The sequence below is a fragment of the Erpetoichthys calabaricus genome, chromosome 15 (genome assembly GCF_900747795.2).
Source record: "Erpetoichthys calabaricus chromosome 15, fErpCal1.3, whole genome shotgun sequence".
Taxonomy (NCBI): domain Eukaryota; kingdom Metazoa; phylum Chordata; class Cladistia; order Polypteriformes; family Polypteridae; genus Erpetoichthys; species Erpetoichthys calabaricus.
Window position 1 is genome coordinate 34,712,783 of NC_041408.2, and position 288,358 is coordinate 35,001,140.

Genomic DNA, 288,358 nt, shown 5'->3' on the forward strand with positions numbered 1-288,358 from the left:
CTGCCTCATTTATGTAAATAGGAATTTTATGTACCTTTCTGTAAAAAGTTTATTTTAGTTAATAAAATAATTTTTATTTTGCTTTGTGTGAATTTTGACAGTATATCTGACTTAAATTAGGTAAAAAAAAAATATATATAAATTAAACTGCATATATTTGTGCCAGTTATCACCTGTGGTGAATCTGGAGAAATCTTGTGGCAAAGTCAATAATTCCATTTGAACATTTTTAAGAAAAAAAAATCAAATTACAGATGACATTTTTAAACTGTTGCTACAGCCAGAATAACTTGTTTTGTTTGTTCTTTGTGCTAATTAAAGTTTTAAGCCCATAACCTTCCAGTATATTGTAGCATCTTAGAATTAGTACCCCATTTTGTGCTGTAAGTTTATTTTTATCCACAAAGAATAATATAACTCTGTAGTGCTGGACAGTTTAATTTTTTCCACATGTGCAAGTGTTGTGATGCTGAAGCTGTCATATTTAAGAAAAATAGTGAAAATAACCTTAACAGTAACTGTAGGGTGTGATATTTAACTCGTAGAAAAAAAAGTAAACCAGCAATGGCAAATTTGAAGGAATTAAAGGAATATTCCAATAAGGACATAATCAGTTTCAGTTAATTGCTGCATTTAACTGAATTAATTTCACAGTAAGGTGCTATTTCCCAGTTTCTAAGTTTATGTTTATTCCAAATTTTCAGCAAACTGCCTATTGATTTTATATGAATTTTAAGATTATTTTCAAAATCATATGTTTTTATTATCTTATTTGTTTTAGTATGTCTGGAAATGTGAGTGATTCTTGTCATTAACATATTGTAGCAGTTACACCTGGTCTTGTTTTTGATACTTACATACCACTGTTAGGATGCAATGAAGTCCAGGGGTCCTTTATATTACAGAAGTGCATTTCTAACTGCAAAATGATGGGGGGGTCAAAGATTCATGCAAGTGTTGTCAAATTTATTGGCGAGGAAAAGAGAAAAGTGTACCCTTGACATACATGTTATGCTTTTAAAACAACAACTCTGGCCAATTTGGAATGGTTGCTCCTGTTTTAAACTGTGCTTATTTTTACACACCGTAGACTACCATGTAACCCTGTAGTTAGGTTATGGCGAGTTGGATAATGGATGGATGAATGGACTTTTAGATTATTTTATGAAAATTGCTTTCTGATTTCCTTATGAGTTATATTATTTATGACATGTTGGCCTGAGTTTCATATTTGAGACTTAGATTATAGGTGTATCAAGACAAGGCAAAACTAAAAACGTGACTCCTTTCTTTTTTATTCTCATATGGCTATTATGTCTATAGAACAGAACATTATATAAAATGTGTTGGCTACTTGTTCATATACAAGTAATAGTTTACAAAAGGTAACACAAAAATGAGCACTTTCAATTGAGTTTTTGTTTTCCTTTTAAGTAGTTTTAAGGCAATGAACATTACTCAGGGCATATTTTGTTAGATGTAACAGCACTGCCATTTGAGTAAAATCTTTCAGAACTCCCCATGCCTGCTAATGCCCAATTTATGGTTGGTGCCTTGCCACTCAATGTTGCCAGGATTGACTCCAGTTGCTCATTACAATAATCAGGGTTAGACAGGTTACAGAACAGGGTCAATTGAGTTTTGTCTTATTTTGTAATGGTTTATACTTTCAAAAGTGTGGAAACTTTTCCAGAAGTCAGCTTTGTAATGAGATTGAAAGTGAAGAAGCTTTTGTTTCAGCTTTAATAGTTACTAATAAGACACTAGTTTTTCTTTAAAATTTTGATTTATTTTTGAATGACAGTTTAAGTTCATGCCATTTCAGAGTGGATAACTACATCTTGAAATTAAGGCCACAATCCCACACTTCAAAAAAAAAAGAAAGAAAGAAAGAAATTTCCACATTAATACAGTAAGGCAAAAAGTGTTCTCTGTATGGCTGTTGCCATGCCTGATTTGCAAAAATCCATCAGAATTTCAAAATGTTATCAAGAAAAGCCTTGCATAAAAACAGTAATAAAGAAAATTGTATTTCAGAGTTTCCTGTATTTTAAAGACCAAGTCCACATTTTTTGTTGTAATTTCAGTGAGTTTGCAATGGTCCCAATACTGTAGTAAAAATTTAGGTTGGTATTGGTTGACACAGGTCCACACAATGCTGCTAAGTCTGAACTTGTGTATTTTGAAAGTCTTCACATTCTATATATACAAAGTAGTAAAACACAAATGTGTATTTGAGGTTTTTCTGTAATGTGGGGGCCAAGTCCTCATTTTCAGAGTATTCCTGAAATTAGACTAAAATTGTCCCCAGGATGTAGTAAAACGTCAGGGTGGAGACTGTCCTCGCAATATACATAAACATGAAATTGTCCTCACAATGTGGTGAAATGTCAGTGTGACACGGAAACATGTCCCCATCGCAACTTGCTGCTGACACTGGTACAACTTTGAGTGTCTAGCGGCACAAAACATAAAAAAGGTGGTTAAACATCATGGTGAAGGTAACAGGGAAAAAAAAAAACAGATCGAAGGATTTTAAATATGAGGACTAACCGTAATTCGCCCCGCGAAAGGTGAAAATCTGCAAAGTAAAAACCGATAAGACATTATGTAGTTCTATACACTTTTCTTATTCAAGATGTGTATGGACTTTGGAAAAAACTCCTCCTCAGTCTGTATGATGTAGACTTTAGTCATCAGCAAACTTGACAATGATGTTATGTGCATCTATGCAGTCATATTTGTAGAGAGAGTAGAGCAATGAGCCCAAATCACAGCCCTGTGGAGTGCCTGTGTTGAGAGTGAGGGATGGTATGGTGTGGCTTGTCAGCAAGTTAAATATCCAGCTGCCTGCTGCAGTGTTCAGACACCCATCCCTGATATTGGTAATGAGTTTAGTAGGGATTATTGTATTAACTGTGTAACAAAAAGTTCTATAAATGGCATTTGTATATAATTCGCTCTCTGTTCAGATGGGCCAGTATTTTCATCATCCTTTGTTATGGATGTGTTGGGTTTGGCTGGGCAGAGAATATGTGATTATTGACTTGCCTCTTGAAACATGTCATTGCTATAAGGGTCTGTGTGATGGGACAATAGTAATTAAGGCAGGTTGGGCTTACTTTTCTTAGACACAAGGACAATGGTGAATCTATTAAAGTGATAGCATGCTTTTTCTTCAGCAACTGGAATTTGACTAGTAGGATACTGGGGAGCAGTGGTCGGTGTGCTTGGGGCTTCAGCCTGTTGTGCATTGTAGTGTTTCCCACAGTGTTGCTTTCAGCTGTATCAGCTGTTGTCTATGTTTTTCTTAAGGATCTCACTTGACCAAACTGAGCCAGCAAATCTGGAGTCAGAAAACTGGCAAGTCACCCTCAATGCTATGTTTATGTGTGTCTGGAGATCATAACTCATGAAACTCCTTGAAGGGGAATAAAATAATACTTAACACAAAGTAAAAGCAAAGTCTGATTGGATACTCCGCAGCACCATCTTCACAAAAAACATATACAGTCCTGATCAAAAGTTTAAGACCACTTGAAAAATGGCAAAAAATCATATTTTGCATGGTTGGATCTTAACAAGGTTCCAAGTAGAGCTTCAACATGCAACAAGAAGAAATGGGAGTGAGACAAAACATTTGTTGGGCATGCAATTTAATGAAAACAACGATTAAACTGAAACAGGCTGTTTTACAGCTGATCAAAAGTATAGGACCACACCTCCAAAAAAACCCGTAAACCCCCCAAAACAGAAATCAAACTTCCAAACATGAACTCAGTACTGAGTAGCTCCACCGTTATTGTTGATCACTTCAAAAATTCGTTGCAGCATGCTTGATGCAAGCGTTTCCATGAGGTGAGTGGGAACATTTCTTCAAGTGGTAAGAACCACTCGCAGAAAGTTCAAAACGACACATTTCAGACCTAAGCATATGGGCATCATTTATACAGTCCTGATCAAAAGTTTAAGACCACTTGAAAAAGCAGAATGGGCCAAAAGAGTGATGTTATTCTCCTGGAAGAAGTCCCTTGTCCTGCGGGCATTGTGTACTGTAGCGTTGTCCTGTTGAAAAACCCAGTCATTACCACACAGACGAGGGCCCTCAGTCATGAGGAATGCTCTCTGCAACATCTGGACATAGCCAGTGGCTGTTTGACGGCCCTGCACTTCCTGAAGCTCCATTGTTCTACTGAAGGAAAAAGCACCCTAGACCATTATGGCGCCCCCTCCACTGTGGCGCGTAGAAAACATCTCAGGTGGGATCTGCTTGTCATGCCAGTAACGTTGGAAACCATCAGGACCATCAAGGTTACATTTTTTCTCATCAGAGAATAAAACTTTCTTCCACCTTTGAATGTCCCATGTTTGGTGCTCTCTTGCAAAGTCCAAACGAGCAGTTCTGTGGTGTTCAAGGAGACGAGGTCTTTGAAGACGTTTTTTGTTTTTGAAGCCCTTCAGTCTCAGATGCCATCTGATGGTTATGGGGCTGCAGTCAGCACCAGTAACGGCCTTAATTTGGGTCGAGGATCATCCAGTGTCTTGACGGACAGCCAATTGGATCCTCCGGCTCAGTGCTGGTGAAATTTTTTTGGGTCTTCCACTTGACTTTTTTGTTCCATGACCCTCAGGATCATTTAAGAAATTCCAAATGACTGTCTTACTGTCTTACTGCGTCCCACCTCAGCAGCGATGGCGCACTGTGAGAGACCCTGCTTATGCAGTTCAACAACCCGACCACATTCAAAAAGGGAGAGTTTTTTTTGCCTTTGCCATCAGAATGTGTGACTACCTGACAGAAAATGACAATGAATCCACATCTTTGCACAGATTTGGCCTTTTAAAGGCATGTGGTCCTAAAATTTTGATCAGCTGTAAAACAGCCTGTTTCAATTTAATCGTTATTTTCAATTAATTGAATGCTCAAAAACTGTTTTGTCTCACTCTCATTTCTTCTTGTTGCATGTTGAAGCTCTACTTGGAATCTTGTTAAGATCCAACCATGCAAAATATAATTTTTTGCCATTTTTCAAGTGGTCTTAAACTTTTGATCAGGACTGTATATATATATTTCATGGTGGTCACAGAGTTCCAGTCTTCAGGACATTGATTGGCCATGACACTAAGCAGTTAGTGCAAACAGATCTTTGGGTCAAAGCATCTAGAGCTGCAGCCCACTCATCAGGACCACATGAGGGAAGGGGGCGCAGGCCAGATGCATGTGCACTTAGACATGCAGAATGAGGCCAAACAAAAACAAACTCTAAAAGAGCCCCAAGCAAAAAGAAAACAAGTCCCAGTGAAAAAATAATAATAATAACAAAGGATGTATTACTATTCACAAGGTGTTTCTATCTTTTTGATGCAAGAAAAAAGTGCTAAACTTCTGCATAGATAGATCAGAAACAAAAGTGCAGATAATTCTTGCAGATACTTTTTGTGCATATGTGTGTGTGTGCATGCATGCTTTTAATTAGTACATTGTGAGGACACATGACTGGAACATAGTTTGTGGGGACACTACTTTTCTGAGTTCTGTGTTACAAAATAACTATAAAAATGAACTCTTTTCTACAGTGCTATCCCATCTATTCATACATATTAGGAAACCAAATAAAGGTCAAGTGAACAACAAAGACAAATATGTAATACACAAAATGTACTGAAAGATTTGTTAGAGATGACTAAGAAATTAGCAGATGTCCTGTAAAACAACCAGAATGGACAGTGTGGTAAAAATGTTACATCTTATTAAAGAAAGAAACATCCTCTAAGAGTAATCAGGCAGGAGAAAAGATGTTCATTGTAGGTTTTAATTATTCCTTGGCAAAATGCCTTAGAGGGAGCATTCTTCAAATACAGTCTATTACAGCATGGTAAGAATGATCAGAGAAACAAAGAATAGATTTTCATTTTTATAAACTATTGAATTTACATACAGTGTCATTCAATCAATACATAAACTCTGGTTGGTTCGTTGGTTTATACCCAAATGCCTTATCTATATATATAAAATCCTTATGTGTGTCCAGGTGTCCGTGTGTGGGTGTCTTCTGGTGAAGTGCGCATGCGCGGGGCATGGTGCTATGCGCGATATTACTGTCAGAGAAACTTAGAGGCGTTTTACAGAAATACAAACCAGTATTACTGCGAGAGGAAATTAAAGGTACACAATACAGTGACGCATATTACAGTCACATACAAGCCAGTATTACTGTCAGAGGAGATTAAAGGCATATTACCGCTGCACACGCCTGTATTACCGCCAGAGGAAATTAAAGGTATATTACGGAAGTACGGACGTATATTACGGACGTACAAGCCAGCGGACGTACAAGACGGTATCCTTCAATAAGGGCACGCACAAAAAGGCGAGCCTCAAAAGGACGACCTCAATTGGGCGCGGCGAATAAAGGGGCGCGTAAATAAAGATCTGCACCTGTTGCTCTTCACATATTCCAGAGCCATTTGAACTAAATTATCTACGTGCCCTTATTGAATAGAGCCGTACAAGACAGTATTACTGTCACAGAAAATTAAAGACACACAAGACACGGCGGCCGCCCAAGAAGAACGGTCAGCTCAGCAAGTAAACATCAACAAAAGAAAGGCTGAAAGAAAGAAAAATACGACCAAACAAAAGAATGAGGTCAAAGTCCCTTGCCATTTAATATAGACTGTTCCTACTAATGTTTATGCACTACTGTTCTAGCGCCCGTTATTGTAATGGGCTAAATGACTAGTATAAAATAAAAGTCTATCATATTATATTTTAGTTCTTCTTATACCTTTAAGTTGAGCCATCACCCTTGAAAGTTGTGTGCATATAACAACAGTCCATTCTGGGTGTTTTACAGGACATCTGATGATTTCTTAGACATCTTTCAGCACATTTGTTGTTCACTTGACCTTTATCTGGTTTCCTGATGTGTCTGTAAAGGTTTTTGACATTTATTAACCCTTTATGCTATTTCTTTAAGATGAAAGCTTTGTTACCCTAACATTATTCTTCCACAACAGTTGTTACATACACATCAATTTCAAAGGTGGTGGCTCAACCAAAACGGTGTAAGAAAAACCAGTTGTTGTGATGTGAGATTTTACATATAACTTGATAAATGTTTTGTATGTCTTTATTTCTAATTTGGGCAAAGCAATGAAATTTAGTGTTTACACCCCACTACCCCTACCTTAGGAATGGGTCTGTTTGAATTTTACGACAGGATTTGGGGGATGTGTGTTTTAAACCAGTCTGGCAAATGTTTCTTTGCTAAAGTCATTTCTACCCCCACAAATGGGCTAAGGTGTACTTTAACATATGGTTTGGGGGCAGGTGTTAAGATGTTCTATTTCTCCCACTGGTTTAAAGTATGGCTGTTTGGAATTGGCTTGGTTCAGAAGCCTTTAAGTACTATGACGCCCTATTGGCTGTAGGGGTTGGACAGAAAATCTATATATTTACTTGTTTAACCTCACACTATCTCTCTTACTAACCAACATCTGAAAGAAGCATCTCTCTTGCTATCCTGTGATGAAGACAACACAATGAACAGCACAGCACTGCAGCCATTTGGAACAGACATGTGGCTGAAAGCTGAGCACCAATGATGCCTTAACCAGAGACATTTAAGTAACTAGAAGACTGTGTGCCGCCTGAACTACATATCACCATTTAATCAGGTTGTATGGTTGCCAATATTCAAATATACTTTGCATTTTGTTATTATTTATGAATATTATCAATAATACATTATTTAAACTGTAACTTAACTTCTGCTTGTCTTTTTACTACATCTAATTGCCTGAGGTTATAGATATAGAAGGGAAGGTGGGGATAAGTTATATACAATAATACCTTATAAACAGTGGTAAGTCTGTGAGATTAGGCATTCTGACAAAGGCTACATGTTAATAATACAATAGGGGAAAGTAGAGCAATATATTACTCTACCAAGACAAAACACCAGTAAAATAGACTTTTATTATATATAAGTCATTTAGGTGTAAACCAACCAGAGTAAAATGCATGCATTGATTGACACTGTATGTAAATTCAATAGTTTGCAAAAGTAACCTCTATTCTTGTTTCACTGATCATTTTGACTACGTTGTAACAGACTACTGAGATGGATGCTCCCTCAAAGGCATTTGCTGAGGAGTAATAAGAGATGCAATGAACAGCCTTTCTCCTACTTGATTACTGACTCAAAAACGTTTACCAGACTTTTCCTAGTATAGGATAAGTTTCTTTCTTTAATTAATAAGTTTGATTTCCACTACAGGAAGCAGCATTTTGCTGTTATGCACCATAAAGCCGGAATACTGTACCAATAGAAATTTGCCAGGCTATAGAAAAATTTAAAAAAAGTGGAAAATTTAAAAAACTGCTAAAAACCCATTGTTTTAATTTGGCTTTTCTTTAGCTATATTTTAGTTGCACTCCTTATAAACTATATATGCATAGAATTATAATATTCTTCAGGGATTTGCAATCGTTACTAATCTCTACTTTTCTCTGCTGTCTTTTTCAGTTCTTCAGTGGCACCTGATCAAGGCACCATGCAGCCACCTGTGTTCCTGGAGTGAAGGCGGGTGCCCCAGCTGTCCATGAGACCAACAACATCGAATCCTCTCAGATGAAACCTGAAAACAAACAGGAATGACTTAAGAATGTTTATGTTAGGTAGAATGCCCAGTGGGGGCTGAGCAGTATTTTGGCCTGGGAACCTCTTGCAGATTTTATTTTTTTCTGATCTTATCACTGGATTCATCTTTAGAGACTTACACATGCTATTGTATTTAAGGACATTACTCTTGTACTGGTTATATACCTATTTTATATGATCGTATAGACTTTTTTCTTTGTTACTTATTTATTAATATTCTTGCCTACTCTTATTTGTTTTTCTTTTCTTGTATCTTTTTCTTTCACTTCTGCCACTTCATGCAGCTGCCATCCCAAGGCCTTTTTCCATATGGAGTAAACATTGATAATATAAATAATCAATTGTCTTGAAACCACTGTTATGTTTATATTTGCAAGATTCATTTTTTTTCCATGGTGATGCCTATGCTCAAGCTAAAAAAATAAGGGTGTTTTGGATATTTCAAAGAAATTAAGTAAAAGATAAAGATTAAGATCAATAAAAATGTATTACTATCAGTTAAAAATGCAAAGTATCAGATTAAGATTTCAACAGCTAAAATTACCAATTGTTTGAGGTTGAGCAAACAATCTTTAGTGTGACTTGTTTTAAAGACGTCAGAATAGCTTATCTTGATTGCAGTTAATTAATCATTTCACAGTTCAAATATGGCTTGTTTTGAACATTTGCAATCTTTGTAGAAGCTTCTTAATCAGCCCTTTTAACTTCGTTAAAATTCTTATTTATTTTTATTTTTACTCACCGTTTAGTATTATGAGTTTGAATATTTATTAAAATAATCTTCAGCATAGCTTATTTCCATCACCATATAGATACTGTATACATTAACATAAATACAGGTATATATGGAATATTGTAACAGTGTCATGTGTGTTTAGTGTCATTGTCTGGTTGTACATTTTCATCATTACTGTACAGACCAACTCTCACACTGAGTGAGCACCACTTAATGTAACACATGCTAAGAAACACCTTTAAAGACATAGGAGGAATTAAACTGACCTCATACAGTATATAACCTGCTATACATAAAATAATATCCCATGTCACAGAATATAAATGTCATCAACATAATGGTATAGAAGGAACAAATTATGATAACCCATTAATAAAGAAAGTATAAGTAAGTATGGGATACAGAAAATTAGAAAACCAACAAGCTCTTTTATATACCATCTTGTGCATGGTTCATCAAATAACCAATCCTAGTGTGTATTAGAGCCTTACAATTACATTAAACACATTCAACAAATCACTGCAAACAAATTGTACAATGCCACAGGATGAAATGTCCTGAGATGCCCATCACCACCCAAAAAGTCTGGAAAATGCCAAATTCTTCTGATAGACTTGGGGTAACTGTAACCCTTGTATATGGAGAGCAATCATAAATTAAAGCATTTCCACCTGAATATCAGAATCTCATATGGTCTACCGGGTGACATAAACTATTCCAATTACAGATTTAGGAGGCCAGGATACATATGTCAATTTCAATTTCAGAAAAGGGAATGGTTTAGAGTAGTTTTTCTCAAATCCAGTCCTGGGAGACCTTTGTGACTATGTGTTTTACTCCTACCAATTTTAAAATCAGTCCATCATTCTTACTTTAGGAGGAACTTTTGAGCCATAGTGGTACATGCTGGAGGAAACAATATTTGATACTGCTAATCTGAGGTGACAAATACGAACTTCTCATGGCTGATTCAGGCAAATAATAGACATGACTGTTATACTCCTGTAGCTGATCTTTCTAAATAAGTACATTATATCCCCCCATAATAATGATTGGTATAGGAAGGACGAAAACAAAGTGTTTTTTTTTAACTGTTTGAGAAAAATATAATAAAAAAAACACAACTTTAAAAATAAAAACAAATTAACAAACAATGAAGACTCACTGATGTGCTTGCCTTGTGGTCTTGTATGTATGTTATCATCCAGTTAATGCTCTGAACCGACCAACTCTATTTAATTTCAAAAGCAACAGGGGCGCGGTTGTGCTCAAACATAAAGAATGCTGGCAGTCACCTCCAGTTCGCCCTCTGGTGGTCGTTCCAAGTGTCAACTGGATGATAACATGAATACAAGACCACAAGATCACCCCCCACCCTACCCAGAAGGGGGTTGGATTAGGTCTGATTTCACCCTACAGTTTTTTTAGTCAACCAATGAGAAACATTTGCACCAAGTTTCATGAAATTCGCTCCAGCTGTTCGGAAGTGATGCCGGAACATACATACATTCATACACAAATTGACTTTTATATATATATACATAAAAAAATATATTTTGTTTAACTTTGTGTGAAACATGGTTCAGTAGCGACAATACTGCAGAATTAAACTACTGTAAACGTCTAACTACAACTTTATTCTATCAGTCCAAAAGGCCAAAAAAGGTGGGGCTTTTCAAATTACAAATTTTCAAATTACATATACTGTTAAAACACTTCCTTGGAGAATTTTGCATCCTTTGAATATTTTGCTATTATTACTCAAAAAGTACTTTTTCCTCTGTTACTTACTGTCTGCTATCCACCAAAAAATAATGCCTCATTTATTAAAGAATTTTCTGTCCTATTATTCTTAATTGTAATTAATTACAGTGCATCCGGAAAGTATTTACAGCGCATCACTTTTTCCACATTTTGTTATGTTACAGCCTTATTCCAAAATGGATTAAAATAATTTTTTTCCTCAGAATTCTACACACAACACCCCATAATGACAACATGAAAAAAGTTTACTTGAGGTTTTTGCAAATTTATTAAAAATAAAAAAAACTGAGAAATCACATGTACATACTGTAAGTATTCACAGCCTTTGCTCAATACTTTGTCGATGCACCATTGGCAGCAATTACAGCCTCAAGTCTTTTTGAATATGATGCCACAAGCTTGGCACACCTATCTTTGGCCAGATTCGCCCATTCCTCTTTGTAGCACCTCTCAAGCTTCATCAGGTTGGATGGGAACCATCGGTGCACAGCCATTTTAAGATCTCTCCAGAGATGTTCAATCGGATTCAAGTCTGAGCTCTGGCTGGGCCACTCAAGGACATTCACAGAGTTGTCCTGAAGCCACTCCTTTGATATCTTGGCTGTGTGCTTAGGGTCGTTGTCCTGCTGAAAGATGAACCGTCGCCCCAGTCTGAGGTCAAGAGCTCTCTGGAGCAGGTTTTCATCCAGGATGTCTCTGTACATTACTGCAGTCATCTTTCCCTTTATTCTGACTAGTCTCCCAGTCCCTGCCGCTGAAAAACATCCCCACAGCATGATGCTGCCACCACCATGCTTCACTGTAGGAATGGTATTGGCCTGGTGATGAGCGGTGCCTGGTTTCCTGTCAGAGGGGGACACTTTTACATTTTTTTGTGCACTGGGTGGTTCCATTAGGCACCCACTGTTGGGACTGGGGGGTGAGAAGTTAAAAGGCTATCTGTACTTATTAATGGTATTTGCTGTCCTGCAAGGGAATCACTGCTTTGAAGTTTGGCCTTAGAGAATGTCTGTATTTACCTGGCTTGGAAATATTGGTTTCTAATCAGCATATCTGTACTTATTAGTGATATTTGCTGTCCTGCAAGGGAGTCACTGCTTTGAAGTTTGGCCTTAGAAGAATGTCTGTATTTACCTGGCTTGGAAATATTGGTTTCTAATCAGCATGTCTGTACTTATTAATGTTTGGTAACCATACATTTTGTTAACTTGTGTTTTTATTAATTGTTAAACCCAGGCAATTTAGATGTGCCATTGATTAAACTGTTTGTCCAGGACTGACAATAGAGGGGTGAAGTAAATATAAACTGCTGGCCAGCAGAAGGCAAGGGAGGGAGAGTCCACAGGAAACGCTGCCAAGACACTCGGACAGGGCACAGGGGCTCACAGGCAGACAAGGGTACCTGGCTGGCACAACGTGAGGCACAAGGACGGGAACACTTCCAGGGAGGAAGAGACAGCTCCACAAAGAGACGCCGGATGTGGGTTCAGCGAGAGAGGGAATCTGCATGAAAGGACCCAGTAAAGCTGACAGACGAGAAATGAGGCGTGCCTAGGTCCCAGCAACACAAGGAGCCCAGAATAGAAGAAAAAGGAACAACGAAGAGACGCTGACAGGGAGTCAACAATTTGACACAACTTCTGCCGGGGAACAGAGTGCATCCATGAACAATTAAGTGTTGGGGTAACACAGTGCCCAAACTGGACTCTGCACCACTAAAGGTTGTATCCTCCAATTCTTGTTTTTACGGACTTTTAGAGTGTGGACTGTGTATTTTCCTTTTGAAAAAAGGAAATTAATTCCTGATCTGTTTAGGTTCTGTTATGTTCATTTATCTTTTTAATGTACCTTATATTGTCTTGTACAATAGAACTTACTGTTGCCTTTTTCTGAAATTACTGTTGTGTCTTTCATTGTGTGTTTACTCACCGCCCAATTTAAAGAAACCTGTGTGCTATTATTGGTAAATTTCAGGAGTTCCCAGTCTCTTAATAAAACTGGGTGGCGTAGTCGGATATTTTAATGGTGTCTAAGTTAGATTACCTATAAGTGTGACCAGACACCTGTGACATTCCTCCAAACGTGACGCCTGGCATTCACACCAAAGAGTTCAATCTTTGTCTCTTCAGACCATAGAATTTTCTTTCTCATGGTCTGAGAGTCCTTCAGGTGCCTTTTGGCAAACTCCTGGTGGGCTGCCATGTGCCTTTTACTAAGGAGTGGCTTTCGTCTGGCCACTCTGCCATACAGGCCTGATTGGTGGATTGCTGCAGAGATGGTTGTCCTTCTGGAAGGTTATCCTCTCTCCACAGAGGACCTCTGGAGCTCTGACAGAGTGACCATCGGTTTCTTGGTCACCTCCCTGACTAAGGCCCTTCTCCCCCGATCGCTCAGTTTAGATGGCCGGCCAGCTCTAGGAAGAGTCCTGGTGGTTTTGAACTTCTTCCATTTACGGATGATGAAGGCCACTGTGTTCATTGGGACCTTCAAAACAGCAGAAATTTTTCTGTAACCTTCCCCAGATTTGTGCCTCGAGACAATCCTGTCTCGGAGATCTACAGACAATTCCTTTGACTTCATGCTTGGTTTGTGCTCTGACATGAACTGTCAACGGTGGGACCTTATATAGACAGGTGTGTGCCTTTCCAAATCATGTCCAGTCAACTGAATTTACCACAGGTGGACTCCAATTAAGCTGCAGAAACATCTCGAGGATGATCAGGGGAAACAGGATGCACCTGAGCTCAATTTTGAGCTTCACGGCAAAGGCTGTGAATACGTATGTATATGTGCTTTCTAAATTTTTTTATTTTTAATAGATTTGCAAAAATCTCAAGTAAACTTTTTTCATGTTGTCATTATGGGGTGTTGTTTGTAGAATTCTGAGGAAAAAATGAATTTAATCCATTTTGGAATAAGGCTGTAACATAACAAAATGTGGAAAAAGTGATGCGCTGTGAATACTTTCCGGATGCACTGTATGATAGGCTTTTAATAGCAGGTGATTTCAACTTTCATTTAGATAATTAGCAAAACCTTAAAACAAGACAGTTTACGGATCTGTTGCATACTTTTAATCTTTGTCAGCAGGCCGTTCATACGTTATATTTGGTCTTTTCCAAAGGGTTTAATATTGAAGTGCCACAGATGTTAGATCTCAAAATATCAGATCACTTTTCATACATTTTAATATAACATTACCTGTGTCTAGAATTGAAAAAAAAACAATGTTTTGTTAAAATGATTTTTAATTCAATGGCTTTTAATGCTTCAATATCTTTAGCAATCACCCAGAGAGTAGTATCAATTCAGAAGCAGCCATTGATGTAAATATTGAGGTGGAAATTATAAATTGTAAACTGAGAGCAGCAGCTGACAAAGTATCTACAGAATAAAATGTTGTGAAATCATCCACTGCAATTTCACCCTGGAAAACAGGAATAGATTTCAAGCTTAACGTTTGAAATTAACCATACACTATGAAATTCTGAAGAATAATATCGATGCATACTTATACAGTATGTTTTTGAAGAAAAAATTAAAATAAAAGTAGTAATATAATGCAAATGACATAGATAAACCACATACTTTTTATTGCAATCAGTTAAACACATTTAATACATTCATCTGAATTGCAGAAAATTACTCATCTTAAGTTGTCCATCTGTGCGCAATATTCTTTAAACAATTCTCAGAAATATTAATTGGCAGTATACTAGAATTTGTTAACTGCTCCATAAATACTGTTATCTTTCCAACATCTTTAACACTAGAATCCTGAAGTCTATGAATAAACTCGTAATCCAGGACCACCTTAAATTCCTTCGCACCTCTCAATTAGCATCTTTTGTGTTGCAAAGGCATCAATCAGCACAAGCAGCCTGCTATTCCATCCCCTCACAGGCGCAGCTCAAGTCGCAAAGAAGATTCTCAGAGCCCAAGTGTGTTTACCTATTTGCAAGATTCCTGGAATTGTATAGGGTAAATAATATTTTGCCATTTGGAATACATACATTGCATGTGTGTTCTGTGTCTACAAAGACCTGTTTAAATGTGGGATGACAGGAAATGCGTTGCAGGAATTGTTGAACACAGCTAAAAGAGAAATGTTTTTCTTGTTTTAGTAATAATTGACAAAATGTAGACATGAAGTGTACAATGTGTGAATACGTAAGTCCAGATATCAAATAAACACTTTCACAAAAGGTACAGGTATAACAAAACAAGTGCACTTTTATTCAAGACCGCTTGGTTGGTGCAGCGGTAAGAACTGCTGACTCATAATCAAGAGGTTGCGGGTTTGTGACCTGCTACTTTTAATAATATTATATATTATTATATAATAAACACATACATTTGATTTTAATCTGTAACCGTAGGTTTAAATTTATGGTAAAAAGCTGTAAAAGTTAGCGGTTTTTTTTCTTCAGTTTTACTATCTCAGTCACGTTCAAAAACTGAATAACAGCTGCTTAATACTCAAAACGGTAAATCTAGGAAAGGCCCTGACTCAAACCCGCAACCTTTTCCTTATGAGTCAGCAGTTCTTACCACTGCAACACCCAATCGTATCAGCATTCTAACCTAACCTGATTTCTTTTTCTTCATTTATATTCTTAAATAAAAGCACACTTGTTTTGTTATACTTGTACTTTTTGTGAAAGTGTTTATTTGATATTTGGACTTCAGTCCTCACACATTATACATTTCATGTCAAAATGTTATCATTAGTACTATCACATGAAAAAACTTTTTGTTTTAGCTATGTGTTTCCTAACATTTCTAGCCTCGCAATTTCTGTCATCCTACATTTACCCAGATAGCTGTAGACACGAAACACACATGAAATGCATGTGTTCCAAGTAACAATATATTATTTACCCTAAACAACTCCAGGCACCTCACACCCACATAAACAGACTTGAGTTGGGAGAACATTTTGTCTGACTTGAGGTGTGGCGGTGGAAGGGATGGGATAGCAGACTGCTTGCTGCTTGTGCTGATCAACATATTTGCAAAACAAAAGACACTAATGGAGAGGTATGAAGGAATTTAAGGTGACTTTATTTGTAGGCTTCAGGGATTCTACTGTTAAACTGGCTTTTTCTTACACCAACAGGACACAGAATACATTACATTCATGATATTACAGCTCTATGAACAATTTAAATACTAAGATGTATACTTGATATAATTTTCATGATGAAATGTATTAAAGCATGTGTTAAACATAGGGGCATGGTGGTGCAGTGGTAGCAATGCAGCTGCCACCCCGTCCAGGGATTATTCCTGCAAGATTCTTGCTGAGACTTTCTCCACCCTCGATGAAATAATTTATTGCAGCAGTACTGTCTCTTTCAAATGTACCAACCTCCAATTCCTGTCCTTCCCTTTCTTTCTCCATGTAACCAATCACCACGCAATAAACTCTGTAATAAATGCCAAGCCATGTGTAAACTTAGAACACCAGTTCTTCAAAACTTTTAAGGAACATTGAAATATCTTCCTCTCCTTTAACCATCACCTTATCGTGGTAGAGGGGTTTGCGTGTCCCAATGATCCTAGGAGCTCTGTTGTCCGGGGCTTTATGCCCCTGGTAGGGCCACCCAAGGCAAACTGGTCCTAGGTGAGGGATGAGACAAAGAGCGGTTAAACAAACCTCCTATGAAGAAAAACAATTTTGGACGGCGTTTTCCCTTGCCCGGACGCGGGTCACCGGGGCCCCACTCTGGAGCCAGGCCTGGAGGTGGGGCTCGATGGCGAGTGCCTGGTGGCCGGGCCTGCACCCGTGGGGCTCGGCCGGGCACAGCCCGAAGAGGCAACGTGGGTCCCCCTTCCCATGGGCTCACCACCTATGGGAGGGGCTGAGGAGGTCGGGTGCAGTGTGAGTTGGGTGGTGGCCGAAGGCGGGGACCTTGGCAGTCCGATCCTCGGCTACAGAAACTGGCTCTTGGGACGTGGAATGTCACCTCTCTGAAGGGGAAGGAACCTGAGCTAGTGCGCGAAGTTGAGAGGTTCCGGCTAGATATAGTCGGACTCACCTTGACGCACAGCTTGGACTCTGGAACCAATCTCCTTGAGAGGGGCTGGACTCTGTACCACTCTGGAGTTGCCCCCGGTGAGAGGCGCCGAGCAGATGTGGGTATACTTATTGCCCCCCAACTTGGAGCCTGTACATTGGGGTTTACCCCGGTGGACGAGAGGGTAGCCTCCCTTCGCCTTCGGGTGGGGGGACGGGTCCTAACTGTTGTTTGTGCGTATGCACCGAACAGCAGTTCGGAGTACCCACCCTTTTTGGAGTCCCTGGAGGGGGTGCTAGAGGGCATACCTTCTGGGGACTCCCTCGTTCTGCTGGGAGACTTCAATGCTCACGTGGGCAATGACAGTGAGACCTGGAAGGGCGTGATTGGGAGGAATGGCCCCCCTGATCTGAACCCGAGCGGTGTTTTGTTATTGGACTTCTGTGCTCGTCACGGATTGTCCATAACGAACACCATGTTCAAGCATAGGGGTGTTCATATGTGCACTTGGCACCAGGACACCCTAGGCCTCAGTTCGATGATCGACTTTGTGGTCGTGTCGTCGGACTTGCGGCCACATGTCTTGGACGCTTGGGTGAAGAGAGGGGCGGAGCTGTCAACTGATCACCACCTGGTGGTGAGTTGGCTTCGATGGTGGGGGAGGATGCCGGTCAGGCGTGGTAGGCCCAAACGTGTTGTGAGGGTCTGCTGGGAACGTCTGGCAGAGCCCCCTGTCAGAAGTAGCTTCAACTCCCACCTCCGGCAGAACTTCGACCACATCCCGAGGGAGGTGGGGGACATTGAGTCCGAATGGGCCATGTTCCGTGCCTCTATTGTTGAGGCAGCTGACCAGAGCTGTGGCCGTAAGGTGGTCAGTGCCTGTCGTGGCGGCAATCCCCGAACCCGTTGGTGGACACCGGCAGTGAAGGATGCCGTCAAGCTGAAGAAGGAGTCCTACAGGACCCTTTTGTCCTGTGGGACCCCGGAGGCAGCTGATAGGTACCAGCAGGCCAAGCGGAATGCGGCTTTGGTGGTTGCTGAGGCAAAAACTCGGGCGTGGGAGGAGTTTGGGGAGGCCATGGAGAACGACTTTCGGACGGCTTCGAGGAGATTCTGGTCCACCATCCGGTGTCTCAGGAAGGGGAAGCAGTGCAGTGTCAACACTGTATACGGTGGGGATGGTGCGCTGCTGACCTCGACTCGGGACGTTGTGGGTCGGTGGGGGGAATACTTCGAAGACCTCCTCAATCCCATTAACATGCCTTCCAATGAGGAAGCAGAGCCTGGGGACTCAGGGGTGGGCTCCCCCATCTCTGGGACTGAGGTCACCGAGGTGGTCAAAAAACTCCTTGGTGGCAGGGCCCCAGGGGTGGATGAGATACGCCCGGAGTTCCTCAAGGCTCTGGATGTTGTAGGACTGTCTTGGCTGACATGCCTCTGCAACATCGCATGGACATCAGGGACAGTGCCTCTGGATTGGCAGACCGGGGTGGTGGTCCCCCTCTTTAAGAAGGGGGATCGGAGGGTGTGTTCCAACTACAGAGGGATCACACTCCTCAGCCTCCCTGGAAAAGTCTATTCAGGGGTCCTGGAGAGGAGGGTCTGTCGGATAGTCGAGCCTTGGATTCAGGAGGAACAGTGTGGTTTCCGTCCTGGTCGCGGAACAGTGGACCAGCTCTATACCCTTAGCAGAGTCCTGGAGGGTGCATGGGAGTTTGCCCAACCAGTCTACATGTGTTTTGTGGACTTGGAAAAGGCATTCAACCGTGTCCCTCGGGGAATCCTGTGGGGGGTACTCCGAGAGTATGGGGTACCGGCCCCCCTGATAAGGGCTGTTCAGTCCCTGTACGATCGGTGCCAGAGCTTGGTCCGCATTGCCGGCAGTAAGTCGAACCCGTTTCCAGTGAGAGTTGGACTGGGATGAGAATCAGCACCTCCAAATCCGAGACCATGGTCCTCAGCCGGAAAAGGGTGGAGTGCCCTCTCAGGGTTGGTAGCGAGATCCTGCCCCAAGTGGAGGAGTTCAAGTATCTCGGGGTCTTGTTCACGAGTGAGGGAAGAATGGAGCGTGAGATCGACAGGCGGATCGGTGCGGCATCCGCAGTAATGCGGGCGCTGCATCGGTCTGTCGTGGTGAAAAAGGAGCTGAGCCGCAAGGCGAAGCTCTCAATTTACCAGTCGATCTATGTTCCTACCCTCACCTATGGTCATGAGCTATGGGTAGTGACCGAAAGAACGAGATCGCGAATACAAGCGGCTGAAATGAGTTTCCTCCGCAGGGTGTCTGGGCTTTCTCTTAAAGATAGGGTGAAAAGCTCAGTCATCCGGGAGGGGCTCAGAGTAGAGCCGCTGCTCCTCCGCATCGAGAGGAGTCAGATGAGGTGGCTCGGGCATCTGATCAGGATGCCTCCCTGGTGAGGTGTTCCGGGCACGTCTAACCGGGAGGAGGCCCCGGGGAAGACCCAGGACACGCTGGAGGGACTATGTCTCTCGACTGGCCTGGGAACGCCTTGGGATTCTCCCGGAAGAGCTAGAAGATGTGGCCGGGAGAGGGAAGTCTGGGCATCTCTGCTCAAGCTGCTGCCCCCGCGACCCGACCTCGGATAAGCGGGAGACAATGGATGGATGGATGGATGAAATATCTTCATAGTAAATGTTACATTATTCCACCATCTATTCATCCAGGGTCACACCATTCCCAGCAAGCACACAATGCCAGGCAGGAACAATTCCTAGACAGATCCCAAGCTTATCATGACTGCTGTGCCACCGTGCCCCCACTTGTTTAATTATTAACAGTATACATTATTTAAACAAAATTTATCTCTATAATGTGATATCCATACTTTAATTAATTTCACCTTAAAAATTATATCAAGATCTCCAAGAAGATAGCTCTTAGAAATCTAAATCGACTTAGAATCCAGTCATCATCATCTGTAAATACATACTCTCTTCTACTGAATTGAATTTAATTCATTTACTGTTATTGTATGGTACAATGAGATTTAATTTGCAAATCCTCCATAAACTTATTTTCATATAAAATGTAAAATAACAATAATAGTAATAATACGGTAATGAAAATTATACAAAAAAATGTACAATATGAAAGCATAAGTACAATATACATGTACAAATATTGCAGACTGTACAAATGGTTCATAAAGTGTCTCAGGTTGTGCAGTATTACAACTCTAGTGCAAGTTTACAGTGAGGTAATTGAACGTATAAGTACAAACAGTTCTACCAGGAGCACTGGATTAAGTGCGTTTATAACTCTTGGGATGAAACAGTTTCTGAACTGTGAGGTCCCTACAGGAAAGGCTCTGAGGCATTTGCTGAATGGGCAAAATTCAAATAGACTGTGCACATGACTGAGGCAGCATGAGCTATAAATGTTCTCCAAAGATAGATGCTGTACCCTGATAATCCTCTGCGCTCTCAACACAATCCACTATAGACCTTTCTGATCAGCTGCCATACAGCTGTGATTCCAAACTCAGGTACAGTAGGTTAAAATACTGTCGAGTGGTGCACGTAGAGTAATAACACTAAAGTAGCTATGGTATTTGCAATAGTTTGACCATTCCTTTGACCATTATATTGTTACAGGTTGATTACAATCAGATGCCTTAAATTTATAAATGATATGCAGTTAACTTCAGTGTTTTTGATAAAGCTGTGTCAGGGATGTGAATCTAAAAAAGAAAGGGAAACCACACAGGAACAGTAATACTGCTTTGATGCTGGGTGCCGCCAGCTTTCAAAACCAAGCAGAAAACATGCATACACAACACATTGTGCTTCTGGGAGAACGTGCATGACTTTACAACAAGTTTAGTTTTTATACATTGCAATGTGAGCATGGAAATGAGCGTATGCAACATTTTTGTGTATATGCATCATTTATATATAAGGCCCCAGGACTTGCTAGAAACAACCACACATATAGGGAAACTTTTTTCTTCACAATAGGGAAAATACGGATTTTTTATGTTCACATAGAGAACCATATACATATAGAATAAATTACCAAATAGTGTGGTAGACAGTAGGACTTTGAGCACTTTCAAAACTAGAATTGATGTTATTTTGGAATAATTAAGTGGGTAGGACTGGTAAGCATTGTTGGGCTGAACAGTCTATTCTCATGTAGATTGTTCTAATGAAAAGAGTAAGACAAAATAAAGAATGGAAGTAGTTAAAGATCTAGAAAAATGTGAAAAGTACTTCAATAAAAAACTATATGCACACATTTAGGCGTAGTTAGTAAAAGCATTTGAGAAACAACAAGACAACAACCAAGGACCTGAAAATGTTTTTACCAGTCAATACAGGTGTTTAGCAAGGAATTACATTAATACATATTTTAAATTCTTGAGAAAAAAAAGGGGAAAATATTATAAAAAATGAGGCCATTGTAATGTTAGTCCTATTTGATTTTTGCATTCTCAGAAATTTGTTTTTTGGTAGCCTAAATCTACAAAACATGTCCTAGTCAGGGACCATGAGACAAAAACTTCACAAAATCAAAGAAATACAAATAGTCACAAATTTTGTTCTTTATTACTTTTGTAAGATTAACATTTTCATATCAAACAATTAGTCATACATAAATGACATGCATTTGGAGAGCTATGAAATTGTGTAACCTATATCTCATGGAGGAAAGTTATTTTGGACAAAAATTTAACTTTTCACTCATTTATTTATTTTAGAGACCTTACATGCAACATGAAATGTGCAGTTGAATAAAACCTTTCATTTTCACCCATCAAATCTGAGAGGATGGGCACTAGTTAGTACTGTTTTAATTGCAGAATCGCTAGTATTGTGGGTTAGGTTTAGGGTAGGGGATAGAAGCCATAAGGCCATACACTGGTACTCTGACCCCCTATTTAAAAATGTAAATGTAATTTGGTTAAAAAAATTATCTTGAATTATTTTTTCCCTTCCAATCTAAACATTAGATATCTATTAAAATTAAAAAGTAAACCATCACAAGAGGTAGTACTACACGTCCACAAATTGTTTTTCATTCAGTACTTTAGGAAAAAATTGTATCTAAAGTGTCTGTCCAAAATGTTTTCTTTCTCTGTGTCTTTGTCTATATCATTTCATGGTCCACTCCGAACATAATAGGATGACAATTGTTTTCTGAAAAATGTTTATACAAAATAGTTGATTTATTTTGATTTTGACAATCAGTTTAAGTTGTATATATATGGCTCTCAAGGAGTTTTTAGTTTTTCCACAGTCCACACACTGTATCCTCAAATTGCAACTGGTCATTTTTAATTGAAATTTGTGAAAGCTTTGAACTTCAAATGCTTTTTGTTTTTTTTCCAAGCATTTTACTGATTTTATTAAAATCAGATAATATTCCATACAAGCAAGTCAAGTTTAACAAAGCTAGGTTTGAAACAGATCAACCCCCACCCATGAAAGAGTAAGGCCCGCAGAGTAAAACTTTAAACTAGTAAAAATAAGTAATTTCATAATAAATTAATAAAAATAAATAGAATAAAAAAGAAGGGAGAGAATCAGCTTCCTCACTTTAAATGCTTATTCTATAATGCTATTGATTAAAGTTTTGCAGGTTGGATCTTGCGCTGGAAACATTTTGGACAATTTTAAACGAGACAGATGTGTGTGACAGATGTTGAGTGAGAGATCCTTTTCCCACTGTACTCTTGGGTCTTTGAAAGGGAGGGACGTTAAATTGGTTTTATATATTACGGAGGTGCTGTCTGAGTTCTCAAGGCTGATCAATATTTTTTCCAGAATAGAGGTAGGTGAGAATTGAGGAAAATTGGGCAGGTTTTGTTTAACAAAGTTCCTAATTTGAAGGTAGCGAAAGAAATGTGTTGCTGGAAAGTTAAATTTGGAGTGTAATTGTTCATAGGATGCAATGATGTTGTTTATGTATAGATCTCTAAGTGATTTAATCCCAAATGTTTTCCAGATGGGTGGCACGGTGGCGTAGTGGGTAGCGCTGCTGCCTCGCAGTTAGGAGACCCGGGTTCAATTCCCGGGTCATCCCAATGTGGAGTTTGCATGTTTTCCCCATGTCTGCGTGGGTTTCCTCCGGGTACTCCGGTTTCCTCCCACAGTCTAAAGACATGCAGGTTCGGTGCATTGGCGATCCTAAATTGTCCCTAGTGTGTGCTTGGTGTGTGTGTGTGTGTGCCCTGCGGTGGGCTGGCGCCCTGCCCGGGGTTTGTTTCCTGCCTTGCACCCTGTGTTGGCTGGGATTGGCTCCAGCAGACCCCCGTGACCCTATAGTTAGGATATAGCGGGTTGGATAATCGATGGATGGATGTTTTCCAGACATTAAAAACTGCATACGTTTGAAAGGGTGGAAAAAGGTGGTTCACGTGCAGAGGTGCCAGTGATAAAAGCTTTTCTATCTTAAAATACTACATTGGTTCCATATTCTGAATGAGTGAAGCACAATTGGGTTGTTAGTATATTGCAGATGACTTGCACTTATTGGGGTACAAAGGAAGAAATATAAAGAAGAACTGCAGGATTTTTATTTCTATTGTGGACCAAGCCTGGGTATATTCATCTATTTGTGTCAATACCCAGGTTTTTATAGCTTGTATATTTGCCGCCCTGTAATAAAACTGAAAGTTAGGTAGAGCCATGCCATCTTCTGCCTTAGGTCTTAGTAGGGTGACCTTTGGATACGTGGATGTTTTGAATTCCAAATAAATGAGGTTAGGGTTGAATCTGATTTCTTAAAAAATGATTTATTGATGTATATTGGAATGTTTTGAAATAGAAAAAGAAGCTTAGGAAGGATATTCATATTGACAATGTTAATTCTGCCAGCTAAAGTGAGATGAAGGTCTCATCTATGTAAGTCTTGCTTATTTTTTTCCATGCAGATGGCAAAATTTGTTGATAAAGAGCTTTATGTTTACTTGTGATGTTTACCCCTAGGTATTTAAACTGATCTGCGATGATAAAAGGGAAGATGTCCAATCTAATATTGTGTGCTTGAGAGTTCACAGAAAGAACACACTTTTATTCAAATTAATTCTGAGACCAGAAATCTTTTGAAATTCTGTTAGTGCTGTTAGGACTGCAGGCACAGTATTTTGTGGATCTGATATATACAGTCTGCGGTGGGTTGGCACCCTGCCCAGGATTGGTTCCCTGCCTTGTGCCCTGTGTTGGCTGGGATTGGCTCCAGCAGACCCCCGTGACCCTGTGTTCGGATTCAGCGGGTTAGAAAATGGATGGATGGATATATACAGTACCATATCGTCTGCATATAGAGAAATTTTCTGTTCAAGTCCTTCTCTGATAATCCCCTTTATCTCTTAAGCATTTCAACAATGAACTGCCAGTGGCTCAATGGCGATTGCAAAAAGCAGTGGTGACAAGGGCATCCTTGTCTAGTACCACTTTCTAGTTTGAAGTAGTCTGAATTAATGTTATTAATACAAATTGAAGCTTCTGTACTGGTATACAGTTGTTTGATCCATGGACAAATGTTTGGGCCAAACCCAAATTTCTCCAATATGGTGAAAAGGTGGCTCCATTTAACCATATCAAATGTTTTTTCTGCATTCAATGATAATAATATCGCTGGGATGTTAGATTTTGTGGGTGAATATATTAGATTAAAAAGGTGTTGAAAACTGGAAGCTAAGTGTCTGCCTTTAATAAATCCAGTTTGGTCTTGTGTTATTACCGAAGAAAGCACTTTATCAATCCTTCTAGCTAGGACTTTGGAGAGTATCTTAACATTGTTATTCAGAAATAAAATTGGTCTGTATTATGTACATTGTAATAAGTCTTTATTTCGCTTAGGAAATAGGGTAATTAATGCTTGGCGAATAGTTTGAGATAGAATTTTATTGTCTCTAGCTTCTGTAAATGTTGCTTATAAAAGGGGAGCCAGCTTGACTGAGAATTTTAGATAATTTATTATGAATTATTTTTTTTCAGACATGAATGGGATATTCCAGGCTTACTGATTTCTCTGTTTCACACTACATGAAGCATGGACTAAAAGATCTTTTAAATGTTTATTTTTTCAATATGCTGTAATTAATTTAATGGATTGTAAAGGTGGAAAGTTTTCTAGCGCTCCTTGAAAATGTGAATGTAAAATCCTGACCATTCATTGTGCCTGGGTCGAATACTTAAAAACAATAGGAAGTTTAATAGTATTATTTGATGAAATCCTTTGAATCAAGGACTGTGAGGCCACCATATCTGAGAAAAACAAATCCCCATTTTTTGTATTTGTCTTAAGGATGTAAATTTTAATTTCCATTCCACCAAAAGTAGGTATTTAGTAATTTAAATGAAGAGAAAACACAGACTTACGATTATCTAATTTTAAGTTTAGTAAAGAAATCAAATGAATTATGTTCTCCCCAGTAACTTTAAGATCAGAATTTGGTAGGGTGAGACCATAAATTAATCTGTTATACAAAGTCAGCGAAGAATGCATATCTTGTTCCTTAAATGGGAGTAGGCCCACATCCCAGAAAGGCAAAAGAGAAGTTTTGTACTTTATTAAAAAAACATTTAAACCAAGAAAAATAACCAGATGAAAGAACTCCTAATTTGAATGAATTTATATCAACCTTGTTTTCTAAATTATATCATAGATCAAAAATGGTTGGATCAGTAATTGAAATAGAGCCAGCAGAAGAGATAGAGTCATAAATAGAGAAGAAAGAGAGATCGAATAAGAGGGTGCAAACCTCTTCCCCATTGCTGTTCACTGGATCTGTAAAAATATTTTATCATCAAATTTGAAATAGTTTTATGTAAGACTTAAATACAACAGTTCCAAGAGTGATTGTGGCCTTTCTGGATCTGGAAATCTTCTAAAAAACTGCTAAAAGTACTTGTTTCAGATTGTGAACCAAATTGAGTGTCTATATTTGTATATAATGAATCTGCATCCAGAGTAAATATGAAGAAGAGTGCAGGAATTTGGTATTTCTTAATACCCTGTAAAAATGAAAAGTACTTGTAACATAACTATAATATAACTGTTAAAATGAGCGATATACTTTGATGTACAGTAAGACTCTGAGGAACAATCTGTTATGATTGGTCTATCCTACTCATGTGGAACTGTCCAAGATTGTAGTGGTTTATGCATCTTCGGAAATAAATAAAACTTTCTGATTAATTACAACTGCCTGTAAAATTTTAATAAAGGTTTTTTCCATAATGTAAAGGATTTTGAGCAGGTCTGTACGTTTGCCTCCAGAGCGCTGTATTAAGGGAGTCACAAAGGGGTTAAGTTGGCCTGCAGTCTCACCAATCAGAGGGGTTAGTTTGTGGCCAGGAAAAAGAGAGGGTAGCATTGGCAGATGGCAGGTTGGGCTGGTGGCAGATAAAAAAAAAAAGAGTAAGCATAGTGACAGGCGCCTTCTATTTTAAAGATCCTTATTTTTTAAAGAGATGTCTTATAAGCTTAAGAGTGAGTTTTGTGGATCATTTGCAGCTGAAAGTAAAGTCTGAATGGTAGAAACTAGCAAAAAAAATGGGGCATGTAAGAGTTTGCCAAAGGCCCAGAAACTTTTAGCCATCTCCAGCGCTATAATTTGGGTGTAAATACAATATGCAATACTCTCAGAGTGATCGGTGTTTGCCAACTGTTACCTGACATTTTCATTTCATGTGAAGGCTTATACCAACTGTATGTTTTAAGGAATAAAAACTGTGAAATTAAGAATTAGTGTTACCTTCGAAACTCATCACATTGTCTGTGTACTTGAACAAGGACATGTCAATGACAGAAAGTTTCTAGAATTAGAATTGATAAACATAACCTAAACGTTACCCCGTCAACCAGATGACATTGTTTCTATGATTCATTTTGTAAACCAAAGGAAGTACTAATATTTATTTACTTGCTCTTTAATTTTTAAGGTGGTTAAACTACCTGAAAGCTGTTAATAGAAAGTGATTTGTTTGGGGGATTCTGAGCAAAAAATGGATTTATTTATTTTTTGCTTCACTGTACTTTCAACAGGAAATGTGATTGTGATGTTTTTAGGGTGGGCTGGATTGCAGTCATAGGTATTGTAGAGGGAAGACAGCAATCAACTTTGCTAACTGCCTTGAGCGGAGCTGGTTAAGCAAGTTGAGGAAAAATGGGGCCAAGTTTCACTGTCTGAGGGTGATTAATGAGAAAGTCCTTTATCCAGGTAAAGAGGAGTAGGGAGAAGCCGAGGTTAGACAGTTGACTAACTAGAATATCTGGAATAACGGTATTAAACACTGAGCAATAATCAATAAAGAGTCTCCTCACATAGCTCCCCCGGTGTTCCTAGAAGCTCAGTACAGTGTAGAGAGTTATGGCTATGGCGACTTAAGTGGACTGGTTTGCTCTATATGCAAGCTGGTATGTATCAAAGTGGGAAAGAGACAGGCTTTGATGTAGTGTGGAACCATCGTCTCAAAGCACTTCATGGTAAGAGATGTAAGTGCTGTTGGGCGTTAGTCATTGAGATTGTCAGTGGCTGATTTCTTGGGAGCAGGAATAATGGTGGGTAACTTCAGACAGAGTTGGACAAAGGCTTGTCTCAGGGAGTGATTGAAGATGCTGGGTAAAACATGTGAGAGCTGGTCAGCACACTCTTTCACCACCTTCCCAGGTATCCCGTTGGAACCAGCAGCCTTTCTTGGTCTTACTGACTTGAGCATTCGTCTCACTTGATGCTCCTGTATAGTAAGGGTCTGGATGCTAGAGTGTAAGGGGCCCAGAGAGAATGAGACTGGATGTTAATGTTCTGTCCCAAAGTGCACAAAGAAGCAGTTCAGCTCCTCTGCTAGAGGGGCTCCCAGGGCTGCAGGTGTTGTAACACAGCTCCTGTAGTTGCTGCTGTCCTGTAATTCGCTGCCACACACACCAAGAGTCATTTCCTGAGAGTTTGGCTTCTATCCTACTTTTATAGATCACCTTAGCTTCTTTTATTTCACTCCTTAGCTCAGAGCACTGTCACCTGACCTGAAAGCTGAGTTGCAGCCTTTGAGGAGGGACCTGGCCTTGCTGGTCATCCAGGGTTTCTGGTTGGGAAGACATAAATACATTTGTCTACAGTACTTGATATAAGAACCAACTCTGTGTGTTCAGTTAAGTTCTGATGTTCAAATATGTCCCAATCAGTATTTGCAAAACAGTCCTGTAGTCGAGGGAGCACATCCTCAGGCTAGGTTTTAACAGAATTTATGAGTGGCTTTGTTTTTCTCCTAAGAGGTGTGTATGTGGAAATAAGGAACAGAGAGAGGTGGTGTAACTTTGCCTAAATGTGGGCTCTATATGCATATTTAATATTGGAATAGACTTGTTCAAGTGTATTTTGCCTCGTCGGACACTCCACATGTTGAAAGAATTTAGGAATTACCAACTTCAGGTTTGCCTAATTAAAATTTCCCACTATGACAAGCCATTGGGGTAAGCCTGCTGGTGTTTGTTTATAGCGTTTAGCAGAAGACTGAGAGTTATTCTAACTTTAGCATCGGGTGGTATATAAACGGCAATGATAATCGCTACTGCTTGCCCTCTTGGTAAAAAGAATGGTTGGTATTTAACTGAAATAAACTCTAGGTCAGGAGAACAATGGCCATCTATTATTATATCATTTTTGACCAGCCATTATGTATGTAGATGCAAAGACCTCCTCTTGGAGTCTTTGTTTCTATCCCTGCAGTGGATTGTGTGGCCAGCTAGTATCGGTAATCGTCAGGTGAAGCCAGGTTTCAGTTATTATTATTACACAGCAATCACGAACATAATGATTTCCAGCCATTAATATTTCCAGTTCATCCATTTTCTGAGTCATGGATCTTTCATAGGTGAGAAACATACTCAGTATAGGAGGCTTTTGCGGTTGCTACCTGAGCCTCTCAAATATGCCATCAGCGGAGATCACAATCTGTGGTGAGCTCAGTGTTCTTGCTAGGTCAGTGGGAATGTTGTGAGTGCGATGAAAATCTTCTGTAATGGGAAGTTTTAGCTAAAAACCAAGATCCAGTCAATCATGGCGGCTATAGCGTGATTTCCACAACTGTATGTAAACATACTAAAAGAACATACAGTGCAAAACAAAAAAAAGTGCAATCGAAAGAGATAGCTGTGAGCATCTGCGTCCATACGTGCTGCTGTGTGAAGGTTTAACACTAGAATTACCAGAGCCTACGAAAAAACTCGTAAATCCGTCCCACCTTAAATCGCGTCTTAAATCCGTTTGCACCTCTCCGCCAGAGTCCTTTGTCATCTAAATGTGCTGATAAACACAAGCTACTAGCAGCCAGCTATTCCATCCCCCCACCGACTTAGAATGAACTTCTCTCCTAGCTCAAGCCTTGCCTTGATTTGATTACCTGGGATTGAAGTGGAGTTTTACAGTGGAAATAATTCTAGCGTTATTTGGAATACACGCATTTCATGTGTGTTCCATTTCTATAGTAGGCTGTGCAAACACATTTTTAAAACAGAAACGTTTTTCATATTCTAATAGTAAATGACAAAATGTAGGCATAAACTATATAACGTATGAAGCCTGAAGTCCATATATCAAAGAAACACTTTCACAAAAGGTACAAATAAGAGAACACGTGCGCTTTCATTCAAAAAATGTAAAAAAAAAAAGCCGCGTTAGCATGCCACATTGACACACTTATTACAACCGCCGCGGTGGCGTAATGGTATCAGCTCCTGACTGGGGATCAGAGGGTGGTGAGTTCGATCCCGCACCACTCCACTTTGAGAAATGAACTGCATTTATTCTTACAATTTTAGAATAACAACATAAATTTGATTTCAGTCTGTAACAGCCGGTGTAACTTATGATACTGGTAAAGGTTAGCTTTTTTTTTTTTTTTTTTTAATTCACTTTTCATTCTCGCAGTCGCATTCAGAATCAATCCATACAACCCCATCTGACGGTTCTGCCTTTGTCCAGAAATGGCTCCATAAGCTTTATGACCACAGACTCGGAAAGTCTTTCTCCCGTGGGACGACTGGGATCTTTTCCTAAATAAGGAGTGGCATTGCACATGTACTTTGTCTCTAAATCTGCCGCAATCCAAAAAGGCAGAACCGTAACAACAGACAACTTCTTCACGTCACTTTCGCTGGCTAATAGACTGCTGCACCGCAATACAACTCTGCTTGGCACCATGAATAAAGTGCGCCGGGAACTTCCACCTGCAGCTAAAGTCAGTTCAGTACACGAACAATTCTCCACGCTGGTGTTTAGATCTCCCAGTGCCATGCTGACAGTGTATGTGCCCAAAAAGATGAAGTCTGTCTGCATTCTAAGCACAATGCACCATGATGTGGAGATTGGGCAAGATAAAAAAAAAAAAACCAAACACGGTCACAGACTACAACCACATGAAGGTATGCTAATGATAAACATATTAGTGTGACGGAGTATTCTGGTGCTATTCTGGTGATAAAATGATTTCTTCAAAATGTCACATATATTTGTCTTTCTTTTTTCCCCCAGCGTGGCGTTGACATCATGGACCAGAAGGCGCGTGCTTGTTCAGTGCGAACAGGAACACGCAGGTGGCCGGTTGCTGTGTTCTACAACATCCTTGACCTAGCAGTGATGAACGCACACGTACTGTATAAGGCATGCACGGGGTCCGCAGAGGAACTTCGTCGTCGCTTCTTACAGGAAAAGGCGATGGAAAAAGAAAAGACGATACAGCATCAACAAACTTCCGTTCTAAGACCTCAGCTTCCCCCAGGGAAGAAAGTACAGTGTCAGGTGCTCATTCGCTGTAATAGGAACCATAGCACAGAGAGGTGTGTACACTGCAACAAGTACACATGTCGTAAATGTAGGAATGGCGGACCTTGGGTGTGTGGGAACTGTTAATATTTGAATGTGATGATTTTATATAGCACGGATCGGAAATCAGCAGTTCTTAACATTGCACCACGCAAGCTGTCGTATCAACCACCAACTGTAACTTGCTTTCTTTATTCTTCGGTTAAAGTCTTGAATAAAAGTGCACTTTTATTTATGTGAAACCAGCTGTGTCAGATGGGGTTGTATGGATTGATTCTGAATGCGACTGCGAGAATGAAAAGTGAATTAAAAAAAAAAAAAAAAAAAAGCTAACCTTTACCAGTATCATAAGTTACACCGGCTGTTACAGACTGAAATCAAATTTATGTTGTTATTCTAAAATTGTAAGAATAAATGCAATTCATTTCTTGAAGTGGAGCGGTGCAGGATCGAACTCGCCACCCTCTGATCCCCAGTCAGGAGCTGATACCATTACACCACCGCGGCAGTTGTAATAAGTGTGTCAATGTGGCATGCTAACGCGGCTTTTTTTTTTTTAAATTTTTTGAATGAAAGCGCACGTGTTCTCTTATTTGTACCTTTTGTGAAAGTGTTTCTCTGATATATGGACTTCAGGCTTCATACGTTATATAGTGTATGCCTACATTTTGTCATTTACTATTAGAATATGAAAAACGTTTCTGTTTTAAAAATGTGTTTGCACAGCCTACTATAGAAATGGAACACACATGAAATGCGTGTATTCCAAATAACGCTAGAATTATTTCCACTGTAAAACTCCACTTCAATCCCAGGTAATCAAATCAAGGCAAGGCTTGAGCTAGGAGAGAAGTTCATTCTAAGTCGTTGGGGGGATGGAATAGCTGGCTGCTAGTAGCTTGTGTTTATCAGCACATTTAGATGACAAAGGACTCTGGCGGAGAGGTGCAAACGGATTTAAGACGCGATTTAAGGTGGGACGGATTTACGAGTTTTTTCGTAGGCTCTGGTAATTCTAGTGTTAAAGATTATACCCAAGTTTTGTTGAATGACTTACTACTCAGAAGTAGGTGTGCCTGACTTCCCCTGTTTGGCTTGGCTAAACAGGAAAGAAACTTGGTTCAAAGTAAACATCTGGTATGTGTTAATTTTCTTCTTGCCAACATGCTAGTGTGGTTGAAGCCCATATAGATATACTCGTGTAAAAACAGACTCAATTAGCCAGATAGGAAATGCTAATAAGGGTGCATTCCCCTACAAAGCTGGGGTTGTTTTCCCTGCCACATACATTTATAGGAACATTTTGCACACAGGCAGTGTGGTGTAGTGGTTAAGGCTTTGGACTCCAGACCCTGAGATTCTGTGTTCAAATTCTGCTACTGACCCTATGTGACCATGAGCAAGTCACTTGATCTGCCCATTTTTCAATTGGACAAACCAAAAAGAAATGCAAGCAGTTATGTTATAAGTGTTGTAACTTACCTTGGATAAAGGTGTTAAGTAAATGAAAAAGTTAAAGAACTATCTATGTAAATTTTGACATTATTAATTTTCCGAGAAATGTTTGTGCATTAACATTTAGCTTAAAAATGTCTGTGAGGTTGTAAAATTTATTTAGGTCTTTAATTTCTTTATCTAGTTTAGTTAGAAATGTGTGAGACAGTTACTGAAAACTGATAGTCAAAGTTGAGGTGCATGGGAATAATTTACTTTTGCTGAAGTGAATCTTAAAACTAGAAATTCTATGGAATCCCTCCAATATACAGTACAGTACAGATGCACTGATAGTGTTAAATAAGTATCGTTAATATAAAGTAACACGTTATTTACATAAACAGGTACTTTTTGTTCAAGTCAGATATCCACTTGTTTACAGGTATAAACAACAAACAGTTGAGTGAATGATTTAATTTTTTGTCAAATCTGAATGATCTTAATCTAAACACCATGTTAAGAGTGTCCTATTCAGTAAAATGAGACATTTATTTATATACTGTAGCACATTTTCATACAAATGATGTAGCTCAAATTGCTTTACAAGATGAAGAAAGAAATGTTTATTAAAAATGAAAATATAAAAATATAAATTTGATTAGGTGATACTAGATAACAAAGAATAAAGTAAGGTACAATGGTCGAGAGGACAGAAAATGACACAAAAAAAAACTCCAGAGGGCTGGAGAAAAAAAAAAAATCTGCAGCAGTTTCAAGGCCATGAGACCGCTCAGCCCCCATCACCCTGATCTAAGTCAGTCCTCATGGTTTTCAGCCATTATGTGAAAGAATTTGATGATGGTGGTCATGTGGCCATCTGGCCTGCAGTTCATCAATGTAGGGACTGCAGGGTGCCTTGACCGAGTGGTAGTGGTGCAGATTGCCACTTAAGAAGAAAACGGAAAAAGAACAGCAGAGAATGTAGGGATTACAGGTAGTACGGATTGTGGAGTCAAGATAAAAATGATAATTCAATGTATATACTGTATATCAGTGTTACAGTAAAATGTAGCTATGAGAAAACCATGTTAAATAATGGGTTTTTAGCAGTTTTTAAAGTACTATACTGTATTAGCCTGTCGAATTTCTATTAGTAAGCTATTCCATATTTTAGGTGCATAACAGCAGAAGGCCGCCTCGCCACTTCTTTTAAGTTTAGCTCTTGGAATTTTAAGTAGACACTCATTTGAAGATCTAACGTTATGATTTGGAATGTAAGGTGACAGACATTCCAAAATATAGGATGAAGCAAGATTATTTAAGGCTTTGAAAACCATTATTATTTTAAAGTCAATTCTAAATGGCATAGGTAACCCATGTAATGACATCAAAACTGGAGAGATATGCTCGGATTTTCTTTTCATAGTTAAGCTTCTGGCAGCTGCATTCTGCACTAGTTGCAACCGATTGATGTCTTTTTTGGGTTGCCTTGATAGGATTGCGTTATAGTAATCTAGTCGACTAAAAACAAAAGCATGAACTAATTTTTCAGCATCTTGTAAAGTAAGAAAGAATCCAACTTTTGCTATATTTCTTAAGTAAAAAAATGCTTACTTGGTAATTTAATTAATATGTGATTTAAAGAGTCAATAGCCCCTGGATTTTTTACCTCTGTCTTCACTTTTAAGCCTAATGGATCAAGTTTAATTCTAATAACCTCACTACACCAATTTTTGCCAATAACAAAGATATTTGTTTTTTTCTTATACAGTTTGAGAAAATTGCTACTCATCCACTCAGAAACACAAGTAAGACATTTGGTCAGTGAACCAAGAGAGCCGGGGTCATCAGGCACTATTGGTAAATACAGTTGTGTGTCATCAGCATAGCTGTAGTAGCTCATGTTGTGCCTTGAGATAATCTGACCTGATAATCTGATTTATAAGAATATTGCAATCAGTGATATCTAATGTAGTACTTAGATCTAAGAGGATGAGAACAGATAAACAGACTCTGCCTGCATTAACCCATAAGTCATTTACTACTTTAACCAGTATGGTTTCTTTACTGTGATTTGTTCTAAAACCTGACTAAAACTTTTCAAGAATAGCCTGTTTGTTCAAGTGATCATTTAGCTGCGTAATGACTGCCTTTTCTAGAATTTTACTTAAGAAAGGCAGGTTAGAAATAGGTCTAAAATTGTCAAAAACAGAGGAGTTGAGATTATTTTTCTTGAGCAGGGGTTTAAAAACAGCAGTCTTAAGACAGTCTGGGAAGACCCATGTAACTAACGATGAGTTTACTATGTCAAGCACACGATCAATTAGCACGTCAGATACTTCTTTGAAAAAGCTTGCAGGTATTGGGTCAAGGATGCAGGTGGATGGTTTCAGTTGAGAAATTGTTCTATATAGATTTGGTAAATCTATCCTTGTGAAAAAATTTAATTTGCTTAAAATTTAATACTGGGGTTTAATAGGATCAGTACTGGGGGGAATGTACTGTATTATTTCTATTAATTTTGTGACTAAAAAATATAGCAAAAGCCTCACAATAATCACTAGAAGTTTTTTTGGAGGAATTTCATTGAGTGACCTGGGTTTAGCAAATTATCAATAGTAGAGAATAAAACTATTGGATTACCAGCGTTATTATTTATAATTTTAGAGAAGTAGCACTGCCTCTCAAGATGCACTGTGTTATTGTATTCTGGTATTTTAGCCTTCAATATTTCATAGTGAACTATCAATTTAGTTTTTTTTTCCATTTACACTCAACTCTACAGAATCCATCCATCCATCCATCCATTATCCAATCCGCTGAATCCGAACATAGGGTCACGGTGGTCTGCTGGAGCCAATCCCAGCCAATACAGGGCACAAGGCAGGAACCAATCCCGGGCAGGGTGCCAACCCACTGCAGAACTCTACAGAATGTTTCCTTTAAATCAGACACTCTTTGGGTCTTCCATGGTATAACAGTGCTGGAGGATTTTTTAACTATTGACTATGTCAACAGCAGCTCTCATTTTAGCATTAAAATTTCCTGCCTTACTATTTACATTATTATCACTATTGTATGGATATGGATATGGAAATGGACTGGTTACTTCAAACTTTGAAGCTGCAGATTAATCAAAAAAGTGTTTTTTTAACAATATGCTTCTCATTAGTTGTAGATATCAGTATTTCTACATTAAATAGTAAGAGAAAATGGTCTGATAAACAGATATCCACGATTTACCTCACATCAACTTTTAATCTTTTAGTAATCACTAAATCCAATGTGTGACCCCTCATGTTTGTTGGGTGACTAGCATGCTGGATCAGCTCAAAAGAGTGCAGGAGGTTCAAGAATTCTTTTGCTTTCGTGTCACAGTAGTTATTGATATGAAAATTAAAGTCGCCAACAATTATGAACCTGTCATAGTTAGGTATTATAAATGACACTAAGTTTGAGTATTTCTCAAAGAAAGATGCATTATATTTAGGAGGTCTATACACAGACAATACTAGAGACTGAGAAAATGCTGATGTTGATGTCCAGGATCTACATACCAAAATCAAAACAATTGTTAAATGCAATGTAATTACAAGAAACAGACAGGGAATTAGCCCCCTTAGCATCATTAGTGTAACAGGAACATGTAATGTAAATACCACATCAGTAGGAAAGGTATGTCTAGTGTTCACTGTTGCAGTGATGCAAATTTAGTGCATATCCTCTGTGTGATATATTTTGAGACAGTCAACAACACAAAGCCTGATGTTGCAAATAGGACAGTAGAAGTGCATTTTATAGTGCATTTTTCCTATATTTTCCAATAATTGACACATGTATTGTGTTATTATAATCTACCACATCATAAGCACTTAGTAACTTCCACAATTAATAATATTAATAATAACTTCATTTATATAGCATCTTATCATACATGATGAACCCAGCCACAGGGGATGCACAAACCAGTGTGCTTCTCCGTGCCGGTCCAAAGCCTGGATAAATGGGGAGGGTTACGTCAGGAAGGGCATCCGGTGTAAAAGTTTGCCAAATCAATATGCGGACAACAATACAAATTTCCATACCGGATCAGTTGACCCCTGTGTTAACAACGACCGCCACCAGTACTGTTAGCCAACAGGGTGCTGGCGGAAATTGGGCTACTGTTGGCCGAAGAATGAGAAGAAGAGGGGGGAGATGTGTCCAGAGGCAGGAGGAGAGGAGGAAAGTAAAGAGAGTGGAACTGAGGGTAGGAACATTAAATGTTGGCAGTATGACTTGTAAGTGGAGAGAGTTAGTAGATATGATGGAGAGAAGGAAGGTTGATATATTGTGTGTGCAAGAGACTAAATGGAAGGGGAGTAAGGCCAGGTGGATTGGAGGTGGATTCAAATTGTTTTATCATGGTGTGGATGGGAGGAGAAATGGGGTAGGAGTTATTCTGAAGGAACAGTATGTCAAGAGTGTTTTGGAGGTGGAAAGAGTGTCAGGCAGAGTAATGATTATGAAGCTGGAAATTGGAGGTGTGATGATGAATGTTATTAGTGCATATGTCCCGCAAGTTGGGTGTGCAATGGGTGAGAAAGAAGATTTTTGGAGTGAGTTGGATGAAGAACAGTGTAGCCAAGGGACAGAAAGTGGTGATTGGAGCGGATTTCAATGGGCATGTTGGTGAAGGGAACAGTGGAAACGAGGAGGTGATGGGTAGTTATGGTGTCAAGGAGAGGAAGGTATGGTGTCAAGGAGAGGAATGAAGAAGGTCAGAGGATAGTGGATTTTGCCAAAAGGTTGGACATGGGAGGAACATAGAGTTACATACAAGAGTGGAGGAAGATGCACAGGATGGTAGATTACATCCTATGCAGAAGAGTTGATCTGAAGGAGATTGAAGACTGCAAAGTGGTGGGAGGGGAAAGTGTAGTTAAGCAGCATAGGATGGTGGTCTGTAGGATGACATTGAGGATCAAGAAGAGGAAGAGAGTGAGGGTAGAGCCAAGGATCAAATGGTGGAAGTTGAAAAAGGAAGACTGCAAGGTTGAGTTTAGGGAGGAGGTGAGACAGGCACTGGGTGGCAGTGAAGAGCTACCAGACAGCTGGGAAACTACAGCAGATGTAGTAAGGGTGACAGCAAGAAGGGTGCTTGGCGTGACATATGGAAAGAGGAAGGAGGAAAAGGAAACCTGGTGGTGGAATGAGGAAATACAGGAGAGTATACAGAGGAAGAAGATGGCAAAAAAGAAGTGGGATAGTCAGAGAGATGCAGAAAGTAGACAAGAGTACAAGGAGATAAGGCGCAAGGTGAAGAGAGAGGTGGCAAAGGCTAAAGAAAAGGCGCATGATGAGTTGTATGAGAGGTTGGACACTAAGGAAGGAGAAAAGGACCTGTACCGATTGGCTAGACAGAGGGACCTACCTGGGAAAGATGTGCAGCAGGTTAGGGTGATAAAGGATAAAGATGGAAACGTACTCACAAACGAGGAGAGTGTGTTGAGCAGATGGAAAGAGTACTTTGAGAGGCTAATGAATGAAGAGAACGAGAGAGAGAAGAGGCTGGATGATGTGGAGATAGTGATTCATGAAGTTCAACGGATTAGCAAGGAGGAAGTAAGGACAGCTATGAAGAGGATGAAAAATGGAAAGGACACTGGTCCAGATGACATGCCTATGGAAGCATGGAGGTGTTTAGGAGAGATGGCGGAGTTTTTAACCAGATTGTTTAATGGAATCTTGGAAAGTGAGAGGATGCCTGAGGAGTGGAGAAGAAGTGTACTGGTGCCGATATTTAAGAATAAAGGGAATGTGTTATGTGAAAGAGTAGTGGAAGCTAGGTTAAGAAGTGAGGTGATGATTAGTGAGCAGCAGTATGATTTCATGCCAAGAAAGAGCACCACGGATGCAATGTTTGCTCTGAGGATGTTGATGGAGAAGTTTAGAGAAAGCCAGAAGGAGTTGCGTTGTGTCTTTGTGGACCTGGAGAAAGCATATGACAGGGTGCCTCGAGAGGAGTTGTGGTATTGTATGAGGAAGTCGTGAATGGCAGAGAAGTATGTAAGAGTTGTACAGATTATGTACCAGGGAAGTGTGACAGTGGTGAGGTCTGAGGTAGGAGCGACGGATGCGTTCAATGTGGAGGTGGGATTACATCAGGGATCAGCTCTGAGCCCTTTCTTATCTACAATGGTGATAGACAGATTGACAGACGAGATTAGACAGGCGTCCCCGTGGACTATGATGTTTGCTGATGTCATTGTGATCTGTAGCAATAGTAAGGAGCAGGTTGAGGAGTCCCTGGAGAGGTGTGATATGCTTTAGAGAGGACACGAATGAAGGTCAGTAGGAACAAGACAGAATACATGTGTGTAAATGAGAGGGAGGTCAGTGGAATGGTGAGGATGCAGGGAGTAGAGTTGGCGACGGTGGATGAGTTTAAATACTTGGGATCAACAGTACAGAGTAATGGAGATTGTGGAAGAGAGGTGAAAAAGATAGTGCAGGCCGGGTGGAATGGGTGGAGAAGAGTGTCAAGAGTGGTTTGTGACATACAGGTGGGTAACAGCAAGAGTGAAAGGGAAGGTCTACAGGACGGTAATGAGACCAGCTATGTTTTATGGGTTGGAGACGGTGGCACTGACCAGAAAGCAGGAGACAGAGCTGGAGGTAGCAAAGTTAAAGATGCTAAGATTTGCACTGGGTGTGACGAGGATGGACATGATTAGATATGAGTACATTAGAGGCTCAGTTCAAATTGGACAGTTGGGAGACAAAGTCAGAGAGGCGAGATTGCGTTGGTTTGGACATGTGCAGAGGAGAGATGCTGGGTATATTGGGAGAAGGATGCTAAGGATAGAGCTGCCAGGGAAGAGAAAAAGAGGAAGGCCTAAGCGAAGGTTTATGAATGTGGTGAGAGAGGACGTGCTGGTGATGGGTGTAATAGAACAAGATGCAGAGGACAGAAAGATATGGAAGAAGATGATCAGCTGTGGCAACCCCTAACGGGAGCAGCCGAAAGAAGAAAAAGACTTGCAACTCAAGGTACTTTCCAAGAATTATTCAACAAAAACAAAGATGTACCACATTTACTTGGATTATTAGCAATTGTTAATACTATGTTAAATTTAAATAAATGTAAGTATACTAAATACAAAATCAACTAACTAGGTTGTTATAGTATTGTTAACACTAGAATCCCTGAAGCCTACGAAAATATTTGTAATGCCGGGCCACCTTAAATTCCCTCGCACATTTGTTTTACAAATGTGTCTTATCAGTGCAAGCAGCCTGCTGTTCCATCCCTCAACGAGGCAGCTGAAGTCAAGTCAAAGACAAAATTCTTAGAGCTGAAGTCTCATTATCTGGGATTGAGGTGTCTGGAATTGTGTAGGGTAAACAATATATCTTTATCTGTAATACTTACATTTCATGTGTGTCTACAACAATCTGTGTAAATGTAGGATGACAGAAAATGCAAGGCATGAAATGTTGAACACATACCAAAAACAGAAACTTTTTTCATATTATAGTAATAATGAGAAAATGCTGACGTGAAGTGTATAATGTGTGAACACTGAAGTCCAAATATCAAATAAACACTTTCACAAAAGGTATTACAAAGCAAGTGTATTTTTATTCAAGAATATAACCAAAGAAAAGGAAATTCTTCAATTTACATGTTGCTATCAATGTGCTGAGATGTAGGTAGGGGCAAAAGTGTTTAAAATACTGTATACAAGAAAAAATATTTTAAAAAGCAATTCTAAAGGACAATGGCAGCCAATGTAAGGATATTATTAGTATTGGGGATAAATGCAAATTTTTTCCTTTTGGAAAATTCTTGCTGCTGCATTCTGGACAAGCTGTAGCCGATTTATGGCCTTCATGAGTATTCCTGATAGGAGAGCATTGCAGTAATCTAGTCAGCTAAATACAAATGCATACTATATATTCATTTTATGCCATCTTTAAATGTTAGAAGAGATCGCACTCTTGCAATGTTCCTTAGATTGATAAAGCAGTCTTGGTAATATTATTAGCATGCAATTTGAAATTAAGGTCAGAGTCAATAATAACACCTAAATTCTTTACCTCTGGTTTGATTCGCAAGGCCAGATGATTAATTCTGTTTCTAAGATTCTCACTTTGTTTATTGCAGCCAATTTCTAACAATTCTGTTTTTTCCTTGTTTAGTTTAAGGAAATTCATACTCATCCATTCTGTTACACTAGTAAGTCAACGGATTAAAGGATTCATCAGAAAACAATGGATAAAACTGAAAAACTTCTTTTTCTAGAATTTTATCCAGAAAAGGCAAATTGGAGATTGGCCTATAATTGTCTAAGATAGAACAACCGAGGTTATTTTTCTTGAGCAGACGCTTAATTACAGCAGTTTTGAAAGAATCTGGGAAAATGTCAGAATCTAATGAACAATTTACCATTTCAAGAACGTTGTTGTTAAGTAGATCAGAAACCTCTTTAAAGAAGCTTGTAGGAATGGGGTCTAATACACAAGTGAACTGTTTTAACTGAGTAATTATTCTATGAAGTTCAGTAAAGTAAATTTAATGAAGCAGCTTAGTTCGCCATGCTGAGCTTGTTGAGGCTCAATAAAATTTTTATTTGAAGTCGGCTTTAAAGTAAGACTAATATACTTATCTTTTCTTCAAAATATACTGCAAAATCTTCACTTTTAGCCTCTGATGCTTTCAGTGATAATGGAGCTGGCTTTAAATAGCAATCAACAGTTGAAAATAAGACTTTTGGATTTCCTGAGCTGTTATTAATAATTTTAGAAATGTAAGACATTCTTACACAATATTAGATTGGACAACTTCCCTTTTATCATCGCAGATCAGTTTAAATACCGGGGGGTAAACATCACCAGTAAACATGACGCACTTTATCAACACTATTTTTGCTGTTTGCATGAAAACGTAAGCAAGACTGGCATGGATGGTCTACCATTCATCTCAGTTTAGCTGGAAGAATTAACACTGTCAAGATGAGTGTGCTTCCTAAGATTCTTTTTCTATTTCAAAGCATTCCAATATACATTAGTAAATATTTTTTAAGAAGTTAGATTCAACCATAACCTCATTTATTTGGAATTCAAAACATCCACGCATCCAAAGGGCAACCCTACAAAGGCCTAAGTCAGAAGTTGGCATGGCTATACCTAACTTTCAATTTTATTACTGGGTGGCAGGTATACAAGCTATAAAAACCTGGACATTGACACAAATAGATGAACACACACAGGCCATGGTCCGTAATAGGAATAAAATCCTGCAGTATTCCCCAACATTTCCCCGACAAGAACATTGACGATTGCTGCATTGTGAGCAGTGCTTAGGGGAAAACACATTTTCTTGTCCTTCCAGTTGATCACAATCATTTTGCCTTTTTTCCACACAACTACTTGAACCATGGTGAACCTTTAAGTGACCAGATTCACCAGGCATGTAATGATGGTTAGGTCATACAGTACCATATGCATCAATTTCACAATTTCTGTCAAAGTCTGATGACCAATTCACATTATCATCGCTATCGCTTGTTTCAAGTAATGGTTCAGATTCAGTTTGGGCTAAAACTGTTTTTACAGCTTATTGTTTACATGATATTGCATTTTTGTTGAAAGCTTCACCCCACTCATGAGTTACAATGGAGTGGCAAAAAATACAGAAATATTCATGATTTCTTTGCAGCCTATTGTTATTTATTTACCAGAAGAAAGCAGAATACTGTCCCAAGCATTGCTCAGGATTAACTTTTTACAATGGATCATAATAGCTAATCCCGAGAGACATTTGAGGTATACTGAATGTACATAGAATTCTGAGCCTCAGAAAGGCTTAGGGTTAACAGTAAGGATGTTAAGTTCAACTTGAAAGTCAATGAAGAATTATTAGCATAAACAACAGATCGATGTGGTGGGTTAAGTCTTTAGATATTTTTAGAAGATAAAATTATGAAATACTAGGAGGTTTACTCTCTTCGGAGTAGCAGCGAGCGGAAGCACAGAGCAGCAGCGTCTCCCACAGGCACGTAGCCCTTCGCAAACACCCAAGTAAGTTCAACTGAAGTAAAGCCGACAGCTGACCAGGAGAAATAACCACCAGTGAGAAATCAAAGTCGATCGCTAAGTGGGTGGTGGAAACTTAAAGCCGATTGTCTCTTAGTGATTCAGCTGAATGCGGAAAGTGCCTAAGCACCGAAGTTACTACAAAAACAAAGAAGATGATATCAGCACTAAACGTAATTTCTTTCTGCTCTCTGCCCGTCAAGGGCACATTTATATGTTATATGTCCTGCACCATGTACAGTTCAGGTTGTTCCGGCCAACAGTGTAGACAGCTTCACCTGCCAAAAGTGTTTAGTTAATTTAGAGTTGGTCGGGAAAATATGCGAACTGAAGGACCGCGTTAGGAACCTGACAGCAATTAGGCAAACCGATAATTGGATCGACTCGGTTTGTTTAGACAATTCGGCTACTTCTGATTCGGCTTCAGTCTCTCCAAGTCCCACTGTAGTCAGTGCGTGGCCAAAGTCAGCAACACCAATTCAGCCACAGGGCGAGTGGGTAACAGTAAGATGGGGGTCTACAAAGCCAAAATTTAGTCCTTTGGCACCCAGGTCACCAATTTGGACCCAGAACAGATTCTCAGCACTCCGCAGCTCGCCTGTGGAGACTGAGAATAAGAAAGTGCTCATAATTGGCGATTCCATAGTGTGGAATGTTAGAATTCCAAACTATGTTAAACCAACAGTTAATGTTAAATGCCTCCCAGGGGCCAAGATTTCTGACATAGTGGCCGCATTGGACCGTGTCGCAGACGATGAAGTATCTACCTTATTGCTGCATGTTGGCACTAATGATATTTATTTACATCAATCTGAGGTATTAAAGAGGAACTTCATCTCTCTATGCACCAAAGCTAAAACAAAATGTCGGAATTTAGTTGTATCTGGCCCCTTACCAAGATTATATAGAGGGGATGTGATTTATAGCAGATTGCATTTCCTTCACTGCTGGCTAGAAACCAGGGGGGTATTTTCCATACGTCGTTTAAGTCATCCGAGATCGGATGCCTGATCTCGGATGAGTTAATGCCGGTGAAAGTCGGTTTTTCAAACGCAGCCGTGTAGTAGATTAGTCTAGCTGGATCTAATCATCCGAGATGTTTGCGTGTGCCCGTGCTGAGTGAAAAGCCCATATATATTGAGTCTAGAAAACATGATTAGCAAGTCTTTGATAGGCTGCAACAAAATGATGAAAGAACGGGAGCATTTTTTTTCACACAAGCTGTGCGTGCGTGTTACTCGAAGGGTTTCAAGATTTAATATGCACAAGGGGTAACACTGCAAAAGCATCCCAAACCAGAAAAGACGGCTGGCAAAAAGTGGCTGACAAATTAAACGTGTGTGCATTGTACTTATTGAAAGCAGCGTTTCATTTCCTAGTGTCAGCACACCCAACCACTCGTCAGAGGCTGAAGCAGCCATCTGCAATATGAAGAATGGTAAAGTGGCTGTGATATGCAAACATTTGGAATATCTTTGGATATCCTATTGCCAAATTTCTTGTGCCAGTATTCAACAAGATCATTAAAGATTGCATCCCAAGCCTCATCAACTAGTATCACAGTACCAATCTGGAAGGTCAAGGGAGATGTCAACATATACACAAACCATTATCCCATCCATTTTCTGTGCCATGTAACAAAGACGCTTGAAGTCATCCTGGACAGCTGTCTTTGCAGTACTGTTAGCATTACCAGCAATCATTGATGCTTAATCCAGGAATGTGGAACAATAGATGCTATCCATGCTGATTGCCTACTCATGGAAAGGCACAGCAAGAAAAATAACCTCTACCCATAGAGTTCTTACATCTAGAGAAGGCATTTGACACAAGGTTATTTCTTATGGTGCTCAATCACACTGTGGCACCAAAGCCTACATAAGCCATACCTAACTCCTAAACAGCAAAGTCATAAACACTGTACAGTGCCCTACCCAAGTCCATTCACCATCTGAGTCAGCATCCACCAAAGATCAACTCACTTGCACTTACTATTCATCCTTTGCATAAATACAGCCATGGCAGATATTCAAACACTGCATCCATGGACACTGCTATACACTGATGAAGGAGACACACTATGATTTTCAGTGTCACACGCAGCAATGGAAGATGCAGTTGGAAGAAAACAGAACGCTACTCAACAACGAGTATGGTTTGTAGACAGATGGTACCATTCACATTAATGTACAAGGCCTTAACAAAGCCAACCCCCTCAAGTACCTTTGCCCTCTCTGACAGTAACACTATTCGCAATGTCTGGGCATGAGTCAACACCACGTGGCTTAAATAGCGCCAGGTCACTGAAGTCCTGTGTAACCCCAAGATGCTCATTTATCTCAAGATGAAAATATACAAGACTGCTGTTTGCCCAGTCTGCTGTATGCTAACCACTGACCATCAAACACAACACACTTCTTATTATGAAAATGCAAATGCTCCATTCGATGCTTGGCCTGATTTGACTTGATCACGTTAAGAATGAATATGTATGCAGGGGTCATGGACACTTCCAATGGTATGGCCACTTGATTCGCAGCAATGACGAAACATTTTTGAAAATGGCTTTGCATCTTAGCCCACAAGGAAGATAGCCATGAGTACAACCAAAGAAACACTGGCTCAATCGTCTGAAGTAGGATATGCAACAAGTCAGCTTCACCCCTGAAGACATCCTGGACCAGATGAAGCAGTGAGTGGCATGCAAGCAAGTGCACAAGGACAATTCTGTTTTGCCAAGATATTCCATAGGAGCAAATCTATCAAGGCAATTACCTTTACAATTTTCATCAGATCATCTATTCAAAATAATAGTTGAACTGCATGTATGAGCAACAGTTACACACCGCAATATCATAACTTAATTGGATTTTGCCATACTCATTGAGTTTTGCCTGTATTGTGGTGTATTGTTGGAGTGACCAGAGATAACAAGGATGTCATGATAACCAAGGGCAGACTCATTATGTACAACCCCCCGCGAACCTTCTTTGGGATTAAGGCAGAATGTAAGTGGAAAGAGGGGGATGGGTTGTGTGCACTTTCAAACTCTTTGTTAATGGCTCATATGGGAGAGGTCATAATCAACGGATTTAAAGTGATGTCATCAGGACCGGAATTGGAAGTGACGTGGTTGGCTGCCCCAGAGCCCGGCAGGATTTCCCTAGAATGGTCTGTAAGAGATCGAGAGGGAGAATTAGTGCACTTCGCCACCCCCTGGTCCGGCGTGGAATTACATGTATTCGAGCCCTTTAGTTGCCTCTTAAACACTCATGTGTGACAATGCATAGCAATATTATATGTGTGCATCTATTTAGTGCATCTATTTATATTTAAATAGATAGATACTGTAAATGTATATCTTTCCCCTCAGTGTTTTACAGATCTGATTTAACAATATTTTAAACTTTTTAAATATACAATGTAGTTTCTAAACTGAAAAAAATGAACTGATTTTGTATAAAATGTACTTGTTAAATGCAGTTTCACTTTTAAGGATAGTCTTTTTAGAAGTAGTCTAAGAAAATATTTTTCTTAATATTAATAGGACAAATTTTTGAAATGCATCCTAAAATTAAAAGTATAAGTGGTCATGTTGCAGACATTTCCTTCTGTTATATTAGCACCTTCCCAATTTGCTAGACAGTGAGTTAATTTTTTGTAAAAGTAGGCCTATTGCTTCCTTAAAGGGTGATAATTAAGTTCTGTCGGAGACAGAGTAGAACTGATAAAAACAAACCAAGAATCTGAACAAATTCACAAATAATACACACACCTATAAAAATGAATGAGTGAATGAAACAATTAACATCCTAAGTTTTCCATTCTTCTCTCTTGACTGCAAATGCATTCTGAGGCTCAAGCAGCTCGCTGTGTCAAATAGAAGGCTGTCTCGTTTTTGAATTTAATTTTGTTTGCTCTTTTCATTTAATCACATGCTTTTCACACATGTGGGCTATCTCAGACATTAAACAGTAAACTGTAGAGTTGAAGGCATGTGTGAATAAAGCCAAACTAAAGTGTACCAGTCATATTCTTGATCAAGACCCAGTATATCTGTTAGGTTAACCACACAAAATGTCACAAAATTTACACCTAAGAAGAGCTGATATTGACTGAAATCATAAGAATTCAGTCCATAATATCCATAAGCCTAAAACTGAATAATTTCATAGTAGTTTGCCTAATATGATTAGTGGTTGGATCAGATTGGACATTGGATCAGACAAGAAACAAGTGAGTCTTCAAATAAGCCAAGAAGAATGTGGTTGAGGCTACAAAATTCAAAAAGTCTATTTGTATTTGATATGTGATGCTGTGTGTTTTCTTTAATAATTACTTTCATTATATTTCCAGTGCTGCAGTTCGCAGGAGGTTCTGTTTACAGTAAAGGTAAGCAGATTATTCAGGCTGCATTGAAGCTGGAAGTTGGATAAATAGCTTTTTATAACTTTTAGGACCAGTAAAGAAAATCAATCACATATACCTTGATGTTTTTAGATCTTCCATTTTCTAGCTTCTCATCTATAGTATTGTTGATCTCTCAAAAGCATCTTTGTGATTCAATTACATTGAACTACACTAAAATTTAAAATAATATGAAAGCAACTCTGCAGTTGTATCTAACTATCTATATATTAATTTTCTAACTCATTTATACATTTTAGTGGTATAGCGGGTCTGTGGCTTAGAACAAGGTGGCCGATTTTAACTAAGTAACTAATTAAATTGGCTAGCTTGATCTCTGTGTGTGTGCAGGCTCAAGCATCTGTGGAATGATTTGGTGGAGAAATTGGGGTTAAATACACTTGAATGTGAGGGTGCGGTCTGTCTCAATTGCTTCATCTGATTCCTGCGGTGTGTACTAGAGCCATGCTGACAGTGTATGTGCCCAAAAAGAAGGAGCCTTTGATTTCAGCCTTTAACAGCTGGTGTAATGTTTGTCCGCATACACCATTAGCATGGTGCTGTCAGATCTAAACACTAGCGTGGCGAACTGCTCACGTACTGAAGTGACTTTAGCTGCAGGTGGAAGTCCCATTTTACTTATGGTGCCAAACAGAGTTGCATTGCATTGTAGCAGTCTATTAGCCGGCGAAAGAACTGTAAAGAAGCTGTCTGTTGTTACGGTCCTGCCTTTGTCTAGTCTGATATAGGTCAGAGGACATCATATCTTTGATTGCCGGTACAACAAATAGTTCTGAGCAGGCATCAGCCATAGTGCTGCTCTTGTGAAAAGAATGGGGATAAATGCCATCAACTCAGAGAGGAAGAAGCAAGTTCGTTGTTCGTCGTTAGTGAGGACATGTGGCTTCGCCTGGAAAATATTAGGGAAAGAGGTCTTATTTTAGGAGTGTGTTATAGACCACCCAATTTAGACAGTAATTTCAACACACGTCTTTTTAGTAATATCAAAAAGGCAAGTTTACAGGGAGATATTATAGTCATGGTGGACTTTAATTATCCAAATATTAACTGGGATAACCTTGCAGATGGCAAGAGCAGGAGTTTTTAGAAGTAATCAGTGACTGTTTTTTAACACAGCATGTTAAAGCACCAACAAGGGATGAAGCCTGTCAGGATTTAGTATTTTGTAATAATCAGAATAGAATTGAGGATATAGAGGTGATTGAACCACTAGGGTCAAGTGACCATAATGTAATACAATTCTCAGTATTTTGTAAGAGTACAAATGCAAAGACTAAAATTGTTAAGTTGAACTTTGGTAGAGCTAATTTTGAGCAGATGCAACAATGTCTAAGTAGGATACACTGGAAAAAGATTTTAAGTGTGGAGACAGTCGAGGAGCAGTGGAACAGGTTTAAAAATATTTTTCATGTAATGCAGGACAGATACATACCTAAATTTGGATTTAATAGGAAATTAAAAAAACTCTATGGTGGATTAATAAAGATTTAAAAAAGAAGTTTCAAAGGAAAAAACTGCTTTATAAGGCATATAAGACTAATGACTGCAAAGTGAATTGTAGAGCATATGAGAACATGAGGGCAACCATTAAGAAGGATATCAGGGAGGCTAAAAGACAGTTGGAGAGGAATATAGCAGATAAGGCAAAAGACAACCCTAAGAGATTCTTTCAGTATTTTAGTAGTAAAAGAACAGTCAAGGGGGAGGTCAAGATTACATCTGAGTTGCCTCGAAAGCTTGTATATTGAAATCTTTTTAGTTAGACAATAAAAGGTGTCATTTTGCTTGACATTTCACTACATAGGAAGTAAAAATGTTAGGTTTGAATTGTAGTGGAAATTGAACATATTATTAAAGAAAGAAACGTCCTCTAACAGGACAATTCAGTAATCAGGCAGGAGAAAAGCTTTTCATTCTATCTTTTAATGACTCCTCTGCAAAATGCCTTGGAGGGAGCATTCTTCAAAAGCAGTCCGTTACAGCATGGTCAGAATGATCAGAATGGTTCGAGAAACAAAGAATAGAGGTTCATTTTATAAACTGTTGAATTTACATACAGTGTCAATCAATGCATACATTTTACTTTGGTTGGTTCATTGGTTTACACCCAAATGATTTATATAAAATAAAAGTCTCTTATATTCTGGTTCTTCTTATACCATTTGAGATGAGCCACCACCCTTGAAATTTCTGTGCGTATAACGACTGTCCATTCTAGTTTATAGGACATCTGCTGATTTCTTAGTTATCTCTTAGTCATCTTTCAGTATATTTTGTATATTACATCAACCTTTTTTCTTGTACATTCTTCATTACTTGACCATTTCAGTATTTTTCGTAAACCAATTCTTATATTTCAGTGTACATTTTGTTGGTCACTTGACCTTTATTTGGTTTCCCACATTTATTAACCCTATATGCTATTCCATCCATCCATCATCTTCCGCTTAATCCGAGATCGGGTCGCAGGGGCAGCAGCTTGAGCAGAGATATCCAGACTTCACTATCCCTGGCCACTTTTTCTAGCTCTTCCAGGGGAATCCCGAGGCGTTCCCAGGCCAGCCGAGAGACATAGTCCCTCCAGCGTGTCCTGGGTCTTCCCTGGGGCCTCCTCCTGGTTAGACGTGCCTGGAACACCTCACCAGGGAGGCGTCCAGGAGGCGTCCTGATCAGATGCCCGAGCCACCTCATCTGACTCCTCTCGATGCGGAGGAGCAGCGGCTTTACTCTGAGCCCCTCCCGGATGACTGAGCTTCTCACCCTATCTTTAAGGGAAAGCCCAGACACCCTGTGGAGGAAACTCATTTCAGTCGCTTGTATTCGCGATCTCGTTCTTTCGGTCACTACCCATAGCTCATGACCATAGGTGAGGGTAGGAACACAGATCGACTGGTAAATTGAGAGCTTTGCCTTACGGCTCAGCTCCTTTTTCACCACGACAGACCGATGCCGCACCAATCCACCTGTCAATGTCACGCTCCATTCTTCCCTCACTCGTGAACAAGACCCCGAGATACTTGAACTCCTCCACTTGGGGTAGGATCTCGCTCCCAACCCTGAGAGGGCAATCCACCCTTTTGTGGCGGAGGACCATGGTCTCAGATTTGGAGGTGCTGATTCCCATCCCAGCCGCTTCACACTCAGCTGCGAACCGATCCAGAGAGAGCTGAAGATCACGGCCTGATGAAGCAAACAGGACAACATCATCTGCAAAAAGCAGTGACCCAATCCTGAGTCCACCAAGCCGGACCCCCTCAACGCCCTGGCTGTGCCTAGAAATTCTGTCCATAAAAGTTATAAATAGAATCGGTGACAAAGAGCAGCCCTGGCGGAGTCCAGCTTTCACTGGAAACAGGTTCAACTTACTGCCGGCAATGCAGAAAAAGCACTGACACCGGTTGTACAGGGACCGAACAGCCCTTATCAGAGGGTCCGGTATCCCATACTCTCGGAGTACCCCCCACAGGATTCCCCGAAGGACACGGTCAAACACCTTTTCCAAGTCCACAAAATTGTAGACTGGTTGGGCAAACTCCCATGCACCCTCCAGGACCCTGCTAAGGGTGTAGAGCTGGTCCACTGTTCCAAGACCAGGGCGAAAACCACACTGTTCCTCCTGAATCCGAGGTTCGATTATCTGATGGACCCTCCTCTCCAGGACCCCCGAATAGACTTTTCCAGGGAGGCTGAGGAGTGTGATCCCTCTGTAGTTGGAACACACCCTCCGGTCCTCCTTCTTAAAGAGGGGGACCACCACCCTGATCTGCCAATCCAGAGGCACTGGTCCTGATGTCCATGCGATGTTGCAGAGGCATGTCAACCAAGACAGTCCTACAACATTCAGAGCCTTGAGGAACTCCGGGCGTATCTCCTTGCCACCAAGGAGTTTTTGGACCACCTCGGTGACCTCAGTCCCAGAGATGGGGAAGCCCATCTCCAAGTCCCCAGGCTGTGCTTCCTCATTGGAATGCATGTTAGTGGGATTGAGGAGGTCTTTGAAGTACTCCCCCACCGACTCACAACGTCCCGAGTCAAGGTCAGCAGCACACCATCCCCACCATATACAGTGTTGACACTGCACTGCTTCCCCCTCCTGAGACGCCAGATGGTAGACCAGAATCTCCTCGAAGCCGTCCGAAAGTCGTTGTCCATGGCCTCCCCAAACTCCTCCCATGCCCAAGTTTTTGCCTCAGTAACCACCGAAGCCACATTCAGCTTGGCCTGCCGGTACCTATTATCTGTCTCCAGAGTTCCACAGGACCCAAGTGTCCAAGACATGTGGCCGCAAGTCCGACGACACGACCACAAAGTCGATCATCGAACTGAGGCCTAGGGTGTCCTGGTGCCAAGTGCACATATGAACACCCCTATGCTTGAACATGGTGTTTGTTATGGACAGTCCATGACAAGCACTGAAGTCCAATAACAAAACATCGCTCGGGTTCAGATCGGGGGGGCCATTCCTCCCAATCACGCCCTTCCAGGTCTCACTGTCATTGCCCACGTGAGCATTGAAGTCTCCCAGCAGAACGAGGGAGTCCCCAGAAGGTATGCCCTCTAGCACACCCTCCAGGGACTCCAAAAAGGGTGGGTACTCCAAACTGCTGTTCGGCGCATACGCACAAACAACAGTTAGGACCCGTCCCCCCACCTGAAGGTGAAGGGAGGCTACCCTTTCGTCCACCGGGGTAAACCCCAATGAACAGGCTCCAAGTCGGGAGGCAATAAGTATGCCCAAACCCGCTTGAGGCCTCTCACTGGGGGCAACTCCAGATTGGTAGAGAGTCCAGCCCCTCTCAAGGAGATTGGTTCCAGAGTCTAAGCTGTGCGTTGAGGTGAGCCTGACTATATCTAGCCGGAACTTCTCGATCTTGCACACTAGCTCTGGCTCCTTCCCCTTCAGAGAGGTGACATTCCACTTCCCAACAGCCAGTTTCTGTAGCTGAGGATCAGACCGCCAAGATTCCCGCCTTCGGCCACCACCCAACTCACACTGCACCTGACCTCCTTGGCCCCTCCCAATGGTGGTGAGCCCATGGGAAGAGGGACCCACGTTGCCTCTTCGGGCTGTGCCCGGCCGAGCCCCATAGGTGCAGGCCTGGCCACCAGGCACTCGCCATCGAGCCCCACCTCCAGGCCTGGCTCCAGAGGGGGGCCCGGTGACTTGTGTCCGGGCGAGGGAAAACGCTGTCCAGATTTTTTATTCTTCATAGGAGGTTTGCTGAACAGCTCTTTGTCTCATCCCTCACTTAGGATCAGTTTGCCTTGGGTGGCCCATCCAGGGGCATAAAGCCCCAGACAGCAGAGCTCCTAGGATCACTGGGACACGCAAACCCCTCCACCACGATAAGGTGGCGGTTCGAGGAGGGTATATGCTATTCCTTTAAGATGAATGCTATGTTACCCTAAAATTATTCTTCCACAGAATACACAATGGGCTGTTGGAAAATCGAGAGTACACCTTATGAGAAGGATTTAGGAGTCATAGTTGACTCTAAGCTATTGACTTCCCGGCAGTGCTCAGAAGCCATTAACACTAGAATTACCAAAGCCTACGAAAAAACTCTTAAATCCCGCCCACCTTAAATCCCTTCGCACTTCTCAGTCAGCGTCTTTTGTCTTGTAAATGTGCCAATCTAGATAAGCAGCCTACTATTCCATCCCCTCACCGCCGTAGAACAGCCACAAAGTTCTCCCTGTTCCAGCCTTTGTTAACTGGGCGCGAAGTGCTGGAGTTTTAGAATGGAAATAATAGATCATTATTTGGAACACATGCATTTCATGTGTGTTCCGTTTCTACAATTAACAGTGTAAACACACCGTTAAAACAGAAATGTTTTTCATATTTTAGTAATAAATGACAAAATGAAGACATAAACTATATAATGTGTAAAGCCTGAAGTGTCAAGATCAAATAAACACTTTCACAAAAGGTTCAAGGATGATACAACAGCTTCCGTAGCGCAGGAATTCTAGTATTAAACACATGCTGACACCCTTCTCTGTACATATTCCAATAGGACAGAAGTACATGTGTGCAGTATCTTCAAAAATATTTTGTGGCATTACAACTTTTTTCATAGGCTTCAGAGATTCTAGTGATAAGGCCCAATTGTAGTAATCTACTGCCTTTCACCCTCAGGGTTGCGCTGGAAAAGTACAGCCCCTATTCCTACGTCACTTATATCAGTGTCTAACAAAAACGGCTAATGGGTATCTGGGGGTACCAGTAAAGGTACAATGCAGAGGGCTCTTTTTAAATTAACAAAGGTTGCTTGTTGATCCACACCCCAATAAAAGACTTCATCCTATTGTAGTAAATGATGTAGAGGGACTGAATTTGTGGCAAAACCGGGGACAAAGCAGTGGTAATAAGATGCTAGGCCCAGGAATTCTCTGGGTGGAGTGGTGGCACTGAGGCTAAGGATCTGCCTCAAACTGCAAACACCAGAAGTGACTCTACTCTGTTGAGCCCTTGAGCAATGTTCTTAACCTGCAATTGCTTCATCCTGGGTATGACATTAACCTGCATCCAGCCCTGCTAGCAGGTCCTCATACTTGGTGGCAGGATTGGCATTCCAGCCACCTTAAAAAAGCTCACACTGTTCCATTCGAACTAGTATGGTGGTGAGGTGTCACCCATTGCACAGCTGCACTCGGGTCCCAATCTGGGATCCTGAGGTGGTTTGCCATGTGGGCGGTGCAGCGACAACACTGCATCAGGACATGCTCCCAACCTCTCTCTGCTGATTTCTCTGCTCAGGCCACCCCTGCACAGTTGCCACATTCTTCTCATCAATAGTGATTCACTGGTTACTTTCTAGATCTAGAACTGATACCTCCCCACCAGAGTGAAGCTTACAGTTTGCATACCACAGCTTATGCAGCACTTCCCTCAATGTCTGCAGTGCCACTGCAAAATTGCTTCCATTTACCTATCAGCCCCTTTTCTATAAGAGGCTCAAAAATGGCATGTGCAATGCACAGGTCAAAAAGCATGATTCTGAACTGCCACAGCCCCCTATCAATAGCGAATGCAGTCTTTGGCCAAACATCAGATGTCAGCTCTATCTACCAGTATCCAATCTTAGGTTCAGGGAAGAAAACCATGTTGACCCAGCAATAAGCTCTAATAACTCATCAATAAGTTGAAGAGGATATGAGTCCTTTGTAGTTATTGTATTAAGCTTTTGTTAACCTACACAGAAGCACCAGCCACAATTTATCTTTGGTACAAGGATAACTGGTGAAACCCAAGGAGACTCTAGTGGCTCAGTGATTCCTGCTTTCTATATTTCAAGTAGTACAGTATCTTGTTGGCTGCTTCCTGCCTAGCCAATGGGATGCAGCAGGGGTGCTGTTGTATAGGGCGTGTCCCTCCCATCTCAATAGGAATCTGAACCAGGTAGGTCTGGCCAACATCATCTGCAGAAGTGGAAAAGCAGTTTTGAAACTCCTGCAGCAGACCCCACAGCTGGTTTTTCTGTTCAGGTGTCAGCCCTGCTTTAGTGGCTTCAAAAATCTCATGAACAGTTTTCAAATCAGGAGACTCTGTCACACAGAGGTCTGGGTCAGTAGCTGGGGGTGGTTGTACGGCTCGATCAACAGAACCATCTTGGATAGTGTTATAGCCCAGCAAATGAAGGGTTGGTCCTTCCACAAAACTAAAAGTGTAAGAGTTAAATTTGAACCCTGCTCTATGTGTGCACCTGGCATGTGTCTGAGTCTCATATCCTTCTGAGCTTATGCTTAAAAGCTGACGCTGTTATTTTTATTCACTATGATAAAATGTGTTTCCTATTTTGAACCAAGCTGGATCATAATATATATAGGCCAGGGGGTGCCTGTCTGTATTCATAATTTTCTTCCACAAAAGTCCCCTTTAACAAGTCAAGGCAGGCACCCACTAGAAGAAGAAAGTCAAGACCCAAAATACATACATCCTTAATAGGAGCCACCCATGCATCCAAGGAATGTGTCTGCCCTGTGACACATACTGTATGTCTACTCAAGTCCTCCCCAACATGGGTGTTATTTCACCAATGGCTGTGGACAGCATCACACTGGTGGAGGTCCACTGCACCCCTCTCTCAGTACATCTGAACGAACTAAGGAGGCAGTAGCACCCGTGTCAACTAGGGCCTCACAGGTGAGTACAAAAACCCATGTGTGGATATGACAATTAATGCCTTCTCCCAACTGGCCAACAAGCACCTGGTCTGTTCCTCAGAATAACATACATGTTGGGCTGGTTGATGGACCAGTGCTGCCCCGCCTACACCTGCACTGGCTCGTTTCCCGGCACTGCCATACGCTCCCATTTCTTTCTTTCAGGGCAAGAGCACTGGATGCGGCCTTTATGATCACAGTGCCAGCAAGTGGGGGGTCTCATTGAGTGCTGGAATCTTCTGAGGTAATGATGCTACTCCAAGCACCTGGTTTGGCCCTGTCCCCAATGTTTAAGGTTTAAGGTTTCTTTATTTAGTCATGTTTACACAAGAAAACATGAAATTTGCCTTCTCAGTTGCATCTAATAACAGACAGAATGAAATAAAACAGACAAATAGAAACAAGAAAGGTTAAGGTAAGCCAGTTAGATAATACATATTTACACCAAAAAAAATGACAAAACTCATGTTTTTCCAATGACTCTACACAGTGTCAAAAAGGCATGAAGTGTAGCATAACAATTTCAACCTTGTCTAATGAAATTTAGGTTTGCAAGTGTATGGAACCTATTCCAACTGTGCATTTTGAAATTTTTAGCTAACTTATTTGGCCCATTTTGGAAACATGGAAGGAAAATCAGAGTACCTGGAAGTAAATCCATTCAGATTTAAGATGAATTTGTAAATTCCACACAAACAATGACCAGACACAAGCTTTGATCATAGGACAGTGGATTTGTGAAGTGTTAATATTTCCATCTGAACCACTGTGTCGGTTATGAATAGAACAACTTGTCCAAATTATTGCAAATGAAATTTTGCAGTGTACTATCAGTCCTATTGAAAAAATATAGCACAGTTTTAAAGTGGTGATCTTCAATCCATATCCTAAAGATCTAAATGTGCTGGAGCAAAGCTGCAAAGGAACCTGGGCAAGTATGCTGAGCAGGTGGACCCCTACCCCATATAACTGTTTTACAGAAAAATAATTGTCTCAGTAAACCGCAGTTTTGTAATGTCTGAATACCTATGCAAACCAGCATATTTCAACATATTTTTATCTTGTAAGATGCCTGCTGACAAATATTTGTGTTCCTTAATCATGTGAGTAAATAAAATACAAATGCATTAAAATATGCATTTGGATAAGATTTATACACATCCTTTGTAATCCAGCAATATTTGAAAACCTTTAAAAGCGTTTGAATTGTTTTGTAAAGGAGTATAATATTTAACAAACAAAAACTTTAGATAATCAAAAAAAGGTTTTGAAGTCAAACATATTGGATAATCTTTCTAATTATACATGTTTTGGAGAGTGGGGTTATTTACAATAATTTTGCAATAATCACATTTCAAGACGTTTAAGTTACTTCTGGACTATGTGAAGAGTTAATTTCTTAATAAAATAAAATTGACAAACTGTGATTTTGTCTACTGACCTTCTTTCATATTAATTCATGGTGTCTGTAATCAGAAAAGATGTTCTCTCACCTCTTCTGTGTTCTTCATTCATAAGACTGACTCGTTAGAACATCTAGGACCTCATTTATAACATTTCGTGCTGATTTCAATGTGAAAGTATGGGCACGCCAAAAAAACATGAAATTGTGAATGCCAAAAATAATCAGATTTATTAAATCTGGTATACATACATTTCTACACAATTTATCCTTTATAAATAACAATCACCTTGTAAATACAATACAATACAATACAGTTTATTTTTGTATAGCCCAAAATCACACAGGAAGTGCCGCAATGGGCTTTAACAGGCCCTGCCTCTTGACAGCCCCCCAGCCTTGACTCTCTAAGAAGACAAGGAAAAACTCCCAAAAAAACCTAGTAGGGAAAAATGGAAGAAACCTTGGGAAAGGCAGTTCAAAGAGAGACCCCTTTCCAGGTAGGTTGGGCGTGCAGTGGGTGTCAAAAGAAGGGGGTCAATACAATACAATACAATACAGTACAGTACACAGAACAATTTCTCAATATAGTAAGAAATAAAAAATATAAATTTTAGAAGTACAGAGCAGAATGTGACAGTAGATGATATATCCCATAATAAGATTTGGATTTGTATAGAGCCCTGGAGACCTCATCCTTCAAGCTGCCTCCCCCATTTGGCTATTCCACAGCTGAAACAGCGCTGGGCCAGCCAATCCGATGAAAGGACCCCTTTCTCCCACGATTCCTGCGATCCTCCATCTGGGATGACTTTTCCTTTGGCAGGCAAAACAACTTGGCAGGTGGACCATGGCACCAAGTGCCACATTTGAGTACCGAGAAGGAAAAACAGAATAAGTGAGGGTTAGTATACAATTATAACTGTCATGTTACTTATGTTTAAGTGCTAACGACTAACAACAGAGATGCAGTATGTACAGTTAATCAGCAGCTCTAGTCAGCATATGCTAAACTGAAGTAGTGAGTCTTCAGCCGGGATTTAAAAGCTGAGACCGAAGGAGCATCTCTTATAGTAGCAGGCAGACCATTCCACAGTTTAGGGGCCCTGTAACTAAACACTGTTATTTTATTAATCCTTGGAATCATAAGCAGACCGGCATCTTGAGATCTTAATGTGCGCTCTGGTTTGTAAGTCATGATAAGTTCAGACAAGACCTCGACCATTTAATGCTTTATATGTTAAAAGAAGGATTTTGAAATCTGCCCTAAACTTAACCGGGAGCCAGTGTAAGGATTTAAGAACTGGAGTTATGTGTTCGTATTTTCTTGTTCTTGTAATAATTCTCGCAGCCGCATTTTGGATTAACTGGAGGCTGTATAAAGAACAGTTTGAACATCCAGTGAACACCACATTGCAGTAGTCAATCCTACTAGAGATAAATGCATGAATTAGTTTCTCAGAATCCTGTTTATTTAAAAAGCGCCTTAATTTCCTAACATTTTTAAGATGGAAGAAACATGTTTTGGACAACTTTGTAATATGCGCTTTAAATGACATGCTAGAGTCAAAGATAACTCCTAGATTGCGGGCTGATTCAGTAAAATTAACTGGGATTCCCATTGAGTTAAATGATGACAAAATATTATTGTGATCAGCATCATTCCCTCCAACAATTAACATCTCTGTTTTATCTGTATTTAAAGACAAGTAGTTCTTATTCATCCACTCCTTTAATTCACTAACACAACTAATTAAAGACAACATTGGAGAAACTTCATTTGATTTAAATGAAAGGTATAACTGGGTGTCATCTGCATACGAGTGAAAATTAACATTATGTTTCCTAATGAGAGATCCCAGTGGAAGCATGTAAAGTGAAAACAGTAAAGGTCCCAGTACTGAGCCCTGCGGGACACCATATTGAACTTCTGTGTATAATGATGGAGTACTGTCAGCACATTTCTGTACATATTGGAATCGATTTGATAAGTAAGAACTAAACCAAGCGAGAACAGTGCCTGTAAGCCCAACATCATTTTCTAGCCTGTGCAGTAAAATAGAATGGTCGATGGTGTCAAATGCTGCACTTAAGTCCAACAACATAATTACACATAATGTGTGTATATGAATATGTTTCAAACACTGCTCTGAAACATCCAATATACTGAGCATGCTAATCAACCTTATATATACAGGTATGCAGTCATAATGCTGTAGAACTTTATTGGCTGGTACCTGCATTCAACAATATCTGTCTGCACTCTGTAACTGTTAGCGAAAGATCATGCATGGCATTTTAGTATCTGTCCTCTACGTTCTGGGAGTCAGGGAAAAGTGTAAGGCGCCAGCATCTGAGTGGGTAGCCACTATCACCTGGCAAATGTAATGACATGATTGCTGCTACAATGAAACATCATATGAAACACTGAAGGTTCGACAGTTTACCTTGCCATTAAGCCAGCCAAATGTACAGAACCATCATGTCTGCCAAAGCCACTTTACCTCAAAGGAAATGCATCATGAGCTGACCCAAGCCTTTACAGGGTCAGGGTTGACATTACAGATTACTTGTGCATTAATGGAATGTCACTGCTCAGAGTTAACAAAAGTAGCTTCATTCTCGCTACTAGGTGACAACTGGTAGCTGATATAAAATGATAAAAAAAACAAAAAAGTTCTTCAGGTCAAAAACACAGCATTGGCCCTCTTAAAATTGAACTAAAAAGTGGTCTGTATATCATAATCATCACTTTTTATGTGTAATATGTTTGTCAAATCACATTATAACAATGGTTTGGTAATATGAAGTATTAAACACTTAAATCGCCATTTGGCTGGTTTAGCTGCATTTCACTACTTGGAGCTGTTAATTCCCAGGTTCTCTGAGATGTTGCAGCATGTATCAGAGTTGCTATAAATATATGCATATACCCCCAGCAAGTTTTCTTTTAGAAGTACCGATGTTTGCATGGGAAGTTGTATATGCACATTTTGAACCTTTTTTATATGTATGCAATCATTATAGATGAAGCCCAGGTCTACCTTCTTAGGTGTGTCTTGCAAGCTGTGAAATTTTAAAGAAAAATACATATATACAGTATACTTCCAACATACTTATGTTTAATATTCCGAATTTTGCAGCATTCAAAATAATTAACACTATATTTACTTTATGGTTAGCAATGTTGTACAACTGCTGCGTTTTAGGTTTGTATCTTGACCTGAGCTGTGCCTGTGTGGATTTTGTATGTTTTCCTAGTGTATGCGTGAGGTTTTTTCTATAGTCATTTCAGGTTCCGTCCTGCATCCTATAAGCATGCTGTTTAGGCTAGCGTACAGTTCTTAACCTGGCAATGTATGAGTGAGTGTGGATACCTGTGTTCTATTATAGACTGGCACCCTCTTTGGAGCTGGTTCCCATCTTGTACACATGTGCTGCCAAAATAGGAACTGGCTTCACAAAACCATGAATTGCATAATCGAGTTAGAAAACTGATGGATGAATGAATGAATGTTTTCCAGGTTTCTGTGTCTTATTTTAATATACTGCTCCTGTAAACAAGTGAAAAATGTATTATTAAAGAAAAAAAAATAAACCCTTTGATAATAAACAGACTGCAGAAATCCCAAAGATATTTTAAAAAAATTTGATAATTTCTGGGTTAAACAGGTGGTGAAAGATGGAAAAAGGCAATATGGGAATTCAGTATACATGAAGATGAAAGCATTCAGCAGTTTCAGGCCTGCAGTTCTCAAGGCTATATATGCCAGCTGCTTTTTACAAAACTCAGAGAGCCTCATTCATGGTTGCCTTATGTTAGGAACACATTTCAAAATTCATCGACTTTATAGCCAGTCTATGTAGTTTAAGCCTTACACCTGTAGTCATCATGCAGTCTGAAAAGTTAATCATGTCATCTGTAAACTGATTAATGAAGTTCAGTTGTGTGTTGGTTGGGGGTGGAGTTGTGGCCAGGCAGTTTTATCCAAAATAAAACATCGTTTAAAAGAAATGAAAAATGCGTTTTAAATATTGTGTACATATGTATACTGTACAGCCCTGAATGTCTGTCCCTTTATTCTTTGAGTAACTCTCATCATAGGTATTTGTTTACTTTGAAATGTGAGTTACAGTTCTGTGAAGCCTTTACTAGCTATTAAGGCATAGCATTAAGGATAAAGGTAAAGCTTATCATTTCACCTGCAGTTTATTCCAGATTTGAACAGTGAGTTTATTACAGGGTAGCCCAATTCAGATAATAAGCAAATTCCGAATGTCTGTTTGCAGCTTTCTAAGAAAACAGTTTGGAAACTTTATTTTTGTATTGTATCTTTTTTAGTTTGTTAATTTTATTAACACTTATGAAATAAAAGACTGGTCTATAAATTGTTGTCTTGTTCAGTTTAGAGGTAGAAAATAATTTTGATTTTCTGTCCCATTTCTCCTTCATTAAAATTGAAGGACAAAAGATTTTTTTTCCTCTAAACTTTGGTTTAGCTTCTGCTCATACCCAAAGTTATTACAGAGAGAAACTGAAAATGATTTAATATTGATTTTAATTCCCTGCCTTTGTTTAAGCAAGAATACAAATGTAGTGACTTACCTAATTCCGTCTTAATTTCCTCATTCTGAGTGACTCTTTGCTGAGGTAACTGCAGTACCAGATCATATAACTGTCAGTCTACTTTTTATTACCCATTTAATTTTCATAATTAACAATCAGACCAGCCTGCTGACATGTGTCTACAAGCAGAGCTACAGTGGATGAATCTGCTGATTATAGTTACAGAAGCAAGTTATCACTGCCTGAGCTGCAATCAAAACATTTTTAGTTTGATTTGAAATCTTTTATATTCAGCTTCATAATGAGATCTCTTTTACAGCAGTCTTTTAACTTACATTTATCAGAAGATAGTCTGAATTAATGCCTTGTTGACAAACTTACTGTTTTTCTTTTCACTTTTAAATGATTTACCCCATGATATATGCAGCCTCACAATGGAGACATCTATTAGGCTAATAGAGGCGCACACCTTCTTGTTGCTTGTAAAACAACTGGGTTTGAGATTAGATTAGATTATAACATTTACTTGCCATTTGCGTACGTACATGTGTATTGAAACTCTTGTGCTGTTCTCTCCTTAAAAAAACTTAAACAGCAATAAACATAACAACACAACAAATAATAATAAATAACAATAAATCATCATACATATAAAAAGTAACCTATCTATGCTATCTCTGATTTCTGTTAAAAACTATAACCTGCACCAGGATTGATGGTATATTTGTAATGCATATATATACATAATTAGACATATATAAACAAAAGACCTGTGTATGTATGGAGGAGTCCGCTCTGGTCACACTCAACCACAGTCACTAGATGGCGCATATGCATGCACTTTTACATTTTTTCGGTGCTTGCATGCACATCGCTTCTCACTATGAAAGACCTGTGTGCAGCATACGCAGCCACACAACAACGACGTCTTGCTAATGACACAGATGAAGAGACACAACATCGAAATGAACAAACACTGAGGCTCAACAATGTGCAAGTGAATTCCCTCAGCAATGAAGGGCAAGGTTTGAAGTTTTCACTGAAAGCATTGTCTATCTGGACGTATTTTCTTGAGACAAAGATTAATAGGACTTATATGCCAGTGATACGGCTAAGATATGGTTATCGCCAGTGTCTTCTTACAAAAGCCAGTGGGGCAGCAAGCACAGGTGAGTCCACATCCTCTGCATTTTATAATTCTTAAGAGAATGCAGAGACCTCTCCAAGTTCATGAATATAGTAAAACCTCTAGGGATTCTTCAGGTTGTTTTTTGTCCCAAAAACCACACACAGCTAGTGTATAATAAGAGAGAAATGCATAATAAAAAAGGAAATATGACTTAGAACTTGAGCTTCCCAAAATCGAGCAGCTAATGAGTTGGCAAGGTGGGTTACAGCTTGAGTCAAAACTAATTTCTCAGTTCAGTAAAGTTTGTTTTAAAAGTTTGGTGAAAATTTGAAAAGGAACAAATCACTAAAGTTTGGAAAAAAGTTATTACACATGCAGAATAAAAGGCAAAAAGTGAAAAAGATTTCTTCTGCAATTGTCCTTTTTCTTGTTAAACTTCAGTTACTTTCAGTATTTAAAAGCTATGTTATTTCTTTATGGCAAACTTAAATAAGCTTCACTTAATACATTCAGTACATTCTGTAAGTACATACGATATAGTTTGAAACTGCTTTATCCTCCGTGCCTTACCAACTTCAAGGCAGATAGATAATTAACTGGGACTAATATTTAGTCAGAGGAACAAGAAATAATTAGATATTCCATTTATAATTTAGCTTGTGGGAGTTATAACAGAACCTCCCATTGTCTATGCTCTAATATATTTAGGCAAACATTTTAACACAACTAAGAAAATACTTATATCAATTTAACATAAACTTACTAACTAACAAATGGCTCCTATAGATACCTATCCCCACACTGAATGTCCTCAGCTTTTAATCTGGTAGCTACTGTAGAAAAGGTACTTAATTATATAAAATACTGTGTAAAATTAAAAATATATTATAGAATATATAATATAAAATAGTGCTTGCTGTGGGATTTGATGTTCTTTGATCTGCTGTGCCTGATGTGGTTAACTGAGATCCTCTACGTGAACAGAGAGTGACCTGGATGGTCTGGGTCTTTAAGGATGGGCTTAGCTTTATTCCGGCAACCATGGATGAATAAAGTATCTATAGAAGGTAAATGAGATCCGATTAGTCTCTCAGCAGTCCTACTAATCCTCTGTAGAGCCTTCCTCTCCTTCAGTGTGTTATTCACTACACTGTGATGCCTCTGGTGAGAACACTCTCCACTAATCTCCAGTAGGGCTGAATAAGAGGTTGTTGATTCAGGGCATCTTTTTTCAGCAGCCTAATAAAATAAAAACACTGCTGAGTTTTCTTGATGATAGCTGTAGTATTAATTGACCCAGTCAATTTTTTTAAATAGCCAGGCCAAAGAACTTAAAGCCATCTATTACCTTTGATAAACAGAGGCTGTGGAGGGGGGCACAACTTCATAGAGTACTGAATAAGCTCCTTAGTCTTGGCTCCATTTAGAACAAGGACATTCTCTTCTCTGTTGCTAATTGAATCGGCCACCAGAGGCAGCAGCCCTGAGGAGTTCTTGTACTTGTTATTAGTTCAGCTGAAACAGCACTGGCTGACCTCACCACCTCTGGTCATTCTATAAGAAAATCTAAAATCCAGTTACAAGTGGTTTTGGGCTGCCCAAGATCTTCCAGCTTTGAAATAAACTTATTAGGTCATCCAGTATTAAAGGCTACTGGGATTTCTTGATAATAGCTAAAGTATTAATTGACCAATTAATTGTAATCCATGAAAACAATGAACTTCAACACCAGTTTCTCCAGGCACCTCATGGTGACTGATGTGAGGGCCACTGGATGAAAATCATTCAGACAGGTCATTGGTACAATGACGAAATACTTAATTAAATGTGGAACAACAGCCTGGTCCAATGAGATGCTAAAAATATCTGTATATACACATGCCAACTGAGAAACACAGGGTTTCAATACTTTCAGTGACATTCCATTGGGTCCCACTGCCTTATTTGGATTAACCTTAAAACTTAAGAACCTGTGCATGCATCACCAGGTACCATCCAGGGTATCACATGGTGATCTGGGAGAAAATTTTATATTAAGGTCTTCAAAGTGACCATACAAAATATTAAATCTTCTTGGAAGAGTGTTATCCATATGTATATGCTGATATTTCTGTACCCCTTGAAATTTGTAATGCCCTGGATACCATGCCACATGTTCTGGGTATTATTACCAAAATAGCCATGTTCCAATTTTTGTGCGTACATCCTGTTGGCTGTTCTAATGTCCTTCACCAATGCATAGCAAGCCTGCTTGTACGGGAGGTGATTTCCAGCTCGAAAAGCAAGGTTACATTCCGTGATCCTGTGTCTAGCCTCTTAGTTTAAGCCAAGGCTTTTGACTCTGTAAAACTCAAATAGTCCTTAAAGGAACACATATGCAGGTACACAAATTAATATAGCAGCAAACAGTCTCTGTTTACTTATGGATATTGCACGTGGCTACCGTAAACAGATCAATATCATTGATTTCTAAACAGTACTGTAATTCAGCCAATGCTTGGTCTGACCATATCTACATAGTTTTCACAATAACTGGTTCTGCTTTAAGCTTCCTGATTATAAATGCTGCAGCAGGATGGCTATATGATTGGACTTGACAAAATGTGTCTTTGGTACTGCACCATATGCCTTTTTGACATAACTGTAATAATGTATTCTGATCCCTATTTGGAAAATAAATGTACTGCTCATATAAATGTTTTTTAAGATTACAATGATTAAAATCTCCCAAAATAATAAAAGTAGTATCAGAGTATGTGTTTTCATATTTACTAACTGTAAGAGACACATTCTTTAAGTTAATGTTAATGGTAAATTTACCTTGTTTTGCTTAGCTTGAATTTAAATGTAATTTAGCTTTAAAATAGGTAATGTAAGATTCTCATCCACCCCGTATTGGTTAAAATTAATGGAATGTTAATAATGTTAGATTTACATGACAACAGTATACTGTAGCTCTTGGATTGAAGTAAAACAGCTAGAAAGAAACATTACAATTAACAGCATATAGTCTTTTGAATGTTATGTACGTTATGTACGTATGTCCTAGTGTATGTGATAACAGCTAGAAACCTTGAATATAGAAATAAATACCATAAGCAAGAAGTTTTCCCCTTTTCCCTTTTTTACAGAAATTATCAACCTTTTTCCTTGTTTTTTGTGTGAATTGTTTGCTTTGATTCTCACTAAAATCTTTAAAACAAAGACTTTGAAGTTTTTTATACAAGTCATACTACTGCTGGAATACCTTTCTGGTAGCTGAATTTAAATTATTTATCATAAAATTCTTTCTGTGCTTCATCATCAGTAGCAGACAGGGGAATATAAACAATACTCAAAATAAAGCACCTCAGTTCTTTCAGTAAATAAAATGGTCTATATCTAATTATCAGATATTCCTCATAAACTGAAGAAAATTTTGATAATACGTTAATATCAGTACAGCAAGACAGTTTGACGAGGACTGCTATTCTTCCAATCTGAATTTTCGCTACATTCCTATAACCTGCCGGTGTAATGGCTTTGTCAGGAATCTTCTAGTTCAGCCAAGTTTTACAAAAACAAAAAACTGAGCAATTTCTAATATGCCACTGTGTTGTGATCTTACTGCAAAGATCTGAATGTTAGCAAGAAGAATATTCGGAAGGGTTAGCCTACCATGGCTGACTAAACACAAGCTTAAGGATAGCAGCAACTTTGACCAGGGCAGTAGTATTTTTATTTTATCAAGTCAATTCTCTTTTTAAATGATCATTTCATTGCATTCCAAAGTGTAAAGCACTGTATAGTATTTTTTAAATATTTTACTTATATCTTGTTATTCAGTGGTTTAAATTCTAACTGATTGATTTTTGTGATGCAGTTCTGATTTGGCTTAATTTTCTGGGCTAAGGCATTATTAGCTTTTCCATGTTCATAATAAAAAAATATGTGACTAATATGGTAGTTGTTCAGCTTCTTTTGTAATCAAAAGATTGAATTCTTATGACAAAATAAGTCATTGTTGTAGAGCTCAGCAGTGATTGATCTTAAATATTTTTATTGATTTTATAGATACCTATGAATTCTTCCTTTGCCCTTCTAGTTTGCAGCCAGTCAACCCTGATTCTTTTACCGTCCAGTTACAAGTTCCTCTGCTCTCTGTTCAGAAGGGCCTATTAAATCCCAGCCAATTAGCATTCAGAGTGTCTCTTCCAGTTCCCTCACAATTACTTCTAGGTCAGGTGCTAGTCCTCTTTTGCTCCAGGGACACCAGAATAGAGCTCCTCTTAGTGGCATCTGTTGTCTCTGTAACCCCATAAGGGTTTGTCCATAAAGTGCAGCAGAACTGCATGAATTCCTTAATGCCCCACATCTGGACTGAATCTCACAAAAGATTATGTATTGATGAGTTTTTCCATTATTATAATACAGGCCTCTACAAAATTTGTGTCAAGAACTCATTACTCATTAAAGTTTCATATTCAAGAGTATTTATAGCCAGCAAAGCAATATTTCTAAAGTTTATTCATATAATTATTTTTGTTTTGATTATGTCCTTTTGTTAGCATTTTGTGTGTTTTGTTCATGTTTACAACTGTGTGTTTTGTGCGTTTTAGAACTTTAGGTCATTCGAACAATGAACGTTGCTAGACATGATGTATATCCTGTGGGGTGTGAGGTGTCACAGTGATATAAAAGATAGTGTAGGACTGACTAGCATTATTAATCTTGTTACACCTGGAACAGAAGTAACTGGATTAACACTAGAATTACCAAAGCCTACGAAAAAATTCATAAATTTATTCCTATCGTAAATCCCTTCGCACCTCTCCATCAGCGTCTTTTGTCTTGTAAATATGTTAATAAGCAGCAAGCAGCCTGCTATCACAACTCCCCACCACTGCACAAAGTTCTCTCAGCTCAAGTCTGTTTACCTGCGTGTCAGGAAGTCCAAATATCAAATAAACACTTTTAGAAAAGGTACAAGTATAACAAAACAAGTAAGAGTATAACTGCAGAAAAAGAACACGTGATAGGGTGCGACATTGACACATCTTTAATATGACTGCTTTGGTGGTGCAACGGTAAGAACTGCTGACTGGTAATCAAAAGGTCACGAGTTCAACTCTGGATGACTTAGTTTTGACAAGTGAGCTGCTCTTATTCCTACTATTTTAGAATAAAAACATAAATCTGATTTGAGTATATAACAGCTGGTGTAAATTTATGGTACTCGTAAAGATTAGCTTTGTTTTTTGTTTTTTTATTCAGTTTTTATTCTCCCAGTCACGTTCACACTCCCCCATGTGACACTGCCCTTTACACAAAAAAACGCGCTATTACAGAGGTGAACTCAGATGATGATGAGGGTCCTACATCAGAGAAAAAATGCATGTCACACTTTTGCCGTCGCTGTACTTTGTATATGTGCACAGGAACTTCTGCAGTCTACTTATAACTTTACACTGAAGAAAGTAAGTAAATAAATTAGGGTAAATAGGTAAATAACATTAGATCTAGCTTTTATATACAAAGTACAGTGACAGCAGCTTCCACCTGCAGCTATAGACTCTTCAGTACGCAAGTGACTCTCCAACTAGTGTTTAGATCTGGATGGTGTATGTGCCCAAAAAAGAAGTTTGACTGCATTCTTGTGTCATTGCTTGCAAAATGAAGTGTCAGCATGCACTTTTCGTGACATTACACATATTTTTTGAACATGCCCGTGTCGATCAAACACAGGAAGCTCTACGGTCTACTTGTGACTTTACAATGTAGGAAGTAAGTAGATCAATCAGGGTAAATAGGTAAATAACATTCGATCTGGCTTTTATATACAAAGTACAGCGACTGCAGTTTCCACCCGCAGCTATAGACTCTTCAGTATGCGAACGACTCTCCATGCTAGTGTTTAGATCTGGATGGTGTATGTGCCCAAAAAAGAAGACTGACTACTTTCTTGTGCCATTGCTTGCGAAATGAAGTGTCAGCATGCACTTTTTGTGGCATTACACATATTTTTTGAACATGCCTGTGTCGATCAAATACAGGAAGCTCTGCAGTCTACTTGAGACTTTACACCGTAGGAAGTATGTAAATAAATCAGGGTACATAGGTAAATAACATTTGATCTGGCTTTTATATACAAAGTACAGCGATGGCAAAAGTGCAACGTGCATTCTTTCTCCGATGTAAAACCCTTGTCATCATCTGACTTCAACTCTGTTGCATCTCTCAACTCTCTCTATACCTATGTCTTTGTTTTTTGTAAGTGCAGCTTTGACATCATGGACCATAAGGTGCATACTAGTGGTAGTGCTGCTGCTTTGCAGTAAGGAGACTGTGGAAGATTGTGGGTTCGCTTCCCGGTTCCTCCCTGTGTGGATAGCGCTTTGAGTACTGAGAAAAGCGCTATATAAATGTAATGAATTATTATTATTAATTCAGCGTGAGCAGGAACACTTAATAAAACTGAATAAAAAAAATTCAAGTGACAATGAGATACCAAGAAGGCAGATTCACCAGCGTTTGTGTGTCAGCTTTTGTGTGCCGTCCAGATCAGAGAATTTCCAGTTCCATTGTCTCAAAACACCTCTCACATCTACAGTTCTTCCCAGTTTTGCATAAAAACTAACAGTGTCAGAATCCAGGTGGGGGTGGTAGTATGTATCGGGATCGTGACTGAGAGAATAAAAGTGACAAAAAAAACGCTAACTTTTACAAGTATTACAAATTTACACTGGCTGTTACAGACACAAATCAAATGTATGTCTTTATTGTATAATATTAACAATAAGACCAGCTCACTACTCAAAACGGCAAATATACAAGGCAGTTAGGATCGATCTGGGGGACTCTTGACTACAAGACAGCAGTTCTTACTGCTGTGCCACGGAAGCTGTTGTATCATCCTTGTACCTTTTGTGAAAGTGTTTATTTGATCTTTGGACTTCATGCTCCACACATTATACAGTTTATGTCTACATTTTGTCATTTATTACTGTAATACTAGCGTGTTGTACTGTGTTAGTCATTATGAATGTAGAGAAAAGCCAAGCAAAATGACACCTTTTATTGGCTAACTAAAAAAGATTACAATATGCAAGCTTTCGAGGCAACTCAGTCCCCTTCTTCAAGCAAGATGTAATCACTTGCCTGAAGAAGGGGCCTGAGTTGCCTGAAAAGCTTACACATTGTAATCTTTTTAGTTAGCCAATAAACAAGGTGTCATTTTGCTTTGCTTTTCTCTTCATGTATTACTAAAATATGAAAACGTTTCTGTTTTAACAATGTGTTTACATAGCTTGTTGTAGAAACGGAACACACATGAAATGCATGTGTTTCAAATAGCAATCTATTATTTCCCTCACTAGGTACCTGACTCCCAGATAATCAAAGCATGAGCTGGGAGAACTTTGTGCTCGTTCTGTGTTGGTGAGGGGATGGAATAGTTGGCTGCTTGCTGCTTGTCTTGATCGGCACATTTACAAGATAAAAGATTCTGATGGAGAGGTGCGAAGGGATTTAATGTGGGACTGATTTATGAGTTTTTTCGTAGGCTTTGGTAATTCTAGTGTTAAAAAGTTGGTAAAAGACACTCTTAATATCAACTTCATCGTGACTAGGCTTCTCTTTGGAATGCAGGCTTATCTGATAAAATGATCAATCACAAGCCAACTGAACAATTCACAAACCTTGATGGACAAAAGTATGCTATAATAGTCAGACAAAACAGATGAGTTTATGTGCACTGAAGAAACCAATGCCAAAATGCCTATTCCTTCCTTTCTGGGCTATTCCTATTAAGCTCACTGCTCAGGGTGACTGTAACTCTGCTCTGTGTAGCAGGACCTGTTGCCTATAGAGTGTGGCCACAATAAATAATGGAGCAATCTCTTTACTCCAAAGGGTAACTGTGTTCTGGACTTCAAGGGTGGAAAACTTGTCTGTATTGGAGTTGGACGAAAGTGACATTTGTCAAAACTTTGCAAAATAGCAAAAAATAGCAAATGCATCTCTTCCTATGATGGGAGCTGACAAACTCATCTTAAATCCATTTGGAATTTTCAGTGAGTCATCTAACACTCAGACACAGAAACTGTGTGTGTGTAGGGTAAGCCAGTGGAGACTAGTTGTTGAGCACCAAGTGCAAGGTGCAGGCATTAGGAATGTTATAACTAGCTAAAGAACCTATCCATTTTGACCACAGTAATCAAAAGATCTGAATTCATATGTTATGTGCTCTTTTCTATTAGAGAGGAAAAGTTCAACTAAGCTATTGTAATTTTATGTTTTGTGTTGTTTTTTTATAGATATTTACCTGCAGGTAAACACATGAATTTTTTCAAGACACCACACTACTGTGTTTTTTAAGTGTTGTGGTAATCAACACATATTTATCCATTTGTTTTTGTAACCTGCTTAGTGTCAACCCAAGATGGAACCTATTGCAGGGCTCACACATCCTCCGGTCCATACTCACTCCAGTTGTTGCAATACAGAGCTGCCTATAAATACAACCTGAAGCTCTTTAGTTCTTCAATGTGGGAGTAAACCAGAGTACCTGGAGTAAACCCATGTTGATATTGGAATAATGCAAAAGCTCCACTCAAACAGTGCAGGGTGAGAATCAACATAGGAGTTTTGAGCAGTGGGGCAGGAACAGAAACAATTTATGCTCATATCTGCCCTTTGACAATTTTAATTGAGTTTAACTGTCTTGGTTTCAGTTTTTTTTCTTATTTCTAGAATAGTGATGCTAATATTACAAAGAACATGTTATTTTTCAATAGCAAAATGACAAAGGCCAACTATTTCTTCAGTAAAATTGATCATTCAGAATATTTCAAGAGCCATGTTTTATTTTGAATTTCTAAGCTATAGGTTAGCTATTATCAAAGCATGCTGATAAAATTTAAAAGTGCAGTAAATATAGTAAATAAGACATTTAATTAGACTTTGTTTCTTAAATTATACATTAAAAAAAAGTTTTAGTCTGACTATAAACCTTTAAAACAACAGTTTCATCAACAAGTAAATATTATTTTTAAATGATTACAAGATAAGAAGGTGCAATTTACACAAAGATATTTACAAAAATTGTAAAAATGCTTTTGTTTTTAAACCTTGTCTAAAAGTGACTGGAAATCAATTATGGCTTCCTGATGGATAATTTCTCTCTTTACAGAATAATTGCATATTGAATTTTAACAGAAGATAGCATCAAATCTGCAAACAATGAGGGAGTAAAGTGATCTTAAAAAGATTAAAGGCATATCAAACAAGTGGACTTATCATATATCAATTAAAATTAATGGAACCAAGATGTGAGAAGTCATCATCTATATTTATTTGTGACAATTAGTAACAGTAAAATGTTAAACAGATGAATAAAATAAAAAGAGTTAAAATATCTAGTTTAAAAGATAAAATACCTTTTAAAATGTGATTTTTTTTTTAGTCTGTATTTAAATGCACTATGGAACAAATATTATTATATGCATTTTGACAAAATGAACAAACCATGTAATAATAATAAAAAGAAAATACAAATTGCAAATATTGTTTTCTTCTCTTTACTAAATAATTCTCTTTACACTTTTAATTCAATTCAGGATTATGGTGGAATTCTATCCTGACAGAACAGGCACAAGGTAAGAACTAACCCTGGAAAGGAAATCATAAGCCCCACTAATGCACACATTTATACTCATAGCCATGCAAAGCCAATTAACATGCATTTTTGGGATGTGTTTGGAAAAATACAGTACCCAAGTAAATCTCAAAGAAATGGGGAAAACTTGCAAGCTCCACAAAGAACATTCAAACACAAAGTTCTAATTGAGGACAATGGAACCATGCAGCAGCAATGTCAATAACCATGCAGCCTTTTACTAAAACATAAACATTGTAAACATATTTTAAACATATTCGTTTGAACTATTATTTATATGGTCTTGTTAAAAAGTACATTAGCTCTTCCCTATTAGCTTTCTTTTTGTTTACCGTTGTATAGTAATAAGTCTTGTGTACTTTTATAATTCTTAGAACTTTGTTTTTTGAACCATATGCTCCTAAAAGTTTATTTATATGAATGGACTAATGGGAAGAGCCAGACAAAGAATATTGTATAAAGGATATAGGAAATTTGGTGATTCTGAATTGGCCCTAGTGTGTGCTTGGTGTGTGGGTGTGTTTGTGTGTGTCCTGCGGTGGGTTGGCACCCTGCCCAGGATTGTTTCCTGCCTTGTGCCCTGTGTTGGCTGGGATTGGCTCCAGCAGACCCCCGTGACCCTGTGTTCAGATTCAGCGGGTTGGAAAATGGATGGTTGGATGGATGGATATAGGAAATATGGAGAAATCTGTACAATTTATGAACAAGGTTCTGCATTAACACTTTTACTTTCTCTGTTGTGGTTTGAAATGTGGCAAAGCCCAGATATGGTTGTTGAAAAAAACAAAATAATATAATTTATTTCTAACATAAGGATAACAGAAGAAGGATATATGCAAGTATACATGTATTGTGGTCGGGTATAGTAATGACAGACTCTATACAGGTGAATTTTTGGGACACCAGCCGGGTCGTCCCTTTTATTTGTCCGCAGATATCAGCAAAAGAAAAGAAAAAAGTTGAACGTAAATAACGCCTAATGGCGCTTCTCCCCAGTCCTGGTTAAAGTAGAAACAATAAGGATTTGGTTGTCTTGTAATCGAGGCTAGATGACCTCAGTGGGTAGTCTCCCGGTACTGCAGATGAAGTAAGAGAACACAAAATTAGTTGCAGTGCCCCCTCTTGTTCTGGCGGTGTACTACTTAATTCAACAGAGCCTTTGAGGAAGTTCTCCAATTCACATTCATGACAATATATACATATACATATATATATGCAGGGAAAAAAAAGTTTGGTTTGTAAATATGTAAATTAGTTGAGATATATATATCAATTCAGATACATTGGTTTGAATATATACATTGGTTTGGATACATCCATTCAGATATATACATTATTTCAGATAGAAAGATGGAGATATATATTCCTTGGTTTTTATAGGTCCTTTCTGATATATAAATATACATTGGTTAAGATATATAGATTGGTTGATATACATTGGGTTAGATATATATTGTCAGAACTTTGAACCCCTTTGAGACCCTCCCCAACTGTGCTGCATACCGAAACATGGTTGACACATCTGTTGAGGATTGCTAGTCCATTGCCAAGGTAACTACAGCTTTGCGGTGCCACCAAGGCAACTGCAAGTTCACAGCCTCACCGGTAGGGATGGGAATCGAAAACCGGTTCTTGTTGAGAACCGGTTCCCACTGTTTCCATTCCTTGGAATTGTTTGCCATTTTTGCAAACGATTCCCCTATCGATTCCAGTCGCCTCGAATGACGTCACCGCGTTGCGTAGCGTCATTTACCCAGCAGGAAACATGGCGCCTAAGCGGCACAAATGCTCAAAAGTTTGGTTATACTTTACGAGAAAGGATGACAACAGGGCAACTTGCAATACTTGCAAAGTAGATATTTCATCAAAGGGAGAAAACACTACGAATATGCAAAAGCAATTGCACACAAAACACGCGATAACCTTAAATGAATGTTGTGTTTTTGATCCGCTCCGGACTAGTGAATCTCAACCCAGCAGCAGCGGTAACGTTTGCAGGTCCTCTCCCGTTAATACGGCAGGTAACTAATCAACTAACATTGCATATTATGTTAGCGCGATTTGCCTTATTGCAAAACCTGCTATCACTGTGCATTGCATTCAGATGATCATGACGAGAGAGACAGACAGAGTCTGGCTGTCTCAGATGCTGGCAGTTCTCGCTGCAGTCTACCGGTAGCTTCTCCTTTCACAAAGGCGGGGAAAAGTAAAATGACACAGGCCAGGATAGACGAATGTCACCGAGCAGTGACTAAGTTTGTGGTAAAAGGCTTGCACCCATTTGCCACAGTAGATGCCCCCGATTTTCGGTAAGTGAATGTGTTTAATTGTAGGCTAAGTCAGGGAATGTCAAATTTGCGTGTTCTCCTCTTACCAGATGTTTCATCCGTTTCCATTTCTGAGCTGAAATGTGTTGAAGGCAGCCGTCACTGCAGATGGATGGGCAAGTTTTAGTCAAGATCATTACCTCACAGTAACGCTGCATTATGTCAGGAATGGCCAGGCTCAAGAAAAAGTCCTCAAAACCAAACCAGTGTAACAGGGACAGCTGTAGAAGAGGAGACTGATGAGATCTTGGAGGAGTATGGTATCAAAGACAAGGTTGTGGCAGCCACTGTTGATAATGCGGCCAACATGGATGCAGCTGTCAAAATAGTTCATGGTTGCAGAATTGCACTGTGCACAGTTCCATTGGACTTGAGTTGATTGTATTTGTTGCTGGCTGATGTAGTTTTATTTTTGAGTGCTCAGCTCATATATACTTTTAAAAAGGAGAGTGTAAATGTTACTGGACATTCTTGTGTAATTGCCACAGAATAATTTATGTTATACTTTGTTATTGCTACAGAAGAATATTTATTTTATTATTATTTTACATTTACACATTTTTTTCTGGGGACCCCGTGGCACCCCATCGAGGAGCCGTAGGCTGTGGATCTCTTAAGATCTCACTGTTGGGTTTGTAAGGTCATGCTACTCCTAAATTTCTATCTTGTTCAAAGATAAGATATAAAACAAAGTTCTAAACTAATCGACCTGTGTGTTCTCCTTTTCTAAAAATAAGAATCGATAGGAGAATCGATAAAGAATCGAATTGTTAAACAGAATCGAAAATGGAATCGGAATCGTGAAAATCTTATCAATTCCCTTCCCTACTCACCGGTAACATGTCTGTCGCCCAATGGTTGATGTAAAGAACATTCTAACCCAGCCACTGACCTGGCGGCATCACTGCTTGCTTGCTGTGTCTGTGTGTATTTATGTGGTAGCTCCCATTTGAATAAATAGCCTGACTGTTTCTGTTTTAATTGGAATAAAGTTGATTTTCTTAAAGCCTTTGAACTCAGGGTCTTTTCTCGGGTGTAAGACAGTGACTCACGTGTCACATGGTACCAGAAGTGGGATCTTGCAATGATGGATCCTCAGCAGGCACACAATTATCCACTCCCACTAGAGCTACACTTGCCCATCCCAAAGATTTGCTGGTGAAGATGACTCCCTCAGATGACCCACAGTGTTTTCTTTTCTGTTTTGAACACAGGAACACTGATGTGCTGGGATAATAGAGGCTGGGCAGCTGTTTTGGCCCCTTTTTGACTGGGGAGGGCCTATGGGTCATGCAAAAACTTAGTCCCAAAAGGCTTGATGATTATGACTTCCTGAAGCAAACAATGCTCCTTTGTATGGCTATGAGCCCCTTGTCCAAGAAAACAGGTCCGGGACTTAGCGGGCCTGATCCAAAGCTGGTTTTAGGGAGACACTTTGAGCACATTGTGGAAAAGCTCACTATTGACACAGTCTTGTCAGGGATGAATGAAGACCTTTGTGTTGAGATGCTCTGGAACAATGTCACTGCTAGACCTGACATGGAGGGCGCCCAAACCATTTGGAAACAGAGGGGCTATCCTAACTTGGCACTGACTTAGACCAGACCATTTTATCCCTAATCGCCGAAACTTTGGGTCGCAACCTCCACCTCCACCTCATCCTTGCCTTTCCTCAGAGCAATATCTTCTGCTACTCCCTTCCTCAGATCCTCCTGTTCAAGCCTGGGCTCCTAGAGTTGCTAACTCCATTGTTGGGGACACAAGAACCAGCACCAGAAGTAAAAGGCGCTATCATAGTAACTCCATAGCTCAGACAGAGTGCAGGTGCTTTCGCCATGACTAACTGGGGCATTGGGATTCAGTCTGGTCCAGGTATGCAGGTTGCAGGTTTCACCTGCAGTGTTGAAGAAAGACAATTTTAAGGTCTCTATAAAGTTGGCCGGATGTGAAATCTTGGCCCTGTTGGACTCTGGTAGTGACCTCTTCATCTCTTCATAATCTGTTGTGACTTGCTCCGGCCGATTCCTTACACAAAGATGGACATTTGTGAACATTCGCTGTGTTCAAGGAGATGTTAAAGAATAAGAGACTATCTTACTCCCTCTGAAATTTAAAGGGACAAACTTTAAAGTTTGTACTGTTGTATCAGATTCTTCACCATGGCCTCTTTTAATACGGAAGAGGAATGCCCTCTTCCTATGTGTGCTAGCCACCTGCAGAGCACCTCTTTCTGAAGTATAAAGGGAGAGGCTCACTGCTGACAAGGTCAGTCATGGAGCCAGCTTAGTGATTGAAACTGATTTGTCCAGCAAGGTAGGAGAAGAGCCATCACCTGAGGGTCCAGAACAATTGGAAGGCTCTTCAAATTAGGCACTCGCACCTTCAACCTCCACCTCAGGTGATTTCTGATTGCATAGGGGAAGGGCTGATTGAACAGTTGGTGGTCCCGAGTGGACATAGAGAGATGGTTATAAAAATTGCTCACACACATGTCTTGGGAGGCCATCTTGGCATGGAGAAGACAAGGTATCAAATTTTGAAACGTGATACTTATTTTGGAGTCCCATTTTTGGATGGCCCATTGTTGGCCCACTTTCAAGAGTAAGAATGGTTATTAGTATATGCTTGTGTTGGTTGATTATGAAACAAGATACCCTGAAGTGGCTGCTCTGCAGAGGTTCAACACTCAAGCTTTTGGTAAGGCTGTATTAGAAATATTCACACATACTGTACTGGCAGTCCTCACGAGATCTTAACTGACCAGGGTACGCCCTTCACTTCTCACATCATGAAGCAGCTCGGTGGTTCGCAATGCAACTCACATTATGAGATTTGTTGATCAGGTTGTTTTGCTCCAAGAACAGATTTCTAAATTGTCCTGTATCATGGTGGAGCATCAGCAGACAGGAACAGGAGGCGCAAAAAACATAATTAAGACAAGAAAAGAAAATTTCATCAATTCAAAAAGGGCAATTGGGTAATGGCTTTGGTCGGATCACATAAATTTCAGGTGAAGTTATGTGCTGGGCTGTGCACACTGAGGGTGAGCCATGGAAGCAGTCACATTGGTTCTACTGGTTTATCTGTAGTAAATGCAACCTCACTTCAAGTGGCACTTCAAATAAAGACATTTTGCCTTAACTGGTTCCAATAGACAACTGCTTTAGACATTTAGTTAGCTTCTACATTACCTGCAGAGATGGGACCTGAAGTAAAAAACCCTACACGTTCACCACAGCCATTGAAGATGGAAGTAACAGAGTAGTTAAACAATAAAAGAGCACAGTCAAGATACTGTGCTCTATGGATGTACAAGCAGATGTAAAAATCCACAGTTTTTCCAGAGCATGCCAAAATCATACACCACTCCAAATGCATATCTCGAGTCAGAATATATTTTGACTCATTTCTGCAAATGTGTTTGCTGATATGTGCAAATAATTCTATAGTTTAAGTTGCACGAGGCCAAGGTTAAGCAATGTATTCAACCAGTGAATTTGCATAATCTGACACTCAAGTACCTGAAAATAAGTGAAAAAAGATAAGGAATCCTCATACAAATTTATATCTGGATCTTGCAATACTGTTTAATATAAATCACTTCTGGGCAAAACATACTCTTCTTTCTTCTTCTGTAGAATGAAAGGTGGCTGGTGGAGCACATAGTGCTGAAATATAACAGAAAGATAAGACAATTTAGCAATTTCATATTTGCTAAGACTAGTGGACAAAACACGTTGTGTTTCTTTAGAGGGCAAAAGAACAGAAGGAGTATGGGGATCTAACATGTAACAGTTAAAAGACATTTTTGGTTTTGCCACTTTGAGTGTGTGATAGGCTGATGATAGTTACTGGGCAAAGACAAGGTGAAACCAGTAAAGTTACAGGGTCCAGCCACTTAGAAAAGTAAGCAACAGGCTAAAAACATTTTTCTGTGCCAGCACAGATAGAGAAGTTGTATAGGGTAAATAATACACTATATCGTTATTTGGAACACATGCATTTCATGTGTGTTCCGTGTCTACAAAGATCTGGGTAAGTGTGGGATGAAAGGAAATGTGAATCAAGAAATGCTGAACACATACCTAAAGCAGAAACATTTTCCATATTATACTAATAATGATGTGAAGTGTATAATGTGTGAAGACTTTAGCCCAAATATTAAATAAACACATGCACATTTATTCAAGAATATAACCAAAGTAAAAAAAAACATTCAATTTACATGTTACTGTCAATGAGTTACAAACCCAATCTCAAATGTCAATTGACAGAAAAATAATACGTGTTCCTGGATGGTGCAGTGGTATGAGCTGCTGCCTTATAACTGAAAGGTTGCTGGTTCGAGCCCCAGCACTTCTCGTTTTGAGTAGTAAGCTGCTATTATTGTTATTAGTATAATATAATAAAAACATACATTTGACTTGAGTCTGTAACTCCCAGTGTAACTTTCAGCTACTTGTAAAAGTTAACTCTTTTTTTTTTATTCAGTTTTATTCTCTCAGTGACGTTCACGTGGTGCTATGAACTTGCCTCTCCCTTTCTGAATTGATGCTGTTTATCTCCATTCTTTTCACAAGAGCAGTGATGACCACAGTCGGTACTGTGCTTGATACTTGCTCAGAATTATTTGTTGTACTGGCAATCAAAGATACGATGTTCCGTGTAGTTTAAAACTGATTAACATGAATTAACAGCAATATCTGTACATTAATAATTGTTGAGCTATGGCTAGTTGACAACAGAGGAGAGGAAAACAAAAACTCCAGTCAACAGCATCTTAGGAGAAAATAAACCTCTGGAGTTTCCATGGTCAGTTATAGCAGAGACAAAGTCAGACACAGTCACAGTCCTGGAGACCTTGGCCAACTCGTTTCCACCCAAACCTGGTCATTCTGTAGTAGAGTCTGTGCTGGGCCATCAAATCTTACGATTGAATCTTTACATCCATTGATTCCAAAGGTTTCATTTTCTCAGGCGTCTTTTCCAAGAGCAAGAAAACCGCTTGGCAGTGGACATTAAGTGTAAGAATAGATATGCTTTGTTATACTGCATTGTTTTTGTGTATGAATGTGTGTTATTAAATGATAAGCTTTCAAAATGGGTTGAAATCTTTCCCTTTCAGAAGGTGAAATTAGTGAGGTTAAAGGTTATTTCCACCTTGAAAAGGAAAAGACAGAGACACAATAGTCTGACAGCATACTCTTCATCAGTTGTGTAAGTGAAAAGAAACTATTCACTATATATTAGTTAACTTTAAAACTGTCTTTTACAAACCAACTGACTCACACAGTTACTTTCAATACAGCTTCTACTGTCTAAGCATAATAAGAACTCTCTGTTTGTTTTTCATAGTTTCTTAGACTTTACTGCCTGTGCACAGATGATGTTGACTTCTGTAATGAACTTTTCAGAATATGGAGTTTCTTCAACGATAGAGGAGTAGACTGAAAACATCCACTTTAAGAATACCCCCAATAATATAATGAAATTCACATCCAACTGGTCCCTCCCATTCCACCCTACCACTCTGTACCTTTCCCACAGGTCATTAAACAGAATTTCTTCATTTTGCAGACTGATCCTTCACAGGAGCCTTTGTTTCTAACCCTCCTTTGATTTCCTTCTATTGACGAAATTGCTTGTTCGCAGTTCACTTTACTTCCCCAACAGGCACTTTGAGTTAAAACAGCAGCCACTGTGTTACTTGCAAATACGTTACCAACAATGCCATTGTATCTAGTGCCACAGGTAAATTCAATATTATTATTATTATTTTTTAAATCCTTGATAAATTATTGAATTTATTAAAAATATATAGCATTCCATACAGTCAAGTCAAAACCTAACAAAACTAAATTCAAATCAGCTCCCACCCATGAAAAACAGAGAAAGGCCAACAGCCAGAGTAAAACAATTGAGAGTAGTAAAGAGAGAAAGGAGTCTTTTCTCCCAAAATACGTGCTTACTCTATAATATTATTGATTAGGTCCTACCAAGCCTTTTGCCAGCCCAAAAATCTTATTTCCTGCCTATGTTGTAGCAAGTGTACCATCTTCTGCAAAGGTTGCAACAGGACACAGCTAGCAGGCCTTTTCAGGAAGCATGTTTTAAAAGTTAAAATCAAGACCTTACAAAGCATATTGCAAAACAATTCAGATCCCTTATTTATAGCTCCACTGATTTCTCTGTTTATGTTCATTCACAGGGCCTCACATACACTTTTCAAAGAAACAGAACTAGGAGAAGCTGAGATCATTCCCAGCCTAATATCACATATTTCCCCAGGTTGGAATGGCCAACTGATGTTTAATTCTCTCTGTTTATCTTCGCTAATGGCACCTTTTTAAACTTAACTCATGTTTCACTCCTTTCATCTGACCTAGCTTTGTTCCATTATTCTCCTCCTGTATTTACCAAGGGTTCCAATTCTAGTGGAGGGCACTGTATTTAAGTGGGAAAATTATCTTTAGGATTAGGCTTTGTTTTTTTCCCCTCATGCTGAGAAGACAAGGCATCTGCTTCAGTGTTCTTATTTTACATCTTTTGCAACATAGCAAAGTCCAAAAAGCTAAACAAAATGCACATCCATCCTGTCTGCAATGCCGCATATTATTTGTAAATTACTAGGGGGCTACGCCCCCTTCACTTCACTCTCCAACTACGCGCCGTTGTGAAGAGTGGGGCTGAACGCACCCCAAGGAGACGCTCCTCTGAAGCCCCTTCTTAAACAGTGATACAATAGGAAACAAATAATTTTTTTTACCTCCTCTTTGCCCGATCAGCTGCTGGATTGATGCTGCTCCTGTGTGGTGTGATCTGCATTTTGTGTGGTGCTTAAAACATTTTAAAGTCACTGCCATGTCTCTCTTCTCCCCCAGACATACTCAAACACTATTCGATCTATTTTTGCTGTTCTGTTATTTCACTAAGTAATATTTTCAGTTTGTTTGCGCTAATGTGATCTTTACTCTACGGCTACGCACCGTTGTGAAGAGGGGGGCTGAACTTTTATTTAATAGACATTTTGCTTACAGATAGCTTTACTCTAAACAGAATAAATTGTTTGTGAAATGTACATATGTTGTCACAGATTGCTCTAGTGTCCCATGAGTCATAACCTTGGAGTTTGGTGCAAACAATATGAAGAACTTCTAGTGCCTCAGAGCATGATCTACCTAACTTTTCAAGAGAGGCCTGAAAACATCTAATGAACTACCGCAAAAACAATAAAGAATACACTTCAATGTTAAATAACAAAATGATAATGCCCAATATGGCGTTGCACTTATAAAAAAATAATATCAGAAACAGATTCCTTGAAGTAAAACACTCCAAAAAAGACTTTTTCCCACAGTAAGTGATGGTTTGGGGTGCCATGTCATCTGCTGGTGTTGGTCCATTGTGTTTTCTGAGGTCCAAGGTCAACGCAGCCGTCTACCAGGAAGTTTTAGAGCACTTCATGCTTCCTGCTGCTGACGAACTTTATGGATGTGCAGATTTCATTTTCCAACAGGACCTGGCACCTGCACACAGTGCCAAAGCTACCAGTACCTGGTTTAAGGACCATGGTATCCCTGTTCTTGATTGGCCAGCAAACTCGCCTGACCTTAACCCCATAGAAAATCTATGGGGTATTGTGAAGAGGAAGACGCAATACGCCAGACCCAACAATTCAGAAGAGCTGAAGGCCACTATCAGAGCAACATGGGCTCTCATAACACCTGAGCAGTGCCACAGACTGATCGACTCCATGCCACGCCGCATTGCTGCAGTAATCCAGGCCGAAGGAGCCCCAACTAAATATTGAGTGCTGTACATGCTCATACTTTTCATGTTCATACCTTTCAGTTGGCCAACATTTCTAAAAATCCTTTTTTTGCATTGGTCTTAATTGATATTCTAATTTTCCGAGATACTGAATTTGGGACTTTCATTAGTTGTCAGTTATAATCATCAACATTAAAAGAAATAAACATTTGAAATACATCAGTCTGTGTGTAATGAATGAATCTAATATACAAGTTTCACTTTTTGAATGGAATTACTGAAATAAATCAACTTTGTCATGATATTCTAATTTTATGACCAGCACCTGTATTGTAACAGATAGAGGCACTGTCGACCCCTTGAACCCTCAGATCAGACGTCAGACACCAGGTAAAAGTCCAATAGTTGCCTTTATTATTAATAAACTGTGCACAAAGCACCCTCCTCTCCACAATACTCATAAATAATAAACAAACCACTAATCAATAACACTCCACCACTCCCAGACACGTTGCCACCCTTCTACCCAGCTCAGCTCACTCGTCTGGGTTTCCCAGTCTTTTATAGTCCATGACCCGGAAGTGCTCCTGAACCCTTGTCCATGTGACTCGTTAGTACTTCCGGGTCGGATGAAAACTCTCCTTCTTCATCCCAGAAGTACGTCGTTTCCTCTGTCGCAGTAATTAAGATGCACTTCCGGGTTATAGGGCACATGTAAGTCCTTGAGCCTCCCTGCAGGGTGTCCAGCAGGGTCGGGAAGAAAAACTCCATTGTCCATGATTCCCTGCTGGTCTTTGGGGCACTTCCATGCTACAGGGAAGGCTCCATCTAGTGGCCTGGGGGTATTGGCTGGGATGAACGACCAGCCATCTCCCACAATATTCAATCTTGGCCATCAATTGTCTGAGTTGAAAGTACACACATATAATTGCCAAAGACAAATGATGATAGTTATGCCTAAGATAGCAATAATTGGATGACACATTTTATTAAGCCAATCTGTACATGTAGGTGACCAATTTCCAAAGAAGTTCTACCAGCTATGAACTTAATATGGATTTAATTTCCTCTACAATCAGTACCACCTTAGCATTGTCAGCTTTTAATTGTGTAATCATTTTTAATAGTAGCATTCTGTACATCACAGTGTTGATGTAAGCTTTTCTATACTGTAAGAGCCATTTTCCTAGTTATATAAGATTCATAAATATTTTACTAGATGGCAATATATAATCTATGGGAGGTTCCTATAACCCCCATAAGTAGAACTGAATTGGTATATTCTTGGCATTTCTAACAGCTTTGAGTAAACATATCATATTCTTCAGTTAGTGACACCCTTGCCATGTGTAAGGTGTAGAGGCATACGGTTTTAAACCATGACCGTGCCTGAGGGTCTACGGGCCTTTTGAGTGTGTGAAACAACTGTAAGAAAACAGTGCTTACTTAAGTACTGTACCATATGCTTAAGGTGTACAGAAGAAGAAATTAAGAACCTTTAAGTATAGAAGAAGAAGTAAAGAACGTTTAAGTACAGAAATAACTAAAGTTTCTCAAGAAAAGCTAAGTTTAGAGAAGATACATTTTTCCTTTTTTTTGTCTTTTATTCTATGTGTATAACTACGTTTCTCTTTATTCTTGTGTGGATTATTTGCTTTTAACTTTCACTAAATATTTTTAAAATGAACTTTTGGACTGAGAGATTTCTTTCGACACACGTTTTACCCGTGCTTGATCTCGCCTTATGCTTCGGCGGCTACACATACATTATGGGGTTCTAAATGTGGTTGTTGAACACTGTCAGTTCTGATGACCAATGCCACATATGTTCCTTAGTTAAAGTTACAGTTTGACTTTCTTCTACCCAATAGAGGCTAGTTATATTAGTCTTACAAAATCTACCTAGTTATTTATTTAATCTATAATTACACCATTCTATAATGCCTTTGGTGACATTTACTTGAAAAGTCACTTCTTTATGCTGAAAATGGCAAATTGTGTGCAAGAATGACCAGAAATTCTCATATAAACAAAACCATTCTCCCATTTATCACACATATCCATTTTCACAAGATTGCCCTTTTGTTTTATGCAGCAGTAGTCTATACTAGGTTTCCAACATGGGTTTCCACTAAAGATGGACAGTATCTGTTCTGTATAGTAGGTGTCAGTACTCCCTATGTAAAACATTATTACTACCGTCATTGATGCAAAATACAGGCACCCTTCAGGATCACATTTGAATTACAAGGGTCATACCCAAGCTTCTTTACTAATGTTAAAATTCTTCTACAGGCTGGGACCTTTGATTTGTATCTATGCTTTCCAATTCACATACTGCACACTAGCAGCCACTCACTCCATGAGGCACTTCATCTCTGTCATAGTATAATTACTACCTTTCTTTGTTGCTGTAAAAAGGTATTACGTTGCCATAGTATTTTCCATATTGGTTTGGAAGGTTTGTTGGAGGGTTACCTAATATTTGTTTTAGACATAATTTTAATCATCTGACCTGTATTCCATCCATCCATCCATTTTCCAACCCGCTGAATCCGAACACAGGGTCACGGGGGTCTGCTGGAGCCAATCCCAGCCAACACAGGGCACAAGGCAGGAACCAATCCTGGGCAGGGTGCCAACCCACCGCAGTGACCTGTATTGTCACCAACAATTGTTAATTTGTTTTATATTTGTTCTATGCTAATTGAGTTAGACAATTCAGTGCTAAGGGATCCTATTTTTTAAACACTATTAATACCTTTACATAAGCTTTGTTTAGTTTGTCACACATGTGCAACTGGGAAGCAGTCAATGGGCTTGACTAAGAGTGTGGTTACACTGGACCAGGGGTGTGCACTAATGCATCTTTTCCTTCCTCTGCTGATTCCCAGAAGGGAAATCCTCCTAAAACCACTTTCGGTCCCTCTACAGAAGTCGCTTCTGGTCCCACCTCCAGAGACATCCCAGCTACTCCCTGTCCTGACCTCTCTTCCAGTTTAAGCTCAGAAGACCCAACTCTTGCCACCTTTCTCTTGTTTAGTTAGTTGTGTTATGACTCAGTGGTTTGAGACTACTCGTTTGGTGTGTTTACCGTTACAAACTCCCACAAAAACTGAAGTATACAGGGTGGATCCCCAAACCTTCTTCCTGTATCTCTTGTGCTCTTTTACAACTTCTTTTAATTATTTTCAACAAATAATCTTGAATAGGTCATGATATGGTAGATCATTCACACTTAGTCCCATTAATGGTGAAACTTATACCAAAACATCTAATGTTAACATTAACTACCAATAATGCTTTATTTTTCTGACTCTGGTTGGTATACACAATTTGCTGAGAGTTAAAATGCTAGCATTGAATGGATGGGCAACTGGTGGCATACTCCATTTTAGATGTAACCCTTTGTCTCCAAAGGCAACTTTGTATTCTCCATTCACTCTTGTAGCTATCAAAATAGGGGAAATAGATTCAGACATATTTATCCATTTACATAAAGTGAGACTGACATCTATATTGTTAGGTGCTGTTGAGTCAGTTCCAGCTCATAGTGACCCTGAGTACAACAGATAGAAACATTGTCCAATCCTGAGCCATCCTTGCCATTCCTTCCATGTTTGAACCCATTGTTCCAGGCACTGTTTCGATCCACCTTGTGCAGGGCCCTCATCTCTTCTGTTTTCCTTCTATTTTACTGAACATGATGTCCTTTTCCAGAGATTCCTGTCTCCTGACAACGTGTCCAAACAATGTGAGCCATAGTTTCACCATCCTCACCTCAAACGAGTATTCTGGTAGAACTTCCTCCAACACAGATCTGTTCGTTCTTTTGCCAGTCCATGGTATGTTCAACATTCTTCACCAGCACCATAACTCAAAAGTCTCAATTCTTTGTAAATTTTCCTTATTCATCGTCCAGCTTTCGCACCCATACGAGGCGATTTAAAATACCATTGCTTAGATCAGATGCACTTTAGTCCTTAAAGACACATCTTTGCTTTTTAACACTTTGGGGAGGTCGGTCACAGCAGATTTTCCCAGTGCAATACCTCATATGATTTTTTTGTTTGCTGCTACCATGGACATTAATTTTCAGTGCAAGTATGCAGAATGAAATCATTCACAACTTTAATCTGTTCTCCATCTATCATGATGATGCATGCTGATCTAATTGTGAGGAATTTTGTCTTCTCTGTGTTCAGATGTAATACATATTGCAGACTGTGGTCTTCGATCTTCATCAGTAGATGCTTCAAATCCTCTTTGTTTTCAGCAAGCAAGGTCATATCATCTGCATATCTCACATTGTTAATCAGTCTTCTTCCAGTCCTGATGCGACTCTTTCCTTCGTTTAGACTGGCTTCTCGGATGATTTGCTCAACATACAAATTGAATAGGTATTGCGAAAGAATACAACCTTGACGCACACCCTTCCCAACTTTAAATCATTCAGTATTCCCTTGTTCTATCTGAACAACTCCCTCTTAGTTCACATATGGGTTCTGCATGAGGTTGATTAGTTGTTCTGGGATTCCAATTCTTTGCAAAGTTATCCATAATTTTATGTGATCAACACAGTCGAATGCCTTTGCATAGTCAACGGAGCACAGGTAGACGTCCTTCTGGTATTCTCTGCTTTCAGCCAAGATCCATCTCACGTCAGCAATGATATCTCTCGTTCCACGTCCTTTTCTGAATCCCGCTTGCACCTCTGGTAGGTCTTTGCCGATGTACTGCTCCAGCTGCCTTTGAATTATCTTCAGCAGGATTTTGCTTGCATGCGATATCAGTGATATTGTTCGGTAATTCCCACATTCTGTTGGATCACCTTTCCTTGGAATGGGCACAAATATTGATCTTTTCAGTCGGTGGGCTCTCTGTCCAGTGGTCAAGTCAGGTTAGAGAGCATGCACTGATACTGCGTGTTGCCGCAACTACCACACGACGAAACAGCTCAGTTTCCCGGTTGGCAATTCGCCAGGTCCACCAATCTGTCCAGTCCCACTCTCCTGAAATGATCATCTATCTGTCACAGCCAGGTTTTACGTGGGTGTCCCCTTGGTGTGGTCCAGCCACTCGGGTTCTCAACAATGAGGATCCTGTGAGCCGGATCACCCTCGGTGAATTGTGCAACATAACTTATTCCCATAACTGATGCTCTCTCACAGTGCAGGTAATGTGCCTCATTCTCGACTCCATGAGCATCTGCTCGTTCAACACAAGCTCAAACAAACGTTACCCAAGGATTCTCCGAAGAGACATAGTAGCAAAGGAGTCCGGTCTGTGTCACACAACCCTTTCCAAAGACCTCATTACCCTCCAAGGTCTCCCAATCCGTCTACTGACTTCAAAGGAAGAGTCACAAGACACATGAATGTTTCTGCCAAGGTAAATAAATCTCTTGATGAGGTCAACATCAGACAGACACACTGCTGATGGCTATCCCAAGAGGTCATTAAAGGCCTAGCTCTTTGTTTTTATCTAGGATACTCGCAAACCCAGACACTCAAATCCCTCACTAAGTCTCTCGAGAGCTCCAATCAGAGCCTCCATTGATATCATGAAGATAACAACATCATTGGCAAAGTCAAGATCAGTGAATCTTTCTTAACCAACAGATGCCCCACAGATGCTAGAACCCACAACCCTGCCCAACATCCAGTCCATGCAAGCATTGAACAGAGTAGGAGCAAGACGGACCCCAGAATCAACTGGGAAAAAAATGCAGAGGATCTGCCTCCACTTTGCACAGCACTCACAGCACCAGTGTACTTGCTGACCACAATATTCAGCAACTTCGGGGGGGATCCTGCGAAGACATCAGCTCATTGCTGGTGAACGCCAGCATACAGATATACTAGCGTAATTTTAGTGTCACAAATCCCCAAAACTTCATGTCTTTGGGAGGAAACCAGGGCACACTGTGGAAACTCACCAGGAAAACATGCAAACTTCAGGCAGGGGACACAAGGGATGCAACTCCCTGTGAGGCAGCAGTGCTATCGCTCTGCCACTGTGACACAACAACATGTATAATTATTATCAGTATTCATTATTTAAACAAAGTTAACGATTTATCTTTATAATGTAAAATACATAGTTTAATGCATTTCATCATGAAATAAGTAAATTTTTATGGATTCTAAATGTACAGAGAGCTGGAATATCATACATTTAATGTGTTCTGTGAGGCGATTGCTTCTGTCAGTTCAGGAGGAAGCCCCAGAAGTACATAGTGATCAACAATAGGGTTGGTTTTAAGATGACGTTTACGACGGTCTACTTTAATTATGAAGTAAACTACAAGGTTAAAGTGGACATTTTGAGATTAAAGCCGAAATTTCCACTTTAATCACAAAATGAACCTTTTAACCATGCCCTTAATTTTTTTCTCTATGGCTCAAATACACTGCCATACATTCTGATGATGTTGTGAGGGTACAAAAAAAAAAAGACGGCACAGAAGATGGTATGTGAGACTTTTAAAATGTATCGTGTCATTACATTGAATATAAAAGCACCACGAATGCACTTGTATAACGGCATTTTGCTTCACCACATCAAACCATTCATCAAACATCAAAGCACGCACATCGATCCTGGAAGATCTGCATAGCTGCTTTCTGTCACATGTAGATAGCAAACAGAGACTCTGACGTCACATTCCGAGTTTTATCACACTGTGCCCCCCCCCCCCCCCCCCAATTTTTTGGTTGTACTACAACTCGCGCACGCGTTGAATTAATTTCTGAGGACATACTCAGAGGGTGCGCCAAATAAACACTAGGAACATGTGGCAGCCATGATGCGTGCACGTACACGTTCTGAGAGTGAAATATAAATAAGCCCTTTGGCATAAAACCAGACCATTCTAGTCACTGGTAGGTGAATAATTGATCACGGATCTTATGGAGGATGACCCTAGGAAGGACCTTACCTGGCACCCAAAGTAGTGTTATACCCCCTTTGTTATCCCCCTTTCCAGGTAGGGACGACAAGTTCCATTTTCCAGTCATTTAGGATGACGCCTATCTCCCAAATGGAAGCAAAGATTGTTTGCAATGCATGGAGGACAACCTTACCAGCAGCCTGGAGAAGTTCACCCCAGATACCACAGATCCCGGAAGACCTTCCCTACCCTCAGCTGGTTCACCACCTGTGCAATCTCAGTGAGATTGCGTGGTTCAGAGCTAATTGAAGGATCAGCATCAAGAACCGTTGTCCCAGAGATGTCCAACATCCTAGCTGGAGGATCAGCTTTAAACAGCTGCTCAAAGTAGCCAGCCCAGCAGGTCACAATTGCAGTATCATCTGTAAGAACTGTTCCATCACCCACCCTGACCATTACTCTCCAAGGAACAGATTCAGATGTGCATAATGCTCTGATTCCTCTGTAAGTAGAACATGGGTTACTAGACCTCACAGTTGCCAGTTGCTAATTTATTTTATCATTCTCTTTGTTTTTATATCTTATTACTGTTGTTTAATTTCATTGTAAGGTTACCCTGAGTGTTAAGAATGGCACCTATTAAATAAAATGCATTATTATTATCATTATAACGGAAATGTAGAAACCGTTTTTCTAAGTGCCAAACAAGTACAGCATTTCAGTTTAATCTGGTAGACCTAAAGCAGGGCCTTGGGCCAATTGTTGTTTGATACAAGTGACCGACTGCTAGCCTTATCATTTCATTGTATATTTTTAGGGGCTGAAGGTCTGCAGAACTCATGCAGAAGTTGTGTGATGTTAGCATAGATTAAACTCCAGTGTCAGGAGTAATTACAAAGTCCCAGAAACTATTACATCTGTTGGTGTGTACTGGGTCTGGGAATGGCTAGAATGGTAGCTATCAGGGACAAAGTGTCATTGGTTTCCTTTGAATTGGATCACTAAATAGGTTATGTATTCTTGAAAAGAGGAAGCTTTGTGTCTTTTCTTAGCCAAATCTGTCAGGAGAATTATTGAACCTTTTATGTCTTATCTCAATTCTTGACTGAATGATGTGGGTGACCATGAGGCAATACTGTCCATGTATACTACTGTCCTACTGTACTGTTTATACCTATTAATAATAATAATAATAATAATAATAATTGTAAGAGCCAATCTTAGAAAGTTAATGCCTTAACTTAAACTCATATTAGTGCTTGCTCAATTTAAATAGAATTTAATTTTCTTTCATAGCTATAGATTATGGTATAGCCTTTACCCTCTGTGGTTAACATGAAATAGAACCTTCTTGGCTATATCTGTAATACAGTGTGTTAACTGAGTCAGTTTGAAATAGTCTCATTGATAGTATGGACTGATAGACCAATTTGCAGTTTGCAAATGGGTAGGCATACAGTTTTCTGACCGTGTAGAAATGGTTCAACTGTATGAGTAAACTTAAAAAATCAAACAAGACATAAGCTTTAAACAGAACTTTTCTTAAACAAGAACCTGTCTTTACATTGCAATACCAACTTTTTCTCTATTTTTGTGTCAACTGTTTTGCCTTGAATTTTTACTGAAGTTTTTAAAAAACGAAGATATTTGTCTGTGGAATCATTTCAATATGTCAAGCTATTGCCAGAATCCCATGATGCATACTAAAGCTGTAGAACTTTGATAATTTGGGTAAACACAGTTACAATAATAATAACTTTTTTATACAGCACCTTATCATACATTTACATGGAACTCAAGGTGCTTTCCACAGATTAATCAACAAAAGCAAAAAAAAAAAAAAAATCAGTGCTAGTGCTAGATATTTCAAATATTTTAAAATCATGTTTTTTTTTGTTATTTTTGCTTTTTTTGACAATCAGTTGTTTATTGAGAACCAAATACTTCTATATAGTTCTATATATCAAGTACCCTAATAAAACAATATTTATACAACTATGTTAAAAAATAAATAAAAAACAAATAAATAAAAATTGTCATAGAATAACAAGACTTACAGACTGAAAAAGAGTTGGGAAATTGCCCCGTATAATGTCCAAAGGACTTTTAAGAAATTTGCAGAGAATTCGATCAAAAATCAGAAACATTTGGCAAGACATAGCAGTAAGTTGGTGGTTTTTTTACACAAAAATGGCGACCGGAAAGAAGTATGAGTGGAAATGACGTCACAGCAGGAAAGGCGGATGTGACGTCATTAATCTGAGACCGGAAGTGATGTCATCATGCTAAGTCGGAAGTGGCATGATCATGTGGGGACTGGAAGTGACGTCATCAGAATGAGCCAGAAGAGTGACATCATCAAATCAGAGACCGGAAGTGATGTCATCATAATGAGCTGGAAAGAGGAAGTGATGTCCCTCATCATAGTCTATCAGGTTGTAAGCTTATTGTATGAAGGTTAAAATGTCTTATCCAACCAAGGACAAGAGAATAGACACCACCGGCCCAACTGACCCCAAGCCCCATGGATTCATCATTCTAGTATATATGCAAGGATAGTCAGTTATTTGTTTTTGTACCATAACTGTCACATAATGCGATTTGACAACTTTGCCCCCAGATGCCCCATTAATCCTTTAGTATCTGCTGACAGCATTAAGAATCTGTTCCGATTGAGAACACATGCCTTTGAAGTAATGAATCTGGTGATTTCCATCTGGAGATGAGAGCTGCTTTGACAGTGATTATCCCAAGGAAAATATTAGACCTGCATTCCCACAGCATATGAAGGATGGTTCCCAATGCCTTGAAAGCAGAAGGGATCAGACACCAGCCTTATAGCTAGAAGGGGATATGGACAAAGTAACACCTTAGACCAATTTTTAAATAGATTTTCACTCCCACTACCATGTTCTTCCAATGACCAGTCTTCCTATCCCTACTATATCAACAACTCCTACCATGTCAACTGGAATATCTAGTGACAAGTCCACCATTGACTATCAGCCTGGGATGTCCATAACTGAGGAATCTATACATAGGAAAAACTGTGGGGCCAGATGGAGTCAATCCTCAAATTTTTAAGGCCTGTGCTGACCAACTTTGCAGTATCCACTGTCACCTGTTCAATCTGTCCCTAAGGCTCCAGAAAGTGCTGCTGCTGTGGAGAACATTCTACATTGTTCCTGTTCCAAAGAAGACAGGTACCTCTTCACCTAATGACTACAGACCAATGGCACTTACGTGTTACACCCTTTGAGAGACTGGTCCTGAACTATATGAGTCCTCCTGTGGTAGATTACCTGGACCCACTTCAGTTTGCCTATCAGACAAAGAGTGGAGTGGAGAATGCAATTATTTATTTCTTATTTCCTATAAAGGAAAGGGCAGTGCAGGCACTTTTTCCTTAGGAGACTGTGTTCCTTTAATGTGGGAAGTGACATCCTTCACATCTTCTACAACTTTGTGATGGCCAGTGCAATCTTCTATGCTGTGGTGTGTTGAGATGGTAATTAGGGATGGGAAGGTCGATACCACAGTAATCGATACTTTGATACTCAAACTGTACTCATTTGGTATTGAATACCATTCAAAAATATCGATTACTACTTTTTTTCTTAATATACAGTAGAAAGGTTCATGCAACAGGCGTAGAATGTATTAACAGACTTTCCGCACTCTCGTACTGAAATGAGCATACGTGCTGTGATGCAACAGTGCCATAAACCAGTGCTGCTTGCACAAGCGCAGACTGGACACCAATGGCTGACCAAGAGGTTAGTTGTATGCTGCTACTTTTTATAGATGGAAAAGAATACAGCTGCCCAATGCAATATTTGTGAGAAGAATCAGCAGCATAGTGGCAAAACAATCAACCCATTTAAACAGTTAAACAGCACTGATCACAACTTATCAGGACCCTGGAGATTTCTAAAGCCAAACTCAAGAACATATTCCTTCTACTCACCAGTGCATCACTGCTACTCAATAATAGATTAGATTTTTTATAGATAATAATTTCATTCCTACAATTAAATCTTGTAATTACGATGCTATTGTTATGTCCGACCACGCCCCTTTTATCATGGAGCTAAAATCACTATGCCCCACATACTCATCTCACAGATGGCATCTTAACCCACTTTTATTAGCAGACAAGAACTGTACAGAATATATATTCTAGCAAATCAATATTTTTTTAGAGACAAATACATCCTCTGTGGTTTCTGAAGGAATAGTCTGGGAAACACTGAAGGCTTTCTTAAGAGGACAGTGTCACACATGTGCGAATAGGAGGCAGCTGAAGGGCTTAAAGAATAAGGGTGACGCATCTGCGGGATACACTAACTCTCTTTCTAAGTCCCCTGCAGACTTTCCCAGGAAATCCCACCAGGAACCACTGCCTCAACTCGGGACACATAACTGCCGGTCCTGACCCTGAGGACGAAATCACTTCCGATCCCAGTCTTGAGGACAACTTCACTTCCAGTCCTGGCCTTGAGGATGACATCACTTCCCCTAGACCTCCTATAAAGCCTGACTCCCTTCCTCTGGAATTCAGTTCTGTTTTGGACTAAGTCTTATAAACTACTCTGGTCTTACAATTCTTTACTTTTGCAGCCAGGAACATATTATACGGGTCGCTGCCCGAAACCTTTCCTATGTCTGAAGTCTCATCTTGTTACAATAGATTATCTCATATCTTACACACAAAATTAAACTGGAAACCAAGAAGGTATCAGAGCTAATCAGTGAAATTACCAGACTAGAACAAGATCATGCCAGGTGTCCACATGAAGCACCTCATAGGAAAAGAAAGGCTCTGCATTCAGAACGCAACCTCTTGACATCTAAATAAGCAGAACAACTCATTTTTAAATCAAGACATCATTGCTATGAACATGGAGAGACAGCTAATAAGATTTTAGCTCAACAAATCCACAAACGGGAAGTTCACAATGCAATCCCAGCAATTACCAACACAGATGGAGACAAAATCATTGACCATAAAAATATAATCTACACATTTAGAGACTACTATAAGTCCTTATATTATACTGAGTTTAAAGGAGAAATGACACAATCTCACCCATTTCTGGATGCATTACAGATACCACAACTCGATACTCCCAGTGCAGAGGAATTGGATAAACCTCTGGCACTATCAGAATTGCTAGATGCAATAAACTCACTTCACAGTGGGAAAGCAGCAGGCCCTGATGGCTATCCTGCCAAATTTTATAAAAAATTCTCAATTAAGCTAGATCCCCTTTTATTAGCAACATTTACAGCAGCTAGAGATGACAAAATTCTGCCTCAAATTTTTCATCAAGCCTTAATTACTGGCTTTCCTAAGCAAAATAAGTACTTATTACAATGTGTGTCATACAGACCAATCTCACTTTTGAATAATGATGTTAAGATACTCTCCAAAGTCCTATCTATAAGGATTGAGAAAGTGCTTCCTTTGGTAATATTACAAGACCAAACTGGATTTATTAAAGGTAGACAGTTAGCTTCCAATCTTCAACGCCTGTTTAATGTAATATCTAACAGTAAATAGTCTAACTCCCAAGAGAAATTATTATCATTGGATGCAGAAAAAGCATTTGATATGGTTGAATGGAGCTACCTTTTCACCATGTTATAGAAATTTGGGTTTGGCCCGAACATTTGTGCAAATATCAAACTACTATAAACCAGTCCAGAAGCTTCAATTTGTATTAATAACATTATTTCAGACTACTTCAAACTAGAACGTGGTACTAGACAAGTATGTCACTTGTCACCACTGCTTTTTGCACTCGCCCTTGAGCCACTGACAGCTTACTGTCAAAATGCTTATGAAATACAATACTATACAATACAGTTTATTTTTGTATAGCCCAAAATCACACAGGAAGTGCCGCAATGGGCTTTAACAGGCCCTGCCTCTTGACAGCCCCTCAGCCTTGACTCTCTAAGAAGACAAGGAAAAACTCCCAAAAAAACCTTGTAGGGAAAAAATGGAAGAAACCTTGGGAAAGGCAGTTCAAAGAGAGACCCTTTCCAGGTAGGCTGGGCGTGCAGTGGGTGTCAAAAGAAGGGGGTCAATACAATACAATGCAGTTCACAGAACAGAACAATTCCTCAATATAGTAAGAAATAAAAAATATAAATTTTAGAAGTACAGAGCAGAATTTAACAGTAGATGATATATCCCATGATAAGATTTGGATTTGTGTAGAGTCATGGAGACCTCATCCTTCAAGCTGCCTCCCCCATTTGGCCATTCCACGGCTGAAACAGTGCTGGGCCAGCCAATCCGATGAAAGGACCACTCTTTCCCACGATTCCTACGATCCTCCATCTGGGATGACTTTTCCTTAGGCAGGCAAAACAACTTGGCAGGTGGGCCATGGCACCAAGTGCCACATTTGAGTACCGATGCCACATTTGAGATAAAAGGGATTATCAGAGAAGGACTTCAACAGAAAATTTCTCTATATACAGATGATATGGTACTGTATATATCCGATCCACAAAATACTGTGCCTGTAGTCCTAACAGCACTACGAGAATTTCAAAAGATTTCTGGTCACAGAATTAATTTGAACAAAAGTGTGCTTTTTCTAGTGAATTGTCAAGCACACAATATTAGATAGGACAACCTTCCCTTTTATCATCGCAGATCAGTATAACTCTTTTAGGGCGGATGTTGACTTTTGTCGACAGGAGAGGTTGAGGGCACACGACATCCAGGGGTAAAGGGCGACAATCAGCTGTAAATGGCGACAAAATTCATGCTTACTTTAAATGCATTCCATCTTTGCTTGGAGGAATGTTAGAGTCATTGACTAGGCATCCAATCCCTGCGTGTATAATGTAAACAAAGGCAAGATGGCATTGACATCTTACGAGGGAGCGAAGTGAGTGCAGAAAACAAAATACTCAGCAGACGATGTTTTGTGCATTATCGTTGAGTAGGACTCTGATTTTTCAGAATCTGATTTTGTTGAGAGTGATCAAGAGATCGAGCAGGAGAGTGAGGAACTGGCATCAACTGATCGGGCACCAGTCGATGCTGGCCCAGCTGATCAGCTGCCAGCTGAGTGCATTTTGCTCAGCCGATGCACCTACAGCAAGGACCGCGTGGGAGGAATACCCAGACATTGATCCATTGGGAGCCAACCTGACTACCAGACTTCACAAGACAGCACGACTTGTTGTTGGACCAGCCGCTGGACTACTTCAGGCTGTTCTTTTCTGAGGCTGCCTTTCAGCTACTGTCAGACGAAACAAACAGGTATGCCAAGCAATTTTTTGAATAGCAGGCTGCATTTGCACCGCATTTTCCTTTTTTTCAAAGTGGAAACCCAAAACAAAAGATGAGATGGAGGGCTTTGTGGCATTACAAATAGAGATGGGACTGAACTGGTGATATAACTTCAGGGAGCATTGGTCCAAATGTGCTTTGTCCCCTGGTGGCTTTGGGCAGGTTATGCTGCGTGACTGGTACGTGCTCTTGCAAAGATTTAATCACTCCTGTGATAACCAGAAGCAAATCTCAAGGGATGAGCCAGGCTATAACCACATGTATAAAGTTCAGCCCCTGCTTGACATCGTGGAACCAACATATAAACAATTCTATCAGCCTGGCCGTGATTTGTCTCTGGATGAATCTATGATAAAATACAAGGGACGCCTTTTTTCTGCCAGTATATGCCAGACAAGCCCACAGAGTCTGGCATGAAGGATTTTGTGCTGGCAGAAGCAAACACTGGTTTCTGGCTGAAAGTAATCACATATACAGGAAAGTATTCCTTTCAAAGAGAGAACTGTTCCTTGACAAGTCAGGTTATGCTGGAGCTGCTTCAGGGCTATGAACATTTGGGTCATGTTGTGTACATGGACAATTTTTATACATCACCAGAATTGTTCATGGAGCTACAGAGCAGGGGAATTAGAGCTTATGGCCCAGTGAGGGTGAACAGGAGATACATGCCTTCACAGTTGAAGCCAAAGAGACTGAAAATGAAAAGAGGTGACAATCCTGTTTTCATGCGGGCAGAAAACTTGGTGACAGTGGCATGGCACGATGTCAAACGGGTGACTTGTCTCTCTACAGTATACACTAACAATACGTGTGAAAAAGTTAATCGTCAAAAGGGAAGCCCAGAAGGTAGTAAGCTGGACAAGCCAGTTGCACTTGAGGAGTATAACTGTAAAATGGCTGGAGTTGATCAACTGGATCAGATGCTGGGGTAATATGCTTACAGACATAAGTCCACCAAGTGATACCACACTGTGTACCATCGCATGCGTGAGATTGCACTTACAAATGGCTATATATTGTTCAAGCAGGCAAACAGTGACAGCACTATGACTGCAGCAGATTTCCACAAGAAGGTGGTTGACAGCTTGCTGGCAGAGTATGTTGCAGTGCCTTTGGCAAAACGAGGAAGGCCATCACAAAGAGCAGTGCCAGACAGGCTGACTGAGCGCCACTTTCCTGCAATATATGAGGATAAAAAATACAAACCTGACTGTGTTGTGTGCAGCAACAGACAATTGAAAAGGAGGCACCAGTGCAACACATATTGAGGCAATGCATGCAATTGGCTCCTTTTAGCGATATCATACTTTGCAGGACTTTGCTGTGTAACATGTACAGGATATGTATGTTAAATCATATGGTATGCAGGCTCATACAACATGCAAGACAGTAACATTTGTCAAAAAGAAATATTTTTTGTTGATTTGATGTGTTAAACCATTGCCTTATGTTCTTTTTTTTAAAAAAAGTTAGTTTTTGAAAAAATATTCAGCCCTGGGAGAAAAGAAACAAAAAAAAATTAGCCATAAAATAGTTAAATACTTAGTGGTAATCATCATAAATAAACATAAAGTTTTTTAGCAACAAAATTCTGTTGTCTGCATGGAAAAAATTAATCAAGACTTGTATAGATGGTTTACCCTCCATCAAACTTTAGCTGGATGAATTAGCATTGTCAAGATGAATATCCTTCCTAAGATTCTGTTTCTATTTTAAAACATCCAATATACTTAAATAAATATTTTTTTAAGAAATTAGATTCAATCATAACCTCATTTATTTGGGATTCAAAACATCCATGTATCCAAGGGGCAACCCAACAAAGACCTAAGGCAGAAGGTGGCATGTCTCTACCTAACTTTCAATTTTATTACTGGGCGGTGAATATACAAGCTATGGAAACTTGGACATTGACACAAATAGATAAACAGACATGGCTTGGTTCCCAATAGAAAAAAAAAATCCTGCAGTACTTCTTTATATTCCTTGCATTGTACCCCAATATGTAAAAGTCATTGCCAATATACTAATAACCCAATTGTGCTTCACTCGCTCAGAATATGGAACCAATGTAGGAAGTATTTTAAGATAAGAGAAGCTTTTGTCTGTGGCACCTCTGCGTGAGAACCACCTTTTTCCACCCTCTCAAACATACGCAGTTTTTAATGTCTGGAAAGCATTTGGGTTTAAATCACTTAGAGATCTGTACACAGACAACGTCTTGGCATCCTACAAAGAATTACACTCCAAATTTAACTTTCCAGCAACACGTTTCTTTCACTACCTTCAAATTAGAAACTTTGTTAAACAAAAACTGCCCAATTTCCCTCACCTCCCAACTACCTCTGTTCTGGATAAAATATTACTGTAAATCCTTCTATAAAAATGTATGTCTATGTAGTTTACTTCTGAAAAAATTGAATGAACACTGAATTTTCAGGATTCTTGACTCATATAAATATAATATGATTTTTATCTAAGTCATAAAAAACAGATCATGGTTAAAATAATGTAATTGAAGTTAAATTAAAAATGAAAGTAAACACAATTGCACATATGCAGACAAACATATACAAATACAGATATAGAAATATAAGGTGCATTGAATACATTACCAATTTAATGTGAAAATTCTGGTAACTTTAATACCTATACATTCTTGTTAATGTACATATTTTTACCTGAATGCATGTAACAATTGTGATAGAGATGGAAACATTACTTAACAATAAAAGTACAGAACTTTTTGGAAAACCACTGAAAAGAGTCTGTACTAAAGAATATTGTATGTCAAAAAGTGTACAAAACTTATGAGGTAGGAGCACATTCACATTATGAAATATAAATTAGTACTTGACAGACTCAATACAGGTGTTTTCATAAATAGTGTTATAAAAAGCTGAGCTGTATAAGAATAAGCACATTCAATCCGATCTTTTGAACATTCATAATATAAAGAAGTTCTGCACAGTTACTGACATGGGTTTTCATTTCAAGCTAGAATGATTAAAGTGCACATTGTTCATCAGATATTTAATTCATAAAACTTTCATTTAAAATTTTACACATTTTAGACAAAATGATTATCACAAGACTAAAACGAAGTTAGAACAGATGGATCAAGGCCTGGCTTTTTAAATTTAGGGATTGCTCTTTTGTGCTTGTGGGCATTAACAACCATGCCAGAATTAAGTGACAGATTGAAAGTATGTGTAATGAAAGAGGTGGGATGAACACAAGAAGAGTGGAGAGGAACCACAGAAAGAAGTGCAAGAGAGAAGAGAGACTTTATTCAAAATAAGAGATATTGATAGTGACATTAATTGAAACTACACAGAAGAAAACAGTAACTGAAGAAAGCAAAGTAAAGTAAAAATCTTGCTTGAAATAAAAATGAAAACGGTAGTTTACATGTTGTCCTATTTTTTCTGTTGAGTAAATTTTTAATACATAATCACAAGAGTGACAACAATTTATTTGCTTGTTGTAATGGCTTGGTTACTTGAAAGTCTGTGGGCTTTGGACTCCTCTTACTCTATATCATCTTAGTCTTAATAAATTGACATGTTTTTTTGTAAATACTTAAAAATAATGTAAATAAAATGTAAGCAAAAATGTATTATATATATATATGTATATGTAGTTGGAGATCCACAAAGGGAGAGAATGAATCATGTATCATAAAGTAGTTTTTATTCCTGAGCTTTCAGCTCCTGCCAGGAGCCGTCATCAGAGGATAATGATTAGACATACAAGAATCCAAGGCAATTCTCTCCCTTTGTGGATCTCCAACTACAAATATGCAAACCGTATCACAAACCTTTGCTTGCATATGTATACAGTATGTGCATACATTGTATGCACTGTATGCATTATATTCTTTAAACTGTTTTATATAGATAGTGAAGTTAATGTGGGTAGTAGTACCATTATTGACCATCAGAGGATGCTACACTCAGCATGAGGTCATTCAAGACCCTGTAGATGAAAATATCACCCCAATATGAGGTTTCCCAGAAGCTAGAGAGCAATGTGCTGTAGCTTCACAGACGCACACGGGAGGACAACTAATCTGGCCCTGTCCAGTACACCTCTGTTGTGAGACCAACATAAAAGCATCTCTCGAACCTCTAGGAGGAGTTCTACCCCTACAACACCACAGAATAATGGTGTAAGCCAGGAACATGGAAGTGCTTACAACAGAGTACAAAGAAGATGGTTGGGGCACTATAAAAAGAGCTTTGCCTACTTTGATCTGGGAATTTAGAGTTGTGAGGAAGCTGGCAACAAGAGCTCAGCTGATTAGAGGGAGGAAGGAGGGACAAAGTATTGAAAGGTAAGCAGGGGAAGCATGAGCAGAAGAAGAGAAAGACAAAGAGAAAGTGCTGTGTTTGTTGTGCTTTTGTGCTTGTGCTTTGTACTGTGCTGCTGTGGGGAGTGAGGGAGAAGTGCTTCCCCACTATAATAAATGTGTGTAGTGTGCAAAACCTGTGCCTGGTATCTGCTTGCGTTGGGTTTGTGCCCCTTGCAGGTCACTATATATTACTGTTTTCTTTAAACACTATACACAGTGAACTCATTTCAGCACATTTTATATTGAAACAGAAAATAAATTGTTCTCATTTAAAAAACAAAATTCACTTTCTCAGAGGTTTTAAACCAGTTGTTTTAATGTTAGACATATACAGTATAAACAATAAGTAATTTAGATGAGCAGAATGTATTTTCATTTTGCAAAAACCATAAGTAAAACAATCCAAATGCATATTTTTAACAATATTAAAACACCTACATAAATCACAGAAATATGCAGCCGTTAACATTAAAAGATCACAAATATAAACAAATCAATGAACAGCTGTAATTTACATCTCCTCATAAAGAAATAGTGTCTGTGGTCTAATCTCTATATGTATTCAGTTTCATTTATTGTAAATTTAAATATAAAATGTCAATATATTTACTTTATCTGTGTCCAGTCAGGGGATACAAGGTGCCCACTGACACTGAACAGTCTTTCCAATTGTACACTAACTACTGGAATGCATCATAAAATGTATTGATAAATCTTAAATGATTATTTAATACATTTGGGACAGCCTGAATAAACCGCTAATGTTAGACCATCTATGCTGTGTTTCATTTATTAGTGTCTTCAGCATTTATTTTTTTCAATCTTTTTCAATCTTTTTTCAGGAGGAACAGTGTGGTTTTCGTCCTGGTCGCGGAACAGTGGACCAGCTCTACACCCCTTAGCAGAGTCCTGGAGGGTGCATGGGAGTTCGCCCAACCAGTCTACATGTGTTTTGTGGACTTGGAAAAGGCATTCGACCGTGTCCCTTGGGGAATCCTGTGGGGGGTACTCTGAGAGTATGGGGTACTGGACCCCCTGATAAGGGCTGTTCGGTCCCTGTACGATCAGTGCCAGAGCTTGGTCCACATTGCCGGCAGTAGCTCGAAACTGTTTCCAGTTAGAGTTGGATTCCGCCAGGGCTGCCCTTTGTCATCAATTCTGTTCATAACAGCCAGGGCGTTGAGGGGGTCCGGTTATGTGAACTCAGGATTGGGTCACTGCTTTATGCAGATGATGTTGTCCTGTTTGCTTCATCAGGCCATGATCTTTAGCTCTCTCTGGATCGATTCGCAGTTGAGTGTGAAGCGGCTGGTATGGGAATCAGCACCTCCAAATCCGAGACCATGGTCCTCAGCCGGAAAAGGGTGGAGTGCCCTCTCAGAGTTGGGAGCGAGATCCTGCCCCAAGTGGAGGAGTTCAAGTATCTCGAGACCTTGTTCACGAGTGAGGGAAGAATGGAGCGTGAGATCAACAGGCAGATCGGTGCGGCATCCGCAGTAATGCGGGCTCTGCATCGGTCTGTCGTGGTGAAAAAGGAGCTGAGCCGCAAGGCGAAGCTCTCAATCTACCAGTCGATCTATGTTCCTACCCTCACCTATGGTCATGAGCAATGGGTAGTGACCGAAACAACGAGATCGCAAATACAAGCGGCTGAAATGAGTTTCCTCCGTAGGGTGTCTGGGCTTTCCCTTAAAGATAGGGTGAGAAGCTCAGTCATCCGGGAGAGGCTCAGAGTAGAGCCGCTGCTCCTCCGCATCGAAAGGAGTCAGATGAGGTGGCTCGGGCATCTGATCAGGATGCCTCCTGGACGCCTCCCTGGTGAGGTGTTCCGGGCATGTCTAACCGGGAGGAGGCCCAGGGGAAGACCCAGGACACGTTGGAGGGACTATTTCTCTCGGTTGGCCTGGGAACGCCTTGGGATTCCCCCAGAAGAGCTAGAAGAAGTGGCCGGGGAAAGGGAAGTCTGGGCATCACTGCTCACGCTGCTGCCCCCATGACCCGAACTCGGATAAGCGGAAGAGAATGGATGGATGGATCTTTTTTAGTCACTCGGCAGCTTGCATGCAGCAGACAAATACACACAGGTTTCATCTAATAAATATGGCTATGAACCACCAATATTCTACTATAAACTGAGTTTGAAATTATTTTTTGAAATTGGATGGATGGGGGGAGTTCCCCATAAAATGTAACACAAGAGGGGACTTCAGATTTTGTGGGGAAATGAAGGGGGCTTGTCAAAACCCACAGTTTAAAGTGAATATATTTGTTTTGAGATTACTATGAACTGTTGGCAAAACCAAAATTACATCTCTCTATTATAAAAAAAAAATCTTGGAAGGAGACAAGACGTGATTGTCTCAGAGACACTTTCACATCCCACGAGACGACAAGAGCTTATGCAAAGAGATTTAGAAAAGTCCCGCGTGGTTATGTTAGAGACATTTCTTGTAGAGAGAAAGGAATCAAATTCACTCAGTGGCAGTTATACGTTGCGTTGTCATTATGTAATTCCAAACACGGAATCAAAATTCAATGTGATATTGATGAAAAGGTAAAAGCAAAAAGAGATCGAATATATGGACATAGGTGATATGACAGAAGTGCAAAATGCAGATCACGCAGCACGGCAGAAGCAGCAAGCCAGCAGCTAATCAAGCAAAGAGTAGGTAAAAAAAAACTGTATGTGTTTCCCATTGTATCACCGTTAAGGGGGGTGTCGGTGTTGGAGGAGCAATCGCGTTTCTTTGGGGCCCGTTTAGCCCCCCTCTTCACAACGTGAGTGCCGGGGGAGGCTGGGGAGGGATAGGGTTGGGCAAATGAAGCGAGCGGGAGGCAAAGCCCCCCAGTTTCTAAAAAGCCATAAAATATAATAAAGATTAATTGTGATATCATAGGGAAAAGTATTGTACAAAATACTAATTTTTATTCTTAAATGTACTTATTTTTGGAGTTAGAGAGATGGCAACCTTAGCCAAGCTACAGCTGATTTTCTTGAAAGTTATCCTTGAGGACTGTTTATTTCTTTCTGTCACTAATTTTACTTTTCAGGTACAAGTTTAAACTCAATCACTACACCACAGACATTTTAAAGAAATAATTATATAATAATTGTCTTCATGTTTAGTCAAAATACAGTGTGATTACCCATGATTTTTCAACCTATCGTGTATCATTTTTCATCTAGTAGTTTATGAACTGAATGAAAACCAGGAGTATGTGACACAACCACAAACATGTGATAAGGTGCAAACAAAATCTCCTCCAAAACTTCCTCCATTCCTCTAAGTAAATCGGAGATCTAATTGGTCTGATCTGTCCTTGTTCCAATAGTAACTTAGTATATCTACTTCCTCGTGCACACATGCATGCAGACATGCACATGAGGTCTCTCCATCCTCTGCTTAAGCAAGCTCGCTAAACTTAATACCAGGCACTTCTATCAATGTGCCAGCAACCGCTTTACGTCTCTCTCCATAGCAACAGACAACAGCTGGGATGATGATTATGTTATCCAGAAGCATGCTTGTCTTTGTATGCATTTGAAACAAGCTGCACACTCGAGTATAACCACTTCCAAACCGTTTCTAAAAGCCACACTGGAGTTGCTAATACTGAAGCGTACCGAAGCTTGTTCCTGCCACTCATATACATAAGTATATACGTATATATAATGAGAAACATAGGTGATTAATTGCAGTATATTGGTCACTATAGTTTTGCCAGATCAGTATGGGTATTTCTTTGTTTTAATCCTGATACAATTGTTTCCTTGACCTTGTCTCTAGTGCTATTCATGTGACTACTTTTCAGTATGTTTCTCCAGTGGTGGAGTCAAGGATGTTATTAAAATAAACAATGTTATGTGTTGCAACAATCTAAACATAACACAGTAAAATGATGCCATTTTTCACAACCATTGTTTGCCTGTGTTTTACAAACTGGAATTTTCATGTGCTTTACCTATTAATGTACCTGTTGCTGTGAGATGTAAAGCATGCTCGTGTTTGTAGTCCTCCAAAACAAGATGAACACTCAGGTACTACCACTTCCATACTGCTTCTGAATGCCACACTGGAGTGGTTAATACTGAAGCGCACTGAAGCTTATTCCTACCACTCAGAAAAAAATTGCATTATTTTGCAATAATTATTACACTATTTTAAAAAACCATTACATTATTACACAAAAGATATTATCTGCTGTGGTTGGTATCATTGTGCATGCATGTGCTCCACACATCCTGTGATGGCTAGTGAGGGACTGACTAAGGAAGTGAACACATGCAATCAAGTGACAAGAAGTGAACAAAAGTCATAGGTTAGCTCGGGTCAGGTTGGGGAGTATGCACTGGTACAGGTGTTGCCGTACCCAACACATGATGAACAGCTCAGGATTCTGGTTGGCAACCCTGTAGGCTAACATGTGATCCAGTCCAACCTTTCTGAAATGACCATCTGTCTGCCACAGCCAGGTGTTACATGGGCATCCCCTTGACCTTGTCCAGATGCTTGGGTCCTCAACAATGAGGATTCTGAGAACCAGCTCACCCTTAGGGAATCGCACCACATAGCCATATGTTGTAACTGACGAACCCTTATAATGCAGGTAATATGCCTCATTTGGGACTCTGTAAGCAACCACTCATTCAACACAAAGTCGAAAAAGTGGTACCCAAGGATTCTCCAAAGAGACATAGTACTGAAGGAGTCCAGTCTTCGTCTCAGGTCACTGGATAGCGTACATGTCTTGCAACCATATAGCAAAACAGGAAGCATTAGGACTCTAAAGACTTGGACCTTTGTTCTTTTGTAAAAATATCGGGACCACCATACACCCCTTTCCAGCAACCTCATTAAACCCCATGATCTCCCAATCTGTCTACTGACTTCATAGAAGGAGTCACCAGAGACATGAATGTCACTGCCGATGTAAGTAAACCTCTTGACGAGGTCAACACTCTCTCCACAGGCAGTCACACTGCCAATGGCTCTGCCCAAGTGGTTATTAAACGCTTGGATCTTGGTTTTTATGCAGGACACTCACAAGACCAGACACCCAGACTCCTCACTCAGTCTCTTGAGAGCCCCAATCAGAACCTCCATTTACTCTGCAAAGATCATAGCATCGTCGGCAAAATCAGTCAGTGAATTTTCTTCACCAACAGATGCCCCACATTCGCTGTACCCCATGACACTGCCCAACACCAAGTTTGTACAAGCACTACATAAGGTAGGAGTAAGAAAGCACCCTTGACAAACCCCAGAATCAAGTGGGAAAAATGCAGAGGTTCTGCTTCCACTCTGCACATAGTACTCACAGTACCAGTGTACAGGTTGGCCATGACATCCAGCAACTTAGGGAGGATCCCACAAAGTTTCAGGATGTCTCACTGGGCAGCACAATCAACTCAGTCAAACGCTTTATGAAAATTGACAAAGGCTCCAATGAAACTCTGCTGATATTCATGTTTGTACTTAATGAGAGCCCTCAGTGCCAGAATTTGGTCGATTGTAGACTTTTAGGTGTAAAACCAGACTGTTTAAGTAGCTGGTAGGTGAGCAAGTGATTACCGATCCTATGGAGGATGACCCTGGGATCTTAGCCAGCACAGAGAGCAATGTTATCCCCCTTGTAGTTGCTGCAATCCAGGCGATCACCCTTCCCTTTCCAGATATGGATGACAAGTCCCATTTTCTAGTCAGTTGGGATGATGCCCGTCTCCCAAATGGAAGCAAAGATTGCTTGCAATGCCAGGAAGTCAGCCTTACCACAAGTCTGGAGAAATTCACCCCAGATACCACAAATCCCTGCAGCTTTCCCTACCCTCGGCTGGTTCACCACCTGTGTAATCTCCGGGAGATTGCGTGGTTCACAGCTAATTAGATGATCAGTGGACCCAGAGATGACCAACATCCTTGTCGCAGGATCAGCTTTAAATAGCTGCTCAAAATAACCAGCCCAGCAGGTCACAAATGCAGGGTCATCTATAAGGACTGTTACATCACTTTCCTTGACTGCAACTCTCCGAGGAACAGATTTACAGGTATCTCTGTGTCACTTTCTCACAGATTCCTCTAACAAATGCTCCTTATCTGCCCTCAGAGCCCTTGCAGCCATACTTCTCAGATCCCAGTGCAGACCAGACTTGCCATCAAGCCGTGCGCTGCAACTCCTCTCGATAATATCTCTGCATGTTGAAATACTTGCTTTGGGGAACACCGGCAACACCAACACAACCCTGAACACACATCAGCAGAATAAAAAAAAATCAAGTGACGGTGAGATACAAAGAAGGCAGATTCACCAGAGTTTGTGTGTCAGCTTTAATCCCTCCAGATGAGAGAATGTCCAGTTCCATTGTCTCACCACTCACATCTCCAGTTATTCCCAGTTTCAAATAAAAACAAACAGCGTCAGATCCCTGGGTAGGGGGGTGGTAGTATGTATCGTGATCGTGATTTAGAGAGAATAAAAGTTAAAAAAAATGGTAACTTTTACAAATCCTATAAATGCACACCGTGTGTTACAGACGCAAACCAAGTGTATGTGTGTACTGTATAATATTAGCAATAAGAGCAGCTCACTACTGAAGACGGCAAATATAGGAGTGAGTCGAGATCGAACCGGGGACTCTTGATTACAATTCAACAAATCTTACCGCTACGCCACAAAAGCTGTTGTCTTTTCCTTGAACCTTTTGTGAAAGTGCTCACTTGATCTTTGGACTTCAGGCTTCATACATTATATAGTTTATGCCTACATTTTGTCATTTACTACTAAAATATGAAAAACATTTCTGTTTTAAAAATGTGTTTACACAGATTACTGTAGGAATGGAACACACATGAAATGCGTGTGTTCCAAATAACAATCTATTATTTCCACTCTAAAACTCCACTTCACTCCCTGATAATCAATCAAGGCATGAGCTGGGAGAAGTTCGTGTACGTTCTATGTCGGTGGGGGGATGGAATAGCCGGCTGCTTGCAGCTTGTCTTTATCGGCACATTTAGAGGACAAAAGACGCTGGTGGAGAGATGCGAACGGATTTAAGGTGGGCCGGATCTACAAGTTTTTTCAGAGACTCTGGTAATTCTAGTGTTAACTGGACCAAGAGATGGTTGTATTTCAAAGAAAATGTAGTGAAGGCCAATACCAGAAATCAGAGAAAACAAAGTTAAGCCTGAACTTATGAAGATGGCGCCAACTGGTGTGGCTGGCCGTCTGCTCGTCTCTCTAGTCTATGTTTTAACTTTGTTTTTATGTTTTAGTTTATCCCAACGGCCACTGTCCTATGATTGTGAGTCTTTACTAAACATATTTTCTGGCTTGCTTTCCTCTCAATTTTCATCTCCTGGTTGGATTTTTTGTGAACCTCCACCTTTGTTTTATTCATCTCCTGACTTCTTCACCTGGAAGCCGGTGTTCACGTATATCAGTGAATTGAATGCCCCTCAGAGACGCAAACGCACCCGCCGCCGTCGTGGGAAAAGAGCCGGAATTGCTGTTAAACAACGCCGACTCAAGTCCCAGAGCTTTGATTCCCGATGCCTGCGAGTCGTCTATGACTCATCTTCTCCTGCTCAGGACTCCATCACTGGTTCATGGGCGCTGGACACCAGATTTAATTTCTCCATTTCAAGACAGCATCACTTTTCCTCGGCCTGCAATCGAGTAGTAAACACTGCTAATCTTCGCATGCTCACCTGTGCTCATCCTGCAACAAGCTCTTCTACATCTATCAAGGCTGCTCTCTTGAACGTGAGATCAGTGTCTAATAAAACTTTTATTCTGCAAGACTTTATTACCTCAAATAATCTGGATTTCTTCTTCATCACTGAGACTTGGATTTTAAATGGTGACTCTTCTTGTTTTACTGACTTGACTCCACCAGGTTATTCATTTTTAAACTCTCCTCGCCTGACTCGTCGTTTTGGGTGGCATTGCCACTATTTTTAAAAGTATATTCTTGTGTCGGAGCCTTACAAGGGGTCAGTTTAGCAGCTTTGAACTTCAACTTTTCGAGGTGTGCAGCTCCCCTTCTCCACTGTTTGCCGTGGTTTATAGACCTCCTGCAATTAATGAAACTTTCAATTCTCTGATCTCTTGGCTGATATCACCCTCTCTCATGACAAAGTTCTTATTGTTGGTGATTTCAACATTCACGTTTGTTGTCAATCGAAAGCTTTGGTCAACGACTTTTTATCACTTTTGAACTCATTTGATTTTATACAGCATATTAATATTCCAACCCACTCTCTCCGTCACACCCTCAATCTCGTTCTTACTCGTGATGTTTCAGTGAATAATATTGATTTATGTGATGTTTCTTTTACTGATCATTTTTCTATAATGATGGATCTGAATATTACTGTCGATGTCCCTACTAATAGCTGTCCCCCACGCTGCTCGCACTTTTTAAATTCTTCTATTATATCTGATTTTAAAACCATTTTCTCTAGTCTTTATATGCATGACCAAAATAATGGTATCGATGATTCTGTCGTAAAATTTAATTCTTCCTATAAAACAATTTTAGACTCAATTGCTCCACCCAAGATACGCAGTAATAAGGGTAGACCTGCTCCCTGGCTAAATGAAAATACACGATCACTGCGCCGCGCCTGTCGAACTGCTGAATGGCGTTGGAAACAAGATGGACTGATTGTCTCTACACAGATTTTCAGGAGTTCTCTTTTCAATTTCCAGGCTGAAGTTAAGATAACGAAACAAAATTTCTTTGCCGATTTAGTATCCCGTCATTCAAAGAATCCCAGGGTCTTATTTAATTCAATTAATGCAGCCATTCACCCCCACTCTGCAATGGGATCAAATAGCATTGTTCATTCATGTGACCAGTTTCTATCATTCTTTGTCAGCAAAATCGATACTATCCGTCGTGGCATTGTTCAAATGGACTATGAACTTTCTACTGTTAATCATGACATTGTCTTAGAATCCTTTGATCTAGTCTCACTTTCACAGCTAAAAAGAACTATTGACACCCTTAAACCAGCCCCCAGTCCTCTGGATATTGTACCACCACGTCTCTTAGTGGAAGCCTTTGATGTGTTGGGCCCACCCTTATTAGCCATCATCAATGATGCTATTAGTTCGGGGGTTGTGCCCTCATTTTTTAAACATGCTGCAGTCCGTCCCTGTCTTAAAAAGGAAGAATTAGACCCTGGAGTTATAGCTAATTTTCGTCCAATTTCCCAACTGCCATTTCTGGCTAAAATTATTATAGGATTATTATAAATCCTTATATTCCACTGAGTTCAAAGAAGACAACACACAAACTAACACATTACAAATACATTGCAGACACCACAAATAGATGCTTTAAGTGCTGAGGAACTGGATAAACCTCTGACCCTATCAGAATTACTAGAAGCTATAAAGTCACTTCAAAGCGGGAAATCAGCAGGCCCTGATGGTTACCCCGTAGAATTCTATAAGAAATTCTCCACTCAGCTAGCTCCTCTCTTATTGGCAACACTTACAGAAGCTAGAGACAATCAAACTTTTCGTCAAGCATTAATCACCGTCTTTCCTAAACAAAATAAGGACTTGTTACAATGTGCATCATACAGACCAATTTTACTCCTGAATAATGATGTTAAGATATTCTCAAAAATCATAGCTAGAAGGATGGAGAAAGTGCTGCCCTCGGTAATATCACAGGATCAAACTGGATTTATTAAAGGCCGACACTTATCTTCCAATCTCCAACGCCTATTTAATGTAATATATTCACCAGCAAAGTCAAACACCCCAGAGATTTTACTATCATTAGACGCAGAAAAAGCATTTGATATGATTGAATGGAACTACCTTTTCACTGCATTGGAGAAATTTGGGTTTGGCCTGAATATTTGTGCATGGATCAAACTACTGTATACCAATCCAGAAGCTTCAGTTTGTATTAACAACATTTGTTCAGACTACTTCAAGCTAGAACGTGGCACCAGACAAGGATGCCCCTTGTCACCACTGCTGTTTGCAATCGCCATTGGCGGCTCAGTCGAAATTCTTATCAGATAAAGGGGATTACCAGAGAAGGACTGGAACAGAAAATTTCTCTGTATGCAGATGATATGGTTTTATATATATGAGACACAGAAAACACTGTGCCTGCAGTTTTAACAGCACTCACAGAAGTTCAAAAGATATCTGGTCTCAGAATTAATCTGAATAAAAGTATACTCTTTCCAGTGAATTCACAAGCATATAATATTAGACTGGACACCCTACCTTTTACCATAGCAGATCAGTTTAAATACCTTGGGGTAAATATCACAAGTAAATATAAAGCTCTTTATCAACAAAATTTTGCCGTCTGTATGGAAAAAATGAAGCAAGACTTGCATAGATGGTCAACCGTTCATCTCACTCTAGCCGGAAGAATTAACGTTGTTAAGACAAATATCCTTCCTAAACTTCTTTTTTTATTTCAAAACATTCCAATATATATCAATAAATCATTTTTTAAGCAATTAGATTCAACTATAACCTCATTTATTTGGAACTCAAAACACTCACATATCTGAAGAGCGACCCTACAAAGACCTCAGGCAGAAGGTGGCATGGCTTTACCTAATTTTCAGTTTTATTACTGGGCAGCAAACATACAAGCCATAAAAACCTGGACACAAAAAAATGAACATACACAGGCTTGGTCCTCAATAGAAGTAAAATCCTGTAGTACTTCTTTATACTTCCTGCTCTGCACTCCAATAAATGCAAGTTATCACGAATATACTAATAACCCAATTGTGCTTTACTCACTCAGAACATGGAACCAACTTAGAAAGCATTTTAAGATGGAAAATCTTTTATCTGTGGCACCTTTGCAAGAGAACCACCTCTTTCAACCCTCACAAACATATCCAGTTTTTAATACCTGGAAAAGATTTGGGATTAAATTGCTCAGAGATCTTTATATAGACAATATCTTTGCATCCTTTGAACAATTACGTTCCAAATTCAACCTCCCAGCTACACATTTCTTTCACTATCTTACCCGATTTTCCTCATCTTGTACCCTCCACCATGCTGGTGAAAATACTGCTCAATTTCGAGGAATTAGACACCATTTCCGCATTATATAAAATCTTATTAGAGTCCCTTCCTTTCAAAGATCCAAGAGGACATTGGAAAAAAGATCTCTTAATCAATATATCAGAAAAGGAGTGGAAGGTAGCATTGCAGAGAATTCACTTGAGCTCCATATGCGCAAAGCATAGAATTATTTAACTAAAAATTATGTATCGAGCTCATCTGTCTCGCTTAAAACTGTCCAAAATGTTTCCAGGGCAAGATCCAACCTGCGAACGCTGCAACCAAGCTCCTGCCTCACTGGGTCACATTTTTTGGGCCTGCACCAAATTAACATCATTTTGGACCAAAATTTTTAAGTGCCATTCAGACAGCCTTGGCACCACAATTCCTCCAAACCCATTAACAGCTGTGTTCAGTGTTCTTCCAGACTGACTTGAAATGGAGAAGGACAAGCAAATGATGTTGCATTCACTACACTTTTGGCACGCAGACTTATTTTGTTAAATTGGAAAAATCCTAACTCTCCTCTGATAAGTCAGTGGGAAACCGATGTTTTATATTATTTGAAATTGGAAAAAATAAAATTCTCAGTCAGAGGATCTGTACAGAATTTTTTCAAAACCTGGCAGGATCTAATCAATAATATTTTAGAATAAGAAGAAATAATTATTTCCGCATTTCTTTCCCTTCTCCATTTTTTTTTATTTACCTATATATATTTTTTCCTTCCTTTTGTTTATTTTTGCCCTATTAAAAAGTCCTAAGCAATTCTCTTTTGGCCATGCTCTCCTTCTCAAGGGTGGGGTTTGATTTGACTTCAGTTCTTTTTTGTATAAATTGATCTATTTGTATGGAATGATTACAATAAAATTAATAAATAAAATAAAAAAAAAAATTAAAAAAAATAGCACTGCTACTGTTCCTGTGTGGTTTATCATTCTTTATCCCCCTGACACGGCTTTATAAATACACTGAAATTAACTGCATATTGTTTAGTTTAGTTTAATGCATCTGATTATAATTAACCAGTAACAATATAATGGTCCACGGAATGGTCAAACTATTCCAAATACCATAACTGCTTTAACGTTGTTACTCTCACTGCACCTTCTTCTTCTTCTTTCAGCTGCTCCTGTTAGGGGTTGCCACAGTAGATCATCTTTTTCCATATTACTCTCACTGCACCACTCGGAGCAGCTGATCGGAAAGAGAATTATCAGTATACAGCATCAAGCACATGTTGCTTCAGCCATGATTCCTATTTGAACTGCTTCTCACACGGCAAACGCTTCAAAATCTTTCCTGTACGGACCTCGTGGTTCAGAAACAGTTTCATCCCAAGAGCTCTAAATGCACTCAATCAGTCCATCAACTGCTCCTTGTAGAACTGTTTGGACTTATAAGCACAATCATCTCACTGTAAACTTGCACTACAGTTATAATATTGCACAACCTGAGCCACTTTATAAAGCGTGTATTTAGATATGATGACAATATCATTTTTAAGATGAAATGTAACAAAATACTGTATGTTTATTATATTATACAGATAAAAGCACTGTATGCTTCACTGGGACAGGCGTGAATGATAGAATAATTAAACATGTACTACGAAGATATTTCAATGTTCCTTAAAAGTTTTGAAGAAGCGTCGTTATAAACTTACAGATGGCTTAAAGTCTATTATAGAGCTGATTGTGTGGCGATCGGTTACTTGGAGAAGGAAAAGGAAGGACAGGAATTGGAGGTTAGTACGTTTGATAGAGACAGTACTACAGGGGCGGCCTTAGGCATGTGCAAACTGTGCACCTTTGTATTGTTTTAAGGATTTGTTAGAATTCAGAGATGGTGTCACTAGAAATAGATAAAATTTACACAAAGGCACTATTCATTTAACTCAGTATGATAAATGTCTTGCTGTGCTTTTAACATAAATAAAGTAAGCAGCACTTTGTTAAAATCATACCTCATGATGTCTGCTGTGTCTTGTCTTATATAGATAAAGAAATGTGAGCCACAAGGGCAGTTGTAATATAGAAACACAGAACAGGGGACAACACAGGGAACAAAAGGTCCCACCCACCCATAGGAATGTTTTATCAAAACAACCGGTGGGACAGACATGACCAACATATGACAATCTATATCAATATACATATTTATATACATAATTTTTTTTTCTTCATAAACTCTGAATAAGTTGTTGTGGTGGCTTGCAAACACACGTAGGATATAGTTTCTTCAATAGGTACGTCTTTTTCTTTCATAACAGAGATTCCATCATTAGAAGAGCATACTGAACTTGGGTCTGAATGATCTGACTTAGGATGCTGTACAACCACAGGATTGCAAGGTGCTACTGGCAGTTCCTCACTTACAATTACATCAGATCTTCTTAGTTGATCAACATGTTGATGCTAGATAAGATCAGGAGCAACTTGAACCTTATAAGTCAAGGGCCCACTCTGCTCAGTAACTTTAGTAGGGACCCTTTTGCAGTCTCCTCTATAAATTCCTTGCCAATAACGATTGATCAGTCTCAAAACGGCGTATCTCGTTGTCCCTCTCACCTTTGCTTTGTTCAGCTGTTTACCCTGTACCACTCTTCTTTGGTCTGGTCGTTACAAATCTAAAAGGGAATGCAGTTGCCTCCCTAGAAATAACATATCTGGTGTCTGGTTTGTGGTTGCATGTTTAGCATTTCTACATGCAAAACAAATTTACTAACTTTTGGAAAATCATTATGCGTTTATAAGACATTGCCTGCAGACCCTGCTTTAAGCTCTGAACAAACCTCTCAGTTAGGCCATTAGTTGCTGGTTGCCATGGTGCATACAGTGCATCCGGAAAGTATTCACAGCGCATCACTTTTTCCACCTTTTGTTATGTTATAGCCTTAATCCAAAATGGATTAAATTCATTTTTTTCCTCAGAATTCTGCACACAACACCCCATAATGACAACGTGAAAAATGTTTACTTGAGATTTTTGCAAATTTATTAAAAATAAAAAAACTGAGAAATCACATGTACATAAGTATTCACAGCCTTTACTCAATACTTTGTCGATGCACCTTTGGCAGCAATTACAGCCTCAAGTCTTTTTGAATATGATGCCACAAGTTTTCATCCAGGATGTCTCTGTACATTGCTGCAATCATCTTTCCCTTTATCCTGACTAGTCTCCCAGTTCCTGCCACTGAAAAACATCCCCACAGCATGATGCTGCCACCACCATGCTTCACTGTAGGGATGGTGCCAGGTTTCCTCCAAACGTGACGCCTGGCATTCACACCAAAGAGCTCAATCTTTGTCTCATCAGACCAGAGAATTTTCTTTTTCATGGTCTGAGAGTCCTTCAGGTGCATTTTGGCAAACTCCAGGCGGGCTGCCATGTGCCTTTTACTATGTGAATTTCCCCTTGGGATTAATAAAGTATCTATCTATCTATCTATCTATCTATCTATCTATCTATCTATCTATCTATCTATCTAAGGAGTGGCTTCTGTCTGGCCACTCTACAATACAGGCCTGATTGGTGGATTGCTGCAGCGATGGTTGTCCTTCTGGAAGGTTCTCCTCTCTCCACAGAGGACCTCTGGAGCTCCGACAGAGTGACCATCGGGTTCTTGGTCACCTCCCTGACTAAGGCCCTTCTCCCCTGATCGCTCAGTTTAGATGGCCGACCAGCTCTAGGAAGAGTCCTGGTGGTTTCGAACTTCTTCCACTTACGGATGATGGAGACCACTGTGCTCATTGGGACCTTCAAAGTAGCAGAACTTTTTCTGTAACCTTCCCCAGAAATGTGCCTCGAGACAATCCTGTCTCGGAGGTCTACAGACAATTCCTTTGACTTCATGCTTGGTTTGTGCTCTGACATGAACTGTCAACTGTGGGACCTTATATAGATAGGTGTGTGCCTTTCCAAATCATGTCCTGTCAACTGAATTTACCACAGGTGGACTCCAATTAAGCTGCAGAAACATCTCAAGGATGATCAGGGGAAACAGGATGCACCTGAGCTCAATTTTGAGCTTCACGGCAAAGGCTGTGAATACTTATGTACATGTGCTTTCTCAATTTTTTTATTTTTAATAAATTTGCAAAAACCTCAAGTAAACTTTTTTCATGTTGTCATTATGGGGTGTTGTGTGTAGAATTCTGAGGAAAAAAATGAATTTAATCCATTTTGGAATAAGGCTGTAACATAACAAAATGTGGAAAAAGTGACGCGCTGTGAATACTTTCTGGATGCACTGTATGTAATGTGTCTTATTCTATTCAGCTTAGAAAGGTATGAAAAGTCATCAGCACTAAACTGTGGACCACTATTAAACACCAGTTACTCTGGAACCCCAATACTAGCAAAAAGGGCTTCTCAGCACCTCAATAAGTGTGAGCTGAAGTTATGAAACCTATGGTGAACATTTCAGGCCATTTAGAACACACATCAATCACCACCAGGAATGTCCTTCCCATAAATGGTCCAGCAAAATCATGTATCTGCTGTCAAGTTGAAGCAGGCCATTGCCACACATGCAGTGGTGCTGTTTTTGGCCCATTTTGCACTTGCTGACAGATAATGCACTATGCAGCAGGCGGCTCTATTTCTTGGTCTGTTCCTGGACACCAAACAAAACTCCTGGCCAACACCTTCATCTTTACCACTCCAAGATGGCCCATATGGAGCTGATGCAAGATTCTGGGGCTCAGCTTGAATAATGTCCCTTGATCTCCATAACACACAACCAGTACTTAATGTGAGCTCATACTTCCTTTCAAAGAAAGGTGCCAATGTGGATTTATGTTCAATCATCCTGCTGTGCTGCGTTGCTAGAAGCACTTATGACAAGGTATTATCCCACCTTGTTTCTTTCTGCATAATTTCAGCGGTAATGGGTAATCCTTCCAGATGGTTCAAAGAAAACATAGCCATCATTTCCATATTGTTGTCATTACCATCTACAACCACATTAGCGTGAAATGAGGTTTTCCTGTATTCATTGTTATATCTATGACCACCAAGAATAAGGCACAGCACTGCATGCATGATGTGGCAGTGGTAGGAATACCCTTTGTAGATTGAAGATAGAGACCAATGGTTTATGATCAATAATGAAGGTAAACTCTCTACCATATAGATACTGATTAAACTACCTTATACCCCACATTAAACTTAATGCCTCCTTGTCTATTTGAGCATAATTTTTATCAGCCTTAGACAGTGAACGAGATGCAAAGGCAATAGGCCTTTCACTGCCATCTCATCACATACGATATTACTGCTCCAATGCCAAATGGGGTACCATCACAAGCTAGTCTCACTGGAAGCACCGGGTTGAAATGTGTTAGCACTGTATCAGAAGTGACTAACCTTCTCATACTCACAGTTCTTTGACCATACCCATTGGCATCCCGTTTGAAGAAGTTGATTAAGTGGGTGTGAAACTTTGCTAAATCATGCATAAACCTGTTGCAGTAATTCACAAATCCTAGAAACAGTCTCAGTAGGAACCTTTAGTACCACCTAATTTTTTTGGGTATTTGTGTAATCCTAGAGCATCTATCTTATGGCCACAATAAGTAATACTAGGCTTTAGAAACTCACATTTATCAAATTTTGTTCTCCTTAGAGCCTTTTGTAGATTTTTAAGGTGTCCCTCATCTGTTACTCCGGTAACCATTATGTCATCCAAATAGCACTGTGTTCTCGGCACTCCTTGTAAAACCTGGTCCATGGTATGTTGCCATATTGAAGGGGCAGAAGCAACCCCAAACACTAATTTATTATAGGGTCCCTTATTTGTATTTATTGTCAGAAAGACCTTGGAATTGTCCTTCATCTCCATCTGTAGGTGATTCAAGTAAGTCTTTTTTTGAAAAGCACCGTCCCCCTGAAAGATTGGCAAAAATGTGCTTAGTTCTTGGCAATAGGTACTGCTCTTCCTGCAGTACAGGGTTAATAGTGACCTTAAAGTCCCCATATAATCTAATTGTGCCATTTCTCTTTCTTACAGGAGCTATTGGTGTGGCCCATGGGCTCCAGTCCACCATTGACAGTATACCATCAATCTCCATGCGATCAAGCACATTTTCTACTAGCTTTCGCAGGGCATGTGATATTGGGAGTGCTTTATGAAAACGAGGTGTGTGCCCTTCTTTAAACACATTTTTTCCTTTAATTTGTTGCAGTGTACCTATGACATCTTTAAAGATGGGAGCCACTACCTCCAGGATTTTATCTAGCCTTGCCTCCACTGATGGTGACACAACAGGGGCTGCTTGTAGGCTATTCAAGTTTTCCCAATTATGTTTTATCTTCCTCAGCTGGTCCAGCCTCCACAAGCATGTACCTCCCTTCTTAATGATATAAAACTCCATTAATTCTTCTTGTTCTTAACTGTCACTGGCAATACCCCTACAGGCTCAATTTTCTCAGCTGTGTATTTTTTCAAAAGAATGAACGATGGATTTAGCTTTGTTTAACCAAAGACATTGCTTCTGTGACATCACAGAGACTGCTGATCCAGTATCCGGCTCCATTTGCACTCTTTCCATTTAACTCAGGTGTAATCCAGAAGGCTTGTGTGTCCTTGCTCCAGACATGAAATATCTCCAAAGAACCTTCATATTCTCTCTCAGACACATCTCCTATGTTGTAAACATTTTTCTTGCCCTTGGGTATTGTTTTATCATTTACTTTGGCATTTGTCTTTGTGGCACAGCAAACTCATTGAATGTGTCCTGTCATGCGGGATTTCCTACACACTTCATATTTGAATCTGCACTGAAACAGTGTGAGACCCACGGCCAAAATGGTAACACAGCTTCTGCTATGCGGATATCAGTATGGCTCCACTTGACGCATATTCATGTTTTCAGCTTTTGCTCCACTCTACTGTACAATTCTGATGCATTTTTGGCCACCTTTTCCATTGAGACAGTCAGCTCCACTGCTTGTTGGAAGGACCAGACACACTCCTGTTAACAGCCTCTTCTGAATCCCTTCATTGAAAAGCCCACATACTAAAACGCATCGTTTAAGCCATTTACAAACTGGCAGTGCTTGGACAGTTTTTATAGTTGTGTAGGTGTAGGTAGTAATCGACTCCCCCTTGTTTTAATTATATCTGCGAAACCTAAAGCGCTCTTTTTGTGCTTTTGTCTTGCAAGCTATAACATAGAGAACAATACAAGAACATTTCTGATTTCACTCTCAATGATTCTTGCATGTGAGGCATTGGAGTATGTACTGTGTCTTTGTTGCCACTGTTGTGTCTTCTCTTATTAATATGTCTTTCCTATAGAAAGAGTGAACAGGGATCAACACAGGGAACAAAAGGGCCCACCTTTATATAGGGTGTGCCTAATCAAAATAGCTGGTGGGGCAGACATGATCAACAGATGACAACCTCTTTATACCACAAACATATATAGCAACTTCCATGCCTGTGTGAAACAGGCAAAATCATTACTGCATTTTTTTTTAAATCTGTGAGTCATTCTTCCAAAATTCTGTTGTTAAATAATATTAATGGACCTCCTTTTTCTCATGTGCAAATACTAAAGAAGCATTCTGTGGATAAGATTGATGCTCTGATCAGACTCATGATCTAATCATCAGGCACAAGTCCATCATGTTATGTACATAATAAGGCAGAGCTGCTATTATTTAATGTTTACAGTTCTTCTATACGAAACCAGCAGAGTGGCTATGTATTTAGTGCTGCATAACTCCAGTAGCTTAGTTCCATGTGTTTACTTTTAAAGTATGTGTTTCATTACATTGAAAATAAAACTAAAAATGCATTTGTACCGTAAAGGAAGAAACACAAGAGAAGTCAAAGTTGTAAATGTCCAGAAGGAAAAGCCCTGTTTAATAGCATCAAAAGTCTAGAGATGGCAGCCAGAAACAAAGCAAAGCAAACAACCATTTACTGTATAATTTGTGTATAAATGTTGATATTTTTACTGTAAAAGGTTTAATCATCTCTGACTATTTAAAAAGTAGAATATAATGATATGTTTATCAGATTTGCTGCTGTTGTATTTGTGAGAGACTGTGACAGGCTGTAGGTAAAATGTAATGTGCTCAGGATAATAACATATCAGAGCCTTTGTCACTAGCTGCTAAAAGATGAATTAACTAAGTGTTATTAATCTTTAAACTTCCATGTACACCTCAGTGCTCTATTTCAGAAGACACTTAAGACACTCTTAAGTATTTGGAGGATTCATTTTCCTGAAAAATACACACAGCATCAAATAACCATGTGCAATTGTTATAAGCTTATTGGTTCATTTAGCTTACAATATATTGAGTGTAAAGCAACCTTCTAAACTTTGTTTAACTCTCCATGAGGGCACCATGGTGATATAGTGTTTAATGTTACTGCCCAACAGCTCTAGTGACCTACTAAAGTTTTAAATGCTTCACCATCAATGTCTGAAGGGAGTTGGCACTTTCTCCTCCATTTCTGTGATGGTGGTCTTTATTGCTGCTTTCAAACTGAAATATATAAATATTTCTGACATGAACATATGAGAAATGGGAATGCATTAGGAAAAACTGTAGTCTCTACATTGTTAAATTAATTTTTTATTGGTTAAGCTTGACAGAGATAAAATGGAAATATTTCTTGAGTAGAAAGAGTGTTAGATTGGTGTACATTATGTGTATGTGTTACATTGCTAGCTGCTAAAAGGGAATAAAGGTAAAAGAATGTTACTTTGCTATCCAAGACATAGTTGTTAAAAAAACACAGAAGTCACCTTTGCACCACTCATGACCAGCATGCATGTGGAAATAGTAGTCATGGCACTGTACATGAAATTAGTTTCATTTGAAAAAATGCAAAGAAGGTAAGTAAGAAAGTTCCTGAAGCTTTGCCCTATTAGACTTGCATAAATGTGTATACTATAACAGGTGTTACGGCAAAAAATATTAACACTAAACAGAATAGACAGATCAGTCCTTTATTCAGGCATCTTGGTTGTTTTATTAATGAAATGAGCATCCTAATCCTGGACAATGCAATGTAAAACACCACATTCTAGTACTATGTCTTGGTTTATTACTGAATCTAGCTATTTCTTCTCCAGTTGTGATCTTTTCCCATTCTAATGTAAGCACAATACCCACTGTCTCTTTGCTCTCTTTCTCTCTCTCTCTCAGTCCAGGCCAACAATGACCCTCTAGCTATTCATGGAATCTTCTTGTAAATCCTGCACAACCTACCAAAGGTGTGTTATGCTAGACCAGTCCATCTAAAAGTAGAATATATTGCATGTTATATTGAGAAAAAAATGTTTTAGAGAGTGGTGAAGAATAAAAAAGATATTTCTTAAGGGAATAAATAAAAGGATAGCTGAAGTAAGATAAGATTATTGCTCTAGATTCATAAGTTTCTTTTTAAAAGAAGAAGTAAAAAACGGTAGTACAGTAATCCCTCCTCCATCGTGGGGGTTGCGTTCCAGAGCCACCCGCGAAATAAGAAAATCCGCGAAGTAGAAACCATATGTTTATATGGTTATTTTTATATATTTTAAGCCCTTATAAACTCTCCCACACTATTATAAACATTTCACGCACAATTATACAGCATAAACCCTTTCTATTCTCTTAGATATTAGGTAAGATTCGTTGAAATTGTGTATGTAAACACAGTTTACATACAGTAAAACCTAAATATTATTTTAAAGATAAAGAGCGTCTCCGATATCACATATGATACAGCCATTACAACAGACAGGCCACCAGCAATAAATACGTACAATGCAAGAAAAATTGTATACAGTGACACTAAACTATGTACATGTAATAAGTACTGTACGTAAATAATTAATTATGGTTACTCACCAACAATGACACGACGACTTGTCCGATAGCGATGAGTTTAATTTTACTGCACTACAAAGGATAGCGTTACAGCTCTTCTAAAGGAGCCTCTTCAGGCGACTGTTTAGCACCGCCGTTGTACTTCTTCCATCACTCTTCAATCCAAATCCCTAAAGCAGATTCCATCCAGACTACTGCCTTATCACGTCCACTTGCAACTCGTTTTGCACCCTGGTTAAAGGACACTGCGGCCGTAGATCTTATATGCTTTTTCTCCTTTTTAAATAAAAAGAATTGTGGACTCATTGATGCTGTAATGGTGTCCTGCAGCGGTGTAGCTGTTTCCTTCCTTCAACATATCCAAAACTTTTACCTTTTCTGCAATCATTTGCATCTTCTGTTGGTGCTTGGACACGGCTCCTGCAGCAGTAGCAGTAACGTGCGTTAATGTTGAATGAGTGAGATTAGACTTCCTGGTTAATGCAGCACTCCGTCGCTGAGCCAATCAGCAGCACACAGGAACTTAACCGAAGGCTCTGATTGGGTAGCTTCTCAGCCATCCGCCAATAGCGTCCCTAGTTTGAATTCAAATGCGTCCCTTGTTTGAATTCAAATGGGCAAATCAACTGAGGAAGCACACGTATATAGACCGCAGACATCCGCGAAGCAGTGAAAAATCCGCGATATATATTCAGATATGCTTACATTTAAAATCCGCGATGGAGTGATGCCGCGAAAGACGAAGCGCGATATAGCGAGGGATCACTGTAGTTAAAATAAAATTTCTTTTGTTGCCTCCACATAACGGGATAGAAAGTCAATTCATGATCCGCACAATCTACGCCGCCCATTGTGCTATTATAGTCGACCACAGCACAAGGCTTCGTAACCTGCTTGTTGCCTTTTTCCTGTACAGTGACTGTAGCTGCATTATGTACAGTGCTAAGAAGACAAACATCTTCCTTGTCTTTCCATTTCAGCACAAGCACTTTATCTTTTTGCCAAGCTACTAGCACACCTCGCTGTAATTTAGCTCTGCACTGTTCCATATGTGTCAGTCTTTCTTTAAGGCAAGATGTCAAATAGCTCTGGCAAAGTATGAAAATTGTCTATGGTTACACAGTAACCTTGATCCAGCAGAGCATCTATCACAGTCAGCACCGATGATGTAGCAACGGCATTCTGATTGTGTTTCGGATCAAACATTGTCCCTTTCCCTGTGTCCATCCATCCATCCATTTTCCAACCCGCTGAATCCGAACACAGGGTCACCAATCCCGGGCAGGGTGCCAACCCACCACAGGACACACACAAACACACCCACACACCAAGCACACACTAGGGCCAATTTAGAATCACCAATCCACCTAACCTGCATGTCTTTGGAGTACAGAACCAAATTCCCAATGTATCCCGTTTTAGATTCACAAAGCTTGCAAAACTTTATGCCATATATTGCTCTATTTGACGCGATGTACTATATCCATGACAGTTTGCCCTAATAAGCCATGAGCTTTTCATCAATGCTGACATCACAGTCCAGAATGTAAACACTCCGAAATTATGCTACAATGGCCTGGTATGTTCCCAAATTTTCTTCAGTTTGGGTGCTGGATGGGTATTCTCATCAAAGTCTTCATTGTTGATAAAGTGCAGATATTTCATAATTAGTGAAAACCTGCACTCAGACAAAACTTCTCCAAAGAATGGCAGCACTGCCAGCACTTTTACAGCTCGAGTGATTCTTGATTCTACACAAGACACAGCTATACAATTGCCTGAGTGACACTCAGGACTAGTGGTATTAGCACAATTTTAGCAGCCAGAGTAATGCTTGTGTCTAACACTAAGGATGTTAATATATATATATATATATATATATATATATATATACTAGCAAAATACCCGCGCTTCGCAGCGGAGAAGTAGTGTGTTAAAGAGGTTATGTAAACATATATATACATAAACATATATACTTATATATACATATCTACATATACACATATCTACATATATACATATATATATACATATACACATCCACATATATATACATATATCAACATATATATACACATACAGATACACACATACATACATACACACATACACACACATATATATATATATATATAGTATATATATATACACATACAGACACATATATATACAAAAACATATTTACATATCTACATATATATACACATATATACATATCTACATACATACACATATATCTATATATATATATATATATATATCTATCTGTCTATCTCTCTATCTATCTATCTATCTATCTATCTATATATATATATATATCTATCTATCTATATTTATATATATCTGTATCTATCTATCTATCTATCTATCTATATATATATCTCTATCTATCTATCTATCTATCTATCTATCTATCTATCTATCTATCTATCTATCTATATATATACCTATCTGTCTATCTATCTATATATATATATATATATATTGTGAAGGATTGCCGGCTTTCTACTCCGGCCCTCACCCCCAGGCCGCCAGGAGGAGCTCTCCCAGCAGCGTGGACATGCCCCGAGTTCCAGCAGGGCCTCATGGACTATGTAGTTTTTATACACAGCCCTGCTGGATACCTTGGGGGCCACCAGGCGTCGCTGTAGGGGGGCTTGTAGGCTCGCATGTGCCCTATAACCCGGGAGTACGTCACGGTCACGTGACAGGAAGAAACGATGTGCTCCCAGGTTGAAGAAAAGGACTGTTTACCCTGACCCGGAAGGGAAAAGGAACTGTGGATTGTTGAATGGGAACACCTCCGGGTCAGGGTGTATAAAAGGACTCTGGGAAGCCCAGTACACTGAGCTGAGCTGGGAGGAAGGGTGGCAAAGTGTCTGGGAGTGTGGAGGATTATTGTTATTGTTATTATTATTATTATTGAGTATTGTGGAGAGGAGGGTGCTTTGTGCACAATTATTATTATTAATAAATCATTATTTTGACTTTTACCTGGTGTCTGACGTCTAGTCTGAGGGTTCAAGGGGTCACGGAGACCTTAATCTATCTATCTATCTATCTATCTATCTATCTATCTATCTATCTATCTATCTATCTATCTATCTATCTATCTATCTATCTATCGGCGGATGTTAGCAGATTGCTGGCCAACCACAAGCGTTACCTGGTAGGTAACCATCCATACAATCAGATTGTGACAGACTACGAATGCCGTGAATGTAATTACCCCAATCTACATGCTGTCAAATAAACGAACCACACGCCGTGGCGCAACGTTAGGGGCATCGCCTCTGGCGCTGACGTCCGAGGTTCGATTCCCGAGAGGGAGTGCAGTGGAGTGTGTATGCCTGATGAGCCCAGAATGAGGGCGAAACACGTGTCACGTACTCTTTGCATTTATTTGACAGTAAACTATTTCAACCATTCTATGATCTGCTCCTCACAAACTGAGGGCACCGTGGCGGATGTTAGCAGATTGCTGGCCAACCACAAGCGTTACCTGGTAGGTAACCACCCATACAATCAGATTGTGACACAGACTACGAATGCCGTGAATGTAATTACCCCAATCTACATGCTGTCAAATAAACGAACCACACGCCGTGGCGCAACGTTAGGGGCATCGCCTCTGGCGCTGACGTCCGAGGTTCGATTCCCGAGAGGGAGTGCAGTGGAGTGTGTACACCTGATGAGCCCAGAATGAGGGCGAAACACGTGTCACGTACTCTTTGCATTTATTTGACAGTAAACTATTTCAACCATATCTATCTATCTATCTATCTGTCTGTCTGTCTGTCTGTCTATCTATCTATATATCTCTATCTATCTATGTATCTATCTATATATCTCTATCTATCTATCTATCTATCTATCTATCTATCTATCTATCTATCTATCTATCTATATATACATATATATCTCTATCTATCTATCTATATATATACATCCTCGTGCTTTGCAGCGGCGAAGTACTGCTTTTAAATTTTTATTAAGAAGAAAACCTTTTTAAATTGAGTGAAAATCTACCAATAACAATTTGTTAAGGATCTGTTTTTTTGTGAAGCTGACTTCACACAGCCTCTCCGCTGTTTTATAAACGAACGTCATATAAGGTCTTCCTTTTTCGTTGCTTTGCCAACGGAAGTAGCCTTTTTATTTAATCCTGTTTTTACGATTGTTCTGTTTGTATATCACGTTGTCAGTTCAGCACTCCGGTTGTAATATAACCAAGCCGTGCAAGCACACTCTTGAGAATGCAACGTATAGTTGTACAGGAGAAAAGCAATCTTGCCTGAAATCAATGGCAACCTTTTGTAGGTCTATGAACTTAATTTAAACTTTAGGTTTACACGGTGCTTTCTTTCCAAAGTACCTGCACTCATGAATATGTCTGTATGCGTCAGTCGCTCAAATCCCCGCGGTTCGCACCGGCGAAGTTCTGCTTTTAAATTTTTATTAAGAAGAAAAGAAAACCTTTTAAAATTGAAGGAAAATATACCAATAACAGTTTGTTAAGGATCTGTTTTTTTTGTGAAGCTGCCTTCACTCGAGTGATCACTTCGAGCTTTAAGCCTGAGAAATCACCCCGTAAATGCACACGTTTAATTGCACATCTGTTAATATGTATGCTTACAAAGTATTAAAAGACACTCAACAATTACACAGTATTAAAAGACACTCAACAATTAATGTCATTTACCTTCGTTCCCGCGTTTGACTCGTGCTGTAAATCTCTTCCTTGTTTTCACTTCACGTGATTACGTAGGAGGCGTAATACGTGATGACGCGATACGTGACTCCGCCTCCTCCATTAGAGTATATGGACAAAAAACAGGTTCCAGTTATGACCATTACGTGTAGAATTTCGAAATGAAACCTGCCTAACTTTTGTAAGTAAGCTGTAAGGAATGAGCCTGCCAAATTTCAGCCTTCTGCCTACACGGGAAGTTGGATAATTAGTGATGAGTGAGTCAGTCAGTCAGTCAGTCAGTGAGTCAGTGAGGGCTTTGCCTTTTATATATATATATATATATATATATATATATATATATATATATATATATATATATATATATATATATATATATATATATATATATATATATATACAGTGGAACCTCTAGATACGAGTTTAATTCGTTCCAGCACTGAGCTTGTATAGCGAATTTCTCGTATCTAGAACAAACTTCCCCATTGAAAATAATGGAAATCCTGTTAATCCGTTCCGCACCCCAAATATATTAACATAAAAATCAATTTTCCTAACAAATAACACTGACAAATTATATATACTGTAGTCTACCTTTAATAAATAACACTGGTAAATATAACTGATTATTAAAAGAATCAAAACAGGTGTTCAAAGTGCAGTAGAGCATTCAATAAATCTTTAAATAAATAATCCTTAAAACAGTTGTGAAGTGGAGGTTTAAAATACACAAGAATAACAATCCTTTAACACAAGGTTAAAACGTCAAAAGGATGCAGTCTTTAAAAACAGATGACAATCCCCGGTGCTTCTTCTCTGTTAGCGTCTCACCTGCGGGCTCTGCAACAGGCGAGACACTCTTAATGCAGCTGACCTTCTCTACACTGTCCTGCTTCAGCTGTTTGGCTCGCCTGTTCGGCTCACTGTTCAGCTACACGCGAGCCTGCACTCGCTTGCTCTCCCGCACCGACTTCCTCTGCCTGCCTGCCTGCCTGCCGCAACCTCCGTTCTCTCTCCTCTCTTTTCTTTTACTTCTTCTCCCCCTTAACCGGCTCGCGCTTCTCTATATATGCGGGGAGGACATGGCAGCTGCAGCCCATCAGCCACAGGAACAATCATGGATGTGGGCAGTTTCCCACCTGTGCGCTTAAGTGAGAAACGCAGACACCGCAGATCGCGGCTCGCAACTGCTACCACGCCCCCTCGCTAAGCCGCGAGCTATACCCACAGCCTGGCTCGTGGCTCGTTACGCGAGCCAATGCTCGCATTTAGATCTGAATTTTTCGCTCATACTTTCCTCGTATTTTGAATTTCTCGTATACAGAGGTGATCGTATCTCGAGGTTCCACTGTATCTATATATATAGTAAATATAAATTACAGTATTTTTTGTTTATAATTTACTTTTTCTGTATTTTTGTATTTTGTCAACTGTTGTTCTGAGGTGAAATGCAAGTTTGAATTTGAAAATAAACTTGACATGAGTAATGTGAATCATGACTGCCATGATGTCTTAGGTTACATAGAACATACATAATGTGCTTCAGATGCCTAGCAACCACGCAGCATCACTGTGAACAGACACAGAAAATGGCAGCACTCATGAAATCTTGAAACACAAAAGACTGGTAGCCATGAAAACAAGTACAAAAAAAGGCCATGTGACTATGCCACCAAATAATATATAATATAAACAACTGAAAACAATAAATAATAAAGTGGTGAAAATCAACCAAACACAATATTTAAAGTAACAACATGTTCCTGACACTTGTCAAATACTTTAATTTATGTGTTTGCATATAATGTGAAAAGCACCTATGGCAGTCGTTATGTCTGACTTTCTGTCCATATGAAACAACTTGGCTCCCAGTTTAACAATTTTGTAGAATTTTGGCATAGATATTCTTCAAGGAATTTTTACAGGACAGTTACATTTTTGTAGAGATATGCTGAACAGAGAACATTGTACAAATCTGAAAAGCACTGAAAAATTTCTGAACTCATGTATCAGGAAAGCTATTTACCTTCACCACAATAGTTCCAAACAGACAATAATTTCAAGTCAAGTCAAATCAAGTAGAGCTTTATTGTCATCTCAATCATATACATTAAAGCACACCGGTAGATAAAATAATGTCCTCCAGCACCAAAGGTGCAACGTACAACACGACAAGACAACAGCACCAATCAGATAGCACTTCAGACAGATCACAAGAAGATGAATTTGAGGGGGGGATAAATAATATAATGTCTACACATATAGCTGCACATATATACTAAATAAACAAATACCTATACCTAAATATGAAAAATATATCTAACAAAAAGGTCTTTGGGAAGGGAGGCACATCAGAGAGGCTGTAACAAATGCAGACTATAGACTAAGGACTATAAGAAACAGTGCAAAAAAACTGCAGGTAGGTAGTGTAACATGTATTACATGTGCAATTCTTTAGTTCAATTACACTGTGCAAATATGAACAATTGTGCAAGTATGCACTGAGTTGAGAGAGTAAGGATGTACATATGGACAAGAATATTGGCATGTAAACATAACATTGTAGGCATAAACATTGTAGATATAAGAAGCAGCCGGGGGATTAAGTAGGGCAAAGCAATTTGTAGAGAAGATAGTCCAGTGCAGAAGGAAGCAGCATGGTGTTCAGGAGCCTAACTGCTTGGTGGAAGAAGCCATTGCACAGTCTAGCAGACCTGCTCCTGATGCTGTAGAATCTTCTTCCAGATGGAAGGGGAGTAAACAGTTCGTGGAAGGGGTGGTAGGGGTCGGCCACAATGCTGGTGGTCTTACGTATGGAGTGGGAGGTGTAAATTTCTTGGAGGCTTGGTAGAGGGATGCCTATGATGTACTCAGCGGTCCGTACAATCCTCTGAAGAGCTCTGTGGTCGGAGGCGTGGCAATTTCCATGTCAGACTGTAATACAGCTTGTCAGAATGCTATCAATGGTACCTGTGTAGAAGGTAGTAAGGATAGGTTTGGGGAGATGCACTTTCTTCAGTTGAAACAGAAAGTGCAGGCACTGCTGGGCTCTTTTGGTCAGGGAACCGGTGTTGCTGGTCCAGGAGAGGTCTCTGTGACTCTCTCCATTGTGATGCTGTCAATGCTGAGTGGGGAGTGGCCAGCCTTGGTCTTTCTGAAGTAAACAATCAGTCCTTTTTTCTTGGCAACATTAAGAGACACATTATTGTCCTTGCCCCAGACTGCCAGCTGTTGCACCTCCTCTCTGTATGCCACGTCATCATTATCTCTGCTGAGCCCCACAACTGTGGTGTTGTCCTCGAACTTGATAATATGATTCATGCTAGAGCTGGAGGTTCAGTCATGGGTCAGCAGCATGAAGAGCAGCGAGCTCAGCACACACCCTTGGGGGGTGGCTGTGCTCAGCGTGATGGTGTTGGAGCTGATATTGCGGATCTGAACTGTCTGGGGTCTTCCAGTGAGGAAGTCCAGGATCCAGTTGCAGGTGGTGGTATTCAGTCAGAGCAGGTCCAGCTTGCCAATCAGCTGCTGAGGGATGGTGTTGAATGGTGAATTGAAGTCTATGAACAGCATTTACTTGGGTGTTGCGGTGTTCGGTGTGACAGGGCCAGGTAAAGTGCAAGTGAGATTGTGGGCTGGCTCTATGTTCTGGGCCTCAAACCTGGCGTAGAAGGAGTTGAGTGCATCTGGAAGAGAGGCGTCAGTATCACACGCAAGCGCAGCGGGGTCCTTTAGTCAGTGATGGCTACAATGTGGATACCCTGCCACATGCGCCATGCAAATCTCGAACAGGTGAAGTGATTGTTGATTTTCTTAGTATATCCGTGCTTTGCCGACTTGATGCCCCAGGACAGGTTGGTTCTTGCTGCTCTGAGCACCATGTTGTTGTTTGCTATGAAAGCAGCATTCCGTGTTTTCAGCCCTTTGTGAACTTATGCTGTAAACCATGGCTTTTGGTTGGAGTGCATTGTGACAGTTTTTATGATGGTGACATCTTCAATACATCTGTAAATGTATCCCATCACAGTCGCAGCATACTCATTATTGTCTCTGAAGATGTTCCAGTCTGTGCACTTGAAATAGTCTGGCAGTGCTTCAGTAGCTCCTACTGGCACTGTTTTGATCTGCTTTGTTACAGGTTTGCAGCAGTGGGTTGTATGCTGGAGTGAGCATTACTGCAGTGTGGTCAGAGGGTCCAAGGAGGGAGCGGGGAGTTGCCCTGTATACAGATTTGGTGTTTTTGTAGTCCAAATCCAATGTATTAGCTCCTCTGATTAGGAACTGGACATGTCAGTGGAATTTGGGCAGCACAGTCTTTAAATTTGCTTGATTGAAGTCCCTGGTGATGACGAAAAATCCCTTGGGGTAGCGAGATTGCAATTTGCTCATGGCTTCGTAAAACTCGTGCAGCACCTCCTTAGCATTAGCATTGGAGGGAATGTATACCGCCACAATAACAACTGAGAACTCCCGTGGCAAATAATAAGGTCTGCACTTCATTGCTACAAATTCCACCAGCAATTAACAGTGTTTGGTGATCACACTTATGTTTCCACACCATTCTGTGTGTTGATATAAAGACAAAGACCGCCGCCATATGTTTTTCTGGATTTGCCGGCATCTTTGTCTGCGCAGATAGCATCCAGACCTGATAGCTGAATGGTCGGGTTTCTGTGAAAATGGACATGCAGCAGTCCCTCATGTCATGATGCACAGCTCTCTGTAATCGGATGTGGTCGAGTTTGTTTTCCAGCGAGCGGACATTCGCCATTATGATGGATGGGACCGCTGATCTGGTAGAGTTAGCCTTTAGCTTAGTCCGGACGCCTCCCCGCTTACCGCGCTTCGGGGTTCACTCACACCGCTTTCAGCATCTCTTCACTGGGATGAGTGATGCAGGCAATTCAGGGGCAGGCTTGCGGAACAGGCCAAGCTTCCAGAGCTCCACTGTTAGAGCGTTGTTGATGAAATCATTATCCATAAATCTTTTGTTGATTTTCAAAAGAGTGCAGTGGTTGTACTCGAGTCTTTGCACGCCTTTCACACACATGTTGCCGTAACAGATTTGACTACAAATATATAAAAAAATATTAAAGAATTTACCCTGTTTGGGATCCGGAGTTGCCGCTGCATCCTAGTGCACTGCCACCTTTGTACTTTCCACCACGTTTGTACCTCACTTACTTTGATACTTCAACAGAGATATTAACTCTTTTTCAGATGCTTCATTCAAAAAAGTTATGAAATTTTAAATGCAATTAGTCACAGACACCCCCACAACCAACAACTTTAGGACATAAAGCAATGCCATTTTTTTTGTATTTATTTGTAGTCTAATAACACGTGATGGAATTCTGTTATTGCTGTTATTTTTGAATACATTACTACAAAAACTACTACAAAAACGTAATAAGTAAAAATATGATAATGACTCTTGATCATGGTACTTGCTGCAGTGAATAGAATAACAGGCTTCAGATAGGCTCTTAAGCTGGGGATTTGCACTGGCAATCGGAAGGTTGTTGGTTCAAATCCTGTAAATGCCAAAAGTGACTCTACTTCGTTAGGCCCTTGAGCAAAGCCCTTAAACTGCAATTGCTCCGTCCTGGGTATGACGTTAATCTGCATCCAGCCCTGCATGTAGGCCCTCCAACCTGCAGGGAAAAACCTGTGGGTTGGTGGCAGAATTGGCACTCCAGCCACCATAAAAAACTCACACTGTTCCACCCAATCTGAGCTAGTGTGGTGTTGAGGGCATGGCTGCAATCGGGTCCTAATCTGGGATCCTGAGTTGGTTTGTCATGTGATGGGTGCGGCAATGCACTGTATCAGTGCATGCTTCTAACCTCTCTTCAGATATGCTAACACAATTACAAATGCTAACACAATTACAAAGATTATTAAGAATTTAAATATGAATAATTAAGATTGAGCTAATAAGATTTACAGTTATGACCAATGGACAATTGGAAATGGACCAATTGCTCCTGAAAATGGTGTTTTGCTGTCATATGGGAGTAACTGATTACAATAAAAATCAATCATTTCAATCAGTAATAATTGACACATTAGTAATGTCTTAACTAAGTTTTTAAAATAAATTTAATGGCACCTTGAGTAAAAAAAAAAAAAAAGAGCTTCTATCAAAATATCAAGGTGATTTCAAACTTTTGGTAATGCAAGAATTTAAAAAAGGTGTTCATTTTGTATGTTTGTCATAAGTTAAATGTAGTCTGCCAAACTAGCATAGATGTATTACATATATCTGTTGTTGTTGTCCAAATTCCAGTTTAATACATGTTTAAAAAGGGACTGATGGGTTGGACAAGTTTAGGGCCATTCACATTTTGCAGCTTAGCAATCAATAGTAGAAATAGTAAAATGGTATTATCACTTAATCATCTGGTAGTAAGGAAATGATGTTTGTTGTAACTTGAATTGTATTTTATCTAGGAACATAAATGTTTCTTTTTTTTGTGTTATAGGATATTTTTATGAAGGTCAACTGCTTCATCTCTGGTTCTAGTACAGTTGGAAGAATTCAAAAGCCCCTCTACAAACACTATATGGCTATAACAGTCTTGTAAAATTATTCTTATTCCACTTTAATCCCCTGTACATGCAAAAGTTTTATTTCTTTCCATGAAGGCATTTAATTCTCTAATGTTTCACTAAACACCACAAGGAATAGCATAAGAAAGAAGAATTAAATAAAAATTAAATGGAAAAAGTAGGAAAAAATGCAGGCCAACTTATTAGATATAGGAAGCCATACAGGAAATGTAAAAGATTTAAAAGGAAAGAAGTGTGATTGTTGTCCAATTTAACACTTATATTCAGAAATAATTACAGTACCTAAAAAAAACAGGAATTAAAAAATCAGGTAAACATACTGTAAATGCAGGCTAACTTATGTTTTCCTTCCCTTCTTGTCACAATGTTTCTAAATCTGCTTATTGTGAAAAGTTTGCAATGCTCTTACCTCAGTGGTCACACACAGCTTTACACAACGCTCAAAAATTGGGAACAGAAATTCACCAAACGCTATACTAAAACTAAAAGTAGAAATAGAGATTAATTAAAAGTAGAAATAGAGATTAATAACCTCTGTGTAGCATGTTTAAATAAAGAGCTTGAGAAATTAGTGAGTGTTCTCATGTTCTAATTATGAATAATTCGTTATGAAGGATAACACAAGCAGTAGGGACAAGGAAAAAAAGAAAATGTAAAATGAGATAAGCAAGTGAAAGTTAACGCTCAATGTGTAGACAGATTACTTACCTGATTAATATGTCAAATTCACTTACAATCAAAGTATGTCCTTCAGAAACTAGAACACAATAAAACTTACTTTCTAAACAATACAAGTACATGAACTTCAAGATTATTTTAAATCCAAGAAAATAAACTTTACAGAAAATGCATCTATTTTATCCAAAACTCCAAAATCGTCTCTCATTTGAAATCCATATCATTTTAACAAAAGACATATCTTTTCTTAACAGAATGAATGAAAATGAAAATACACTATAAATAAATCTTGAATCCATACTAGTAAATCATAGAAAGCTAATTTCAGCCTAAAAGCAACATAACAGCTAGTTGTACAAGTCAAACACTAACAGGAAAAAAACATTAGTTACAATGCATATAAAAAGTATGTTCCCCTTTGGAGGTTTTCACATTTTATTGTTATAAAACATTTAATTGCAGAGGATTGTGTTTAGTTCTTTTGACACTGTTCAACTGACCCTTTTGTTTTTAAGCCATTCCTGTGTAGTTTTGGTTTTATTCTTGGAGTGTTTCCTTGTTGAAAAATAAATCTTCTCCCAAGGAATTGGTTTCTTGCAGACAGCTTTAGAATCTCCTCCAAGGGTCTCCTCATTTAAGTTCTATCCTAATAAGTCTGCTCTGAAAAAGCATCCACATACTAGAATGCTGCCACGACCATGCTTCACCAGCACGTACGCCAAAAGTGCAGTTTAGTCTCATGGACAAAAAGCTCAAACTTCGCCTCATCACACAACAGAACCTTTATCCACCTGACTTCAGAGTCTCTCATATACCTTATGACAAACTCTGGCTGAGATGTCATATGCATTTTTGTTTTAACAGTAACTTTCTCTTTGCCATAAAGCTGCGACTGTTAAGCACCTGGACAACAGTTGTTGTATGTACAGTCTTCCAATGTAGCTTGTAACTCCTTCAGAGTTCTTATAGGTCTCTTGGTTGTCTCCCTCACTAGACTTCTTCTTGCATGATCACTCAGTTTTTGTTGTGCAATGCTCTTTCCATTTCTTGATTTAACTGGAATCCAAGGGATGTTCAATGGCTTTTCTTGATTCAATCCCCAACTTGTGCTTTTCAATCACTTTTTCACTGACAGTGTTCTTTTTATCTTCATTGAGTATGTTATGCCATGATACTGACTCAACACAAGTTGGATCTTCCAGATAAGGTGCATTTAGATAACATTCAATTGAAAACCCTTGACTACAGTCAGGTGATCTCCACTGAACTAATGATGCAACTTCTAAAGCCAACAGGCTGCAACAGTAATGATTTAGGTGTGTCATATTAAAGAAAGCTGCGGTGGGTTGGCACCCTGCCCAGGATTGGTTCCTGCCTTGTGCCCTGTGTTGGCTGGGATTGGCTCCAGTAGACCCCCGTGACCCTGTGTTCGGATTCAGCGGGTTGGATAATGGATGGATGGATATTAAAGAAAGTAAATATATTATACTATCAAACATTTTTAGTTTTGCAATTTTAATTAATTTACACTGCTTTGAAGAGATCTGTTTTTACTTTGACATTGAGTTGTTCTCTTTGAACAGTGTCAAAAAAGTCAAAATAAATGCACTGTGATTCAAAGTTAACAAAAGTAGAACAGGAGTGAATTCTTGTTGTAAGCACCGTGCATATATTTCAAAGATATTAACTGTAGCAGTAGTAAAGAGTTTAGATAACCTAAAAATTACTTTTACTTTTTACTTTTAATTTTAGTTTTGGGGTTATTAAAAACAAAAACAAAATTCCTAGATGAGGTGCCAGTTCATTGCTGAATTGACAAATATAACATGTAGATTGTGTTTTCTTTTGTTAAAAAAATATACTTTACAGTATTAAGCTCAACAATATTTTCTTGCAAGCAATAAAGGGGGTGCATCATACACATGGTGCTATCTCAGAGAGATTAATGAGGAAAGCAATGAAAAGTGGGAAGTATGGGAAGGAAGTGAACCTGAGAATTGTATCCTTTGTAAAAGGCATGTCCTCCTATGATGTTCTGAATATCATGTAATGATTATTCTGGACAACAAGCAGGTTGGTAAATATATGGATATGTCTGCCAACTACTTTTCTCTTTCACTTGAAAGATGTACTAAACCAAGACAGCATCATGGCCTTTCTCCATGGCAAGCATCACTGTTAATACATTAAAAAATAATTTACCAAAACAATTACCTTGTTAAACCCACAAGTGCAATATTTTTTTAAAGAAATATAACCTTTATTTTTACCCAGTAAATTTATTGTAACAATATAAGACTAAACAATGGTGGCACCACAGAACATTTAAATTACTGCGGGTTGTACGCCAAGACAAAATGTTGAGAACTGTTCTAGAGGATCTCAATGCTGCACATATTGTTTATCTGGTCTCCAGCATTATGCTTTTCCATTCTAGTGCTGTGCTGAATCAATAAAATGTGATTAAATGACCATGCATGCCAACAACCCTCTGGAGCAACTCTTGTAATTTTAAACAATTTTCATTAGAATATTTCTAGACCAGGCAGTGGCACATCATTCCTTATATAAACTACAGCACTGAAATGATTTACAATTTCTAATTATAAATGCATGGATGGTAGAGTTTAAAAGAGATGCATCTACACACCTTGTTTTTTTAATTACCATATCTTATGGAGATATCTCACTGTTTTGTGTATATTTTGATTGTTTTTCTTTTTCTTAATTCCTTTAGTTTTATAATTAAAGCCAGTTGCTTAAGATTTTTAGATGAGGTTGAATCTACTAAACAATATCCCCATATGTATTCAGGGACATATTTTACAATGGTGCTCTTGCCTGACTAATTTAATTTCAACATCTGGTTATTACGTGCTCAGTCAGAAATACATGCTGGGAGTTTACAAATAAAACTGCATCAGCCCATTAACCCAACTTTCATTACACATCGCTTGAATTCATCTCAGCTTACATTTTCTTGTCAATAATTATCTATGAACATCAAGAACTCCAGTAATGTTTTTATTATATATTCTTAGTGTTTATACCAGGAAAAATAAACAAAAATGTAATTTTTAGGGACTGCTTTCTCTTAAAAATAAAAGATAGTGAAAATTTGATTTGGATTAGTACTTTTTTCACATTTTCACATAACACTAAACCCAAAAGTCTCATTTTCTAATCTGTAAGTGAGCTCCAAAGTGAAACTGAAACAAACAGAGATAAAGATGATCTTTTGTAGGCTAGGAAACTGGCATTGTTCATTCTTTTAGGTGCATTTCTGCTGCAGCAGCAGCATAAATGGCTAGCCGTTTTTTGTGAGTTACACATGTTTATGACACATGGTGTATCATTTTTAATAGAGATCAATGCAGCTTATCTAAAATGTACCTTTTTCCATTCTGCAGTAACTTGCATGAAGAAAATTATTTAAATTAGACAGAATACATAATATAAAGATTACATTTCATTTGAGAAAACAGCCTGAGTTCTTGACAGCATTAGATTTTTATCACAATATATAAATATTTAGTTTTTGTAAATTTATAATCGCAACCAGCATAGAAACGTGTGACATCTTTTTCCATAACCAATGAAAACAGATATACAAGGTTAGCTAACATCCTATTTCCACTGTATTTTGCCATAATTTGACAGTAATGTAGCAATTGAAGTAGTACTTGCCTTGAGTTTAACTTACTTTGTGGTCCAGGTTCAGCACAGTGATGAGTGGTGCTTTCGTACAGTGCTTTAACAGTTGTTAATTTAAATTTCCATCACTATTTCTCTAATAAAATATTACAAACATTTCAAAGTGTAAAATGGTTTCTTTAATTTACAAATATAGCAATATTTAACTTTTAAGACATGCTGAAATTTTGTACTTTTGAGAAATGTAAATTAAATTTAAATTGTATTTCTGTTACCCTTTGGGGACAATGTAGTGATATTGAGGATAAGTGTATTTTTTTTTGTTTTTCTGCAGTAACTCATTTTATAAGTAAAGTGATCAACATCATGTTTTTTTTAGAATATCTATACCAGTTAAGTACAGAAACAGATTCTCAGCTTATTAAATAGGAAGTTATTTATAGCAGCACTGAAGAATATTCAATAACTTACTAGGACCAGAAAGTTAATCAAGGCTGACAGAAAAATAAAATTCAGTTGGAGTACAAGGTGACATTTGACAATTAAAAGAAACCGGCAGAGCAAAATCGATTGTCCAGCCAGTAGCGAAATTCTGAACACAAGTGTCTCATAGCCAGCCAGCTGAACTCCCCGGGAAGAGGAGCATTTCTGTAGTTACCGAGAACATAATGATAAAGATAATTTGCCCTTTATCTCTAAAATTCTTGAAAAAATAGTAGCTATTCAACTTCACTCCCACTTATCTCATAATAATCTATATGAAAAGTTCCAGTCTGGTTTTCGCCACCTTCACAGTACAGAAACAGCACTTGTTAAAATTACCAATGACCTTCTTATGGCTGCTGACTCTGATCTAATTACTATTCTCATCCTCCTTGATCTGAGTGAGGCCTTTGATACTATTTATCATACCACTCTCCTTAATAGTGTAATGGACGGCCGGGTCCCATGCCCAGCCGGGACGCCCATGCTGTATGTGGTCCGGGGGAGCAGCCATTTTTTTTTTCTTTGTGCTAATCGCTTTATTCAATTAAAACAAATTAGTTACTTTTTTCTCTCCCGGTTTCCATGTGAACTCCATGACTGTTCCATGGCTTCCATTTGGAATTTCCGGTTTTGTGATTCATTTATAAAACATTTCAACCCAATAAAAACAATACATAAACAATTTAAAAGTTTTTTTCACACTTACTTTGCCCCAGGGGTGGTCTTCCTTTTCAGGTCCTTGATTCGAGGAGTTCTATTTTTTGTTTGGCCATCTGTAAAACACTTACAATGGGGAGAAGTTTCTCTTTCTTTGTATATATCTGTCTTCTGACCCAGATCGCCTCTTTTATATAATTTATTCTGACCCATTTTTCCCTACTCACATTTTGTTTTTTTGACCTGCCAAACATTACTATTTCTTTGTCAATTTGCCCTTCCACTATTTTTTCTATCCTTACTTTGTTCCAGACTAATTGTGTCTTCTTACATTCGTATAGTACATGCTTAGCAGTTTCAATTTCTTTACATTGTGGGTAAGGATATTTTGGGTTTTTCACTGATTTCCTTTTAAACAAATTGTTATTTGTCTGGAGAATATCGTGTACGGCCTGCCATGCTATGTCCTTCAAATTATTTGGGAGATAATTACTTGATATAATGTCCCATATTTTTTCAGACTCTACTTTAGATGTTTCTTTAATCCATGTGACCGGTTTCTTGTCCTTTGCTGTTTTCACGACTAATCTCCAGTTTGTCCACACTTTCCCTCCTTCTTTTCCAAAGTTGTTATTTTCTAAACAATTAATTATGGGTTTGTAAATTTTAGCGGTGTTAAAGGCATACAGTCTTTTATTGGTAGTTTTACATAAATTATATTTCCTTAGTACCCCTCCCATCATGTATCTGGCCATATCCGCGACCTTCCCACTCCTTTCTCTAATAAGTTTAATATACGCAAATGTGTACCGGAGTTTCAGAAGATTTTGTAAATCGGGAAAATCCCTCCCTCCTTTCATTTTCATTTTCACTAGGGTTTCTCTTTTTAATCTTTCCCATTTTGACCCCCAGAAGACCCCCGCCTGGAAGTGCAATTAGCCACAGGTGATCAAGCACCTGGAGGATTTCCAGGTGGGCTATAAAAAGGGCCAGCATCCACCACTCAGGAGCCAGAATCGGGAGGAAGAGGACGAGGTTGCCTGGGAGGAGTGGTGGTACAAGGTGGAGAGTTGTTGGTGTTGTATTTACGTGCTTTTGGGACTGTGTATTGCCTGTGGGAAGACGTGCCCCACAGGTGAAGAAAAATAAAAAGTGTGCTTCTTTTTACACGTGCCTCTGCATCAGTCTGTGCCGGGTCGGGTGTTATATAGCGCCTTTTACAATAGATTATCTTCGATAGGGATTACCCATATTCCACTTGATTGGTTTAGATCCTACCTTTCAGGCCGCACTCAGTTCATTCAGCTTAAAACCTTCACATCCCATCGCACTGCTGTTACTTCAGGTGTGCCCCAGGGCTCTGTCCTGGGGCCTATTCTTTTTATTATTTACTTTCTTCCCCTTGGCAATATTTTTCGTAAATATAACATTAATTTTCACTGTTATGCTGATGACACCCAGCTCTTCCTTGCTAGTAAATCCACCTCTTCCTTTCCACCATCTTCGCTTGTCGACTTCATTGCTGAAATTAAATTCTGGTTTTCTTCGAATTTTCTTAAATTAAACAGTGACAAAACTGAGGTTCTCCTCTTTGGCTCAAAATTATCATTAATCAAAGCCAAAAATCTTTCTCTTGTTATTGATAACTCCGTTGTTTCCCTTTCACCTAAGGTCAAGAGTCTGGGTGTCATCCTCGACAGTACTCTATCTTTCCAATCTCATATTAATAACATCACCCGGTCTGCTTACTTCCACCTACGTAATATTAACCGCATCTGCCCATCCCTCACTCCCCTTACCATTGCCATTCTTGTTCACAGTCTTGTTACTTCTCGTCTCAACTATTGCAATTCACTCCTCTTTGGTCTCTCTAATAAATCTCTCCAAAAGCTTCAGCTAGTCCAGAATTCTGCAGCACGCATCATTACTCGAACCACATCTATTCACCATATTACTCCAGTCTTGCAGCAGCTTCATTGGTTCCCGATTAAGTCTCGAATTGATTTTAAAATTTTGCTATTAACATTTAAGGCCATTCATAACCTTGCCCCTCCATATCTGTCCAGCCTTCTCCATGTTGCCATTCCCTCCCGTAACCTTAGATCCTCTTCTTCCATCCATCTGACCGTCCCTCTCGCCCGTCTAACCACCATGGGGAGCAGAGCATTCAGCCATTCTGCTCCCAAGCTCTGGAATTCATTGCCTACCGAGCTTAGAAATACCAAATCATTTTCATCCTTCAAATGTAAACTTAAAAGGCATCTGTTTAAAATGGCTTTTTCTTTATGATTACAGAGGCTTTGTTTGGTTTTTTTTAATATTTTTTGATGTTTTTCCCTCCCTCGCCTGGACGTGGGTCACCAGGGCCCCCTATTGGAGCCAGGCCTGGAGGTGGGGCTCGATGGTGAGCGCCTGGTGGCCTGCACCCATGGGGCTTGGCCAGGCACAGCCTGAAGAGGTAACATATGTCCCTCCTTCCCATGGGCTCACCACCTATGGGAGGGGCCAAGGAGGTCGGATGCAGTGTGAGTTGGGTGGTGGCCGAAGGTGGGGACCTTGGCGGTCCTCAGATACAGAAGCTGGCTCTTGGGACGTGGAATGTCACCTTTCTGAAGGGGAAGGAGCCTGAGCTAGTGCGCGAGGTTGAGAGGTTCCGGCTAGATATAGTCGGGCTCACCTCGACACACAGCTTGGACTCTGGAACCAATCTCCTTGAGAGGGGCTGGACTCTCTACCACTCTAGAGTTGCCCTCGGTGAGAGGCGCCGAGCGGGTTTGGGCATACTTATTGCCCCCCGACTTGGAGCCTGTTCATTGGGGTTTACCCCGGTAGACGAGAGGGTAGCATCCCTCCGCCTTCAGGTGGGGGGACAGGTCCTAACTGTTGTTTGTGCGTATGCGCCAAACAGCAGTCTGGAGTACTCACCCTTTTTGGAGTCCCTGGAGGGGGCGCTAGAGGGCATACCTTCTGGGGACTCCCTCGTTCTGCTGGGAGACTTCAATGCTCACGTGGGCAATGACAGTGAGGATTGGGAGGAATGGCCCCCCCGATCTGAACCCGAGCGGTGTTTTGTTATTGGATTTCTGTGCTCGTCACGGATTGTCCATAACAAACACCATGTTCAAGCATAGGGGTGTTCATATGTGCACTTGGCACCAGGACACCCTAGACCTCAGTTAGATGATCGACTTTGTGGTCGTGTCATCGGACTTGCGGCCACATGTCTTGGACACTCGGGTGAAGAGAGGGGCGGAGCTGTCAACTGATCACAACCTGGTGGTGAGTAGGCTTTGATGGTGGGGGAGGATGCTGGTCAGGCCTGGTAGGCCCAGATGTATTGTGAGGGTCTGCTGGGAACATCTGGCAGAATCCCCTGTCATAAGTAGCTTCAACTCCCACCTCTGGCAGAACTTCGACAACATTCTGAGGGAGGTGGGGGACATTGAGTCCGAATGGGCCATGTTCCGTGCCTCTATTGTTGAGGCGGCTGACCAGAGCTGTGGCCGTAAGGTGGTCGGTGCCTGTCGTGGCGGCAATCCCCAAACCCGGTGGTGGACACCGGCGGTGAGGGATGCCGCAAGCTGAAGAAGGAGTCCTACAGGACCTTTTTGACCTGTGGGACTCTGGAGGCAGCTAAAAGGTACTGGCAGGCCAAGCAGAATGCGGCTTTGGTGGTTGCTGAGGCAAAAACTCGGGCGTGGGGAGGAGTTTGGGGAGGCCATGGAGAACGACTTTCGGACGGCTTCAAGGAGATTCTGGTCTACCATCTGGCGTCTCAGGAGGGGGAAGCAGTGCAGTGTCAACACTGCATATGGTGGGGATGGTACGCTGCTGACCTCGACTCGGGACGTTGTGGGTCGGTGAGGGGAGTACTTTGAAGACCTCCTCAATCCCATTAACATGCCTTCCAATGAGGAAGCAGAGCCTGGGGACTCGGAGGTGGGCTCCCCCATCTCTGGGACTGATGTCACCGAGGTGGTCAAAAAACTCCTTGGTGGCAGGGCCCTGGGGGTGGATGAGATAAGCCCGGAGTTCCTCAAGGCTCTGGATGTTGTAGGGCTGTCTTGGTTGACACACCTCTGCAACATCGCATGGACATCAGGGACAGTGCCTATGGATTGGCAGACCGGGATGGTGGTCCCCCTTTTTAAGAAGGGTGTGTTCCAACCACAGAGGGATCACACTCCTCAGCCTCCCTGGAAAAGTCTATTCAGGGATCCTAGAGAGGAGGGTCCGTCAGATAGTCGAACCTCGGATTCAGGATGAACAGTGTGGTTTTCGTCCTGGTCGTGGAACAGTGGACCAGCTCTACACCTTTAGCAGGGTCCTGTAGGGTGCATGGGAGTTTGTCCAACCAGTCTACATGTGTTGTGTGGACTTGGAAAAGGAATTCGACCGTGTCCCTTGGGGAATCCTGTGGGGGGCACTCCCAGAGTATGGGGTACCAGACCCCCTGATAAGGGCTGTTCAGTCCCTGTACAACCGGTGTCAGAGCTTGGTCCGCATTGCCAGCAGTAAGTCAAACCCGTTTCCAGTGAGAGTTGGACACCGCCAGGGCTGCCCTTTGTCACCGATTCTGTTCATAACTTTTATAGACAGAATTTCTAGGCACAGTCAGGGCATTGAGCGGGTCCGGTTTGGTGGGCTCAGGATTGGGTCACTGCTTTTTGCAGATGATGTTGTCCTGTTTGCTTCATCACGCCGTGATCTTCAGCTCTCTCTGGATCGGTTCGCAGCTGAGTGTGAAGCGGCTTGGATGGGAATCAGCACCTCCAAATCCGAGACCATGGTCCTCAGCCGGAAAAGGGTGGAGTGCCCTCTCAGGGTTGGGAGCAAGATCCTGTCCCAAGTGGAGAAGTTCAAGTATCTCGGAGTCTTGTTCACGAGTGAGGGAAGAATGGAGCGTGACATCGACAGGCTGATCGGTGTATTGTCCGCAGTGATGAGGGCTCTGCATCGGTCTGTCGTGGTGAAAAAGGAGCTGAGCCGTAAGGCAAAGCTCTCAATTTACCAGTTTACCTACGCTCCTACCCTCATTTATGGTCATGAGTTATGGGTAGTGACCGAAAGAACGAGATTGCAAATGCAAGCGGCTGAAATGAGTTTCCTCCGTAGGGTGTCTGGGCTTTCCCCTTAAAGATAGGGTGAGAAGCTCAGTCATCCGGGAGGGGCTCAGAGTAGAGCCGCTGCTCCTCCGCATCGAGAGGAGTCAGATGAGGTAGCTCGGGCATCTGATCAGGATGCCTCCTGGATGCCTCCCTGGTGAGGTGTTCCAGGCACGTCTAACCGGGAGGAGGCCCCGGGGAAGACCCAGGACACGCTGGAGGGACTATGTCTCCCGGCTGGCCTGGGAATGCCTCAGGATTCTCCCGGAAGAGCTAGAAGACGTGGCCGGGGAGAGGGAAGTCTGGGCATCTCTGCTCAAGCTGCTGCCCCCGCGACCCGATCTCGGATAAGCAGAAGAGGATGGATGGATGGATGGATGGATGGATATTTTCTGATGTTTTAAGTTGTTTATAATGTATCTTTTATTTATTTATTTATTTATTTATTGTTTGTTCGGCGTCCGTGATTTCTCAGAAAGGTGTCTTGTATAAATAAAATGTATTATTATTATTATTATTATTATTATTATTATTAATCTTGGCGCTAAATGTATGTTCAATCTCTTCTCTGCCTGTAGGGTGGACATTTATATGTTGTGTGTTTTGTAGTATGCAAAGGTTAGGATTTCCTACTGATAGTATAGGTAGCTTCACCTGCCAGAAATAAGGGGTTAATTTAGAGTTGGTTGGAAAATATGCACTTTAGAGGACCACATTAGGAACCTAATAGAGATTAAGCAAATAGAAAATTGGATTGACTGGGTTTGTTCAGATAACATGGCCATTTCTGATTAGGCTTCAGCCTCTTCAGACCAGTTCATAGCCAAAATCAGCAAAACCAATTTGGGCGCAAAGTGAGAAGGTAAATTTTGAGACAGGGGTCTAAGAAATCAAAATTTAGTCCCGCTACACTCAGGTTACCAATTCAGACATAGAACAGATACTCAGAATTCAGCAGCATGTCTGTTGAGGTTGAGAACAACAAAGTGCTCATAATTGGTGACACTATAAAGTGAAATGTTAGAATTCCATCTATGTTATTCCATCAGTTAAAGTTAAATATATCCCAGAAAAAAAGATATCTGCAATAGAGGTTAAATTGGACTTCCTGTACAACAATGAATTGTCCACCTTATTGCTATATGACACTGTTAATGATACCAGTTTGTAAGAAAGAGAAACTTCATATTCTTTTGTACCAAAGCTAAAATATAATGTCAGAAATTTGTGACTTTGTGAATAATTGGAGAGAATCTTTTATTTGATTCTAAAATATTTCAGCAAACATGCCTGGGATGCTAAGAAGATAACTATCCAGGATGTTGTTTATCCCACCTATTAATATTCTGTAACTTTTTTCCAGAATCTCTGCTATGGGGAATCAAAAAATTAATACATCTAAATCAAATGCTAATCAGAGAATAAACAGCATAATTTGGCCATGAATTAAAATCAAATCCTCCATTATTGGTACATGTAAGTAACCTAATTCAAATTAAAGTAAAAAAGAACATTGTAAAATATCTTTGCAGTTTAAAATCCAGATTGATAAACATTTACTGCTTAAACAATATTATACTAAGTATAAAATCTAATTTGTACCTTCTTACTGAAAACTGGCTTAGTAAATTGGAAACTGTTCCTTTAGCAGAGGCAGCACCAACTAATTGTACATTCCTTAATAAATCAAGAGATGCTGGTCAAGGAGGTGGCCTTGGGATAATTCTGTGTGATGATCTGCAAAACTGCTTCTAAAAATTTAGACAATTTACTTCCTTTGAGGCACTCTTATAAGATTTTAAAACAAATTCCAGCACAAATGTAGTAATATTCCATAGACCACCAGGACTATAATTATTATTCATGACTGAATTAGGCAGCCTTTTATCTGATTTAACTCTAAATTATGATCATTTAGCATTGACAGGGGATTTTAATGTACACATTGATATGGAAACTGACTCTTTCGGCAAATGTTTTACTTATCTGTTAAACGCAGTAGGATTTTTCTAGATTGTTAGTTTGTGAGTGACTCATAGTCATAACCACACATTATTAATTACAGAGTTGAGATTTAAAATTTAAATATTTTTCTATTAACTTATTTCTCATCACTGCTTAATTACATTTGACTTTTGTCCTTAACAATGCAATCATTGATTAAAATAAGAAGAATGTGATATCTTGGTTGTATTTCCGCCTCAAAATTTGAAGAAATTCAAACATATTTATGAAAAACAATATAGATCAGATAGCATCCACTTATAATATGACTTTGAAAAAGGCTTTGGGTATAGTAGTTCCACTTAAAACAAAAGTGGTTAAGACATATACAGACTCACCCTGGTTTAATAAGAGCATGCATGCTTTTAAATTAGAGTGAAGAAAAGCTGAGTGTAGATGGAGGGCAACAAAGCTACAGGTCTTCCATACTGCATGGACTGACAGTGTTGAAAAAAAAAAAAAAAGTTCTCTTTATGGCCATTTCTGACTGCTTGTAATGGTGTGGGTCAGCTCCATGCTACCTGGTCCCACCGGGAGACCCTTGAACCTGACACCTTCGATAGTCATGATTGGGATAAGCTGAGCAGATGAGGACAAACACACCAAGCAAGAGCATGATGAAACAGTGCTCAGTGCTTTTATTAAAAATAATTCAACAAAACAAGGTGTCCAAAAAGTGCAGTTCTCAAAAGGTCAATAAATAAATAATCCAATAAAATAAAAGTGATGTGGAGGTTAAAATCCAATAAGTAAATCCATTAAAATAAGGTTAAAAAAAACACAGTTCATGAAACTCATTTAAAATCCACAAGCCCTGGTGCCTTCCTTTAAAACTAATGCCTCTCCAGCTTATCCTATTTGGACCTTGAAGCCCAGAGAGACGTCAACCAACAGGTGCATATACCCATCTCATCCGGCCCGTGTCCCTGACGCCAATCCTACAGTGTCCACGGGCATCCACCGAGCCCTGCTCCACCTGAACTGCTGCCGATCATAGCTCCACCCGACAAGGGCGCTCTGTACTTTCACCGCTGCCATCCCAATGGCTTCTCCGAGTGAAAGTATACTTACGAGCATGATGGACGCTGCTGCTACCTAGTCACTCACCCACAGTGACCTTTTAGCCCCCTCCTGAGCGATGGCCTCTTGCTCCCTATTGGGGCTTTACTCCCATCCTCCTGCTTCTGTTCTCTGCACCAGCTTGTTTTCTTTCTGTTTCCTGCCTGCTTCTTCTACCGTACTTTAACCTCTGCTTCCTTTGTCTTTTTCTCTTTCCCTTTTCTTTCTGAGTCTGCACTCCTGATTGTTGACCTGGGCTGATACTGAGATAATCTGACCATCCGTACGTGCCAGCAAGGCAACGTATGCTGGGCCGACCGCCTTGTACCAATCCGGAGACAAGGCATCTTCACAGCAGATCACGCACCCCTGCTCCACTCCCCAGCATGATTGCAACCAATTATTTATTAAAATGGGCACTTTTTCTGACCTGCTATAGCACATTTTAGATTAATAGATGAAAGCAAAAACAATCATCGTGTGCTGTTTAGAACAGTGGCTACTCTAACAAATGGGAATTCTGAACTGCAATGCAAAACTTGCAGTGTTAGTTTTCTCTGAATAACACTGAGAAAACCTTGAACAACAATGTTTTTACATTTAGTTTACTATTACGCTGTGCATTTTATTGTTTAATTAGCTATATTTGTGCTGAAACTCTTAATATATATATATATTTACATACAGTTCGTATGGTCTGGAACAGATTAATTGTATTTACATACAATCCTATGGGGGAAATTGCTTCGGTTCACGACCAAATAGGTTTACGACCAGAGTTTTGGGACGAATTATGGTCGTGAACCGAGGTTCCACTGTATTATAAGTGTGCAGAGAAACATACTCCAATTGCCCTGATTGTGACGTTGGGCTTTGCGCGGGTGACAATTTCAAAACATATCACATGAAGAACATGTACTAAATCTGCATCAGTACAGCAGTGGACACTAAACATACCTCTCTTGCTATATTTATGTTGCTGTTTTGGTATTTACATGTTTCTGTTACAAGGAAAATCCTTTTAACTTGTAGAAAAAATTTCAAACTTTTTGGCTTGTTTTTCCGGGGGTAAACATAACATTAAGGATGTTAAAAGATCAAAGCCCTGTTTACTGATCTGAATTTATAGCTATATACAAACCAGAGCATGAATTAAGAACTCAAGATGCAGGCCTACTAAAGATTCCAAAGATTAATAAAATAACAGTGGAACGTCAAGCCTTTGGTTGCAGGGCCCCAAAGCTCTGAAATTACAGTATATACCTGCTTACATAAGAGAATTTCCTTCAGTCTCAGTTTTTAAATCCAGACAGAAGATTTACTACTTTAGTATCACATACCCTGACTAGAGCTGCTGTTTAGCGGTGCACATTGCATCTCTGTTTGTTAGTTATTTTTTTTAAATATAGGTATTACAATAATTATGAACCATTGCTAATCCTCCTTTGTTCTCTTTCTCTTCTTAGTAGTCTGCTGTGACACTTGGTGCCACTGCTGTACTGCCAAGCTGTTTTCCTGCCCTTGGAAAAGACACCTGCGTATGCTCAGAAGCCTTGTAAAATTGAACGGAAAGATTCTACTGTCAGAATGGATGACCCAGCAGACACTCTAATAGGGTTGGTTTAAAATTGGCCTACATCTCCAGGACTTTAACTGTGTTTGACTTTATCTATAACTTACTTACTTCTATTAGCAAACAGTACAGTTTAGACAATCTATAAATATATTTTTAAGAATATATCTGCAGAAGTGAAGCATTATAGTATGTCATTGTTATACATCGATAATTCTGCTGCCTTACAGCTTGAATAACATTAGTTCAATTCCTAGCACCATTCATTCCCCAATCAGCATTTTTTCTGGATGCTCTGGTTTCCTCCCATATTCTAGTGATTTATGTATATGTTAACTTGCAATTGTCTGTTAGTATGGGTGAGGGCAAGACAGTGTTTGGCCTTACATTGGACAGGCATGTTTATCTAGAGTTGATGCCTGTTTTGTGCGAATGCGGCCATCAAAAAAGTATATTTGAATGTATGTATTTTAACCTCAAAATGATATGAACAACTGAAGGATAAAGAGTCATTATTACTGACACAGTTCAGATAAAAAATGTGTGCCATTTCTCAGATACATACTGTATGTATTCCTATTTTAATTCTATTCAGCTATTACATGCTTAATTAGTATAACTGCCACACTAAATGAAAATAATAATAAAATAATTTGATTATTGAAAAATGTTCAATTCACAATGTCTTGATTCATGTGATTTAAATAATCATATGAAATAGTAGTGACTAAAATGTTATCAGTTAAAGATAAGCTGAAACTGAAATATACATCAGCCATGCATGAACAGAGCTTGTAATCATTACTACAAATACAACTAGCCCACTACTATCTGCCAAATGAGATCATATTAAAAAGCCTTTTTCAGTTTCGGTAAATTTCCTTAATTCACTTCAAATACTTCATTTCCATAGCAACTTGTAGATGTATATTAAGCATCCCTAAATGTGTCAATTGATGTTACAGTGCATATTAATTCAAAGTCTGATTTATTCTATTTTAATACAGAGCATACCATATATTTATTATAAGATAATTGATGGTCCTTTGTTTAATATAGTAGAACGAAGAATTAATTTGGTAGGATCATTCAAACTGGCATCAAAGTGATTATTTCTACATGCAAAGCATTATCAAGTAATATCTCTACTCTGCAATGTGCAAAAGCAAGCAATAAAACTGTAATTGGCTGCGCTTAACAACTCTGAGATTTGCAATAATTAGGGGTTTTAAATTGGTCTGTTTCACTCATGATGTATCCTTTTACTAGCTGTTTTTATATTTATGCACATAAGGGATCTTTTAGTATATTAAATAAATATATCAGCTTAGTTTAATTTTATTTAGATCAGATGCAACAAAATCTTATTTATTTTCATTTCATAAAGATGTAGCACTCAGTTTTAAAAGTACAGCATGGAGTTCCAAGTGTTCTGAACTACTGTATATTTTTTTCAATTATTCATCAAACCATTCATCATTAACCCCACTTAGTCCAAATTAAGGTCGGGGGTAAAGCTATAGACTATCCATGGAAGCCAGCCTTTTGTGGGCACGCCCTCACTTACTCATGCTGGACCAATTTTAAATAATGTGGTTCTAGTGTATGTATTTTCTCTATGTGCACTGTTTGGACAATAAAATAAGCGGTCAGTTGGAGAGCTTGCTGTTGGTCATTTTCTTATTCTGAGAGGCTGTTGCGCTATTGTGAATTGGAATACAAAAGCATATTTAAAAAAAATGCCATATTGTACATGGTAAATACCAAATTTGAAATAAATCTGATAATAGCCATAGTAGTAATAGTCACTTAATGTATTATTATTCGTCATTATCTATTATAATGACATATATAACTTTATCATTTGTAACTGGACAACCAGCCTTAACATGTACCATTACAAAAGTACTTTATATACTTGAATAAAATTAGAGTTTCAAAATAAGTCAACATTCACTTGGAGATGAGAAGAAACCAGAATGCTCAAAAAAGCCTCACACAGACACTAAGAGAATATGCAGATCCCTCACAGATAATGAGATGTCCAGCAATCAAAGTTAGGTTTGCATCTGGAGGCATATGGCAGCACCACTAATTACTGATGATCTCAAAATTTTTACGCAATGCATTTTAGGCATCCATGCCCTAACAAGTCTGTGTAAATAGCATTTTTCTACACTTTAGGTAATCTTTTTTTTTACATTCTACCTTTTACTGAGCACTGCTGTCAATGCACACACTTTCAACTCACTGATTGTAAGGCACATTGCTAAACCAAACAGTCTCATGTGTGCTGATGCTTTATGTTTTACTTCCCTAATCTTCTTATCACACCACTGCTGCATTATAGGCATTCCTAACCAACAGAATTAGTATTGATGGAAGAAGAGGCAGGTAACACATGAGGAGGTGGTATTGGAGGATGTTGAGGTTGAGAAGCAGTCTTTGGATTATGCTGATAATTGAAATATGTTATCGAGTACTATTAAATTAGAGTATGATCTAGACCAGGGGTGGGCAGATTCAGTCCTGGAGGGCCGCAGTGGTTGCAGGTTTTTGTTCCAACCCAGTTGCTTAATTAAAAAACAATCCTTGTCAATTATTTAATTGCATGGCATGCTAGTGCTTTAACTCTGCCATGTCAGGTCATTCTCATATCCTAGATTTATTTTCCTTTCTAAGGATATCATCCAAATGATTTGAAGTCTAATACAGATGAGTAATTCTCAGTGCTTCACTTTTTTCTCTTCACTTTCCTTCCAAGTATTTAATTAAACCAAATAGTGCATGATAAATACACACAGGTGTAAATGAAAACAAGCTAAATGGAGAAATGCTGGTCTCTTTTGTCATTTGCATTGTATTGCTAATTAGGAGCAATTAAAAACCAAGAATACAGCTGTTTAAGACTAAAATAAGCAATAAGGGTTCAAAATCTTAACGAGCGAGACAATTAAAGTGAAGCTGAAGTGTTACGTGAGCAATAAGGGCTTCTTATTAAGCAACTGGGTTGGAGCAAAAACCTGCAGCCACTGTGGCCCACCCCTGATCTAGACCAATTACAAAAAGTGTGGCCACCAGGGGGCACATCAGCTCCTCAAAACCGACACAGACAGACACCAGGCACAAGTCCAGCAACACACAAGGCTTTATTTCATTGGGAAATACTTTTTCCTTTTGTCTCCCACCAGCACCAAGCACAGTACAATGAGCATGGCACTTTGTTTTCTTCTCTCTCTGTCTCTATCACTCCTTCTCCCTCCAGTCCAGTCCTCCTCTCGCAAGCTTCTTTGTCGTTGTCATTGTCCTTGTCCTCCTCCTCCTACACTACCTCCTCCTAATCCTCCTCCACCTCCACCGTCACCTCCAAGCTGCAAGGTTCTGCCTTTGTCCAGAAAAGGCTCCATAAGCTTAATGACCCTAGTCTCCGAAAGTCCTTCTCCTGTGGAATGACTGGAATCTTTTCCTGAATAAGGAGTGGCATTGCACATGTACTTTGTCAGCATGCCCGTGTCGATCAAACACAGGAAGCTCTGCAGTCTACTTGTGACTTTATGCTGTAGGAAGACAGGTAAATAAATCAAGGTAAATAACATTCGATCTGGCTTTTATATAAGTAACATATAAATGTTTTTATATAAAGACCATCACAAAATAAAATCACAAACAGGACTCTGCACAATACTTCTGCAAGCTCTGTAAGCCCTGCTGTTTCGTTGAAGGATGTGCATGTGGCAGATTCATTGGCAGGATGACGCCCGACCTCCTGCTGCATCCAAATGGTGCCATTTTCTGCTTTTACACACATTTCCTGTCATACTACATTTACACAGATCATTGTAGACACGGAACACACATGAAATGTATGTGTTCCAAATGACAATATATTATTTATCCTATACAATTCCAGGCACCACACACCCAGATAAACAGACTTGAGCTGGAGTAATTTGTGTACAAGTAAAGCTGCGTCAGTTGGGGATAGGATAGGCTGCCTGCTGATCGACACATTTGCAAAACAAAAGATGCTGATGAGGAGGTGTAAGGGTGGTTTAAGGTGGCCCGGCATTATGAGTTTTTTCATAGGCTTCAGGGATTCTAGTGTTAAATTGTGTTGCATGGAACCAGCTGTTGAAACCCCAGAAATTCCCACTCTAGGTAAAATGGTTATATGCTGCAACTGATGACATCCTAGCAGTTTGCAACGGGGAAAGCTTTTTCGGGTACATGGAAATTTTTGCACAAGAAAAGGATCAGATAGACACAACACTTATAAACACAGAACAGCCACATTAGGCATTTTGTGTAGCTCTTCTGCCATAACACTTGTGTGATCTTTATCTTTCAATAATAAAATTCCATTCTGCTGCAAATATCAAATGCAAAATTGATCTGTTGGACTGTAGCATGGATCTTGCTGACCTTTTTTAAGTCCAGTATGCAATATGGTAAGCAACAAGAGTGTAGGTAGTTGGATAGGTAAATGCAAATTTGACTGAGAAACTGTAGCAAGGGTTGATAGCAAAAGACAGAGAAACTATTGCCAAAGCTAAAGTGTTAAACTGTTCACATAGTCAAAAGGAGTATAGCCAGAAGATGATAATGAAAAGATGTGCTGCCACCAAATCCTAGACACAAAACCATTAATGAAGCTGACAGTAGAATTTTTGCAACAGACCCACACCACTGCAAGCACACACAATGGAGTTCTTTTTGGATTGAATCTGAAATCTCAGACACTCCATGGAATGCAACACACTGGCACAAAATGTTTAAGCTTATAAAATGATGATGCAGAAATTAAAATTTGATTTATTTGTAGTTACACAACACTGATGTATTAATATGTTCTAGTGTAGTGGTCCCCAACCTTTTTGACAGCAAACACCACTTTACTAGAAGCAAAATTTTCCAGGGACCGTTGAGGGTTGGATGGGGGGGGGAGGGGTTGAAGATTCGGGGCGGGTTCGTAGGACAGTTTTATACACAATTTACATTACATTTCTATTATTATTAAGTTATTAAGCAGCTCGCATATGCATTGCATTTGGCATTCCAACAGATTGCACATCACAAACATTAACACTGTTATCATTTTTTCGTGCCTGCCGTTTCTATAGGAGGGTGACAATGAGTTAAATTCCAATGGATGTTTTTCAAATATTGACAAGCAATAAGCAAAAGGTATCACTGAAAACAACAGAAAACAAAAACAACAAAAAAAAAACAGTACGAGGAAAGAAAGAATTTTTTTTTACAATGTTTCTGTTTGGGGATCGTTGTGCAAATGTGTACAACTGAGCTGCGACCATAGATCTAACTGCTCTGTGGATTCATTCAAGCATTTCAAGGTCACCTTGTTGTAATGAAAGTATCTGCTGAATGTACTTCATAGTAACGAGATTTCTATAGACTCATATGGGGAAACTGATGGGATCATAAAAATACTTTGTCGTAATACACTCTCACCTCAGTCTCTCTCCTCTCTCTGCGCCACTGCAAAGCCCCGCCTGCCAAGCGTTCTGAAAAGTCTGAGTGAGTCTCCATTGCCGGCAGTACTTTTGCGTCCCAGCTGTCAGACGGCTGCGGCCCAGTAGTGGGCCGCGGACTGGGGGTTGGAGATCCCTTGTCTAGTGTATAATGCTTCCAGTAAGCCACAATACAGCAGCAGAAAAAATATCTGCAGCACAACAAAATGAAGAAGCTGTCCCAGACTCAAAATAATAATAATAAATTCTGTTTACTTGTGGAACTACTATTAATACAAAACACCCATATGTTAATATGGATGTTTAAAGTCTCAAAAAACTATAACAGGGCAACAGAAAAAAATGTATTCAAAAACCAAAAAATTGACAAACTGCTCTAATTTGTAACACGCAGAGATATTGTCTTGGTTCCAAGTGTCTCTGCACTTTGTAAACAAAAAATCTTCAGGGAAAGTCTTACAGGACAAGCAGAGGGGTATTTTCCGTATGTCGCTTAAATCATCCGAGATCAGATGCCTCATTTTGGATGAGTTAATGCCGGTGAAACTCATCCAGGATAAGTTGGTTTTTCAAACGCAGCTGTGTAGTAGATTAGTCGAGCTGGATCTAATCATCCGAGATGAATGCGCGTGCCTGCACTGAGTGAAAAGCCCATATATACTGAGTCTAGAAAACATGATCAGCAAGTCTTTGATAGGCTGTAACAAAATGACGAAAGAACAGGCGCATTTTTTTTCACACAAGCTGTGTGCGTGTGCGTGTATGTGGGTGGGTGTGTGTGTGGGTGTTAGTTAATTAGTTAGTTAGTTAGTTACTCGAAGGATTTCAAGATTTAATATGCACAAGGGGTAACACTGCAAAAACAGCCCAAACCAGAAGACGGCTGGCAAAAAGTGGCCGACAAATTAAACGCGTGTGCATTGTACTGTACTTACTGAAAGCAGCGTTTCATTTCCTATGTGTCAGATTAATTATTATTTAATATGTCATAATTCCAGATCAGACGTGAGCACAAGGAGAACACGGGAACAGGTTAAAGCGAGTACAAGAATATACTTCAAACTGGTAAATTTTGGTATATAACTATTTAAAGAATTGTTGACATAAAGAATCATATACAGTATAATGTATTAATTTTAAAGCTAATAAGAAGGCAGACAAGCAAAAAACAGGTGGAGGTCCACGCGGTCCAGACCTAACCCCTGCAGAAGAGTTGGCTCTCCAGCAAAATGCCCATCGCCCTGTTTCTGAGGTCATTCCAGGGGGAAGCTCCTCTTCAGAACCAGTGGCAAGATGCAGTGGTCACTACATTTCAGGTAAAGGATGGTCATTGCATATATTTGTCCTCAATGTGTGCCATAGGTATGTTCCATATAGCCCTCTTTTTGTGTTGGGTCAGTTGCAGGGAATGTCATATCCCTTGAACCTGTGTCTGACCAACGAGATATTGACAAAGGTCAAATATTTGATGAAGACAGTGTCTGATTATTCATAAGGAGGAGAGGTACATTTTCCAAATAATGTTTGATCAAACTCCACTCTGATCAGTCCCATGTGCCCAAATCACATTTGGAAATCCTGGGTAATGAGAATGTTAGGCTGATTGTGAGATTCTTTATGGAACTGTGGGTTTTTTTGCCTGTGTATTACCTACCTGCAATGGCATGAAACGCCTCTTTTATTGTCTGCACACAGAGGCGTCCAGGAAACACTATGAAAACCCGAAGGAAATATTTACACAGAGCCAAACAGACTTTACGAATTGCCTGGCAAACTGCACTTTTAGATAGATTTTCCGCATCACCTACATTATATAAAAAAGTGCCACTTGCAAAAAACCTCAAAGCAATGCATACTGTCTGTGTGGTTGTGAGAGCCCTACTTCGCCAAGTTTGACTTCAAATATAAGGTCCTAATAAATTTTTGAGGTACAATATTCCCGCTTGGCTAAAGCGGTATGTTTTGAAAAGAATTTCCTCTGGGAGCAATAAAGGATCTTGTCGATTGCGCAAAACCCTCTCTATATGAAATTGTCTTCTTATAATTTGAGTACCGATATCAATTGGTCGCTCATTCATGTACAGCGAAGTCATGACTGAATGAATTCCATGCACGGACACTGATTAAGTGTGTGAGCTAATCCTTGTTTACGTAGAACAAACCAGGATTTGGATGTGTTGCTATGACAGCACATCCAGCAAGAGTTTCGAAAAACAGATCCAGGATCACGCCAAATCGTCAACAATTACGTCCGGCTAAACGACTAATCCATGTACGAAAAACACCCCCCTGATGTTATTTAAGGCTCATCAGACTCACTTCAGTCAATGTTAAACAAAGGTATTTAGGTAATCTGGAATGTGATTGGGGGCGGCATGGTGGCGCAGTGGGTAGCGCTGCTGCCTCACAGTTGGGAGACCTGGGGACCCGGGTTCACTTCCCGGGCCCTCCCTGCGTGGAGTTTACATGTTCTCCCCGTGTCTGCGTGGGTTTCCTCCGGGCACTCCGGTTTCCTCCCACAGTCCAAAGACATGCAGATTAGGTGGATTGGCGATTCTAAATTGGCCCTTGTGTGTGCTTGGTGTGTGCTTGGTGTGTGGGTGTGTTTGTGTGTGTCCTGAGGGTGGGTTGGCACCCTGCCCAGGATTGGTTCCTGCCTTGTGCCCTGTGTTGGCTGGGATTGGCTCCAGCAGACCCCCGTGACCCTGTGTTCGGATTCAGCGGGTTGGAAAATGGATGGATGGATGGATGGAATGTGATTGGGTAAAATCTGAACACAGTTATTAGGTCATACAATTATTAGGTCATACAACCAAGGTATTGAAAGTTTTACTTTTAATTTTTTTTGATGATTTTTTTATAATGTGTTTTTCTTTTAAATGTTGTTTCTTACAAAATCTTATATAAGTTGAAAAAAGAGTCTGACATGATTTTATCTTTATTATAACCTTTGAATTAATAAAAGACAAAATTTCAGTTAAACTAAATAAACATTTGATATATACTTTATGCAAAAACTTTTAACAATACAAAGTTTATTTGGCTTACTATTTGGAATTGGAGAAGTGGCAACACTGTTTTGAGGGAGCTCTAAATCATTTTATGGCCTTTACTGATGATAAAGTCTATTGTACTCGAAAACAACTAAATGGATAAACCCCAGATAAGACCATCGGTGCTTCAAGGTATTATACCATCCTGTGGTAAAGAATAAAAATAAAATCAGGGGAAAGGACATTTTCTTTTCTAACTATTTTTACCCATGCTCTTGGCTCTCCTGTCTTTCTCTCGGGTGGGGCTTTAATTTTGTTTTGTTAGGTTTTGTCTTTCTTTTTTTTTGTTCCTGCTTTCTTTTTAACTTTCTGATTTTTTTTAGTTTGACTAGGAAGTCATTTGTTGGATAAGTTCAACTTGATTGTATACAATGTTATTTTATTGAAATAAAATAAACACATAAATAATAAAAAATAAAAAAAACACAAAAAATAAAAAAACTAAAGAATGCTGGTACAGCAGTAATATTTTTAACTTATACCTCAATTGGCTCAGGTAGACATCTAAACAAATCTGAATGGATATTCCATTAATCAATCTGCCAAATTCAAAAACATGTCTTTGTAGACACTGTGGAATCATTTTGTAAAGAAGCTCATTTTGTACATATCAAATGGGTTCCTATTACAAAGAAAATGCTGCATTTATTTTTATTTATGAGAAAGGTTTTGTTGCAGAATGGGTATTGAACTAAAACTCCAACTTAACGGGGAGACAGATTGAATTAATTATGAAGTAGAATACATTTTTGTGTTGTTTTATAACTGATGGAATATCTGTCTTGGGAAGAATTTCTACAAATTAAACATAATAGCACTTTGACCTGTTTAATTTCTTTTTGGATGCAAGGTTCTAGTTTTATCTGTATCTATTCACTCCTAAAATAGAGCAAAGGCCAAGAACATAGAACATAATATGGAGCAAGTTTGAATTAGAATATACAGGAATCTTAAGGAATCCAGTAAAGCCATAAGTAGAATAGGCATAGTGTAATTTTGTCCCCCAAGGACTTACATTTAAGGGATTCATCATATATTATAAAGGCCCTTATAAAATCAGATGCAAGGACCCATTAAATGCTGATAAGATTTACTTAATATTTTTACTGTTTCCCAATATTTAAGATTAACAGAGGATTGTGAAATAGACATGTTGAGCATGACGCCATTCAACAGTGTGTTATGCCATGCTGACTGTTTTTCTTATAAAGGAAGGCTCAGGAAGAATGTTAAGATTATAAGCTCTTCTGGCATTTGTTGGAAATGTCAGACTCTGACATTCTGATGATCTATGAGTGCTTACTTTGTACACACTTACTTTTTTTGTTTGTACTTTTACTTAGTTTATTTTGCAACTTTAAAGACACTTGTGTCTTATTAATTTAACAACACCATGATATTTGTGCTTATAATGAACTTTTCGGTTACGCAGGCATTGAAAGTCTGTGTCTCCAGCTTTCCTTTTTATGCTTTCATTATGGTCTGTCAGAATTTTTACACATTTTTATTTAGTGCCTATGTCACTAAGGTAATGCAGAAGTAAATCTAGTGCATAGAGAAAAATGTATTTTTATTTGGTGCCAGCTGAGCTGTGACAGTATGTGGCTTTCTCTTTGTGTGTGGGAAATTTCAGCTTCATGAAAACTTAATGCATTTTAGCAAGAATGTGGGTGTGACTTTATTCTGCATATAAAAGACACAGTTTTATACCACAAAAGCTACAATTTACCATTTGTGATGTGGTGCAATCCTTGAAGCAACAGTGGTTTTAAATACACAGGAAACATTGTGGCTTCATTTCACTTCATACATTTCACTTAAAAAAAGAGCTTGTCATTTTATGATAATTTTAAAAGGATCTTTAATCTTATTCATGTTCACAATGTTTACCCTCTCTCTAATTTCTGCCTCTTCTCTAATAGATAAAATTAGAACAAAGTTATACCTTCTAACCAAAGCTTACCCCTTAGAGAGAGATTGTGAAGCACAGACATCCAGAAGCGGCTTGGAGTAGAGACACTGACCTCCTTCATCGAGAGAAGCCAACTGATGTGGTTCAGGGATATGATAAGGAAGCCTTCTAGACACCTTCCAGTAGAGGTTTTACAGGCACAACCAACTGGGAGGACACCCTAGAAAAGAACCTGAGCTCGCTGAGAGGATTATATCTCCCAGATGGACTGGGAATGCCTTGGGATCCCACAGTACAGTATAAGATGGCAAGTGATTTTAATGCTGTTCTACTCGCTAGTAAACCGGGGGCAAAGCACAACATGTATTAGTGGATTAATGCTTGGAACAAATCCTACAGTAGTGTCTGATGCAAAAGGTCTGTGAGGAACCCACACTATTGCACTATTTGTACTGTCCAATAACATTTAGCATTTATATGCATTTAGCCACAGTTACATTAATTTGCATTTTTATATGTAAATAACCATACTAAAAAAGAAACTAATCTATACTAATAAAAGGCAAAGCCCTCACTGACTGACTGACTGACTGACTGACTGACTGACTGACTGACTGACTGACTGACTGACTGACTCACTCACTCACTCACTCACTCACTCATCACTAATTCTCCAACTTCCCATGTAGGTGGAAGGCTGAAATTTGGCAGGCTCATTCCTTACAGCTTACTTACAAAAGTTAGGCAGGTTTCATTTCAAAATTCAAAGCGTAACGGTCATAACAGGAATCTCTTTTTTGCCCATATACAGTAATGGACGTCAGCTCGCTGGCCTTGGGAGGCGGGGTTGCGTATCGCGTCATCACGCCTCACACGTAATCACGTGAGCTGACTGTGAAGGAGAAAGGATGGCCTTATATGGCGTTCGTTTATAAAAATGCGGACAGGCTGTGTAAAGGTAGCTTCACAAAAAAACAGATCCTTAACAAATTGGTATTGGTATATTTTCACTCAGTTTAAAAAGGTTTTCTTTTCTTCTTAATAAAAATTTAAAAGCAGAACTTCACCGCTGCAAAGCGCGCCTGATTTTATTGAAAAGAAAATAAACTTGCAGCGCCGCCGCTATTCAATGACACTTGCCTATCGCTTGACTTTATTGAAAAGAAACTAAACTTGCAGTGCCGCTATTCAATGACACTTGCCTAATGCCTGACTTTATTGAAAAGAACCTAATCTTGCAGCGCCGCTATTCAATCACGTGCCGCTATTCAATGGCACTTGCCTAACGCCTGACTTTATTGAAAAGAAACCAAACTTGCAGCACCGCCGCTATTCTATGACACTTGCCTAACGCCTGACTTTATTGAAAAGAAACTAAATTTGCAGTGCCACTCTTCACTGACGCACCACTATTCAATGACACTTACCTAACGCCTGACTTTATTGAAAAGAAACTAAACTTGCAACGCCGCCGCTATTCTATGACACTTGCCTAACGCCTGAGTTTATTGAAAAGAAACTAAATTTGCAGTGCCGCTATTCAATGACACTTGCCTAATGCCTGACTTTATTGAAAAGAAACTAAACTTGCAGCGCCGCTCTTCACTGACGCGCCGCTGTTCAATGACACTTGCCTAACGCCTGACTTTATTGAAAAGAAACTAAACTTGCAGCGCCGCCGCTATTCAATAACACTTGCCTAACATCTGACTTTATTGAAAAGAAACTAAACTTGCAGCGCCGCTCTTCACTGACGCGCCGCTATTCAATGACACTTGCCTAACGCCTGACTTTATTGAAAAGAAACTAATCTTGCAGTGCCGCTATTCAATGACACTTGCCTAACGCCTGACTGTATTGAAAAGAAACTAAACTTGCAGTGCCGCTATTCAATGACGCGCCGCTATTCAATTACACTTGCCTTACGCCTGATGAGCCAAGAATTAGGGCGAAACACGTGTCGCGTACTCTTTGCATTATTTGACAGTAAACTATTTTCAACCATTCTATGATCTGCTTCTCACAACTGAAGGCACCGTGGCTGATGTTAGCTGACTTGCTGGCCAACCATAAGCGTTACCTGGTAGGTAACCACCCATACAATCAGATTGTGATTCAGACTACGAATGCCGTGAATGTAATTACCCCGATCTACATGCTAGAGAAAACCTCAATGAAGAAGAAACAGTGTGTAAGCATACATATGGGGTGATTTCTCAGGCTTAAAAGCTCGCCTTTTATTAAAAAGGTAAATGCAAACTGTTTTCATTCTGAAGGGCACAAACCACGTTGGATTTCAGCCGTTAAACGCGCAAAAATGTCGGTACACCAGATAAATAAGCGCAACATATTATCAGTTGTATTGTATGCTTACAATACATGTAGAAATGTGTTAATCGTTAACTAATAGTATGGGATGGTGTTTTTCGACTCACGCCTTGATTTAAACGATTCCATGTCTTGGTGGGTTTGCGTAGCTTATTGTCAATATCTTTACACCTGTTTTTAAGACTTATTGACTGAAACGGGCTTTCACGAAAAAAGTTAGGGCTTTGCTACAGGATACACCCTTCACAAGTTAAGGAAGTAAAAATAAAGGTATATATTTCTGTTTTATTTAAACCTTTTAAGTTCGTATGCATAGCCCCATTTGGCAGTTATATTTTTTTTTTTTCTTTCTTCAGTAATATTTAATCTCCTTAAAGAAAAACAACATATGCATTTTGCTTTTTTGGTATCTCTTTAGTAATATTTTAGTGTAAAAGGATAACCAGTATTTAAACCTTTTATGTTACTTTATAAAGTTATTTTACACAATGTTGAAAAATTAATAAGAAAGCTACATATTTTGGCAGCTGCTGCTTTAATTTTCAATGAAATGAAAAAAGCTCTCCAAGAGAAAACCTCAATAAAGAAGAAAAAGGAGAAACCCTCATTTATAAAGGTTTGCTGCAGATGACTTAACTGAAAATAAACGAATAGTTCCTATGTGTATAATACATATTTATCTATTTGACTTATGCCTTTATTCCAGCAACTTGCAACATCTGAGGTACAATTTGTTACATTACTTTTGCTTTTGGCAGCACAGGCAGGTGAAGTGACTTCCTCAGGGTCACACAGTGGTGTCAGTACCAGGATTTGAACTGACAAGCTCCGGGTTTGCTGAAATATTACTGAAGAAAGAAAAAAAACGAAAACGAGCAAATGGGTCTATGCATACAACTGTCCATCCATCCATTATCCAACCCGCTATATCCTAAATACAGGAGCCAATCCCTGCCAACACAGGGCACAAGGCAGGAAACAAACCCCGGGCAAGGTGCCAGCCCACCGCAGGGCGCACACACCCACACACACCCACACACCACGGACAATTTAGAATCGCCAATGCACCTAACCTGCATGTCTTTGGACTGTGGGAGGAAACTGGAGTACCCGGAGGAAACCCAGACAGACACGGGGAGAACATTCAAACTCCACGCAGGGAAGCGAACCCAGGTCTCCTAACTGGCACCTTTCACTGCGCCACCATACCGCCTGCATACAAACTTAAAAGGTTTAAATAAAACAGAAATATATACCTTTATTTTTACTTCCTTAACTTGTGGAGGATGTATCCTGTAGCAAAGCCCTAACTTTTTTCATGAAAGCCCCTTTCAGTCAATAAACCTTAAAAACAGGTGTAAAGCTAAACTTGCAGCACCACTATTCAATTACACTTGCCTAACGCCTTTCCTAAGAGGAGATACTGTGGGATCTGGGCATCAGTCAAAGCACCAATCACAGGCCCGATTAGAAAGCGGGAAGCTGTGATTTGTCGTCTCCCTCCCATGTAACAATCACAGCCCGTGTTACAATGCACTATGTATGTATGTATATATGTATACAGTATATATATATATATATGTATATGTAGATATGTGTATATGTAGATATGTATATATATGTATATGTATATATATGTTTACATAACCTCTTTAACACACTACTTCTCCGCTGCGAAGCGCGGGTATTTTGCTAGTGTAATTATAATACTAACATTTCAGTTTTACATTTTTTAAGTTTAAAGAGTTATTAAATGGAACATTTGATAGTTCTTCATAGAAGCATGTTAAGTGAAAACAGTAAAGTTCAATCCACTGAGCCCTGAAGAACACCATATTTAAGTTTTGAATATAATAACCAAGTAAGGGAAGTGCGTTTCTGAAATCAAATTGATAAATATGAAGTAAACCACATAAGAACAGTGCCTGAGAGTGCAACGTAATCTTACAGCCTTTGTAACAGAATAGAGCTGTCAAAGGTATCAAAGGCTGCACTTAAATCTAACAACATAATTTCTGCTGAATTTCATTAAATAGAGGATATTTGTTATTTATAGCACAGGTTAGCCAGTCTAGAATTTCTCAGATAAATTGTGTTGTGTAAGGCGAGGCTGAAGCTGCTAGAATTTTAGAAAGAAATGGAAAATTTGAAGTAGGTCTATATTTGCTAAGTTTATGCAGGTCTAACTCTGAATTTTTGAGTAAACATCTGTGCTAGTCAGTATGAAACTATTGAGAATGCTAAAAATGGGTGCTACCAGATCAGCCATTGAGCTTTTTAGTAGTTTTGTTGGGGCACAGTCTAAGCGACAGGTAGGCAGTTAGAGTTATGACTTCCTTCTCTGTTAATCATTATATTAAGAATTACAGTTCAGCAAAATAAATAAAAATTGAAAAAAAAATCACAGTTCAGTACCTTTAATATCATTAACACTAAGCACCATGACCAATGCCAATTTGCATGTTTTTAAACCCTTCATTATTTAATCTGTGTGCATGTAATGCTCCTGTCCCTTCGTGACTTTTCCTTATTTGTTGCACTGAAAGGCTCATTTTGTTCTAACTCTGAATTTGTTCAGAAAACATGAGTAATTATATTTCTTTTTCTTTTTTTTTTTTTTTACACCAAAGACCCCTTATTACGGCCACTTGCAATGCCATGAAATGCTTGTACCAAGGTGTGAATTGCTGTCTCACTAGCACACTCTTGACAGCAACTACAAATTATTTTCACTTCAAAAAATCTAATCTAGCTACTGTTATCAAGGTTATTGAAACCAGAAAATTAACGATAGCAAGATATTTGGTATTCTGAGTTTTGTGAAAACTTTCCAATGCAATTTCAGGTGAGTTAATATACTTTTTTATTTTTTGTACTGATTTTATATGAAAAAAAAAACATTCCATGCAATCAAGTCAAACTTAACAAACCAAAATTAAATCCCCACACAACAGAAAGAGAGGAGAGACAACAACCAGAGCAAATCTTTAAAAGCAGGAAAGAAGGACGAGCATCTTTTTCCCTGATATAGATGCTTATTCTAAAATGTTATAGATTAGATCCTGCCATATTTAAAAAAAAAAGTTTTGAACAGTACCTCTAAGTGAGAATTTGATTTTGATTTTTTCTATATACTAAATTAGTATAGAACATTAATTACACCCTGACTTAAAAGAGGTGAGGTAGGATTCTTCCAATTCAGCAAGATAAGTCTACATGCTAATAATGAGGCAAAGGCAATTACAGTTTCTTTGTCCTTCCCCACTTTATGCTCATCTGGGAGTATAACAAACACGGCTGTTAATGGGTTAGGAATGATTGTTACACCAAGGTTGTCAGAGAGGCATTCAAAGAGTTTTGTCCAAAATGATGATAATTTGGTGCACACCTAAAACTTGTGGCTCAGTGAGGCTGGAGCTAGATTGCAGCATTCACAGGTTGAATCTTGCCCTGGATATATTTTTGACAATTTAATACAAAATAAATGTTCTTGATAAAAGATTTTAAGTTGAATGATTGAATGCTATGGAACTGGACTTATTCTGTGCATAGCTGCCTTTTACTCCTTTTCTGAAATAGTAAGTGAAAGGTCTTTTCCCCACTGTACCCTGAAATCTTTGAAAGGAAGGGACTTTAAAATGTTTTTGTATATTATAGAGATGCTGTCTTAGTCTTCAACACTGATCAGTATCTCTTCTGGAATAGAAATATGTGGGTGGTGAGAAAACTGTGCAGGTTCTGAACAGATAAAAGCTTCTCTCTCTTGAAGTGTTTCCTACATTGATTCAATTTTCTGAATGATTGTAGGACAATTAGATTACTAGTATATTGAGGATAAGTTGTATTTAACAAGGTAAAGAATAGGGAACATAAAGAAGTATTACAAGATTTTAATTCTATTGTAGACCAGGCTTGTGTATATTCATCGATTTGTGTTGATGTCCAGGGTCCTCAAGTATAAACAGTGCATACGCCCGTTTCCATGCTCAAATTGCGATTTATAAAAATTAAACTTGGCATAAAGCCACACACATTCTCACAGCATCACAATACATTGAGTTTTTTGCTCGGTTTTGCAAACTGGTGGCACCCAATGTCAAAGCAGTGCTACTGTTCCTGTGTGGTTTCCTTTTCTTTTTTAGATTCACATCCCTGAAGTGGCTTTTCAATTACACTGAAATTAATAGCATACTGTATCGTTTATAAATTTTAGGCGTCTGATTGTAATCAACCTGTAACAATATAATGATCCATGGAATGGCCAAACTATTCCAAATACCATAGCTGCTTTAGCATTGTTACTCTCAGTGCATCACTCAGAGTAATTTAACCCATTGTATCCGAGTGTAGAATCACAGCTGTAAAGCAGCTGATCTAAAAGCTGTACAGAGGATTGTGTCGAGAGCTCAGAGGATTATCAGGATATAGCTTCTACCCCTGTAGAATATTTAGAGCACACACTGCCTCAGCCATGCACAGTCTATTTGAACATCTCCTATTCAGCAGAGCCTTTCCTGCAGGGACCTCAAGGTTCAGAGACATTTTCATCTCAAGAGCTATAAACACACTTAATCTGTCCATCAAGCGCTTCTGGTAGAATTGTTTGTACCTGTAAATACAATTACTTCGCTGTAATATTGCACAACCTGAGCCACTTTATGAACCATTTGCACTATACGTATATTTTTCATTGTTTTTATCATATTATTTATTATTATTGCAAAGATTTTTTAATGTTCCTTAAAGGATTTAAAGAATCAGTGTTCTAAGCTTACAGACGGTTAGACATTTATCACAGAGCTCATTGTGTGGCAAATGGTTACGTGGAGAAAGAAAAGGAAGGACAGCGTAAGAGAAAGCCTGCTTAAGAAGCACAAAGTGATTCACACATATAGAACACATAGAATACAAAGCATTTAACGTGCTACTTTAGTTTCGATGGGATCTGAGAAACTCTAGTAAATTAAACATTGATTTTAAGATGAAGTTTATGATGTTCTACTTTAATGACAAAATAAACTACAAGGTTAAACAGGAAATTTCAAGATTAAAGTTGATATTTCAACCTTTTTTCCTTCACTGTGTCCCTATTTTTTTTTTCTTTTCTCTGTACACTCAGGCGGTTGGCTATGACTAGCCTTTTCATGGCAACTTTGATATCTGCCCACTTCTTTTTTATTTGGGGCACTGTGTGACTTTCTGAACTTGATCTTTCGAGTGTCTCTGTCACTCTATATCACTCGATCAACTTTCTTTTGTTGTTTATACCACTGCTTAAGCCAACACATAGTATGTTGTTCCTTGCCTGCACTTTGCAATCGCTTTATTTCTTTTTTTCATGTGCTGTTGTGATTGTCTTTTAACCAAATACTGAAAAATAGATGGTATTTACATTGACTTGCATATTAAAATATGCAAAATGTTGGGAGGTATCGGGGTGTGATGGTATGCACCTGTGTTACTTTTCACGCAGACCGGGGTTTATGGAGCTGAAGTACGTGGAAGTTGGCTTACACACGGTTTGTTGCATCTGAATTTTTTTATGCATATATACATTTCCACTTTTGTCCATATGCCATGTTTTAGTATGAATTCTACGCATGGCGTTATACATGAGGCCCCAGGTCTTTATGGCTTGTATATTTGCTGCCCAGTAATAAAATTGAAAGTTAGCTAGTGCCCAGAGGGGACTGGGCGGTCTCGTGGCCTGGAACCCCTACAGATTTTATTTTTTTCTCCAGCCTTCTGGAGTTTTTTTTTGTTTTTTCTGTCCACCCTGGCCATCGGACCTTACTCCTTTCTATGTTAACTAATATTGTCTTATTTTAATTTCTTATTTTGTCTTTTATTTTTCTTCTCTTCATTATGTAAAGCACTTTGAGCTACTTTTTGTATGAAATGTGCTATATAAATAAATGTTGTTGTAGTGCCATGTCCCCTTCTGCTTCAGGTGATTATAGAATTGCCCTTTGGATGTGTAGATGTTTTGAATTCCAAATAAATGAATTTATGATTGAATCGAATTTCTTAAAAATGATTTGTTAATGTATATGGGGCTGTTTTGAAATTGAAAAATAAGCTTGGGAAAGATGTTCATCTTGACAGTGTTGATTCTCCCTGTTAATGTGAGATGGAAGGCAGACCTTCTATTCACATCTTGCTTAAGTTTTTTTTTTGCAGTTAGCAATGTTTTGTTGAAAAAGAGCCTTATATTTACTTGTTATGTTTACCCCTTGGTATTTAAACTAATCTGCAAAGATAAATGGGAAGGTGTCCAGTCTAATATTGTGTGCTATACTTTTATTCAAATTGATTTTGAGTCCTGATATTTTTTGAAATTTTGTAAGTGGTTTTAGAACTGCTTGCATGGAATTTTTTGGGTATAATATATACAATACCATATTGTCTGCATATAGTTACATTTTCTGTTAAAGCTGTTCTTTGCTAATCCCTTTTATTTCTGACGCATTACAAATGTAAACAGCCAATAGCTCAATTGTGATTGCAAAGAGCAATGGTGATAGGGGCATCCTTGTCGAGAACCACATTCTAGTTTTAAGTAGTTAGAAATAATTTAAATACAAACTGAGGCTTCGGGACTGGTATAAAGTAGTTTGATTCATGCACATATGTTTGGGCCAAACCCAAATTTGTGCAATGTGGTGAATAGGTGGTATCATTCAACCATATCAAATGCTTTTTCTGTGTACAAAGATAATAGGATATCTGGGGTGTTATAGAGGATTAGAAGCTAAGTGTCTGCCTCTAATTAAGTCGGTTTGGTCTTGTGATATTAAAGAAGGAAGCACTTTCTCAATCCTTCTGGATAGAACTTTGGAGAGTATCTTAACATCACTACTCAGAAGTGAGATTGGTCTGTATGATGCAAATTATAATAAGTCCTTATTTTTCTTAGGAAAGAATGTAATAAATTCTTGGCGAAAAACGTTTGAGGTAGAATTTTGTCATCTGTAACATCTATAAGTGTTGCTAATAATAGTGGAGCTAACTTATTTGAAAATCTTTCATAAAATTCCACTGGGTAGCCTTTGGGGCCTGCTGCTTTCCCACTTTGAAGTGAGTTTATAGCGTCTAGTAATTCTGAGAGTGTCAGAAGTTTATCCAGCTCCTTTGCATTAAAGGCCAGTTTATATTTCACGCTCAGAACGAGTATGCGCATGCACCATGGCTGCCATATATTCTCTACATTCATTTGAAGCATCCTCTGAGCATGTCCTCAGAAACTGAGGTGACGCGAGTACGAATTGCAGTACCATCAAAATATCGGGGGTGCAATGTGTTACAGTTGGAGCCAGCCCTTCAATATATTTTCTAAAAGGCACCTTCTTCATGGATAAGTAATACATTGAATTGGTCTTTCCATTTTCACAGAGAAAGTCAATTGTTGCATACATTGCCAGGTGAGAAAACATTGCGGTGCAATTTCAATCAAATTTATATATTTTTTTTAGCTAACTGAAATAAATGGAGCACGGAAAGACTGTAGACAGTTTTATGTGCTCAACAGATTGAAATGTTTTCTGTTGCTCTCCACTAATAAATACTGAAGCAGTTTTTGGCAGTATACCAGTTTTCTGCATTTTTTTGTTTTCTTTTAATTGAAAACATATGCAAACATTTGAAATGAAAATATATACAAGGAATATATGTTTGTACCAACCAATTTTTGATTTTTGACTCAAGCTGTATTAGACTAGAGTTTTTAAAGTTTGGGCAGTAGGGATGCGTTGTCAGGGTGCTGAGCTGATGGGACACTAGTGTGAAGAAAAGAATTCAGAAACCACCCAACATAATATTGGCAGTACTGTATTGAAAAAATGTGTGGCGATTGTAGTGTTAGCTAAGAAACAGTGGTATAACTGTAGGAGGTTTGGGCAGGGTCGTTACAACATGGTTTATGGGTCTATTGGGCTGCGACTGCATGGTATTGTTTCAGAAGACATTATTATTAGATAGATAGATAGATAGATAGATAGATAGATAGATAGATAGATAGATAGATAGATAGATAGATAGATACTTTATTAATCCCAAGGGGAAATTCACATACTCCAGCAGCACCTTACTGATACAAAAAAAAAATATTAAATTAAAGATTGATAATAATGCAGGTAAAAACAGACAATAACTTTGTATAATGTTAATGTTTACACCCCCGGGTGGAATTGAAGAGTCGCAATGTTTGGGGCAGGAACGATCTTTTCAGTCTGTCAGTGGAGCAGGACAGTGACAGCAGTCTGTCGCTGAAGCTGCTCTTCTGTCTGGAGATGACACTGTTTAGTGAATGCAGCGGATTTTCCATAATTGATAGGAGCCTGCTGAGCGCCCGTCACTCTGCCACAGATGTCAAACTGTCCAGCTCCATGCTAACAATAGAGCCTGCCTTCCTCACCAGTTTGTCCATGCGTGAGGCGTCTTTCTTCTTAATGCTGCCTCCCCAGCACACCATAAGAGGACGCTCGCCACAACCGTCTGATAGAACATCTGCAGCATCTTATTGCAGATGTTGAAGGATGCCAGCCTTCTAAGGAAGTATAACCGGCTCTGTCCTTTCTTACACAGAGCATCAGTATTGGCAGTCCAGTCTAATTTATCATCCAGCTGCACTCCCAGGTATTTATAGGTCTGCACCATCTGCACACAGTCACCTCTGATGATCAAAAGGGTCCATGAGGGGTCTGGGCCTCCTAAAATCGACCACCAGCTCCTTGGTTTTGCTGGCGTTCAGGTGTAGGTGGTTTGAGTCGTACCATTTAACAAAGTCATTGATTAGGTCCCTATACTCCTCCTCCTGCCCACTCCTGATGCAGCCCACGATAGTAGTGTCATCGGCGAACTTTTGCACGTGGCAGGACTCCGAGTTGTATTGGAAGTCCGATGTATATAGGCTGAACAAGACCAGGGAAAGTACAGTCCCTTGTGGTGCTCCTGTGTTGCTGACCACAATGTCAGACGTGCAGTTCCCAAGACGCACATACTGAGGTCTGTCTTTAACATAGTCCACGATCCATGCCACCAGGTATGAATCTACTCCCATCTCTGTCAGCTTGTCCCTAAGGAGCAGAGGTTGTATTGTGTTGAAGGTGCTAGAGAAGTCTAGAAACATACTGTAATTCTTACAGCACCACTGCCTTTGTCCAAGTGGGAGAGGAATCGATGTAGCATATAGATGATGATAAACATCATTAACATGATTAACATCATTATGTGTTGATGCATGTTAGGGTTTGTGGCAGCAGGCAAGTTTTTTAAATAAATAAAAAGTAAACTCGGGGACTGAGGGAAATGGGTGCAAGCAGTAACATGATGAAGCAAATCCACAGTTTTATTAAGTAATTGGCCGGCCAAGCATTTATGTGCAGACATGTGAAGCAGCCAGTTATCTTATCAGCACTTTGAGGTTCTCAAATACAGCACCTGTGAACAAAAAGAGAATAAAGGATCTTGGATAGGAAACAGGAGAGTAAAAAGTATAGAAAAGGACAAAGAGAAAAAAACACACTGAAAGACAAAGAGAGATAAGAAGGAGGCAGAATCATAGTGCCCGAGCCAGTGCCATGATAAAGAAGCAAGCGTTTAGTTGCCCCGCAGCAAAGAGAGCGATCAGCACTCCAGGGGCAAATTGTCCTCTGCTGAGCAGTTAGAAGTAATGGAGGATGAAAGAGGAGCCCTCCTATGGATCCAGTAGGCACTGGAAGGGTGTGAGAAAGACAGGGGTACGACTGGCAGCGAGTCTCACAAACGACAGAAGAAGCACTTATGAGGAGAGCCTGAAGTTGGGACTGCTGCCGTCTCCTCCAGCTGAGAAGATTATTTGGATGGACTGTGGGAACAAAGAGTTAAAGATAAATGCAGTGCATGGAGAGAGAGAGAGAGAGAGAGAGAGAGAGAGAGAGAGAGAGAGAGAGAGAGAGAGAGAGAGAGAAAATGAAGGAGTTTTAGTAATCTAAAGACAAATTTTAATAATGAGGCTGGTGCAATGCAAATCCTGTTGTATGTTGGACTTTCTAGAGGATGGCTTGAAGGAGCCAATCTTCTATGAGGGCTACATCTGCTGGAAATGCCAACTGATCTAGCATCTTCAGTTCAGGGTCACTGAATTGGAGCAGGAGTTAGTAATAGAATTGAAGGACTTGGCCCAGGTGTCCTTTAGAGAAGTAGTGTGCACTCCTAAGGTGATATGGGAGGAGATTCTAGACCAGACAGGTAGAGATAGGTGGGTCACAGTCACAAGATACATGGTAAAGGGTGCACACTGTCTGGGGGTTGTTACGGTTCTGAGGTGGAAGGCAGGCATGAAGAGCCCCAACGGGCTACCTTGAAACCAGTTCCAAGAAAGAGAGAGGTAGAGTGGTAGTTGGAGACTCAATCATTAGGGGGACTGAAGCACAGGTTTGCTCTAGAGACAGAGAGTCTTGCACAACTTTTTGCCTTCTGAGTGCACAGGTGGGAGACTTCCTTAGGAGGGTTGATAGGCTCTTTGCCAAAGACAGGGTGGATCCAGTTGTGATTGTCCATGTTGGAACAGATGACAAACATAAGGGTAGTCTGTCAGATTTGCTATCCAAATTTAAACAGTTAGGTGCCAGGCTGAGAAGCAGAACTGACAAGGAAGTCTTGTCCAAGGTTTTGCCTGTGCCATGCACCAGTCCAGGTAAAATTGAAGAGATTATTGGGCTTAATGTTTAACGTTTGGCTCAGAAGTTGCTGTAGTGTAGAAGGGCATAGGTTTATGGGGCATTGGCACTCCGGTGTGATGGGTTACATCTGAACTGGAGGAGCACCAATGTGTTGGGGAGACATATGAGAAGGCCTGTTGCAGCTGCATTGTTTTTATATGTGAGCGGACGTTTCTTGCGGGGAGGGCTTCTGCTCTCTTTCTCCGATGTAGAACCCTCGTCCTCATCTGAGTATACCTCTGTTATAGCATGTCTTTATTTGAAAACAGCTGTGTCAGATCGGGGGGAGCATGAAAGTGACTGAGAGAATAAAACTGAATTTAAGAAAAAATGCGAACCATTACAAGTATCATAAATTTACACTGGCTGTTACAGACTCAAATCAAATGTATGTTTTTATTGTATAATAGTAACAATAAGAGCAGCTCACTACTCAAAACGTTTATTTTGTGACGCAGCAAGGCTCGAACCCGCGACCTGTTGATTATGATTCAGCAGTTCTTGCCACTGTACTACCAAAGCAGTCATAACATTGAACTACACTAACCCAATTTCTTTTTCTTCGGTTATAGTCTTGAATAAAAACGCACTTGTTTTGTTATACTTGTACCTTTTGTGAAAGTGCTTATTTGATATTTGGACTTCAGTCTTCACACATTATACACTTCATGTCAAAATTTTGTCATTAGTACTAAAACATGAAAAAAGTTTGTCTTTTAGGTATGTGTTCAACATTTCTGTCATGCTACACTTACATAGATCTTTGTAGACACGGAACACACATGAAATGCATGTGTTCCAAATAACGATCTATTATTTACACTATACAGCTCCCAGTACCTCACTCCCAGATTAACAAAATTTGAGCTGGGAGAGCTTTTTGCAATTTCTGCGGTGGAGGGAGGATGGGATAGTAGGCTGCTTGTTACTTATGCTTATCACCACATTTACAAAACAAAAGACATTGACAGAAAGGTGCAAACGGATTTAAGGTGGACCAGGTTTACAAGTTTTTTCATAGGCTTTTGGATAAGATTGAGCAACACATGGCAAGAACATTTTTAAGAGTTTTATTGAACAGTCAGTATGGGTTCAGAAGAGGGAGGTTAATATTTTACCAACATCCTAGAATACTATGAGGAAGCAATAAAAGGTTATGATCAAAGTGGAGCATATGATATTTATCTTGACTTTCAGAAAGCATTTGATAAGGTGCCACATGAGACGTTGAGCATCAAACTAAAAAAAGTGGCAGTTCAGGGTGTTGTTTTAGGTGGATGAAAAATTAGCTCAGACAAAGGTAGCAGAACGTTATGGTGTCAGAGTTGACTGACATTAAAAGTGATGTTCCATACCGGTCAATGCAAGGCCCTCTGCCATTTTTAATATATTGTAGCAACCTCCTCGTCAGGTTTGAAAAGAAGAAAAAAAACAGATGGACAAAATAAAGCTCAAAAAACAGTTTACTTGAACAATAAAGAAGAAAAAAACCACAGGGTTGTAACAGCGAAAAAAATGAATGTCTTTGACTTTGAACTATTTACAGTCTCCTATATTTCTCTCATATTTGTGGTCCTGAGAGACTCCATTAAAGAAAAGCAAAAACAGAAAAAGAAAAATGCTGACTTCAAAACCCCACAACACAACCTTTTAGCCCCTTCTCCAATGAACCTCTGCACCTTCCTCCTGTCCTGGGCACCACCCCCCCTTTGTGCATCAAATCATACCCCCACTGTCAGTCCTCCACGCTGTACTCTGCCCTCCCTCAATCGGACCCAACAGTCACTCCAAAAGACCTTCAACCTGGCTGGGATTGTACACTGCCTCCTCCGTAGAAATCCCTTGCCCTCGAGAGAATCTCAAAATCTTGATATTGGCTTGGTAGCCTGACTGTTCGTTTTGGAAATCTCGCGGGGGCACCGGGGCTTGACTGTTCACCGCCTCCCTGAGTAAGGTCTCCAAGCAATGTATTTTCCTGTCAAGCCAGCTCTGAAGAGTCCACTGGCATCCCTGAATCTCTCTCTCATCCATCACAATAGAGCTAATCGGTCCTGATGTGGGAACACTCGTCAATTTTGTTGTGGAATCTGCATCCAGTAGACAACTTCTCCCACTCATTCCAGCACGACACAGTCCGATCCAGGTGCTGTCCAGTTTCGGGGACATACCCTTCTTCCAATGAGGGCTAAACTCCCAAACTGAGTCACCTGGGCTGAAGGGTCGACCTCAAGTCCACAAATCACAGTGCTGTTTTTGGGCAAGCCCAGCTTTGCACAGATGTTGATGGGCAAAGTCATAGGCCGTATCGAGGCGGTCCTGGAGGTGACAAGCATATTCAGGGCTAACTGGAGTCTCGCAGGATTCCGGTGTTGGCCCATACAGCAATGAAGCGGGTGTCCACAACTCGCATTCCAATCATCAGAAGGGCAGGGGAACAGCGAGTCACTTCTTGAACTATTATGTACTATTGCAATGGGGTCCTAGATTGTCCAGAAGGCCCCTTCTCGGCAGAACATGTGTCGCATCGGCGGCAGTGGTCCTCCACATCAGGTCGACACCTCCCCCAATAGGAACTCTGCTGCAGACGTCCGAGTGCCTTCTTCACTCCAAAGTGGCCCGATCCAGCACCTCCGTGCACAGCCTCTAATACCTACTTTCGCATCTTCTGGGGAGCAACTACCTGCCAATTTGCCTCTCCAGTTGCTGGGTTAAACCATTGTCACTGTAAAATCCCTTTATGCAACCGCAAACCGTCCCATTGTGACGACACGCCCTTTACTGCACCCCCAACCTCTTCCCAGGTTGGTCTGTGTCCCGCTTCCATCCATCCACAGACTCGCTGTATCTCTGGATCCTGTCCCTGCCACGACTGCCATTCGGCCTCATCATCCTTCAGGAAGACAACTCTGCAGGTGTGCTCCTCATCACTTTCCACCTCTCTTAATTCCTGCCGTGCGCAATTCAGACCAGAGGCAAGGGCACTGAGAGAGGGTATCAGCATTCCAATGTTGCATCCCCCAGCGATGCTGAATAGTAAAGGTGAAATTTTGCAGCCACTCCAGCCACCAAGCCAGTTGTCCTTCAGGTTTCCTGAAAGATTACAGCCATTGAAGAGCAGTGTGATCACTTCTCAGCGTGAACGGAGCTCCATCAAGATAATGCCAAAAGTGGCGGATGGCTTCTACTACCGCTAACAAATTCTTGCCGGTGACACAGTAATTGCACTCTTTCTTGCTAACGGACTTGCTAAAATATACGACCACGTGCTCACTGTCAGGGTGTTCTTGGGCTAAGACAACTCCCAATCCCACATTACTGGTGTCAGTGTCCAAAATGAAACCCCGTGATGGGTCTGGTGAAGCCAGTACAGGGGATCCACAGAGGGTAGTCTTCAGCAATTGTTCAGCATTGTTCTTCATCTCTCCACAGAAAGAATCTTCCCTTTTGGGTAAGCTGATGAAGGGGGGAAGCGATCGTGGCAAAATGTGGAACAAATCGTCTATAATATGAGGACAGGTCCATAAACGCCCTAACCTGCCTCATGTTGACAGGAGCTGGCCACTCTCGAATGGCTTGAACCTTAAATGCATCCATGGCCACACCCTGGCCACTCACCCAATACAGTAATCCCTCGCTATATTGCGCTTCACCTTTCGCGGCTTCACTCTATTGCGGATTTTATATGTAAGCATATTTAAATATATATCGCGGATTTTTTGCTGGTTCGCGGATTTCTGAGGACAATGGGTCTTTTAATTTCTGGTACATGCTTCCTCAGTTGGTTTGCCCAGTTAATTTCATACAAGGGACGCTATTGGCAGATGGCTGTGAAGCTTCCCAACTTACTTTTCTCTCTCTCTCTCTTGTGCTGACATTCTCTGATCCTGACAAAGGGGGATTGAGCAGGGGGGCTGTTCGCATACCTAGACGATACGGACGCTCGTCTAAAAATGCTGAAAGATTATCTTCACGTTGCTCCCTTCTGTGCAGCTGCTTCGTGAAGCGACATGCTGCACGGTGCTTCGCATACTTAAAAGCACGAAAGGCACGTATTGATTTTTGATTGTTTGTTTTTATCTGTCTCTCTCTCTCTCTCTTTCTGTGCTCCTGACGGAGGGGGTGTGAGCTGTCGCCTTCAACAGCTTTGTGCCGTGGTGCTTCGCATACTTAAAAGCCAAACAGCCCTATTGACTTGTTTGCGTTTCTCTCTCACTCTCTCTGACATTATCTGCTCCTGACGCGCACCCCTTTGAAGAGGAAGATATGTTTGCATTCTTTTAATTGTGAGACGGAACTGTCATCTCTGTCTTGTCATGGAGCACAGTTTAAACATTTGAAAAAGAGACAAATGTTTGTGTGCAGTGTTTGAATAAAGTTCCTATCTCTCTACAACTTCCTGTGTTTCTGTGCAAATCTGTGACCCAAGCATGACAATATAAAAATAACCATATAAACATATGGTTTCTACTTCACGGATTTTCACCTTTCGCGGGGGGTTCTGGAACGCAACCCCCGCGATGGAGGAGGGATTACTGTACCCCAGATAAGTAACATCCTGTTGTAACAAACGACATTTCCCCAGATGTAATTTTAACCCAGCTATGCATAGTTGCTCCAAAACAGCCCTGAGCGCTTCCAGTGCTGTCTCAAAGGAGGATCCGTGGGCCAATACATCATCCAAATAGACGAGATACTGTGGTACGGGGCAGCCCCGTCAAGGTGCGGTCCATTAGCCTTTCAAATGTGGCTGGGGCATTACACAACCTGAAGGGTAGTACCTTGAATTGCCACAACCCTTTGCCAACTGAAAAGACTGTTTTCTCCCGGGCCTCTGGGGACAGTTCAACTTGTCAGTACCCACTCCTCAAGTCCAAGTTGCGGAACCAGGTAGACCCTGACACAAGATCAAAGGCCTCGTCCATCTGCAGGAGTGGGTACAAATCCTTCTTGGTCGCTTGGTTCCACTTCCGGTAATCGATATAAAAGCGTCAGTCTCCGGTTTTCTTTCTCACCAGAACCACCGGCGAACACCAGAGAGACTCGGATGGCTCGATATTATCCGCCTCTGACATTTCTTCAATAAGAGCAGCGGCATAGACCGATGTCTATGTTGTGCTGAACCAGATGAGTTCACCCGAGGTCAGCTGAGGATGTAGCAAATTGGTCCCGATACTCCCACAGCAAGTCTCACAATAGCTGTTGTTAATCTAAACTTAGTCCTTGTCAACTCGTCTGCCACAGATTCTCCATGGCCAGGCTCCGGTCTGCAGCAGCCCCCACCGATTCAACCTCGGGCAATGACTCAAATTTCGCAGTCCAGTGTAGCCTTATGTTATTCACTCCCAAATGAAGAGGGAAGCTGCCTGGAATTGTCAGCGTTCTCTCGGCAAAATCTATGCAAGCTTTGGTACAGTACAAAAAGTCCTTTCCTAGGATACACAACTCATGAATATCGGCCACTCAAACCATCTGAGTCTACTCCCACCCTCCTATGTGCAGGATGGCCATGGTACGCCCTCTCATAAGGGCAGACTCGCACGTAGCAGTGACAAAGCGGGCAGTGGTTCCTCAGACCGGGTAGTTGGGAGGGAAGGTATCAGAGCATACTATGGATGCAGAGGCCCCAAGCGAGCCGGAGTTTGGAGGTAGATGACAGAGCTTGCTGGGAGGTGTGGAGGAGAGATTAGTGATTATTTGTGTAATTAATTTAATTTTTTACTTTGGTGGAGATGTTTTGGCACTATTTACTGGAAAAGAAGAAAATTAAAATACTTCTTGGTGATTTTACCCTGTGTCCTGCGTATGTGTCTGTTGGGTTAGAGGAGCAACAGCGCCCTCTAGTGTCACAGTATGTAAATAAGTATTCTATATTTTTGAATTTTTTTAAATTCACATGATTGATTAAAATATGATTTATTAAAATCAAGATCACTTTACTGCAAAATTACAATTTATTTTATTAATAAGGACTGAACTGAACAAAAGTGAATTTAAAAAATGCAAGCCTTCACTCACTGATATCTAACTTAATAAACCATGTTTTCTACAATTTAAAATAACTACTCAGTTTAGACGTTACCATCCAAAGCTCATTTACTGAAAGATTTAAAAAAAAAGAAACACTCGAGAACATTTGACTTCTAATCTTTGTTTGCCATATACAAGCATGACGATGATGAATGGTTCCCAACTTTAAAGTAAATAACAGTAATGTATCAGTATACAGTATAAAGCAGATTTTGAAGTTAGAGAAATATTGATTTTACAGAACTTGGTTGTAAAAAATAATTAAATGCATTGTTTAAGATATACAAGTAATTTTCAGTTCAACATAAGTTAACTTTCCTCTTTGTCAGAAAAGGTATTTTACTTTCACCATTTACAGGGGTTTTTATCGTTAAATTTACAGACATTTATTACAGTGCAAGCTATCTTAACCAAATAGCTTCTGTTGTAAGAGGATAAGCAGGCACATGTGGTAATGCGCAGTTTAAGTTAAAGAAACCGTAAATGAGCAGTGTTATTTATAAGGTTACTATTTGTGTGTTGAAGGTGCAGCTGCAGGAATGCAGGCCATCTAGCAGGTGAGTGCCTTGAATCGCGGTGAGTCTGGACACACATGGAGCCGGTATAATGGCCAGTATAGACTCCTCTGCATGTGTTCAGTTTTACACGCCGGTGTCCTTGCAGCCTGCCCAGCGCAGGTGGTTTAAGGTGCGGAGCATCTGAAAGAAAAAGGTGGCATTTGCTTATGTAACCAGGGTTGAGTCAGAGATGGGGAACCTGTATTGTGAATAAATGAATTTATTTACTAGTGAGTCAGCAACTGGTGTGCTTGAGCTCAGTATAGCCATTGGCTGTCTAACGCAGCTTACATGTGCGTGACTAGCAGGGGTTCAATTTTAAATACAAAGTTGCTTGGGGCGTGTGAACGTGCCAACATCTACCAAGATATGTGCATTGGGTAGACCGGGTGGCAGATTGGCTGGAAAATATATATTCTATATTTAAGGAGTTGCTGGCCAACAGAAGTCGTCAGTGGACCTAAAGGCGAGGTAGGATTAAGCACTGCTGAGCAACTGAAGGAGCAGTTGTGATTTGGGTGGCTTTGTATATATTCTTTTGTACATATAGTTATATATATCCTAGTGATAATTTTTGGTGGAGGTATATATACTTATTTGGTGTTGGAATAGTTTTTTGATTTTGGAATTAGTGCAATGTTTTTTTTCTTTTTGTATATATACAAACATGCCTTTTTTTCTTGTGCATTTTTTTCTGTTGGAGGAGCTTCTTGGGAGTGTTGTGTGTAGTTTTTGTAGGAGTGCACTGTTTTTGTAAATATACCATATTTTTTCTTTTTTTGTTGTTTTTAATTATTTCTGAAGAAGTGTCAGTCTTGAAGGACTGTGCCTCAAAGCCCATCTGACACTACTGCATTTTTGTTGAACAGCACTCTTGTAAATAAACTTGCACCATTCACCCTTCAATTTTTGTCTGTGTCTCTTCTCTCCACTGATCCTGTTCGCTTCATAAACTATCAGACGTCCAGAGTGTAGGCTGGGGCCACTTTCCCACTACATGGGATATCACAGTGCACAGGCAGAATATTTGAGTGTTACAGTTTTGTATCTAAATTACCAATACACCGTTAGCCCTGTCTAACGGTTGGTATGTTGCTTAAATCATGTATTGCCTGAAATAACTTTAAGAAGTAGAAATTTCATCACAAGAAATGACATTTGTTTAGTATTTATGGGCCCAATGGACAACAGAAGTTAATGATAAACTCAATATGGCTACTGCCAAGTAAACATTGTCAATAGCTTGAATCATTTGCCAGAAATAGCACAACTCTAAATTAACTTCTGCCATAAGTTAGTATATGAAAAAGCAAAAGAATGTGATGATTTCACTGACCATTTTTGTTTAACAAAAGATTTTGCCTCCATAGTAGGAAAATGTAATAAATAACCCCATGCACCACACCACCATCCCTCTGAAAAGCTTTGAAAAAACAGTACAGACATACATAAGAAAGTGGGAGGAGGAGGGAATGACAACAGACAAGCTTGTGAGAAGAAGTGACCCTGATGTTTGTTTGAAATGTTGAAATTAAAATATATCTAAGAATTTAATTTTGTTGGGTTTAGTTACACCTTCTGTAAACAGGTGATTTTTCATAGGCTTTGAAATAAGAAATAGTTGGGCAAGGCAAAATCTTTTTTGCAGGGAAATACATTAATTTAAATAAACAGTGGAAGCATTTTAGAAAAGCAGTGACAGTTAATAAGGGGTCTCTGAGAGTGTTGACACTACAACCAAGGGAACCTTTACTAAGCAAATGCAAGATTTGTATCCCTATTCTGTACATATGGATATTAGCACAGGAGAAAAAAAGACAAACAGCACATGTATTGACTTTTGTCCACTACATCCATAAAAATACCATTCATGAGGACATTCTATATTGCCGATAACTTCCTGGGAATGAAATGGCACAGTAAATGTTCGATGTTCTGCAATGTTCCATTTGATTGGATAAAAGGATTTTGCACTGACATATCTCTCTATCATAGTAGGTCACTGGGTAGGCCTCCATACACTGATGTGTCTCTTTTTGTCATATGGTCTCACTGTACGACAGACCTGAGCCACTTCCATCAAAAGACCTAAACTTGGTGCAAAGTGAAGACTTAGGATATCGTAATTACATGAACCACATCTATTAAATGCACATTTGCTTGAAAAACTGTGTGGTGATACAGACTCAGAACATGATAGTTAGCTCCTACACATGAAGGTATGATAGCTTTCAAGGGGCAGGATGGTGGAGTGAATTATTTAGCAGAGGAATGGGATTTTACCATTTGCCATTGATGTAAAAAAAAAAAAAAACAATTTTTAAACTTTAATGCACTAAGCAGAAAACATGCCTTCATGGCCATGTAACAGTTATTGTTATTTTTGGAAAGCTGAACAAACTGGACATGAGCATCAGCATTCAGGGAACAAAACAAAACACCCTGCATCTCAGTGAAAATATATACAAAATCTGAGAAGATAACCATTCTGGAGAGAGAACACTTCAAAGGGAAATTATGGCCCGTTTCCCATTCTATGCTCCTTAAAGCCACGAGTGATCATCCAGATGCCTTGAGGAGCACTTTGCCTCATAGTTTTCTGAATTATGGACTCATTCTATTGTGAAGTGGACAGTGAAGATCTGCCTTTCAGTGCTGTGGATCAGTTGTTCAAACTGTCTTGTGACTGGACGATAATAGAACTGAACTCCCAGGTTTTACTGGAGGAATTATCATTTGGTATTATAGGTGAATACCCAGAACTGTCATTATCTGCTCTAAATCTGTTAGTTCTCTTTTCAAGCAATTATTTGTGTGAAGAAGAATTTGGTGTTTTAGGATGTAACACCAGAGTTAAAAAGCAAACTTTCTAATATATGTTCTGATTTTGATAAGCTGCAGCATGACACACAAGCCCAGTCCTCTGAGGTGACTGAAAATGAACATGTGTTCAAAGCAGTCCAGTTTCTCTCATTTATGTGATCAAGTGGAGAATTGCTAAAGGTAGATACCTGATAGAAATGGAGATAAATCACATGATTAAATGCATATTTAAAAATTCAATTATAAAATGTTTTGGTATTCTCTTTCTATTATACATTTGTAGGAAATGGTTCAAAAGCACTGAGTTTGGTTGGTCTGGTATATGTATCACACTTCATAAATATTGTTTTGTTTTCTGTGTGGTCTTGCTAATTAGGCATAATTGTTTTATATGACACAGAATCAAATTAAAACTATATAAACATGTTTTAATGCATGTAATAGAAAGTGTTTTGATGTAATATAAAACTGCTATTTATAATAGATTTTTGTTGAAAAAATATTCTGGCCATATGATTTTCCCATTTGCACATTTGTCAATTTAACTGAAGAGCCTTGCACCACTTATTAGGATTTCTGGCCAAAAAAGTTGAGAACCCTTGCTTCCAAGAATTTACAATCAACAGTGATATACATCAGAAATCTACTCCCTCTCTTGAATAGTGATCATTGTTTTATTAACAACATGTTTACTTTTCCCTTTAACTAATTTTCATGATAGGAATATGAAAGAACAGTAACAAGAACTTTTTTTATGGCCTATATTATTTGTCTATGTATGTCTCTTCTGTCATTATGGTAATGATTCTCTTCTTGGGTCCCAATATGGTACTAACTTTCTTATTTAGGTCCTGTGGTAAAAAGGTGTAAGAACCCCAGTTTTAATCTGCTACTCCAGTTCAGAGTCATGGAGAATAGTATGGGATTATATTAGAGTCCTTACATATAAAAAAAAAGATGTATAGTACACAAAAGGTTTAATTTTAAAACTGTAATTAAAGACAAACAAAATATCAGTCCCATCACCTTTTGTAAAGCTATAACAGTTTTTATTTTCCACCTCAGAGTTTGTGAGCAGCCTTCTGACACAATGTTTAGTGACTACAGTTTTACAATTGTGGAGACCTGGCCTCAAATTCTGGCACATTCAATGCTAATCTGTACATTACACATTCTTACTGTGTATGGGTTGGTTTTCTCCAGGTACAGTGCAGCTTGAAGGGTTGTCACGCATTTATGAGGGAAATTAATTCCTCCTTGTTGCAACTTGCTTTATTGCCATATAGTCCATTTCCCTGAGTTAAGTTGTATTATTTATGTTTTTTTCACACCTCTTGCATTTCCAAAAACATCTGCTTCTTGTGAAAGCATGTAAATGCATGGACTTACTGTGTGAATTCTTGTCCTTATTTTTTAAAAAGTTGATTTTTGTTCTGTTTTGCTACAGCAGCTTATTACAGTATATAACTCTTATATAATATATATGTATAATTATATAGTTTTTATAATGATATTTTGAAAATGTATTACTTCCTTTTTAGTCAGTAATATTACTCACTGATGTGTTTTTTCACTTCTGAACACATTTTTTCAGTAATTATTATTATTAATAATTATTAATTATTATCATCTACAAGCTTAGGGATAATTTTGCAATTAGTAAACCAAGGAGGGGCACACCCGCCATGGACCACCATAGTTCTGCTACAGATTTCATGTTTTTTTTTTTAATAAGCTGTACTCTACTTTCTTTCCTTCCATATCCCAAATATGTCTGGGCTGATTTGCAACTCTAAACAAAGCAAAGTATAAGTGATTATGTCTTGCAATGGACTGAAACCCCCACAAGATTTGGTCCCTACTTTGTGTTACAGACTCAAATCAAATGTGTGTTTTTCTACAATAGTAAGAGTAACAGCAGCTCACTACTCAAAATGAAGGCGTCTAGGATTGAACCGCAAATGTCTTGATTACAAGACAGCAGTTCTTACTTACTGTTGCACCATCAAAGCGGTCGTATTAAGGGCATGTCAATATCTCACCCTAACGCACATTCTTTTTCTGCAGTTATTTTCTCGAGTAAAACTGCACTTGTTTTGTTATACTTGTACCTGTTGTGAAAGTGTTTATTTGATATTTGGACTTCAGGCTTCACACATTATACACTACATGTCATGTCTACATTTTGTCAATTATTACTAAAACATGAAAAACGTTTCTGTTTTAACAATGTGTTTACATAGATTGTTGTAGACTGTGGGAAGCAGCCCGGACACAGACAGACGGACATCATTTTAAGTCCAACACAAGTTTATTTACAACTCAAGTGAAGCATAACCCAGTGCCGCAACACCAATCACCCCACAAGTCCAGGCCAACACACACTGCCTTTCTTCTCTTCAGGCCGCCTCTTTCCTCTCCCAGACCTCGTCCATTTCCACTCGACTCCAGCCCTGAATGAAGGGAGGTGACCCCTTTTATTGTCCCCCGGATGTGCTCCAGGTGTGTTCCGGCAATCTTCCACCAACACGCCCCAGTGCGGCGGAAGTACTGGCTGCATCCCTGGAAGCAGTCCTGGTGTCCCTGCTCCTCTTCCCCCCAACACTTCCTGGCGTGGCGGAAGTGCTGAAGTCCAGGGTTCTCCAGGCACTGGGGCGCCCCCTGGCGGTGACCACGGGCCCCTACAGGGTTAAGCTCTGTACCTGTGGTCCCCACAGCAACCAGGGCGGTCGCCCCCTCGTGGTCTGGAGGTGGCGTGAGCCCTCCTCGGGTCCTCTTGGGCGTCCTGGCTGGGTACCACCCCCAGCCGCGTGCCACAAGACACAGAACACGCATGAAATACATGTATTCCAAATAATGATATACAGTATTATTTACTCTATACAACTCCAGGTAACTCACACGCAGGTAAACAGACTTGAGCTGAGAGAACTTTCTGCCCTTTCTGTGTTGGTGGGGGGATGAGATAGCAGTCTGCTTTTGGCTTTTGCTCATCGACACATTTACAACACAAAAGACGCTGACGGAGGGATTTAGGGTGGGCCGGGATTACGTGTTTTTTCATAGGATTTAGTAATTCTAGTGTTAATCCTTAAAACATTATGGATAACTGAGCTAACTGTTGGTAGCACTCGGGTTATAGCACTGCTGCCTCAAATGTCTGGTGATCTGGATTTTGATCCCAACCAAGGCATTGCATTGTCTGTGTGAAGGTTACATTTAGGTACTTCTGGTTGCTCATCCATGCTGACAAATTATAGATGTAAAGTTGATTCAACCAGTTGTTTGTGGGTATTGGTTTATTAGTAATTATGTTCTGCAGTAAACTTAACACTAGAATTACCAGAGCCTACGAAAAAACTCGTAAATCCGTCCCACCTTAAATCGCGTCTTAAATCCGTTTGCACCTCTCCGCCAGAGTCCTTTGTCATCTAAATGTGCTGATAAAGCTACTAGCAGCCAGCTATTCCATCCCCCCACCGACTTAGAATGAACTTCTCTCCTAGCTCAAGCCTTGCCTTGATTTGATTACCTGGGATTGAAGTGGAGTTTTACAGTGGAAATAATTCTAGCGTTATTTGGAATACACGCATTTCATGTGTGTTCCATTTCTATAGTTGGCTGTGCAAACACATTTTTAAAACAGAAACGTTTTTCATATTCTAATAGTAAATGACAAAATGTAGGCATAAACTATATAACGTATGAAGCCTGAAGTCCATATATCAAAGAAACACTTTCACAAAAGGTACAAATAAAAGAACACGTGCGCCTTCATTCAAAAAAAAAAAAAAAAAAAAAAGCCGCGTTAGTATGCCACATTGACACTCTCACTACAACCGCTGCAGTAGCGTAACGGTATCAGCGCCTGACTGGGAATCAGAGGGTGGCGAGTTCGATCCTGCACGGCTCCACTTCGAGAAATTAACTGCTCTTATTCTTACAATTTTAGAATAACAATATAAATTTGATTTCAGTTTGTAACAGGCGGTGTAACTTATGATACTGGTAAAGGTTAGCTTTTTTTTTTTTTTTTTTTTAATTCACTTTTCATCCTCGCAGTCACATTCAGAATCAATCCATACAACCCCATCTGACACAGCTGGTTTCACATAAATAAAAGGGCACTTTTATTCAAGACTATAACCGAAGAATAAAGAAAGCAAGTTACAGTTGGTGGTTGATACAACAGCTTGCGTGGTGCAATGTTAAGAACTGCTGATTTCCGATCCGTGCTATATAAAATCATCACATTCAAATATTAACAGTTCCCACACACCCAAGGTCCGCCATTCCTACATTTACGCCATGTGTACTTGTTGCAGTGTACACACTTCTCTGTGCTATGGTTCCTATTACAGCGAATGAGCACCTGACACTGTACTTTCTTCCCTGGGGGAAGCTGAGGTCTTAGAACGGAAGTTTGTTGACGCTGTATCATCTTTTCTTTTTCCATCGCCTTTTCCTGTAAGAAGCGACGACGAAGTTCCTCTGCAAGGTGAGCCATGAACACTCTTCTTTCCTCAGCGGACCCCGTGCATGCCTTATACAGTACGTGTGCGTTCATCGCTGCTAGGTCAAGGATGTTGTACAACACAGCAACCGGCCACCTGCGTGTTCCTGTGCGCACTGAACAAGCACGCGCCTTCTGGTTCATGATGTCAACGCCACGCTGGGGAAAAAAGAAAGACAAATATATGTGACATTTTGAAGAAATCATTTTTTCACCAGAAGAGCACCAGAATACTTCGTCACACTAATATTTTTTTCATTAGCATACCTTCATGTGGTTGTAGTCTGTGACCGTGTTTGTTTTTTTTTTTTTATCTTGCCCAATCTCCACATCATGGTGCATTGTGCTGAGAATGCAGACAGACTTCATCTTTTTGGGCACATACACTGTCAGCATGGCACTGGGAGATCTAAACACCAGCGTGGAGAATTGTTCGTGTACTGAACTGACTTTAGCTGCAGGTGGAAGTTCCCGTCGCACTTTATTCATGGTGCCAAGCAGAGTTGTATTGCGGTGCAGCAGTCTATTAGCCAGCGAAAGTGACGTGAAGAAGTTGTCTGTTGTTACGGTTCTGCCTTTGTCCAGAAATGGCTCCATAAGCTTTATGACCACAGACTCGGAAAGTCTTTCTCCCGTGGGACGACTGGGATCTTTTCCTAAATAAGGAGTGGCATTGCACATGTACTTTGTCTCCAAATCTGCCGCAATCCAAAAAGGCAGAACCGTAACAACAGACAACTTCTTCACGTCACTTTCGCTGGCTAATAGACTGCTGCACCGCAATACAACTCTGCTTGGCACCATGAATAAAGTGCGACAGGAACTTCCACCAGCAGCTAAAGTCAGTTCAGTACACGAACAATTCTCCACGCTGGTGTTTAGATCTCCCAGTGCCATGCTGACAGTGTATGTGCCCAAAAAGATGAAGTCTGTCTGCATTCTCAGCACAATGCACCATGATGTGGAGATTGGGCAAGATAAAAAAAAAAAAAACAAACACGGTCACAGACTACAACCACATGAAGGTATGCTAATGAAAAAAATATTAGTGTGACGAAGTAATCTGGTGCTCTTCTGGTGATAAAATGATTTCTTCAAAATGTCACATATATTTGTCTTTCTTTTTTCCTCCAGCGTGGCGTTGACATCATGGACCAGAAGGCGCGTGCTTGTTCAGTGCGCACAGGAACACGCAGGTGGCCGGTTGCTGTGTTGTACAACATCCTTGACCTAGCAGCGATGAACGCACACGTACTGTATAAGGCATGCACGGGGTCCGCTGAGGAAAGAAGAGTGTTCATGGCTCACCTTGCAGAGGAACTTCGTCGTCGCTTCTTACAGGAAAAGGCGATGGAAAAAGAAAAGATGATACAGCGTCAACAAACTTCCGTTCTAAGACCTCAGCTTCCCCCAGGGAAGAAAATACAGTGTCAGGTGCTCATTCACTGTAATAGGAACCATAGCACAGAGAGGTGTGTACACTGCAACAAGTACACATGTTGTAAATGTAGGAATGGCGGACCTTGGGTGTGTGGGAACTGTTAATATTTGAATGTGATGATTTTATATAGCACGGATCGGAAATCAGCAGTTCTTAACATTGCACCACGCAAGCTGTCGTATCAACCACCAACTGTAACTTGCTTTCTTTATTCTTCGGTTATAGTCTTGAATAAAAGTGCACTTTTATTTATGTGAAACCAGCTGTGTCAGATGGGGTTGTATGGATTGATTCTGAATGTGACTGCGAGAATGAAAAGTGAATTAAAAAAAAAAAAAAAGCTAACCTTTACCAGTATCATAAGTTACACCGCCTGTTGCAGACTGAAATCAAATTTATATTGTTATTCTAAAATTGTAAGAATAAGAGCAGTTAATTTCTCGCAGTGGAGCCGTGCGGAATCGAACTCGTCACCCTCTGATTCCCAGTCAGGCGCTGATACCATTACGCCACTGCGGCGGTTGTAGTAAGAGTGTCAATGTGGCATGCTAACGCGGCTTTTTTTTTTTTTTTTTTTGAATGAAGGTGCACGTGTTCTTTTATTTGTACCTTTTGTGAAAGTGTTTCTTTGATATATGGACTTCAGGCTTCATACGTTATATAGTTAATGCCTACATTTTGTCATTTACTATTAGAATATGAAAAACGTTTCTGTTTTAAAAATGTGTTTGCACAACCAACTATAGAAATGGAACACACATGAAATGCGTGTATTCCAAATAACGCTAGAATTATTTCCACTGTAAAACTCCACTTCAATCCCAGGTAATCAAATCAAGGCAAGGCTTGAGCTAGGAGAGAAGTTCATTCTAAGTCGGTGGGGGGATGGAATAGCTGGCTGCTAGTAGCTTTATCAGCACATTTAGATGACAAAGGACTCTGGCGGAGAGGTGCAAACGGATTTAAGACGCGATTTAAGGTGGGACGGATTTACGAGTTTTTTCGTAGGCTCTGGTAATTCTAGTGTTAAACCCCATCAAGTGTGTCTGCTTTGTGTGAGTTCGGAAAATGAATTAGTAAATTCAGAAACTGATTATAAAAATCATGTTTCTTACACTTGTATCCAAAATATTGAATGTTTTTTTGGTAAAATATGCACTACTTTTTCCAGTAAACCAATAATTATTCATTTATTTATTAAAAATTTTGCATGCAGTCATGAAAAATGTCAATTTGCCATAACTTATAAATTAAAAAAAGAAATAAAACTGTTATTATTGACAAATACAAGTCATGATATAACAAAAATGAACAAGCAGATTGTATAACAAATTAGGGGAACTGAATAGGAGACATTAAATGGCATTTGTTATTCTTTTTGAATTGATTTTTGCTTGGCAATTCATATGTGGATGTTGAAACATATTTTACAAACAGACAAATAGGTTGTGAAACTAGGTCAGAAGCAGTACCATTGTGAATTAATGACAGAGAATGTTTCTGTGCAAATGCCTAAATGTATTAATTAAACTAGTAAATGAAGAAAACAACATAACATATTAAAGTAGCAAATAATTAAAATGGAAAGTATTTGGTAAAATCAAAAGCCATTTGTACAGTTAAATATAATCACTATAATCACTTTCACTTACAATATATACTCAGACTATCTGCAGCACTGTACATTCAATACAGTAATCCCTCCTCCATCGCGGGGGTTGCGTTCCAGAGCCAGCCGCGAAATAAGAAAATCCGCGAAGTAGAAACCATATGTTTATATGGTTATTTTTATATTGTCATGCTTGGGTCACAGATTTGCGCAGAAACACAGGAGGTTGTAGAGAGACAGGAATGTTATTCAAACACTGCAAACAAACATTTGTCTCTTTTTCAAAAGTTTAAACTGTGCTCCATGACAAGACAGAGATGACAGTTCTGTCTCACAATTAAAAGAATGCAAACATATCTTCCTCTTCAAAGGAGTGCGCGTCAGGAGCACAGACTGTCAGAAACAGAGAGGAAAGCAAACAAATCAATAGGGCTGTTTGGCTTTTAAGTATGCGAAGCACCGCGGCACAAAGCTGTTGAAGGCGGCAGCTCACACCCCCTCCGTCAGGAGCAGGGTGAGAGAGAGAGAGAGAGAGAGAGACAGAGAAAAACAAAACAGTGAAAAATCAATAGGTGCCCTTTGAGCTTTTAAATATGTGAAGCACCGTGCAGCATGTCGCTACACGAAGCAGCTGCACACAGAAGGTAGCAACGTGAAGATAATCTTTCAGCATTTTTAGACGAGCGTCCGTATCGTCTAGGTGTGCGAACAGCCCCCCTGCTCACAACCCCTACGTCAGGATCAGAGAAAGTCAGCGCAAGAGAGACAGAGAAAAGTAAGTTGGGTAGCTTCTCAGCCATCTGCCAATAGCGTCCCTTGTATGAAATCAACTGGGCAAACCAACTGAGGAAGCATGTACCAGGAATTAAAAGACCCATTGTCCTCAGAAATCCGCGAACCAGCAAAAAATCTGCGATATATATTTAAATATGCTTACATATAAAATCCGCAATAGAGTGAAGCCGCGAAAGGTGAAGCGTGATATAGCGAGGGATCACTGTATATACATACAATATACACTTCTCAGAAAAATTAAGGGAACACTTAATCATCACAGTCTAACACCTAAGTCAATTAAGCTTCATATATATTATTCTGTCCAGTTAGGAAACATAAGCGATTGTGAATCAACTTGACCTGCTTTGGTGTTAATGAAAGTGACAACAGGTGCACTGGTGAGGGAACAACAAGAGAACCCAACAAAAAGGGAATGAGTTTGCAAGTGGTGGCCTCAGACAATTGCTCTGTCCTCATCTTTCCTAACTTATTCTTCTGTAGTTTTGCTAGTGTTCTTGTCACTACTGGTAGCGTGAGGCAGTACCTGCAGCCGATTCAGGTTGCACAGGTAGTACAGCTCCTCAAGGGTGGCACATCCATACGTGCCATCGCAAGAAAGGTTTGCGGTGCTTCCCAGCACAGTCTTAAGAACATGGTGAAGAAACCAGGAGATGGACCATTACACGAGGTGAGCTGGACAGGGCCCTAGAAGGGTATCAATCCAACATCAGGACCGGTATCTGCTCCTTTGTGCGAGGAGGATCAGAGGTAGCACTGCCAGAGCCCAACAAAATGACCTACAACTGGTTACTGGTGTGCATTTTTTCTGACCAAACTGTCAGTTACAGACTCTTTCAGGGTGGCATGAGGGTCTGATGTCCTCTAGTTGGACCTGTGCTCACAGCCTGTGCAGCTCAATTGGCATTCGCCAGAGAATACCACAATTGGCAGCTCTGCAATTGATGCCCCGTTCTCTTCACAGACAACAGCAGCTTCACACTGAGCACATGTGGTAGATTAGAAATAGTCTGGAGATGCCATGGTGAATGTCATGCCGCCTGCAACATCACCGAGCATAACATTCACATTTTGTTGCTTTATAGCAGTGTTTCCCAAACTCGGTCCTGGTGAACCCCTGTGGCTGCAGGTTTTTGTTCCAACCAGCTTCTGTTTTTAATTGAACTCCTGGGCTAATTAAGTGAACTGTTATTTCCCAAATTCTGTGTTTAGGGAACAATATAGAAATTATAAAACTAAGTTTGCTAAAAAAAAAATTAAAATGTACCAAGCAGTTGTATAGGAATAATGTATTTTTTTTCTTTTTAACATTATTTTCATCTTGATTTTCATTCTACTTTTCTAGGTCTTCTAATTGTTTAATTAATCCATTATTTACTCATTAGTGGGTCGGTTGCTAAAGTACTTGCAGCCTTTGATTATTTAGTGTTATTTGCCTGCGTGTCTGCTCTGCTTGTTTTAAATTGTCATTATTAAGATACAACAAAGGGGGAAAAACTGCACAGAGAAAGGGCAAAGTATAATGAAATCAACAAAAGAGAGTTAAGCATTTAAATCTATAGCAAAAGCAGAAATATTTCTAAATGTCTTATAAATGTAAAAATCATGCTGTTATGCTTTTCTGAATGTCGAATAAAAGAAGAAAAAAAATACCAGCTAATTAAATGAGATCAGTGCTATCAGGTGTTGTCACTGATTAGGACTCCGGTTGGAACAAAAACTTGCAGCCACAGGGGTTCACCAGGACCGAGTTTGGGAAACACTGCTTTATAGCCTAAAATGAAGACACACAGAAAATATTTATTTCCTCGATGTAACCTGTAACATCCAAATCAAAGATATAATAGCAACAGTTCAGAAAAATAATAAATAAAAAACATGAACAACTGAGACTGATAAAGGACCCCCCTCCCCACCCCCAAACAATACTTGTAAACTCAATCAGGTGTAAGTAATCATCTTCTCCATTGCACACCAAGGTAATTGCCTTCCACCTGTGATCATTTGTAATCATTCTAATTAGTTTAGCATAAAAACAGCTATTATTTGAGCATTCCAGTGCTTGGTAGTGCAACTGAAGCAAACATTTGACTATGGGTTTTTAGGAACTTTCAAAAGATCTCAGAGATAAAGCTGTGGACAGGCAGAAGTCAGGAGATGGATACGAAAAAAATTCAAAAGCTTTATCAATCCCAAGGAGCACAGTAAAGTCCCTAATTACCAGGTAGAAACTGGTAATACTAGGACCATCCCTGCATCAGGCCATCCCTCCAACTTGGATGGAAAAGCAATGAGGAAACTGGTCACAGAGGCAAGCAAGATGCCAATGGCAACTTTGAAGGAGCTATAGGACTTTATGGCGCAGAGTGATCACTGTGTGCATAAGAGAACTATATCACAAATGTGGCTTGTACGTTACAACTGAAAGCAAAAAGCAACTCTGCAAGAAAGGCCACATTAAGTCTCATTTGAGCTTTGCCAAAACAAACTTTGAAGATTCTGAGGCCAAACGGAAAAAGGTGTTATGATGATGCACAGAAATACAGAGCCCACTGAAATTCCTTATAATGTATGCGGCCAGGGGAAGATCAGGCCAAGGGTTTGAGGCCAATACTGCAAATACCACAGGTGCCATCCCATGTACCTAGGTGAGTGGATCTGGCACAATGTTACCACAACCTCTCTGATAGTACATTCCTGAACACAACTTTTGATTGGAGGATCAACACCCACTTAGACGTAGTCTTCTGACAGTTGAACACCCAAGCCAGAGTTCAAAAGTTATTGCTTTAAGGTTTAATATCAGAGAAATGACACAGTGACCGACGATAAACAAAGATATCTGGTCATATATACAGGCATGTACCACCTGTCAGCAATACAAGACCCCACCTGGTTTCTCTCTGGACAGTTACAGTGTCTGTCATCACTGTGGAGTGCCTAGGTGTGGACCTAATGGGATCATTTCCCACCCGTAAGAACTTCCTGATGGTGGCTGTGGACTATTTTACACAATGTGTGGGACTATTTGACTGATGGGCAGTGCTGGCATAGGTCCACAGTATGTCAACTCAGTGGCTGAATAATTCTGGAAACAGCGGGAGGTATTCCACCTGAAGAATACAACATACCATCCCCAATCCAATTGCACTGAGTGGAAGAACCAGCATCTGAAGACAATGATTGCATACTTCATCGGAGACCACCATCAGAAGTTGATAAAATGGCTGCCTGAACTCTGGCTTGCACTGAACATGACAGTTCATGATATTACAGGTTAGTGCCCTGAATTGTTCGTTCTAGGCATACAGATTAACTCCTTAGAGGCTTCTTTTCTTTGTTGCATCAAATTCCTTTTTATCACCCAGATTGTGAAAAACATAAAACTAACAAAACGGTTTTCAGCAGCACTCTCATTGCCAATTTCCTCCAATGGATCAAAATCCTCATCTGACAGTGCAGAATCCAAATCAATGACAATACACAACACACCTCTGGTAGAGGATTTATTTTGATGAGAGTGGCTGCCAGTATATAATGGCATGCTGTAATGAAAATGAATGGCAATTCATCTTTATCTCATGGTCTTTGCTGTCATCTAGTGGATAAAACTATACATTCTAGGTGATTTTTCTTGGCGGTTAGGCTTCAGTTTTTTTATGTGTCTGTCGACACCTGCCTTGAAAGGGTTAATGGTCCACTTGAAAGGGTATTAGGTCAAAAATCCTCCCAAACCAGATGCACCTGTACAGGAAGAGCTTTATACTATCTACACTATTACACAATAAGTGAAGGAGAGGACAATAGCAGCTCAGTCCAGATAATCTTCATTTTATAACCTGAGACTTAAGCCTGCTCAGTTCTCAGGTTGATGAGAAAGTCTGGATCAGGATGTATCCCCTCCCCAAAGTTAGTAATAAATTCATATCTAAACTGGCTCCTAAATGGTTTGATCCAATGACCATACAACAAAAGGTTCCTGTGACATACTGTATTCAGTGAAATCCGGATTGGCATTAAACAAATGACTTGGTTTTTAAACTCTTTTGGGAATCCCCCACACCCCCAACAAGATGACATGCCGAAGAGCTATTGCTGCGTCTGTGGAAAATAGCTTATCAGTTGCAGGGACAACTGCGGGCTCCCAGCTCTGTGACAGCTCGCCACGAAAACAACTTCAAAAAGATCGCAGTCACGCTATGACCACCTGCCGTCAATGGGTGATGCAAAGAACATTATAACTGCAGGGTACCGTATTACTTGGCCATTAACCTGGCCACGACTCTGCCTGATTGCTGTGTTTGTGTATAGGAGAATGGTACAGTGCATCCAGAAAGTATTCACAGCACATCACTTTTTCCACATTTTGTTATGTTACAGCCTTATTCCAAAATGGATTAAATTCATTTTTTTCCTCAGAATTCTACACACAACACCCCATAATGACAACGTGAAAAACGTTTACTTGAGGTTTTTGCAAATTTATTAAAAATAAAAAAATTGACAAAGCACATGTACATAAGTATTCACAGCCTTTGCCGTGAAGCTCGAAATTGAGCTCAGGTGCATCCTGTTTCCCCTGATCATCCTTGAGATCTTTCTGCAGCTTAATTGGAGTCCACCTGTGGTAAATTCAGTTGACTGGACATGATTTGGAAAGACACACACCTGTCTATATAAGGTCCCACAGTTGACAGTTCATGTTAGAGCACAAACAAAGCATGAAGTCAAAGGAATTGTCTGTAGACCTCTGAGACAGGATTGTCTCGAGGCACATATCTGGGGAAGGTTACAGAAAAATTTCTGCTACTTTGAAGGTCCCAATGAGCACAGTGGCCTCCATCATCCGTAAGTGGAAGAAGTTCGAAACCACCAGGACTCTTCCAAGAACCCGATGGTCACTCTGTCAGAGCTCCAGAGGTCCTCTGTGGAGAGAGGAGAACCTTCCAGAAGGACAACCATCTCTGCAGTAATCCACCATTCAGGCCTGTATGGTAGAGTGGCCAGACGGAAGCCACTCCTTAGTAAAAGGCATATGGCAGCCCGCCTGGAGTTTGCCAAAAGGCACCTGAAGGACTCTCAGACCATGAGAAAGAAAATTCTCTGGTCTGATGAGACAAAGATTGAACTCTTTGGTGTGAATGCCAGGCGTCACGTTTGGAGGAAACCTGGCACCATCCCTACAGTGAGGCATGGTAGTGGCAGCATCATGCTGTGGGAATGTTTTTCAGCGGCAGGAACTGGGAGACTAGTCAGGATAAAGGGAAAGGTGACTGCAGCAATGTACAGAGACATCCTGGATGAAAACCTGCTCCATAGCGCTCTTGACCTCAGACTGGGGCGACGGTTCATCTTTCAGCAGGACAACTACCCTAAGCACACAGCCAAGATATCAAAGGAGTGGCTTCAGGACAACTCTGTGAATGTCCTCGAGTGGCCCAGCCAGAGCCCAGACTTGAATCCGATTGAACATCTCTGGAGAGATTTTAAAATGGCTGTGCACCGACGCTTCCCATCCAACCTGATGGAGCTTGAGAGGTGCTGCAAAGAGGAATGGGCGAAACTGGCCAAGGATAGGTGTGCCAAGCTTGTGGCATCATATTCAACAAGACTTGAGGCTGTAATTGATGCCAAAGGTGCATCGACAAAGTATTGAGCAAAGGCTGTGAATACTTATGTACATGTGATTTCTCAGTTTTTTTATTTTTAATAAATTTGCAAAAACCTTAAGTAAACTTTTTTCACATTGTCATTATGGGGTGTTGTGTGCAGAATTTTGAGGAAAAAAATTAATTTAATCCATTTTGGAATAAGGCTGTAACATAACAAAAGGTGGAAAAAGTGATGCGCTGTGAATACTTTCTGGATGCACTGTAGATCCTGCTACAATAAATAACCATGCTATTCCTGTTTCAAGCTGAATAAAGTTGGTTTTACTAAAGCACTGAGACTCAGCCTCATGTTTTGGGGTGCAAGACAGGGACTCACACGTCACATGGTACCAGGAGTGGGGTCCTTGCACTGATGGATCCCCAAGAAATACAGCAAAACCCAGAGCAAGATGAGGCTCCAATGGCTGCCGCTGCCTTGGTGCGGCCATGAGATGTGCTGTCAAAGATGGCTCCCTCAGATGACCCTGAGTGTTTCGTATTTTGTTTTGAATGTATGGCAACATTGATGTGATGGGACAGAGAAACCTTGACAGGTATTTTAGCCCCGTTTTTAACCAGAGGAACCCTCCAAGCCATACGGAATCTCCCTCCCGAAAGGTCTGATGATTATGACTACCTGAAGTAACAGATTCTCCTCTGCACGACTGTGAGTCTGGTGGTCAAAGGGAACCAGTTTCAGCTGTGGCATATTGATCCAGATCGCCCTGTATGAGGACAGAGCCAGGACTTAGTGGACCTGATTCAAAGCTGGATCCGGAGACCCTTTCAAGTGTATTGTGGAGAAGCTCGCTATTAATGCAGTTCTGTTGGGAACAGACAAGAGCCTTTGTGATGAAATGCTATGGAACGATGTCCACTCACTGCTGGATCTGACCTGCAGACTGAAGGATGTACAAGCCACCTGGAAACAACGGCTCGCCGCAGACAATGTCAATCAAGGAAAAGGATTTGAAATTGAACTGGAGTTGTCCAGCGAGCTGGAGGACGACTCCTCAAGTGAAGTCCCAGGACAGCTGGCAAACTTTTCTGTGCTGTCACATGTCACACGGACCAACAGCTTCTACAGACCAGAGACTCAATACAGACCCGGACGAAAAGAAAATAGCAGTGGGAGGTGAGTGCAATGTTGCATCAGACACAATAGCAGTTGGAGGTGAGGATGACTCTACATCAAACACGGAGGAAGCAGAGACTGGCATCCAGATGGCATTTGCTTGCTAACAATGAGCCAATTACAACTCCGATTTTGCATTCAGACAAGCCCAAGTTGCAAATAACTCATTAAGATCTGGAAAGAGAAAACCCAAATTTTAAAACATCACATTTGTTATTTAAGGATGACTTTCTGTATCGGGTGATTTCTGATTGCTTTGGTGATGGACGTATTGAGCAGCTGGTAGTACCAAGAGAGCATAGGGAGAAGGTTTTAAAAATTGCTCACAATCACGTTTTGGGGGGTCACCTTGGTGTGAAAAATAAGAGGGAACACATTTCAAAACACTTCTATTTGGTTAATATGGGCAGGGATGTAAAATGATTTTGTAAGGCTTGTCCTGACTGTCAAATAGTTTCTGCTCACAAACCAGACAGGGCGACCCTGGTACCAATGCCTATTTTAGACGTCCCCTTTGAGAGGGTGAGATTAGATATTGTTGGCCCACTTCCCAAGAGTAAAAGGGGTCTCTCGTTGAACTGCCTTTCCCAAGGTTTCTTCCATTTTTCCCTACTAGGTTTTTTTGGAAGTTTTTCCTTGTCTTCTTAGAGAGTCAAGGCTGGGGGGCTGTCAAGAGGCAGGGCCTGTTAAAGCCCATTGCGGCACTTCCTGTGTGATTTTGGGCTATACAAAAATAAACTGTATTGTATTGTAAAAGTGGCTTTCAGTTTATGCTCATGGTAACTGATTATGCAGTGTGGGCAGGAGGTGCAAAAATGTAATTATGACAAGATGAGTAAACTCCACGGGTTTAAGAAGGGGATTGCGTGCTGGTGTTGATCCTATCTGATCCACATAAATTTCTGGCCTAATGGCAAGGGCCGGCAGTGATAGACGAGCATATGTCCCCAGTGAATTATAAAATCAGAATTCCTGGGCAGCAGCAACCAGTACAGATTTTGCATATTAATCTTTTAAAGGAGCGGCACGACTATCACAAAGTCCTGACCACGGCCATAGCAGTCCCCCACAACTGAGTTCGCCATTGGGGATGATTTGACTGACACCCAGAAAGTGGAATTGCTATTGCTGATCGAAGGGAACTCGGACATTTTTTTGGCAACACCTGGCAGGAAGACGATTGCAGAACACAAGATTGTTACTATACAGGTGCCCCCGTATCGCCTTCCGGAGGCAACAAGGAAAGTGATACACGAGGAAGTCCAACAGATGCTCCAATTAGGTGATATTCAGCCGAGCAATAGCGAATGGTGAAGTCCAATTGTACTCGTCTCAAAGTCCGACGGTTCGGTTCTGTATTCATTTCCAAGTTTGATGCATACCCGATGTCACATGTGGATGAGCTGCTAGAAAAACTTGGGCAGGCTTCGTATATCTCCAGTCTTCATCTTATGAAGGATTATTGGTAGGTCCCCTTGGAGGAGTCTAGTTGTGAGAAAACCGCGTTTGCCACACTCTGGATGGGTTGCTTGAATTTACAGCACTCCCTTTTGGTTTCTATGGCATACTGCTGACCTTTCAGAGAATGATGGACCAGTTTCTGCATCCCCATTCCACGTACGTAGGTGCCTATCTTGACGATGTGGTCATTTTTAGTAATGACTGGGAATCTCATCTCGTGTGCCTTCGGGCAGTGTTTGACAGTTTGCGGCTGGCAGGGTTGACAGCCATCCCTAAGAAGTGCAAGCTGGGTATGTCAGGAACCCACTTTCTAGGATATTCCATGGGAAAGGGTTTACTCAAGACTCAAATGGTCAAAGTGGGGGAGGTGCTGGCATATTCCTGTCCCGAAAAACAGAGGCAGGTTCATGCCTTCCTTGGGCTCGCAGGGCATTACAGGCGGTTCATTCCCAATTTTGTGCATTGGGCCATCACTGACTTGACAAAGGGCAGAAAGAATCATAGTGTTGTCTGAACCAATGCCTGTGAGAGAGCTTTCGTGGACCTAAAAGCCACTCTGTCATCATTCCCAGTTTTGTGCAATCCAGACTTTTCAAAGAAATTAATTTTGCAGATGGACGTTAGCACTTTTGAGTTAAGAGCGGTGCTCTCACAATATTTTGAGGGGGAAGAACAACCCATCACGTTTTTCAGCAGAAAACTGCTATCTAGGGAGTGTAATTATTCGATTATTGAAAAAGAATGCTTAGTGATTAAGTGGGTGGTGAAAGCCCTCCATCACTATCTCTGGGGACGACAATTTACCCTGGTGACTGAAGGATATGAATGCCTGGCTCACTCGGTGGTCTACTAGCTTGCAAGCTTTTGCTTTTGATGTTCTCCACTGTCCCGGGGTTAGGGACACACCAATTCTGATGTTCTCTCCCATCTAGCCAAGCCCGGTTTGGACAGTCGCTTTGCGCACACCAGTGTTGACAAAGCTGAGAGGGGTGATGTAAGGCTGAAGAGTGATTGCCGCATCTGCGGAAAATAGCATACTGGTTGCCGGGACAACCGTGGGCTGCCAGTGCTGTGACAGCTCGCCACGAAAACAAATCCAAAAACATGGTGGTCACGCTATCAGCACCTGCCGTCTATGGGTGATGCAACGAATATTATTACTGCAGGGAACAGTATTACTTGGCCATTAACCTAGCCACAACTCTGCCTGCCTGATTGCTGTGTCTGTGTATAGGAGAGTGATAGATCCCGCTACAATAAATAACCATGTTGTTCCTGTTTCATGTTGAATAAAGTTGGTTTTACTAAAGCACTGAGACTCAGCCTCGTGTTTTGGAGTGCAAGACTGGGACTCACATGTCACACTTGACCCCGATAACATTGCTAACCTCAAACCTTGGTTCGGCTGTAGACAATGGCTTCGGGGTGGAGAATGTAGCAGCACTACCTAAAATGTACTGCAATTCCCTATAGGCCTGGGAATTGTGCCCTTGGACATCTTTGGCTGTTGCTGTGGGGGCTGCTGGGAGAAAGATAATGAGATGCTGAATTTAAAAGAGAGTTATCAGAAGCCAGAAGGAACATAAACACCTTGGGTGCTGGTTAGCGTTTCACTGCTGTAATAATACATTTTGGATTACAACTACCCATACTCAACATATTACAGTTTTCACTGTATGTCATGTGCCTGTTTATTCATGTACTTTTGTTTGATTTGGACCCACACTCCAAATTTCTGCAAATCATCTCTGGACAAAACTTTACATTATATTCAGGAGGCTACTCACAGGGGATTTCACTTCACTCATCATCACAATCTGCATCTGTAAAACTGGACTGTGTTTTTGGACTGGGTCGTGAGTGTTTACAGTTTATTGTTTAGTACCTACCTTTTTGTCATTTTTCATCTATATCTGTCTTTAGTTAATTAATTATTGCCCCTGGGGTTATCATTGATGTTTGGTAACTGCTGTGTTACGTGTCTATGTGTGTAAGTGTGTACAAGCCTCATCAAGGCTGTGTCCGTACCTGGTGTCCCCTAAATAATATAAATAAATCATTGTTTTAAGACAGTGACCATTTGGGTGCCTCACGGCAGCCTCAAACTGGACCACCATTATACTCAAGATAATAAAAAAAGAAAATGGTTAGAAACCAAGTATTTTGGCTGTTAAGCCTTCATCATACATTTATTATCTCACCTGTTTGCAACTTTTTTCATACAATTAATGTTCCCTTTTCTCTTACAGATAAGTGCTGATGCAGATCTATCTCAACCCTTTACATATTAGCTGTACTGACTTGAGCAAGTTGAAAAATACATGTGCATATTTATAGAATAATGCATTGCTATGAGTACATTAATGGCTTCCAATGTAAATAGGAATATCCAGTAATAGGCTAACTGTGAGACACAGTGCCAAGGGGGAATTATAGCTTATGCTTAAAAGCCAAAAATGTGCAGTATTTATGTAATTTTATAGTCTACCATAATAATACCGTATATCGAGGTTGCACAAGTAAAGTATACTGTGTAGAAATAGTAAGTCTAACAGTAATCACAGTAAAATTGTCAGCATTTTTGACATTTATGTGTTGAGTTAAAAAGTAGGAAATTGCTACTGAGTGACCAAAACACATTTTGCTTGCTATAATGGCAATGCAAGGCAAGTCATTCACATAGCAAAGGAAAACTAAAACTTCAAACTTGACATGATAAGGGTATTGCAAGCTTCTTAGGCCACGCAACTATTAGTAACACTTCAAAATTTATTTTTAGTCAAATATGTAGGCCTATATTTTTAGTTGTTGAGAAAATTTAATGACCTCATAGTTCTCAGACATATTTTATGGTCTGTCTGGAAAGACTGCTGTGTCTGAATACTCTCATCTATTCACCATCAAACTTTATTCCCAAACACAAAAAAAAATGAACTGAAAGTGGAGGAAGCATGCATGATATGCAACATTAACTTGTGTTTATACATAAAACATAGACATATCTGCTACTCATGCACATTAAATTGGGATTGCAGACATTCCTTATTAACATTTGTACAAATTATCAACTCTAGTGTGCTTATTATTTAATAAGAAAACAACAACCTAATGTATTTAGTGACCAAAAGAAACATTCTTATTTCTTCAAATGCTAATTTTTTTAGAGCACTTTTACCAAATATCAGTTTAGAAATATTTATTTTTAGTGATGCAGATATTTAACCAAGCTTCTGACAAGATCAATGCCAATAAATTATTTAATAGAGTTTCTACTTTCATAGAATTATTTAAAGTATCATAATTGTAACTCAGCTTCCCAGACTTAGTTTTCAAGTCAGTTATTCTTTGGGGAGCTATCATAATCACTGAACAGTATAATGTTACAGCCTGCGTATAAAAATATCTTCTTAATGATGGGCAAATTGGTGAAATGCACTGACCTGAATCTAGACCAAACAGAAGGCAATATTTTTCAAAGAAGAAAGAAAACATACTAAATTGCCACCATATTGCTATTTGTGTGTTATTCTCTGCAGTGCATTTATCTCAAAGAATTGGAGATGACTTAAACCATTATACATTGCACTTTGAATAGTGATTTTAATTACTGCAATTTTTTTGGAAATGGTTACTTTCATTGTACCTTCCTTTTAATTAGTACACTTTTAAAGTAATTTTATTTTAGAAGAGTAACACAGGCAGCCTTTGGAGTGTGTATGGCATGTGGTTTCCAAAGCATTTTTTATTAAACATATTTTATTTTCACATAAGATGAGTACAGTTTTTTAATGACATGCTTAATCACCAACTTACTCATCCATCTATCAAATAAAAAGGCTTTAATATGTATATTATGCAAATAAGGAAATCAGTGCTGATTTAACTGCGTAAACATACATGTATATAATTTATCCATTAAACCATTATCCAAACCGCTATATCCTAACTACAGGGTCACGGGGGTCTGCTTTAGCCAATCCCAGCCAACACAGGGTGCATATATAATTTATACTATATATATATATATATATATGTAAAACATATACATAGTATGAGTGTTTGTATAATTTATACCATTTGAAATTAACATATAAGAATGATGGGAGCTTGCAACATACCACAAACATTTTATTCGGCTGTTTTTTTTTTTTTTTAAGTAAAAATAAATGACCTAATTCATTTCAGTCTAAATTACTTATGAAGCCTTGAACTGAAACTATAATGATAAAGTAGGAATGTAACACACTTAATTAAGGAAAAAAGGAGCCACTGATTACACATTTTAAAATTTAACATATACTGCATGTTTATTTTCAATTTTTTGACTTAATAGTTACATGAATCAGTATAATGTTTTAATACATTACATACCTGAAAAAATACTATTTATAATTAGAAATGGTTTGACAATGTTATAATTTCAGATTTTAAATTTATAATGTAATTCAGTCACAAGGTATACTATTCTCCTGGCACAATAAAATGGAGTAGCAAAAGGGGAAAAAATGATTAAGAACCAGTTTAATGTCTTATAACTTACTCACATTATTACATTTTTCTTAGTCGCTCTGCCTTCAGAGCTAGCAAGATGATCTTAAACATCTGTTTCCCCTTTTGGTCTGAATAATGAAAAAATGTACTTGGGGGATAGAATTATTTTTCCCAAAGCCCAAAGCAATTTTAAATGACAACTGATTGATTATCATATATAAATGCTAAGACGCTCCACCTTTTCCACTGCATTTCTTACAAAGATAATTCCTATATAAGCACTGCATTACATATTTATCTTTGTGATTTTTCTTTTTTGTAAGATTATATGAAAATAAAACATTTTCAGACATAGATGATTTTAGTTTTCCTTGAAAAGGTGCTGTCTTGATGATAAATAGTGTCTGCTCTGGTTATCATTTTAGGGACAGAGATTTGTCTTCTCCAGATACCAGACAGTTTAGCACTGGAGACAGGAAATGAGTCTGAAAGAGGCCTGAAACATATACAATGAGGTTCACAAAGGTAACATGATGGTTTATTTTTCTAAAACAAAAGAAGAAAAGGTATGCTTTATGAAAATCAACAGAAACACACTATACATTATTGTCAAATGCAATAGTTCACTCTAAACCTTTACTCTAAAGTTTTCTACAAATGGTATCTAAAAAGTATTATTTTTTATTCTTTGAATAAAGAAGGATAGTTCTTGTAAATGTGAAATAAACATTTTTTTAAACTAAACATGGCTTCATTGTTTGTAAATATATTTGGTGGGTTCTTCAGTGTATTCAAAATGCCTTGGAATTTTGCTTACTATAGCTAGTCTTTTTTGAAAAAAAAATGATTACTTGATTTTGGAAATTGTTTTGTTAGACTTTTATCTTTGACTTTATTCTAATTTTTACAAGTTTTACAAATCTAAATTTAATAGAATAAAACAATATGGTAAGTTTTGTCAAATAAATCAGGGGTATTACTTTAATTTGACATGCTGAAATGAAAGCTTTCTTTGCTTTCCCTTTATTATAAACTGTCTAACTTACTGAGCTATAATTTTTGTCTGTGCAGACATACCATACATGCTTTTATCAATGCCTTTAAAGTGTAAGAAACATGAGTTTCTAATGCATTTTTGTGACAACTAAGGGGATCAGGAAATAATCATTAATTTTTAATAATTATTGCATATTCCTGGTATTATTAAGTTTAGGACACACTGTCTATTTGCTTGTGTGAGTTCTCACATAAATACAGAAGTAAATCACAATAAAACCAACCATGTGGCACGAAAAGTTTACTGTGATTTTATCTTTCGTGACCACACACACCTGTTTTTTTAAATGGCTAAATCTCATAATATTGGTGATTTTTGCCATGTATAAACTATTTAAATTACTTGTTATTAAATGGTGTATTTGTTATATTATTTTGAAGTACAGGCACATTGTTTCTTAGTTAAATGCCATATTTGAATAGCAAAATAATGGCTCATAAACAAAGTTTGCAGTATCTCATGGAAGAATTAACATATAAAATCTTGAATAGAGTGGACAAGAGCCATAAGAGTAGATACAAGAGAAAGTAAGCAAGGTTGAGAGAGGGGATTTAATCAAAATTGTAATGGGTGAATGACAATATTGAAGATTAGGAAGAGCAAGATTAGCATTCACTTTTAACTGAGGTTGTATGGCATATTTAAGCCAAAGCTTACTTCTGGTTCCAGATAAATTTAGAAATTAACTGTTTATTTTACTTCAGAATGATAATGGAGGTGGAAAAAGAATCATGGAGGTCCAACAGGGTAACATTTATTTTAAAGGTATGTAGGTAGCTGTGAAGTTCAATTAATATTTAATGCAATTGTCTTTGTAAATAAGCTTTGCAAAATATACATACAGTAATATGACTATACATAACATTCTTTCATGTACCATTTTCCCTTATTATTATTATGCATTGCTTAGTTTGTTATTACACTGTGAGAAAATACTTCTTGGGTTCTGCCAGGAGAAGTGCTGATAACATCCTTTGTTCTCAGACATTTTCTGACAAGGGAAAGGGAGACTGATGCTTTTAGTTAAACACTGATTCATTTATTGTACCAACTGGACCAGCTGGACCCTGGATACAGTGAATAACCACAGTGGCTGATCTGCTCAACACTCTGGGTTTTGTATCGTGGCCTTCGATAACCTTCTACCTACCAAATATTTGCCCACTATGACAGCACCCAGTGAACATACTCACTTGACCACTGAAAGCACCTCAGCATCTCTATCAACTTTTATTGGGGGTTTCCTGGCAGATCCAGATTGTGGATTTGTATGCGGAAAGATTCTTTAATACTATCTTAAGTATAAACTTATTGTTGGTGTCGTTATTGATTTGTTTACTTGTTGTGGACAATTGTTTACCATTGTGGCTTTGAGGTGGCACTACAAGTTGAAACTAGCATTGAACCTAATGCTTCCAGCTGAACACAAGATGATACCCAGGCTGGAAAAGAGCGATTCAGTTTAGACTAGAAGTTCAGAGGATGAATTATTTATTTAAGGGGCCTGAGTTGCCTTGAAAGCTTGCATATTGTAATCTTTTTAGTCAGCCAATAAAAGGTGTCATTTTGCTTGGCTTTTCTCTACATTTAAGGGCAGAGTAACAGATTTCTATGCCTAAGTAGTCAAAATGCACTACAACTAGGATATATAGGGAGAAGATCTGCTGGTTCCAAAAAATGATTAAGAGGGAGCAAAGCAGACTTAAGTTGATTTTGTAAGCAAATACATACATCACTGAAATTATCAAACATTTGCAGCTCTTAATAGTGTTTCTGATTGTGCATTATTAAAGAACAAAAGAATGTCACCTGCTATAAATAGAACATGCTGAGATTTGGTTATGGAAGATACTATATTTGAAGTGTGAATCACAATGATTAATGGCTCAAGATAGGGGGCAAAAATGTAAAAAGGCAGTCTCGATGAGTGCATTTGAACTTTTGAATTAGTAATAACAATGGATGAGGATGAGGATTATAAAGTTTGGACCATACTAATGAGAAGCAAATACAATCTGATCTAAAGTCATCCAAAGGTATGGCCAACTCAGTCTTTTAAAATCCATTTTGGCAACAAGAGATAAAACAGCTTTTAGCGATTGAAAACACAAAAGATTACCAATAACATATAATAACTTAAGCACATTTGTTTGGTGATTGGTAATAACATAAGAATCTAGTTTAGGCTAAGTGCATTAATTTACCAATGACAGAACTTAATCTCTGTGCTAAGATTTTGCTGAACAATTTTATATGTGTTGATTAACAATCGAGGTTGGTAATTTTGTCAGTACTAAGGATACTGCATTTGTTTAGCTTAACCAATAGTAGGATCACAGCTGTGTTGAAGGATACACATAAATTTGAGTTGGATAAAGAAAGCTTAAGAGAGACAATAGAGAGTTTGCTAATAAATATCAAAAAGATAGTACCAAGTCAGTTTGGGGTCTCAGCCTTTTTTCAAAGAAGACAGTGCTTTTCACAAATGTTAATTAGTAATTGAGATGCCCAAGTGTTTGTGAGTTATGGTTGTTTAATGGTGTTTATAAATAAGAAAATGGATTGAAGGGAAACAATAGCCTGAGTGGAAAACTGTGCAGAACAAAAGGTAATGAAGTCTGCATTTATTTGCTTGCTGTTATAGATGATCTGATCGTATACTTATTTTTGAAATAAACAAAAAGTTTTTGTTTCCTTGTAAGTGCAATGCTAAAAATATGCTAGATGCCACAGCAATCAATACATTATGAGCAAGCACACTGTGCAGCTGAAATTCAATTTTCCTCATCTGCAATTTGTTTAACTCAACTCTGAGAGACAAAATGTGTGCAGCACACCTTTAATCATTTGCATTAACTTGAGCTTGGATAGTTCAGAATTTAATTGAAAATTTTTTGCATTTTTTCTTTGGTCAACTTAGCAGCAAATTCCAATAAAGGAATACCTCATAAAATCTTCGATTGCTTTCCAAACAAAAAAGTCTCCATAACCAAGTTAAGATATCTAGATTGAAATATATTTTTTATAGTGGTTTTCAGTTTGGTATAAAACTGTATATTATTTAATAGGGTTGTAGTTGAGCACACCTTTAAAACACATATATTTAAATAATTGTAACAAAGTTTTATGATAGTTGAGCTGTAGTCTGAAATAGCTGTCTGTGCAATAGTAGCATTGATTAGTCAGTCATTATCCATCCATCCATTATCCAACCCGCTATATCCTAACTACAGGGTCACAGGGGTCTGCTGGAGCCAAACCCAGCCAGTACAGGGCACAAGGCAGGAACAAATCCCGAGCAGGGAGCCAGCCCATCGCAGTAGCATCAATTAATGTGCATTTAAATCTGTGTGAAATAAATACATATTCTATTCAAAGAAGAGGTTTATAGCAATTTGAGTTAAAAGTAAACTACATGGATGAAGGATTAATGAAATAAAAGATGTCATTTAGTGAGAGATCAGCACAGATCGACAGCAGGGACATTGTAGCTGCTATTTCATGAGAAGACAAAGAGGTAATGAAGTAAACCAGGCTAAGATCTAAAACAGCATCAATATCGATGCCAAGGCTCAACTGGGAGATGGAAAAGTAACTTGGTTAATATGGTTTGGGTGTGTATATAGATTCAAAGTCTGTTACAGTCCAACTTCACCCCATCATTTGCAGTTTCAAAAGACTGGCTGTTTTGTTGCCTGTACAGTTCTGGAGAGCATACAAGTCTGAAGCAGTTTTTTTTTTTTTACAGCCTTTCTGTCATGTTTGCTCACTCACTTATTAAACTATTTATTATTTTTTTATGTTGAGCTCAATGCACAGCTCTTATGGTAGGTGAGGGCACAACATGAGGATCTAAACATCTGAACACATGAATATGCTTGTTCAATTATTTCCTTAACAAAGAGTGTGTGTATTATAAAAGAAGAGGCACAGGCTATTGCACACTACAGGTACTAGGCCATACACAGTAACAACATCCAATTTATATAGGTTAACAGAGTAATTATTTCATTATTCTTAACATTCACCATTAAAAAGCCTTGTTTAATGACCTTTTTGATGTGTGCACATTTACTGTTTTTTTTTTGGACTTTTAGTTTGTTTTTTGCCACATACTGTATGCCTGTCTTACTTTCACCAATTGAATTTGTTTTTATTTTATTATCTTTGGTCCAGTTTGTGGAGGTTAATAACTACCACTACAATTCCTTTCTAAATAAGTGATTGTAGTGACTTTTACATTATTACATTAACATCTAAATACTTAAAATCACAAGATATATCAGTGGATAAGATCTCAGTGGTTCGTTTTCTATCTAGATTTAAAGATTTAATTGCTGAGGTCACTACTAATGCATTAAAGTATAACTTTTTAAATTTATTATAGATGACATAGGGATGTTGCTAGCCATTTTTTCATATACTGGCTAATAATCTCTTAGAATCTCAGGGTTTTGTAATACTTGACAAGAGAAATATGAAATCAGTGTTAAAATTAAATCTTAAAACCACACTCTACTTTTACGTAAGATTACAAAATGTCCCCAACCTTCAGAAGTTGAATCTCTCTGACCCAACATTTTTTGTAAGCTGGAATCTCAAAGGCCTCAATCATGATCTAATGAGGAAAAGAAAAACATTCTTCCACATCACAGGCCTAAAAGCTATGATAGCATTTTCACAGGAGACTCTTTTAATAAATAAGGACAAGTTTCGATTACAAGAGAGTGGATTAGCCAAATTTTTCACTCCAGCTATATAAAGACATACAGTGGTGTGGGAATTTTAATGCATTAAGCAATTCCATTTGTGGTGTTTGTCATAGTATCTGATTCTGAAGGATACTATGTCATGGTCATGGGTAATTTATTTAATTTTAAAGTAATTTTATAACTATATTTGCACCTAATCTGGATGACAGATATTTTATCCAAAATGTATTTGTATCACTTCCCAATATGAGCTTACAAAATTATAATGGCCAAAGACTTTAATGGTGTTTTAAATCTATATGCCATAGGGAGACTCAGACTGTCACTGCACCCAAGAGTATAAGGAGAACCTGGAAATGTAAGATCGGGTCTCCAAACACTGCAGTACGTGAGCTCATGCGCTAATGTTTTTCGAAGGACTGCTTTCCGGTGGGGCGGAAGGGTGACTTGACCTCAGCTGGGCGTAAGACAGAGCGGGCATTCCCACAGTGTTTACATGTCTGGAGGGCACGGACAGAAGGTGGGGAGTGGCATTGTTGCAAGTGGCACCGAGTCAGCCATGGGTGGAGGCCACCCATATAATATCTCTGGCTGCAATGGGTTTTGAAAATTAGCACAAATTCTGTCTTTCAGGATGGAACCGTGGACCGGATGAGATAGACTATCCATCAGGCAGAATAGCCACCCTCACGGCACAGGACGCTTCACCCCACAAGATTCAGCTGGGGGAAGGGCAGTGTGACGGACCCACGGTGCCCTTACCCAGCCACTACACCACTACCATGGAAGGACCGGGGGATAGAGTATTTTCAAGACCATTTCTCCTGGCAAAGGGCAGCCTCCTTGGCTTCCAAGGGGGCCACGGGTCATGAGCATGGAAGCTTAACCCTTCTGGGGCCTGTAACCACCACCAGGGGACGCCTGGACACTTGCAGGACCCTATTTAGTAGAACTTCCATTACATCCAGAAGTGCTCCCGGAAGAAGCTCGTAGGGCACCTGGACTCTTTCAGGGTGCCTTATAAAATGAGCCAGTCACCACCACTCAATAGCCTGAGCTGGGAGGAAGTGGACAAAGCTTGTGAGGAGGAGTGGAAGCGGATAGACTGGGTGAGAGAAGGGGCTGTGAATTGTCTGTGTACTGTACTGTGCTTTATGTACTGTGCTGAGGGGAACAGTGAAAAAAGCTCCCAAACTATCTGAAAACTGTGTGTTGTGTGGTAAATAGTTTCCATGCCTGTCTATGTCGGGGTTAGGGCAGTTATACGCACCCTGTGGCATCACAATCTCTAGGTTATATTAATTTTATTAAATTCACTGTGTTAGCCTAATAAAACAAGAAAATGTTTAAGTTAGCTTGTTTTCCTTTACCCCAGTAAGAGATTGTCCTTGTCCGCTTATGATAAAAGGTCAGTGGCAAAGCGCGAGTTTTGTATGCATTATATTTTTATGGTCAATATTTTTTATCTCAGTCTGTGCTGGTAATTATTGATAATGCATCATGAACTTCCTGCTTGGTGATTTGTTGAGGTTAGATCTTATTAACCTTCACTCTATGTTCATAGTAATGATGTTGTGATTTAAAAATGAGTTGTTCCATTTCTTTCGTTGTGAAGAGTTGAGTTCTGATTGTAAAGCTTGGCTTTTCCTATAAAGTGCTTCATTTGGAGACCTGGGGCCTCATATATAATGGATAACAATAGCGTTGTACTTGCAAGATTTGATCGTGGGCAAAAAATTGTTATCGATAAAGAAATACTCAATTCTTGAGAAACAATGATGTACTGGTGAGAAGAAGGAATATGCTTTTGAGTATGGATTTAGGTCTGATAAGTTATGATCAATTACAAACTGTGTACTTATTTTTGCAGTGATAGATGTGATCACTCCTGTAGCTGAAGAACTATTCAGGTCTGGATTTAAAACTCAATTAAAGTCTCCAGCCATTATAATTTTATGAGTGTTCACATTAGGAATGGATACAAATACATTTTGGATGATGTCTCTATCTTCTGCATTTGGGTGCACAGATATTTATCAAAATTACTTTACAATTAAATAAATTACCCATCACCTTTACATATCACCCTTCAGGTTCAGATACCACATCTGATACTATAAATGAAATTGTTCTATCAATTAAGAATCCCACACCTTTTTTTGTATAGCTGGAGTGGAATATTTGGCCAGTCCAGTTTCTTTGCAACCAAAGCTGATCCTTGTTTATTAAGTGAGTCTCCTGTAAAATGATGTCCTTTATAGCAGGGGTCCCCAACCACCGGTCCGCGACCCACTACCGGGCCGCAGCCGTCTGACAGCCGGGCCGCGAGAGAACTACCGGCAACGGAGACTCACTCAGACTTTTCAGAACGCTTGGTGGGCGGGGCTCTGCAGCGGTGCAGAGAGAGGAGAGAGACCGAGGTGAGAGAGTATTACAACAAAGTATTGTTACGGTCCCGACAGTTTCCCCATATGACACGAGTCTATAGAAATCTCGTTACTACGAAGTACATTCAGCAGATGCTTTCATTACAACGAAGTGACCTTGAAATGCCTGAATGAATCATCTACAGAGCAGTTACATCTGTGGTCGCAGCTCAGATGTGCACGTTTGCACAACGATCCCCAAACAGAAACATTGTAAAAAAAATTCTTTCTTCGAACTTTCCTCGTACTGTTTTTTTTTTTGCTGTTTTTGTTTTCTGTGGTTTTCAGTGATACCTTTTGCTTATTGCTTGTCAACATTTGAAAAACATCCACTGGAATTTAACTCATTGTCACCCTCCTATAGAAACGGCAGACACGAAAAAAAACGATAACAGTGTTAATGTTTGTGATGTGCAGTCTGTTGGAATGGCAAATGCAAAGCATATGTCTTTGTTATATGCAAAAAAAGAAGAAAAATCTCAGGTTGCAAACGTATGCGAACTGCTTAATAACTTAATAATAATAGAAATGTTATGTAAATTGTGTATAAAATTGCCCCCCCCCAAACCCCCCCCCTTCCCCGACCGGTCCGTGGAAAAATTTGCATCTAATAAAGTGGTCCTTGCTGTCAAAAAGGTTGGGGACCACTGCTTTATAGCTTTCCCTATATCCATTATAACCTCCTTTATATTACTCTTCATCTCCTTTATGTCCCCCACCCTGAGAGCGGTAGTTATTGCAGTAATTGTTACCTTCAGCTCAGACTGTTCATTTCGGTCTTCTCGTTGCTCCGCAGGTGGAGTAGCAAGCCCAGTTGGAGTTGGTGCCACTGACTCACTGGGGGTAGTAAGGCCCTGCTCAGTTCCAATGAACCTTCTGGAATCGAAGAGTTCTCCTGGCCTGACTCACTTGTAGTCTCGCTCCCACTTTCGCTGTCAGCAGAAGGTGATGCTGCAGCATCAGGTCCCAGGAGATCTGTTCTTTCGCCTATCTATTCCATGTCAGTCTTGAACTTGAGGCCTGTTTAGGCATAGATGAAGCTTCAGCTGGTTTTTTTCATGTTTTTCTGAGCCTTTTTTCTGCCACTCATACTTGTATATACTTGCACATACTGTAATTGGAGCCCCTCGTGTTGAGTAAATACAAGATACCTTGGGATAATAGTTAAAAAAAGGGAAAAATAACACCATTCCATCTCAGACATCCATCTCCCGAAAAGGACAATACCAATATCAAAGCGTGATTTTTAATCGACTTCCAAAGTGTGCAGGTTCTGAACAGGTGTAGGTGTGCTCATGCTGTCGCTGCTGCTGCCTTGATTAGGGTGCCTGGCAGATCATGGATTCATGTACAAATGTGAGCAGGTCAGTCAGGTGCCTCATTTACACCTCGGAGTAGGTGGAGAACCATACCTGTACCTGGACAATCAAGCCAGGCATGGCAGAGAGGGGATAACAAGAATTAATCAGAAATGAAAAGAAAAATAAAGAGAGAACAGAGGTTATAGGAACAGTGAGAGAGGCAGGCAGGATGGTGAGGAGCCCATGTCATGAAAAAAGGAGGGAGGTAGTTGGAAGTATGCCCTGGTGAAGCCAGCAGGCCTGCACTGAAGTGTAGGGCTGAAGAAGTGGCACTTGAGCAACGAAAAGGAGTAGTACCGGCTGTGTTGTGCAGCGCAATCCCTGTCAACTCTGATGGACTGGCTGAGGGAGATGTGAGTGGGGTTCAGCAGGGAGTCCTACAGGCCCAATGCACTGGCAGTAGGACCCCAAACCCAGGATTTGGTGGAAGACTTATATAAATAAACTATTATGGGCATATCAGAGGGCAGCACAGAGTTAAAAGTTTGGACACCTCAGGGATAGAAGCTGTTGCCAAACCTGGCAAACACTCCTTAAAAGCACAAGCAAAAGGCTGCTCAAGAAGAAGAAAATCAGATATCTTTTTGTGCCTGAGGATTTAAGGGTTCAATTTTTTTTTTCCTGTGTTCAGTGCTCTTCTTTTTGTACAGGCTTAAAATGATGTAACAAATTCACAGGTAAAGTGCAATTACCTTTTTACAAATTATTAATTACATAATTCATATTCTTAAAAATATAAATTTGTTGAAACATCCAATAAAATAAAGCAGTTCCAAACTGAACATACATGGAACCTAACCATATCTGCCCATTAACATTATCATTGACTACTGCATTTGTCAATTTCACATTTCATGTTCTCATCTATAAAGTAACTTTTTCAAACAATTTACAATTTATCCGTCCTTCATATCAAACAACAGTCATCTAAATACCTCGCAGTGCATATTATTGTATGAAGACACATAAGAACTATACTACACTTTCAGCAGAAAAGAGTGCACTACACTCTGTGAAGACACATAAGTAAGTCATTTTCATTGTTAAATGGCACCATATATCCTCCCATACACCTCATGCTTTCATATTTTCTTAAACAATATTTTTTTAGCTACCTATAGCAGTAAAATCAAGTTCATAAATTGTCAGATCAATGTGTAGGCAGTAGTGTGGGTGCTGATCATGGATGCAAGATTACTTTTCTTAATGGCATATGTGAAAAATCCTACTCACATGTATATATTGAGCTTAGTATTGTTAAATAATACAAGTTTCCGGGAGTGAGGGAATTTCTCTTGACTGCTTTCATTGGCTGGGAACTATTCACACCTTTCCAGTCAAAATGAATATAACAGGTCATTTGATATCTAAATGTTAATGAGTTCAGGTTGTAAAGATTGCTCATCCAATGGCATTACCAACATCACTTTTAAAGCAAACTTTATAGGTGAAGAAAAGTGAGAGGAGGGGGGTTGGGGGTTTTGGGGTTATGGCAGTCCTGGTGCAATGCTAGAGAAAAATAGGTAAAAATGATTCATGTTTCTGTAAGAAAATTTAATCAATATCATATCACATAAGTGCTAAATAAGTTATCTTTGAGTGACACTAAACCCAAAGTTTAAGTAAGTCTGTAGTACCTCTGTATTTAACTCACCAGTCTGCCAGCCAGCTTACGGTGCTGATTGGCCTAATATAATGACAAAGTATAAGTTTAATGGTTATCCCTATATCAAGCTTGCTGTATCTTTACTAATTTATACAAAGAATGCAACATAACCATCCATGTAATGAATGGTGTTAGTTTTTAAGTGAGATAGCAGCTATGGGGATAATTTTTTAGCATGCCACAAATAAAGGTATAGGTAGAGGAGTGCTTTCCAACCATTTTTCTGTGTTGGCACACTTTTTGTAACACAAAAAATCTCAAGGCGCACCACGATTCTAACAACCACAAAAGCATTAAATCTATACATATGCTAAACTGTCCGAAGGGGCAGGACAGGGGTCGGCAAAAAAAGAAGCTCAGAGATTGATGTTTGCAGACACAGTACTTAGTGAGCACTTTGGATGCCTTCTCTAAGCTGCTCTGTCCCTTTGCCCACTCATATAGGTGGTCCTCTCTCTGCCTCACTCCACTGACCTGGGATTAGTGGCAACTCATATGCCCACTGTACCTCTGCACTGCAAGAGTCATTGGCGAACATGCACCCAGGCAGATGGACCCCCAACACGTCACCTGGCTGCTAAAGTGCTCTGAAAGTGCTGTGTCTGTAAAAAGGCGATCGCAGAGTTGCTTTTGTGTCAGCTTCTCCAGATATATTTATAATCAATCAATTATATATGACTTGGGCACCGCCGTGAGTGGCAGCCTTTCCAGCAGCTCTGTGTACGACTTTATCTTTCTACCTTTTTATCTATTTCACTTATCACTCCTACCACTTTCTTTTATGTGGACTCGTTCCCTGGACACTTTTTACTACTTTTTAATGCTTGGACATGGATTTTTACACGCCGAGTGTCATCTATTCAGGTAGTCAACTTCAAGCGCTGAGAACAAATGCCCGTGCCGGTGTGGTTCCCTATTTACCTGACGAGGTAAGAAGGCGGTATTGTGGCAGCAGAGCCGGAGCTAAGCTAAAGGCGAAGCGGCTTGCGAGAAAGTGGCATTATAAGCCTTTGGTGCCTTCTGTGATCCTGGGAAATGTTAACTCACTACCAAATAAGATCGATGAACTGGCCGCGCTGGTGAAAAATGTCAGGACCTACAGAGAATGCAGTTTGTTGTGTTTTTGTGAAACATGGCTAACAACTACCATCCCAGATGTTAATGTGGAGCTACCCGGGTTTAGCACAGTTAGAGCGAACAGAGGCGCAAATACCTGTGGGAAGTGGAAAGGAGGAGGACTCCCTCTCTATGTGAATACAAGGTGGTGCAACTCTGAACATGTAAACGTCAAAATCTCCACTTGTTGCAGGGACATCGAACTGTTGCCCGTAAGTTGCCCTATTACTTGCCCAGAGAGTTTGGACACGTCATTGTTGTTATTGTATACATCGCTCCTCGGGCAGACATGGAGATAGCGTGGGACATCATCCATTCTGCTGTTGCTCAACTGCAAACGCAGCACCCCGAGGCGCTTGTGCTAATCGCTGGAGACTTTAACCATGTGACGCTGGACAAAACATTACCTGCCTTCTCCCAGTATGTGGATTGTAACACCCGGGGAAATAGGACTATTGACCTACTGTATGCAAATGTTAAAGACGCATACAGCGCCACCCCGCTGCCTGCGCTTGGGAAAGCAGATCATAACCTGGTTCTGCTTCAGCCTCACTACAAACCAAGAGTGAGGGAGCTACCTACAACCACACGCTCATTCAGGAAGTGGTCCCCTGAGGCAGAGCAGGCTCTGAGAGACTGCTTTGGAACTATGGACTGGGATATCCTTCAGGGATCATATAGTGAGAACATTGAGGAGGTTGTTGACTGCACTACTGACTACATCAACTTCTGTATGGACATTGTAGTTCCAGTAAGAACAGTACGCTGCTATGCTAACAACAAGCCATGGATTACAAGTGACATCAAGGGCCTTTTGAACCAGAAGAAAAGGGCTTTTAAAGGTGGTGATCAGCATGAGCTCAAACGTGTGCAGAAGGAACTCTGAGTCCAGCTCAGGGTGGCAAAGGAGCAGTACAGAAGAAAGCTGGAGCAGAAGTTTCAGAATAACAGCATGAAGGAAGTGTCGGATGGGATGAAGATCATTGCTGGCTGCAGCTTGAAGCGGGGTGCCACCATCGAGAGAGACGTGTAGAGAGCAAACCAGATGAACAACTTCTTTAACAGGTTTGACCACCCTAACCCACTCCCACCTCAGAGTACTGCACCCTCTACCCATCCTTCTGCTGATACCAGCATAGGATTGAGTTTCCCCTCACCCACAATTACAGAAGCTCAGGTAAGCAGAGAGCTGAGAAAACTTTGTGCCAGCAAAGCAGTGGGTCCAGATGGAGTATTGCCACGACCGCTGAAGGCCTGTGTGCTGGATCTGGGGAGTCCTCTACAGCACATCTTCAACCTGAGCCTGGAACAGGGGAGAGTCCCGAGGCTTTGGAAAACATCTTGCATCACCCCAGTCCCAAAGGTATCAAGTCCTAGTGAGCTGAATGACTTCCGGCCTGTCGCTCTGACGTCGCCTCGACCCTCTGCAGTTCGCATACCAGGAGAAGGTGGGAGCGGAGGATGCCATCATCTATATGTTACACCGATCCCTCTCCCACTTGAACAGAGGCAGTGGTGCTGTAAGAATTATGTTTCTGGACTTCTCTAGTGCCTTCAACACCATCCAACCTCTGCTCCTTTGGGACAAGCTGACAGAGATGGGAGTAGATTCATACCTGGTGGCATCGATTGTGGAATATCTTGAAGACAGACCTCAGTATGTGTGTCTCGGGAACTGTAGGACTGACATTGTGGTCAGCAACACAGGAGTGCCGCAGGGGACTGTACTTTCTCCAGTCCTGTTCAGCCTATATACATCGGACTTCCAATACAACTCAGAGTCCTGCCACGTGCAAAAGTTCGCTGATGACACTGCTATCATGGGCTGCATCAGGAGTGGGCAGGAGGAGGATTATAGGAACCTAGTCAAGGACTTTGTTAAATGATGCGACTCAATCCACCTACACCTGAACACCAGCAAAACCAAAGAGCTGGTGGTGGATTTTAGGAGGCCCAGGTCCTCCTGCACCCCGTGATTATCAGAGGTGACTGTGTGCAGAGCGTACAGACCTATAAATACCTGTGAGTGCAGCTGGATGATAAATTGGACTGGACTGCCAATACTGATGCTCTGTGCAAGAGAGGACAGAGCCGACTATACTTCCTTAGAAGGCTGGCATCCTTCAACATCTGCAATAAGATGCTGCAGATGTTCTGTCAGACGGTTGTGGCGAGCACCCTCTGCTACGCAGTGGTGTGCTAGGGAGGCAGCATAAAGAAGGACACCTCACGCTTGGACAGCTCTATTGTAGGCATGGAGCTGGACAGTTTGACATCTGTGGCAGAGTGATGGGCACTCAGCAGGCTCCTGTCAATCATGGAGAATCCACTGCATCCACTGAACAGTATCATCTCCAGACAGAGGAGCAGCTTCAGCAAAAGACTGCTGTCAATGTCCTGCTCCACTGATAGACTGAGGAGATCGTTCTTCCCCCACACTATGCGACTCTTCAGTTCCACCTGGGGGGGGGTAAACATTAACATTATACAAAGTTATTGTCTGTTTTACCTGAATTTTTATCACTCTTTAATTTAATATTGTTTTTTATCAGTATTCTGCTGTTGGAGTATGTGAATTTCCCCTTGGGATTAATAAAGTATCTATCTATCTATCTATCTATCTATCTATCTATCTATCTATCTATCTATCTATCTATCTATCTATCTATCTATCTATCTATCTATCTATCTATCTATCTGATAATTAACGTTTTGTTGGACTCACCCTCCAATAAGGAACCTGTAATTTCTCCAAGGACCACAATTGATAGAGTATACATAGCAATAATAAACAATAAACAAAACAATATTCAAGAAGAAAAAATGCATAAAATGATAGTAAAGACAATCAATAACAAATAAGAAAAAATAATATTTAAAAGAGTACAAAAAGATTAAGTAAAAAGGTAGGTATGAAACCGTGGCTGTTGCATAACAAATGCCCTACTGAGTGTAGTGTAGTGCTGCTATAACATGCTTTAGAACCAAAAAGTCCGTTGTAGAAAATGTCTTTGGATTTTATCATCAATTTACTATCCTCCCCTGGGGCTACAATCATCCTGGCAATAGTAGATAGATTATCCTGACCACATATTTCTTCCTTAGAACAAAAGCTCCCATCTATTAAAGAATTTGTCACTGTTTTTATTTAAAGTTTTGTCTGGATACATTATTTTCTGAAGGCAACTACTCATAATTGGGGAGAAAATTTGCATTGAAAGAGTACAGATATTTCTGTGAAAGTGAGAATACAGTACATTTGAATTATAATTCTTGTTACCTTTGAAAAAGTAATAAACAGCCTGAAAGAATAAATCAAAAACTAGAAAAGCATTTATGATAAGACATATATTATTTTCTCACAATGGGTAACACTTCTTGAATGTGGACTTTATCACTTCTATTGACAAATACAAAGAGATCCATCAAGGACGTTGTGGCCACTGCAAAAAGAGAAATCCATATATGAATCATTTGTTTAATTTTGTAGCTACACACTCAAACTCAAACACTATGTCCTAGGTTGACTTACACTTTCTTACAGATTTTTCCAACAAAGACACCTAAAAAGTATGAATGGATATTAAATACCAATAAACTGCTGCTAAAATATTTGTCTTATTTCAATTATAATTGTTCCATTAATATTTTAATGAATTCTGAATTAAAGTGCAACAGGACCCTACATAGAACATTGATTTATATATCACATGTTTATACAAAATGTGTAGCCCAGAAGTACTTCACAAGAAGTTAAGGAGAAAGTTATAGTCACAAGGAAGAAAATTAATATCCCATGATTCTTTACTATAAAAATGCAGTCCATTCCTCAACCTCCACGGTCTAATCAATCCAATTCTGGATAATGTAATTAAAATTGCAAAACTCAAAACTAAATTGATGTTTTGGTTTTAAAGCTGTTTGTAGTGAAAAGAAAGAAATTTTGCTCCCCAAGGTTTGTGTCCCAGTAGAGCCCTCCAATGTCGTTTATTCTTCTTCCACATGGCTCCATGCACTTTCATCTGCCTCATGCACTGGTTCTCTGTACATTCATGCCACTGATTTCACCTTTCACTACTAATACTGGGTCAAAGATAACACTTTCTTAATTCACTTTTCTCACCTACTTAAGATAATCCCAGCCAGGATCCTTCTGGAGGCTTACGAGCTGCAATATACCTAGACCAACGGACTTTAGCAGTGAAGCGCCTTCAAAATGTTCTATATTTGAACACCCCTTTCTATACTTTGCACCTGAATAAAATTCATCTTGCATGGAGTCAAAGCTGCACATGAGATGAAAAATATATCTGGTAATGCTTAGAAACTGCAATGGCATTGTATAACAGTCTGAATGCAGTTCTATGGAGATACTGCTATTAAAGAGAAAGAGGAACTGTGGTATAGTGATAGGTCTCCGGCTTAATAGTCAGGAGCCTGTATTATTAAATAAACAATTGAATGGCCAGCTTGATCTCTGTGGATGTGTGGGTTGTGCAGCTGCGGGAGGTTGATGGAGTAATTGGGGCGAGATAGACCTGCACATGAGGGTATGGTCTTTCTCAATTGCTTCATCTGCTTTCTGCAGTGCATGACTGAAGTGCTTCGCCCACAGAAGCAGATTAAAAGGAAGCAGGCACAGTAAGAAGGGAAGAAAAGAGATGACCAAATAGAAGGATGAAAAGGAAAACAAAGAAAGAAAGAAACTGAGGTTAAAAGATGGGAGAGAAGAAGAAGGTAGCAGAAGGGAGCCGGTGCTTTTGAGCGAGTAGACAGGAGGCAGATGCTCAGGGGCTGATGGCCACTCCAAGTGAGTGACCTGAAAGCTGGAGTGAACTGCGTATTTCTCAATTGGAGTGACTCCACATACAGTTAGGAGACATTTAGTGGGAACTGAAGGAGTAATGGAAGGTATAGTGAGGTGTCCTGTGGGTGGTGACATGGTCCACAGGGATGCAAGCCTGGCAGCAGGAGTTGGAGGCTCAGGGTGTTGCCTACCAGAAGTCAGAGACGGCTACAGGGCCCAGAGCCTAAAAGCAAGGGCGTAGAAAGTTGGCTGAAGTGTCAGGCGTCTCTTCAGCTGCAAAACCTTGCCTGATCGTAAGCTGTTTTTAGGTGATTCACCAGGGACCAGATTTTTAAAGGATGGATACCTGCCTCTGTTTTAATCTCATTTTAATGGATTATTTATGCAATTGTTTTTAACCTCCACTATCACTGTTTTTTATTGAATTATTTATTGAACATTTTTGTACTGCACTTTTGGACACACTGATTTGTTTTGGATTTTAATAAAAGCACTTTTGCACTTTTATGCACCTGCCCCTTGCTTTGTGTGACTGTCCTCAAATGCTGGCTCATGCTTTGGGTATGTTATCGAGTTCAAGAGGCTCCCAGGATACACCTGGTAGCATGGAACTAACCCGCACCATCACAGAGACCTTATTGCAAAAAACAAAAAAAGTATGGAATGATTCAAAGAAAAATGCAAGCTTACATACAGTATTTTAAAAAATACATTTTCCCAAGATTCATTGTACTCTTATTTTTGTGCATTTATTTATCTTTGATTATTTCTGTCTGTTTATTTAAAAAACTGTGATTATCAATTGAAACCATTTAAAACATAAATAGATAAATTCAAAATAAATATAATAAAGTATACATTGTTTCTTCAAAATGTTTGGTTATTATTTACATATATCGTATTCTATGCCAATTATTTACTTTATATTTCAAAATACAGTAGTAATACCCTATAGTACAATAATTTCATGATGTTCTACTGTATTTTTTTCTCTTGATGTTCTCAGGAGCCAATCCATTGATGAGGCAGATTTAATAGTACAACAACATGAACAACAATATTTATTTATATAGCACATTTTCATACAACCTGCGGTGGGTTGGCACCCTGCCCGGGATTGGTTCCTGCCTTGTGCCCTGTGTTGGCTGGAATTGGCTCCAGCAGACCCCCGTGACCCTGTGTTCGGATTCAGCGGGTTGGAAAATGGATGGATGGATGGATTAAAGCATAAGTAACAACAAAACAAGGTAAGATCAGATGGCTTGGAGGACAGTAAAAACAAAAAAAATTCGACACAAAGTCAAACCAACGGTACCCAAGGATTTTCCAGAGAGACACAGTACCAAAGGAGTCCAGCCTTCGTTTCAGGTCACTGGATAGCATCCATGTCTCACAACCATATAGCAAGACAGGAAGCATCAGGGGCCTCATGTATAAACAGTGCGTACGCACAGAAATGTTGCATGCAAACATTTCCACACTCAAATCGCAATGTATAAAACCTAAACTTGGCGTAAAGCCACGCACATTTCCACGGTACCTCATACCCTGGTGTACGCAAGTTCTCCACTTGGTTTTGCAGACTGGCGGCACCCAGCGTCAAAGCAGTGCTACTGTTCCTGTGTGGTTACCCTTTCTTTTTCAGATCCACATCCCTGACGCGGATTTATAAATACACTGAAATTAACTGCATATTGTTTATTAGTTTAATGCATCTGATTGTAATTAAGCAGTAACAATATAATGGTCCATGGAATGGTCAAACTATTCCAAATACCATTACTGCTTTAGCGTTGTTACTCTCACTGCACCTTCTTTTGCTTCTTTCAGCTGCTCCCGTTAGGGGTTGCCACAGCGGATCATCTTCTTCCATATTACTCTCACTGCACCACTCGGAGCAGCTGATCGGAAAGACAATTATCAGTATACAGCATCAAGCACACACTGCCTCAGCCATGCTTCCTATTTGAACTGCTTCTCACACGGCAAATGCTTCAAAACCTTTCCTCTATGGACCTCGCGGTTCAGAAAGAGTTTCATCCAAAGAGCTCTAAATGCAATTAATCAGTTCATCAAGTGCTCCTTGTAGAACTGTTTGGACTTATAAATACAATCACCTCATTGTAAACTTGCACTACAGTTATAATATTGACTGTTGTCTTGTATTAGGTTGTATTAGTTTTCAGTATTTCATAACGGACTGTTTCGTTTTTCTCCATTTTCACTTTGCCTTCCTAAACTCTCTTCTAAATTTGGAAAATGCTTGAGTTTTGCATGATATCTTATTATTGGAAGATTTCTTAACAGTTTTTTCTGGGGTTAGTGTGTTGGTCACAGTAATGGTAACATTTTCCACCTTACAGTTTAAATTATGTTATTAGGTTAAGCATTGAATTCAGACTGACTATTCGGACTATTAGCAAACTCAGATGCAGGTACAGTATCAAAATAACATCTTTTAACAATGTGCTGTTCTTTAGTTATAGTCATATATATTTTTATATATACATATATCCCTTCAGGATCAGATATTACATCTGATACTGCAATTGAGACTGTTCTATGTATAAGAATCCCCACACCTGTAGTTTTCTTTGTAAAGCTGGAATGGAATATTTGGCCAGTCCAGTCTCTGTGCAGCTGAAACTGATCCTTGCTTAATAAGTGGGTCTCCTGTAAAAATACTATTTTACCGTTTAGACCTGTTAAGGTGAGAGAATAGTTTCTTTCTCTTTAATTTGTGATTCCGATCTTTAACATTCCAGCTCACAAAGTTAACTGTTCAGTCATGGTGACATTGCTTCTGAACTTTTGTTGTTATTTTGTAGTCTTTTTTTTTGTTCTTTATTTCGCCTTATACAATTTCTTGTATTAGGAATTTGGTAGTTTTCGCATACCCCTTGGGGTCAGAGCGCAGGGTCAGCCATTGTACATTATCTTAACTGAAAATAAGACAGCTTTGACCTTAATTTCCAATTTTCCCTGGTGTTTTTGCCATGACGTCTATTGTTATGTTGGCACTTACAATTATAAGGATTAAAAGGATAGATTAGAGATAGCTTGTTCTCTTTCTACCCTCCAGTCCCCCTGCCCTCCCCATGTGAAGCTGGACCACACTCCAGAAAGTCCCAGTCCTCTGACATACCTAGAGACCGATCATATCTGAAACAAAACAAGACACCCAGCAGCAGTGTATGAGGATTAAAATTGAGATATCTATTGACAATACAGTCCAAATACTATAAGCATAAAATATAATCTTAAACAAAATGATGTTAAAAAGTAGCCCTGGTTAAGCATAGTAAGTCCTAATACAATAAAATAAGGGTATGATGTTAAACAGTCTCCTTTAAAAAAAAATAATTAAAAAACAAATTACACATAAATACATATACGCATATAATTGGAATTAAAGCATAAACAAAATGTGTCTGAGAAGGGAAAAGGATGTATAATTACGGTACCGGTATCATTGCAAGTGGATTAAACAGCTGGTAAGATCTTCTTTGCCATTCTATGACAGGATGCAACTCACGATCGTATTTCAAAAAAGTGTCAGGATCAGTTTTCTTAGCTCTTTGTCTGCTTCCTCCGTAGAGGTAAAGATGTAGAGATTGCTTTGAATGTCCACTTTCAGTTTGGGAGACTATTAGAGGCTGTATCTGATTTCACCTTTCCGTAAGCACTGTTTAATGTTGTAAAAAGCGGCATGTTTAGCAGCTGTTGAGGGTGAGAAATCAAGGAAAATACAAATGTGGTCATTTTCAAATATAATCTCTTGTTTCTGTCTGAGAAGTAACATTATTTGTAATTTAGATTGTAATTTTTCGAAACGCATGATAAGAATCCTAGGTTTAGAGATATTTGATCCTAGTATGCGGTAAGCTGCTGCTATCTCGGTGTCTGATTTGAAGTCCTCTCCAATTATTTTAGAGAATAATTCAGCTACGAATTTCACTGGGTTTGAACTTTCATGATTCTCAGGGAGACCTTCGATTCTAATATTATTCCTTCTGCATCCATCTTCCAGTGCAGCAAGTTTGTCTCTGAGTATTTTGCATTCAGAATTTGACGCCGTTGCTATTCCATCAGCGGTAGATGCCAGTTGTTCAGCTATTTCAATTCGAGTAGTGAACGCTTGCTTAACGTCTTCCAACTGAGCGCCAAGTGCTCTCAGTTTATTCTCAAATTTAGACGCATTTTCCTGAATTTGTTCCTCAATTTTTTCTGTATATCTTTAAAGACTGTGTCAAAGTGATTATTTACATGTTTCTTCTGGGGCCTAATGTATAAACGGTGCGTACACACAAAAATGTTGCGTCTTTTCGTTTCCACGCTCAAATCATGATGTATAAAACCTAAACTTGGCATAAAACAACACACATTTTCATGCTAGCTCAAACCCTGGCATACGCAAGTTCTCCGCTCAGTTTTGCAAACTGGTGGCACCCAACGTCAAAGCAGTGCTTTTGTTCCTGTGTGGTTTCCCTTACTTTTTTAGATCCACATCCCTGACGCGGCTTTATCATATACTAGCAAAATACCCGCGCTTCGCAGCGGAGAAGTAGTGTGTTAAAGAGGTTATGAAAAAGTAAAGGAAACATTTTAAAAATAACGTAACATGATTGTCAATGTAATTGTGTTGTCATTGTTATGAGTGTTGCTGTGATATATATATACATATACACATATACACACACATATACACACATATACAGATATATTGTATATACATATACACATATATTTTTTATATATATATTTTTTATATATATATATATACACATACATACATACATATACACACATAGATGCACTTACAATAACATAGAAATCAATATAAACAACATTAACATCATTATCATATGAGAATATGAAGTAATATATAAGAAGCACATTTCATATAAATATAAATTATTAAATAGTAAAATCTTCTTCAATAATTTGCTACCGTGGCTTTTCGTTGGTCTGTCCAGGATTTTAAATCACATGTAGCTTGCAAACCGTTTCACGTATTGACTTGAAATGTGGTACACATATAATACGTCACGTCTGCTATCCGCTTTATGGGTGATGAATGTATTACTCTTTTTATGTTTATTTTATTTTAGAATCAACTCCTATCTGCACACACCAGGGCGGCCGTGGGCAGATGCGTATGGTGTATTCACTCCATGTTATCGTGCATTGCGCTGTCACTGGTATTTTCATAAAAGAATTTGAACAATATATAAGAAGCGTATAAATTATTAAACAGTAAAACATTAACATTTAAGAAGTAAAGTTACATTGAGTACTACTGCAGTGCCTTCGGGTATACCTCATTTTTTCTTTGCCCATTACATGCTTAAATGTATACATTTTTTGGTGTACCTACCCGAGAACACGCGACATATAACCGACCGTGGGAGAAGCATGGATTTTAAACACGCGTTGAGTTCATCTGCTGGTCTCCCTCGTGGAATAACTGGTAATGTTTGAGTAAAATCTACAGCGAGTAAAACGACATTACCTCCTTTTTTTTTTTTACGATCTCCGAGATCTTGCTTTTTTCGGTTGAAGGCTTCATAAGCTCTTTTATGTTCAATGTTGTACTTAATAAGTACTAATTATCCCAAACCATCATCTTTGAATGTTGCAAGACTTTCGCCTTGTATGTAGATCGGGGTAATTACATTCATTGCATTCCTAGTGTGAATCACAATCTGATTGTATGGGTGGTTACCTGGCGCTGTAGGGTTGCCACCCGTCCTTTAAAATACGGAATCGTGCCGTGTTTGAGAATGAAATTGCGCGTCCCGTTTTGAATCAATACTGGACGGGATTTATCCCGTATTTTTTTTATCATTTTTTTTTTAAAGCAGCGTCTCATGCAAATCATCCCACACGCATTTTATGAAGATGCCTCCTTTCCTACTTTTGATTGGGTAATACTTGATGTCATCGTTAGTTTGATTGGTGTTTTTAACTGTCCAGTGAGGAGGGCATGTCTTTTAAGTACAGTCTGCAAAGTGTTGGCACTGACATGTTGCGTCAGCGCCATAGTTGAAGCCCCTAACGTTGCGGTCAGCAAGTCGGCTAACATCCGCCATGTGCTGTCTTTCAGTTGCGAGAAGCAGATCATAGAATGGTTGAAACTGTTGCCCCTAACGTTGCGCCACGGCGTGTGGTTCGTTTATACCTCGTGTCTTCTCATTAAACTTTTATCTCGCGAATATGTTATTGCAATCCGCAGCGGGAGCGTTTCTATTAACTTAATTTAAACTTACGTTTTACACCGTGCTTTGTTTCCCTTATGAACATGCTTGTATGCTTAACTCGCTGCGTTCTCAATTGTTTAATAAATTTTTTGCTCTTCGCTGTTTGCGGCTGTTCCTCCATTTCCCCCTACTTCGTTCTTTTATCTCGCGAATATGTTATTGCAGTCCTTAACGGGAGCGTTTCAATAAACTGATTGAAAATAGTTTTGCATTTACCTTTTTAGTAAAAGGTGAGCTTTTAAGCCTGAGAAATCACCCCGTAAATGCACACGTTTAATTGGACATGTGTTAATATGTATGGTTACACAGTATTAAAAGACAGTGAACAACGTCAGTTACCTTTCTTCCCGCGTTTGATAAAAGGTGAGCTTTTAAGCCTGAGAAATCACCCCGTAAATGCACACGTTTAATTGCACATCTGTTAATATGTATGCTCACACAGTATTAAAACACAGTCAAAAATTAACGTAATTTACCTTCGTTCCCGCGTGTGACTCGTGCTGTAAATGTCTTCCTTGTTTTTAGTTCACGTGATTACGTAGGAGGCGTGATGACGCGATACGTGACTCCGCCTCCTCCATTACAGTGTATGGACAAAAAATATGTTCCAGTTATGACCATTACGCTTTGAATTTCGAAATGAAACCTGCCTAACTTTTGTAAGTAAGCTGTAAGGAATGAGCCTGCCAAATTTCAGCCTTCCACCTACTCGGGAAGTTGGAGAATTAGTGATGAGTGAGTCAGTGAGTCAGTCAGTCAGTCAGTGAGGGCTTTGCCTTTTATTATTATAGATACTGAAATTAACCGCATATTGTTTATTAGTTTAAGGCATCTGATTTTAATTAACCCGTAAAAATATAATAGTCCACGGAATGGCCAAACTATTCCAAATAACATAGCTGCTTTAGCGTTGTTACTCTCTCTTCTTCTTCTTTCAGCTGCTCCCATTAGGGGTTGCCACAGTAGATCATCTTTTTCCATATTACTCTTGCTGCACCACTTGGAGTATTTATATCATTGTATCTGAGTGTGGAATCACAGCTCTACAGAAGCCGATCGGAAAGAGAATTATCGGTATACAGCATCAAGCACATGCTGCCTTAGCCATGCTGTCTATTGAACTTCTCCCATACAGCAAATGCTTCAGAGCCTTTCCTGTAGGGACATCCCGGTTCAAAAACAGTTTCATCCCAAGAACTATAAACACACTCAATCAGTCCACCAAGTGCTCCTTGTAGAACTGTTTGTATTTATAAGTACAATTACCTCACTGTAAACTTGCGATACAATTATAATATTGCAAAACCTGTGCCACTTTATAAAGCGTGTATTTACATATGATGACGATATCATTTTTAAGATGAAATGCAGCAAAATACATATAAAATGTTATCATTTAAATAATCTATATTTTTCATAATTAAACACGTGAGGACACGGTGTCGCAGCACTAGCAAGGAGCTGGTGCCCCATTCAGGGATTGTTTCTGCCTCTCGCTGTATTCTTGCTGGGGCTGGCACGACACTGGAAGGATAGATGGATAGAATAATTAAACCTGTACTACGAAGATATTTCAATGTTCCTTCAACGTTTGGAAGAATCGAAGTTCTAAGCTTACAGATGGCTTAACGTCTATTACTGAGCTGATTGTGTGGGCGATTGGGTACTTGGAGAAAGAAAAGGAAGGACAGGAATTGGGGGTTAGTACATTTGAAAGAGACAGTACTGCTGCAATAAATTATTTCATCAAAGGTCGCGCACGATGAAGCAAGCATCTTGCGTGAGGTAGGAACGATCTGTGGATGGGGCGCCAGTTTGTCACTATCACTGCGCCACCATCTTCCCATGTTTAATGCATGCTTTAATTGATATGATATAAATACTGAAATGATATCAAGTATACATCTCAGTATTTAAATTATTCATAGAACTGTAATATCATGAATATAATGGATTCTGTGTCCTGTCGGAGGAAGAGTAAGCCAGTTTAAGATGAACGTAGTGATTCACACACATAGAGCACATAGAAGAACACATACAAAACAAAGCATTTAATGTGCTACTTTAGTTACGATGGGATTTAAGAAACTAGTAAATTAAATGATTTTAAGATTAACTTTATGATGTTCTACTTTAATGACAAAATAAACTACATGATTAAGGTGGAAATTTCAAGATTAAAGTTGACATTTCAAGCTTTTTTCTCACTGTGTCCCTATTTTTTTTAATTTTCTCTGTACCCTAATAAGCTTTCATATGACACTCAGATGGTGGGCTACGACTTGCCTTTTCAAGGCAACTTTGATATCTGACAACTTCTTTTTTTTATTTCAGGCACTGTGTGACTTTATGAACTTGAGCTTTCGAGTTTCTCCGACACTCTATGTCACTTGATCAACTTCCTTTTGTTGTTTATACCACTGTTTAAACCAACAAATAGTATGTTTTTCCATGCCCCCACTTGGTATTTGCTGAAATTCTTTTATTTTCCCCTGTACTTTTGCCATTTCCTTTTCACAGAATGCTGAGATTAGGGGCTATTTATATTGATTTGCATATTCAAAGACGCGTAATTCTGGGAGATGTTGGGGAGTGGCAGCAGGCGCATGCACATGCATTACTTTTCACGCTGACCGGGATTTATGTAGTGGAAGAACGTGGAAGTTGGCGTTCGCACAGATTTATGTATCTGGATTTTTTGTGCGTATGAACATTTCCTCTTTTGTCCATACGACCATGTTTTTTTTAGTTTGAATTCTACACATGCCATTATGCATGAGGCCCCTGGTCTTTAATTTCCTGCAGCAGCTTCTAGTTTGTCTTGTGTATGTCCTTTATTTCTTTCCTTATATCATTTATATCTGTTTTCCTTATATCATTTATTTTCATCCTTATATCATTTATTTCTTTCTTTATATCCTTCCTGAGCTGCTTTATGTCTTGAGTGGTGGCCATTGTGGCGATCATCACCTTCAGTTAGGACAGATCATTTTGACCTTTGTGCCCCACGGGTGAACTGATAAGCCTAGTCGATATTCCCGGCCTGCGAGGAGTAGATGACAACGCGGAAGGTAGGGCCATTTTCAGTTTCAAGGAATCTTCTGGAATCGACGAGCTACCATGACCTGAATCACTTGCAGATTCGCTCCCATTTTCGCTCTTGGCTGGAGACGATGCAGCTGCGCCAGGTCCCGTGAAATCTGTGCTTTCGCCTGTCTGTTCCAGGTCAGTCTCTGAAAGACCATACCTTGACCTTGGACTTGATGCCTGTCTAGGCTGGGATGAATCTTTTGCTTTCTTTTCCGTTTTTTTCTGAGCCCCTTTTCTGACGCTTATGTTTATATATGCTTGCGTATTCTGTAATAGAACCTCCTTGGGTTGGATAAATACAGGATACTTCGGGATGATGAAAAAATAACACCGCTGCTAACGGAGTTCCGCTTCAGACGTCCATCTCCCGTAATGGACGAGACCAACTCTAATTGGAAAAATGCTGATGTGAAGTGTATAATGTGTGAAGTCCAAATATCAAATAAACACTTTCACAAAAGGTACACATATATCAAAACAAGTATAAATGTAACAGAAAAAGAAAAAGAAATCAGATTAGGGTACGACGCTGACACGACCGCTTGAGTGGTGCAGCGATCAGAACTGCTGACTCATAATCAAGAGGTTGCCGGTTTGATTCCGGGCACTTCCCAGAATTACGGTTTTGAGTACTGAGCTGCTCTTATTGTTACTATTGTAGGATAAAAACATACATTTGAACTGAGTAACAGCCGGTTTAAATTTATGGTACTTGTAAAGATTAGCGTTTTTTTTTAATTCAGTTTTTTTCTCTCAGTCACGTTCACACTTGCCCCCTGATCTGACACTGCTGTTTTCAAATAAAGACGTGCTATAACAGAGGTGAACTTAGATGAGGATGAGGGTTATACATCAGAAAAAGAGAACAGAAGCCCTCCCCGCAGGAAACGTCCACTCACATATAAGAACAATGCAGCTGCATCAGGCGTAAAGGTGAAAGATGGTACCATTTGGATGCAGCAACAGGTTGGGCATGTCATCCCTTCAGTCAATCTCCCACATGCATGTCCTTCAACAAAACAGCAGGACTTACAGAGCTTGCCACGGTAATGTGCAAAGTTCTGTCTGTGATTATGTTTTGTGATGGTCTTTATTTAAAAAAAATGTATATGTTACTTATATAAAAGCCAGATTGAATGTCATTTACCTTGATTTATTTACTTATCTTCCTACAGTGTAAAGTCAAAGTAAACTGCAGAGCTTCCTGCGTTTGATCAACACAGGCATGCTGACAAAGTATATGTGCAATACCACTCCTTATTCAGGAAAAGATTCCAGTCATCCTACAGGAGAAAGACTTTCCGAGATTAAGGTCATAAAACTTATGGAGCTGTTTCTGGACAAAGGCAGAACCATAACAACAGTTGCATAAAGTGCGACAGGAGCTTCCACCTGCAGCTAAAGTCATTCGCGTACTGAAGTAGCATTTTAGACAGCGACAACCTCTTGATTATGAGTCAGCAGATCTTACCGCTGTTCCACCCAAACGGTCGTGTCAGTGTTGTACCGTAACCCAATTTCTTATTCTTCTTGAATAAAAGCACACTTGTTTTGTTATACGTGTACCTTTTGTGAAAGTGTTTATTTGATATTTGGACTTCAGTCTTGACACACTATACACTTCATGTCAAAATTTTGTCATTAGTACTATAACATGAAAAATGTTTCTGTTTTAGGTATGTGTTTAACATTTCTTACCTCACATTTTCTGTCATCCTACATTTACATAGATCGTTGCAGACATGGAACACGCATGAAATGCATGTGTTCCAAATAACTAGTTCACACATAATAATGTGTTCCAGGCACCTCACACCCACATAAACAGACCTGCGGTAGGAGAACATTTTGAGCTGCAGTGGTAATGGTGGGGATAACAGGCTGCTTGCTGCTTGCTGCTTGTGCTGATCGACACATTTGCAAAACAAAAGACGCTAATGGAGAGGTGCGAAGGAATTTAAGGTGGCCCGGGATTATGAGTTTTTTCATAGGCTTCAGGGATTCTAAAAAGCAACACCAGAACACAATACTGCCACCATCATGCTTCATGGTAGGAATGTTGTTACTGGGTGTTAGTTATATTTGATTTGGCTTTAGGCCAGTGAGCTCAACTTTAATATTACTAGACCACATTTTCTTACAAAGGTTTTTAAAAATTTTGTTACATGTTTTCTAGCAAAATCTAGCTGTAACTTAATGTTGGGCATGCTCAAAAATGTCTTCCATCTGGCCAATCTTCAAGATAAGCAAAACATTTTCTCCAATATCTGCCAAGTTGCTCTGCATAGCTTGTTGGTGTTGCTGTAGGCCTCTTGGTTACTTCTCCAAAAATTGTCCTTTGTGTCCTGTTGCTAAATTTTTTAGGACAGTCTTTTCTTGGAAGAGTCTAGATTGTTCAATGTTTTTTCCATTTTGTTAAAATGGGCTTCTAGGAAGGTTTAAAGCTTTAACAACCTTTTTATAGTTCTCTCTCAGGTTTTTTCTCCCTGCTGATTTCATCTGAAAGTTCCACAAGCAGCTGTTTGATTTTCATAAATAAGACTAATCAGATCTTATGTTTTTGATGTGTGGGCTGATGAGAGTGTTTTTTATTGTGCAAGCATACAACTCTATACAGGTGGATTCAAAATGAACTTTGGTGTACCTTCTTAATGTATATAGTGTAATCTCTTATGAAAATTTGTTATTTCTTAGATTATTATTTTAATACAATTTTTTCATTATTTCATTCAACATTATAGAGTAATTATTTTGCAGGAGTGCAATAAATTCTATTTAAATATGTTTTAAATATGCTTTAATTTGCACAGAACAAAATGGAAAATAATCAATGGAGTAAATGTTTTCTGAAGGCATTGTCTATTTCAGAGTTGCCCTTCCTGAGTGTAGATTAGTGTTTGCTTTATTTCCCTAGAAGTCTGTTTTTGTGTTTTAGCTTATTTCATTTTTAGCCCTTTAGGTCTTTTGAGATTAAGAATATCCTTGTAGGTTATCTTGTATGGCATCCATACTACTTATCTTCATTGCTTGTCCCACATCAACCCAACAGACATCTGAAATATTCTGATGCAGACCTTTTCTCTAACTTAAAGACTGCTTATACTACACTCAGAAAAAGGCAGTTGAAACTTTTCTATTCCAGCTCTCAGGAACCTACTTCCTAGTTCTGTTTGTGGGGCTTTTCTGATATGGTACAAATTCAGTTCCCTTATGAATGTTTCCCTTTTCTATACTTGTGCACATTCTATTCTCAGACGCCAATGTACTTGTAATAGGCCTATAATGTTTCTGACACCAGTATTCTGTCTAGCATGAGTCACCGATAAGTCAGTTTAGTGTACATTCTTCAATTTTCAAAAAATACTTACCCTCAGCAGAATCATGGGAGTTGGAGTTCATCCTAAAGAGCAATGGGTTCAAAGCAGAGCACTGGTCATTTGCAGATTGAACACACTCACTCACAAACACACACTAGGGCCAATTTAGCAATGTCAATTCACCTAACAAATTATTTATACTTTTGCACAGCCATCCTATAGTTTAATTGTAGTTGATTTTCATTGCATTACAAAATAACTACTGATGGTATGTATTCTCCTAAAAGGACATTAAAATCAACATGAAGTTTGTACTGTCATAACATACTGAATAAATTATTTGATAACATAGTGTACATCAATATTCTATATTTAATAATGTGCTATAACCATCTTCCGCCTAACTGTATCCTGGCAAGTTCTATACCAGAATCATTTACTTTCCAACAGAAAATAGTGCTGGATGGGATCCTAAGCCATCAGAAGGGCATGCATACCTCAAAGACAAGACTAACTTCATAAATTTAAGACATCTTTCACTCCAGAATACCATGCTACATAAACACTTCTGAGTTCATTTATAATAACAGACTATTTGAATTCCACTAGAAGTATAAATTTGTCAAAAGAATACTTGGAAGGAAAATTGGTAATTCATCACTTTTTTTCTCTATTTTGCCCTACTGCTTTCAGCATCTTATTCTCAAATCTTGCAAAAATATATTTGAATTCTCTCTGCTTATACAGAATACCATTCAGTGTATGAGCTATGAGGAAAGATAAAAGACACTAATTATTTTCATTTTAAGTAAACCAAAATTATGCATTAAAATTATAAGAGTATTTGAATTTACTGAAGGAGGAACAAAGACAGGTACCATCTGTTGTTTTAAAATGAACATGAATATGGAAGTATTTATTGAAAATGGTTTAGACTAGTTTATGAGAGTGTCCCTGAAAACTAATTTAAAAGCTAAGTTGTTTCTGATTTATAAAGTTTTAATTTTTTGAGCCTTGCCTCCAGAGCAAAACACTACAAAAATAGTGGAGTGTGTTGCTGTAATGACTTTTATGAGTTAGCATTTACAACATATTTTGAAATGTTCTGTATGTGAGTTATAGTGTCTTTCATCCACTATTTTCAAATTGTTTTTTTTTGTAGTAGATACTGTAGGTCTCATTCTCTAGTTAAACGTTAGGATACCAAGGACATAATATATTTGGACATAAGATGCCTATATTCAGGGTGGGCTTAACAGTTAACAGTTAAAAGAGAAAGCATTCTGACAACCACGGGCAACATTGATGCTATTGTTGAAAACGTGAAGTAATGCACAATCCACACTAAAAGATTTTAACTTTTTTTTTATTTTGATTGTGCTGGAAGGTTGGAATTGTTCACTAAATGTGACATGCCGAGTGTTTTTCAGTCATGTAAGTTGACAAGGTCCAGTAAGAACATCAGCAGCTGTAGTCAGCAAATATGACATATCTTATCACTAGAAGTTTCATAATGTGACACTGGCTTACTTAGGAAGCCTTAATTGTCACGGTAACAGTAGAGATAAATTGTAACGGTACATGTATAACAAACAACAACAAACAAATAATATAAAACACACACATCCTATAACAAATAAATTACATACATAAATAAATAAGGAGTGGAAATTATTATCCACTAAAGTAATCATTGTACATAATGGGAAAAAATATATAACAGATCTATCAGTGTTTAAAATTTAAAATTTTGATGGCCCAAGGTTAAAATCTAGCTGCATATCTTTTTGTTCTACTTTTAATGCTCTTGTACTGTCTGCCAGAGGGCAGTAGTGTGAACAATGAATGTTCAGGATGGAAAGGATCTTTAATGATTTTCTTGGCTCTGTGGGGGCACTGGAGATATCGTCCAGGGAGGATAGAAAACAGTCAATAATTTTCTCTGCCATGGATATTACCTTCTACAGAGCTTTCCTGTCTGCTGCTGTACAGCCTGAATACCATGTTGAAATACAATATGCTAAAACACTCTCAATAGTTGAGCAGTAGAGGGAAAATGCTTAAGTCTTTTCTAAAGTGCTTGAGGTGATGGTGGAAATTGAGATGATTCTCAAGATTGAGCACAAACCCAAGTTCTGCCAGCCTTGAGTATGGATTACTCAAAAAACTTTGTTAGCAAGAATGTCAAAGGTGTAAATCACAAGAGGAAAAATGTACTTTCACATCTTTCCTGGTATTTCTGCAGGAGGTCCTCTTTTCTGAGAAGTAGTTGTTCAGAATTTTTAGTCCAAGTATGTTAAAAAGACCAGTTGTTTTGTTGATCTTTGATTTGCTGAAACTGAAATCATGTAATCTATTTGTTCTCCAACACAATTCATATTATCATCACTATCACTTGATTTAAGCAGTGGCTCAGTTTCAAGATAGTTCTAAAAGAGCCTTTATGGCTTTTGACTTGTTATTGTGTTTTTCATCAAAGGCTACACACCCACTTATGAATATTGATAAGTTACCTTAGTGTTACTGTAAAGAGGCATTAAGTTTAGAAATAATCATGTTTTTTTGAAGCATGATGTTATTTCAGTAAATGGCAGCAGAACACAGTCCTGAGAACTATTTGGGCTTAACATTGTAAAGCAACTAAAGCATATAGAAACATGTCACCCCTAGCATGACTCATGGTTAACCATGACTGCATAGAACTCTGAGCTTGAGTCATGCTTGGGGTTAAAGCCAAGGAGGTTAAAAATTATTCTTAGTTGATATTAATTTAAGCTGTGCTTAAGAACTATTCTGTCTCAATTACTTGTTTATTTGTGTGAAAGTTTGTTTATTTTGTTGGTTATTTTGCTGTTTTTAAGAGTAATTTTCTATCTCTTGTAAAGCAGTTTGAGCTACACCCATTTTAATATGAAAATGTGTTATATTAATAAGTGTTAAATTTTAAACAGTTTCACCTCTGAAACATTATTTTGGTCAGGATCTTGTGTGTTACATTTTGGCAATGTTAAGAGCTGATTCCATTTATATTACCTCTGCTCCTGATGAAAGAGGCAAATATGAAAAAATGTTTATTTCACACTCTATTGACTAGCATTTTAAAGGCTAAACTGTATGAAACATAATATGTACAATTTTGTGTTCTAAGACATTATTTTACAGTTGTCATAATACTATAAATCTTACCAAGAATAAATTTGTAATTTATTTAATGGTGCATATTTGTAATCTGAAAATCTTTTGTGTATTTAAAGAAAAACTTAAATATCATTACTTAAACAGTAGTGACAGTTGCATTACACACTCCAGCTTATCCTTGGTCTGTTCATCAATAAATTGCAAAACAATAAGGGGACTGGCACTGTTAGACAATATATTTTTAAAAATTCAACTGGATATTCTGTTCCAGAGAATATTAACACAGTTGATATTACCAATTTGATTGACTGGTAAGAACCAATTAATTAACTATAACTGCATAAGCTGTCAATATATAAACAGAATGCTCAACAAGTTAATTTCTGGCAATTATGTGTTAAAATGATGAAATAAAGTATAAAGATAGATGTGAAAAATTTACATTATACTAAACATAAAACCAAATTTAAATGCAACTAAAAAATGTGTAAAATTGAACACCAGATCCATCTGGTAGAATGGTATTTTAGTTTCAGCTTCAATTGCACTGTTACTCTGTGCAGTCATACATGACTGGTTACTGAAGATCTTCTCACAGAGTTAAAACATGTTACGGTATGAAGCTCACTAATCACGGAATCAATTAGATAGTGACCCAGAAATTCTTGGAAGAATGATTTTCTTAGCTGTGTCCTCCTGCTGTCTCTGGGGTATGTAACTCTACCTCTGGCTCCGTGGTGACAGCTTTAGAAAAAGCTGAAATAGCTGGAGGGAATGGACTGGACAGAGTTTTTTAGGAGAGCAGACTTTGACTGTCATTCCCCATGTCAGAAAACCTAGTCACTTAGACTGATTACAAAGACAAACAGCAACCCTGTCTAAACATGTTTCTCCTGGGATATTTTAGTATTCATCCTAGATTAGCTTTTTATTCTTTGAAAAAGAAAGGCATTGAAATATTATTTTAAAATAATGCATTGCAAAAATGTATTCCAATATTAATGTTTCGTGAGCAAAATTCATATTTATTAGATTGACATTTAAAATATAGTGTACAGTTCTTGGGTTAAATGAGTGACGTTATCTTGAATATTTTTTTCAATTCAGTTAATTAGAATACATTGAATTAATGTAAAATATATCAATATGCTTTTCTTTCTATTTTTGAATTCTAAAAATGAATTCTGTTGCTGCTTGTATTTAGCTAAATATTATCTACAATTAATTAAATGTGCTGTTTTCTATTTGCCATCATTGTACAATATACAACAAGTAATGTTTACAGCACAAAGTAAACCCATGATTCAGGGTCACCGACTACGTTTTAAACTTCAAACCCTGTGACCTAGTTAGCAAGAACACTGCACCCTCTGTCACAATATCAGTACACACTAAACAGTATGTTTTTAATGTCTATTTTTTAAATGACAATTTGTATGAGGCATGCATTTTCTCTGACTATTATGAAACAAATGAAACACTCCTTAGTATGGTTCACTGGAAGAGTCTCAATTGAACAACTTTGTGACTTACCTATCTTATTTAGCAAGCATCAGGCTCACAGCTCCAGTTGATCGAGCGTTCTGCCTATCCAGCTATTTAACTGTGGAGGTGGTGATGTATAGTAATCTCAGATTAACAGCTCAGATATCAGAGTCTGCAACTTTTTCATGTGCAGTCACCCAAACAAGTGATCCACATCAACAGGATTCTGCTAGAAGACATTTTGGCTTTAATAATGTGTCAAAGGATATGTGCTGTTATATATTCATCAGATTTATGGTAGTGGTTGAGTGTGATGGTGTACACTAAAATTCATCACTGTTGATTGTAGAGTTGAAGTATAACCTATTCTAATGTATTTTATGTTATGGGACCTGTTGACAAGAGAAAATTAAAAATTTTCTTACAACACCTGAGATTAATCTTATTAAGATATATGAATATATGCTGTATAATTTTACTGCAGCATTGAAATCCTTATTATTTGCTGAGTTGGAATGATTATAATAAAGTAAAGCAGTACTGTAGTCTGTATATGATATGAAGCAATGCAGGTAATGTAAACAGCCTTTCTGAAATGTTAAAATTTTGCCTTTGCTGATAAACCCAGACTCTTTTCAAGCTTGTAGATGTATCTGGTTTGCTTTTTAAATTATTACTAGGTTTACATTAAGTTTTCTTTTGTGGCCAAAATCTTGGTGCAGTGTTTAGAATTTTCAGTCTCACAGCTTTGGAGCATTTGTCTTATCAGTATCTGTATGGACATTGCATGTTCTCCTTTTGTATTTGTGGGTTTCCTGTTATATTCCACAGTATTGCAGGTTACATTTACTGGTAAATTTAAAGTAGGCCCATTAAGAGTGAGTTTACATTTATATAGGATGCAGCATGGATAGTGTCAGTGTAATGCGGGTTCAATACTAAATGGATACATTTATTTTCAAATTACATTTAATTAAACAATTGAGGTCTAGTATTACTAAACTCATAAATTTAATTTCATTAGTTTTGATTATTTATGGTCAAAATGCTATGAGGCAGCAATTCAACCCATTACGCTATCACATACCCCATTTTAATTTTTTTTAACTTTTTTTTTTCGAAACAGATGTATTCACTCTGTGACTCAAAAATTGAATGAAATGATTTGAAAGTTATATGAATGGATGACTGTTGATATAAAATACAAAAATAAATAAACTCTGAACCATAGAAGCTGAAACGTAAAGTGGGCTAAATAATAATCTATTTTCATTGTATAATGTTATAATTTATTTCTGTGGCTGAAGAAGATTGCTTACAGAACTTGAATCCTGATTGGATTCCCAGCTGGTATAAATTCTGTATGGGGGCTGCATTTTTACACACTGTCCAGATTTCCTCAAGGGCTTCTGGTTTCCTCCAACAATCTAAAAACATGCTTTCATTTCTTAAGTTAGATAGTTTTAAGGATGCCTGTGTGAATGAGTGCTGTTTTGTGATTGAGAATGTCTTTCACTGGGCTGGAGTTCCAACCACTGTGTAATACCACCACTCTTGAGGTATCTCATTGACTGTCTATTGGAAAAAGGAGGATGCAAAATGCACAGAGGTATGAAAGGCATATATAAGCATGATTTAAAAAGTACATTTGGCAAATACTAAAACATATTCTTAATTGATTGACAAGTTAAAACCAAAATACTAATAAGTGAGATTGTAAAGGTATTCATTGTATGTGATTGTCAACTTTATTCATAATACAATATGCAGTATGCCTAACTATACAGGTGTTGTCAAGAGGGAGAGCGTCACAAACAGGGCAAAGGGTAGGGATTTGCCGCAACAAAAATCCTTTAATGAAGGGGGGAGAGAAAACAGCATACTAGTTGGGGAAGAGAATCTTCACCTGATATTTTCACTGCAAACAGATGGACCATGGAGGACTGGCAAAGTCAAGAAGATCTATAGGTAGTAGTGGGTGACATAGTGATTTCCGGACATTATTGGTACAACCACAGCATGATACACCTGTTGAAGGGTTTTGTGAATATTACCATATGGTATAAAGTAATTTCATTTTCATATTATTGTTTTAACTTTTACAATCTTTTATATTATCGTCCATTGGTTGCCATTAGAAGTTATGGGTCATGGCAGTGGTTGCTAAAAGTTGGTTGTAGATTTTTGTGGCATGATATATCCGGTCTTGATAGATAACCAATAAAGGTACTAATACAGATTCACTACCTAACATTTTACAGGTCAGTAACTTTTCAAAATAGTACTTATACATTCTTACAACAAATACTTCATCAGAGTAGGAATTCAGTAAGACTTTCATATGGCAGAAATCATTGCTCAACGTAGACTGTGGACAGACTGATCATTTTGGCAAAGAAGTTCTGATTCCAACAGATCCCCTCCAGATACTTTGCAAAAGAAGTTATAAGCTTTCCTCAGTAATGTAACCTATTTTTAAAATATTTATAACAGTCAACTTTGTCTTCTTATATTACCAAAAACATTATTGATTCTATCTGTCTCTCTGATCGTACTGACTAGAATTTTGTGATTCTGTCCATCTATCTATGATGATTTTACTCTATTAGATTTGTGTCTAGTGGACAGCTTTTTAACTGCTGTTTCAGAATGGTACATACAGTACTTAACTACTGACCAATGGAATTTAGTTTAGCAAGACATTCTTCTCTTTATTTTTGTAAACATTAAATACAAACTACAGCTCATAGCTCATAGAGTTGCCTTTTGGCATCCTTTTACAAATAGGGCACTACTGTTTCTTGCTGGATGGCCAGATCCCATCATATGCAAACTAGCCTTAGAAAAGTCACATTTGACATTTTAAAAATATATTTTCTTTATCGTAAATGCCAAAAGGGACTCTGCTCTGTTGGGTCCTTCAGCAAGGCCCTTAACCTGCAATTGCTGAGTGCTTTGAGTAGTGAGAAAAGCGCTATATAAATGCAAAGAATTATTATTATTATTATCGAAAATATTATCTGCAATTATAGAAATGTGATATTTTGGCCACATTTTTCAGTCTTGTCCCCTGGCCTGTAAGATATGTTTGAAGCATTCGTAAACATCTGGGGCCTCATGTAGAATTCCGTGCATAGAAGTCACACTAAAACATGGTGTACAGACAAAAACAGAAATGTGCGTATGAAAAAAAAAAAATCAAGATGCATAAATCTGTGCATACGCCAACTTCCACATTCTTCCTCAACATAAATCCCGGTCAGGGTGAAATGTAACGTATCTGCACGCGTCTGCCATCCCCCCATAACTCCTCCCAGAATTACGCAGCTTTGAATATGTAAATCAATACAAATAGCCCCTTAAGTTTAGCATTGTGTGAAAAGACAATGGCAAAAGCACAGGAAAAACAGAAGAATTTCAGCAAATAACAAGTGGATTCAAGGAAAAACGTACTATTTGTTGGTTTAAGCAGTGGTATAAACAACAAAAGGAAGTTGATCGAGTGACATAGAGTGGAAATGAAACTCGAAAGTTCAAGTTCAGAAAGTCGCACAGTGCCCAAAATAAATAAGAAGTGCTCAGATATCAAAGTCGCTGTGAAAAGGTGAGTCGTAGCCCACTCTCTGAGTGTCATATGGAAGCATATTAGGGTAAAAAGAAATGAAAAAAAATAGGGACACAGTGGAAAAAAGGTATAAATGTCAACTTAATTTACAAATTTCCACATTAATCATGTACTTTATTTTGTCATTGAAGTAGAACGTCATATACTTCATCTTGAAATTGTTTAATTTACTAGTTTCTCAAATTCCATCGTAACTAAAATAGCATGTTAAATGCTTTGAATTCTATCTGTTTTTCTATGTGAATCATAATGGGCTTTCTCTTATGCCGACAGGACACAAAATGCATAATTGACACCATTTTCATGATGATAGGAATTAAAGCATGTATTAACACTAGAATTACCAAAACCTACGAAAAAACTTGTAGCTCCATCCCACCTTAAATCCCTTCGCACCTCTCCGCTACTGCCATCGATAAGCAGCAGGCAGCAAGCAGCCTACTATCACATCCCCTCACCGCTGCACAGTTTTCTCAGCTCAAATCTGTTTACCTGCGTGTCAGTTGCTTAGAGTTATATAGAGTGAGAAGTCAAGCAAAATGACTCCGTTTATAAATACTATATCGTTATTTGGAACACATGCATTTCATGTGTGTTCCGTGACTACAACAATCTATGTAAACACATCGTTAAAACAGAAACGTTTTTTCATGTTTTAATAATAATTGACAAACTATAGACATGAAGTGTATAATAAGTGAAGCCTGAAGTCCAATTATCAAATAAACACTTTCACAAAAGGTACAAATATAACAGAACAAGTGCGCTTCTATTCAAGAATATAACTGCAGCAAAAGAACCCGCATTAGGGTGCAACATTCACACACCTTTGATACGACCGCTTCGGTGGCGCAACGGTATCAACTGTTGACTGGTAATCAAAACTTTACGAGTTTGACCCCAGACGAGTCCGTTTTCAGAATTGAGCTGCTCTTATTCTTATTTATTTTAGAATAAAAACATACATTTGATTTGAGTCTGTAACAGCCGGTGTAAATTTATGATACTTGTAAAGGTTAGCTTTGTTTTTTTTTATTCAGTTTTATTCTCTCAGTCTCATTCACGATACCAACCCCCCCAATTTGACACTGCTGTTTTCACATAAAGACGTACTATAACAGAGCTGAACTCAGATGATGACGATGGTACCACATTGGAGGAAGAATGCACATCACACTTTTGCCGTCACTGTACTTTGTATATGTACACGGGAAGCTCTGCAGTCTACTTGTGACTTTACGCTTTAGGAAAATAAGTAAATAAATCAAGGTAAAAACAAAGCTAACCTTTACAAGTATCATAAATTTACACTGGCCCGGGGTCAAACCCGTGAAGTTTTGATTACCAGTGTTAATTTGATATTTGGACTTCAGGTGTCACACATTATACACTTCATGAATACATTTTTTCAATTATTATTAAAACATGAAAAATGTTTCTGTTTTAACGATGTGTTTACATAGATTGTTGTAGACACGGAACACACATGAAATGTATGTGTTCCAAATAACAATATAGTATTTATAAAAGGTGTCATACATTTTGTCAATTATTATTAAAACATGAAAAATATTTCTGTTTTAATGATGTGTTTACATAGATTGTTGTAGACGCGGAACACACATGAAATGTATGTGTTCCAAATAACGATATAGTATTTATAATAGGTGTCATTTTGCTTGACTTCTCACTCTATACAACTCTAAGCAACTGACACGCAGATAAACACTTGAGCTGAGAAAACTGTGCGGCGGTGGGGGGATGTGATAGTAGGCTGCTTGCTGCCTGCTGCTTATCGACACATTTACAGGACAAAACATGTTGGCGGAGAGGTGCAAAGAGATTTAAGGTGGGATGGATCTATGAGTTTTTTCGTAGGCTTTGGTAATTCTAGTGTTAAACATGGTGGCGACAAGCTGGTGCCCCGTCCAGAGATTGTTCCTGCCTCCCGCAAGATACTTGCTGTGCCATGTGTAACCCGCAAAAAATAATTTATTGCAGCAGTACTTTCTCTTTCAAACGCACTAAGCCCCAATTCCTGTCCTTCCTTTTCTTCCTTCAAGTAACCAATCTCCACACAAGCTCTGTTATAAATGTGAAGCCATCTGTAAGCTTAGAATGCTGATTCTTCAAAACAATTAAGGAACATAGAAGTACATGTTTAAGTATTCCATCTATCTATCCAAACAGGGTCACGCCAGTCCCAGCAAGCATACAGAGCGAGGCAGGAACAATCCCTGAATGGAGCACCAGCTCATCGCTACCCCTGCACCACCACACCCTAACATGTGTAATTACAATATACATTACTTAAATGAAGTTAAATATTTATCTGTATAATATAATATACATACTTTACTGCATTTCATCTTAAAAATGAAATCAATAGCTCCAAGAAGATAGTGCTTGGAAATCAAAATTGACTTAGGAGCCAGTTGTCATCATCTGTAAATACACACTTTCTTCAATTAAATTGAATTAAATTCCTTTATTGTGATTGTATGGTACAGTGAGATTCAATATGCAAATCCTCCATAAACTTATTTTCCTATAAAATGATAAAATAACAGTAATAATAATAATAATAATTATGATAATAATAAAAAAACAATGAAAAATATACCATATAAAAGCATAAGTACAATATACATGTACATATAGTGCAGATAGTGAAATGGTTCAAAAAGTGGCTCAGGTTGTGCAATATTACAGCTGCAGTGCAAGTTTACAGTGAGGTAATTGTACTTATAAGTACAAGCAGTTCTACCAGGAGCACTTGATGGACTGATTGAGTGCGTTTAGAGCTCTTGGGATGAAACTGTTTCTGAACCCCAAGGTCCATACAGGAAAGGCTCTGTATGGGAGCAGTATAAATAGACTATGTGCATGGCTGAGGCAGCGTGTGCTATGCTGTATTACGATAATCCTCTTTCCAATCAGCTGCTGTAGAGCTGTGATTCCACACTCAGATACAGTGGGTTGAAATACTGTGAGCGGTGCACTGAGAGTAACAACGCTAAAGCAGCAATGGTATTTGGAATGGTTTGGTCATTCTATACCCTTAAACTAATAAACAATATGCGGTTAATTTCAGTGTATTTGATAAAGCCGCATCAGGGATGTGAATCTAAAAAAGAAAGGGAAGCCACACAGGAAGAGTAGCACTGCTTTGACGCTCAGTGATGCCAGGTTTACAAAACTGAGAGAAAAACTTACATACGCAATGGATTGAGTTGGTGTGAGAATGTGCATGGCTTTATGCCAAGTTTAGTTTTTATACATCGCGACATGAGCGTGAAAACGGGTGTGTGCAACATTTTTATGCATATGCACTGTTTATACATGAGGCCCCTGGTCCTTTAATGATACTTAGGCCTAAATGATGTAGTAGCTTGTGAGCAGTTTAGCCTGGATATCCAGTCTTCTTTGGTTCTAGAAGTGACTACATGGTTTTGCCAGAAAATGGTCTTTGGAGGTATTATAAAAGTGGCAAAAGGACCAACAGAATCTAGATTTGAGAGAAGACTTTGGACAAATTGGAAAAGGCCATTAAACAATGATTCCTAGGGCCAAGAGGTTTCTGGGGTTTTGTTTCTGAAATAGTATCTTAAATTGCTTTGAGTTTTCCCTTTCTTTATCCTCTCCTTAGGCATAATGTAAATTATTGTACTCCTGTATTTGAACATATGTTGAACTTACAATTGTACAGCGAATGGCCTGAGGGAACTTTCCTTCAACTATATACTCAAATTCTCTATTATTATATGTATGTTTATTGTATAAATTGTAGTTAAACTATTAAACTAAATCTTTTGTACTTAGATAAACAACAGCTTACATTTACTACTCACAATCTACCACTTTCTAATATTAATTAAAAATATAAATCCATGCATCCATGTGCAAAATTTGCACATCCAGATCAGGGTCACAGGGAAGGTGAAGCCTATCCCAGCGCATATCAGCCGCGAGACAATAATAATCCCTGGAAAGGGCTCAGTCCATCACAGGATGAACCCACCCACATGCACACACACTAGGGCCAATTTACCTAGCCTGTAATTCTTTGGATAGTGGAGGGAAACCAAAAGCACCAGGAGGAAACCTACTTGGACATGGGGAGAACACACATATTCGGTCTTATTATTTCAAGGAGCAGCACTACTAGCTACTGTGTCACTGTTCACCCTAAAACAATAAATAAGTTATATTACTTTTTTCTACATTTATGAATTCTGCTCTTGTACTCTGGTACAATTAACATAAGTAAAACCCTGTAAGTTTCTATATTTTTTCTGCAAAGTGGAGTTTTCACAGACTGAGATTTCCAACAACTGTCATAACTTAAGAAAGCAATTTGCTTTTGTTTTTCAAATAAAATAATGCATACAATTTTTTTTTAATTATCCTTTTTAAGAAAACGTGATATATTGTTTATATAATAAATGCTTAAGCATATATTTTAAACATTAATTTTACATATTTAAATGTCATAATTTGCATGTATTTTCCAATCAATATAGTATCAAAAAAAAAATTAAATTAGATTTTGGCACTGTAATTTTATCTAATGCTTTAGTAAGTGAATAAAGGCAAACCAATTGGGACCTAAATTTAATAAATAAACTCCAAAATGTCCTTTTATCTCCTCTTGTTAAACATGACTGTCTTTATTTACTTTATTTAAAGAAATGCTTGGCTTGGAGATTCATTTTCAAACAAAACAATGTGATTAAGGTGGTTTACGCATTGTGTAAAAATGAATGTAATTGGTCAAACAAGAAATATGCATTGTTTTTGTATTAAGACTCATTGACACTGCTTTATCCTATCGTTTTTTTGGGAAGATTTATTTTAACATAGATTTTTTGCATTTTACTTCTCAAAGGCACTATTGTCTGTCAGTAGCAGAAAGGATGAGCTATTGAGCCTTCTGTCTTCATGGCCCACTGAGCAAAGAAAAAAACCTACGCTCTTATTACCTGAGGACATTCAAGAAGGCAAGTGCAATTAGTCAGTAGATAATTAAGCTGTGCATAATTGGAATGCTACAGACAGATCACCTTCAGTCCAGAGCTGCACTGGAGCATGCAAAGAATTCTTTTTGAGAGACAGACAATCTGGGGGAATACATTGTTTGGCCAAGACTTCAATAGAGCTTTGACGCTAAGAGATAAATATAAAAGACTAGAAACACGTTACTTCAAGATTCAGAGGTCTGCCATAACAAAGTCAACACCCTCTGTACCTCATATCTGTCTGCAAGGGACATTTCTATTAGCTCTTTGAAATAACTATGTCAGTATCAGATTACAGCATAGTTCCTTAACATGACAAGTGAATTGATTCTCCTATGGATTATTTTAGTCTCCAGACACAAAATGACTTGCCTTCTCAAGAGTCTCCATTTAGTAATTCTCTTTTAAAATTTAACACAGTTACAATTCTTCTTATTTGTAATGCAAACTTTCTTAATTCTTTGAAGAACGGCAATGTGTTTTTATACTTTCATTGATTTTAATTTTCTTTGTTTTAACTTGGTTTGTTGAATTGGCAAATAGATGCACCCCATTACAAGAGGCTTCTGCTGTTGATGCTTTTCTTTACTTGGAGCCTGATCTAAAATCCTCATCAATTTGCTGGTTTTGTTATTCAGTAATATGTCCTGCAAACTTTTGTGCAATTAGATGGGATCACAAAACAACATATAGGAGGCTATTAGCTAACTAAATAAGATGGCTGATTTAAGCAGATTTTAAGATTCCTACTGTCTTAAATGGGCCCACGTGTGAGTCTTTTCATTCTTTCTGTTTGTACTCAATGTGCAGTGACCCATAGTATTCAGCATTTACACTTCACCAGTCATAGTAACCCTCTAGTCAGAGTTAATTTTCAAATACTGCTAAGTTATAACTATTGCTTGTTACAGTTAAAAATCTAAAATTAAGTTGCATTTAATGTTGTAGTGTGTTTTATGATAGTTTACAAGGTACTGCTAATGATCATTTCTTGAAGAGAGGTACAATATACAGGTATATGTGGTTTGTCAGTTTTGTTATTTTTGCAGTTTTGGTCTGCCAGCTGAATATTACAGATAACAGAATATTATTTTACGCCATGTTTTTATATAACTTCTTGAAGGGCATACAATTTTGGTAAAGTTATAAATCATGGTGTGTTCAAGAGGCCCCTGGAAGGAACTGGTAGCATAGAGATAACCCACACCGCCACATTCACATTTTCATTTCTTAACTGTTGTTAAGATGAAGAATGGGTCAAAATTAGGTTTAGTGTTAACCTCTATTCATGCACATTGACAACAAGCATACTATTACACAGTTACTTACTTTTATTTATTTGCATCAGTGATTGAGGTTACATGTTATATAATTAAAAATTAAAATGGATAATTAATAATTAGCAAAATTTCAAAATTCATTTTTTGTAAGTGCTGTCTAATACACATTAAAATATGCAAAGTCTACAGAGACAGTAATGAGATTAGGATTTGAACCCAGGATTCTGGATCTGTGCTGTGGCAGTTCTACCTAATGTACTTCCAGCATTTTTAGGGTAAATAATGCAGAAATCTTTTTATCTTTGAAGCAGTTTAAAAATGAATGATGTTGCAAAGGTGTAATGTATTTTCAAAGAGCACCATTTTCATAAAAGTAAATCTTCCATTATAAATGTTAATTGTGATGAATGATTTTGTTATTATCATTTTTTCGATGCAAGGCTGGACATTACACTTTTACTATTCATTTTTTTCACTTCTTTTGAAAAATGACAGCCTGTGTAAGCTTACTTGAAAGCAATTGAGTTGTCTTTTTTTTCAAAAGTGTTTATTATGAGAAAAAAAAATCAAACAAATGTGTTAAGCTGTAAATTGATAAAATGTTGTTATTCTGTAGAAATATACAGTACGAAGTAGCCTTAACTAGCATTAATCTTACCTTGATGCCTAGGTTTTATTTGCCTTTTATTCTCCTGTATTAAAAAGATGTTTCAAACTGTCATTATAATGTAATATAAAGTTTTGAGAATAATTGTTTTATGAAGAAAAAGTAAACTCTTGACAATTTAAAAAGCTGTTTCAGTACCACACTGCTCTCGTGTATATGTATATTGATATACTATTACTTTTATGTAACAACTAAAGAACATTTTCAGTTACATGTAAGTTTATTTAAAAACTAGGCTATTTAAAGAAAATCTTAAAAATTGGAATTGATGTTTCTAATAACATCAACCTTGTCAGGGCCACAGCCCTCAGTTTGAAAACCATTGGTTTAGATCACAAGGGGTGTGAGTAAGGTGATTAATGAAAAATAACATGTTATACCTTTCAAAATTGATCTCATGTGTTACCATGTTAACTTTGACACCACATAAAATACACATAAATATAGACCATTATGTACCACTAGATATTATGAGTTTACCTTCAATTAGCTATATAATGAGGGAAGTCAAGGCTGCTCAGAATAATTGTAGTCACACAGAAATAATTTTGCCCAGTTGCTAATATGTACATCCTGACATCTGCAAACATGGCCTGGATTAGTGTTATCAGAACCACATATTAGGGCATCCCAGGGTGACTCAAAGTTAAAAAATGTTTGAACCAGTTTTTTGGTGAAAAGGGATGTATAAAGATGTTGGTGGAAAACTAGGATAGAACTACCTTTTGGGTTACTCCAAACCCTTCATTTACCATTTCAATTAATTTCAGTAGAGATTTTCCCTTGCCCTTAACTACGAGATATACTAAAATCCTAATGGTTGTAAATCAATTCTCTTAAGTATGCACACTTCATTCCTATGAAAAGACTAACCTCTGCCAAACATAGTGGATGTCTTTTTAGAAAAAAATTGTCAATCTCCCTGGTTTTACATCTTTCAGGATATCTGATCATAATCCTCAATTTATCTCCTACTTTATAAATTAATTTGTCAGAGGTTTGTCTGTTCAATACCTTTTACTTTTGGCTACCACCCGGAGGCCAATGGTAAGACAAAAAGGATCAACCAAGGTTTGGAGAAATATTTAAGGTATATGAATAATCCAAATCAGGATAATTGCGTCGATTTTCTTCCAATTGTTTAGTTTGCTTTGATTGTCTTAGTTCATTCTTTCTTACAAATGTCCCATTTGAATGTTTAAATTTATTGTCTGAGATTCTTTCAACCACTTTCTTGTTCATCCTCCTCTCCATGTATTAATAGTCATGTTGACCGGTTTCTCAATAAGTGAAAGCTTACTTGAAAGGCTGGTATTTTGGCAAAACAATTCTTTGATCATAGGCACAACGTTACACTAGTTCTTTATGTGGGACAAAAGGTTTGGCTAGTCACCAGGGATATTCATCTGCAACTCTCCAACTCTAAATTAACCCCAAGATATAATAGTACTTATATTATTTGGTGTGAACTTGGCCTTGCTCCTTATAGTTACCATTTTGTTCACCTGTGGTTAGGGTAAATCCCACATTTCCAGGGGTGTGCTTTCAGAAGTCATGACTTTTGATAAATGACTCAATGGATTTAAAGGTCACTCAAAATGTTCATCCAGGTTGGCTGATTCCAAATTTTTTTTGTCAATCGTTCTTTTATTCAAAAAATGCTTCATTTCTAAATGCTTTCTTTGGACTCAATTCATGCTAGTATTTCTGACAATGATTTTTGTTTCATCTTTTGACTACGTCTTTTTGTTCCAAGTGCCATTTCAAATAGTTATTGTTAGTTTTAATAGCAAAATTAGGAGAAGGCATTTAATAGAAAGAACTGGAAAGTTCTCTAAGTATTTTAAGAAGTAATGGTGTTTAACCCTTGTTTAATAAATATGATTAAAACTTTGTAGTCTTTCATTTCTTCATTCATAATTACTGACTTGAATATTTCCACATCTTTTCATATTAGCAAAGGTGCCGGACAAGGCACTTATCTCCTCTTCAACCTCTCTGGAATCCCATCCAGCTGGTATCTGCTTCTTTAAAGTCATTTCCCTAAATTATATTAGTAACCCTCTCAAAGTCTCCTTGTATGCTGATGATATTATTTTTTGCTTTTGGTAATACCCCTTCTGACTTATTGTATGTCCCCAATATTTTTTAACAGTTCTGAAACTTTGTCTAGTTATAAAATTCATTAGAATAAGTCTTCTGTTCTCCCTCTTAATCTACTCAATTTTTCCTTTGTCTTTCCTGCCTTCATTACTAGAACAGTTATGTTTAGATACCAGGTTTATGCCTCTGTTCTGGACATAACAGCTCAAAACTTCTGTCATATCTTTAAGGATGTTAAAGGTTCTGTTACCTCCTTATTACGCCTACTTTTTTTTCAAACCAGGCTTTAAATTATAAAGACGAAAGTCCTTACTCCTTTAAATTCAATTAGTCCAATGATTCCCCTCCCATAACCAGAGTTGAAAACATTTTGGGCCTTTTTTAACAGTTTTTTTTTTTACAAAACTGCTTTTAATATTGGAGTCCTCCCCATCTATTTTCCTATTGGTCTACACAGCTTATTTACCCACTCTTTGATGTGTTTGGAAATGAAAAAAATCAAGACATTCCAATCCTTTAGATCCAGCTATGCAGTTTCTTCCCATTCCATCTTTTTTTATTTCAGGTAGTTGATTATTGGATATTTGCAGTCCCTGTTAACCTCCCTCCCATTCTCACTTATCCCCTTTTCCCCTTTACCTTGTTCCTCTAATCTAAATCCAACACTGGTATCCCTTCTATATGTGCTACTTGTTAAAGCTTCTCTCAATGCACCAACACTTACCCTAAGTTTGTTCTTGATTGGCTTCATCAACAACAACAAAAAAAAATGTTTTAGCTTAAGATGCTTGTAACTCAAAGTATTTTACAAGAGATTAAAGGTAAAAATGAAAGAAAATTAAATTAAACAAAGTGAGTATAACAATGAATAAACGAAATACCAAAAATATTAAACACAAATAAATCAATACAGTACAAAATATAAATTTACATGTAGTAGGTAAAGTAGTCTCCTTAGATATAGATATGTTCTTAAGTCACTTATGATTATAATGAGAAGTCTGATTGTATGGTCAGATTGCCAGAAAGGACAAAAAATAAAAATCTAACTGCGAAGATGCTGAAGGAAAAAAAATATACAGGGTTTACAATGCGAAAAGACCACCCAGCCCCACTGGGCATTCTACCTAACATAAATGTGCATATGTCATTCCTATTCTTTTACATTCACTACAACATCACAGGTGGTTGCACTGTACTTTCATCAGATGTTGGTGATGCAAAACACCACAACAGAAAATCAGAAAAGAAAACTGAGAAAAGTTGAGGTTAATTATTAAAATAACTATAAGTGGAAGAAAAATGCAGCTATATAAAAGCAAAATTAAAAAGGGCAGTTTTAGGAGTTTTTAAAAAATGTTCCAAAGTATTAGTCTGGTGCATCACTATTGGTATAGTATTCCAGATTTTTTGGTGCATAACAACAAAAAGCCACCTTCACTTCTTGTATGCTTAGCGATTGCAATAATAAGCATACTAGTGTTTGAGGATCCAAGATTATGACTGGGAATATAAGAGTATGTGCACTCAAAAATGTAAAATGGAAGAAAGTCATTCAGATCTTCAAATACTTGATAATAGTATTTTAAAATTGAGTCTAAAGGAAACAGGTGAAATATATTCAGATTTTCTTTTGATGGTTAAGATTCTTACTGGTGCATTCTGGATTGACTGCAACCAATTTATGTCTTTCTTAGGTAGTTAGGAGTGCATTACAGTAATTTTGTCAGTTAAAAACAAAAGAGTGAATTAATTTCTCAACATCTTACAGTGCTATACTGTAAGACGTGTAACTTTTGCAATGTTCCTTAAATGAAAAAAAGCAGTTCTGGTAACACAGTTAATGTGGGATTTACATTTAAGGTCAGAGTCCATAATTATACCTAAATTCTTTACTTTTGCCTTGACTTTCATTGCCAAATGATCAAGTTTATTTCTAAGATCCTCCCTTTTTCCATTTTTAAGGAAATTACTCCAAATTCATGATCTCTCCAATAGTCAAACCGTGTGCTGGAACTCCATTTTTAAAAAACATTAAAAAATCTTCAACAAAATACTTACCACCAGCAACATCCAATTATATCCTTCCTCTTGAAATTGTTGTCTAATTGGCCTAACCCCGATCCTATATGCCACCTCTGCTTCGTCAGCTGGTACTTAACTCTGCATGTTCTGGTACTGTCCATTTGTGGCTTCTCTTTGGTCCTATGTTTCTGACTTATCGTCTTCAATTTTTTCCTCCTATAGCCATCTATTTCCTGCAGTGTTGTTGCTACTACTGGATTTTTCCTCTTTATCTTTCAAGCAAAGGTTTATAATGTTTACTTCACTGGCAGCAAAGTTGCTGATAGACTCTGCTGAGACTATCCCTGGAAACATCCTGATCTCTCCTCACCCTTTACTTAGAATTCTTCTTCCTATAATCTTTTGAATTTAGACTTTTATCTGCCCAGATTGACCACCTGCCTGGCTTATCTGCTCAGATGTGGACTAATGCAAAAAGTTATTTAAGGGCTGGGAAATGGTTAATCTGTGAAACATGTTTCTTTTTCTTTCTTTTTCTTCTCATTTATGTCTATATGGTAGAGGCATCCATGGTGGCATAAGTTCCCAATTCCTGTGCATCCCTTGGATTGAGAAACAAGCTTTCTGTTTGTCACTTTTAAGTATAGATATGTATTGGGTGGTTAGGCTGTGGAGTGTTTTACATTCTTATCGTTTCTGCTCATTATATTGTATCAAGACTACATAGAATTAAAATATGGTTTGCTCTTTTCTGATGGCTGTCACTATATTACAGGGACTTTAGAATGCTGAAGGAAAATCCATTCAGGCACAGCAGTCGGCTAAGTTTCGGAGGAAGTAGCCTGGTAGGATTTCTAGCTGTCTAGGGCAGGTGTCATGTTACTATGACTACCAAGGAAGGAAATGGGCAGGAAACCTTTTTTTTTAAGGATGACTGCTGACCAAGTTGGGGGAGGAGAGAGAAAAGAAGCAGCAAAGCAAAGAGCTCACTCATCTAAGCCTAGGAAGACGGCGGACGGGAACATCACCTGGGGACGTCCGGTATTTGTGGGGTGGCCACCCAGAAGAAAAGGAATACCATGAATACCTGAGAAGATGTGTGGGTATCAGTATATGGCCCAATGGTTATCCGGGTAATCCTGTTGGGGAGTTGGACTCACTCTCTATTCCTCAGGATAGCAAGAAATCAGCTATATCTATCTGCTGACTGTTTCTTAACTGTGTTTAATCATTACCCTTCTTTTTTGTGTACAATTTGAAATATTTGCATCACTTGTTGTTTGTATTCATACGGGGATAAGGTGTTTGGTCAGTGAGGAGTTTCCATGGGAAATGGGATCACTAAATGAGCACCCTGTCATCATTTCATGTGAATGTGAAAATACTGTTTTTTTGATCAAAATACACTTAGATTTAATTAATTTCATGGTGGCGCAGTGGGTAGCTCTGCTGCCTCGCAGTTGGGAGATCTGGGGACCTGGGTTCGCTTCCCGAGTCCTCCCTGCGTGGAGTTTGCATGTTCTCCCCGTGTCTGCGTGGGTTTCCTCCGGGCGCTCCGGTTTCCTCCCACAGTCCAAAGACATGCAGGTTAGGTGGATTGGCGATTCTAAATTGGCCCTAGTGTGTGCTTGGTGTGTGGGTGTGTTTGTGTGTGTCCTGCGGTGGGTTGGCACCCTGCCCAGGATTGGTTCCTGCTTTGTGCCCTTTGTTGGCTGAGATTGGCTCCAGCAGACCCCCGTGACCCTGTGTTTGGATTCAGCGAGTTGGAAAATGGATGGATGGATGGATGGATAATTTCACCCATCATCTGTTTTTTTATGAGTTGGCAGAAGCAGAAAGGGGAAGAAGGGTCTAGGGCCGAATATTTTAATGGTACTATATCTTTTGAAAAACATCATCCACTTCCCTTATGAGTGATGAAGTGTAGCTATCCTACCTTTTATAAGACTATTGTTGCAATATTATAATATTATACTGTTTTCTTTCTTGAACACATGCTTTATGTATGAAACTCTCCCTGGTTTAATGAAAACACTTGAGCTCTTAAATCAGAGTGTCGAAAACTGGAGCGCAGATGGAGAACAACAAAGCTACATCCATCCATCCATTTTCGAAGCCGCTGAATCCGAACACAGGGTCACGGGGGTCTGCTGGAGCCAATCCCAGCCAACAAAGGGCACAAGGCAGGAACCAATCCTGGGCAGGGTACCAACCCACCGCAGGACACACACAAACACACCCACACACCAAGCACACACTAGGGCCAATTTAGAATCGCCAGTGCACCTAACCTGCATGTCTTTGGACTGTGGGAGGAAACCCACGCAGACAAGAGGAGAACATGCATACTCCTTGCAGGGAGGATCCGGGAAGCAAACCTGGGTCTCCTAACTGCGAGGCAGCAGCACTACCACTGCACCACCATGCCGCCCAACAAAGCTACATGTCTTTCAAATTGCATGGACATAAAGTGTTAATAAATATAAAAAAGCCCTCTTTAAAGCTAACTCAGAATACTATTCTACAATAATAGATAGCAATAATAAAAATCCTCGGGTACTGTTTAGAACAGTGGCTAAATTAACAAATGGAAATTAAGATCAACAGTGCAAAATACCAACAGATATTAGCAGTACAGACTTTATGAACTTCTTCAATGAGAAAATTAAAAATATAAGATCCCAGATCTCTGCATCACACTACAAACCAAATACTAGCTTAGCAGACCCTGTCTCACATTGCATTCAGCACTTTAATAATTTTAATCCTGTAACTGAGCAGGAAGTCTTAACTTTAATTTCTAAAATGAAGCCCAATACTTGTTCCCTAGATCCAGTGCCAACAAAACTAGTAAAAAGTGCAATGGATGTTCTTGCAGCGCCTATTCTAAACATTATCAATAGTTCATTATTGCCTGGCACAGTACCTGATGCACTAAAAGTGTCAATCATTAAACCATTACTTAAAAAGTCAGACCTAGAACCACACATACTAAATAATTATAGGCCTATTTCAAATTTACCGCTTCTCTCTAAAATACTAGAAAAAGTAGTCGCCAGTCAGATTCAGTCACACCTTACGCATTACACTTTATTTGAGAAATTCCAATCTGGTTTCCGCACTGGTCATAGTACAGAAACGACACTAACACAGGTTGTAAATGACATTCTGATATCCTCTGATGAAGGAAACTCCACTGTAATTATGTTGTTGGACTTAAGTGCAGCATTTGACAACATCGACCTTTCTATTTTACTGCACAGGCTAGAAAATGATGTTGGGCTCACAGGCACCGTGCGCGCTTGGTTTAGTTCTTATTTATCAAATCGATTCCAATACGTACAGAAATGTGCTGACAGCACTCCATCATTGAACACAGAAGTTCAATATGGTGTCCCGCAGGGCTCAGTACTGGGACCTTTATTGTTTTCAGTTTACATGCTTCCACTGGGATCTCTCATTAGGAAACATAATGTTCATTTTCACTCGTATGCAGATGATACCCAGTTATACCTTTCATTTAAATCAAATGAAGTTTCTCCAATGTTGCCTTTAATTAGTTGTGTTAGTGAATTAAAGGAGTGGATGAATGAGAACTACTTGTCTTCAAACACAGATAAAACAGAGATGTTAATTGTTGAAGGGAATGACGCTGATCATAACAATATTTTGTCATCATTTAACTCAATTGGAATCCCCATTAATTATACTGAATCAGCCCGCAATCTAGGAGTTATCTTTGACTCTAGCATGTCATTTAAAGCGCATATTACAAAGTTGTCCAAAACATGTTTCTTCCATCTTAAAAATGTTAGAAAATTAAGGCGCTTTCTAAATAAACAGGATTTCTGAGAAAATAATTAATGCATTTATCTCTAGTAGGATTGACTACTTCAATGCGGTGTTCACTGGATGTTCAAACTGTTCTCTATACAGCCTCCAGTTAATCCAAAATTCGTCTGCAAGAATTATTACAAGAACAAGTAAATACGAACACATAACTCCAGTTCTTAAATCCTTACACTGGCTCCCGGTTAAGTTTAGGGCAGATTTCAAAATCCTCCTTTTAACATATAAAGCATTAAATGGCCAAGGTCCGGCTTACTTGTCTGAACTTATCATGACTTACAAATCAGAGCGCACATTAAGATCTCAAGATGCCGGTCTGTTTATGATTCCAAGGATTAATAAAATAACAATGGGAGGTCGAGCTTTTAGTTACAGGGCCCCTAAACTGTGGAATGGTCTGCCTTCTACTATAAGAGATGCCCCTTCTGTCTCAGCTTTTAAATCCCAGCTGAAGACTCACTATTTCAGTTTAGCATATCCTGACTAGAGCTGCTGATTAACTGTACAGACTGCATCTCTGTTGTTAGTCATTAGCACTTAAACATAAGTAACATGATATTTATAATTGGATACTAACTCTCACCTATTCTGTTTCTCTTCTTGGTACTCAAATGTGGCACTTGGTGCCACGGCCCACCTGTCAAGTTGTTTTGCCTGCCTAAGGTAAAGTCATCCCTGATGGAGGATTGCAGGAATCATGGGAAGGAGGGGTCCTTTTATCGGATTGGCTGGCCCAGCGCTGTTTCAGCCATGGAATGGCCAAATGGGGGAGGCAGCTTGATGGATGAGGTCTCCAGGACTCTAAATATATCCAAATCTTGTTATGTGATATCATCTACTGTTAAATTCTGCTCTGTACTTCTAAAATTTTTATTTTTATACTGTATTGAGGATTTGTTCTGTTCTGTGTATTGTATTGTATTGTATTGTATTGACCCCCTACTTTTGACACCCACTGTACACCCAACCTACCTGGTAAGGGGTCTCTCTTTGAACTGCCTTTCCCAAGGTTTCTTCCATTTTTGCCTACAAGGTTTTATTTGGGGAATTTTTCCTTGTCTTCTTAGAGAATCAAGGCTGGGGATCTGTCAAGAGGAAGGGCCTGTTAAAGCCCATTGCGGCACTTCTTGTGTGATTTTGGGCTATACAAAAATAAATTGTATTGTAATGTATTGCATTAAATTTTTTTTGTATTTTCTTATCTTATTTTGGCCATTAAAAAATTGATAACAAAAAAAAAACAAACAAAAAAAAGAACTCAAAGCAAGAGGTCCTAACACTAGGTTCTTCTAAGAAATGCCTTTAATACCAATACTATAAGGATTAACAATAAGGGATTCTAACAAAAAGATCTAATACATGGATGCCAGATGTTGTGCACTACCATCTTATATTGAAGCAGGCAATGATAACACAAAACATCACATGACTTTCAACATTTGAACATGGCTATGCAAAAAGGCAGCAACTATCCAAAAAACAGAACACAAAATAGGGTCGTATGATTGAAGATAAAATAAGTCAAAAATTGTAAAAACACATTATATGTATGCAAAAGGTGTAAAAGTTAGTACAAGTGGTTCAAAATATCAGTAATTAATTTATCTTTAAAACTTTGAACAAAACTTAGAAAAGAAAACTGAACCCTATATTCCTATATTCATAAATCTCTAAACAAGTGACTTTGGTGAAGCCAGACACTATCAATCTGAAATGTTTTATATCTAAAACTTAAAGGATTGGGGATCCCCCAGGTGATCAACTGGTCAAAACCCCAAAACACCACCAATTTTCTTTTAAAAGCTAAGATAGCAAGAATAAAAAGTGTCAGTGTTTTAGTTGAGTCTGGAACAGTCAATATTTTTATTAGTTCAAGTCACATAAAAGAATATAATTTAGCCATAACTCATGCCAAGCATATTGATAGTGGAACTTTATAAATATTTGAATGGGAGAATTTTTGTTTTGTTAACTATTCTCCTATACTGATTAATACAGCTGTTTGCATTGTAAAGATTGTGTGAATTCTACATTCTGGCGTGCTTGCTATTCTAAAACCCCATTACACATCTTGTTAAACATCTACTTAGCTTTGTATGTCTCAATGTTAAAAGGCTTGTTGTATTCTCTTTGGCTTTGTGATTACTCTTTCTTCAAGTTTCAACAATCTCTGCAAAAAATGATGCTGTTACTATCTCACTATACTTAATGTTTGTTCTTCTAGCCTTAATAACACTACCAAAAATGTACTGTATGAAATCTATCGTGTTACTTTGTGCTTTGTAGTTGGTAACTGTGTAAATGAATTAGTAAATAAATGGATTGATGGATATTTGATATATAATACCATTTTTAAAAGAGACTGACCCAGCAGTTTTTTATGTGCCTTAATTTGATATTGCCTTCTTATTCCAATAATTATAAGAACCATTCAAACAAAGTTCATTTACTGAGGTAAAACTTTCATGCTGTTCTTAGTGTGTTTGTTAAAACAGAGCTCATATTATCAGTTATTTTCTATGATAATTCTTTTCAAAATATATTTTACTGAGATCTATAAAAACGTCTTTTAAGTAAAATACTTTGGCCTGACATATTAGAAAAATAATACAAATTAAAATATAAACCACAAAACAGTAGTGGAAATAAAGATATACAATACATGGGAGAAGAACTAAAACATAAAAGTATTTTTAGAGACTGTTTTTTTAAATATTTTATGTTATTGTGAATAATGATTCCACATTTTCCATAGACACTGAGTAAAATACAAAAGTTGAAATGAGAAGTAATAAAATGTGTCAACATTGGCACACTTAATACAGATGTTTTCTTTATCTGAAAAGGTTCTTGCTCATTTGACAAACCATCTTCATTCATGACAAATACAGATTTTAAAGGTTCCAAGAGAAAACAGACAGTCCAGTAATGCTTTCATGAATCACCATGGAGAAGATTCTCATTAGTTATTTTTCAAAGCTGAATGTCTGGCTGCAGAAACACAGAGCCATTGTATAAGACTCTTTAGAATGTCTGCCTTTTTCCAGCCAAGTTCTTTTCAAAAGTTTACAAACTGCCTGGCCTACAATTGGATCTGTTAAAATGCTATTTCTTTTTTTTTATTCTTCAGGGAATGGAGACATCTTTACTGTCTGCAAAGATGCAGTATTTTGCAAAAGGTATTTGGTTGTTTGCACAATTTACATTTAATGTTAATAACAGTTAAACATTCTTAAAAGTAAAAACTGTTGTGCTTTAAGGTATTTTATAATACTGTATATTTCTATATTGAATTTGAATCTTTCATGAAAGAAGTTGCATAAATTCCGGCTGACGTGCATTTGCTTTAAATGTTAATTTTTTATTGACTATACCTACTATCAGTTATGATGTATAGGCTCCAAAAAATGCTTATAAGTTTTATTCTTCAACAAAATTTCTAAATAAATGAAGGTAAGTAAGACATGAGATGTAATTACCTAGTGCAATGGCTGGAGGAAATGTTCATAGACAATGGCTCAGCATTTACACTATTGTGCCATCCACACCAATCACTAAAATTCTAGACTTTGAATTTATGTCACCCTCTGCAGATAGATTCCGGGCTTCCTAAATGGCAGCTTTCAACATGTGCAGATTGGCAGCATCACTTCCATATCATGGATCCTCAAATCAGTACCCAGTAGTGCTGTATTTTTTGCTTACCAAAGCCTGCTTGGCCAAGTCTAGCTCCAGCTACACCAGTAAATTTACAGACAACACCAACACTGTACGCATTGTCACCGACAATAATGAGATGGCATATAGAGAACAGGCTTGCCCTCTAACATAGTTGTTTCAGGGCAACAGTCATTCCTTTTTTTCAGCAAAACCCCAGTTGATATGCGTGTGATTTTTAGTCTCAAAACGATATGACGCACATAACACCACTATAACAAATACAGAAAAAAATAGAGATACTACACTTAAGCAGGTTTTGAGACATAAGACTGAAGGAGTTTAAAGGAAACCCAAAAACAATCATTTTTGCATCTGTTACTTAGCCCAGGTTGTTTGTTAGTGATGTGCGATTCACAATTTTTTTTTTTTTAAACAAACCTTATTAGCTTGGGGTAATTACAATCAGAAGGGACATCAGCATGGTAAAGAAAGCACTGATGTAATGCAAACATGACAGTGGTTTTAAGATTATTAATTATTATCATTGTAACATCTCTGTGAAGAAAGTTCTTTAAGTGGGATGCTTGCTCTGCATAGACAGGGAATTGAAGAAGAGAAATAACAAGATGGCGCTCATCCGCAACATAATTTCTATCCTTGTGTCTTTCAATAAGGCTCTTTTCAAATACATTTCCTGCTTTTGCTGCTATTGGTTTTACAGTTTTATTAATTTTGCTTTGCTGCAGTAGCAAATATTTGGATTGAGACAAGGTATATTGTTAATGACAACCTAGTGTGGGTGATTGCCATATTTTCATAGGGGTTAGTGGCTAAGAAGCCTTCAAGAGTAGCAGTTTGGTGATCAGGTACCTGCTTTGGTGAGTGACACAGGTGTAGCTAAGGTCTAAAAACAATCGCCTGCTCTTCTTATGCCAACTTATAAGTCTATTTGCTTGAGCCTGTAGTCCATGAGCAGATAAAGCCATAGACATGGGATGCCATAAAACAGCTTATGACAATTCATGTCAAAAGTTTTATTTTGGTTTGCATATAAAACTATTTATACATTTATTCCTCCGTTTTGCTTAAATAGTTGTTTGTACCATGTTTGTACCTGTGTTTTGCGTTGTCACAGTGCAAGGTGATAATTATTGGAAGCTGGTGCCTATCCCGGCAGCATTAGGGCAACGCAGGCACTATTGAGAGGAACACCCCTATCATGCATAGTGATGAAATGAGCTGCATCATAAATGTATTTGAAAATAAAATTATTTATTTAGCAAAAAATGAACAATTAAAATCTCTAACAATATGTCATGTTGTGCATTAACACTAGAATCCCTGAACCCTACTAAAAAAATTCCAAGAACACATATTAGCCCTTCTGTCGATTGACATTTGAGCTTCGGTCTGTAACTCATTGACAGCAACATGTAAATTGAATGATTTTTTTTTTTTACTTTGGTTATTTTCTTGAATAAAAGTGCAAATGTTTATTTGATATTTGGACTAAAGTCTTCACACATTATACACTTCACATCATTATTAGTATAAAAGTTTCTGTTTTAGGTATGTGTTCAGCATTTCTTGCCTTGCATTTCCTTTTATCTTAGACTTACCCAGATCTTTGTAGACACGAAACACGCATGAAATGCATGTATTCCAAATAACGATAGGTTGAGCTGGGAGAACGTTTTGTCCAAGTCGAGCTCCGTCAAGGTGGGGGATGGGACAGCAGGCTGCTTGCTGCTTGTGCTGATTGGAATATTTACAAAACAAAAGACGCTGATGGAGAGGTGTGAAGGAATTTAAGGTGGGCTGGGATTACGAGTTTTTTTGTAAGCTTCAGGGATTCTAGTGTTAATGGAAAAGCATAATGGTGGAGACACAGTTAACAGAGCTGCTAAAACAGAACATTCGAGTGCTGAAAATTAACCATTAAAATGCTACACTTTTGTCTTTTGTGTTTTGAAGTCAAAGTATCATTTATTACAATTAACATGTGACAAACATGTGTAAGGATGAAGAACAAGATCTAAAGAGAAGATTCTTGAGAACTGAATGATGGAGAGAAGCAGATCTTCAATTCAAATGCATTATAATACTATAAAAGTATTATAGGAATGTGTACTGTTTATCTTTTATGCTGAGTTTTCCAGAATTAAATATTAACCCTTAAACTGCCACACACTCTTTAAGTAAACGTCACAATTCACAAAGAAAATGTGAAACTTTAATGGAACATATTTTTTTTCATGCAAAGAGCATCACAGTTACTGCAACACTGATCATATTACACACTGCCAATGAACTGTAAAAACAATTAAAAAAAACTACTGCAACAATCAATTATTATATGTACAAGGTCCAACTGATGCCATTGATGAAATTCAGTAAAGCACCGAGCCAACTGCGCTTGAACTGCCTGCATGCAAGCACACAGAGGCCAACGCTGATGCTGGCAGGCTAGTATAGTGCAGCGGCTGAATCCCAGGGACAGAGATGGTGCAGTTCTGCCGGCAGCAGCTATGGACATGAACTGACTGCTCAACGAATATACGGCGCTAACTGATCAGCTCCGGTGTGCTGGCAACTTGCACTGGGAAGCAACTACAGCCGGTTGCAGCATTCAATGAAAATACGTTGCTGAATATACTCGGTTCTGGCGTGCTGGCAAATTGCACTGGGAAACAACTTTAGCCATTTGTGGAGTTCAGTGAATGTATGTTGCCGAATGTATGTCGCCAAATATACTCGGCTCTGGTGTGCTTCCAAATTGCACTGAAAACCAACTTTAGCCAGTTGCAGCGTTCAAGGAATGTACTTTGCCGAATATACCCGGCTCTGGCGTGCTGGCAAATTGCATTGGGAACCAACTATAGCCAATTCCGGCAGTTTAGGGGTTAATGATATTCTAGCAAAAAAATAATAAAAAATAATTCTCACCCACCATTATAAACTAGGTAAGTAATTATACAAAAAATTTGGGTGAAGTATTCCTTTAAATTGGCAAGTTTGACTAAATAATAGGAATGATAAATTAAATTCACAAAGGTATAGTCAATGTTGGGAAAAATATAAATAAGAAGGGAAAGGTTTGAAAAATGAAAACAATAGAATTTTGTGACGTTTGTACATTTAGTTTTACGTAATAATAGTTCAGTATTTCAGAACAAAATGTTGAGAAAAGTAGCACTGGGGCTGGTATGCCATAAAAAAGGTTGAGAGCCCTGATCCAGAGATCTCATATTTGATACATCGACTTCCAGTTAAAATCTAGGTACCTCAAAATGGGAGCAGTAATAACTAATTCCTCTAACTGCTGAAATGCACCCTGTGCCTTGGACATATATCTTTGAAAAGTCTTTTAATTTAGATATGTATTACGAAGTTCTGATGGAACTAAAATTCTTTATAAACATGCGTCACAGGTGGCTGGGGGGGGGCAACCTGGCCGGGACGCCCCAGAGGATCGGAAGAGGGCTTACGCCTCCCCCTTTGAAGCTCAACCCTGTAGGAGCCCGTGGTCACTTCCAGGGGGTGCCCCAATGCCTTGGGAGCCCTGGACCTCAGCACTTCCACTGGGGGAAAGAGGATCGGTGACACCCGGAGTGTTTCCGGGTGCGCAGCTGGCACTTCCGCCACACTGGGGAGTGCCGACGGAAGATTGTTGGGAGGCACCTGAAGCACATCAGGTCAACTATAAAAGGGGCCGCCTCCCTCCATTCAGGGGCTGGAGTCAGGAGTGAAGGAAGGACAAGGTCTGGGAGGAGAGACAATGAGGCGGCCTGAAGAAAGGCAGGAGGCAGACTTTGGGGAGTTTAGGGGTTGTTGTGCACAATCGCCTCCACCATCTACTCAAAGCACCATGATGTTCCAACAGTGAAGAATTTAAAGCCATAAATCTGCATGTCCATCATCATCAAGTCCTTCCGTGAGAACCCTAGACACAAGAGGACTGTTTCATTTATGTTAGGTAGAATGCCCAGAGGGGACTGGGTGGTCTCGTGGCCTGGAACCCCTGCAGATTTTATTTTTTTCTTCAGCCGTCTGGAGTTTTTTTTTTTTTTTTCTGTCCACCCTGGCCATCGGACCTTACTCTTTTTTTTATGTTAACTAATATTGTCTTATTTTAATTTCTTATGTTGTTAGATATATTTTTTTATTTACTGTTCTTCATTATGTAAAGCACTTTCAGCTACTTTTTTGTATGAAAATGTGCTATACAAATAAATGTTGTTATTATTATTATTATTAAATGTAAATATCCATCCATCCATTATCCAACCCGCTATATCCTAACTACAGGGTCACGGGGGTCTGCTGGAGCCAATCCCAGCCAACACAGGGCACAAGGCAGGAAACAAACCCTGGGCAGGGTGCCAGCCCACCGCAGGGCACACACAGACACACACCCACACACACCCACACCCCCACACACTAGGGACAATTTAGAATCGCCAATCCACCTAACCTGCATATCTTTGGAGTGTGGGAGGAAACTGGAGTACCCGGAGGAAACCCACGCAGACACAGGGAGAGCATGCAAACTCCACGCAGCTTGGACCCGGGAAGTGAACCCGGGTCTCCTAACTGCAAGGCAGCAGCGCTACCCATTGTGCCACCGTGCCGCCCCAATTGTAAATATGAGTAGTGTAAATAAACTTGTGTTGGGTGACTTTAACGTTTCTGCCAGTCTGTGTCTGGGTCATCTTCCACACATGGTATAACACAAAATAGAACAAAGCACTGGACTTATTTAACTGCAGATATGATCTTCTGTTCTTGGATGGTTCTCATTTAAGTATTGTTCATTTGTAACCAGAGAGTGACATTTTATAGCCCAAAACTATGGCTTATGATTTATGAAATTTAGATTTTGCTGACTGTGTGAACAGATTTTTTTGCCATAAACAGGACAGACATTATTAATTTGAATTTTAATATTCAGAGAAAGAAATCAGTATATCATCGATATAAATCAATATATAAACACTCAAAATATCTCTAAAATTAATATTTTAAAATGGACTGAAATACTGTAGCTACAGTATAATAGCCAATCCATAGGGCATAGCTAAATTTGTGTAATACTCAGTACAGGTGTTAAATGCAGTCATTTGTCACCCTCCCATATCTACATTAAGTTGTATGTGCCACATAAATCATTTTTTAATACAATTGTTCTTCCAAATTATGTTTAACATTACATTTTAGGAATACTACATGGCATATAACAGAGACATACACATTGCATTTGTAATTCAATAGATTGCATTTGTAATACAATAGATTGTATTACTACAAATATTTGTGATATGCCATCTGTTGGAATAACTAGTGCAATGTACTTTATAACTACATCCTTTATAGAATACATTTCAGTAGATGGTGCACTGCAAACCTTAACATTGAGGTCTATGTTGATTACTCAGATTTCAGCCCATCTTAGATGGGTAGCACAGGTAGTTTATATCAGTAAAACTAAGATCAACTGGAGTGGGTTATTGTTTTTTTACTGTTCCTGTAATCAATACATGGACAGAGACAGAGGCCCTTTTTTTTACAACAAACCAAAACTTAACTCTGATCAGTGTGCTGAATGATTTAAGAAAAATGTTTGCCAGGTTTTCTTTGATGTAATTTGCTGTTACTTTGGACTCAAAAGATAAAGCCTATGTCTTCCCTTCTGATAACAAATCAATAGCAAGGTAATACTGGTGGTGTGTCGGTAACTCTAAAGACTTCTGTTTAATGAAAACATGTACATAAAGTTAGTATTCCTCATGCAGTTCTTCTACTGAGATACACAACAAAGAAGTTAGACATATCTTAGATATGCAAGAACTAAAACAATCCAATTCACAAATGATCCATTGTTTGGTCCTCAAGAAAATGTAATGTGAGTAAGACTGCCCCCCAAGGAAACCCTAAAATTAATTTTGATTCGGATGTCTTTATTATATATAAGAAAGACTCCTCTGAATGATGGTACTCTGTCTGGCATTGAAGGGGTGAAGTGATAAATTTCACTAAACCTCATACTACACATGTATCACCTAATTTAACTTAAAAACCTACAGATGTTGCACTTGAACTAATAAAAATCAAAACTCCCCTGAATCTGTACAGTAGAACTGTTTGTACAGTATATTACATTTTTTTTATTAGTTCCTGTGTTTCCAAAATATAAATAGGGTGACGGCTTTTGGTTATCCTTGTTTTTATGCAGCTGGCAATTACATGCTCTTTGAATCCGCAATAGAAGCACAGCCCTTTGTCTTTCCATCTCTTCCATTCAGCAGCTTGGATAAGACATAAAACCGAGGTCCTGACTCTGTATGGTCATATAAGAGTCAGATGTTCAGGCTAAATTGCCCTCCTCTGCCTAGTCATTCTCTCACCACCTCACCAGCTAATAGCTAATGTGTGGTGAGCTTATTGGTTCAAAAATGGCAGCCGTCACATCACCAAGGTGGATACTACACATTAGTTGTGATTGAAGTGGCTCCCCATTCTCTATGAAAAGAGCTTTGATTTCTGGGAAAAGTGTTGTATACATTGTGAAAAGAGCCCAGATCACAAACAGACACCAAGGACACACAATGTCCAAAAGCACACAACACAATGCATAAATCGCCACAATAAACTCAGTCCTTACTTTCTGTGTCTTTTCTTCTGCCGCCTCTACTCCTCTCCTCGCAAGCTTCGTCCTCTGCCTCCCGACTCCAGCTCCCTAAATGGAGTGAGGCAATCTCTTTTATACTGCACCCGGAAGTGCTCCAGGTGCTCTCCAATCACCTTCTGGCAGCACTTCCGGGTGTGGTGGAAGTGCTGCATGCAAATCCAGCTCCTCTTCTGGCAGCACTTCTGGGTGTGGTGGAAGTGTCGCAGACCATGATTCCGTAGCTGTCCAGGTACTCCCTGGCGGTGGCCACAGACCCATCAGGGTTGAGCTTCTATGCCCCAAGCCCATGGCCCCGATGCAACCCAGGGGGGCTTCCCTCTCATGTCCCAGGGTATGAATTGCCCTTCTCCCGATCCCCTGCTTATCCAGGCTTCCCGGTAGGGCACAATCCCCAGCCATCCATCACAATATGTAAAGAATTATTATTATTAAACTAATTCAGGAGAAGTCCAAAACACACAAAATGTAATCTTAAATACAAAATCAGAGAAAAAAGTGCAGCAACAGGAGTAAACAATTAGAAAACGTAAATTCTAAAAAGGGTGAATCCAAAAAAACAGGAGTCATGGCATCTACCCAAGAAAACATTTACTTTCACTATCAGTCCCATTAAAGATTGCAGTAACATCAAATACTATGTATTAAAATTTGGTAGTATAGTCTTTGACTTCATTCAACATACAAGGGGGGACACGAAAATAATGAGATTTTTTCTCTGGAGGTTAGAGGGCATTAGTTCTGACATTTTCCGCTAGGTGTGTGTACTAGACTGCCCTCTGCATCATTTGGCCAAGCGGCGTTCTCAAAGTGCTCAAGCAATTGTGTGATCCAGTGCAGAGAAAACAGCCCGAATTGCAGCGATCAGGCAAGTGGCTTCTGCATCACGACAATGTTCCCGCCCACACATCATTGAGTATGTGGCAGTTTCTCACAAAAAATGGGATGACAATGTAACGGCCGCTCCAATTGTCCGGACCAGCAACTACACCGCCAAGACCCATGGCCTGGCAACCTGAGGAATCATTAGACTAGACAAGCCATTCTTCTTCTAAACACTTCCCCAATTGACAATCAAAAATAAGCAAAAGACAAACAGTATGCAAAATAATAGAGTGAATATATATTGGGAAAAAAAAATGAAGCAAACTCCAAACAATGTATGTATATCACACCCCACCAGCACCAACAAAACATACAACCCCAAAAGTGACCAGCAGAATATAAGAAGAAAAGGTGCTGCAATAAATATATAATATAAATCCTCCCTTGTCCCTATACTGATCACGAAACAAACGTGACACACAGAGAACACGAAACACACATAAAAGTCCAAAAGAGTAAACGGAAGATGAGTAATGAAAGTGAACCTTGTCCGGTTGGAATTGTCCTACGGTAAGATGTAATGATGGTTTGCTCCTTCCCCAAACGACAAAAGCAGTCTCACTGTGCTCTCCTCAGCATGTCAGGATGATCCTGAACCCCGGGGTTTGCGTAGTGATGGTGAAGCAGATGAATGTCTGCCGTCGGCAAGCAGCAAATGAGAAAAAGGTGTAAATTCTGCATCGGCATCTTTCTTCGGTTTGCAGTGAAGTGTCTGGGTTGTAACTGATCCTCCTGTTTTCTGTAGTCCTCTTGATTATATGGGAATAACCCAGATGGAATTGATGGGTGGACAGAAAAATTACCTTGAGGACTCATGGCTTTACAGTGTTTCTCCTTTCCCCTTTGTTTCCAGGAGGCAAACATTTAAACAGATACAACAGACTATATAAACGGGACAACACTACAAAAGACGCAACTCGGCACAAAACACATCAAGACGTCCCCATTCATGTAGAACTGCTACAACAATGGTTTATTACAGACAATAACTGTGAATAATGTTAACGTTTACCCCCCCGGGTGGAATTGAAGAGTCGCATAGTGTGGGGAAGGAATGATCTCCTCAGTCTGTCAGTGGAGCAGGAAAGTGACAGCAGTCTGTCGCTGAAGCTGCTCCTCTGTCTGGAGATGATACTGCTCAGTGGATGGATGGATGGATGGATGGATGGATGGATGGATGGATGGATAGATAGATAGATAGATAGATAGATAGATAGATAGATAGATAGATAGATAGATAGATAGATAGATAGAAAAAATGTGTTTGTCTTTAGGAGAAATCCAGCTTTTTACAGAAGGTCAAGAAATATTGTAGCAAACATCAACCCCATTTAAAGGTACACAAGAATTATAAAAAAAGTAAAGAAAACTTCTGACAAGAGCAGTCAAAGCATTAAAAAGTCACATTGCTGTAGGTATAAAGGAACTACAGCAGCATTTCTTGGCAAACCTCTGCTGAATAATTAATTGGCTAAAAGTACTTAATGATTGCATGTTTTAGAGAGGATGTGCAACATTATTCATAATGGTTCATTCTTTCCTCAGCTCGTATCCCCTGCTTTATTAATTAGCTTGTTGATTCAGTTGGCCTCTGTTGAAGTAATGCTGTCGGCCCAGCACACTACTGCACAGAAAATTTCATTAGTCATCACAGAGTGGTATAATACTGTATGTAAAGGATGTAACTATTCACATGAAATGAACAAATTCTCCTAAGAAAAAAAGTCCACTTTGCCCTTTCCTATATAGTTTACAAAAGTTCAGTGCTATATAGATAAGGAAGCATTACAATGATTAATTAATTAATTAATTAATCGATTAATCTAGTAAAATTCCCTGGATGAATCTTTTTAATATTATGAAATGACATGACAGGCTAACATTTTGATTTCTTTAGTGGCAGGTAGATGGCAAATAGCAACATTTGATCATCTGAAATGGGAAGCTCAGATAGAGTAAGATCACATGGCCCTTTGGAAAATTCACATATTTAATCCAAAACAATCAAAAAGTTATTATGATTCTGCCAAGTCTTTGTGAGACATAAAAAGGTGTACCTTATAGTATAATTTAATACAAAAAGGACATAAAACTAAGATAAAACATTTTTCAGCTGGTCAGGACTTTATGTTCCACTTTAGTTAATGCAACATTTTTATAGTTCAAATGTTTCATCTTGTTATATGGTACTTAAAGAGCATAGCTGTATGTTTGAAATAAATAACATTTTATTTTGATATTTTTCAACTATTTTGGCAATGCATGATCTTTTAAAAATGTTTAAATAAAGTGTAGTGCTGTAGTAACAGTGAATTTAGTAAAAACCAAATAACAAGAATATCAATCAACAATATGAAAGAAGTACATGTAATAAAGAATTGTTTTCTCAGTTTTGAGCAAAAATATGAAGTAATATGTAGGTGAAGGTTTACTTTCGTTTAACAACCCTTTTTAAGAAATGGTATGGTGATATAAACAAATTAAATTAACACAAGTACAAAATAAAGTGTTGTGTGTGTATTTTTTGTGTTGGGCCAGATTCCAAATGTCCAAAGTCAGATGATTTCTGAAATGTATCACACCACATGAAAATATTATTTCATCTGAAAACAATATGTCTGAAGATATGTCCATCATTTGTGGTGACACAACAAAATCCTGAGTGTCACCACAGATGCTGGGAAGAAAAAAAAATGTTAATACAAAAAATCAAAACAATTACAGTATTACTTTGTCATATGAATTGTTAATTAATTGTGGTATGTACTTTGTGAATTAAACATTTCCGAAAAGATTATGCTATTTTAAATATTGATTTTTAACCTTGATTTCAAAATTGAGACCTATGGGACTTCTGAAATATTGCTGGGTGGGTCATAGTGGAATTTTAGTACCTTATAGTTAAAGGCTCTGCCTCCTACACTGGTTTTATTTTTATTGGAATTTTCAGCAAGCCTGCATTTTGAGATCATAATGTATCCACCTGAGTTTAGTAGTTGATTAGATTTGTTATGGTAAGGGGGAGCTCAAACTTTTACAATTTTATATATAAGTCTGAACCCTCTTTAATACCGCTAATGCCACAAAGATTCCTGAAGTGTATCTTTTGAGTTAGACAACTAAATTTCTATGGAACTTTACATGATTCAAAATTGGTTGGATTAGCAGATACGGTGTGGTATGCAAAACTGCAACAGATAAGCCAAAATACAATTTATAATCGGGGATATACAGTACATGGCAAATACATTAAACTGTAAAAAAATATTATGTTTTATCAATCTGACCTCACGTGGCAAACAACACATAATAGATTTTACTTGGTTATTATTCAGTTAACAAATTTTTAAGCCAACATGCTGAATTCATTTGTGTTTAAGTACAGTAAGTATGCCATTACAGCTTCGATATCTGAAGATTAGAGCCAGCGGCTACTAACCAAGTGCACTTGATTATCAGATAATTAGGAACTGCTACCATCATATAATTCATCATACCATAAAAAACAAAAACATTTTGCAGTAAAGTCAGGAGCATTTTTAGGTTTGATGTAACATCCAGCCAGGAACAAAAAACATTTGTAACGATCTAGAGAAGTAATTGTTTTCACACATCAGGAAGGTTCATAAGACCATCTCCAAATGATTTTAATTATGTTATTTCACAATTTAAATGCATTTTAACAAAAGAAGAACATTCAAGATTATTCCTATTATTCCCAGGATTGGATATCCCAAGAAATTAATTCCAAGATCCGAACACATTATACTACAAGAAACCGCAAAGATCTTTAAAGCTACATCCATGCCTCTGCCACCAGGATAAATATTATAGGTCACAATTATAGAAACTGAAAAACACATACATTGGCCTTATGAAAAGATAGCCAGGTAAAATCTTGTTGTCCACACTCAAAATATGGAAACATGGGTTAGATTTGCAAAGTTGCACCTGAATGAAGAAGAAGACTTATGAAAAAATGTCTTATGGATAGAAGATATCAAAGTGGAGTTGTTTAGTTAAAGAACAATGTCTCAGGTCAGCCAAAAAGAACTGTGGTGGAGGGGTGATAATATGAGGTTGTTTTGCAGCTGTAGAACTTTGACAAAATCAGATTATAAAGACTGTGCTGATCTCCTTATTTAATGTGTACTATAGCCATCTAAAGCTTGGCTAAACATTGTTCATGTAACAAGGCAATAATGCTAAGCACACCAGTAAATGTGTATGTTTTTTGAATGACCAAACCAAAGTCCATACATAAACTCCATTGAAATGCTCAAGTAGCACCCTAAGAGAACTGTATATATATTCTCAAATATCAATAGATAATTTTCTTGTAAGGGAGAGTGTTTCAAAATTCCTCTTATGCAATATTAGGGGCTAATACAATCAAACGTGAAATTATTAGTTCAGGTTGCTGCTGCAAAAGAGGCTTTATGCATGATGGTTTAATATTTATTGAAATTAAAAAAGTAAAATTTGTTATGCATCATGTTTAGTCTGTGGCTACATTTATCTCATTTAGTGACTTGGTAAGAATGAGATGATTCCTAGTTGTGTGCTGATATGTATAACTATGGAACTGAAAGAGTATATTCCTTTTTCGTATGATTGCATGTTGTGGTAGGATGGAACATTTATTATTCAGAAGTAGAAAGGAATGTAAATACACAAAATGTAGAACATAATGCTCAAATGAACCAGAGTAAAACAACTAATATGTTGTTTATTTGAGTGTAAGTATAAAAGTCTTGTACCCCTCTACATGGTGGGGAAGGTAACCTGCTAAAACACTTTCCCTTCTCTTGTCCTCCTTTCTCTTGGTCATTCTAGCATCTCTTTGTCTTAACCTTTCATTCATTGAGCTTCTGGCTGTAAGGTGCTATTTAACTGAATCCCGATAGAACTTCAAACCAAGCTGGAAAATAACTTCAAGACAGTTAAGTGTCCTTTATTCAATTGCCTTAAAATTGTCAAGCTTTCAAAGCAGCTCCCCCTGCCTCCTTCATTAAAGTTGCCACTTTTGCCATTTCCAACATAGCCTCCTTGTCTTTGAAGGTTAAGTAGCTTGTGTCAGGAAATTTTCTGTTATTGTCAGTGTGCCAACCTTGGTAGGTGTACTTGCAACACAAGTTTCTGATAACTGTCTCCTACATATCATAAAAGCAATAAAAATGCAAATAAGGTGCTGATGTATACAAGTAAATATTACTGTTTAGAATGTGTAAGAAAAGTTCTATAATGCACTTATGAGGCCATGTCTTGAGTAATGTGTGCAACTTTCATGTGTTTAATTTAAGGAGATCATTTTAAAGTCTAGAAAAGAGTTACTGAACTTGCTGTAGTGCTACTGTATATGTTGCATTTCTAAGTTAGAGTTATTTTTAGTTCAAAGTGACTATGTCATAATGCATAGTAATTAGTAATTTAAACTATTTAAATTTACAAAGGATGTCAAACCCAGATTTTACTTTAAAATAAGTTAATCTTCAAGAGAGTGAAGACAGTATTGGAAATTTGAAGGATAACTGTAGATGGTTAAAATAGATTAATTCTCCACAAATTTTACAAAGCTATTTCTGAATTAGAAGTATAAATTAAAGGAAGCATTTGCCTAAGAATGTGATCCAAATTAGTATTTTGTAGCACTTTAACATTTACAAATTACAATTAGCTGTGTTACAATAAACCTTCTGATATGTAATTTATGAATAAAAAGCTATTTTTTGCTATATATTGAACATGCAATGTTATAAGCACAATTGTTTTGTTTTTAACAGTGATTTGGTATCATTGGTATCATGACATGCAGTCTGTTTAAAATCTTTTATATGTGTTTTCACATTTCAAGTTAATACAGCGCATGCTATATTGGCCTCAAAGTGTAGATCATAAGATATATTTTGTTGCTGTATTATCTTTCAGTAATATGTTATATAGAACATGTAACAACTATTCATTTAAGCAATTAGAGAACATCTCAGGACTTCAAAATAGATTAGATCTTTTTCATCAGTCTAACAACAATAATAATGCTCTTGTTAAAAAAGAGTTCTGCATAATTTCCCTAAGGCAAATAAGACCATGCTGTAGCTTTGTGACATGTCTAGACAAAAGCATAGAACTATTTAATACTCTATTAAGCTGCCATGGGTTTATCAGATTACAGATGAAAAAACTTTAAAGCCAGGTATTGTGGTTGTAAACGTGGAGTTCTTCGGGTAAATAATAATAATAATAATTTACAAGACTGTTAAATAAAATATATGAAGTTAAAAAATATATTATTTCCGGTTATCTCCTTTTAGTTACTTAATGTGATCAAACCTGATTGACCTGCAGTATTTGACATTTTGCTGATTACACATTTACGAGTGAGACATTTCAGCATAATAAAAGAGTCCATAAAAATTCAAATCAGGCAAATTACCTGCATCTTAAATCTTTAAAAATAAGCGATTTAATCTAGTTTATTGTATTCCAAATACAAGGGTTACATATTACATAAAAACAGAAAAGCATAATGATTTCAATAATGCTACTGAAAACCAATCCGACACAAAAATAATTTTTTTCCTTCACAATTCTTCAGGAGGTGATCCTTTCCAAGTACAGATTCATTCATTACCTGGTCATCATTTCACACTTTCAATGAACTGTTCTTCTATGTCCAGTTTTAATGATCCTTTACAGTTTCTTATTCAAGGCCTGTTCTGTTTATTACAGAAGGTGCTTGTCAGAGGTTATATAAAAAGCTAGGTGATCTCATTTTGTTGAATAAAGTATATAATCCTGATCATACCAAAATAATTTGAAAAAAAGAAAAATGTATCATAAAACAAAGCATAGTTCTGCCTCAGTACATCACCCGAATATTTCACCTCTGCCCTCCTAATTAATGGTCATTTTCTTTAAACATCTGAAAAAACATATCATAATTAATATCTACAAGACCAACATCTACATAAAGTTTACTGGTGCATCTATAACAATTGCAACTGTTCACTGTGTCACACTTTAGAATCTTTGTTTTTTATGCTTTATCAAAGGATGAGAGGTGGCGAATCATATTGTAGTGCACCAGCCACTATTAATATAAACATGTTCTTTTCTAATTAACCCTTTAGCAGACAAACAATACAGGTTTCACTTGGTCATTTTTCAATATGACAGAAAACAATGCTCTTATGTATTAGTTATATAATAAGTTAGGCAGAGTGGTGGCTCTGAGGCTAGGGATCTGCACTGGTAATCGGAAGGTTGCCGGTTCAAATCCGTAAATGCCAATAGGGACTCTGCTCTGTTGGGCCCTTGAGCAAGGCCCTTAACCTGCAATTGCTGAGCGCTTTGAGTAGTGAGAAAAGTGCTATATAAATGCAAAGAATTATTTATTTATTTATTTTTTTTTTTTTAAGTAATACTACATCTGAATATTGAATGAGAACCCTAAATCAGTGCATCATAATTCAGTGCTACTATTTTATAGTACATCTTGTTATTGAAAAAAATGCAAATCATACTACAGCATTCTTAATATTTATTATTAATATTTCCAAACCTTTTGTGTCATTATCTTTAAATAAAAAAAGCTTGACTGTTACTAGCAAATATATAGTTTGGTGTGCCTTTAGTCCAGTATTTGATTTAACTAAACACTCAACAAGAAAATGACAGGCCTTTCAAATTTTTGGAGCTGTCATTAGATACTAATTATGGATAATGAAAGATGACATGTGGATAGAAACTGTCCCTGAATTTGCTTATATGAGTACCAATTGTCCAGTACCATTTCCCAGACATTATAGTGAGGATAAATAGTTGTGTAGGATGGCTGAGATCTTTAATTATCCTGTTTGCCTTTCAAAAACAGCAAGTGTCATATATATAGTTAGCATCTAAAGTCTATAGCCATTCAGACAGTTTACTTTTGTTTCCTTAGGGAGAAAGATTACATCTTGCCTGAAGAAGGGGCCTGAGTTGCCTCGAAAGCTTGCATATTGTAATCTTTCTAGTTAGCCAATAAAAGGTGTCATTTTGCTTGGCTTTTCTCTACATTCATAATGGCTAACACGGTACAACACCCTAGTACTACTTAGGGAGAAAGCTAATAGTTGTCCTTGTGGAGCACAACTTCTTGAAGCTAACAAGAATGAATCAGGTGACGCTACAGACAATCAAATGATGGGCTAATTGGTGTCATGATCAAAATGGGCATAGAAAACATGAAACTGGTCTAAAATGAAGGTAATGGATAGGTTTTACTTTTACTTTAAAGCATACATAATTCCTGCCAAAGTCTGTGTCAACTGTCACAGCTGTAAAATTCTGTGTCTAGTTTTCTCCTGTACTGATGTTTAGCCAGGTCTTTTAGTAAATTCATGATGTCTGCAGTGGTCTGTGGTTTCTTATTAGGAAATATGGGATTTTTTTTGTAGGAACATAATCATCCATACATTTTTATGAATCCCATTATGATATATACCCACTTAGATGTCACACACTGCAGATCTGATGAGGAGTGTCTAAACAATCCCAATTTACAAAACCAAAGCAATCCTGCTGATTTTACTCTGTCCCTTTAGTTTAATACTGTAACACTTTTCTTGTCAGCTCCTCACATTTCAGTTTCTGCTTATACACTGGCAGTAGGAATACTGACAGGAGATCAGACCTGCTGAGGTGTGGGTACAGTAGCAAATGATAAGCATCTTGTATCAGAATATAACAGTGATCCAGAATATTAGCACTACTTTAGGGTTAGTGTTAATGATTTGGAGCCTCCATAAATTCTTAAAGGTGTGAGGCCTCAAAAATGCCCCACAAAGGCTTTACTGGCCAGGCCACTTTTGCCTGCTTAGAAAAGACCTCACCTTAATTGCATTAATTTAAGCTCCATTGGACTACCTCATGCTTTACAAGCCCAAAATGAGGAGCTGGCAAAACAAGTAGTAACATCCACAAAATATCACAAAACTCCACAAAAGCAGGGTAACATTAAACTTCAGCTTGTGCACGGATGGGCAAGCAAAAGAATCTTTGTAAAAAATAAATAAGACTTATTAACAAAAATATCAAAAAGTACTAAGAACAGCTCAAAATAGAAAAAGAGGCACAAAGGAGTTGCTTAAAAAGTAATCCTAATGCAAATAAGTCCCAAAACAGAGTCCAGTAACCAGAATCCTTTAAACAGACCAGAAAAATTGAGAAGGTCTAAAAATTCAATAGAGAATAACACAATATTTACTATGACTCTAACTAAAGACAATAGTTCTCACTTGTTAGGTCTCCCTGATTAATTAATATAACCAGAGTTAGGACCCAGGAGTGGTGATGTCAGGGTAGTCCTGCCTATTGAGAATATACATTTAAAGAGACTGTACACAAATATATTATCACGAATTAAACCAATAGAAATAATAAAGACATTCAAGTCACAATAATAGATAGATAGATAGATAGATAGATAGATAGATAGATAGATAGATAGATAGATAGATAGATAGATAGATAGATAGATAGATAGATAGATAGATAGATAGATAGATAGATAGATAGATAGATAGATAGATACTTTATTAATCCCAAGGGGAAATTCACATACTCTAGCAGCAGCATACTGATAAAAAACAATATTAAATTAAAGAATAATAAAACTGCAGGTAGAACAGACAATAACTTTGTGTAATGTTAATGTTTACCCTCCTGGGTGGAATTGAAGAGTCACATAGTGTGGGGGAGGAACGATCTCCTCAGTCTGTCAGTGGAGCAGGACAGTAACAGCAGTCTGTCGCTGAAGCTGCTCTTCTGTCTGGAGATGACACTGTTTAGTGGATGCGGTGCATTCTCCATGATTGACAGGAGCCTGCTCAGTGTCTGTCGCTCTGCCACAGATGTCAAACTTTTCCATCTCCATGCCTACAATAGAGCCTGCCTTCCTCACCAGTTTGTCCAGGCGTGAGGCGTCCTTCTTCTTTATGCTGCCTCCCCAGCACACCACTGCGTAGAAGAGGGCACTCGCCACAACCGTCTGATAGAACATCTGCAGCATCTTATTGCAGATGTTGAAAGACGCCAGCCTTCTAAGGAAGTATAGTCAGCTGTGTCTTCTCTTGCACAGAGCATCAGTATTGGCAGTCCAGTCCAATTTATCATCCAGCTGCACTCCTAGGTATTTATAGGTCTTCACCCTCTGCACACAGTCACCTCTGATTATCACGGGGTCCAGGAGGGGCCTGGGTCTCCTAAAATCCACCACCAGCTCCTTGGTTTTGCTGGTGTTCAGGTGTAGGTGGTTTGAGTCGCACCATTTAACAAAGTCCTTGATTAGGTTCCTATAATCCTCCTCCTGCCCACTGCTGATGCAGCCCACGATTGCAGTGTTGTATTGGAAGTCCAATGTATATAGGCTGAAAAGGACCGGAGAAAGTACAGTTCCCTGTGGCGTTCCTGTGTTGCTGACCACAATGTCAGACCTGCAGTTCCTGAAACGCACATACTGAGGTCTGTCTGTAAGATAGTCCATGATCCATGTCACCAGGTATGAATCTACTCCCATCTCTGTCAGCTTGTCCCTAAGGAGCAGAGGTTGGATGGTGTTGAAGGGGCTAGAGAAACCCAGAAACATAATTCTTACAGCACCACTGCTTCTGTCCAAGTGGGAGAGGGATCGGTGTAGCATGTAGATGACGCCATCCTCCGCTTCCACCTTCTCCTGGTATGCGAACTGCAGAGAGTCAAAGGCGTGGTGGACCTATGGCCTCAGGTGGTGAAGCAGCAGCCACGCCATGGTCTTCATCACATGTGACGTCAGAGCGACAGGCTGGAAGTCATTCAGCTCACTAGGACGTGATACCTTTGGGACTGGGGTGATGCAAGATGTTTTCCAAAGCCTCGGGACTCTCCCCTGTTCCAGGCTCAGGTTGAAGATGCGCTGTAGAGGACTCCCCAGCTCCAGTGCACAGGCCTTCAGCTGTCGTGGCAATACTACATCTGGACCCACTGCTTTGCTGGCATGAAGTCTCCTCAGCTCTTTGCCTACCTGGGCTGCTGTAATTGTGGGTGGGGGGAAACTCTCTCCTATGCTGGTATCAGTAGAAGGATGGGTGGTTGGTGCAGTACTCCGAGGTAAGAGTGGGTTAGGGTGGTCAAACCTGTTTAAAATGTTGTTCATCTGGTTTGCTCTCTCCACTTCTCTCTTGATGGTGGCACCCCGCTTCGAGCTGCTGCCAGTGATGATCTTCATCCCATCCCACACTTCCTTCATGCTGTTATTCTGCAACTTCTGCTCCAGCTTTCTCCTGTACTGCTCCTTTGCCGCCCTGAGCTGGACTCGGAGTTCCTTCTGCACACTCTTGAGCTCATGCTGATCACCACCTTTAAAAGCCCTTTTCTTCTGGTTCAAAAGACCTTTGATGTCACTTGTAATCCATGGCTTGTTGTTAGCATAGCAGCGTACTGTTCTTACTGGAACTACAATGTCCATACAGAAGTTGATGTAGTCAGTAGTGCAGTTAACAACCTCCTCAATGTTCTCACTATATGATCCCTGCAGGATATCCCAGTCTGTAGTTCCAAAGCAGTCTCTCAGAGCCTGCTTTGCCTCAGGGGACCACTTCCTGAATGAGCGCGTGGTTGTATGTAGCTCCCTCACTCTTGGTTTGTAGTGAGGCTGAAGCAGAACCAGGTTATGCTCTGCTTTCCGAAGCGCAGGCAGCGGGGTGGCGCTGTATTCGTGTTTAACATCTGCATACAGTAGGTCAATAGTCCTATTTCCCTGGGGGTGTTGCAATCCACATACTGGGAGAAGGCAGGTAATGTTTTGTCCAGCGTCACATGGTTAAAGTCTCCAGCGATTAGCACAAGCACCTCGGGTTGCTGCGTTTGCAGTTTAGCAACAGCAGAATGGATGATGTCACTCGCTATCTCCACGTCCGCCCGAGGAAGGATGTAAACAATAACAACAATGATGTGTCCAAACTCTCTGGGCAAGTAATAGGGACGCAAACTTATGGCCAACAGTTCGATGTCCCTGCAGCAAGTGGAGATTTTTACATTTACATATCCAGAGTTGCACCATCTTGTATTCACATAGAGAGCAAGTCCTCCTCCTTTCCGCTTCTTGCAGGTATTTGTGTCTCTTTCCGCTCTAACTGTGCTAAACCCATGTAGCTCCATGTTAGCATCTGGGATGTTAGTTGTTAGCCACATTTCACAAAAACACAACAAACTGCATTCTCTGTAGTTCCTGACATTTTTCACCAGCGCGGCTAGTTCATCGATCTTATTTGGTAGTGAGTTCAGATTTCCCAGGATCACAGAAGGCACCGAAGGCTTGTAACGCCACTTTCTCGCAAGCTGCCTCGCCTTTAGCTTAGCTCTGGCTCTGCTGCCACAATACCGCCTTCTTACCTCGTCAGGTAAACTAGGGAACCACACCGGCGCGGGCATTTGTTCTCAGCGCTTGAAGTTGACTACCTGAATAGATGAGTCTCGGCGTGTAAAAATCCATGTCCAAGTAGTAAAAAGTAGTAAAACATGTCCAGAGAATGAGTCCACATTAAAGAAAGTGGTAATAGATAAAAAAGATAAAAAGGTAGAAAGATAAAGTTGTACACGGAGCTGCTGGAAAGGCTGCCACTCGTGGCGGCGCCTGAGTCATCATAAAACTCTAATAATAATAAATAAATAATAATAAATAATAAACTATAATAGCTCAAAATAAACAAAAATAATAGCCATATTTGTTAAATCATTAGATCATGTGCCATAGTCTGAAGACAGTACTCAAGTTTTGTTTATATTAATAACTAACTTAAAAAACATATACAGAATTTCTTATTTTTATTAGCATTGTGTTTAATGGTATTCTACAAATTAAAACAGATGAAATGAGGTTACAGATTAAGCAGTCAACTTTCAGATGCAATAGCACTAGTTCACTACATGTCATCCTTCTGTACTTATCACCTTACTAAAATATGGTCAGTAACATAAAATAAAATAATTACATGTGATTTCTTAAATTAAGCCATTTTATAGTAGTTGGACAGTTTAGTTATAGTACATTTTTGAGCAGAATACATTTGTCTTCACTTCAGTCAAAGTATATGCATTTGCACATTTCCTCTGGTCCCAACACAGTTCAGCTATATTAAAATTATGTGGAATCTATAAATATCAGATATCCGTATAATCAGGCACATGTACAGAGTTTGAAAGGGGAAGTTATTTAATTCAGGTTAACAAAACATGCAAAGCATGAAAGGGAATGACAGCACTTGAATTTGAATAATTTCACCATTATTGCGCTTGTTATTTGAAAATGGTTTCATTCAAACATGTTAAAATCACACTGTTCCCTCAAGGCAGAAAAAGGTTTTGTTATTGCCACCTTTACCCCATGCTGAATTAGTTCAGAAATAAAAATACAGTGAGATTTATTCATTTTATCTTGCATCATGTATTTCAATGAGTGAGTCACAAATAATAAAGTCAATACTTTCTTAATGTAGCACTATACATAGCCCTGATAAAGGAACTGAGACTTTTTCTTTCAATAGTCCATCCATTTTCAAATTGACAATTTTATACCTGGGCTATTCTATAAAAGTTATAAAATGAGCTGCTTTAAAATAAAATAAGAATTTATAGTTTAAAAAAATTCTGACTTGAGTTCGATTTCATCAATACTGTATTGGGACTCTGAGTTCTATGTTTACCCTTGCCTTTTAGGCAACTCTGTGAGATCTTCAGAGCTTTGTGCAAGCAAACTAAAAGCCCCAGAACTTTGGTCATTTTGGATAATTTGGGATAAATGCAGCTACATAGATAAATCTAAAAATGCTTCCCTTGCTTCACATATCTAATGACAACTATTAAACCATGCAAGTTACCAAACTCCAGGAAAACTGGACAGACAGATGTTGAGAAAGAGCAAGAATGAGTGAATACTGAAGCATGGTGTTGAAACGACTGGTGCTCTTCAACATGGGGTTTACTGTGCATCTTTTTTTGTTCTTCTTCCTGCTCCCTAAAAACCTGAATAATTATATTATATTATAATTATATATATATTTTTTTTTTTTTTGATATGTCGACTGACATTTATATATATTTTTTATTGCTAATGATTCTAGATGGTTTAAAATTTCATGCACTAAAACTGCAATCTGATCAGAAACTTGGTTTTGAACATTACTGATGATGCCTTTACACAATACCCACAATCTTTACACAATCTTAGCACTTAAAGAAAACAATAGAGATAATAGCAAATTCAAAAAACATACTGTACCATAACAGTATAGTCCCTACAATGCATTGTATGGTCTCTACTGTATAATAATATGTGAATGCCTTTAGACAAGGTGATATATGTAATGTGAGAAAAATGTTCATTTTAATAATTTGAGAATGGGAGGCCATTATTATCACATGCCCACATTCTTGTTACATTCTTACTTACCTGTGATAATGGATGAGTTGCTCAGCGTTATGCAGAGAGACAAAAGAAGAAATTGAACTGACAACCTAGCACTTTCAAATCTACTGCCTTAACCCTCAACATTACACTGTCAGTTTTTTCCATATTGGAGAAAAATGAGTTGTGGAATTGGTGGAGGTGGAGCTTAACCCTGCAGCATGAAGTGGAAAATGGGAGCCAGTTCTAGGTAGGGTGCCAGAGAGGAAACAGCAGTTCAGAAATAATCAATTTAAGGAACTGAATTACATTTTTTTTGGTTGGAGGACAATATGAAAACAGAATGTACAGTATTCCATGAGCTGAAATACTAATAAGGAAGCACTGTGGTTTGGTACTACTGCCCCATAAATCATGTGTCCTGGGTGGGTGCTCTGTGTGTGGGGATTCCATGTTCTCTACTTGCCTACAAGAGTTTTCCACCATGCCCTCCATTTTATATTCTAGAAGATCAGTCCCCTACATCAATGCTACAGACTGCTGAAGATCTTAGGTTTTTCAGGTAAGGAACACAGAAGTTTTAAATTAAGGTATTTCTACTAACTAACTGTGGCATTGGTGAGTGGCAACATAATTTCACTGTACTTTGTGCTTGTGACAATAATGATCCTATAAACCTATAAAACTTCAAATATGGGAGGGAACTATACATGAAATGAGTCTGAAGAAAACAAAAACACACTTGACTTGCTTAAAAAGAAGAGTCATCAAAAAATTGTAGGTAATTATCCTTATTAGTAATCTAGTTTAAGGAGGATAATGAGTATTTGGAAATTGTGTTCCAGTATAATTTAAAAAAAAAAAGAAAAAAACTCACCCACTGGTGAGGTATAAATTATGCCAATCCATGGTTTTTTGGATATATACAATACTGTTCTATAGACAGTTTCTCATACACTCAAAGCATACTAATGACCTTAAGCTAATGGAGCTCCATGTAATAAATTAATAGTTCATACTTTGTATGTTGAACATTTACTTTTGGTTGATGCCTTTATCCAAGGTGACTTAGAACATATGCGATTCAATTGGTTGCATTTCATTTTTTTTTCCAGTTGGAGTAGAGGCAGATGAACTGACTTGCTTGTGGTTACACAGTGTCTGTAGTGGGATTTAAACCCATAACTTCAGGGCTTGGAGTCCAAAGCTTTTACTACTTCACCACACTGCCTGTATTTTCTAGCACTGGAAGTAATGTTAACGACCTGCTTTATTGTAAAACATGAGAAATTGGAATAAAAGAGTGGAATATTATTAGAAACAGACATAATGTTCATGAACATTAAAAGTGAAACATTTTGCAAACATTTAAATAAAATTCTTTCAAACATGTTTATTCCTGTCAATTTTCTCAATGAAGTCCATTGCTAAAAAATTAAACTTTAGTCTACCTTTTATTGCTTTCTCTTTGTTCTATTTTCTTTTTGTCACTTGAATAAAAATATGCATATTACAATAATCATGATCTGTTACTGACTTTCCTCTGCTCTGTTTGTCTGTATCTTGTTGTGGCACCACCATTTTCCCAAGCATTTCTATTGCTCATGGGAAAGATACAAGAATACTTTGAGTGCAAGGATAAATGTTTCTAGGTGTTTCACTTAATCTATAATTTTAAGAGTGTACATTATGTAAAATGTGTAACAACAACATTTATTTATAGAGCGTGTTTTCATACAAATTATGTAGCTCAAAGTGCTTTACAAGATGAAGACAAAAAAAAGGAAATATATAACAGTTAGGCAATACTAATTAACAAAGAATAAAGTGAGGTCTAATGGACACGGAGGACAGAAAAAAAAAAAAAAAAAAAAAAAAAAAAAAATCCAGAGGGTTGGAGAAAAAAGTAAAATCTGCAGGGGTTTCACGGCCATAAGACCGTCCAGCCCCCACTAGGCATTCTAATTATCATTGTGTAATTATCATTTTATCTCCAAACTTGTAGTGTACTAAACTAGTAGTTAGTGAAGACTGCCATAAAAATGAAGTAAGCCATAATTAAGGTATTTCTAGGGGAATTAGTCAAAAGGAAAGATTGTTTTTGCAATGGTAATGTTGTAGTATAAATAGTTGGTTCCAAATAAACCTCAACTGGAATTTTGCACTAGTTACATAGGACATTATACTTTATTTTGCTTGCTCTGGAAACAAAAATGGCAAATTACTTTCATTTCTATCAGCAAAATAAAAGAAACAGGGTGCTGTAACTGTCATAAACAAGAGTAGGTAAAAGAGAATCATGCTTCTTTTTCATGAAATGAGGTGTTTCTTTTGTATAACAATACAAAGCAAAAAAAGTTTAATATTACCCACCTTTGCAGATCCTCTTCTTGACTTCTTTCAGTAGAATGAATGGGGATGAAAATACCTAAAATTAAGTCAGTTGATTTTTTTACCTGGAAAGTTCTAAACATTTCTGTCTTAATCCACTTGCCAAATTTAATTGAAATTACAATAAGGTTATCAAATCTGCTATCAAAATTATGGCAAATTAATTCATTTTGTAAATCTTTTGAAAGACCCTGGTGAAGAGCTGCCATCAAACTTTCTTCACCTTAATTATTGTCAGATGTGAGAAATTTAAAAATTATGCAATATTCTTATGTTATTATAAATTGATTTGTTCTATTTCTGGCTTTCTTTTTGGTGTATGAAAAACTGTTGGAGTTCACTGAAAACCATTTTTCTCATTACTACAAGCACAAACCACATATTCTAAGGAAAGCTTAAAGAATAAAGAGGTAATATTAGCTCATTTGGCTTTCTGTGTAGAACATTATGAAAGCTCAAAAACTGATAAACACTTTGTATGCAAGCAATGGCGGAAGGTAATATCACCATTAACCTTATTTGGGGTAGTAAATTCAAGCTATAATAAAATATTACACATATTTGTGGTGGGTTAGGCATCTTGACACACAGCTGGTAACACAGATGGCTGAACAGCAATTATTTTCAGATTACTAACAGAAATAAAGTGCTGCTGAACAGTGTCAGTGAAGTCATTAAGGTAAATGGGTGTATTGTGTTCTCTAGATACAACATGTACTAAAATATTTGAATTGAGACCCCTTCTTTCAGCATGGAATCTAACTCACTTACAAAAAAATTCTCTTTTCCATCAGCCTTTGAGCCTACAAATAAAGTCTTAACATTTTACATTTAGAAATAAGGGGATGTGGACCAAGTTGGATAATACAGATTACACTGCCATGCAGGAATAGTTATTTTAAAAACAGCAGAAATTCTGGAGTCAGACAATATTCAGATAAATAAAACTCCATACATAAGATGAGAATTCAACCTCAGCCTGAAGTGTTGAACGATATGATGAAACTGCTTTTGCTTGATTTGGCCATCAGGCTAATCTTATGTAATCTCAACCCATATACACTCTGGTTTGAATTTGAGATGTGAGCATTTCACTAAGTGTGACTCTGCGAGTAGTTGTGCAAACTAATGATAGCTGTAAAAAAGGATCAACAACAGTAGAAATCATTAATATCTTTTGGGTTTTAACCCAGTTCTAATTGCTACCTACGCAGCAAGCATTTCCTGATCTCATCTGTGCCCTTTTCTGAATCTTAAAAAACCTCTGAGAACAACATAGAGGTGAAATACTGCAAGGTTTTTATATAATTGTATTTTGCATTTACTGAGTAGTAATGTTGTTTTGTTTCTATGCCTTTGAAACAGCTATTAGAATTAAATTAACTGAATTTACAGCAGAAATAAATATAAATACTGTACCATTTTGTAGGCATGTGCAAGAGCTAGTATACAGAATTACAGCAATCCATATAAAACACAACAAATAGTTCTACCTTTATTCTATTTGAACATAATGATCTGTATTATATCTGTATCAAATATCTGTATTTGAACATAATGATATCAAACTATAAAATGAAATCCAGTATGTGAACTTTTGTAGTTATTATAGATTTTAATCTGAAGGAAATTGAAGACTACAAAGTGGTGGCAGGGGAAAGTATAGTTAAGCAGCATAGGATGGTGGTCTGTAGGATGACATTGGAGATCAAGAACAGGAAGAGAGTGAGGGCAGAGCCAAGGATCAAATGGTGAAAGTTGAAAAAGGAAGACAGGCAATGGGTGGTAGTGAACAGTTACCAGACAGTTGGGAAACTACAGCAGATGTAGTAAGGGTGACAGCAAGAAGGGCGTTTGGCATGACATCTGGACAGAGGAAGGAGGAAAAGGAAACCTGGTGGTGGAAAGGGGAAGTACAGGAGAGCATACAGAGGAAGAGGATGGCAAAGAAGAAGTGGGATAGTCAGAGAGATGCAGAAAGTAGACAAAAGTACAAGGAGATAGGGCACAAGGTGAGGAGAGAGGTGGCGGAGGCTAAAGAGAAGGCGTATGATGAGTTGTATTAGAGGTTAAACACTAAGGAGGGAGAAAAGGACCTGTATTGATTGGCTAGGCAGAGGGACCGAGCTAGGAAAGATGTGCAGCAGGTTAGGGTAATAAAGGATAATGATGGAAATGTACTCACAAGCGAGGAGAGTGTGTTGAGCAGATGGAAAGAGTACTTTGAGAGGCTGATGAATGAAGAGAACGAGAGATAGAAGAGGTTGGATGGTGTGGAGATAGTGAATCAGGAAGTGCAACGGATTAGCAAGGAGGAAGTAAGGACAGCTATGAAGAGGATGAAAAATGGAAAAGCCGTTCGTCCAGATGACCAACCTGTGGAAGCATGGAGGTGTTTAGGAGAGATGGCAGTGGAGTTTTTAACCAGATTGTTTAATGGAATCTTGGAAAGTGAGAGGATGCCTGAGGAGTGGAGAAAAAGTGTACTGGTGCCGATATTTAAGAATAAGAGGGGTGTGGAGGACTGTAGTAACTACAGGGGGATAAAATTGATGAGCCACAGCATGAAGTTATGGGATAGAGTAGTGGAAGCTAGGTTAAGAAGTGAGGTGATGACTAGTGAGCAGCAGTATGGTTGTATGGCCAAGAAAGAGCACCACAGATGCGATGTTTGCTCTGAGGGAGTTGATGGAGAAGTATAGAGAAGGCCAGAAGGAGTTGCATTGCGTCTTTGTGGACCTGTAGAAAGCATATGACAGGGTGCTTTGAGAGGAGCTGTGGTATTATATGAGGAAGTCGGGAGTGGCAGAGAAGTATATAAGAGTTGTACAGGATATGTACGAGGGAAGTGTGACAATGGTGAGGTCTGCGGTAGGAGTGACGAATGCATTCAAGGTGGAGGTGGGATTACATCAGGGATCAGCTCTGAGCCCTTATTTGTAATGGTGATGGACAGGTTGACAGACGAGATTAGACAGGAGTCCCCGTGGACTATGATGTTTGCTGATGACATTGTGATCTGTAGTGAGAGTAGGGAGCAGGTTGAGGAGACACTGGAGAGGTGGAGATATGCTCTAGAGAGGAGCGGAATGAAGGTCAGTAGGAACAAGACAGAATACATGTGTGTAAATGAGAGGGAGGTCAGTGAAATGGTGAGGATGCAAGGAGTAGAGTTGGCGAAGGTGGATGAGTTTAAATACTTGGGATCAACAGTACAGAGTAATGGGGATTGTGGAAGAGAGGTGAAAAAGAGAGTGCAGGCAGGGTGGAATGGGTGGAGAAGAGTGTCAGGAGTAATTTGTGACAGACGCGTATCAGCAAAAGTGAAAGGGAAGGTCTATAGGATGGTAATGAGACCAGCTATGTTATTCGGGTTGGAGACGGTGGCACTGACCAGAAAGCAGGAGACAGAGCTGGAGGTAGTAGAGTTAAAGATGCTAAGATTTGCATTGGGTGTGACAAGGATGGACAGGATTAGAAATGAGTGCATTAGAGGGCCAGCTCAAGTTGGATGGTTGGGAGACAAAGTCAGAGAAGCGAGATTTTGTTGGTTTGGGCATGTGCAGAGGAGAGATGCTGAGTTTATTGGGAGGAGGATGCCAAGGATAGAGATGCCAGGCAAGAGGAAAAGAGGAAGGCCTAAGAGAAGGCTTATGGATGTGGTAAGAGAGGACATGAAGGTGATGGGTGTAACAGAACAAGATAGAGAGGACAGAAAGATATGGAAGAAGATGATCCGCTGTGGCAATCCCTAACGGGAGCAGCCGAAAGAAGAAGAAGATAGATTTAATAGACTAGTTCGGCAAGATAACAGAAAAATAACATGAGAACACAAATCTACAAAGTATTTTGAGCAGTAAGAACTGGGTGAGCAGCATTAGCAAACATGAAAAACATAGATGGATGTACAGTTAAGCACAGTACTTATGAAGTCCAAGACAAGTTACAATAGCATAAAATAACAAGCTCACTTAATCTAATATGTGCTTGCCTCCAGCTGCAGTTTAGAATAGCTTCAATTTTTTTCCATAGACTAAGTCTTTTAAATTGAGATAAACACAGGCTTGAGGTTATCAGTTAGCATGTAAATGGCTTTACATTGATGAAATATTCTAAAGAAATATTTACAAGTTAATATGCTGTAACACTGAACAGCTTTTTAAAAGAAAAAAATCTGTTGTAAAACCTAAGCCATAGCATCCTATCAAAGTCCATGGGTCTCATGTTATACATTTTTGTTCTAGCAGGTTCCCTTGATTTGTATTTGACTGAACTGATTCAATGAAATAGTAAATGAGATGAACAACAAAGCCATGAGCAAACAACCGGATTTTAAATGTAATCACAAAGCACTGGGAATGCTAGTCAACAATGTCATTGTAAAACTCTTCGAAAAAACTCTTAGTGGAGTGTGAGAAGGAGGCAGAAGGAAAGCTTGTATTAGTGAGATCCAGAAAAGTCACAAGTCATTAAACAGGGAGAGATTCAAAAGCCAGTAACGCAAACCAGAATATAGTTATTAAAAAAAAAAAAAAAAACGCAAAACAAATGGCAACTGACTGAGAATGTCTTAACTTTAAAAAATTCAGCACTATCAATAGGCAAAATGGTCTTATACAGTATAATATGGACACTATGATATTACACAATATGTGTTTACTGAATGGTAATTATCAAAGAATCAACTGGAAAATTTTTATATAAATTTGGATTGTTCAACATTAAAGACCAGGCATAGCAATAAGCATACTACATGTACCCAATAGTTGAGCATTACAGCCTTGAATACAATATTATCACAAATTGCATATTGATAATTACTGTTCTCCTACATAATTTGGAGTGTGCACATAAGGCTGTTTTTCTGAGTGGTATCATGAAATTGAGGTTTTAATTCATTCAATATCTAAATCTGTTCTATTTATATGTATGCGCACTTTATGTAAGTTAATTTATTGTTATTTTTGTGATGTTATCACGGTGCCATTTTCTTTTATGTTTTTGATCACAGCTACTGCGATTTTTGTTTATTACTTTGTTGTTAGATATGACATTCTGTTTATAATGATTCCAAATTTTGTTAATTTTGTTAGGGAAGATTGGAACTGGAAGATTGATGTTTTATAAATACATATACAATGGTGCTTTTAATGGGGTTTTCTTTAAGACATACTACCAGAATGCTTTGTGTGGGCTTGAGTAAATCTGAATTGGCAGACAGACATTTCAAAAAGTGGTGCATTGCAGCCAACAGGGGGAAGAGTTACATTCTGTTTTGTTGTTCATGCATGAGGCATACTTGTCCTGTGGTGATGAGCTGCAGTTTTTCTTCAATTTATACAAAGAGTGAAGCACTACCTCTACATCCAGCTACAACATAGATTTAAGACCAGAAGAGAGGCCTGCTAACAATATCAGCTTCTCAC